This window comes from Ranitomeya variabilis, chromosome 2 (assembly GCF_051348905.1).
Source record: "Ranitomeya variabilis isolate aRanVar5 chromosome 2, aRanVar5.hap1, whole genome shotgun sequence".
Taxonomy (NCBI): domain Eukaryota; kingdom Metazoa; phylum Chordata; class Amphibia; order Anura; family Dendrobatidae; genus Ranitomeya; species Ranitomeya variabilis.
Window position 1 is genome coordinate 452,363,856 of NC_135233.1, and position 288,358 is coordinate 452,652,213.

A 288,358-nucleotide genomic window follows, 5' to 3' on the forward strand; every position below is an offset into this window, starting at 1 on the left:
TGGCTGTTCCTCTCCTCACTGACATCATCTCACATCCATGGCTGTCCTCTCCTCCCTGACATCACCTCACATCCATGGCTGTCCTCTCCTCCCTGACATCACCTCACATCCATGGCTGTCCTCTCCTCCCTGACATCATCTCACATCCATGGCTGTTCCTCTCCTCACTGACATCACCTCACATCCATGGCTGTTCCTCTCCTCACTGACATCACCTCACATCCATGGCTGTCCTCTCCTCCCTGACATCACCTCACATCCATGGCTGTCCTCTCCTCCCTGACTTCACCTCACATCCATGGCTGTTCCTCTCCTCACTGACATCATCTCACATCCATGGCTGTCCTCTCCTCCCTGACATCACCTCACATCCATGGCTGTCCTCTCCTCCCTGACTTCACCTCACATCCATGGCTGTTCCTCTCCTCACTGACATCACCTCACATCCATGGCTGTTCCTCTCCTCACTGACATCACCTCACATCCATGGCTGTCCTCTCCTCCCTGACATCACCTCACATCCATGGCTGTCCTCTCCTCCCTGACTTCACCTCACATCCATGGCTGTTCCTCTCCTCACTGACATCATCTCACATCCATGGCTGTCCTCTCCTCCCTGACATCACCTCACATCCATGGCTGTTCCTCTCCTCACTGACATCACCTCACATCCATGGCTGTTCCTCTCCTCACTGACATCACCTCACATCCATGGCTGTCCTCTCCTCCCTGACATCACCTCACATCCATGGCTGTCCTCTCCTCCCTGACTTCACCTCACATCCATGGCTGTTCCTCTCCTCACTGACATCATCTCACATCCATGGCTGTCCTCTCCTCCCTGACATCACCTCACATCCATGGCTGTCCTCTCCTCCCTGACATCACCTCACATCCATGGCGTTCCTCTCCTCCCTGACATCATCTCACATCCATGGCTGTTCCTCTCCTCACTGACATCACCTCACATCCATGGCTGTTCCTCTCCTCACTGACATCACCTCACATCCATGGCTGTCCTCTCCTCCCTGACATCACCTCACATCCATGGCTGTCCTCTCCTCCCTGACTTCACCTCACATCCATGGCTGTTCCTCTCCTCACTGACATCATCTCACATCCATGGCTGTCCTCTCCTCCCTGACATCACCTCACATCCATGGCTGTCCTCTCCTCCCTGACATCACCTCACATCCATGGCTGTCCTCTCCTCCCTGACTTCACCTCACATCCATGGCTGTTCCTCTCCTCACTGACATCATCTCACATCCATGGCTGTCCTCTCCTCCCTGACATCACCTCACATCCATGGCTGTCCTCTCCTCCCTGACATCACCTCACATCCATGGCTGTCCTCTCCTCCCTGACATCACCTCACATCCATGGCTGTTCCTCTCCTCACTGACATCATCTCACATCCATGGCTGTCCTCTCCTCCCTGACATCACCTCACATCCATGGCTGTCCTCTCCTCCCTGACATAACCTCACATCCATGGCTGTTCCTCTCCTCACTGACATCATCTCACATCCATGGCTGTCCTCTCCTCCCTGACACCACCTCACATCCATGGCTGTCCTCTCCTCACTGACATCATCTCACATCCATGGCTGTCCTCTCCTCCCTGACATCACCTCACATCCATGGCTGTTCCTCTCCTCACTGACATCACCTCACATCCATGGCTGTCCTCTCCTCACTGACATCATCTCACATCCATGGCTGTCCTCTCCTCCCTGACATCACCTCACATCCATGGCTGTTCCTCTCCTCACTGACATCACCTCACATCCATGGCTGTCCTCTCCTCACTGACATCATCTCACATCCATGGCTGTCCTCTCCTCACTGACATCACCTCACATCCATGGCTGTCCTCTCCTCACTGACACCACCTCACATCCATGGCTGTCCTCTCCTCACTGACATCATCTCACATCCATGGCTGTCCTCTCCTCCCTGACATCACCTCACATCCATGGCTGTTCCTCTCCTCACTGACATCATCTCACATCCATGGCTGTCCTCTCCTCCCTGACACCACCTCACATCCATGGCTGTCCTCTCCTCACTGACATCACCTCACATCCATGGCTGTCCTCTCCTCCCTGACACCACCTCACATCCATGGCTGTCCTCTCCTCACTGACATCACCTCACATCCATGGCTGTCCTCTCCTCCCTGACATCACCTCACATCCATGGCTGTCCTCTCCTCCCTGACATCACCTCACATCCATGGCTGTTCCTCTCCTCACTGACATCATCTCACATCCATGGCTGTCCTCTCCTCACTGACATCATCTCACATCCATGACTGTCCTCTCCTCACTGACATCATCTCACATCCATGGCTGTCCTCTCCTCACTGACATCACCTCACATCCATGGCTGTCCTCTCCTCCCTGACACAACCTCACATCCATGGCTGTCCTCTCCTCCCTGACATCATCTCACATCCATGGCTGTCCTCTCCTCCCTGACACCACCTCACATCCATGGCTGTCCTCTCCTCACTGACATCACCTCACATCCATGGCTGTCCTCTCCACCCTGACATCACCTCACATCCATGGCTGTCCTCTCCTCCCTGACATCACCTCATGAAAAGGAGCATCATGCAGCAGCAGCGACATGTCCATTCCATGCGTGAATAGGATAGATTGTGACCACTAAGAACTAGGACTGAGACCATGCATCACCGCTGCAGATAGTGATTGGCTGCAGCGGTCATATGGCAATGAAATCTAGGAGAGAGATGGGTGAGTGCAGACCGGGCTGCGGGTCTCCTGACTTGAGTCCAAAGCCAGAGACGTTCGGTCCTCTCCATTCTCAGGCTGCAGAACACAGATGTGCCAAATCGCCTTAACCCTTTCCGTTTTTGCGTTACCTTTTTTTCTTCCCAGAGCCATAACTCTTTAAATTTTCTGTTCACGTAGACATACGAGGGCTTGTTTTTTTGCGGGACAAGTTGCACTTTTGAACGACACCATTCATTTTACCACATAATGTACTGGAAAATGGGAAAAAAATTCCAAGTGCAGTGAAATTGTGCAAAAAAATGCAATTCTGGCACTGTTTGTTGGTTATTGTTTTTACGGCGTACATTGGATGGTAACAATGACTTTGCAATATGATTCTGGTTATCAGTACGATCACGGTGATACCCTACATATCCAGGATTCTTTTTTATTTTAGTGCTGAAAAAAAAATCAGAATTTTGCAAAAAAAAAATTGTGTGTGTGGGGGGGGGGGGGGGTGGGTGCTGTAGTCGTCATTTTCCAAGACCAGTAATGTTTTCATTTTTTTGTGAATTGCAGTGTCTAAAAAAACTTAATTTTGGCGTTCTTGATTTTTACAGTGTTTACCGATTGGGTTAATTATTTTAATATTTTGATAAGCTGGACTTTTCTGAACACAGACATACCAAATATGTGTATTATTTAAAAAAATAATAATTATTATCCTTAACAGGATAAAAGGGAGGTGAGTTTAACTTTTATTTTTTCAGATTTTTTTAAAACTTTTTTTTACGTTTCTCTTTTCTTGTTTGTCCCCTTAGCTGCAATCATCTGATCACGGTGCATTAAGGGGTTAAATGCTTTTATGTTTAGTTTTTTCCCTTCTCCCATAATAAGACGTCACCCAGATAAACATTCCTAGCAGCATTAGATGTGCTGCCGAGGTTTTGCTTTGCATAAATGACCGATCTATGACTGTCTAATGTTTTTTGGGGGGTCTGTGAGATCTTGACGTCAACCGTTTCCTTTCTTAATGACATTTTGCACAGTTGAAAATTCCGAGCTGGAAGCGTTTAGATGACTTTTTATAGCTTTTTTTCCTGCTTTGTGTGTGAGCTACCACTGAGCTCGGGCTTCATTATGGGGGCCACCAAATACCTCGGTGCCCTCTCACCATATAGGTTGCACAATATGGATAGAAGTATGTGCCCCCTCCACATTATTCTACCATAGCTTTTCTGACCTCCAATTCCATCTCCATAGACAGTAAAATGGAGTCGGGCCCCTTTGCAGGTATCATGGCTCCCGATCGTCTGGGAAGGATTTGTACAAGATTTTGAAGCCATCTGTGGAAATGTTTGCCCCTTCATCCAGAAGAGTGTTTGATATTCTATGGGCCTGCGCACTTGTCCAATTTTTTTTTTTCCTTGGTCTGAGCAAAAAAAATCACAGCATGCTCGAGTGTTATCTGATATTCGGATCGCACTCGGCCATGGAAACCATAAGACTGCACTCGGATGACATCTGAGTGCAGTCCGATTTCCAAGCATTGACAGAATATGGAGAATTTTTCTTCTCTATCTTCACTGCCCCATGTCTAAAGTCACAGCTGTATCTGTGCATTCATGAGTTATAGAGAGCACCATAGTCAGCAGATAGAACCGCATCGCTGTGTGCACGGATCCTAAGCATAGTCATAGGCATCTGGGGACAGATCTACCCTAAAATAGTTGGCACTGATCTTCGGGCGTCTCTACCAGCTGCTCGTCACTGACATTTTATGCTCTACAAATACTCAGCTGCCGCCGGTCCTTTGCCTTTATATGTCATCCCAACAGTAATCCCTTTATTATACCTATATATGTGCACTGGCCCAGTAGAAGCAATGGTATAAGCTAAACTCGTCATTTCGGAACCGTCCATCTCATAAGATACATTTATAACATGCCAACAAGAAATACATTAGATACTAAATGCAACAGTTCATAGGCAGGTGTGAAAAAAATGCCGCAAAGTAAAGAATGCTCTAAAAATTAGAAGCAACAATAGTTTGTTTCTGAACAAAATGTAAAGAGAAAATAAACGAGAGAAATGTAAATGAAAGTTTACAGGAGGCTGAAGGTCGGTTCCTTTGTCATCTTGAACGTTTAGTGAAAACATAGATAAATATATTTAGGATTTCCTCACTTGTCTCCTACCATTTCCCTTTCCTCTTTTTTTCTGCAGCAATACTGTGACTATTCAGTAAGTGCAGACCACATCGGTCACTTTGCCTGGAGCCGTTACATTGCTTTGCCTCCGCACATGTCACTTTGTATCGGCATTTTCATCCTGCAGATGAAATATGTTCACTTCACATCAAGAATAATGCAACTTTTATGGGTGGCGTGCCGGGAAACATGACAGCAGGATTTACTTTATTTACCTTTATTACAGCAGTAGATTTGTCAGCAGGTTTTTGGTGTAGGGTCAGAGACCCTGATTCTATCGATGTGGCACTTACTGGGCTTCTTGGTGCAGTTTGGATAGAATCCCTGTTTTCTCTGCTGCAGATCTAGCAGTGCTGGGAATGCTGAGCTGTGATTGCTGAGCTGTGATAACCCCGCCCACAGCCCTGATTGGCAGCTTCCTGTGTACACTGAGAAAGCTGCCAATAAGTGTTGGGGGCGGGGTTACACAGATTAGACTGGCTTGCACATGCCACATAGTCCTCTAATGATAATCTCCTGCTGATAAAACACTGATTGTATCAAAACGACAGCAAGCTGCTGAACAAGTAGCACATCACTGGAATCTGGCTCTTCCCTTTAAAGGGAACTTGTCATCATATTTAATGTTGTTTGAAACACATGTAGGACATTGGATGAGTGATTTCAGGCAGGCGATACAGATAAAATCTAGTTTGAAAGGCCATCTGTGAACTTTGTGTCTCAAATGACAAAGAAAATCCTTGGTGACTTCTCCCTGCCTCGTTACCAATGATTGACAGGTCTCTCCCTATACACATACAGACCACAGCGTTTCAGAGTAAAACAGACCTGACCACAGTGTCTGAGTCATGCTGTCCATCGTTCAGGCAGTATAAATCTGATGGCAGCTTCACTTTAAGGGAGCAGACACCCATACAAATCAGACCAGGATCGGACCACAATGCACGGACTGGCCGGCGGCTCTCCAAAGCCCAGTGTGAAATCTGGTGTAACTATATGTTGTAATCAGGGTGTGCGTGTATGGAGCGGGCTCCGATGCTGTGTGTATTATACAGCCGACAACTGCCTCTGACAGCAGCAATCAGAAACTGCTCCGATCGCTGCTGTTTAACTATTAAAAAGCTGCCGTCAATCACTAACAGTAGCATTTAAATAGCTAAATTCCAGGAGCGTTCATGCACCACCTCCCATATGATCACAGGGTGCTGATGGGTTAGTATGGCAGCCAGTAATTGGCTGAAAGGTCCTGTAGCTGCAATTATGGTACTCACATCAAGTCCAGCCTGTGCAGTATATAGTATAAGCAATTAAATGATTTGCAGGAACTAAAAACTAAACTAAAAAAAAAATGTAAAAAATATATTAAAAAAAAAAAAATCTGATTTCTTTTCAGTTCAATAATAAAGAAATAAAATACATTTACAAATTTGGTTGTCTCATCTGTCAAAGTACCATCTGTAAATTTTTTTCAATTATTTTAAAATATCCACATGTGGTAGCCAGAGATTAATCTGTTACTTACATATTAACTTTGAAACGCAGACACACAAATACTTGCAAAAATTGGAGCCGCATAAGATCCCATCAACGTCCCCTGAAGATGCAAGTAAAGCCTAGAAACAGAGATGAGCGGACCCCTGGAGGTTTGGGTTCTTAGACCTGACTTGAACGTTAGACCAAAAGTTCGGTTGTGGGTACCAGAACTCTACCTGAACCCCTTTGAAAATTATGGGGACCTGAATTTTGGAGCTAGAAAATGCTCTCTTTCATCCCGAAAAATGGAGACGCTATGGGTCTCAGAAAAATGGCTTTTTTTCACATTAATCATTTAAGGAAGCATCATCATAAACAAGAAATGTATTGAAAAGCTCAAAGATACCATTGCACAGCAGATACGAGTGTGTATGACAGATGCCCCTATCGGTCGTCCATTAGTATGAATTGGACATATACATTGAGTTAGGATTAGGGGATAGGGTTCATTTATTAAAAAAAAAATTGCAGTTCTCCACTTGTAAAACAGACAGTCGAAGAAAAATGATTAACATTTTCTATAAGTCAACTTCATGTTGGCGTAATCTTTTAATCAAATTTTCATGTTTAAAATTTTAAAATGTTCAAACATATTTTTAGCCACTAATACAATTCTGAATTGGCTTTGAGGGGCCTATATGGAAACCCCCATAAATCACTATTTTTAAAAGCAGCACCACACACGATATTAAAGGGTGAAATTTAGTAAATTTAACACTGGAGTTAAAATGAGAAAAAATATATATATATTTTTGCAGCTATTCAATTCTTTATCATGTTTGTTTAGTGACCCAGCAGGTATGAACAGAGAAACAATTTTTAGAATCAGTTTTTAGAACTATCCCACACGTGGCCCCAGTGCGCTAGACTCAGCACAAGACTCGTTAATAAAGGGGCATCTTGTAGATTTTGGGGCTTGCTTTCTGTGTTTTTCCTGCACCCTCGGAGGCAGTGACAGACTGGGTTAGCAAAGGTTGGCATTGGCACTACTTCACAAGGGCGGCCCACCAGAAGATTCTCCTGTCCTCCTGTGGGCCAGTCCGAGCTTGGTTGTAGGTTTATGACAAGAAACAATTAAATAACCCCTTTTGGAATCTACGAAAAGGCAGTTATTTAAAAGTAAGCATTGTTTTTCCTATTGGCTGTTAGATCTTGACTATAAAAATTAAAAGTTACATTTTCTTCCAATAATATATAGTTTAAGCTGAACATTTTTCAACTGGACGTGGGGTACTAACAGAAAAGAAAAATAATCCAAAATTTGCTAAAGGATATATATATTTTTTTTTTTAACTGGGCTAAAATCATTTTTGCAAAACGATTTAATTAAAAAATTGTGGACAATTTGCCTGTGTCGCACTATTTATTGCCATCTGTCAGAATGATTTATCTGAGAATCCATCATTGAGCTCCAGTTTTTGAGCTCCTCTCTGCTGATTTATGACCCCAGACCACATCAACGTTGAGATGAATTTCAGCAGAAAGAAGCTCAGAAAAATAAGAGTTAGAATGAGCTTTTTGATGAACTCTTTGTTTTCCTGCTCATTACCGGCTACAGAAAAGCTAACAAAGAGCCGAAAAGCCAAACAATACAAAACTTGGAAAGACATCAAACTGCAAAAACTATTTTTAGACTAAAACACATGAATTTAACTAAAAAAGGATTGTCCAAAATGTGACCATAGAGTTGATTTGTAGTGTCATGGGGCTCATTGGCCATGTTGGTCGTTCATGACTTCTAGACCACAGTCCTGTGAAACACCTGTTACTTGGTCCGGTACGCGCTCATCAATGTGCATACAAGGTCATTCCAGGGAGGAGGTGGTGAGCTGTGACATCTATTGTGAATGGTGGGTCCTGCGTTATCTACTGTATATAGAGGTGTTATCAGTCATTGTACAGGAGGAGGAGGAGGTGAGCTGTGACAGCGCCTATTGTGAATGGTGGATCCTGTGTTATCTACTGTATATAGAGGTGTTATCAGTCGTTGTACAGGAGGAGGTGAGCTGTGATATCACCTATTGTGAATGGTGGATTCTGTGCTATGTAGTGTATATAGAGGTGTTATCAGTCATTGTACAGGAGGAGGAGGTGAGCTGTGATAACACTTCTATATACAGCAGATAACACAGGATCCACCATTCACAATAAGTGATGTCACAGCTCACCTCCTCCTCCTGTACAATGACTGATAACACCTCTATATACAGTAGATATCAGTCATTGTACAGGAGGAGGAGGTGAGCTGTGACATCACTTATTGTGAATGGTGGATCCTGTGTTATCTACTGTATATAGAGGTGTTATCAGTCATTGTACAGGAGGAGGAGGAGGTGAGCTGTGACATCGCCTATTGTGAATGGTGGATCCTGTGTTATCTACTGTATATAGAGGTGTTATCAGTCATTGTACAGGAGGAGGAAGCGAACTGTGACATCTATTGTGAATCCTGTGTGATCAGCTTTAGATAGTTGTGTTCAGTCATATCAGTCATTGTAATGCTGTCTGTGATGATAATGAGTCTGCTGAAAAGTAAGGATACTTTCACACTAGCGTTGTGTGACGTACGTCACAATGCGTCGTTTTGGAGAAAAAACGCATCCTGCAAAGTTGCCCGCAAGATGCGTTTTTTCTCCATAGACTTGCATTAGCGACGCATTGCCACACGTTGCATCCGTCGTGCGACGGATGCTTCGTGTTTTGGCGGACCGTCAACACAAAAAAAGTTCCATGTAACGTTTTTATGTGCGTCGTGTCCGCCATTTTCGACCGCGCATGCGCGTCCGAAACTCTGCCCCCTCCTCCTCGAACATTACAGTGGGGCAGCGGATGCGTTGAAAAACTGCATCCGCTGCCCCCGTTGTGCATTTATTTCACAACGTGCATCGGTACGTCGGGCCGACGCTAGTGTGAAAGTAGCCTAATCTGTCCAGAACAGGAAGTATGAATCTAGCATCAGGCATAGTTGCCAATGTGAAAATTGTTTTTGTTTTTTTTCAATTTTCCAAATCTCTTTATACATTAAGAAACTACATTCATCACAAAACATTTAAACATTAGGCAATTTTCTGATGACACATTCCCTTTAAGAGTTTTAGAAAACAAAGTGCGGCACTGTCACATTTGCATCTGCACAATCCGGCAGCCTATTTTAGCATGTTGGATGATGCTGACTCATTTGTGACATTTCCTGTTCACAAACAGAAATAGCTGGGAGAAAACATTGTCACCCGGCGTGGTGCGCCTCATACATAACCACTATACTACCTACGGGATCAGGGATGCCCACACTAATCCCTCTGGTTGCAGCTTTCTTTCTTATCATATGGTTAAAACTTATCTTTTAGGTTTAAGATAAAATGTGACGTAATGTTTTTAACCCCTTAAAGGGAAGCTATATTCAGAAAATTACCTATTACTTTTTTGTGTTTTTTTTTTTTTACATTTTTGGTAAAGATTTTTTTTTTAATTATCACAATCTGTATAAATTAAAAAAAAAAAACCAAACAAACAAAAAAACAGAACTTCTGCAATGTTCACACCGTCCACTATTTTTTTTTTTTAGACTCGTACCACATTTTGTTTTAGGAAATGCACAAGTACATTAGCCACAATGAACAGATTGCGACCCTATCATTTGTATTGAAGCATCTAATGAGCATGTGCAAATGTCATTATGAAGGTATGGGGAGCAGGGGAGCTGTGACATCGCTTATTGTGATTAGTGAATCCTGTATTATCAGCTGTGTAGAGAGGAATTACCTATCATTGAAATCCTGCCTCTGCGGATAATGAGCCTGCTGAAAGTTTTTCCTGAAGATAGGAAGTGTGAGTCTAAAAACGCAAATGGCCAGTGTAAAAATTGCAAGATTACTAGTGCTTTTTTGTATAGTAAAGATCGTGATATGAAAAAAACAAAACAAAAAAACGAGAAATACAGTAATAGTTGTCGTTTTGATTGACACCAATAAATGTTTAATACAATGTTATGGAAAACAATTCCAAATGTGGTGACATGATGGGAAAAAGGCAATTCTGACAGTTTTCGGAGTTTTATTTTTATGGTGTTCATTGTGCAGAGAGAAAAAAAAAACCAAGCACCTTGCAGCTTAAGCAGTTGCACAGCATTTAAGTGGTTAAAAAGCTGCGATCAGAATTTCCTCTGATTGCTGCTGTTTCAGGCATATGCTGGCTGTATAAAACACCTGGCACCTGCCCTGTGTGGCATGAGCCCAGATTCATAAACCCCCACATGCTTCAAGACGTAATCGTGTATGATGGGATTGGAAGGGGTTAATCACATACAGTAATATATTTCCTTATCATTCAGCAGTAATAATTTTCTAGGAATAATAGTGAAAATATCTATTTTTCCAGCTTTTATTTATTGGTAAAGACAACAAAGTTTTCAAGCACGGAAACTGGAGTTCCCTACAGCAAAATGTAGGATAGGCCCCCACTGCATTAATGTCAGCTATTGTGGTGTACTTATTTTCTTTCACTTTTCTAAAAGCGATGGTCATTAACACCCTGAGACTTGTATCTGCACAGGTCAGAAAAAGTGCTAGCCTAACAGCCTTATATTTTATTGTATTTACGCTTTAAAACGATGTAAAACACAGATAAATCCTCTTTAGTGAGCGCCAAACTCCCTGCTGCCTCTCTCCACATTGTAAATGATAAAATTCTAACTGCCTCTAGGCACCACTAGGGGGAGCACCGTGCGTGTGGCTTCATACAGCTACTATAAAACTCAACAGGAGCTGTATGCAGTAACCCCACATCCTGATCCCCTAGTTGCAGCTGGAGGAAAAGCCTCCTTCAGTGCAGGTCCTGCCTAAACAGTTGCATAATCTGCCTCCATGGAAGGTAAACTACTGCATAACAACAGTATGAATGTATAAAACGGATTTGCGTATGTACCATATGATATGTATTGTCTAAAAGGGGTTTTCAAGGGATTTTAAATTATGGGCTCTCTAGTATTACTCCATAACTTAATTAGAATATAGTCGTTACACTGACGGTGAAATATACTGACCACTCTTAATGCTACTACATATATTTATTCAAATGATATCATATCACCTATATGTTAACTAAAGAATACCTGTCATTTCATATTAGCATTCAGAATAAGCTATCCTCTGTGTGCACGCACAAGAGGAATAATTCTAATTGTATCCTCCATTTTTCACCAGTTTTGCTCTTGGCAGGCATGATCACCGTGCCCATAGCAGTCCTTTCCAATATGGAAACACATTTTACAGCACTTTATTTTCTAATTAAACCTACAATACAAGCCAGAAGAAAAAACGTATTTCAAATATATTTTTTGCCAAGAAGCCACAGGTGCTGAAAAGTACTGAGGGCATTATATTTAATGCACTTCATTACATACAATGGCACTGTTTACCCACTCTTAGATCACACAAAATATAATAGATTTTCTAGAATGTAGACATTTCTGTTATATACTTGTTATTGCGCCCTCTGGTGTTGCATTGATTCCCTCACAGAACATCCACATAATGCAGTAAGTTTAATAAAAGAGTTAAGCGAGTTGTCTTCATTTTAGGGCAATTTTGTACTTCTTACTGAAATGCATGTATTTTGACCTTAAAATATTTTTATTTTCGATTAGGTTTCATTACATTTTTTGCACTATTTGCCGTCTAAAACTTCTATATTGCACTGACTTTATCTGGCTGCAGATTGGGTTAACTTAGAATCTGTCAATGAGCTTGTTCTAATGGTCTGACAAGGAGTTTGTAACTCCTTTATCTGTATTTTCTCAACTCCACTAAGCTGATTTATGATCACAGACCACGTCAAAGTTGAATGTGTATGGCCGGCGTCACACTACGCGTATGAAAATACGGCCCATTTTTTACGGCCGTAATACGCAGTAATTGTCCCAAAACACTGTTCTGTATTCAATGCGAGGATGCGATTTTTAAGCACAAATTTATCCGTGTGTCATCCGTATGGCATCCGTACGGCGATTTTTTTTCTTGCAGGCTTGCAAAATGGACATATCATGGATCCATCGGCTCAAATATTCTTAAAAACATATATACAGTATATATATATATATATATACATATACACTCACCGGCCACTTTATTAGGTACACCATGCTAGTAACGGGTTGGACCCCCTTTTGCCTTCAGAACTGCCTCAATTCTTCGTGGCATAGATTCAACAAGGTGCTGGAAGCATTCCTCAGAGATTTTGGTCCATATTGACATGATGGCATCACACAGTTGCCGCAGATTTGTCGGCTGCACATCCCAAAGATGCTCCATACAAGGCAGGATGGATCCATGCTTTCATGTTGTTTACGCCAAATTCTGACCCTACCATCCGAATGTCGCAGCAGAAATCGAGACTCATCAGACCAAGCAACGTTTTTCCAATCTTCTACTGTCCAATTTTGATGAGCTTGTACAAATTGTAGCCTCAGTTTCCTGTTCTTAGCTGAAAGGAGTGGTACCCGGTGTGGTCTTCTGCTGCTGTAGCCCATCTGCCTCAAAGTTCGACGCACTGTGCGTTCAGAGATGCTCTTAGGCCTACCTTGGTTGTAACGGGTGGCGATTTGAGTCACTGTTGCCTTTCTATCAGCTCGAACCAGTCTGCCCATTCTCCTCTGACCTCTGGCATCAACAAGGCATTTCCGCCCACAGAACTGCCGCTCACTGGTTTTTTTTTCTTTTTCGGACCATTCTCTGTAAACCCTAGAGATGGTTGTGCGTGAAAATCCCAGTAGATCAGCAGTTTCTGAAATACTCAGACCAGCCCTTCTGGCACCAACAACCATGCCACGTTCAAAGGCACTCAAATCACCTTTCTTCCCCATACTGATGCTCGGTTTGAACTGCAGGAGATTGTCTTGACCATGTCTACATGCCTAAATGCACTGAGTTGCCGCCATGTGATTGGCTGATTAGAAATTAAGTGTTAACAAGAAGTTGGACAGGTGTACCTAATAAAGTGGCCAGTGAGTATATATATATATATATATATATATATATATATATATATATACACTAGATGGTGGCCCGATTCTAACGCATCGGGTATTCTAGAATATGCATGTCCACGTAGTATATTGCACAGTCCACGTAGTATATTGCACAGTCCACATAGTATATTGGTCAGACACGTAGTATATTGCCCAGCGATTTAGTATATTGCCCAGCCACGTAGTATATTGCCCAGCCACGTAGTATATTGCCCAGCCACGTAGTATATTGCCCAGCCACGTAGTATATTGCAGTCATGTAGTATATTGCACAGCCCACGTAGTATATTGCACAGCCCACGTAGTATATTGCACAGCCCCGTAGTATATTGCACAGCCACGTAGTATATTGCCCAGTGACGTAGTATATTGGCCAGCCATGTAGTATATTGGCCAGCGACGTAGTATATTGGCCAGCGACGTAGTATATTGCCCAGCCACGTAGTATATTGCCCAGCGACGTAGTCTATTGCCCAGCGACGTAGTCTATTGCCCAGCGACGTAGTCTATTGCCCAGCGACGTAGTCTATTGCCCAGTGACGTAGTCTATTGCCCAGCCATGTAGTCTATTGCCCAGCCATGTAGTATATTGCCCAGCCACGTAGTATATTGCCCAGTGACGTAGCATACAGCAGAGCCACGCAATATATTGCACAGCGATGTAGTATACAGCACAGAGCCACGCAGTATATTGCACAGCGATGTAGTATACAGCACAGAGCCACGTAGTATATTGCCCAGCAACGTAGTATATTGCCCAGCCATGTAGTATATTGCCCAGTGACGTAGCATACAGCAGAGCCACGCAGTATATTGCACAGCGATGTAGTATACAGCACAGAGTCACGTAGTATATTGCCCAGCCACGTATGTGATAGGTTAAAAAAAAAAAAAATACTCACCTTCCGATCCGAGGGCCCCTTGTAGCTCTAACATACTCACCATACTTGTAGTTCTGTCGCCTGTGAGGCGCGCAAGGCCTCTGATGACGTCGCGGTCACATGACCGTGACGTCACGGCAGGTCCTTCTGCCAGACCATCTGTGCTAACGGAACGTGGCGGTTGCATCTCGAGGAGCGGGAAAGGCGGCGTAGGTGAGTATATAATAATTTTTTATTTTTTTAAAATTATTTTTAACATTAGATGTTTTTACTATTGGCGCTGCATAGGCTGCATCAATAGTAAAAAACTTGGTCACACAGGGTTAATAGCAGCGGTCCGTTACCGCCGGCATTAACCCTGTGTGAGCGGTGAGCGGAGGGGTGTATGCGGGCGCCGGGCAGTGAGTGCGGGGAGTAAGGAGTGGCCATTTTCGTCTGGACTGTGCGCGTCGCTGACTGGTCGCGGCAGCCATGACAGGCAGCTGGCAAGACCAATCAGCGAACGAGTAACCGTTACAGACAGAAGGACAGACGGAAGTGACCCTTAGACAATTATATAGTAGATAAATATTATATATATATATATATATATATATATATATTGTTCAATACAGCGCTAGATAGCAGAAAAGCAGGTAATTCAATTGCCGGCTTTTCCTAGCTCCTTCACAAACCTGACATGAGACATGGTTTACATACAGTAAACCATTTCATATCCCTTCTTTTATTACATATTCCTCTTTACTAATGTAAGAAGTGTATGTGCTTTAAGTTTGGGGGCTCTAGCTATTAAATTAAAGGGTTAAATCCCGGAAAAAACTGGCGTGGGCTCCCGCTCAATTTTCTCCGCCAGAGTGGGAAAGCTAGTGACTGAGGGCAGATATTAATAGCCTAGAGAGGGACCATGGTTATAGAACCCCCCTGGCTACAAACATCTGCCCCAGCCACCCCAGAAAAGGCACATCTGTAAGATGCACCTATTCTGGCACTTAGCCTCTCTCTTCCCACTCTCCTGTAGCGGTGGGATATGGGGTAATAAGGGGTTAATGTCACCTTGCTATTGTAAGGTGACATTAAGCCAGGTTAATAATGGAGAAGCGTCAATTATGATACCTATCCATTATTAATCCAATAGTACGAAATGTTAATAAAACACACACATTATTAAAAATATTTTAATGAAATAAAGACACATGGTGTTGTAATATTTTATTATACTCTTAATCCACCTGAAGACCCACGCCAATTTTTGTCCAGGATTTAACCCTTTAATTTAATAGCTAGAGACCCCAAATTTTACACAGAGACACTTGTTACAATAGTAAAGAGGAACATGTAATAAAAGAAGGGATATGAGATGGTTTACTGTATGTAAACCATGTCTCATATTGTCGGGTTTGTGAAGGAGATCGCAAAAGCCGGCAATTGAATTACCGGCTTTTCTGCTATCTAGCGCTAAAAAAAAAAATATAAAAAAAAAAAAATTATATATATATATATATATATATATATATATATATATATATATATATATATATATATATATATATATGTGTATTTATATATACACCTAATCTAGGTGTACACATTTATTCTACCTATTCTATTCTGTCAGTGTGATTTTACTGTACACCACACTGAATTGCCGGCTTTTCTATAGAACACCGGTGCGTATTTCTCGCAAGTCACACACATGGTCCGTGTGTAATCCGTAATTTTCTCGCCCCCATAGACTTTCATTGGCGGATTTTTTGCGCAATACGCTGACAAACGCAGCATGCTGAGATTTTCTACGGCCGTAACATACTGTATATTACGGATGTGTAATATACAGCAGATAGGAGCTGCCCCATAGAGAATCATTGGGCCGTGTGCAATCCGTATTTTCCGGACGTATTTTCTGCGCTCATAAGTCTGTAAAACTCGCTAGTGTGACGCCGGCCTATGTCTCGTGGCTGTTCAACAGAGAATCCCTGCACGTCTTGCTGCTGTCAAACAGCCATGACACATGCAGCCGCGGGGAATTGAACAAATTTTTCATGCACGCCGAAGACACTCGGTTAGCACCAGAGCATGCTCAGATGACACCTTATCTCAGCACGCTCGCTCATCAATACTTCTCAGGCCTCTTGTCCAGGAGCCAAGGAACAACCGATCTGGCTGCTGGTGGACCAAGGTCTTGTGAATCTTTTTGATCCACTCTAGTGACTACCGATACAAGTAACCAGGGGTGTAACTATAAGAAGTGCAGGGTTTGTAATCACATCTGGGGCCCGGAGCCTAGAGGGCCCTAAAGGGTTTTGATACAAAGTCATCAAGACATGAATAAAATGTAAGCAATTTTCAATTTTTATTAATGCGGTTTTAAAACATGATTGCAGTAGCCATTTAGCAATCACAGCCTTTTTTTTTTTTTTTTTTAATACACAGTCCCTCACTGTCTAAGTACTGATGAACCCAACTGTAGGCTTCGATTAACGGCCATCAAAGCAAGAAATGGATGGTTAGAATCCACAAACACGAGCGCAGCGGCATGCTTCAGGCTCTCTGTTCCGACTTAAAGAAGAAAATCCCGGGTATGATCAGATAATCGATTAAAACTTTTTGATTTCAGTTTTGTGGCAGATTCCCTGTGCAGATGTCACACCAAATATCTGCATTCAAGTACAGAACAGAAATAATTTTTGACCAGTTTCCTGATGAGCATTGATGTGGATGTTTAAAGGGGATTTCTGGGCTACAGCTTAATTTCTGCAATCATTTTATGTGACTGCAGATTGTCGATTACGGATAGTGTGTATTGTGCCCGCTGTCAGGATTCACCTTCAGAGATGGGCGAATCAATTTGCGGCATCCAGGACCTATATGCCAGCATTTCCAGCTACTCCTCTGATTAGCTGACTTGGCCCGACGTCATGTGTGCTTCATGCCACAATAATGTCATCATGTCAGACCGGCTAATCAAAAGAGGAGGAGGAGATTCCGGCAGGTAAGAGGCGATTCACAAGGCTCCCGTCCAGCGGTATTAGAATACGTCAGATTAAATTCTCTCAACATGGCATACTGACGGTCACATTACCCCGTGCTCGATTTGGCAGGAGAGGGGAATCTTGACAGTGTGCACAATGTCACGCTTTGACAATCTTCAGTCACACAACTTAGCTGAAAAAAGGAAAGGGTAAAAAAAAGGAAAGGGTAAAAAAAAAAGAAAGTGTAAAAAAAAAAAGGAGAGGAAAGGGTAAAGAAAATGAAAGGGTAAAGAAAATGAAAGGGTAAAAAAAGGAAAGGAAAGGGTAAAAAAAGGAAAGGAAAGGGTAAAAAAAAGGAAAGGAAAGGGTAAAAAAAGGAAAGGAAAGGGTAAAAAAGGAAAGGAAAGGGTAAAAAAAAAAGGAAAGGAAAGGGTAAAAAAGAGGAAAGGAATGGGTAAAAAAAGGAAAGGAATGGGTAAAAAAAAGGAAAGGGTAAAAAAAAAAGAAAGTGTAAAAAAAAAAGGAGAGGAAAGGGTAAAGAAAATGAAAGGGTAAAGAAAATGAAAGGGTAAAAAAAGGAAAGGAAAGGGTAAAAAAAGGAAAGGAAAGGGTAAAAAAAAGGAAAGGAAAGGGTAAAAAAGAGGAAAGGAATGGGTAAAAAAAGGAAAGGAATGGGTAAAAAAAGGAAAGGGTAAAAAAAAGGATAGGAAAGAGTAAAAAAAAGGAAAGGGTAAAAAAAGGAAAGGGTAAAAAAAGGAAATGGTAAAAAAAGGAAAGGGTGAAAAAAGGAAAGGGTAAAAAAAGGAAAAGGGGGAAAAAAGGAAAGGAGGAAAGGAAGGGAAAAGGGAGAAGCAAAGAAAATACTTTTTTTTTTACTTTAAAAAGGTGAACCAAAAACATCTTTGGCTCCTTTTCTTGTATGAACTTGCAGACTTGCTGAAATACTTAGTGATATTTGATATCGTGATGACATCTGTAGATAAGTTATGATATAAAACCCTAACCATGACGTACAAAGCCATCCACAACCTGTGCCCTCCATACATCTGTGACCTAGTCTCCCGGTACTTTCCTCACGCAACCTCTGATCCTCACAAGATCTCCTTCTCTACTCCCCTCTTATCTCCTCTTCCCACAATCTCATACAAGATTTCTCCTGCGCATCACCCCTACTCTGGAACCCTCTACCACAACACATCAGACTCTCACCTACCATCGAAACCTTCAAAAAGAGCCTGAAGACCTACCTCTTCCGACAAGCCTACAACCTGCAGTAACCACAGATCCACCAAACCACTGCATGACCAGCTCTATCCTCACCTACTGTATTCTCACCCATCCCTTGTAGATTGTGAGCCCTCGCGGGCAGGGTCCTCTCTCCTACTGCACCAGTTATGACTTGTATTGTTTAAGATTTTTGTACTTGTTTGTATTATGTATACCCCTCCTCACTTGTAAAGCGCCATGGAATAAATGGCGCTATAATAATAATATTAATATGTTGTTTTTAGACACAGACAAAAGCAAAATGGATGTTGGCATCGATAAAAGTTCCAGTACGAAAAGTTTCTTAAAAAAAAAAAAAACCCCAGTTACCTGGCTAATTAGAATCTTTTCACACTGTATTATAAAAAATACTGGATTTCAACTCAACCTCAAATCAGTGAAAAAAGAAAAAAAAACCTCACCGCGCTCATCAATATCTAAACTGTCTTATACTAAGGTCCCATGCACACGTCTGATTTTGATTCCTAGTGTGTGGAAACATTTCAGCCTTTGGTTCATTATTTCTTGCAGTCGAGTCACAAAAACAAAAAAAAATGTGATTATTCGACTGTCAATTCTAATGACATTTTTTCACACAGACATATGTTGCAATGCATTTCCAGCAGAGATTTTTCCGATTTAGTTTGATACAGGCGATAAGGGCTTATTCACATATAGCATTTTTTAAGCTTTTTTTTTTTTCAGTCAGAATAAACACAAACGTTTTACAGCAGCCACAAAATGAATGAGATATCTAAAATCTCATGCACATGTCGTAGTCACACAAAATATTAATTTTATTTAAAGTTCTCTTCTCTTTCATTCATTCCAATAAATAGGAGCTGATCTGCAGTACTGGCAGTGGCCACTACACAGTGTGCGGCGCTGTTGTTACATACACGGCTTACATCCGGCTGCTGCCAGAATGACAGCTGATTAGTGGTGCTTCCAAGTGTCAGACCCCTACTGACCTCATTATGATGTCCCACCCTAGAGATAGGTCATCAATACCACTGTGGTGGAAAGCCCCTTTAATTTAAAGGGAATTACCAGTTAGGCATAAAACACCAAAAGCAGTGTTATTAGTGCACATCCATACCAGAAATGAAGAACTGGAAATACACTGCATTACCTCTGGTGCACACGCATTTCCTATGTATTTAGGTCATGCTTTATCTATGTAATTCTGTTACTGTCACATACAGTAAGGAGCAGGTTCTAATTTGGATCTATATTTTCATAGTAATGTAATCATCAATGAAGCTTACCAATGTAATGTGTGTATGCCTGTACTGCTCCCAGTACTCCCAGTAATGGTGCAGGACTTGTGTCCCTACATTAGGGGCAATAATACACCTTGTTTACCAGGCAAGTCTGCATGTCTCTAAGCTGACACACAGTGGCCGAAATGAGAACTGCAAGAACCAGGAAACAATGCAGTAAGCTCCTAGGCTCCCTCTAGTGGTGGAAGCAGGTAAGCACTACTTTCTATAAAATCTACAAATCACATAGGGAACCTGTAGCTAAAAGATAAAATTTATAAAAACAGAGCAAAAATGTTAGGCTGTAAAATAAAAATAAATGTTACATTCCAGAAGTAATTTGTTACAGCATTAGGATTAGATCAATAACTGTTTGGACTGGTCACATGAGGGTTATGGCATGACATTACTCCTGAAATGTAAGTAATGAACCTCAAGGGACCACCAGAGCGATAAGTGGTAGTGACCAGCAGCAGGGCAATTAGCGACTTTTCTGCCCTCTGGTTCTCAGCACTCGGCCCCCGCTCTGCAACGTTATGGGGTCTCCACTTTGTGGCCGAGTTGCTGCAGTTCCTTCCATTTTTCCCAATAATATCACTCACAGATGATGGGAGAACATTCAGGTGAGAAGAAATGTCATGAATGGACTTATTATGGATGTTATATACCAGGTCTGAGGGGCTGGATGTTATACAACAGGGGGGAGGCGAGGGCCCGAATGTTATACACCGAGGGTAATGGGCCGGATATTATACACTGGGGGGAGGTGAGGGCCCGCATGTTATACACCGAGGGTAATGGCCTGGATATTATACACCAGAAAGAGGCGAGGGCCTGGATATTATACACCGGGGGAAAGACTAAAGCCCGGATATTATACACCAGGGGGAAAGGCTAGGGCCCGGATGTTATACACCAGGGAAAAAGGAGAGGGCCCAGATATTATACACCAGGGGGAAAGGCTAGGGCCTGGATAATATACACCAGGGGAAAGGCGAGGGCCCTCATGTTATACACCGAGGGTAATGGGCCGGATATTATACACTGGGGGGAGACGAGGGCCCGCATGTTATCCACCGAGGGTAATGGCCTGGATATTATACACCAGAGAGAGGCGAGGGCCTGGATATTATACACCAGGGGGAATGGCGAGAGCCCGGATATTATACACCAGGGGGAAAGACGAGAGCCCGGATATTATATACCAGGGGAAAAGACTAGGGCCCGCATGTTATACACCGAGGGTAATGGCCTGGATATTATACACCAGAGAGAGGCAAGGGCCTGGATATTATACACCGGGGGAAAGGTGAGAGCCCGGACATTATACACCAGGGGGAAAGGCTAGGGCTTGGATATTATACACCAGGGGGAAAGGAGAGGGCCCGGATATTATACACCAGCGGGAAAGGAGAGGGCCCGGATATTATAAACCAGGGGGAGAGGTAAGGGCCTGGATATTATACACCACGGGGAGAGGTAAGGGCCCGGATATTATACACCAGGGGGAAAGGCGAGGGCCCAGATATTATACATCAGGTGGCAAGTAACAGGCCCGATGTTACACACTAGGGGTGAGAAATGGGCCCGGATGTTATATACAGGGTCCAAGCAGCTGGATTCTGTACAACAGAGAGCAATGGAACTGAATGAAAAACCTGAACTCATTTCCTACTTTTTTCAGTCTCACCCTTTAAAAGCACAATCTCTGTAACATGACTTTTTTAGTAATAATCACACACAGCTCTGCAGTGAGACCAGGAGAGGAGAGGACATTGCATATCACATTGGAAACTCTCCCTTCTATTTAAAATAGTCTCTGGAGGCAGGTTCTTTGGAACTATGGGCCGGGCATAGATCTCCCCAACATTTATATTTAAGAAAAAATGTGGATTTCTTGGGAACCATTCATCGGATCTCCGATATCGAGGTATCATTTTAGTCATCTTCCTATGAGCTGTGCACCCATTTAGACTGCTACTGACAGGTTCCCTTAAAAAAGCTTACTTATGCTGATGATAACAGATGATTTCACCAGGTTACCTGAGAAATCAGTCTCAGCATACTATAGATATAAAAAAAAAAGCCATAAGATAAGGGAGCCAGGACAGGTGAGAAACAGTTTATCAACATTCTAGCAATCCAAAACTAAAGAATTCTCTCAATGCAAAATATTTATTACTTAATGCTTCATTTTTAAAAGTGAAATCTTGTGCTGGTCTAAAAAAAACAAACAAACAATATGTAAAAGCTAAAGAACAAAGATTAGAACACACCTAAATCAACCCGCAAAAAAATAAAATGGGAAAACTTGCAATCACACGTCGCACTTCCTGGAATTCTGTCTGAACCTTTTCCCTTGTGTTGAGCAAAAGAGGAAAAACATTTTTCTATCGGACGCACACAGTTTGGGTTTTTCTGGCAGCCCAGCAATGAATAACATTGGCTTCCTCGTGCAGTAGATCAATCACAACGACAGAGCAGAGAGGTTTCAGCTTTTGTTCAGGATACTATCTATCTATTGTTGCTCCAGATTTCTTGGAAAATCACCAAACCAAAGAGAACAAAAAAGGTGACGATCTAGATATAAAAACCCAAATGAGCTGTGGGTGTTGTGGCTCCGTGGGTTTTCTCTCACACAGGAAAGATGATAAATAAAAGTAGTTGGAGGAGTAAAAAGATGGCTTCTGCGTGACGTCCATTTTTAAATGGACCATCAGTTATTACAGTTTTCACACAAGACTTTTCAGTAGTCTCATTACCAGCACAGACAGGATTACAAGGAAACGTAACACATACAGTACCAGTTATTGGAGTAAATAGGGGATGACTTTGGGAAATCTAAAGGTTTATTTCACACGTTTCTTTACTCCATGCAATTTTTGTGTGACTTTGCAGCCTTCCAGCTTAATCTACAATGTGCACCTTCCAATATAGTGAGCGGTGACTGCAACCGCTCCCTGCACTACCATGATAACCGGAAGCGAAAGGCTACACGGAGGATACAAGTTCATTTTCTCCCTGTAGCCGCTGTGTATCTTTTAATTTGCATGGAAAAAAAAAAAAAAAACAGCAAAAAACCCTTTGCAAAAAAGATGCATGTGAACATAGTCTTAGGCAGCATTTTAATGCCTTGCTGATTTACCCTTTATCTGCAGGTAAATTGTTTTTTCCCTCCCTGAACAGACAGGTTCTTTTTAAACAATAGGACGTTTTCTGATGACACATGCTCTTAAAAGAGAAATGAAGAAAGGTCACCAATATCTGCTGAAGGTCATTAAGGGATTAACCGTGGAAATTAGATTTCCTGTTTTTTCGGAGTACCTCTGCAGAGCCAATCATTATCAGCAGCAGGGCGAGCTAATGGAAAAAAAAAAAAATCACTATCTTACTGGAGGTAGAAATGTCTGTATGGCCGCTTCTCTGTCGTTTTAGTAGATGAAGACGACAATAGACACAAACAACTATTCAGAAAATATGATAAGAACGATCAGTGGAAAAACTGACCAGATGATCAAAAAATGTGCCGATTATGACAATGCGATGTTAAGTGACCCCCTAGGCTCCCCAATAAGAGTCCACATTCCTCGTCAGATGTCGGTGTTCACCCGATAATCACTTTTTCTGACTTTCATCTCCACTTTGCAATTGTTCTGCCCATGCACAACGGTAATTAGCTCCGCCTGCGCTGTCTTCCCGCTGAGCCCGCCTTAGACTTGTGTTTATACACAAGCCAATAAGAAAAGGTAGAGATGCAGGTGGGTGGAGAAAGCAGCAACCTAAACCAATGATGAGACAGGGGGCGTGTCTCAAAGCAGAAACCTAAACCAATAATGAGACAGGAGGCGTGTCTCAGAAAGCAGAAACCTAAACCAATGATGAGACAGGAGGCGTGTCTCAGACTACTGCAGACTCCCTGTAGGCAGTGAAACTAAGAGGTCACAGATCACAGCTCTGCCAACATAAGTATAGCTAAAAAGACACGAATCAATATTTGAGAAAAGGCTGCTGAGTTCTACATAGGCAATGAAATGTTCAGCATTGCACTGAGCTTTTACATCTTATTTGCTGCCTATGCACAGCACCTCATCCAATAGCAAAGTCTCTGACTGCTGTGCCCTCTGCATAGGCAGTGACCACAATGACAAAGGTTGAGCTTAGTATAATAAAGTACTGTATCATGAGCAGGGCACAGCACTGTATCCAACGTCAAAGTCTGCTATGCATATTAATTATGCGGGCGTATTGGAGGACTAACATTACAATGCATTAAAGTGGTTGGGGGATTACACTGTTGGAAGGAACCCGAAGTGCAAAATGTATCTCTCAGCCAGTGCACACATCATTTCCATGTAGGTGACAGAAACTCCTATCACAGTTACTGATGATGATAACACAGCTCTTCACACAAATATAATGAAGACCACAGCTTAGCCTCCCTGACTGCATACAGATAGTGCATTAGCTTATTTAGGAGAATATACAGAGAAACATAAATCATATAGTCCCATAATAAATAAATCATAGGCTGAGATGGTACTGGTTCCATCTACTTATTTGATGACGTACTGATGCATCATAGGACTGATAGAGCAAAGAGAAATAAAAATGCAGGGAGACATCTAGAAATGAATATGGAATATAAATATATATATATATATATATATATATATATATATATATATATATATATACACATACATATATATATATATATACATACACATATATATATATACATACACACACACACACATATATATATATATATATATATGTATATATATATATATATATATATATATATATATGTATATATATACATATACATACATACATATACACAGCGCCTACAAGTAGTATTCAACCCCCTGCAGATTTAGCAGGTTTAATAAGATGCAAATAAGTTAGAGCCTTCAAACTTCAAACAAGAGCAGGATTTATTAACAGATGCATAAATCTTACAAATCAAAAAGTTTTGTTGCTCAGTTAAATTTTTATAAATTTTAAACATAAAAAAGTGTGGGTCAATTATTATTCAACCCCTAGGTTTAATATTTTGTGGAATAACCTTTGTTTGCAATTACAGCTAATAATCGTCTTTTATAAGACCTGATCAGGCCGGCACAGGTCTCTGGAGTTATCTTGGCCCACTCCTCCATGCAGATCTTCTCCAAGTTATCTAGGTTCTTTGGGTGTCTCATGTGGACTTTAATCTTGAGCTCCTTCCACAAGTTTTCAATTGGGTTAAGGTCAGGAGACTGACTAGGCCACTGCAACACCTTGATTTTTTGCCTCTTTTCTTCGCTGTGTGCTTTGGGTCGTTGTCTTGTTGGAAGATGAAATGACGACCCATCTTAAGATCCTTGATGGAGGAGCGGAGGTTCTTGGCCAAAATCTCCAGGTAGGCCGTGCTATCCATCTTCCCATGGATGCGGACCAGATGGCCAGGCCCCTTGGCTGAGAAACAGCCCCACAGCATGATGCTGCCACCACCATGCTTGACTGTAGGGATGGTATTCTTGGGGTCGTATGCAGTGCCATCCAGTCTCCAAACGTCACGTGTGTGGTTGGCACCAAAGATCTCGATCTTGGTCTCATCAGACCAGAGAACCTTGAACCAGTCAGTCTCAGAGTCCTCCAAGTGATCATGAGCAAACTGTAGACGAGCCTTGACATGACGCTTTGAAAGTAAAAGGTACCTTACGGGCTCGTCTGGAATGGAGACCATTGCGGTGGAGTACGTTACTTATGGTATTGACTGAAACCAATGTCCCCACTGCCATGAGATCTTCTAGGAGCTCCTTCCTTGTTGTCCTTGGGTTAGCCTTGACTCTTCGGACAAGCCTGGCCTCGGCACGGGAGGAAACTTTCAAAGGCTGTCCAGGCCGTGGAAGGCTAACAGTAGTTCCATAAGCCTTCCACTTCCGGATGATGCTCCCAACAGTGGAGACAGGTAGGCCCAACTCCTTGGAAAGGGTTTTGTACCCCTTGCCAGCCTTGTGACCCTCCACGATTTTGTCTCTGATGGCCTTGGAATGCTCCTTTGTCTTTCCCATGTTGACCATGTTTGAGTGCTGTTCACAAGTTTGGGGAGGGTCTTAAATAGTCAGAAAAGGCTGGAAAAAGAGATAATTAATCCAAACATGTGAAGCTCATTGTTCTTTGTGCCTGAACTACTTCTTAATACTTTAGGGGAACCAAACAGAATTCTGGTGGGTTGAGGGGTTGAATAATAAATGACCCTCTGAAAAAACTTTTCCCAATTTAAAAAAACAAACAAACAAAGAAATAACATTCTTTTTTGCTGCAGTGCATTTCACACTTCCAGGCTGATCTACAGTCCAAATGTCACAATGCCAAGTTAATTCCAAATGTGTAAACCTGCTAAATCTGCAGGGGGTTGAATACTACTTGTAGGCACTGTGTGTATATATATATATATATATATATATATATATATATATATATATATATATATATATATATATATATATATATATATATATATACACACACACACATATATATATATATATATATATATATATATATATATATATACACACACACACACATATATATATATATATATATATATATATATATATATATATATATATATATACAATACATACATACATACATACATACATACACATATACACACACACGCAATATATACATATATTATGTACCGTATATACTCGAGTATAAGCCGAGATTTTCAGCCCAAATTTTTGGGCTGAAAGTGCCCCTCTCGGCTTATACTCGAGTCACGGTCTGTGGCAGGTTCGGCGGGTGAGGGGGAGAGAGCGCTGAGGCATACTTACCTAGTCCCGGCGATCCTGACGCTCCCCCTGCCCGTCACACTGTCTTCGGGTGCCGCAGCTCTTCCCCTGTACAGCGGTCACGTAGGACCGCTCATTAGAGAAATGAATATTAATTTCTCTAATCAGTGGTGCCGGTGACCGCTGATAGAGAAAGAGGCTGCGGCACCCGGAGACCAGCTGTCCGGGGGAAGGAGCGGGACGCCGGGAGCAGGTAAGTATCTCATATTTACCTGTCCACGTTCCACACGCCGGGCGCCGCTCTGTCTTCCCGGCGTCTCTCCGCTCTGACTGTGCAGGTCAGAGGGCGCGATGACGCATATAGTGTGCGCGCCGCCCTCTGCCTGATCAGTCAGTGCGGAGAGACGCCAGGACCGGACGCTGGGGAGCTGCAAGCAAGAGAGGTGAGTATGTGTTTTGTTTTTTTTATTGCAGCAGCAGCAGCAGCGTTATATATGGCACAGATTTATGTGGAGCATCTATGGGGCCAAACTGACCGGTGCAGAGCACTATATATATATATGGGGCAGCTTTATAATGAGCATCTATGGGGCCATACTGAACGGTGCAGAGCATATAGGGCACAGCTATATAAGGAGCATCTATGGGGCCAAACTGAATGGTGCAGAGCATTATATATGGCACAGCTTTATATGGAGCATCTATGGGGCCATAATGAACGGTGCAGAGCATTATATAGGGCACAGCTTTATATGGAGCATCTATGGGGCCATAATGAACGGTGCAGAGAATTATATATGGCACAGCTTTATAAGGAGCATCTATGGGGCCATAATGAATGGTGCAGAGCATTATATATGGCACAGCTTTATAAGGAGCATCTATGGGGCCAAACTGAACGGTGCAGAGCATATAGGGCACAGCTATATAAGGAGCATCTATGGGGCCAAACTGAACAGTGCAGAGCATATAGGGAACAGATTTATAATGAGCATCTATGTGGCCAAACTGAACGGTGCAGAGCATATATGGCACAGCTTTATATGGAGCATCTATGGGGCCATAATGAACGGTGCAGAGCATTGTATATGGGGCACAGCTTTATATGGAGCATCTATGGGGCCATAATGCACGGTGCAGAGCATTCTATATGGCACAGCTATATATGGATAATATATGGGGCAATAATCAATGGTATGGAGCATTATATATGGCACAGCTTTATATGGAGCATCTATGGGGCAATAATGAATGGTATGGAGCATCTATTTTTATTTTTGAAATTCACCGGTAGCTGCTGCATTTTCCACCCTAGGCTTATATCGAGTCAATAAGTTTTCCCAGTTTTTTGTGGCAAAATTAGGGGGGTCGGCTTATACTCGGGTCGGCTTATACTCGAGTATATACGGTATGTGTATTCGGACATCCCACTAATAATAAATGCAAGTTATTTTCCCATTGAAAATGGATTAAAATTTTAATTGCAACAAAACAAATTTGCATATGCGGAGCATTGTCCTACTTCGCATTTTACCCTTTCTCAGCTTTACAAGCTATCCGGTTCAGAGCCGTGCACAGGATTTTATCCCATATCTTGCAAACACGCACACAAAAATTCACGAACGTTTCCCTTTTATTAAAAGCCACATACGTGACTGTATAAAACAATGCCGCCACACTGTGCAAGCAAAAAGCTTTATTTAGGTACAGTCCAATACATGATCTATTGTTCTAGAAACATTTCCTGGAACCGCGTCATTAATAGAAAGCACAGCGGTGACTGTTGCATAAGCATTTGCAGCAACCGCATGTTTTTTTTGTTTTGTTTTTGCAGAACTGTTGGTGCAGTCATTTTTGCTTCCTACCCCGGCGTTTTCCCTTTAAATCTGTAGAGTAAAGACTTGCATAAAAATGGATGAAATAATAATAATGCATTTATCGTTCCCTTTGTATTTAACCCCATATGTGCTGCACAAACACATTAAGCATTTGAGTTACATTTCTTTAAGTCTCTTGGAAAATTTGCTACATTAATGTAAGGAGAAAATTTGCTTTGTAAAATTAATAACAGACTGTCACATACCGGGCAATGACAGCACAGGCTGGTCCACCGCCGCAGCCTCCTGGTATAGTGAGGTTTACTGGGGGGTCTCCGGTTGAGCTTTAGGGTGGATGGATGTCAGTGGTCAGGTTTTCCTTCCCTTCTGAGGCTCGTTTCAGGACTTGCTGTCTCATCCTGCTTTCTCTCTCCGGACCTGCCTCCCATTACCACCACCGCCCCAGTCAGTGTTTCCAGAGTCAGCTCTTCTCTTTCTGACTAGTGTGACGGATGTAGCAGAGTGGATTTTGCAGGATGTAGCAGCAGCTAGGCATAGGTATATGGTCAGGAAAGGTTTAGCATTTTAAAATTAAAATAAATGGCACAAAAAAAATATTTTGGAAATGGTGCAAAAATGAAGCATTTATCCAAGTCATTAAAGGGGTTTTCCATAACTTCAATATCGATGGTGATGTCAACAATACCAGAAAAGTGGGGGTTCAACCCCAGTAATACACCAATCAGCAGTTTGCAGCTCCCGCTGCAGCCGGTTGTAAAGAGCCGTTACATCACAGCGCCGTAAGCTGTGCAGTGGCCGCTATCGGTACTGCAACTCAGCTCCTATTGAAGGGCAACAGGGCCATGTGTAGATGGTCATTCCACAAATTGTCAAAGGGACTCAATATATGCAAATGTGCAACCAGATATGCGACTGCCACAAAATAAATGAATTTAAAAAAAAATAAATTCTAAACCTGTTGGATTTTAGGCCACAACTTTGCCTCAACAGGCTTTAGCCTTTTAAGTACCAAGAATTTTTTTGTGCTTTTGTCTTAACCCCCCCCCCCCACCTTCTTCCAACCCCATAACTTTTGTATTTTTTTAATCAATATAAACTTCTGAAGGTTTTTTTTGTGAGAACAGCTGTAGTTTTGCTATGCAATGCACTGAAAAAAAAAAACCGGGAAAAAAAATACCAAGTAAAATTAATAAAAAAAAAAAAAAAAGTTTCACCTTATTTTTTGTTGGGTTTCAATTTTACAGTAACAATGACCTGAAAACAATTTTTACGATACCAATTATTGATTTTTTTTTTTTACTTTTTAAGTTTTAGTGTTGTGTCACCATTTTTCCCGAGACCCGTAACATCGTTATTTTTCCATTGATGGAGTTGAGTAAGGGTTAGTTCAGTGCACAGTCAGTGGACTTCTTCTATCCCAATCTTGAACCTATGATTGTTTATGCCATTTACTACATGGTTTTACAGTATATAGTAAAAATCTTGGTCTACGGCTGACCTTCACATTAAGACCGAGGGGACAGTGATGGGGGCCTTCAGCAGGCCCCCGGCTTTAATAGTAACCCATAGATTGATCACGACATGAGGGCCAATCCATGCATTTCATTTAAATGCCGCTGTCCGAGATTGACACCAAAGAGAAACAGATGCCAAATGGTGTATATGCAGTTGGATTATTTCTGCCATATGTGAACATGGACTAATTGTACATTTTGGGACCTGCAGTAAAAGCAATTAGGCTGCGGTCCCATCATACATGTTAGCTTTATGTTATGCATCATAGAATTATATGGCTGTTTCAAAGTTATACCATTCACTGCAGACATCGGTGGTATCGTATTTGTACAGGTACTGGATGATAGGCAGCAAAGTATAATCACCTAATCACTCACCATGGCTGGCTTTACCTAAGCAGTTATTGAGTGCTTGTAAAGGATGTTCTGAAATACTTATCCCCTTGTAGTGTACAGCTTCTCCTTGCCAAGGTGCACTGCGTGCCAGATGATTGACAATTCAGGCTGGCAGAATGGCTAAACCGTAGTCCCTAACTGCCCACTCTCCCATGCTGCTTGCAGAGGTAACATTACCTCTGCAGCACTGGTGAAGTGCACAGTGACTTAACTTGGCTTCAGAACGGCGCTTTCAAGCTGTAAAAGCAAAATCGCAATAGACTAATTTTCTATTGAATCCATACTTTGCTATGCGCTCCCGAGTCCAGAAATACACATTTCTCAGTGGTCTTTCCAGCGATCAATAGAGTTCACGGAACCAAGACCTGTACCAACTGAAGGGACTACAAAAAAAAAACGGCAAGAGTTTAGTTAATCTTTAACGGGTTAACATTTCTACAGATATAAATTATTATTATTATTATTATTTATTTATATAGCACCATTAATTCCATGGTGCTGTACATGAGAAAGGGGTTACATACAGAGTTATAGATATAATTTACAGTAAACAGGTTTACAGTGACACACTGGTACAGAGGGGAGAGGACCCTGTCCTTGCGGACTTACATTCTATGGGATAGTGGGGAAGAGACAGAAGGTAGGGGTGAGGCGGCGGCGGCTCTGGCGGTGGTGAGGCGGCGGCTCGGTTATTGTAGGCTGTAGGCTTTCCTGAAGAGATGGGTTTTCAGGTTCCGTCTGAAGGATCCGAGGGTGGTGGATAATCGGACGTGTTGAGGCATGGAATTCCAGAGGATGGGGGATATTCGGGAGAAATCTTGGAGGCAGTTGTGTGAGGATCGAATAAGTGTGGAGGAGAGTAGGAGGTCTTGGGATGAACGAAGATTACGTGAGGGAAGATAGTGGGAGATTAGTTCAGAGATATAGGGAGGGGACAGGTTGTGGATGGCTTTGTAGATCAGTGTTAGTAGTTTGAACTGGATTCGTTGGGGGATTGGGAGCCAGTGGAGGGATTTGCAGAGGGGAGAAGCAGGGGAGTAGCGAGGAGAGAGGTGGATTAGGCGGGCAGCAGAGTTGAGGACAGACTGGAGTGGTGCAAGAGAATTAGCGGGGAGGCCACAGAGGAGGGTGTTGCAGTAATCGAGGCGGGAGATGATGAGAGCATGCACAAGAGTTTTGGTAGATTGTGGACTGAGGAAGGAACGGATTCTGGCAATATTTTTGAGCGACAGGAGGTGGCAAGAGCTTGGACGTGAGGTTTGAAGGACAGGGCAGAGTCAAGAGTTACTCCGAGGCAGCGGATTTCAGGAGCGGGAGAGAGCGTGATGCCGTTCACCATAATAGATAGATTGGGTAGGGGGGATACGTGAGGTGGGGGAAAGATGATGAATTCGGTTTTGTCTACATTGAGTTTTAGGAAGCGAGAGGTGAAGAAGGAGGATATGGTTGACAGACACTTCGGGATTCTGGACAGCAGGGAGGTGACATCTGGGCCAGAGAGGTAGATCTGAGTGTCGTCTGCATACAGGTGGTACTGGAAGCCATGGGACTTTATGAGTTGTCCTAGGCCAAGGGTATAGATGGAAAAAAGTAGGGGTCCTAGGACAGAGCCTTGAGGGACTCCAACAGAGAGAGGGCGGGATGAGGAGGTAGTGTGGGAGTGGGAAACGCTAAATGTGCGGTTGGATAGGTATGAGGCAATCCAGGACAGGGCGAGGTCTTTGATGCCAAGGAAAGAAAGAATCTGTAGCAGTAGGCAGTGATCGACTGTGTCGAAAGCAGAGGACAGGTCAAGAAGGAGGAGGATGGAGAACTGTCTGTTAGCTTTGGCTGTGACTAGGTCATTAGTAATTTTTGTCAGGGCAGTTTTGGTGGAGTGGTGGGGGCGGAAGCCAGATTGGAGGTTGTCAAGGAGAGAGTTAGATGAGAGGTGGGAGGAAAGTTGACCATGGACATGCTGCTCAAGGAGTTTTGAAGCAAACAGGAGCAGTGATATTGGGCGATAGCTGGGCATAGCAGTTGGGTCAAGGTTAGTTTTTTTGAGGATGGGTGTGATGGTGGCATGTTTGAAGGCAGAGGGGAAGGTACCAGAAGAGAGCGATAGGTTGAAGAGATGGGTTAGGGCTGGAATAAGCCCTAAATCAGACCAAAACCATGACAACAGTGAATTACAAAGTTGTATATTTAAATATTTTATTTAAACTGTTTTTACAAGATAAAACCAATAAAATTAAAAAGGGGAGGGATTAGGATGCATTTAAAATATTTTAAAGAATGAACTTAAATAAAAAAATAAAATAAAAAAAAATGTCACAGCTTTATCCTGAAGATATCACAGTGCTACAAAAAGGAACAAATTAGGAAAAGATTAGATTATAATTTCACACACCATTTGGAGGATCTTTTAAGGTCCATGTCGTAAAATATGTCATCAGCATACCTTTCCTCCCCCACCCCCCCCCCAAAAAAAAATTATTTTAAAGTGACTCTTTTTCCAACTTTGATAGGTTGGATGGATTCTTTGTATGTCTCGTCTCTCACATTTTTTTTTCACCATGTTAAGTATTTAAAATCTATATATTAAAAAAATCAGTTTAGTATCACAAGGAAACGGGAAAAAATTAGCCAACAGACCCACAAAACAATAACGAAACATTGTTAAACACATTAAATCAGTAAAATAGAGATTCAGTAGCGCGGCCTCCCCTCCTCCGTCAGCAGTAAGGACCGCATACAGCACAGTGTCACACGTAATAGATGATGATATATGGCTATGTTCACACACAGCAGGTTTTTTTTTTCTGCAGAAAAGAAGCTGCATTTCACAGTACCAGCAAAAGCTATGAGATTGAAAAAATATCTTGCATGCACCTTTTTTACCTTACCGAATTTCAGAACTGCAGCGTTTTTTAATTCTGCATCGTGTCAATTCTTTCAGTGTTTTTGCAGCATTGTTCAAACAAAAAGCAATAAGAAAGTGGAAAAAAGTTGCATACTGGTTTTGCTTCTTTTTTTTTAGTTAAAAACTATAAAATATGCAGAGTAGGCAAATCACACATGTAATCTGTACCCCCCTCCCCCCCAAAAAAAAAAACTGCTAAAAAAGTGGCAAAAAAGAGGCATAAAAGTGAAAGAAACAAATAAACAAACACAAAAAACGCTGCCTGTGAACATAGCCTTACAGTGGTTCAATCCAACAAGAATCTGGATTAATTCAGGTCACCATTGAAATGTAGCATATTTGTAACCCATTGTACCATAAATGAGATTGTTCCTTTCTGTTCGATAAAAACAAATCTTCAACATTGCTGCAAATGTAAAAAGAAAGCAAAATTAACCCAAACTACACAGAACAAGAACAAAACCAAAAAAACATGCTGAGCGCTTTCAAAACCATACAGGAAAAGAAACTCCGGGTACGTTTATGTGTATACATGCACTAATACATATATTTATGAAAGAAGTGAGGAGGTGAGCTGTGACATCTATTGTGAATGGTGGATCCTGTGTTACCTACTGTATATAGAGGTATTCTCAGTCATTGTACAGGAGGAGGAGGTGAGCTGTGTCATCACCTATTGTGAATGGTGGATCCTGTGTTATCAGTCATTGTACAGGAGGAGGAGGAGGTGCGCTGTGACATCACCTATTGTGAATGGTGGATCCAGTGTTATCTACTGTATATAGAGGTGTTATCAGTCATTGTACAGGAGGAGGTGAGCTGTGACATCACCTATTGTGAATGGTGGATCCTGTGTTATCTACTGTATATAGAGGTGTTATCAGTCATTGTACAGGAGGAGGAGGAGGTGCACTGTGACATCACCTATTGTGAATGGTGGATCCAGTGTTATCTACTGTATATAGAGGTGTTATCAGTCATTGTACAGGAGAGGGTGGAGGTGAGCTATGACATCACCTATTGAGCATGGTGGATACTGTGTTACCTACTGTCATATGATGTTGTAAAGGTCAATTCACTAAACAAAGTCAAGGAGGGCCAGGATGCTTCTCTTGATAAATATAACAGTACTAGTAGAGAGATGGGACATACATTCATCCAAGGAACTAGTTAGATTGCCACACTTGGAGCGGAGCAGGAATTTTTCCCCTAATGTTGGGCAATTAGCATTTGCCTCCTGGGGTTTAAGCCTTTCTCTGGATTAACATATTTGGGTATAGGTTGAACTAAATGGACTCTTGTGTACTGGAAAACCATTTTCATAGTTTACAGATTGAAAAGTCAAAAATTCACTTATAGAAGGAAAGTCCTCCTTTCTCTTTTGCTTCATTGGGGGACACAAGTAACCATGGGTGTATGCTGGTGCCACTCGGAGGCTGACACTAGGCAGAAAAAGTAATCTCCTCCCCAGCAGGGTACACGCACCAACCGGCATGAAGCCATCAGTTTCAGTTGAGTGTCAGTAGTAGGCAGATACTGGTGTGGACGCAGGCCCATTTCTACCCTAGGATTAGTTGTGTTTTATTAACCTTTTCTCTTTTTTTTTTTTCAGGTGCGGCTTGTTACTTGGGCTACAGTGTGTAATCACTCACTCTGTCTTTTTTAACCCAATGGGTGCAAAAAAAAAAAAACCCTCCAGGTCAGGAGACCTCGGCGACCGTAGTCAGAATACCCCCTTTATGACGGTCATTTACGGTCGCTTTTATTTGGAAATTACCTTATTTAAAATCGTACAGGATCATAGGGATCCACTCTGACTTTCTGCAGGGCAGATGAGAAGATATCCCGAATCTGGTTGTAATTCGGCTCTTCTATGTAGTTCATGTTCATCACTTTTTCCAAGAACGATTTCACCACGTCTACAAACAGGATACAAAAGATTTTCATTTACAAACAATTTTCCAATATGTGTTACATAATATTCTTGCTAGCGCATAAAAGAACACACAAAGAAGGTAACAAAACGGTTATTGTCAAAACTAGACCCGCACATGAGCAGCTTATGGATACATCGGATTACAAAAAAAGCAATTATTGGAGGACTAAAAGACCTGTGGAGTACTAAGGAGATTCATGTGTGCACCCGCTCCATTCATCGTCTATTGGACTGACTTGGATAACAGATGGTGATGAGCGAACGTGCTGGGATAAGGCGTATTCGGAGCATGCTCGGGTGCTAACCGAGTGACTTTGGTGTGCTCGAATACTATGTTCAAGTCCTTGCGGCTGCATGTCTCGTGGCTGTTCAACATGACATTGGACGTACCTATACGTCGTAGGTTGTGAAGTAGTTAAAGAAGCATTAGGCTTCGGTGGCAACAGCTCAACCATTTTTTTTTTTCAGAAAAGCAAAAAAAAAAATAAAAAAATAAATACAAATCATGGGCACATCGTTCTGTTAATTTAAAAAAGAAAATGACACTCAGCGATCGAATGGGAAAAATACTGGACTGAATTGTGCAACTCCCCGGACAGCTTACCAGCGAGCCCCGGACAGCTTACCAGCGAGCCCCGGACAGCTTACCAGCGAGCCCCGGACAGCTTACCAGCGAGCCCCGGACAGCTTACCAGCGAGCCCCGGACTGCTTACCAGCGAGCCCCGGACTGCTTACCAGCGAGCCCCGGACTGCTTACCAGCGAGCCCCGGACTGCTTACCAGCGAGCCCCGGACTGCTTACCAGCGAGCCCCGGACTGCTTACCAGCGAGCCCCGGACTGCTTACCAGCGAGCCCCGGACTGCTTACCAGCGAGCCCCGGACTGCTTACCAGCGAGCCCCGGACTGCTTACCAGCGAGCCCCGGACTGCTTACCAGCGAGCCCCGGACTGCTTACCAGCGAGCCCCGGACTGCTTACCAGCGAGCCCCGGACTGCTTACCAGCGAGCCCCGGACTGCTTACCAGCGAGCCCCGGACTGCTTACCAGCGAGCCCCGGACTGCTTACCAGCGAGCCCCGGACTGCTTACCAGCGAGCCCCGGACTGCTTACCAGCGAGCCCCGGACTGCTTACCAGCGAGCCCCGGACTGCTTACCAGCGAGCCCCGGACTGCTTACCAGCGAGCCCCGGACAGCTTACCAGCGAGCCCCGGACAGCTTACCAGCGAGCCCCGGACAGCTTACCAGCGAGCCCCGGACAGCTTACCAGCGAGCCCGGACAGCTTACCAGCGAGCCCGGACGACATTGAGCTGTGGACTTCAGAGCTGCGTTTCAACTAAATTGTTTGCAAACTGTCCGTACCTGGAGTTTTGCTTCTGTTGTAGCATTGCTTCAGGAGTCCGGGTACATCTGTACGAAACCTGGAAATAAAATCAATGCATATAAGTAACAATTTACCTTCTAACAAGCGCTGAAATTGAGCCTCTAACATTCCTTTGAAGACAAGATTGAGGTCAGGAGGACACAAACGCCGCTGCACCAGGGGGACGGGGATTGTTAATGAGTAAAACAACAAAGTGCTTGTAAAAAACAAGCAAGTTTGCAAATTAGCTCTTAATAAAAACCCTTTTTTTTAAAAAAAACAAAAAAAACCAAAGCGATTTTAATTCTATTGTGTACTGCTTCTTACCCATTGTATCCCCCACCTCTACAGAGTAACAGCGGTGGCCGGTTGCCCAGGCAAGGAGCGTAGCATTTGCAATCTCTATGAAATAGAGCGCTGCTATGAAGCTGGTCAAATCCTGTGTCCCTGCGCTCCTCCGAATGTGCAGAGGTGAAGCTGCTCTGCTTGCAGCACAGGACAGAGCCACGTTCAGGCCAGCGGAGCGACATTGCTATTGGTCCAAACTGTTAAATCATTCATGAATACACCGCCAAAGTTCGGAGATTGTGCGATCCTGAAGACTAACCTTTGTTTTTGCTCCATTATGGAGGCTGGATTTGTTTTGTCACTCCAGGGTAAGGAGCCTTGCAGCCATTTCAGCATGCAATACCCCAAGGATTCCAAGTCACTGCGGCGGGTTGGTCCTTGAAAGATTTAAAAAGGGGGTCATCCACTTTTTAAAGGCAGAGAATACATTCTAATCACTTGGGTAAACGGCAAGCAATCAGCCTAAGGGTACCGTTACACAAAACGATTTACCAACGATCACGACCAGCGATACGACCTGGCCGTGATTGTTGGTAAGTCGTTGTGTGGTCGCTGGGGAGCTGTCACACAGACAGCTCTCCAGCGACCAACGATGCCGAAGTCCCCGGGTAACCAGGGTAAACATCGGGTTACTAAGCGCAGGGCCGCGCTTAGTAACCCGATGTTTACCCTGGTTACCAGTGTAAACTTAAAATAAAAAAAACACATACTCACATTCCGGTGCCTGCGTCTGCTTCCCTGCACTCCTCCTGCATCCTGTGTAAGCGCCGGCCAAAGCAGAGCGGTGACGTCACCGCTGTGCTCTGCTTTCACTTTACGGCCGGCACTCACAGTCAGTGCAGGGAAGCAGACGGCCAGGGACCTGGCGGACACCGGAATGTAAGTATGTACTGTTTTTTTTTTTTGACATTTACGATGGTAACCAGGGTAAACATCGGGTTACTAAGCGCGGCCCTGCGCTTAGTAACCCGATGTTTACCCTGGTTACAAGCGAACGCATCGCTGGATCGGTGTCACACACACCGATCCAGCGATGACAGCGGGAGATCCAGCGACGAAATAAAGTTCCAAACGATCTGCTACGACGTACGATTCTCAGCGGGGTCCCTGATCGCCGCTGCGTGTCAGACACAGCGATATCGTATGGATATCGCTGGAACGTCACGGATCGTACCGTCGTAGCGATCAAAGTGCCAATGTGAGACGGTACCCTTAGGGAAGTAACGGACTAAACGGGACCATCAGATGATTTTACATAAAGCGTTCCCTGATTTGGCACAGTGTCCCCTTCATAGATATTCCATGCACAGCAATTCCTGACCACCAGCTCTGTAGAAAATGGCAGAATGGACTTACTAAGGCCATGTACACATTGTCACAGAATTGTTTATTTGTTTTCTAAATGCAAAGCTTAGCAACTTTCTTAAATGGTCTTCATTACAATATTTGTTTTACCATCCCTTCTCTTGGTGTTAGAGATAGCAGAAGGCAGGGGGTTGCACAAAGATCTGCAATGGAGAGGGGGAAAAGTGTCTAAAAAGATGGAGAGCAGAGAAAAAGAAACTGGTTACGAGGAGGGAAGCACATGGAGAGAAAATAGGTGCAGTATTGGAGATGCACCAATACATAAAGGCAAGAGAAGACTGCAGCATCCAGAGCCAAAATCCAGCCTGTATTACTGGGAGAGGACACTCCTACAAAAGGAAAATCTGAAGCTTGTATCAGGCTGCAAATGAATGATCATTGCAAACTGGAAGTTCGTGCAAGTTTATTATCTAAAAGGTAGCCTTTAAATGAATGGCGTTGGTTACAGAAAGATGCTGATGCTCCATCATTATGCAGATCGATCAATATACTATCAGTAAATAATTGTGCACTTTTCTTGAAATATTTACAAGCTTAAACCATAGGTCAGGCTGCTAATAAAAATGGAAGAAATACTGCAATCTAAAAACACCATTTTACTCAAAGTCAGAAATCAAAATAAATGGTGAAAGTGTGCTAAGAGATCAATAATAAACACATTTTCCTGTTACATAATGCCACATCGGCATACAAAGAAAAAGAATACGTACCGGTGCCATTGTGAACATCCAGACTGATGAACTCGGCCGCTCCGTCATGGAGCGTTCTGCTGCCATCCTTCTGTGCCACATGGTTTCCACCAGGACAGTAGCGAAATGCGTTATAATATCCTGCGAGGCAGACCTAGGATGACAGAAGTCATTTATTGCTCCAGTGTTTGTGTGCACAACATAGGAGATTCCTTTACAATCACTAATCCATAAACTATCTATACATGCACGTAAAGCCATTACAAACACTGCCGAAAAAAGTCACAGCCAAATTTACTTAGATTTTGGTTTTTGCCTTCTCTTCTTCCACTAGTCATAACTTCTTTTTATTTTTCTATCGACCTATACGTTTTTTTTTTTCCTGGAGGTTGAGGAGTGGGATTTGTAGTTTTGAAGGACACCATTCATTTCAGGAAAAAAAAATTCCAAGAGTGAAAAAAAATGCAATTCCACCTTCCGTCTTTCAGGCATTCATACAGTTACAATGGCTCAGATGCTGATTTTAGTGGATTTAAACCAAAACTCCAACATTACAAAACAACAGGCTTAGCCATTGGGGTGGATAACAGAGTTGCCCCATCATGATTACAGGTAATTGAACTTGTAACAGACTGGTCTGGTGTCCTGCCGGAGACCATGGCTGGCGGGAAGCAATGGCTGCTCCTGTTGCTCTTTTTCTTTTAGGAGAAGGGAGGAACATGTGATAATTCAGCATGCCTTTCCCTCCCCACTTGGGAAGAAATATAGGGATTTTTGTGTACTCACCGTAAAATCCTTTTCTCCAAGCCAATCATTGGGGGACACAGGACCATGGGTGTTATGCTGCTGCCACTAGGACGACACTAAGTAATACAGAAAGAATAGTTCCTCCCCTGCAGTATACACCCTCCTGCTGGCTCCAAGTGAACCAGTTCGGTAACAAAGCAGTAGGAGCTTAACATTTAATTAGAATGAACCATGTCAAAACCAAAGCAACACAGAAAACCAAAGCAGTTAGGCTAACAGGGTGGGTGCTGTGTCCCCCAATGATTGGCTCGGAGAAAAGGATTTTACGGTGAGTACACAAAAATCCCTGTTCCTCCTCGCCTGATTGGGGGACACAGGACCATGGGACGTCCTAAAGCAGTCCCTGGGTGGGGAACAATCAACTGTAATTGCTCCTTGTACCCACAGGATACAGATGCGGCACAGCCGCCTGCAAAATTCATCTGCCGACAGTCGCGTCTGTCGAGGCCTGAGAATAAATATGGCAAAGTTTTGTAAACGTGTGCAGACTGGACCAGGTCGCAGTTCTTCGAACTTGTGCTGCTGAAGCTTGGTGCCGGATGGCCCAAGATGCACCCACTGACCGAGTAGAATGAGCCTTAATCCCTACTGGGACAGAATGACCTCTGACTCGGTAGAACTCCTGAATAGCTAAACGAATCCATTTTGCTATTGTCGCCTTGGAAGCGGGAAACCCCTTCCTTGGCCCTTCCTGGAGCACAAACAGGGCATCCGACCTGGGAAGGACGCCGTCCGCGAGACCTCTCTCTTGAGAGCTCTCACTAAATCCAGTGTGTCGAGGGCCTTCTCGATGCGATGTACTGGTGCCGGACAGAGAGAAGGTAAGACAATCTCCTGATTGAGATGAAAGGATGAAACAACATTGGCAAAAAGGACGGGGATGTTCTCAAAGCCACCCTATCCTGATGAGAATTCAGGAACGGAACTTGACAAGACAGAACCGCTAGCTCTGAGACTCGTCTAATGGACGTGACTGCAACCAGGAAGGCAACCTTCCTTGAAGGAAAAGACAGGGAAACCTCCTGTGGAGGTTTGAAAAGAGCTTCTTACAAGACTCCGAAGACCAGATTAAGGTCCCATGGTTCCAATGGCATCTTATATGGCGGCACCCTGTGGGAGACTCACTGAATGAACGTCTTCACTTGTAATCTGTTAGCAATCCTGCATTGGAACAGAACGGACAGTGCCACCGTGAAGTGGCAGTGGGCTTCATACAGTCTGATCAGAATGTTAAACTGAAAACCTCATGTTCAGTAATATAAATTTTTGCCTAGCGGCTTTAGATCAACGTATGATTTTTGGAGGTGCGGTTCATGCTCTTTTTTTTCTTGTTGTACAAAGTGCTGAAATCTGCCCCTTGAGAGAACTAAGGGCGAGACCTAAGTCCTAACCCGTTTGTAAAAATTTGAAGATGGAAGGAATGGAAAACTCAAGAGGAGAACGTCCCCGGTCATTGCACCAGGAAAAGAAGGTTTTCCAAGTGCGATGATAAATGCGCATAGACGTAGGCTTTCTAGCGCTGATCATGGTAGAGATGACTTCCGGAGAGAAACCTGTCTGGGTTAGAACCCAGGACTCAATGGCATGCCGTCAAACACAGTGCCTCGGAGTTCTGATGGTAAATGGGGCCCTGTGAAAAGAGGTCTGAGCGATTCGGTAACCACCAGGGAACATCGACGACTAGTTAAACTAGTTCCGCGTACCACTCCCGGCACGGACAATCTGGCGCAATCAGGATTACCGGTACTCCCTCCGCTCTGATCTTCTTGATGACTCTCGGCAGTAAGGGGAGTGGGGGAAATATGTACGGAAGCCGAAAATGATGCCACGGGAGTACGAGTGCATCTGCCCCGATTGCTGCTGGATCGTGGGACCGAGCTATGAAGTCGGGAACCTTGGAATTTAGCCATGAGGCCATCAGATCCACGTCCGGGGAGCCCCAACAACAGCAGATCTGGTGGAAGATCTCCGTATGGAGAGACGACTCCCTGGAGTCGAGGCCTTGACGACTGAGGAAATCTGCCTCCCAATTGTCCACTCCTGGATATGAACCGCAGAAATCATTGAGCGGTTTTCCTCGGCCCAACGGAGAATGTAGCCTACCTCGTTCATGGCTGCCATGCTGCGGGTTCCCCCTTGTCGGTTGATGTATGCCACTGCAGTGGCATTGTCGGACTGAATCCTGATGGGAAGACCCGCCAGAAAGGGATGGAATTGGAGAAGAGCTAACCTGATTGCCCGAATTTCTAAGATGTTGATCGGAAGGCGTGATTCCTGAAGCGACTAGCGGCCCTGAGCAGTGTGATGTAAGAACACCACTCCTCAGCCTAGAAGACTGACATCTGTTGTCACAACTAGCTAATGTACTGGAAGAAAAAACTTCCCTTGATTCAGGGAGGACTTTAATGTCCACCACCTGAGAAACTGTCTGACTTGCTGGGGAAGGAAGAACCGACGGTCGAGGGAGAACGGGTTCCTGTCCCAAACAGCCAGGAGGGCATGCTGTAAGGGACGGAGGTGTAATTGGGCAAATGGAATTGCCTCCAAGGCTGCTACCATGCTGCCGAGGACTCTCATACTGAAGTGCAGAGAGTGAGTGAGGTTGAGAGAGCTTCCAAACTTCCCGCTGAAATGCTCAGATCTTTTCCGGGGGAAGAAGCACCAACCCCTGGGACGAGTCCAGTATCATTCCTAGAAAGAAAATTCGCTGAGCTGGTACTGAGGAAGATTTTTTGAAGTTAATCTTCCAACTCAGGCGAGAAAGAGAATCTATTGTGATGTTCACATCCTCCTTGCAGGCACGGAAAGAGGAGCTTTTGACGAGGATATCGTCTAGATGCGGTAGCACCACCACCTCTCGGGTGTGGAGTATGGCCAAGGCAGCTGCCATGACCTTTGTGAATACCCTGGGGGTGATGGCGAGGTCGAAGGGCAGAGCAATGAATTGGAAGTGTTGTTCCTGAACTGTGAAGCGAAGAAACTTTTAGTGAGAATGTAAAATAGGAATGTGGAGGTACGCGTCCTGGATGTCTATAGATGCCAGGAACTTGCCTTTTCCCATGGAGGCGAAGACAGAACTAAGCGATTCCATCTGAACCGTCACACCCTGACGAACGTGTTCAGCAGTTTTAGGTCCAGTATGGGCTGTGCTGTACCAGCCTTCTTTGGAACTATGAAGAGGTTTGAATAAAAACCTTGATACCGTTAGCTTTGAAGGACCGGAATAATAACTCCGTCTTTTCTCAGAGAGCTTATAGCTTGGAAGAACTCTGAAGCTTTTGCCCTGGGAGGACGAGATAGACTTCTTATCTTGTATCCGGAGGACACTAGGTCGCGGACCCACTCGTTGTGAGCGACCGAGAGCTACGCGGCACTGAAGGAAGGCAGGTGGTCGCCTACTTTGAGGATGTCCCCCAGATACCACAGGGAGTCACTGTGTGGAAGATCTGCCCGTTCTGGAGCCTCTGGATCCCGACTGCCTAGGCCTGCCTCTCCATCAAGGGGAAGGTTTATAAGAGGCCTGGGAACCTCTGTCTCCACGTTGTGCCTGGCCGGAACCGGGAGATGTGGAAGTAGAGGACCAGTTTGAGTTGTAACGAAAAAATCGTGACCGAGCCTGTGGTTGTGGAAGTTACTCTTCCCTCCAGTGGCGTCGGAAATCAATTGGTCGAGCTTTTTGCCAAAAAAGGCGACCGCTCTGATATGGTAGAGAAGTCAATGACTTTTTGGGAGCAGAATCCGCACACCAGTCCGAGCCATAAGGACCTCCGGATGGTGATGGCGTTTGCTGCTGCTTGAGAAGCGCAGTTAGCAGCATCCCGGGACGCGGTCACTACAAAATCTCCAACTCTGGCTATCTGAGTAGCGAGGTCAGTTATCCCAGGGGGAAGATTGGTATCCATTACTGCTGAAGACAAGACCTCAGCCCAGTGGGTCATAGCCTTAGCCACCCGCGTAGCGGCAAAAGATGGAAAGAGTGCGGCTGCTGAGGCTTCAAAGGCTGAACGTGCCATATTGTCGATCTAACGATCGGTTGGGTTTTTAATAGAGGCGCCCTCTGAGGAGGATAAAACAGATTTAGTAGCCAGGCGCGATCGGGGGAGACTGCGACCAATCTTTTCTTGGATCCTGGGCAAAGGAATATTTTGACGTCATGGGCTTCTGCTCTGTGAATTAATAGAGGCGCCCTCCGTTTCCTTACATTCGGGATAAGTGGCGAACACGCTGTGAGCTCGCTTGGTCCTCTTAAAGGACACGGCATGATCCGTTTTAGATAAAAGTTCCTCCTCAAGCTTCAAAGCCTTATTCACTGACTCAGAGTCGAGAGTCTCCTGATCGTGATGAAATTCCCGATCTAGGGACGTATCAGAATCGTCCTCTGAAACAGGTTCTTTACTAGCCCCAATGGAAGGAGAGCGAGAAATGGAGCTCTCAGAACCCGACTCCCGGTGATGGTCTGAGGATATGGCATGAGTCCTGTTCCTGGAAGAGCGAGAGCTCCTTGGCAAGGTACGACCCCTGGAGTACAAGGGGTTCTGATCATCGGAAGTGTCGTCTGAAATAGTGCCCTGGTTAGAGGAAGGGTCTCGGAACGATTCTAACACTTTTGCCAGGGATGCCATAGACCGAGTAAGGGAGGTAGCCCACTCAGGGGGACTAGGCTCACTGGGTTCCGTATCAGTAACCGGTGGTTCCTGAGCAGTCACCGGTTCACAAGCTGTGCATAATGCAGTATTGTGACCCCGTGGTAATGACACCTTACAAGAGGTACATGCCGCAAAGAACATAGTGTGGGTTTTCCCAGACTTTTTGTGAGGCTATGATTGAGGCATAGCATAGCCTTGAGGAGAGCGCTTACTAACAGGGGAAGGGATAAGCCATGTTTCTGCAGCTTGCCCTGGTCTTGGGTCTTGAATCCCCAGGGGAGGTCCGCAGTGTATGCACAGAAAACGCTAGTCCTGAAGGCTGTGATTCAAAAGGCATTAGTGGCGCTGCAACATCAGTCATGTAGGTGGACCAAGATGGCCGCCGAGATCAGGAAGTGAGAGCGCTTCTCAGGGAACGAAAAGCGCCAGAAAGAGTGGGTGGCGGCAACTGCCGGTGGGCGTGGCCACAACTCCGGTCTGTATGAAGGGGAAAAGCCGGAGGCTAAATTTTAAACCTGCGGTTGCGGCCTGCAGCGCCGCGACCGCTATTAGCGCCATTCTTAAGCCACACTCGTTCGTTGAACTGCCGCACCGCAGACCACCCATGGACCCGGGCTTTAAGGTGCAGACCTCCCATACCCCGGGGACCAGGACCCCCCAGCGCCTCGGCCCCCGCAGTGTACTCACGGTAGATGCGGTGGGAAGGTGCTCAATCCACCGTCGCCATAGTCAGGGAGGGGGTGGAGAGCTTCTGCCGCCTTGCGTCATCCGCTATATCAGTGGTGATGCAGAGGGGGGCTGCATGGACGCCATACATATTTATGTCCGGCTATGCACCTGGCTCCAGGAGAGGTAGATGGAGGGCTACTCCATGTTGTCTGCTATGGAGGGGGGAGATCGGAACGCGAAGGAACCGTCGCCCGTAAGGTGAGCTCAGGGCTGGCATCCAACGGTGCAGGAAAGGGTACGGGAGGAACGCTCCACGTACTTGCCTGTTGATTCGGGGGACATCGGAACCTAGAAAGGGTCCGTCGCCCCCATTCACTCCATTAAGGGAAAAAATAGAATAAAAAGTAAAAAACTAAAATAAAAACGGTGGGGTCTGAAAGCAGACCCAAGTGCCTCCTACAGACACTAAGCAAGAACTGGTTCACTTGGAGCCAGCAGGAGGGTGTATACTGAAGGGGAGGAGCTATTCTGTATTACTTAGTGTCCTATTAGTGGCAGCAGCATAACACCCATGGTCCTGTGTCCCCCAATGAGGCGTAGGAGAAAGGAAGGTTAAATCCACCACATTTCCCAGCTAGAGGGAAAGAAAAAAAAAAAAAAAAGAGCTAAAATAATAAAAACAAAAGCAAGGAGTTCTGCATCCTACATGTTACTTATTAGCTCAATGCATGCAAGAGGGGTAATACTCCTCAACACTTAAAAAATGTTTTCCAATATGACAGGTTCCCTTTATCTGCAGATATAGGGTTAATCAACAGGTAAATAGCATTAAAATGCTGCCTTACTCAAAGTGCGGCTACTGGGAGAACTTACTTCCTCCCAGAAGCCGCCGGCTTTCAGTCATGAGGCCTTACATTGTGCAATGACAGTCAGCCATCGCTCACAGAACTGCTTACTATACTGTAAATCATAGTACAGGGATGTGTTTATAGTGGACGCTCACAATATAGTGCTGTGAGAGGTCATTGTAGCTGCTTCATGCCCCACCTATGACTGAAAGCTGGCGGCTCCTGGAAAGAAACAAATACATTTTTCTCCCTGTAGCTGCACTTACCATATGGTAGCCGAGCAGCTTTGTGATGCCATTAACCTGCAGATTATCCCCAAATAGCATTTTCCAAGGTAGACAGATCCCCTTTAACCCTTTTCCCAGTCAAGTCGTATCCATACGTCCCTGTGATCTGGTACTTATCCATACATCCCAAGTCATTATGTCCCGATAATTGTGCGAGCACAAAGGCAGTGCTTGAGCGATTGGCGCTAAGTACCAGGAGCGGTCCCACACTAGTCCTGGTGCTTTAACCCCCTAAGTGCTATAATTAAACTCGATCGCAGCATTTCGGGAGCAGACAGAGGGAAGAAAGCCCCTCTGCCCTTAGATCAGAGATCCTGTGATATCATCGCAGGGTCCCGATCGTTGGCATGCTGACCCGATGTCATGACGTCATCCGGGTAACTAGAGCTAGAAGAACCTAGAATATAAGACATAATTACAGTTGTTTCACACTTTTTTGTTAAGTATATAATTCCACATGTGTTAATTCATAGTTTTGATGCCTTCAGTGTGAATGTACAATTTTTATAGCCATGAAAATACAGAAAAATCTTTAAATGAGGTGTGTCCAAACTTTTGCAGAACAGGCCTCGACCAATCAGCGACGGGCACAGCATGGCGACGATGATGTCATAAAGGTTGCCTCGACCAAACAGCGACGGGCAGTCTGCCGCGAATTCTGGAATCATCATTGTCCATATACTACGGGGACATGCATATTCTAGAATACCGGATGCGTTAGAATCGGGCCACAGTCTAGGCTATATATATATATATATATATACAGTGGGGCAAAAAAGTATTTAGTCAGTCAGCAATAGTGCAAGTTCCACCACTTAAAAAGATGAGAGGCGTCTGTAATTTACATCATAGGTAGACCTCAACTATGGGAGACAAACTGAGAAAAAAAAATCCAGAAAATCACATTGTCTGTTTTTTTATCATTTTATTTGCATATTATGGTGGAAAATAAGTATTTGGTCAGAAACAAAATTTCATCTCAATACTTTGTAAAATATCCTTTGTTGGCAATGACAGAGGTCAAACGTTTTCTGTAAGTCTTCACAAGGTTGCCACACACTGTTGTTGGTATGTTGGCCCATTCCTCCATGCAGATCTCCTCTAGAGCAGTGATGTTTTTGGCTTTTCGCTTGGCAACACGGACTTTCAACTCCCTCCAAAGGTTTTCTATAGGGTTGAGATCTGGAGACTGGCTAGGCCACTCCAGGACCTTCATATGATTCTTATGAAGCCACTCCTTCATTGCCCTGGCGGTGTGCTTTGGATCATTGTCATGTTGAAAGACCCAGCCACGTTTCATCTTCAATGCCCTTGCTGATGGAAGGAGGTTTGCACTCAAAATCTCACGATACATGGCCCCATTCATTCTTTCATGTACCCGGATCAGTCGTCCTGGCCCCTTTGCAGAGAAACAGCCCCAAAGCATGATGTTTCCACCACCATGCTTTACAGTAGGTATGGTGTTTGATGGATGCAACTCAGTATTCTTTTTCCTCCAAACACGACAAGTTGTGTTTCTACCAAACAGTTCCACAGTTTGGTTTCATCAGACCATAGGACATTCTCCCAAAACTCCTCTGGATCATCCAAATGCTCTCTAGCAAACTTCAGACGGGCCCGGACATGTACTGGCTTAAGCAGTGGGACACGTCTGGCACTGCAGGATCTGAGTCCATGGTGGCGTAGTGTGTTACTTATGGTAGGCCTTGTTACATTGGTCCCAGCTCTCTGCAGTTCATTCACTAGGTCCCCCCGCGTGGTTCTGGGATTTTTGCTCACCGTTCTTGTGATCATTCTGACCCCACGGGGTGGGATTTTGCGTGGAGCTCCAGATCGAGGGAGATTATCAGTGGTCTTGAATGTCTTCCATTTTCTAATTATTGCTCCCACTGTTGATTTCTTCACTCCAAGCTGGTTGGCTATTGCAGATTCAGTCTTCCCAGCCTGGTGCAGGGCTACAATTTTGTTTCTGGTGTCCTTTGACAGCTCTTTGGTCTTCACCATAGTGGAGTTTGGAGTCAGACTGTTTGAGGGTGTGCACAGGCGTCTTTTTATACTGATAACAAGTTTAAACAGGTGCCATTACTACAGGTAATGAGTGGAGGAAAGAGGAGACTCTTAAAGAAGAAGTTACAGGTCTGTGAGAGCCAGAAATCTTGATTGTTTGTTTCTGACCAAATACTTATTTTCCACCATAAAATGCAAATAAAATGATAAAAAAACAGACAATGTGATTTTCTGGATTTTTTTTTCTCAGTTTGTCTCCCATAGTTGAGGTCTACCTATGATGTAAATTACAGACGCCTCTCATCTTTTTAAGTGGTGGAACTTGCACTATTGCTGACTGACTAAATACTTTTTTGCCCCACTGTATATATATATATAAAATTGTCTAAGGGTAACTTCCGTCTGTCCTTCTGTCTTTCTGTCACCGTTATTCGTTCGCTGATTGGTCTCGGCAGCTGCCTGTCATGGCTGCCGCGACCAATCAGCGACGCGCACAGTCCAGAAAAAAAATGGCCGCTCCTTACTCCCCGCACTCACTGCCCGGCGCCCGCATACACCGCTCACACAGGGTTAATGCCGGCGGTAACGGACCGCGTTATGCCGCGGGTAACACACTCCGTTACCGCTGCTATTAAGCCTGTGTGTCCCCAACTTTGTACTATTGACGCTGCCTATGCGGCATCAATAGTACAAAATGTAATGTTAAAAATAATTTAAAAAAAAACCTGCTATACTCACCCTCCGCCACCTTTCTCGCTCCTCGCCACGCTCCCCGGACCGCTCCATTACAACCGTAAGCTTGCGGTGAGGTCCCGTCCCAGGGCTGGTGTGCGGCAAGGACCTGCCGTGACGTCACGGTCATGTGACCACGACGTCTTCATAGGTCCTGCTCCCACCAGCCCTGGCACTTGCAATGGAACTCGGCTTCAGGAAAATGGCCGCCGCGATCTCGATCTGCGCACGCGCGGCATATACACACACACACACACACACATACACATATATACACACATGGTGCGGCTGAAAACGTGACCTTGTCCAGCAAAGAAGGCAAAAAAGCCGTTCTACAGCTCCATCAGCGGAAGAATAATAAAAGTTATAGCTCTCAGAATAAAGCGATGCAGAAATTATTATTTTCTCCACGAAACAGCTGTTATTGTGTAAAAGATTTGAAACCTTTTAAAAACACAAACAACAAAAAAGAAAAAAATATATATATATGTGGTATCGCTGTAATCGTACTGACCTGAAAAATAAAGATGCCTTATCTATTTTTCCACACACGGAGTGACAAAGAAAAAAAAGAATCCTGAATTGCTGTTTTTTGTTCTTTCTGCCTTCCAAAAATCAGAATAGAAAGCGATAAAAAAAGGTCATGTGCCTTTAAATGGTACCAATAAAAAAAAAGTCAACTGGTTCTGTAAAAAACAAGCCATCACATGACTGTTGGCTGAAATATGGAAAAATATTAGCTCTCAAAATATGGAGATGCAGCAGCCAAACATAAAAACCTGATATCAATCTGGTATCGCTGTAATCGCACCGATCCAAAGAATAAAGTCACCTATAATCACTTATACTGCATTAGGAACGGTGTGAAAATAACAGGATTTTTGGTTGCTTACTGTAAAATCTGTTTCTCAGAGCCTTCATTGGGGGACACAGGAACCATGGGTGTATGCTGCTGCCACTAGGAGGCTGACACTATGCACAAAAAAAGTTAGCTCCTCCTCTGCAGTGTACACCCCACCGACTGGCATTCTGAAACTCCAGTTAGTTAGTGAGAAAGCAGTAGGAGAAAAACGATAAGGTTGAAATAACATAACCACAAATATAAAAACTGTAAGCATGAAAACAGTCATCTAACATAGAACAACAGGAACTGAATAATATGGCAGGGTGCAGTGTCCCTCAATGGAGGCTCCGAGAAACAGATTTACGGTAAGCAACCAAAAATCCTGTTTTCTCTATCGCCTCATTGGGGGACACAGGAACCATGGGACGTCCCAAAGCAGTCCCTGGGGAGGGAAAAACAGACTTCCATCAGGTCAGAGGACTCACCACTGCCGCCTGCAAGATCTTTCTGCCTAGGCTGGCGTCCGCCGAAGCGTAGGTATGGACCTTGTAAAATTTAGCGATTGTGTGGGTGGAAGACCAGGTTGCCGCTTTGCAAAGTTGTAGGACCGAAGCCCTGTGGTGCACCACCCAGGAGTCGCCGACAGCCCGGGTAGAGCGAGCCTTAACCTCAGGAGGGGGCACTCTGTTCTTGACCCGGTAAGCCTCCAAAATTGCCATTCTGATCCAGCGAGCAATAGTCGCCTTGGAAGCCAGCAGGCCTCTACGCATGCCATCAGGAATGACAAAAAGAGTATGTCTTCCGAAAAGAGGCAGCTCCAGCCAGGTAGATCCTTGCCACCCTGACGACGTCTAGCTTGTTCAAAGAACGCTCCAGAGGATGAGTCGGAGCTGGGCAAAAAGAAGGTAGCAGAGCATCGGCGCCCACCGTGAGGATCGTGGGACCTGGAGACAAACCAAGGGACCTTCCTGTTCAGTCAGGACGCCATGAGGTCCACATCCGGAGTCCCCCATCGAAGGAAAATCTGATAGAAGACCTCCTGAGGCAAGGACCATTCCCCTGCCACGAGGGCCCTCGTGGCTGAGAAAATCGGCGGCCCAATTGTCCACACCGGGGATATGCACCGCGGATATCACTGGAACCGTTGCCTTTGCCCAATGGAGGACCTTGGATACCTCGGCCAAGGAACTCCGGGTCCCCCCCGATAGTTGACATATGCCACTGCTGTGACATTGTCCGCCTGAATTCGGATTGGCAGACCCCTGAGGATCCTTTCCCAGTGAAGAAGGGACAGAAAGATGGCCCGTATCTCAAGGAGGTTGATCGGCAGAGAGGACTCCTGTGCCAACCAACGACCCTGAACATTCAGGTGACGAAACACCGCACCCCAGCCGAGAAGGCTGGTGACCGTCGTCACCACCTGCCAGTGAATTGGAAGGAAGTACCTACCCTGGGAGATGAGGGGTGACGTCGGCCACCAATTGAGGGACCGTTTGACCCGGGACAAAAGCCGAATCGGATGATCCAGAGAAAAGACACATTTGTCTCACTGTGAAAGAATTGCCTGCTGAAGAGGTCTTGAGTGAAATTGGGCAAAGCGAATCGCTTCAACCATTACAACCATCCTCCCCAGAAACTTCATGGCCGATCGGAAGGAAGCCGAAGACCCTGGAGCAAGCGAACTTCCCGACGGAGAATGGTTCTCTTCTCTTCAGGAAGGAAGAATTGTCTGACGGGTGTCGAAGAGCATGCCTAGAAATACGAGGCGCTGGGAAGGAACGAGGCAGGACTTCTTCCTGTTCACAAGTCACCCGAAACGGGATAGGGTGTCGAGGACGATGGTCAGACTTTCATGAGCCTGAAAAAAGGACGGAGCTTTGACGAGAATGTTGTTGAGATACGGAAAGAGCACCAGGCCTCTGATCCTCAAAATGGCTATCAACGCTGCTATGATCTTTGTGAAAACCCTGGGAGCGGTTGCGAGACCAAACGGCAGGGCGACAAACTGGAAATGATCCTGATGTACTGCGAAACGCAAGAATTTTTGATGTCCCGGGAATATAGGGACATGTCTATGGAACACAGAAATTCCTGTGCCTCCATGGAAGAGACTACTGAACGAAGGGATTCCATCCTGAAATGTCGGAGACAAACCCTTTTGTTCAGTAACTTGAGGTCCAAAATGGGACAAACCTTGCCGTCTTTTTTCGGCACCACAAACAGGTTCGAATAGAAACCTGTGAAACGTTCTCCCTCTGGAACTATTACCCCCGAATCGAGAAGGGAGGTGATGGACGTAAAGAAACCCTGGACCAGAGCGGGGTCCCTTGGAGGACGGGATTCGAAGAATCGATCCCGGGGCCGAGAAATGAATTCTATTTTGTATCCCGAGGATACAACTTACCTGACCCATGCGTCCTCCACTGAAGTGAGCCAAACGTCTCTGAAGAAAAGGAGACGGCCGCCCAGCTTGGGAGATGCGCTGGGGTCTCGTCGAGAGTCATGCCCAGGTAGACCTTCCAGGTCTAGGCCTGGTGGATCTACCTTGGGAGTAACGGGAACACCAGGAAGGGGTGGGCCTAAAGGACACCTTCTTCCTATCAACGTGCCTGTGGCCTCTGTTGTTGGGAAAAGGTATCCAACGCCACGAAACGACGAAAGGGGCGAAAGGACAGAAACTGTCGCTTTGTGAGAGGCTGGCGAGGTTTGGACTGGGGAAGCAGGTAACTTGTGCCCCCAGTGACATCCTTAATAATTTCGTCCAGCTTGGAACCGAAGAGACGCAATCCCTGAAAAGGCAAGTTAGTAAGGGACTTTTCTGAGGACAAGTCCGCCTGCCAGGCCTTGAGCTAAACGGTCCGACGGATGGCAATGACATAACTGGACGCCCGAGCTGCAGAAGAAGCGGCATCCAGGGGGGCGGAAACTAAATACTCTCCTGCGTGAGAAATCTGGTTGGCAAGATCCGCCAGCTGTTCTGGCGGAGCCCCAGCCAGAATGCCCTGATGGAGTTGTTTGGCCCATTTGGCTATAGACTTAGAGACCCAAGTGGAAGCAAAGGCCGGACAAAGAGTGGACGCAGCCGCTTCGAAGGCTGACTTAGCAAAGGATTCTATAATTCTATCATGAGAATCTTTCAGGGATGCTCCACCCGAGAGCGGGAGGACCGTGTTGGTGGATAGTCTGGAGACTGGCGGGTACATGGAGGGAGATGCTGTCCAGTTGGCGGTGAGCTCTGGAGAAAAAGGATATAGCATGCCAAGACGTTTCCCTCTTTGAAAGCGCCTGGTGAGAAGCTCATCGAATTCAGGATGAGGAGCGAAAACCTTGGAAGGTGGTTTAGACAGTCTAAACGAAACCGCCTGATCTGAGTGTTCAGTAGAGGAATCTTTGATGCCACAGGTCTGATTGATCGCTCCGATGAGGCTCTGAACCATATCCCTCATGCTAGCGATTTGGTTCGAATCCAGTTCCAACGCTTCGCCTGACTCGGGGGAGGAAGACCGGGAAGAAGCAGACCGCTGAGGCGGACCGAGGGGTGAGATGGAACGGGAAGAGGACTACGACCGGTGTTCTTGTCTGGATCTCTTGCGGCCTAAATTGGAAGGCTCGGACGGAGCTTCCTGCGACCCGCTGGCTACTACGGGAGTCTGCAGGGGCAACCGATCAAGTACGGACACCAGGGTCTGAGACACCCTTGTCAGATCCGCTACCGATTCTGACAGAGAGGAAGCCCACCCAGGGATAGAGGCGTCACTTTGAAGCGGAGCAGCAGGGAGTTCCTGGGCGGTGGGCACAGTGGGGTTGCTGCAGACCTGACAAGGAGGGGAGAGGACTGACCTGAGGGGAGAGGACTGACCTGAGGGGAGAGGACTGACCTGAGGGGAGAGGACTGACCTGAGGGAAGCCTGCCGTTACAAGACGAACAGACAAAGTGTTTGACTAAGGCAGAGGAAGTAGAGGAGGAAGCAGGGGGACGAGAACGACCTCCCTTAGAGTTAGACATGGTGAGCAGACCCACTAAGTGATGCAAGAAGGTTAGGGGACAGAGGCAGAGCAGGGCTACTCACAGTACTGTTCAGTCCTGGTTCAGCGTCTAGGAGCAGGGCTGCTTGCAGGAAGAGGGTCTTCAGAAGGCACTATCCGGCTCCAGGAATGATCAGCCACGAGGGGGACAAAGCGCGCTGAAAAGCCCGCTCTTGAAAACAGGAAGAGGAGGGGGGTGGCACCACAATGCTGTGACAAGGAGAAAGCAGGCTCCGGAAGGGGGCGGAGCTAACCGCCGACAGGAAGGAGCTAAGAGACGGGCGGGTGAAAAGCCTGCCCGAAGAGCAGGAAAAAGGGGGGCGGAGCCAACGCTGCAGCTAGGCCAGGGAAAAGGCGGGACCTAAATTTGCAGCTGGTGCCTGCCGGAGTAACCTGGAGCGCCGAAAACAGAGGGATCGGGTCCCCAACACCCCTGGATCAAAGGGGAAAGAAATAATCACTGAACGCTGCAGCTAGGTCCCGGGGAAGCCGGGACCCAGGCTACAGCTGACTGCCCAAGGATGGGAGAGCAGCGTGCAAGCTCTAAATCAGAACCTAAGGCACCAAAGGTAACTGAATTATGGGGGAAGACCCCTAAGGCCCTCTATAAAGGAATTCCCTCTCTTTTTTTTAAGGCTAAAATTCCCATCTTCTTTCTTCTTCTCTTCACCGCACCTGGAGGGGAAAAGTGGGAAAGTACCTACCCGTCCAGGAAAGATCAGACGTCCGAAGATCTTGTGATGTGGGACGTCCTCCTCTCGTTCAACCGACAGGCTCTGGTGGGCGAGTGGGTGGGAGACGAAGGCAGGACCGGGTCCGGATCACCTAAACACGCTTCTGTGTTACGGGCTGGGGTCCTGCCGAGCAGAAGTATGAGGATACGGGGTGGCAGTACACGCCGTACTCATAGTCTTTGTGGGAGTACAGTAGTGACCGTTCACACTGTATCCCTCTGGTACCTGAAAACAAACGACGCACATTGAGGTAGATATGGGCCTAATAAAAGACCAGTGTCCACCTCCTACTGACACTAAGCTAAACGGAGTTTCAGAATTCCAGTCAGTGGGGTGTACACTGCAGAGGAAAAGCTAACTCTTTTTGTGCATAGTGTCAGCCTCCTAGTGGCAGCAGGATACACCCATGGTTCCAGTGTCCCCCAATGAAGCGATAGAAATATTGGTGGCAAAGATGTAGCTATTTTTTCTTCACTACACAATGGTATAAAATTCTGTGACACACCCATGGCGTCAGTATGATCACTGCACCCCTAGATGAATTCGTTGTGAGGTATAGACAGCAAAATGAAGTCCCTTATGGGGGATTCTGCTTATCTGGCAACTCAGGGGCTCTCCCAGTGGGTCATGACACCTGCAAACCATAACAGTTAAATCTGGCATTCCTTGCCTTCTGAGCTTTGCACTGTGCCTGAAAAATATTTCCTGATTACATTACAATTGCAAAATTTTCCAAATTTTCACCAAATTTCGTTTTTGTCACAAATAAACGCAAAGTCATATCAAAGACATTTTATTACCATCATGAAGTGCAATATGTCACGAAAAAACAATCTCAGAATCAGTGGGATCTGTTGAAGCGTTCCAAAGTTATTACCTCAAAGTGACAGTGGTCAGAATTGTAAAAATTGGCCCGGTCATTAACGTGCGCACCACCTAAAGGGGTTAACTACTTACTGTTCGCCTACTAGTGACAGCAGCTATAACCCAAGGTCTCTGTGACCCCCAATGGCACAGACAAGGAATAACTTTTTGTTTTGCTACTCAGACTTTTGGTATTCCACATTTTAATCTACATGGCGGAACCACCAATATTTTGAATCTGAACATAAAAAAGTTTCTTACCTCCTCGTAATCCGAGCTTACATATATATTCTCAGCTGTGATATCACCGTGGACATACTCATTTTCATGAACAAATTCCAGTACGTCAATCTGAAAAAGTTAAACGGATTTACTTACTTTTCACGTATAATGCACAAGTATGGATTATTTACAAAGCATAATGTTGAGATAGAAAATATTGAGTGCATGTAGGATAGCTGCGGAGACACCATCACGTGTTTCTCAACACAAGCAGTGAATAGCCAGACCTTTCCCCGGGAAGGAACAACCACGGGAAGGGCAGCATCCAGTAAAGGAAAACATCCAATACAGGAAAACCACCTATGCCAAGCATGGTATCCATCCACAGACAGCTGTTTCGGGGTGTTTGCCCCTCATCAGTGTGGAGTAGGAATCTGGCTATTAGGAGCAGTGCCTAGTAAAAGGCTGTAAAGGCACAGATGATTGGCCTCGGGGAGACCAAAACATCCAACACCACGGAGACACCATCACATGTTTCTCAACGCAGTGATCCAGAACACTGCCCCCAGGCACTGCTCCTAATAGCCAGATTCCTACTCCACACTAATGAGGGGCAAACACCCCGAAACAGCTGTCTGTGGATGGATACCATGCTTGGCATAGGTGGTTTTCCTGTATTGGATGTTTTCCTTTATTGGATGCTGCCCTTCCCGTGGTTGTTCCTTCCCGGGGAAAGGTCTGGCTATTCACTGCTTGCGTTGAGAAACACGTGATGGTGTCTCCGCAGCTATCCTACATGCATTTGCATATTTCCCATAAGGGATGGGGGCAGTGTTCTGGATCACTGCGTTGAGAAACACGTGATGGTGTCTCCGCGGTGTTGGATGTTTTGGTCTCCCCGAGGCCAATCATCTGTGCCTTTACAGAAAATATTGAGTGACGTGTGTGGTATAAACTATTAGCTGTAGGAAGCACAAGTTTACTTTCCACTACAATAGTTTTTTTTTTCTTCTTCTTAGGACATTGAAATGAGCAGTCTTTACAGCTGATGGTCATGACTCCTGGACTGTCCTGGTTCGCCATCCTCTGTGGCAGCCAGACCGTGGAAGTCTTGACATTGCACCAGGATGCCAACTGTGCAGTACAGAAGACTGCCCCGGTCCAGCTGCCACATAGGTCCAGATTGAACGTTGGACCGGGGCGGCATCTTTTTCCTCAACTCTATCAATAGTTTTATTGTTGCACCCTCCGGCATAGACCCCTTCATATGCAAGCACTTAAAACATCTTTATTAAAATACATGATCATTTTTTTTTTTTGTTTTTAATTATCATTTTTTTCTTTTTTTGATATATGCGTGATCAGCATCAATAACCAGTTTTTAAATTTATATGCGTGGATTTTATATATGTAATTAATGTGGAAAATTAAGTAAAATCATGGTCACCTACCATCCTGTACATAATCTGATAGACAGCAATCTCAGGCAGTCGATCATTGTGTTCACTGAGGATAGTCTGAAGATTATCTCCGAGTTCATAAAACACCAAAAACCTGCAAAAAGCACAAAGAATAAAAAGAAAACAAAAAAAAATTTGTAAAAAGTTAGTGAGTGATTTTCTGTGTCAAATAAACCTATGTGATTAATATGTTTGTAAATAAATAGTATATAACACTTATCTTGTAAACATAAGGGTTTGGAACTTGTGGAACTAGTTTTAGCTTTGATTGACAAGTTCAGTGTACAATATAATCTGCTGAAGATGTTCTAAACATGGTGGAATGGAGAAAAAGAAAAATTCAATCCCACCCTGGTGTCAACAAGATTCTCCTGGTCAGTATAGTTATGGAGAAAATATACATACCGTATTTTTCGGACTATAAGACGCACCGGACTATAAGACGCACCCAGGTTTTAGAGGTGGAAAATAGGGAAAAAAAATATTTGAAGCAAAAAAGGTGGTAAAATATTTAACAACAAAATACTATTATATGTGTTGTTATTATATATAATAGTATGTTATTATGTTGGAAGCTGCGGGTAGAAGATGGAGCTGCGGACCAGTGTGGTGTCTGTAAACTAAAGTACTATATGAAGACGCTGGAGGATGAGTATAAGAATGGGGGCACAGGGCTTATATTTAAAGCACCACTCCAGCACTGCAAAATAACACTGGAGTGCTGCATTGAGATCCCATTGGGAGAACTATAACTCCCAGCATGTTCTGCAGATCCTATGGCAAGCTGGGAGTTATAGTTCACCACAGGAGTGGCAGAGTGCTTTATTGTGTGTTGTAGTGACTAACCTTTTAATTGTGGCAGCCAGCCAGCTGTGGTAAGGTAAAATGTTGGAGCCTCCCATCCCATGACACCACAGAGCGCTCCCTCTTGTTGCCACTCCACAGCACAGGAGTAAGCTTGCAGATTGTAGTGTGGTGTCTGCAGGACCTGTGATGACATCAGAAGAGGGAGGGCTCTGTGCTGCCATGTGATGCACCAGCCCGCCCTCTTCATGACATCACACAGGTCCTTGTGCTGGAGCACTCAGCACAGCCCCGGCAAGCAGGTATGCAGCGATCTTGTCCCCTCTGGCCCCTGCTGCTGCCTCCTCCACCAGACACAGATCTCCCCAGCTGCTGCAGGAATCCAGCGCTAGGGAAACTATGTGTGCCCCTGTGAAGGAGTATTCATTTGCTGCTCCCCGCTCACTGCTCAGCTGACAGGTGGGCGGGGAAGCAACTAATAATATTCACTGCACTTTAATGATAGGGACCATGTGGATTCCCCAGAGCGGATTCCTGAAGCCTGGCAGGGACATTTTTCTGCCTCCTGCCTCCCAGTGCAATCCCACTCGCTGCTGCCCCCTCCCCACCTTACATCCCTACCATAAGACGCACCCACACTTTCCTCCCAAATTTGGAGGAAAAAAAGTGCGTCTTATGGTCAGAAAAATATACACACATTATAATATATATATATATATATATATATATATATATATATATATATATATATATATATATATATATATATATATATATTTTGAGGCAGTGACCCCTGGTACAGCTAGGGGGCGCTGTATGTGCTCTGCAGAATGTGCATGGAAGCGTAGTGAGGCCATGAGGGCGTACTACAGACACAGGTGTGGCTGTAATTAGAATAGTGAAGCAGTGACTGATTAAAAAGCCCTGTAGTAGTGGGGGAGGTGTGTCAGTGTGTTCTTGGAAGTTGGCAGTTGTCTGCAGAGCTCTCTCTGTGTGGAGTAACACAGAGGCTAAAGGAACCGGAGAGACTGACACCCTGTATCTTGGGCTGTCTTATGTGTACCCGGCTGCACTCCAGAGGATAAAGAGTGCAGTGCGCTGAGTACAGAGACTTGTTACTGGTGTGCGGTCACCCAGGGAAACTGGACAGAGGGAAGTTCGGCCTGTGTATTGACTGCATCATATAGCCATGCATTATTAATGGACTGTATGAAGAAGCCGTATACTATATTGACTGTGTGAAGTAACACAATAAAAGAACGTTTTGTTTGAACTTGCTGGGGTCACTGCCGTTTCACTGTGTATGGTCCTACCACTGCATCACAAAATAAAAAAAAATAAAATAATATAAATATATATATATATATATATATATATATAAATAATTATTATTATTACGCCACTTATTCCATGGCGCTTTACATATGGGGAGGGGATATATATATATATCCCCTCCCCACATGTAAAGCGCCATGGAATAAGTGGCGTAATAATAATAATTATATATATATATATATTTTTTTTTCTTCGATGATTGAGATATATATTATCTGAAAAAATATATTGGTTTTTGATAATCAGTTTTGTTTATTTTTTTACTTCCCTTCACTAGAATTTCAACCTACACTTGCTCATGCTATATGCTGCAATATATAGTTAAAGGTGGTTTCCAGGCTTGGAGTTCAAGTCTGCAGTCACTGTCGGGCACATGTGCTGACTAGAAGAAAGCCACAGGCGTCTAGTCGTCACGTGACCGTACGTATGCAAATTGCATATTTGTGGTCACGCTCCCACCGCTCTCAGCCCCGGAGAGTGACCCCGTACTTGAATCCCAAGCCTGAACAAACCCCTTTAAACTGACATTGTTCTATGACGCTCAGCCGTGGTGACTCAACGGCATCCTGCGATTGCATTACAAGTTATATATTTTAGAAGCCTAACCAGTCTACATTTCTCCCTACGCTCAGAAGCTCAAATTTCCTAGTCCTGAATTCTGCGCCTACGTCTTTAAAGTGGGCACAGGGCCCAGATCAGTTTAATTGGGGAGCATCTGCTTCTCCATGGGAGTTGTCAGCTTGTCTCTTGCGCCCATCCAAAAAACAACAGGAGCAGAGTGTTTGGGATATAATACCCAACGTGGGCCATGCATCTTAGATAGCGGTCTGCTGATTACGTGTTTGGCCGACAGCTCTCTCTTCTGTCTCTGCCATACACACAAATGCCCAGCTCCACCGGGAGCACTTGTGTGCTCTATGGGGAAAGTGGAGGAAACAGTCATCAGATGCATCTTGCAGTGGCTATGCACAAAACAATCGGTCATTAAAATTGCAACTGTCTGGTCCTGCTCTCCTCCATCATCACCTGCCAGGTCCTCTCGTGGTTGTATATTTTTCGGTGAGTGCAGAGATTCTGAACAGATACAGACACTGCAATGATCAGGTACAGAGGGGCGGAAGCATTTTTGTTTAACAAGTTATTACAAACGTTTATTGGTAGATACACAAATTAAAAGGAGTTCAGTTTAAGAAGCATTTTTATTTTCTATTCTATTGTGCCTTGTTTTGTAGTTGTTACCTGTAACAGGCTTGATCCAAACTGTGCGTACCAAAACCAATACAAGTAGGAATCCCCAGTACCGGGCAATTATGAGACTTCTTCCATTTGTCAACTAGGGGAAAATATATAACAAAAACACATTAGGTATATAGTGAAAATTGTGGAATAAAAAATTTAAAAAAAAAATCAAAACAAAAATCTGAAATTCCATCATTTCTTTTTGAGCTGTTCACCATATGTCATTTTTTTTCCTAATGGTCAGAATGCCAAAAATTTTGCCAAATATATATATATATATATATTTACTATGCGTATCATACAGATTAACCGGTACAATAACCTATACTGATCTGACATTACTACTGTAATTATGTGCCATTTGTTCCCTGTTTTTAAAATAATAAATCAATTTAACTTGAAAAAGTGTTATGTGTAATGACTTTCATTAGACCTTGGCCGTTATGAATACCCACCGGCACCATGGAATTATGTTTCGGGGGAGTCAGTGGAGCAGACAGACTCTCAAATCCCTTGGATGCCGCAGGCATTACTGATAGAGTTGTAATTGTTCCAGCTGGCACCCACTGCTTATGTCTTGGGTAACAGAAGAATACCACCATTTCTGATGATTGTATGACTTGTATTCTGCATCTAATCACCAATATTACACTCTGCAGGCTCCATTTCTATTGTTCTGTTGTCTCTGAGCTAGTGGGTGATGACCAGCTGCTATGATGTCTCCCATACACAGCACACACAGAAGAGGACAATCACTCGCTCTTATCTCTCTGTAGCACACACTCAGAAACTGCAGCAGCATGGAAACCATCACACATCACCACTGAGCAGTACAACTGTGAATCCAGCTCTGGTGATACCAGGAGTGTTGAGATAAGAAGAGGCTGCTCACACTGCTGTCCACCCCGTGTATCTGATCTAATGCTTGAAATACCAGGAGTGCCAAGGTAAAAAGAGGCTACTTACATGCTGTCCACCCTGTATACATGATCTAATACTGGAGATATCAGGAGTGCTGAGGTAAGAAGAGGCTGCTCACACTGCTGCCCACCCTGTGTATCTGATCTAATACAGACGGACCATAGCAAGGGTGACGAGGAAAGAAGAAGCTGCTCACACTGCTGTCCACCTTGTCTATCTGATCTAATGATGGAGATACCAGGGTTGCTGAGGTAAGAAGAGACTGCTTGCACTGCTGTCCACCCTGTCTGTATATGTCTGTATATCTAAATGTTGAATAAGGAGATTTTTGTGTACTTACCGTAAAATCCATTTCTCCGAGCCAATCATTGGGGGACACAGGACCATGGGTGTTATGCTGCTGCCACTAGGAGGACACTAAGTAAACACAGAAAGAATAGCTCCTCCCCTGCAGTATACACCCTCCTGCTGGCTCTCAGTGAACCAGTTCGGTAACAAAGCAGTAGGAGCTTAATATTTAACAAGGATGAACTATGCCAAAACCAAGTTAACTCAAAAAACCAAAGCCAATAGGCTAACAGGGTGGGTGCTGTCCCCCCCAATGATTGGCTCGGAGAAAAGGATTTTACGTTGAGTACACAAAAATCTCCTTTTCTCCTATGCCTCATTGGGGGACACAGGACCATGGGACGTCCTAAAGCAGTCCCTGGGTGGGAAACAACTGCAATTGCTGCTTGTACCCACAAGTTACAGATGCAGCACAGCCGCCTGCAAAATTCGTCTGCCGACGGTCGCATCTGCCGAGGCCTGAGAGTGAATATGGTAATGTTTTGTAAAGGTATGCAGGCTGGACCAAGTCGCAGCCTTACAAACTTGTGCTGCCGAAGCTTGGTGCCGGATGGCCCAAAACGCACCCACTGACCGAGTGGAGTGAGCCTTAATCCCTGCTGGGACAGGAAGACCTGACTCGGTAGGACTCTTGAATAGCCGAACGGATCCATTTGGCTTTTGTCACCTTGGAAGCGGGAAACCCTTTCCTTGGTCCTTCCGGGAGCACGAATAGGGTATCTGACCTGCGGAAAGATGCTGTCCGCGAGATGTATCTCCTAAGAGCTCTCACTAAATCCAGTGTGTGAAGGGCCTTCTCGATGCGATGGACTGGTGCCGGACAGAGTAAGACAATCTCCTCATTGAGATGAAAAGAGGATACAACTTTCGGTAGAAAAGAGGGGGATGTCCTCAAAACCACCTTATCCTGATGAAAATTCAGGAACGGAACTTGAGAGGACAGAGCCGCCAGCTCGGAGACTCGTCTAATAGAGGTGACCTCAACTAGAAAAGCAACTTTCCATGAAAGAAGAGACAGGGAAACCTCCTGTAGAGGTTCGAAAGGAGCCTGTTGCAAAACACAGAGGACCAAATGAAGATCCCATGATTCCAACGGCATTCTATAGGGGGCGCCCGATGGGAGACTCCCTGAATAAACGTCTTGACCTGTAATCTGTTGGCAATCCTGCGTTGGAAGAGAACAGACAGGGCTGAGATCTGCCCCTTGAGAGAACTAAGGGCGAGACCCAAGTCCAAACCAGTTTGTAAGAACTCGAGAATGGAAGGGATGGAAAAATGTAGAGGAGAACGTCCTCGGTCGCTACACCATAAAAAGAAAGTCTTCCAAGTGCGATGATAGATACGCATAGACGTAGGCTTTCTAGCGCTGATCATGGTAGCTGTGACTTCTGGAGAGAAACCTGTCTGGGATAGGACCCAGGACTCAACGGCCATGCCGTCTAACACAGGGCCTCTGAGTTCTGGTGGTAAAAGGGGCCTTGAGATAGCAGATCTGCGCGATTCGGTAATCGCCAGGGAACGTCGGCAACTAGTTGAACTAGTTCTGCGTACCACTCCCGGCGCGGCCAATCTGGCGCAATCAGGATTACAGGTATCCTCTCCGCTCTGATTTTCTTGATGACTCTTGGCAGGAGAGGAAGCGGGGAAATATGTACGGAAGCCAAAAATGATGCCACGGGAGTACAAGAGCGTCTGCCCCGATGGCTGCTGGATCGTGGGACCGAGCCATGAAGTCGGGAACCTTGGAATTCAGCCGTGAGGCCATCAGATCCACGTCCGGGGTTCCCCAACGACAGCAGATCTGGTGGAAGATCTCCAGATGGAGAGACCACTCCCCGGAGTCGAGGCATTGCCGACTGAGGAAGTCTGCCTCCCAACTGTCCACTTCCGGTATGTGAACCGCAGATATCATTGAGCGGTTTTCTTCGGCCCATCGGAGAATGTGGCCTACCTCTGTCATGGCCGCCCTGCTGCGGGTTCCCCCCTGGTGGTTGATGTATGCCACTGCAGTGGCGTTGTCGGACTGAATCCTGATTGGGCGACCTGCTAGGAAGGGATGGAACTGGAGAAGTGCCAGCCTGATCGCCCGGATTTCCAAGATGTTGATTGGAAGGCGTGATTCCTGGGGGGACCAGCGGCCCTGAGCAGTGTGATGAAGGAACACCGCTCCCCAGCCTAGAAGACTGGCGTCTGTCGTCACAACCAGCCAGTGTACTGGAAGAAAAGACTTCCCTTGATTCAGGGAGGATTTCAATGTCCACCACCTGAGAGAATGTCTGACTCGCTGGGGAAGGAGGAACCGACAGTCTAGGGAGAACGGGTTCCTGTCCCAAACAGCCAGGAGGGCATGCTGTAGGGGACAGAGGTGTAGTTGGGCAAATGGAACCGCCTCCATAGCAGCTACCATCCTGCCGAGGACTCTCATACTGAAGCGCAGAGAGAGTGAGAGCGAGGCTGAGAGAGTTTCTGAGCTTCTCACTGTAAGACTGAGATCTTTTCAGGGGGAAGAAGAACCAAACCCCGGGATGAGTCGAGTATCATTCCTAGAAAGGAAATTCGCTGAGCCGGTACTGGGGAACATTTTTTGAAGTTAATCTCCCAACCCAGGCGAGAAAAAGTATCTATTGTGATGGCCACGGCTTCCTTGCAGGGGCGGAAAGAGGGGCCTTTGATGAGGATATCGTCTAAATACGGGAGCGCCACCACTCCTCGGGTGTGGAGTATGGCCACGGCAGCCGCCATGACCTTGGTGAATACCCTGGGTGCGGTGGCGAGGCCGAATGGCAGAGCAACGAATCAGAAGTGATCTTCCTGAACTGCGAAGCGAAGAAACCTTTGGTGAGAAGGTAAAATAGGAATGTGGAGGTATGCGTCCTGGATGTCTATAGACGCCAGGAACTCGCCTTTTTCCATGGAGGCGATGACAGAACGAAGCGATTCTATCCGGAACCGTCGCACCCTGACGAACTTGTTCAGCAGTTTTAGATCCAGTATGGGCCGCACTGTACCGTCCTTCTTTGGAACAATGAAGAGGTTTGAATAAAAACCTTGAAACCTCTCTCTTTGAGGGACTGGAATAATAACTCCGTCTTTTCTCAGAGAGCTTATAGCTTTGAAGAACTCTGACGCTTTTGCCCTGGGAGGAGAAGAAAGGAAAAAATGGTTTGGAGGACGAGACAAGAGATCTATCTTGTATCCGGAGGACACTAGATGGCGGACCCACTCGTTGTGAACGACCGAGAGCCACGCAGCACTGAAGGAAAGCAGACGGCCGCCTTCTTTGAGGGTGCCCCCTGGATACCGCAGGGAGTCATTTGTGTGGAAGGTCTGCCCGTCCTGGCGCCTCTGGATCCTGGCTGCTTTGGCCTGCCTTTCCATGAAGGGGAAGGCTTAAAAGAGGCCTGTGAACCTCTGTCTCCACGTTCTGCCTGGCCGGAACCGGGAGATGTGGAAGTAGAGGACCAGTTTGAGTTGTAACGAAAAAAATCAGGACCGAGCCTGTGGCTGCAAGTTCCGAAAGGGCAGAGAGGGTCTCTGTTGTGAAAGAAATTTACTCTTCCCTCCAGTGGCGTCGGAAATTAACTGGTCGAGCTTTCGCCAAAAAGGCGACCGCTCTAATATGGGAGAGAAGTCAATGACTTTTTGGAAGTAGAATCCGCACGCCAGTCCCTGAGCCATTAGGACCCCCGGATGGTGATGGCATTTGCTGCTGCTTGAGAAGCGCACTCAGCGGCATCCAGGGACGCGGTCACTACAAAATCTCCAGCTCTTGCTATCTGAGTAGCGAGGTCTGCTATCTCGGGGGGGAAGATTGGTATCCACTACTGCTGAAGACAAGACCTCAGCCCAGTGGGTCATAGCCTTAGCCACCCACGTAGCGGCAAAAGATGGAAAAGAGTGCGGCCGCTGAGGCTTCAAAAGCTGAACGCGCCATATTGTCGATCTGACGATCGGTTGGATTTTTAATAGATATGAAAATAAACTCCGTGTGCACTGCTATTATCAGGTGCAGAGACTAGGTACCCAAACCATATAGTAAACTAAAGAGAAGTCTCGCACTCAACTTAAGTATTTTTGATTTGCAGATTTTATTAGTACTGAGGTAGCACTGGAAACGTTTCAGCCTTTATCAGGCTTTCATCAGTCACTACGATATTTAGAGTGAAAAAAAAAATATAATGAATATAATACAGTGTACAAACAAACGTATAAATACAACAAAAGTATATACAGATGTACATAAGATACAATGAGAGCCACAAAATTGCAAAATTACGCAAACAGTCATGATATGGCAGTGAAATCATGCATAACAATCTCGCTCAATATGTAGATACAATGACAATTGTGGACGAAGCATATTGTGAAAGAAACACGTACCGTGTTGTGCCTTTCAGAGTATGTAGATAGTACTCATAAATAGGACGCCGATCAAGCGTGATGCCTAGTGTGGCGTGAGAAGAAAACAGTAGTTTACAAATCGTAAAAGGACATGAATAGAAGAGATGGGGTGGATATAATCGTACTTACAGTGGGTAGCTGTCTTGTATAGAGGTGGAGTGTTTAGTACAACGGTACAATACGAAGGAGCTATAAGAAATGATGGTAACAGAAGGAGGAGGAATGTTGAATATATGATATTCATTATGTCCTGCGTTGAAAATCTCAGATCCACCATTATATGTATATATACTTCAAGAGCTCATGTATGGGGCTCAGAGATAATCCCCTCTAACGGCCAGCTATGGCTATAGGAACCGGGGCTGAAAAGAAGTATAATAATATAGTTTAGCCACATACTTACAGGATAGGGGCTGTGGTCTTAGGCGTGTGCGGTATGTTACCTGGAGGGAAGCCCTTAGGCTGCGCAAGATAACCTCTCTGACGCGGTATCCACCGCTCGTCTATGAGGTGTATGTGCGCGGTGCTATTTAAGCCACCGTGCTAGCGTTGTAGTAAAACGCCGAAACCGGAAGTGACGAAAGCTGACCCGGCCAAGGCGGAAGTGCATGGCCGTGCGTGTCACCTACAGTTATGCGAGTTATACGACCTCATAGACGAACGGTGGATACCGCGTCAGAGAGGTTATCTTGTGCAGGAGAAGGGCTTCCCTCCAGGTAACATACCGCACACGCCTAAGACCACAGCCCCTATCCTGTAAGTATGTGGCTAAACTATATTATTATACTTCTTTTCAGTCCCGGTTCCTATAGCCATAGCTGGCCGTTAGAGGGGATTATCTCTGAGCCCCATACATGAGCTCTTGAGGTATATATACATATAATGGTGTATCTGAGATTTTCAACGCAGGACATAATGAATATCATATATTCAACATTCCTCCTCCTTCTGTTACCATCATTTCTTATAGCTCCTTCGTATTCCGTTGTACTAAACACTCCACCTCTATACAAGACAGCTACCCACTGTAAGTACGATTATATCCACCCCATCTCTTCTATTCATGTCCTTTTACGATTTGTAAACTACTGTTTTCTTCTCACGCCACACTAGGCATCACGCTTGATCGGCGTCCTATTTATGAGTACTATCTACATACTCTGAAAGGCACAACACGGTACGTGTTTCTTTCACAATATGCTTCGTCCACAATTGTCATTGTATCTACATATTGAGCGAGATTGTTATGCATGATTTCACTGCCATATCATGACTGTTTGCGTAATTTTGCAATTTTGTGGCTCTCATTGTATCTTATGTACATCTGTATATACGTTTTTTGTATTTATACGTTTGTTTGTACACTGTATTATATTCATTATATTTTTTTTTTTCACTCTAAATATCGTAGTGACTGATGAAAGCCTGATAAAGGCTGAAACGTTTCCAGTGCTACCTCAGTACTAATAAAATCTGCAAATCAAAAATACTTAAGTTGAGTGCGAGACTTCTCTTTAGTTTACTATAGGATTTTTAATAGAGGCGCCCTCAGAGGAGGATAAAACAGATTTCGTAGCCAGGCGCGATACCGGAGGATCTACTGGGGGAGATTGTGACCAATCTTTTCTTAGGGTACTGTCTCACAGTGGCACTTTTGTCGCTAAAACGGTACGATCCGTGACGTTCCAGCGATATCCATACGATATCGCTGTGTCTGACACGCAGCAGCGATCAGGGACCCTGCTGAGAATCGTACGTCGTAGCAGATCGTTTGGAACTTTCTTTCGTCGCTGGATCTCCCGCTGTCATCGTTGGATCGGTGTGTGTGACACCGATCCAACGATGCGTTCGTTTGTAACCAGGGTAAACATCGGGTTACTAAGCGCAGGGGTGCGCTTAGTAACCCGATGTTTACCCTGGTTACCATCGTAAAAGTAAAAAAAACCAAACCGTACATACTCACATTCCGGTGTCCGTCAGGTCCCTTGCAGTCTGCTTCCTGCACTGACTGACTGCCGGCCGGAAAGTAAGAGTAGAGCACAGCGGTGACGTCACCGCTGTGCTGTGCTTTCACTTTACGGCGGCACTCAGTCAGAGCGGGAAGCAGACTGCAAGGGACCTGACGGACACCGGAATGTGAGTATGTACGGTTTGTTTGTTTTTTACTTTTACGATGGTAACCAGGGTAAACATCGGGTTACTAAGCGCGGCCCTGCGCTTAGTAACCCGATGTTTACCCTGGTTACCCGGGGCCTTCGGCATCGTTGGTCGCTGGAGAGCTGTCTGTGTGACAGCTCCCCAGCGACCACACAATGACTTTCCAACGATCACGGCCAGGTCGTATCGCTGGTCGTGATCGTTGGAAAGTTGCAGAGTGTGACAGTACCCTAAGATCCTGGGCAAAGGGATATTTGGACTCCATGGGCTTCTGCCCTGTGAATCGTTTATCTGGACGGATCCTGTGAGATTCAACAATTTCCTTAAACTCGGGATGAGTGGCGAACACTCTGTGAGCTCGTTTGGTCCTCTTAAAGGACACGGCATGATCCGTTTTAGATAAGGGTTCCTCCTCAAGTCTCAAAGCCCTATTCACTGACTCAATTAGAGAATCGAGAGTCTCCTGATCGTGATGAAATTCCTGATCTAGGGACGTGTCAGAATTGTCCTCTGAAACAGGTTCTCTACTAGCCCCAATGGAAGGGGAGCGGAGCGAGAAATGGAGCTCTCAGAACCCGAAAAACCGGTGATGGTCTGGGGATATGGCATGAGTCCTTTTCCTGGAAGAGTGAGAACTCCTTGGCAAGGTACGACCCCTGGAGTACGAGGGGTTCTGACCATCGGAAGCGTCGTCCGTATTAGTGCCCTGGTTAGAGGAAGGGTCTCGGAACGAGTCTAACGCTTTTGCCAGGGATGCCATAGACCGGGAAAGGGAGGTAGCTCACTCAGGAGGACTAGGCTCACTGAGTTCAGTATCAGCAACAGGTGGTTCCTGAGCCGTCACCGGTTCACAAGCTGTGCATAATGCAGTATTGTGACCCCGGGGTAACGATACTTTACAAGAGGTACTGTGAAGGAGAAAATGGCTAATGAAATCAATTATTAAACCTTATATAAGTCAATTCAGATATGGTGTAGCAAGATGGCGATTGTGTCTTTGAAGCTGTCTTGGAGATCCTTGAAACTGTCCTGGAAGGAATCTTTGGAATGCAGGAGTGAAGTCACTGGAATACCCCACATTTGGAAATGAAGCTTGGACTGGACCAATTACAAAGTGACTAGCTGTTCAAAAGTTGTGCGACCCCCCTATTTCCTGCTCTTAGTATATTCTTTTGTTTTGAGAATAAAGTTCAGTTGGGCATCAACTTTGACTGAGAGAGGAGTGTGTATCGTCTCTGTGAATCTGATACATTCTTAGCCTCTAAGCTAGCACTCAGCTTATATTTGGTCAGGTACAAGCAATCATATAGATCTCACTTTAAGAAATCACCCTCACATTTTTGGCGCCTCAACGTGCGGCTCACTGAGGATGTACACTCCCCAGACACTGACACCCGGAATGGATCGAGGAAGAACGTCCAGAGTGGTTCGACTGGGAGACTGATCACCTCCATAAAAACACGGTAAGTCTGCTGATTCATTTATAAATCTGTAGTACTTGCCTGTGTTTCTTGAACCATTCTGTGTGTTCTGTACTCGTGTTTGCCGAGTGTCTGTGCCGCCCTGACATGGTGGGTGTGGGATATGTACACCTGGTGGCCCTAAAAGAACCCACGGCTAGTGGCTGTGAGGAACACAAACCGTGATTGACTGCTTGTAACCTGCTGCATGTCTTGTCTCATACCAGTACTGTGCTGGGCTATTGAGTCTTCTGCCTGTGTGTAGCAGGCAGGGGGAGAGGAGGTTGTCTATGATATGGTGAGCGCAAAGTTGCTCCTAGAGTCTCGGGTGCTGAGCATGGCGTGATAGAATCACGGGTGGTCGTACCACGTAGTGCAAAAAAACCGTAGAAACCTCTTTGAACCCTAGCATTGTGCACAAGGTCTGAGATAGAAATCCCAGTTACAGAGGACGGTCAGTTTTTGTGTTTGTCCGTCCGTCTGGTTGTGTGTCAGAGTGTTGTCCCTCTTCCGCGATTAGCCGTCCTATCAATGACCGCACGTGAGGAACGGCGAGATTTGGTGTTGGTGCTGGGGTGAGCGCAAATTCTGTGTGGTACCAGGTAACTCAGTCCAATTCCGAGGGGAGACACGGTGTTAATACAGCAGACACGTCTCATCCTCTGTGCGGTTCATAGATTTGGGCTGGGACTTCTGGTGACTGGATAACACTCAGTCTTTTTGTTTGTCTAAAGCCAGCAGAAAGTGGAGAAGTTTTTGCAGTTTTGTAAGAGAGGAGGGAATGTGATGATGGCAGATAAGACTGCTGTATGATAGTGTATGCCAGAGGGGGGAAGAAGTATATATAGAATAAGAGGTGATTAATGAAAATATGTGTATTCCCCGAGAAAGGCAGATTACAGTAGTTAGAATGGCAGGGAGTTATTAAAAAAAAGAAAGGAAGTTGGAAGATGAGGAATTGCTGCAAGTAAGTTTAGCATGGTGCAGAACAACAGAAAATCTGTCTGTCTAAGGAAAGTTGGGTGACTGACTTAATGAGGGTTTTCTGGAAGTGTATTGAAGTAAAAAAGAGGATCTTTAAATGATGCTGGCTTGTTAGATCAGGCTGAGATATTATGGAAAAAACCTGTACAATTAGAGGTGATGTGCAGGAAGAAAATAGGGATTTTTGTGTGTACTCACCGTAAAATCCTTTTCTCCGAGCCACTCATTGGGGGACACAGGACCATGGGTGTTATGCTGCTGTCACTAGGAGGCGGACACTAAGCTGAGACAAAAAAAGGTTAGCTCCTCCCCTGCAGTATACACCCTCATGCTGGCTTCCAGAGACCCAGTTCAGTGCAAAAAGCAGTAGGAGAATAATAACAATATATCATGTAACAGTAGAGTACAACATGTCAAAGAAAGTCAAAAACCGAAAAAGGTAAAGAGCCGAACAGGCTAACAGGGTGGGTGCTGTGTCCCCCAATGAGTGGCTCGGAGAAAAGGATTTTACGGTGAGTACACACAAAAAATCCCTATTTCTCCATCGCCACATTGGGGGACACAGGACCATGGGACGTCCCAAAGCAGTCCCTGGGAGGGAAACAATACAACCAAAAAACTCCGTGTACCATCTAACTTACGAATGCGCGACGGCCGCTTGCAGAACACGTCTGCCAAGGGCCGCGTCCGCAGAGGAATGAATGTGGACATTGTAGTGCTTTGTGAAAGTATGCAGGTTGGACCACGTTGCGGCCTTGCAAACCTGCTCCACCGTTGCCTGGTGCCGGATGGCCCAGGAAGCACCCATCGACCGAGTGGAGTGAGCTCTAATCCCCGCCGGGATAGATCTGCCCCTGACCCGATAGGATTCCTGGATAGCAGATCGAATCCATCTGGCTATCGTGGCTTTAGACGCAGCCAAACCTTTTCTGTGACCCTCCGGGAGAACGAAAAGGGAGTCCGATTTTCTGAAATGAGCCGTTCTGGAAATGTACCTCCTAAGGGCCCGTACCACGTCCAGGGTATGAAGGGCTTTTTCAACCCTGTGTTTTGGCTGCGGGCAAAAAGAGGGAAGAATGATGTCCTCGTTAAGGTGAAAAGAGGACACCACCTTAGGGAGAAAATCCGGAGATGGACGAAGGACTACCTTGTCCTGGTGGAAGGCAAGAAAAGGAGCCCGGCAGGATAAAGCGGCCAATTCTGAGACCCGTCTGATAGACGTTACGGCCACAAGGAAGGCAACCTTCCAGGAGAGGACCGTAAGCGGAATGTCCTGAAGAGGCTCAAAAGGAGGTTCCTGAAGAGCCCCCAGAACCAAGTTGAGATCCCGGGTCTCTAACGGCATCCTGTAGGGGGGTACCACATGGGAGACCCCCTGAATGAAAGTCTTGACTTGAAGGTTGGCAGCGATCCTACGTTGGAATAACACGGATAACGCTGGGATCTGACCTTTGAGGGAACTCAGCGCCAAGCCAGAGTCCAATCCGGACTGAAGGAAATCCAAAATGCAAGGAATAGAGAAAACGAGCGGAGGGCGAAAGGATTTCCAGGTGCGGTGGTAGATAGAAGCGGAAGACGACTTGCGAGCGCTTATCATGGTGGGAATGACCTGCTGAGAGAAACCAGCTCGAGTTAGAATCCAGGTTTCAACAGCCACGCCGTTAAACGTAGGGCCCCTGAGCTCTGGTGGCAGATCGGCCCTTGACGAAGCAGATCTGGGCGGTCTGGTAACCGCCAGGGGACGTCGGCTACGAGCTGAACAAGCTCGGCGTACGAAGCGCGACGTGGCCAATCCGGCGCGACCAGAATGACCGGAACCCCCTCAGTCTTGATCTTCCGGATCACCTTCGGCAGTAAGGGAAGTGGAGGAAACACGTACGGGAGTTGGAACTGACGCCACGGGGATATCAGCGCGTCCACTCCGATAGCCTGGGGATCCCGAGAACGTGCAATGAAATTGTGAACCTTGGCGTTCAATCTGGACGCCATCAGATCCACATCTGGGGTCCCCCTGCGAAGGCAGATCTGCCGAAAAACCTCTGGATGGAGTTCCCACTCCCCCGAGGCAAGGCCCTGACGGCTCAGAAAGATCGCCGCCCAGTTTTCGACGCCCGGAATGTGCACAGCGGGAATGGTGGAATGGTTGGCTTCGGCCCAACGAAGAATGTGTGAGACTTCCTGCATCGCCACCCTGCTGCGGGTACCCCCCTGGTAGTTTATGTATGCCACCGCTGTGACATTGTCCGATTGGATTCGGATTGGGTGACCCGCGAGCTGGGGGTGAAAGCGTCTCAGGGCGAGTCTGATCGCCCGAATCTCCAGGATGTTTATAGGGAGCCTCGACTCCCGAAGAGTCCAACGACCCTGGGCAGAGTGGTGAAGAAACACCGCACCCCAGCCAAGAAGACTGGCGTCGGTAGTTACCACTAACCAGCGGATCGGGAGAAAAGACTTCCCCTGGAGGAGAGATGGACCCAGGGTCCACCATAACAGGGATTGTCTGATCCGCGGAGACAAAGGGCATGGACGATCGAGGGATAAGGGACTCCTGTCCCAGTTGTCCAGCAGAGCCTGTTGCAAGGGGCGGAGATGGAGTTGAGCTTCCATTGCGGCTACCATTTTGCCCAGGATCTTCATGGCGAACCGAATGGGTCGCGGACGAGGTTGGCAGAGCGTCCAAGCTCCATGCTGAAGCTCTCGGGCCTTGGACCGAGGGAGCAAGACCAGTCCCCTTGAGGTGTCCAGGATCATTCCCAGAAAGGAGATCCGACAGGCAGGAACGGGGGAGGACTTGTCCCAGTTGATCAACTAGCCCAGGCGCGAAAGAGAATCCAAGGTGATGTGGACGCTTGCCTCGCAGGCCTGATAAGACGGACCTTTTATGAGGAGGTCGTCTAAGTAAGGCAACACGACCACTCCACGAGAGTGAAGAATGGCCATGACGGCCGCCATGACCTTTGTGAATACCCTGGGCGCCGTGGCAAGACCGAAGGGTAAGGCCGTGAATTGGAAATGGTCCTCTAGGATGGCAAAACGGAGGAACCTTTGATGTGATGGGAATATTGGGATAAGAAGATAGGCATCCTTGATGTCTAGTGATGCCAGGTATTCCCCTCTCTCCATCGAGGAGATGATCGACCGGAGCGATTCCATCCTGAAGTGCCGTACCTTTACGCACTTATTCAGGAGCTTCAGGTCCAAAATGGGGCGCACTGTCCAGTCCTTTTTTGGCACGACGAAGAGGTTTGAGTAAAAACCTCAACCTCTCGTGTTCCGGAACAATGACCCCGCACTGGCGGAGGGAATGAATGGCGCAAAGAAGGGCACGAGACTGAGCCCCCGAACTGGGGAGACGAGAGGGAAAAAACCGAGCTGGAGGGGAGGCAGAGAACTCTATTTTGTAGCCAGACGACACCAGATCCCTGACCCATTCATCGTGGATGACGGAGAGCCAGACTTGCTGATAAAGAAGTAGACGTCCGCCTACTTTGGTGGTATCGACTGGAACAGTTCCCGAGTCATTGCGAAGGGAATCTGGCAGGCCTGGACCCTCTGGTTCTGGGTTGCCTAGGCTTTCCTCGCCAGGACTGATTTGGCCTAAAAGAGGGACGAACGTCTGTCTGAGCGAGCGGATCGATCCGATCTGGAAGAGGCGGCAGGATTGGACCAGGCTGGACTGCTACGAAAGGGCCGAAAGCGAAAATATGGTTGGCGCTGGAAGGCAGTCTTGGGCCTCTGTTGTGGAAGGAACTTGCTCTTTCCCCCTGTAGCGTCGGAGATAAGCTGGTCTAGCTTTTCTCCAAAAAGACGCCCGCTCTGAAAAGGGAGAGAAATCAGAGACTTTTTAGAGGAGGAATCTGCGCGCCACTCTCTGAGCCAAATAGCTCTTCTGATGGTGATGGCGTTAGAAGCCGCCGATGCTGCACAGTTCGCTGCATCGAGAGATGCGTACATCACGTAATCACCGGCCATGGCAATCTGTTTGGGAAGGTCCACCATCTCGGAGGGAAGAACCTGTTCCTGAACGGATTTTGCTAGGGCATCTGCCCAGGAAACCATTGCCTTGGCCACCCAAGCCACGGCGAAGGAAGGAGAAAGAGAAGAACCTGAGGCTTCGTACACTGAGCGAGCTAGGGAATCTACCTGGTGCTCTGTGGGATTCCTAATTGAAGCGCCATCTGGAACGGATAAGAGAGTTTTGGAAGCTAGGCGCGAAACCGGAGGATCTACTAATGGGGATTCCGTCCAGTCTTTAACAAGATCTGCGGAAAAGGGATACTTCGATTCCAGGGCCTTTTTGCCCGTGAAACGCTTATCCGGACGCTCCCTGTGTCACCTGACTATATCCAGGAAATCTGGGTGAGAGGCGAACATCTTATGGGAACGCTTGGCTCTAGTAAAGGAGACTGAGTGGTCCGGAGCAGGATTAGGGTCATCGTCCACTTTAAAGGCATGATTGACTGCCTCAATGAGGGAGTCAACTGTAGATCTAAACTCCGGAGCATCCAGGTCTAAGGATACATCAGACTCATATTCAGAGTCGTGAACGCTACGAACCCCTAAAGAGGGTGAGCGAGAGGTGGAGCCGCCAGAAGCTGAGTGGCGTGGTGAGTGCTCAGGAGAGGTAGAGCGGATCCGTTTTCTGGATGACCGCGCCTCTTTCCGGAGAGAGCGGCCCCTGCTGGCCGACGATTCCCCTGTAACGGAGGGATCTCTTAACCCAAGAAAGGGATTGCCCCGCTCCCCAGGGGGGTTCTGAATGGATTTGATAGTATTGGCTAAAAAGTCCACGGACTGAGACAGTGAAGCGACCCACGCAGGGGGACTAGATACGCCGGGGTCGGTGGAGGGCTCCTGGGCACTTGGGGCATCGCAGGCTGAGCAGAGGGGGGAAATCTGAGGCTGAGGAAGTGGAGCCTGGCAGGTGGTACACGCAGAAAAAAAGGTAGTATGCACCTTAGAGGACTTTTTAGTCTTTGACTGGGACATGGTGTACCCTAATGTAAGGTAGGCCTCAGGGTCTATAATAAGGAAGCGAGGGCGGCGCTGCAGGGGAGAACCTGATGTGGTCTCCTTACCCAAGGTCCTGTGTCCCGCAGAGGGAGAGAGAGAGAGCGGTGGTGCTGGCGACAGCCGGCGTTCACAGCGCTGCACGTGGGAGAAGCTGCGGCTGGGAGAGCTGGAGCTGCGGCGTGCATGGGAAAATCCAAGATGGCCGCCGAGATTAGAAGAGAGGAAATCTCGTAGAGAGCGAGAAGCGCCAGGACCGGGGGGGCGCCGCCGCCGAATGACGCGAAAAAGGGGGCGGAGCCTATCGGGAGAACGGCCTGAGCTAGGCCAAAGCCGGGGACTAAATTTGCGGCTTTGGCCCGGCACGCAGCCGATGAGCGCCGGAGGCTATGGGGCCCGGAAACAACGTGCCGCTGCTAAGAAGGAGCCCTCCGGACCGCAGAGCAGGCGACCCCCCCCCCGAGGCACTTACCCCGATAGAGGGTGGAGCGCAGAGACTGCTGCACACAGAATCCTGGTGAGCTGTGCCTGGGGTGATTAGGACGGTGCAGGGATTGGGGAGCCTCCATCCACCATCCCCTTAAAGGGGGATGGAGAGGAACCGTCCGCCACCATCCATCAACCGCGTATTCAGTGGTGATGCAGTGGGGGCTGCACGGACGCCACAACGTAAGGTGCCTCTGAACAGCCGAGGGTGAGACCTGGTGGGCAGGGCAGATGTCCGGCAATAAGGCCTGGCTGCAGAAGAGGGTACTGGAGGGGACACTCCAGTGCTCGTCTGTAAAATAGGTGGGGAGATCGGTCCCTTGAAGGGGCCCGTCGCCCCTAGAATCAGCTCAGGCAGTGGCATCCCAAGTCGCAGGAGAGGATACGGAGAGGTGAAACTCCCGTGCTCGCCTGTTGTTGGTTCGGGGGAGATCGGAGCATGAAAGAATCCGTCGCCCCCTTCGTCCGGATTAAAAAGGTTTAAATCAAGTGTGCCTCCTACGGACACTAAGCTTGAACTGGGTCTCTGGAAGCCAGCATGAGGGTGTATACTGCAGGGGAGGAGCTAACCTTTTTTGTCTCAGCTTAGTGTCAGCCTCCTAGTGACAGCAGCATAACACCCATGGTCCTGTGTCCCCCAATGTGGCGATGGAGAAAACATGGTGATGAGTTTTAGTATGAGAAAGTATGAAACAAAAATGCTGCTCCCATTTTGTCTCCACCCCTTACATTGTCCCTAGAGGATGGACATGTTGTGTATGTAGGAACTAGAATTTAGTTTGGGTGGAGACCTGTCCTGTATGTGGTGCCCCCTGTTGGCACATAGGAACTATTAAACCTATTTCTAAGCTAGGATTATATCCTTTGTTATGCCCCCCCTTACCATTCATGTGCATAGTGTGCCTCTTGTCCAGTGCCCCAAATGCTATGCCCCCATAAGTCTTGTCCATGCCCTCAATGAATATTATGCCTGCACTGGATGGCACCAGCCCCCCCTTCAGGCCCTCCTGCCCTCTAGTTCTTTTCTTGATAAAATCCAAATGGATGCAGCAGTTACTAATATGTCTTTTGCTGCCATCTGAGACTCACTAGGACGATTACTCAGCCAGGGTGGGCAGCCCACCTCAACCCCCTGCTGCTCTTTTGCAGTGCTCATCTGGGTTATAGCCACCAGATCTTACTACCCAGACTAGGGGATCAGTTATGGTGGAGCCCCAGGAGAGTGTATGGCGTCCCTGGGATCCTAGTGAAATGCTGGCCATAATGAGTAGAATGAAAGACCCTGGAATATTTCACATGTCATTTGTTACAGAGGATAATTAAAAAAAATAAAAAAATATTAATGCTTTCTGCTGTTGCTGTTGAAATTTAGAGGAACAGATTAGCCTCCAGAAAGTCATCCTTCATGACATCCAACAGGATTCTACTGAATCAGGAGAAAATATGATACCCGGCTCTGGCAAAGTTAAAGGTTTAAAGTCTGTGATTATAGAGCCACTAATAATGTCCCACTCAGAGTATTAAAGTCATATTCCCAGCTCTGATAACGTAAAAACCTGGTCCAGAACCCGTTACGTAGACCAGGGAAGGGAGAAGAAATTTAATGTGTAACGTAGAAAAATATTTAGAATTGAGAGTCCTCAGTGATTGATATATATCTTTCCTGTATGTGTAAAGTATGCACACAGAGGCTGCGCAGGGGGATAGCCCCCTCCTTATCCCCTCTTCAGTCTCTTAGGGTACTGTCACACAGTGCCATTTTCATCGCTACGACGGCACGATCCGTGACGTCGCAGCGTCGTATGATTATCGCTCCAGCGTCGTAGACTGCGGTCACACTTTGCAATCACGGCGCTGGAGCGATGCCGAAGTCCCCGGGTAACCAGGGTAAACATCGGGTTACTAAGCGCAGGGCCACGCTTAGTAACCCGATGTTTACCCTGGTTACCAGCGTAAACGTAAAAAAAAAAAAAAAACAGTACATACTTACATTCCGGTGTCTGTCCCCCGGCGTTCTGCTTCTCTCTTTTTTTACGTTTACGCTGGTAACCAGGGTAAACATCGGGTTACTAAGCGCGGCCCTGCGCTTAGTTACCCGATGTTTACCCTGGTTACAAGCGAACACATCGCTGGATCGGTGTCACACACAACGATCCAGCGATGTCAGCGGGTGATCAAGGGACGAAAGAAAGTTCCAAATGATCTGCTACGACGTACGATTCTCAGCAGGGTCCCTGATCGCTGCTGCGTGTCAGACACTGCGATATCGTAACGATATCGCTAGAACGTCACGAATCGTACCGTCGTAGCGATGAAAATGGCACTGTGTGACAGTACCCTTAAGGTACCGTCACACTAAACGATATCGCTAGCGATCCGTGACGTTGCAGCGTCCTCGCTAGCGATATCGTTTAGTTTGACACGCAGCAGCGATCAGGATCCTGCTGTGATGTCGCTGGTCGCTGAATAAAGTCCAGAACTTTATTTGGTCGTCCGATCGCCGTGTATCGTTGTGTTTGACACCAAAAGCAACGATACCAGCGATGTTTTACACTGGTAACCAGGGTAAACATCGGGTTACTAAGCGCAGGGCCGCGCTTAGTAACCCGATGTTTACCCTGGTTACCAGCGTAAAAGTAAAAAAAACAAACAGTACATGCTCACCTGCGCGTCTCCCAGCGTCTGCTTCCTGCTCTGACTGAGATCCGGCCCTAAAGTGAAAGTGAAAGCACAGCGGTGACGTCACCGCTCTGCTGTTAGGGCCGGAGCTCAGTCAGTGTCAGGAAGCAGACGCTGGGAGACGCGCAGGTGAGCATGTACTGTTTGTTTTTTTTACTTTTAAGCTGGTAACCAGGGTAAACATCGGGTTACTAAGCGCGGCCCTGCGCTTAGCAACCCGATGTTTACCCTGGTTACCCGGGACCTCGGCATCGTTGGTCGCTGGAGAGCGGTCTGTGTGACAGCTCTCCAGCGATCAAACAGCGACGCTGCAGCGATCGACATCATTGTCGCTATCGCTGCAGCGTCGCTTAATGTGACGGTACCTTTAGGGTGAGTCAGGGTCATAAAGCTGTGCTGCTGGGATAGCCCCCTCCCTCTCTCCCCCTTCTCTCAGTGCTGCTGAGATCTCAGGTTTCACTGTGTCTTTATAACATGAGCATTCATGGCGCACTACTGATTTCAGCCATCCTGCTGCCTCTGGGGGGGGGGGGGGGGGGGGGGGAAGAGGAGGGAAGTGGGTGGTAGTGGAACCTGCCTGACCTGCTAGTTGAACTACAACAGGACCATGACTGTGTACAGATAATGTCCCACAGGGGGGTTTCAGTCATGGTGCCAATCTCCCACTAGATAACCCAGACCATGAGCTCTTTGTGGATGGATTGCAGTATTGTGTGGATGACCAGTTCTACGCCGAATATGCTGTTGGTCCATGAAACCATAAATGTGGAACTGTTGCCCCCACACGTCGGCCCAGGAAGAGTACTCTGACGTGACGCACGAACATGACTGCATAGATGAGTCAGGAGGCCGTGGGTTTTGCACATGTCCATGATAAACCTGATCCTAATGCAGATTTTGAGTTTTTTCTTGTAGATGGCTCCAGATACCACCAGGATGTGTGATTCTACACTGGATATGCAGTAGTATCCTCAACATGAGGTAATCTGAGCTGAACCACTCGCTCCTCACATGTCGGTGCAGGAGGCAGAGTTGAAGGCACTCACTGAGGCGTGTAGAGCTGCTGCAGGTAAAGTCGCTAATATTTACAGATTCGAATTGTGCATGGGGAATATGCCATGATTATGGCCCTATCTGGAGAAGCAGAGCGTTTCTTACATCAGCCAGTAAGCCCATTGACAATGCAGAGCTGGTGGAACAATTAATGGAGGCATTGATGTTACCAGTCCAGGTTGGCATAATCAAGGTGAAAGCACGCACAAACGGTGACTCCGTGGAGGTAGAGGGCAACAGAAGGGTGGACGAGACTGCTAAAGTAGCAGCAAGGCGGACTAGGGAGCAGTGGACGGTGGCGAGGAGTCAGCGTATTCCAGCCACACTGAGCCTAGGTGTCCTGAAATCCCTCCAGCTTCCCAGAGAAGGAACACTGGGGGAGAATGGGAGCTGAGCTGAACTCAAAAGGAGTATGGGAGAATAAGGATAAATTGTATATACCAAGGTCCCTGTTCCTAATTATGGCGCAAGCAATATATGGCCCCAGTCACACCTCAAAATGTCACATGTGTACCATGGTAAATGCCTTCTGGATCGCTCCTGGTTTCAGTTATGCAGCCACGAAACTCGTACAGTCATGCCTCATCTGTGCACAGCACAACCCAGGTAAAACAGTAAAAGTCCCTAAGAAAGCGACACCCAGGCCTCTCTACCCGTTTCAGAGACTACAGACTGACTACATACAGCTACCCAAGGTAGGAGTGTATGAAAAATGTCCGAGTATGTGTAGATCTCTTCTCTGGTTGGCCGGAAGCCCATACAGTAAAATGTGCTAATTAATGCAAAAATGACACTTAAAACTTAAAAATTCAGAAGGCCATGACAGACACGTGAAAGAATTAGAGAATTGGGTAGAGCGCTTGTCTCTTGACTCTCTTCAGTCAGACACACTCCAAATAGAAAGACAGGCTTATCTCTTTCTGAAGTCCTGCTTGGTAGTGCCCCAAAGACGTGTCTGTACTTCCCATAAGTACTACAGCCTATGTCCAGGCCTTACAGAAAAAGGCTTAATATGGTGCATAAACATGTGTTGTCATCCATTCCAGATTCTAATGAAAGTGCAGACGTGCATCAGCTGAATCCAGGTGATTGGTGGTCATATGCAGACATGTGAGAAGAAGCCTAGATCCGCAGTTTGAGTGGCCATACCAAGTTCTCCTGACAACGCCTACCTCAGTGAAACTCTAAGGGAGACCACCATGGATTCATGCCCAACATTAAAAAAAAAAAGTGGATTAACCACCCGAGTAATACATATCCTTGCCATCATCTACCTAATGTTATGTATAGGAAAAGGGCAATAGGTAGCTGTAACTAAAGAAAATAGGTATTAAGCTTACCGTTAATGAGGTTTCCAGGAGTCCATCCTGACAGCACCCTGGAGGACGTCCTCCTCCCCTTGCTGGGACAGGAAACACACGAGAGTTCAAAAGGTCCGGTCCCACCCCCAAACCTCAGTGTTGTAACAAGAACCGCATCAAGGAAATGCAGAAAAGATACTTTAATGGTCAATAGAACATATTACATCAAATACCAGGAACATATTACATCATATGCTAGGAACGTATTACAAATATGCTAAAGTTATATTACATAATGCATATAAATATTACCAGGGAGGGAACTACCCGTGCTGTCAGGATGGACTCCTGGAAACATCATTAACGGTGAGCTTAATACCTATTTTCCAGGACGTCCCTCCTGACAGCACCTTGGAGAGTACCAAAGCACCTCCTCAGGGTGGGATTACCGCTTGGAGAACTTTTCTCCCAAATGCAGTATGTTGACCAGACAAAACATCAAGTTTATAGTGTTTACAAAAGGTATTTGCACTAGCCCATGTTGCGGCATTACAAATCTGCTCTAGAGAGGCGCCTGCCCTCTCGGCCCAAGAAGTAGCTATCCCTCGAGAAGAGTGTGCATGGAGACCCTTTGGAGGTGGAATCCCCTCTGACTGGTAGGCCTCGGAGATCACAGACATGATCCAACGAGCGATGGAAGCCTTAGAGGCCCTTTTACCTTTATTCTTTCCACCAAACAAAATAAACAAATTTGGATCAATGCGCCATGAGTTGGTGGCTGACAGGTAGTGAAGGACCGCCTGTCTGACATCAAGAGAATGCAGAGCTCTCTCTTTAGCATTAGTAGGGTTACTGCAAAAGGATGGTAACACGATTTCCTGATTCCTATTCTTAAGAGTTCCTACTTTTGGAATAAACGAGGGGTCAAGTTTAAGGATTAAGCTTTCATCTCTAATCTGGAGGTACGGGTCCCTAGTGCACAGGGCTTGAATTTCCCCCACCTTCTTAGCTGTAGTAATTGCAACTAAGAATGCTGTTTTACGTGTTAGGACTGAAATGGGCATGTTATCAGCCGAAGAATAATTATCTTGACAGAGGAACTTGAGGACCAAATTAAGGTCCCAAGAAGGCGATAATTGTCTAATGGTGGGGCGCAACCTCTGGGTGGCTCTGATAAATTTAACTATCCACGGATGAGCTGCTAGGGGATAGTCAAAAAAAGAGCTAAGTGCCGAGATCTGCACTTTCAAGGTGCTTGGTTTAAGACCTTTGTCAAACCCGGCCTGTAGGAAATCTAGAATCCTAGGTAAGTCGGGAGTGCCTGCTGCAGTCTTAGACCAGCCACCCTCCAGGCAGAACCGTCTCCAGATCTTCAGATAAATTGCCGATGTGACAGGCTTCCTACTGGCCTTGATCGTGGCTATTACTTGGTTCGACAGACCTCTTGCCTTTAGGATCTTCCCTTCAGGATCCAGGCTGAGAGATGGAGCTTCTCTGGGTTCGGGTGATACACAGGACCCTGGTGGATTCTATCTGCCCTGAGAGGAAGCTCTACTGGGTTCTCGATTGCCAGGTCCACTAGAAGAGAGAACCAACTCCTTCTTGGCCAGTATGGAACCACCAGAATAACTCGAGCTCGATCCTCCTTGATCTTCCTGAAAACAGCCGGAATTAGTGCCAGAGGAGGAAATGCGTATGAGACAGGTTCCGTCCATTCCTGGCTCAGACCATCTATCCCTTCCGGAAGATCCTGAGGGTTCAGTGAGAAGAATCTTGAGACCTTCGAATTTCTCCTGTTTGCAGATAGGTCTATACTGGGAGTTCCCCAGCGAAGACAAATCCCGGAAGATACCTTGGTTGAGTTCCCACTCTGTTGCAAACACTTTTCTCCTGCTCAAGTAGTCTGCTATGATGTTCTGGGAGCCCTCTATGTGAATTGCTGAGATGGAGAGGACCGATCTTTCTGCCCACCGAAATATTCTCCCCGCCAGCTCATGAAGCGGATGGTGTCTTGGGCCTCCTTGATGCTTCAGAAAGGAAACCGCTGTCACATTGTCGGATAGTATCCTGACATGGCAATTCTCTAGAGTGTGATGGTTCCTTCTCAAAGCTTCCCAAACCGCATACAGCTCTTTGAAGTTGGAAGAGTTGTGAATGACATCTGGAGGCCATCTCCCTTGAAGGATCCTGCCTTTTAAATGGGCTCCCCAGGCGCTGGCGTCTGTAGTAATTACAACGTAGGGATCGGTAGACCATAGCACTCCGTTCCTTAGCTTCTCTGGGTCTGTCCACCAGAGGAGAGACCTTTGTACTGGATACGATAGCCTTAAAATACTGTCCAGAGAAGACTGACAACGGTCCTACTTGGAGAGAATTATTTTTTGCAGTGGTCTTGAATGGAACTGTGCCCATCTTATACACGGTATGCAAGCCGTCATTAGGCCTAGCACTCTCATGGCCGTCCTTATTGAAACTCTGCGTTCTAATAGGAGTCTGATCTGGATTTGTATTGCCTCCAGCTTGCATTCGGGTAGTAGAGATATTCTGTTTGCGGAGTCCAGACACACTCCCAGGAAGACCTTTTTGTGTTCCGGAATTAGGTCGGATTTCTGCCAATTTATGATCCATCCCAATTGCTCCATCACAGATATGGTTCGGTTCCTGTGATCCAACAGAATCTCTGGTGTTCTTGCTACCAGGAGAAAGTCGTCGAGATATGGGACTATTATGATCCCCTGGTTCCTCAGGAAAGCAACGATCTCAGACACCAGCTTTGTAAATATCGGAGGTGCTGAGGCAAGTCCGAAGGGAAGGCACTGAAACTGGTAGTGACAGGTCCCAGACGGCAGAACTACCGCAAACCTTAGAAGCCTCTGAGATAGAGGATAATAGGCACTCTTCAGGTCGAGAGTGCACATCACAGCGTCCTGATCTATGAGGAGGATTGCTGAACGAATGGACTCCATACGAAACCTCTTGTACCTGACCCAGGCATTCAGAGGTTTCAGATTTACTATTGTGCGGGAATCGCCAGATGGTTTCGTTATGAAAAATAGGGAAGAGTAGTGACCCTGGCCTACTTCTAGTGGCGGTACTGGAACTATGACTTTTGAGGAAAGCATCCCCATTAAGTCTGTCATCATGGGAGAGTCTCGCAAAGCCACCGTAGGTACGATGTATCTGTCTGGTGGAGGGGAGTAGAGCTCGATACTGTAGCCTTCTGACACAGTCCGAACGACCCACTGATTTTGAGTGATTCGGGCCCAATTGTTCGCAAAATGGCGAAGCCTTCCCCCTATAAGGGTGGCGTCATTGTGTCTTAGATTTAGAGGAGGGGCTGAAGAAGAAACTTTTGTTCTTGTTACCCTGGCTACGGGAACCCCTATTAAATGCTCTATTAGATCTGTCCCCTCTGAAGTCGGACTGTCTCCTGAAGGGAAACCCTCTCCGAAAGGACTGAGCCCTCTTAGGCTTGTCCTCCGGAAACCCTTTTTTCTTGTCAGAGGCCGACTCTAGGATAGTGTCTAGGGAAGGACCAAATACCCTTGCTCCTGAAAAGGGAATTGAACATAATTTGGTCTTGGAAGCATTATCCCCAGACCATGATCTTAGCCAGACCGCCCTTCTAGCCGCATTGGATAATGAACTATTTCTAGCTGAAAATCTGACTGATTCAGCCATCATATCGGACAGAAAGGCCGTGGCAGATCTCATTATAGGGAGAAAATTTAGGATTTCGGATCTCGGGGTCTTATTAGAGAGGTGCTCTTCTAATTGACCCATCCAAAGGTACATAGACCGGGCTACCGAGGTGGCTGCAATATTGGTCTTAATCAGAGCCACGGAGGATTCCCAGGTCCTCTTTAGCAGTATGTCGGCTTTCCGATCCATAGGATCGCGCAGATTAGATGAGTCCTCGAATGGTATAGCTGTCTTTTTGGCAACTTTTGCCACCGGAACATCAACTTTGGGTATATCGTCCCATAGTTTTACATCCTCCGGCTCGAATGGTAGATGAGCCTTGAAGTCCTTAGACAGTACCAGCCGACGTTCTGCCTCCTTCCACTCCTCAAGTACCATGGCTTTAATATGTTCACTAACTGGGAAGACTGTCTGCCGATGTGACATAAGTCCCCCGAACATCAGGTCCTGCCTGGATTGTGGCTTAGATGTTTCTTCTATCTGCATTGTGCACCGCACAGCTTGCACAAGATCATTTGTATCCTCCGCCTGGAAGAGGTATTTCCTTTGGTGGTCCTGGCTTCCTGAAGGAAGCTCTCCCTCATCTTCTGAGACGAAGTCTTCAGAGTCAGACTTGTCTTCAGAGGTAAACCCCGGTTCTTTTAAGTCTCGTTCCCGTCTGGCTCTTTTGCGGCTGGGAATGGGACTGGATTTCTCCACCATGCTAGACAGAGAAGCCTGGACTTCCTCCCGTATTAGGGACCTCATTCCATACAATAGTGAGGGCTGCTCTTCTCTCATAACCTTGGATGTGCAATCTGCACATAAAGTCTTTCCATGAGTGTCCGGGAGCTTTATGCTACATATAGGGCATCTACTGGATTTTCCTGAGGCCTTGCCGGACTTCTTAGATGGACCAGGGGGGACAGCGGGGGTTCCTTTATCCTTAAACGATATAAGATAGGGAAATGTAATGGGGTAAACCTGCTTGTGTGTGCAGATGGGGGAGTTTGTGCTATGCGCACTTACCCCCTCCTCAGCTGGCATGCTTCCTTCCATGCTCGAGGTAGCAGGTCCCCGCAGCTCAGCGCCGGAGAGAAGCGCTTCAGCTGCTGTGTGATCCACGCTGGAGCGCACGCACATCCCCCGTACATACAGCGTTACCGGAAGTGACGGTAACGGATGCCGCGAAACCGGAAGTGTCGCGGTCCCTGGGAACTTCCGCCGGAACACTCCGCACCCGGCACCACGCTGATCTGGCCGCCGCTGCAACCTCAGGAACCGCGTCCGCAGCCAAAAGCCTCCCACCGGGAGGAGCGGCTGCCACCAGGATCTTCGGCACTCCTGGTCTTTGGAGCAGAGGGACCCCCCACTGGAGGGTTTCTGCCCTGAGCCTCTTGACAGGGGGAAGGGTATTGGCAAGCCGCACGATCCCCCTGAGCTCCGGTAAGCTGCGCAGCTTCTCTCGTGCGTCCCTTGCAGGGACAGGAAAAACACTGAGGTTTGGGGGTGGGACCGGACCTTTTGAACTCTCGTGTGTTTCCTGTCCCAGCAAGGGGAGGAGGACGTCCTCCAGGGTGCTGTCAGGAGGGACGTCCTGGAAAAGGGAATTATTACTTTTTGGTACAGTTCCTCGAGTTCAGTGGTGGCTACATATGGGTTTGATGCCTGTGACATAATTCAGGGAAGTGGGTGAGGGGAGCCAGGAGTGTCACGACTCTCGCGAAAGACAACAATTTGTATTCTTTATTTGTGGTAATTGGGAAAGAAGAAATAAAAACTGTGGTTCTTGGACATCTGTAGGATGGGATACAAGTGATAAAGGGTGAGGATATAAACCGACCCCTGCCTTTAAACAAAAGAGTACTAAAGGGAAGTCCTTACTTAAACAGATGACGCTACTCAAGTCTGACTCTAGTGACCAATGTAGGACAAAATGTCATCATTTGATACTCAGTATTGAGGAACCATCACCTAATGATGTAGGAGAGTATACTTTGGGTGCATATTATAGTTAGGGGGGAAAGACCCCAACAAGCAATTTTCAACTTAAAGATACTGTATGTTGGAGTCTCAGGAATGGGCAAATGTGCAGGGTGAAAGTGACAAATCTGGAATACCATGGATTCCACTTCTTCAACATGTTTGTGTTTTTAGGGGCATGACTGCAATCCAGAACTCCACTTACGAGGATACATTTGCTATAGAGACTGGGTATACAGATGTTAACGCCTGGTTGAGTGGATGAGGTACACTGCACAACAACAAAATAGAACCAATTGTTATGTGTGTGCAGCAGCCAGGCCCCATTTGGGATCTGTTCCCCTATTAATCCCTGAATTGGAGGAGGAGTGTGTCCTTGCCCTCTTTACCAACATCTCCACTAATTATACACAATGTGGGAGATGGAGGGATAAATATCCTGTGTTGGATCAAACTCCGTCTCTTGGTCGAAGTATTACTATCTATCCTGGGAATTACACCTGTATGCAAATACAAGGAGGGGGCCGTTTCTTGGGGAATTTTAGTAAGGGTTTTTGCCATAATTACTCCTCAGCAACCCCCGAGAAGTTAACACAGCAGGTCTCCTCAGTAGCGGACATATTCTGGATATGTGGGGATATGAAGATAAGGTCTAAGTTAGAAGGTAATTGGACGGGACAGTGTACTTTGGCCAAGGCCATCATGTCTTTTCATCTTATCCCTGAAGGTTCGCCTTTGACTAATCAGAAACAGCCCCAACGTATGAAAAGGGTAATTGCCCCCAAAGAAAGCTTTGACCCTCATGTGTATATTGATGCTATAGGGGTACCAAGGGTGTTCCCTGATGAGTTTAAAGCAAGGGACCAGGTTTAAACAGGATTTGAGTCTATAATCACTATTGTAACTGTCAAAAAAGTAGATTGGATTAACTACATATATTATAACCAACAAAGATTCATAAATTATACTAAGGATGCATTAAAGGGGATAGCTGAATGGTTGGAAGCTACATCCACTATGGCTTTCCAAAACCAGATGGCTTTGGATATGTTACTAGCAGAGAAAGGAGGGGTATGTAAAATGATTGGAGAAACTTGTTGTACCTTTATCCCCGATAACACAGGTCTGAATGGAAAGGTCACCTTAGCCTTAAAAAGCTTGAATCCTTATCTGAGGAACTTAAAGGGAACCTGTCATCACATGGCGTTTGAAACTAAAAGAGTCACCTTGTGCAGCAGTAATGCTGCATTCTGACAAGGTGGCTCTTTTAGTTCTGGGTGCTGTAACTGCAGAAATAATCCGTTTTATAATTTGTCAAATACCTTTCTTCAGTCCTGGAGGCAGGCTTTTCCCCCCTGCTTTAGACGCCACACAGCTGTCACTCACATCTTCTTGGCGCTGGGCGCCACCTCCTCAGCGCTGTTTTGAAATGAGCCGGCGCCTGCGCTCTTTTCTCCTGCCTTGGGCAGGCGCAGTGAGCTCTGCTAGTCTGTCCTCATATGCAGTCTAGCTGACTGCGCCTGTGCGGCCGCCCTGCCTGTGAATACCAGCCCCGCAGTGTCTTCTGATTTATTCACATTGCCGGGCTGGGATTCACAGGCAGGGCGGCCGCAAAGGCGCAGTCAGCTAGACTGCATATGAGGACAGACGGGCAGCGCTCACTGCGCCTGCCGAAGGCAGGAGAAAAGAGCGCAGGCGCCAGCTCATTTCAAAACAGCGCCGAAGAGGCGGTGCCCGGCGCCAAGAAGACTTGAGTGACGGCTGTGTGGCGTCCGCAGCAGGGGGGGAAAGACCTGCCTCCAGGACTGAAGAAAGGTATTTTCTGACAAATTACAAAACGGATTATTTCTGCAGTTACAGCACCAATAACTAAAAGAGCCACCTTGTCAGAATGCAGCATTACTGCTGCACAAGGTGGCTCTTTTAGTTTCAAACACCCTTTGACAGGTTCCCTTTAAGAATAAATCAGGAATTGGTGATCTTTAGGATACTTGGTTTGAATGGATGATGGGATGGCAGAAATGGTTGGCACAGATTTTTACAATTGTTATGGTAATCCTTATTTTCATGTCTGTGGTTTCTTGTCGTATATTTCCTTGTGTTAAACAGATTGTCAACAGGAGCGTGGACAGCCTAACCACTACGCTGGTTTTCCAAGATGGTGGTGATGGCCATGATTCTACTATAAAACCCCTGAAGACCAATTCGATTTATTAAACAGGGATAAATATATATATCTGATTTCCACATGAATAAAGATTGCATCAAGGGGGGTAAAAGCTTAACATTGCCGTCTAATGGACAGCTCAGATGTCACGATCCATGTACTGTGTTTTCTTCTTGTCTTTTTGTGTTTGTCACTGTCCCCTGTGTGTATCTGCAGTGGTGAGGCTAGCGTCCCTTGCCGGCCATTGCAATAGTCAGGGTAGAGTTAGGTATCAGTGAGGGACGAGGTTCCTGGCAGCGGTGGGGGGAGGACCCATTTAGGGCGTTAGGGCAGTGCAAGGACAGGTTCAGGTTAAATTCAGGTGGTGACCAGTCCCCATTTCCCTATTGGTAAGGCCTTCCTTTCCCCATTTTCCCTCCCTTTCTGTGTGTTGTGCATTCATTGACCGATCACCGGTTGGATCATGTTACATTGTGACATCAGGTTAATAATTGATTTAGGGGGGACTGTGAAGGAGAAAATAGCTAATTAAATCAATTATTAAACCTTATATAAGTCAGTTCAGATATGGTGTAGCAAGATGGCGATTGTGTCTTTGAAGCTGTCTTGGAGAGTCTTGAAACTGTCCTGGAAGGAATCTTTGGAATGCAGGAGTGAAGGCACTGGAATACCCCACATTTGGAAATGAAGCTTGAACTGGACCAATTACAAAGTGACTAGCTGTTCAAAAGTTGTGCGACCCCCCTATTTCCTGCTCTTAGTATATTCTTTTGTTTTGAGAATAAAGTTCAGTTGGGCATCAACTTTGACTGAGAGAGGAGTGTGTATCGTCTCTGTGAATCTGATACATTCTTAGCCTCTAAGCTAGCACTCAGCTTATATTTGGTCAGGTACAAGCAATCATATAGATCTCACTTTAAGAGATCACCCTCACAGTACATGCAGTGAAAAATACAGTGTGGGTTTTCCCAGACTTTTTGTGAGGCTTTGGTTGAGACATAGTAAAGCCTGGAGGAAAGCGCTTACTAGCAGGGGAAGGGTTAAGCTATGCTTCTGCAGCTTACCCAGGTCCTGTGTCTTGAGTCCCCAGGGCAGGTCCGCAGTGTAGGCAGAGAAAAACGCTAGTCCTGAGGGCTGTGATAGGAAACGCTAGAGCAGTGCTGCAGCATCAGGGCTGTGGGTGTCCCAAGATGGCCGCCGAGACCAGGAAGTGGGAGCTCATCACAGGGAACGAGAAGCACCAGGAAAAATGGGCGGGGTTACCTGCCGGTGGGCGTGGCCAAAACTCTGGCCTGTATTGAGGGAAATTTTTATTTTTTTCTGCGGTTGCGGCCTGCAGCGCCGCGACCGCTATTAGCGCCAACATTAGCTGCACTCCTTCGTGGGGTTGCCGCACTACGGACCACCCACGGACACAGGCTTAAGGTGCGGACCTCCTATACCCCGGGGACCAGGACCCCCCGAGCGCCTCGGCCCCCGCAGTGTACTCACGGTAGATGCGGTGGGCTGGTGCTCAATCCACCGTCGCCATAGTCAGGGAGGGGGTGGAGAGCTTCTGTCGCCATGCGTCATCCGCTATATCATTGGTGATGCAGAGGGGGGCTGCACGGACGCCATATATATCATGTCCGGCTATGCACCTGGCTCCAGGGGAGGTAGATGGAGGGCTACTCCATGTGGTCACCAGCTATGGAGGGGGGGGAGATCGGAACGCGAAGGAACCGTCGCCCGTAAAGTGAGCTCAGGGCTGGCATTCAATGGTGCAGGAAAGGATACGAGGAGGGACGCTCCACGTACTTGCCTGTTGATGGTTCGGGGGAGATCGGAGCCTAGAAAGGATCCGTCGTCCCCATTCGCTCCATTAAAGGAAAAAATAGAACAAAAAATCAAAAAATTTAAATAAAAACGGTGGGGTCTGAAACAGACCCAAGTGCCTCCTACAGACACTAAGCAAGAGCTGGTTCACTGAGAGCCAGCAGGAGGGTGTATACTGACGGGGAGGAGCTATTCTTTCTGTATTACTTAGTGTCCTCCTAGTGGCAGCAGCATAACACCCATGGTCCTGTGTCCCCCAATGAGGCGTAGGAGAAAATCACCTCATTTTTCAGACTATAGAATTCACTTACAGGCTTATAAAAATGTATAGCTAGAAACATAAACCAACACATCTCTGGTTCATGCAAACCTAAGAACATACACTGTGTGCACAATAACTGGGCAAATGAGTATTTTGATCATATCACTTTTATGCAGAATTAACCCCTTAGTGACAGAGCCAATTTGGTACTTAATGACCGAGCCAATTTTTACAATTCTGACCACTGTCACTTTAAGAGGTTATAACTCTGGAACGCTTTATCGGATCCCGCTGATTCTGAGACTGTTTTTTCGTGACATATTGTACTTCAAGTTAGTGGTAACATTTCTTCGATATTACTTGCGATTATTTATGAAAAAAACGGAAATATGGCAAAAAATTTTTAAATTTTGCAATTTTCAAACTTTGTATTTTTATGCCCTTAAATCAGAGAGATATGTCACGAAAAATAGTTAATAAATAACATTTCCCACATGTCTACTTTACATCAGCACAATTTTGGAAACAAAATTTTTTTTTGTTAGGGAGTTATAAGGGTTAAAAGTTGACCAGCAATTTCTCATTTTTACAACACCATGTTTTTTTAGGGACCACATCACCTTTGAAGTCATTTTGAGGGGTCTATATGATAGAAAATAACCAAGTGTGACACCATTCTAAAAACTGCACCCCTCAAGGTGCTCAAAACCACATTCAAGAAGTTTATTAACCATTTACGTACTTCACAGGAACTGAAACTATGTGGAAGAAAAAAATGAACATTTAACTTTTTTTTGCAAACATTTTACTTCAGAACCATTTTTTTTAATTTTCACAAGTGTAAAAACAGAAATGTAACCACAAATTTTGTTGTGCAATTTCTCCTGAGTACGCCGATACCCCATATGTGGAGGTAAACCACTGTTTGGGCGCACCGCAGAGCTTGGAAGTGAAGGAGCACCGTTTGACTGTTTCAATGCAGAATTGGCTGGAATTGAGATCGGACGCCATGTCGCGTTTGGAGAGCCCCTAATGTGCCTAAACAGTGGAAACCCCCCACAAGTGATACCATTTTGGAAACTAGACCCCTTAAGGAACTTATCTAGATGTGTGGTGAGCACTTTGAACTCCCATGTGCTTCACAGAAGTTTATAATGTAGAGCCGTGAAAATAAAAAAATCGCATTTGTTTTCACAAAAATGATTTTTTCGCCCACAAATTCTTATTTTCACAAGAGTAACAGGAGAAATTAGACCACAATCGTTGTTGTGCAATTTCTCCTGAGTACGTCGACACCCCATATGTGGGGGTAAACCACTGTTTGGGCGCACCGCAGAGCTTGGAAGTGAAGGAGCACCGTTTGACTTTTTCAATGCAGAATTGGCTGGAATTGAGATCGGATGCCATGTCGCGTTTGGAGAGTCCCTGATGTGCCTAAACAGTGGAAACCGCCCACAAATGACACCATTTTGGAAACTAGACCCTTTAAGGAACTTATCTAGATGTATGGTGAGCACTTTAAACCCCCAGGTGCTTCACAGAAGTTTATAACGTAGAGCCGTGAAAATAAAAAAAATTGCATTTTTTCTATGATCTTTTTGCCTCCAAATTTTTATTTTACCAAGGGTAACAGGAGAAAATGGACCCCAGAAGTTGTTGTACAATTTGTCCTGAGTACGCCGACACCCCATATGTGGGGGTAAACCACTGTTTGGGCGCAGGGCTGAGCTTGGAAGCAAAGGAGCGCCATTTGACTTTTCAATGCAAAATTGACTGGAATTGAGATCGGACGCCATGTCGCGTTTGGAGAGCCCCTGATGTGCCTAAACAGTAGAAACCCCCCCAAAAGTGACCCCATTTTGGAAACTAGACCCCCCATGGAACTTATCTAGATGTGTAGTGAGAACTTTGAATGCCCAAGTGCTTCACAGAAGTTTATAATGCAGAGTCGTGAAAATAAAAAATATATTTTTTTCCCACAAAAAAGATTTTTTAGCCCCCAAATTTTTATTTTCACAAGGGTAACGAGAAATTGGACCCCAAAAGTTGTTGTCCAATTTGTCCTGAGTATGCTGGTACCCAATATGTGGGGGTAAACCACTATTTGGGTGCACGGCAGAGCTCGGAAGGGAAGGAGCGCCATTTTGGAATGCAGGCTTTGATAGAATGGTCTGCGGGCGTTATGTTGCGTTTGCAGAGCCACTGATGTACCTAAACAGTAGAAACCCCCCACAAGTGACCCCATTTTGGAAACTAGACCCCCCAAGGAACTTATCTAGATGTGTGGTGAGAACTTTGAATGCCTAAGTGCTTCACAGAAGTTTATAATGCAGAGTAGTGAAAATAGAAAATATTTTTTTTTTTCACAAAAAAGATTTTTTAGCCCCAAAGTTTTTATTTTCACAAGGGTAACAAGAGAAATTGGATGCCAATATTTGTTGTCCAATTTATCCCGAGTACGCTGATGCCCCATATGTGGGGGTAAACAACTGTTTGGGCGCACGGCAGAGCTCAGAAGGGAGGGAGCACCATTTGACTTTTTTAGCGCAAAATTGGCTGTTGTGTTTGGAGACCCCCTGATGTACCTAAACAGTGGAAACCCCCCAATTCTAACTCCAACCCTAACTCCAACACACCCCTAACCCTAATCTCAACCCGATCCATAATCCTAATCACAACCCTAATGATAATCACAACCCTAACCCCAAAACAGCCCTAATCTCAACCCTAACCATAACCCTAATCAAAACCCTAAATCCAACACACCCCTAACCCTAATCTCAACCCTAACCTCAAACCTAACCCTAATCCCAATACACCCCTAACCCTAATCCCAACCCTAATCCCAAACGTAACCCTAATCCCAACCCTAATCCCAAACGTAACCCTAATACCAACCCTAATCCAAACCCTAACCCTAATCCCAACTCTAACCCTAACTTTAGCCCCAACCCTAACCCTAACTTTAGCCCCAACCCTAACCATAACTTTAGCCCCAACCCTAACCCTAACTTTAGCCCCAACCCTAACCCTAACTTTAGCCCCAACCCTAACCCTAATTTTAGCCCCAACCCTAGCCCTAACCCTAACTTTAGCCCCAACCCTAAGGCTACTTTCACACTTGCGTCGTGTGGCATCCGTCGTTTTGGACAAAAAACGGATCCTGCAAATGTGCCCACAGGATGCCTTTTTTGCCCATAGACTTGTATTACCGACGGATGGCCACACGTCGCGTCCATCGTGCACTGGATCCGTTGTGTTTTGGCGGACCGTCGTCACAAAAAAAGTTCAATGTAACCTTTTTTTTGTACGTCGCGTCCGCCATTTCCGCGCATGCGTGGCCGTAACTCTGCCCCCTCCTCCCCAGGACATAGACTGGGCAGCAGATGCGTTGAAAAACTGCATCCGCTGCCCACGTTGTGCACAATTTTCACAACGTGCGTCGGTACGTTGGACCGACGCATTGCGACCGCCCCGTACCGACGCAAGTGTGAAAGAAGCCTAAGGCTACTTTCACAGTAGCGTCGTACTCGGCCCATCGCAGTGTGTCGGGCGGACGTACCGACGCTAGCGTTGTAAGCGCCGCACAACGGGTGCAGCGGATGCTGTTTTTTCAACGCATCCGCTGCCCCATTGTGAGGTGCGGGGAGGCGGGGGCGGAGTTCCGGCCGCGCATGCACGGTCGGAAATGGCGGACACGTCGCACAAAAAAGTTACATGTAGCTTTTTTTGTGCCGACGGTCTGCCAAAGCACGACGCACCCGTCGCACGACGGATGCGACGAGTGGCAATCCGTCGCAATGTGTCGCTAATGCAAGTCAATGGAGAAAAAACGCATCCTGCAAGCACTTTTGCAGGATGAGTTTTTTCTCCAACGACGCATTGCGACGGAAGCCAAAAAACGCTAGTGAGAAAGTAGCCTAACCCTAGCCCTAACCCTAAATTTAGCCCCAACCCTAACCCTAAATTTAGCCCCAACCCTAATTTTAGCCCCAACTCGTCTCTCCTGCCGGCCGGCAGATGGCAGGCGCACTGCGCATGCGCCCGCCATTTTCTTTCCCGAGGAAGAAGCCGGCCGGCAGGAGGAGACGCAGGAGGACCCAGGGACACCGGGTGAGTATGATAGGGTCCCCGAATCCCCCTATTTCTCTGTCCTCTGATGTGCGATCACATCAGAGGACAGAGAATTACAGATCGTTTTTTTTTTTTTGCGGTCGCCGGTAAACAGTTAATTACCGGCGATCGCAAAACAGGGGTCGGTAAAAACCGACCCCGATCATGTTCTTTGGGGTCTCGGCTACCCCCGGCAGCCGAGACCCCAAAGATCTTCCGGGTGCCGGGGGGCGGGCGCAATGCGTCCCCGGAAAAAAGATGGCGGCGCCCATCGGGAGCCATGAGGAGCACCGGGGGAGATAGGTGAGTATTGGGGGGCTATTGGGGGCGATCGGGGACCCTATTTCTCTGTCCTCCGATGTGCGATCACATCGGAGGACAGAGAAATTAAATGGCAAATCGCGTTTTTTGTTTTTTTTTGTTGCGACCGCCGGTAAACGATTAATTACCGGCGATCGCAGCTCGGGGGTCGGTAAAAACCCCCCGAATCATGTTCTCTGGGGTCTCGGCTACCCTCAGCAACCGAGACCCCAGAGAAAATCTGACTCTGGGGGGCGCTATTCACTTTTTCACTTGGTTTAAGTACCCTTAGCGGCCGCCGTTAAAAGGCGTATCGGCGGTCGTTAAGGGGTTAACAAGGAGGAGCCATAATCGAGAAGGGGGTGTCTGAGTAGTGAACCCTTTAAATATCTTTTTTGTCCATTTTTGTCTGATCGGATAGATTAGTGTGGGGCAGGAGAGAGAACTGTGCCATTGCATAGTTTTCACAGGTATTAGGAAAGCCACTATACGAGTGCTCCTCTTGATGACAGCAAATGCTGCCTCCTGAATATATATATATATACACACTCACCGGCCACTTTATTAGGTACACCTGTCCAACTTCTTGTTAACACTTAATTTCTAATCAGCCAATCACATGGCGGCAACTCAGTGCATTTAGGCATGTAGACATGGTCAAGACAATCTCCTGCAGTTCAAACCGAGCATCAGTATGGGGAAGAAAGGTGATTTGAGTGCCTTTGAACGTGGCATGGTTGTTGGTGCCAGAAGGGCTGGTCTGAGTATTTCAGAAACTGCTGATCTACTGGGATTTTCACGCACAACCATCTCTAGGGTTTACAGAGAATGGTCCGAAAAAGAAAAAAAATCCAGTGAGCGGCAGTTCTGTGGGCGGAAATGCCTTGTTGATGCCAGAGGTCAGAGGAGAATGGGCAGACTGGTTCGAGCTGATAGAAAGGCAACAGTGACTCAAATCGCCACCCGTTACAACCAAGGTAGGCCTAAGAGCATCTCTGAACGCACAGTGCGTCGAACTTTGAGGCAGACGGGCTACAGCAGCAGAAGACCACACCGGGTACCACTCCTTTCAGCTAAGAACAGGAAACTGAGGCTACAATTTGTACAAGCTCATCGAAATTGGACAGTAGAAGATTGGAAAAACGTTGCTTGGTCTGATGAGTCTCGATTTCTGCTGCGACATTCGGATGGTAGGGTCAGAATTTGGCGTAAACAACATGAAAGCATGGATCCATCCTGCCTTGTATGGAGCATCTTTGGGATGTGCAGCCGACAAATCTGCGGCAACTGTGTGATGCCATCATGTCAATATGGACCAAAATCTCTGAGGAATGCTTCCAGCACCTTGTTGAATCTATGCCACGAAGAATTGAGGCAGTTCTGAAGGCAAAAGGGGGTCCAACCCGTTACTAGCATGGTGTACCTAATAAAGTGGCCGGTGAGTGTATATATATACATATATATACACACACATACATACACACATACATACACACACACACATATACGCTCGCTAACTACAAAAACGCAGATTGTTCGTTTTGTAAGGGAAGAATGCCGATATCAGTGGGCTTTCCAGCTTTCACAGGTGCAGTTTACGTGGCTTTGTGTTTTGTATACGTGCACATACCTGTTACTTTTTTAGCTGCTCTTTGGAGAAAGTTCTGTTCATTGAAAATCTTTCCATCTTTGGCATCCTTGAAAGGTGAAAATAAAGAAAAGCAATTATCCTCCCCCCAAAAAAGTAAAGATTATCCTACGAACAAAAATATCTCGGCTGATGAAATGCTTTTTAAAGTTATGGGTCCCATGAAGTATCAGTGCGGCAAACCCCAAAACATCAGTCTGTAGCAGCAAACTACAGCAGAAAATACTATTTTTTCTCCCAGGATAAATCGAGTTTTAAATAAATTAAAATGGGTCTGCATTTTCTGGAGTGAACTCCGCTCCTGACCGTGCTCTTTTACACCCATACCTAAAGTGGGATGTAGCAGTCCAGTAGGTGGTCCTAGTCAGTGACCATCAGCTCTTTTTATAAGCAGACATGTATACATGAAAGTCTATCAATCACCAAACGAAACCGCCCACTGGACTCCTGAGTACAGAAAGACTCGGGATTTCTATTAACAAATTTTAAGTCATATCGGATTTCTTACATAAAACTTAATATTAATCTGCTCCTCTTCATCCGGGTCATTGTGATCGCACATTGATACAAATATTACGATCGTTTTGCTTTTAAACCTTATTCTTTGCCAGTTATTCAGCATTTTAACTATAATGACCTACCAGCTTTAAAACATAGCGCTCCTTGTCGTCTTTTTTAGAAGATCTATGTACTTATAAAGATAGAAAAAAAAATGTTATTTTATTACTTATTTATATATTAGACAATAAATCAATTATAAACACAAACATTTTTTATGTAACACTGCAGCTGCGACTTTTCGGATGATAAAATGCACGCTTTTCCCCTACAAATTTGGGAGGTAAATGCTGGTGAGTATTACAAATTGAAGGTAGGTTACTGGGAAAAGAAGGGAGGTGGGGGTGGCACCTGTGGAGCGGGGGTCTCTGCCTCCGGCAGCCATTTTCCCGAAGCCCATCAGAGGAAAACATTGGGAAACTGGACACCGCTGCTAACCAGTGCCGACACTTTATGAGGGCCCGCAGCATCTCCCACTCATACCACCGGCCTCCTGAAGCAGCGCCCTGCCTCATGTGACCCCACTATACCGCCCTCCTGGTAAGCCACGGTTAAAACGGACTATAAGCACCACCATTTTACTTTATTTTATTCCCCCATTTTCCAACCCAAATTTTGGAATGCGTCTTATAGTCTGCAAAATACAAAACATAATAGAGATTATATAATCTATATATTATACATATATACACACACACACACACACACACCCCGTGTAAATATGTTTGTTTGTTTTTAATCAGATAATTTTTTATTAACAGAATTCAAATTAACAGACACATTTTTTGTCAAAATAGATCATATCTGTATTCTAAAGAGGTTACCACGATTACAAAAATATTCTCTAAATCTACTCATTTTGTGTTACCGTGTAAAATGAAACCGGTGTACGAAGAATGTGTCACAAGAAACTGATCCATGTAGTAACCTGCAGCCTTAGATAATGTTCAGGTAAATACGGGTTTAAAAAAGTGCAGATGTCTAATAGGCAGTGCGGCTGCAGGGAGAAAATGAAGTTATATTCTCCCAGCATCCGCTTGTTTCAAGTCATGGAGGCGGCACCAGGTCTGTGAACAGTCATCTCTCATTACACAGTGAGCGCGGCTATAATTTCCCCCCTCCTTGACTAACATCCTGCTCTGCGCTCCCAACGGTAGAGCCAGAAGTAATTCCAGGAGAGGGGAGAGATTACAGCTGCGCTCACTGTGTCATGTGCTCACTTTGTGATAGGTGCTGACTGTTCGCTTTGATCGTGCTGCCCCAATCACTGGAAGGGAGTGGCTGCAATTGGAATATAACTTCATTGAAGGGGGAAGAAGTGAGCTGTGACATCACCTATTGTGAATGGTAGATACTGTGTTACCTACTGTATATAGAGGTGTTATCAGTCATTGTACAGGAGGAGGTGAGCTGTGACATCACCTATTGTGAATGGTGGATCCTGTGTTATCTACTGTATATAGAGGTGTTATCAGTCATTGTACAGGAGGAGGTGAGCTGTGACATCACCTATTGTGAATGGTGGATCCTGTGTTGTCTACTGTATATAGAGGTGTTATCAGTCATTGTACAGGAGGAGGAGGAGGAGGTGAGCTGTGACATCACCTATTGTGAATGGTGGATTCAGTGTTATCTACTGTATATAGGGATGTTAAATTTTACTATAATGTCTGTGATTATAATTAACTCCTGAAAAGTCCTCTATACAAAACAGCAAAACAGAAAGTGTGAGCTAGTAGAAGGCCTAGTAACCAGTGTGAAAATTATAACATTTCTGTTTATCTGTAAGTATCGTATATACTCGAGTATAAGCCGAGATTTTCAGCCCATTTTTTTTTTTTTTTTTTTTTTTAAGGCTGAAAGTGCCCCTTTTGGCTTATTAGGCTTCTTTCACACTTCTGTCTTTCTTTTTCCATCACAATGCGTCGTTTTGTGAAAAAAACGGATCCAGCAAATGTTTCTGCTGGATCGTTTTTTTTTCCTCATAGACTTGTATTAGCTACGGATGGCCTCATGTTTCATCCGTCTTGCACTGGATCCGTTGTAAAATTGTCCGTCAGGCAGAAACAACGCACACAGAAACTTTTTTGTGTACGTCGGAAAATCGCTCAGTGACGGATCCTGCGCTGCCCGTCGTTGGCTATAATGGAAGTCTATGGATGCAGGATCCGTCGCTGACTGTCAAAAGCAGGAATCCAGAGACGGATGCCGTCTTTTGAAACTGAGCATGCGCGGAAGAATTTCCCCGTCAGGAAAGTTCTCTCGCTCTCTTTTTACTATTGATGCTACCTATGCAGCATCAATAGTAAAAAGATATGTTAAAAATAATTTAAAAAATTAAAAATCGTGATATTCTTCCGGCGTCCCCCGCAGCCTTCCCGATGCTCGAGATGCTGCCGGCAGCTCCCATTTCCAGTGATGCCTTGCGAAATGACCAGATGACGTAGCGGTCTCGCGAGACCGCTACGTCATCACAGGTCATTGTCTCACAAGGCATTACTGGGAACGGGAGCAGCCGGCAGCATCGTGAGCATCGGGAAGGCTGCTGGGGCCGCAGAGGATGGTGGAAGGTAAGAATATCACAATTTTTTATTTTTTTAATTATTTTTAACATGGGTTGCGTTGTGTATGCGCTTTCGCAGCGGAAAAATGCGGCGAAGACGCATACACAACGTGTGCACGTAGCCTCGACGGATCCGTCAAAAAAACGAACACAGTGCATGTTTTTTTACAATCTGCACAGGATCCGTCTTTTCAACATTTTAACGGATTGTGACTGATCGTAAAAAACAGAAAGTGTGAAAGAGGCCTAATAGTTGAGTCATTGTCCCAGGGGGTTGGCGGGGGAGCAGCAGCTGTGCATCATACTCACCTGCTCCCGATGCGGTCTCTGCTTCTCAGTGTCTCTGACGCCCGCAGCTCTTCCTGTGTTCAGTGGTCACTGCTACCACTCATTAAAGTACTGAATATGGACGCAACTCTACTCCCATAGGGGTGGAGCGCATATTCATTACTTTAATGAGCGGTACCAGTGACCGCTGAATACAGGAACACGCTGCCGGTGTCAGAGACCATTGAATTGGAGAAGCAGGGACAGCACCGGGAGGATGAGTATGACGGGGGAGGGTGAGCCAAACGATATTCCCCATTCCACCGCTGCGCGTCGCTGTGTCTTCCGCGTTCTTTGGCTGTGACGTTCAGGGCAGAGGGCGCGACGATGTGTTTAGTGTGCGCGCCGCCCTCTGCCTGAACAGTCACTGCAGAGACCCGGAAGACACAGCGGCGCGCGGCAGTGGAACGCGGACAGGTGAATGTTGCAAGTGCCGGTGTCCCCACCCGCTCAGGACAAGAGGCGAGTATGTCTTTTTTTTTTTTTTTTTTTAATCGCAGCATATGGGACAAATGTTTCTATGGAGCATCTTATGGGGCCATAATCAACCTTTATGCAGTATTATATGGGGCACATTTTATATAGAGCATCTTATGGGGCCATAATCAACCTTTATGCAGCATTATATGGGGCAAATGTTTCTACGGAGCATGTTATGGGGCCATAATCAAACTTTGTGCAGCATTATATGGGGCATATTTTTGTATGAAGCATCTTATGGGGCCCATCATAAACTTTATGGAGCATTATATGGGGCATATTTTATTATGGAGTATCTTATGGGGTCCATCATGAACTGTATGGAGCATTACATGGGGCTCCTGATTCAATATGGATATTCAAAAATACAACCTACTGATGTCTCAATTTTACTTTTATTGGTATCTATTTTTATTTTTGAAATTTACCAGTAGCTGCTGCATTTCCCACTCTAGGCTTATACTCGAGTCAATACGTTTTCCCAGCTTTTTGTGGCAAAATTAGGGGTCTCGGCTTATACTCGAGTATATACGGTAATTGTAGCACAAAACCAAGTCTTGATACAGAACATATAATACATACAAACTATGAGAAAAATGACTAATTTTTTAAAGGATTTTCACACTGATGAATTTAATGTTTTCTCCCACAATTTTTCTGCGCAAGTAAAAGTTAAAAGGGATCTTATCCCACAGCAAAAAAACAACAAATAAAAACCCAAACCATAACAATATAATGGAAGTAAAGTGCTCTGATGAAGTTATCGGGAATGGGTTATTGCACTGACAAGAGTCACTGGTAGCTCCGGCCCTGTTCACATTACATCATGTATACCTGCAATAGAGGGATTTTTGGTTCTTACCGTAAAATCTCTTTCTTGGAGCCTTCATTGGGGGACACAGGTAACCATGGGTGTATGCTGCTGTCACTAGGAGGCTGACACTATGCAAATAAAGAAGTAACTCCTCCCCGGCAGTATACACCCTCCGACAGGCACCAGGCAACTCAGTTGGTGCAAAAGCAGTAGTAGGAACAGGTAATATAAAACTCAACCTATGTACCAACCCACAACAACGGCACGTTAGCCAACACGGTACAACTTCAAGGGAGGGTGCTGTGTCCCCCAATGAAGGCTCCAAGAAAGAGATTTTACGGTAAGAACCAAAAATCCCTCTTTCTTTCTCGCTTCATTGGGGGACACAGGTAACCATGGGACGTCCAAAAGCAGTCCCTAGGGCGGGTATTCTGCAGAAAAAGAGGAGTCAGGTTGGCCGGTGAGAAACCGCCGCCTGCAGTATCCTCCTACCCAGGCTCGCGTCCGCGGAAGCCTGAGTATGCACCCCGTAGAATTTGACAGAGGTGTGCATGGAAGACCACGTAGCGGCCTTGCAAACCTGCGAGGCCGAAGCTTGGTGACGAACTGCCCAGGAAGCTCCCACTGCCCGGGTAGAGTGAGCCTTCACCCCCGAAGGAGGCTGTTTGTCTTGGACGCGGTATGCCTCCAAAACCGCTGAACGGATCCAACGAGCAATCGTGGACTTGGAGGCAAAAAGACCCTTTCGACGCCCATCCGAGACGACGAACAGAGGATCGGCCTGACGAAAAGAGGCAGTTCTGGCGATGTAAATCCGGATAGCCCTGACCACATCCAGCTTGTGAAGGGATTTCTCCAATGGATGAACCGGGGAAGGGCAAAAGGACGGGAGGACAATGTCCTCGTTGATATGAAAAGATGAGACAACTTTCGGTAAGAAGGAAGGAACCGGACGAAGAACCACCTTGTCTTGATGCAGGACCAGAAAGGGAGAACGACAGGATAAAGCCGCCAGCTCTGAAACCCTTCTAATGGAGGTGATGGCGATCAAAAAGGCTACCTTCCAGGATAGAAGCGAGAAGGAAACATCCTGAAGCGGTTCAAAGGGCGGCCGCTGCAGGGCAGCTAAGACGAGGTTGAGATCCCAAGGCTCAACAGGAGACCGGTAAGGGGGAGCTATATGAGCGACCCCCTGGATGAAGGTCCTCACCTGAGGCAGGGAAGCCAGGTCTCTTTGAAAAAGAATTGATAGAGCGGAGATCTGACCCTTCAAGGTGCTAAGGGAAAGACCCGAATCTAGGCCCGTTTGAAGAAAGCTGAGAAGGGAAGGAAGGGAAAAGGTCATAGGAAACAGATTGTTATCCTGACACCACCGGAAAAAGGCCTTCCAACATCTGTGGTAGACACGCGATGAGGCCGGTTTCCTCGCTCTTATCATAGTCTGGATGACGCTATGAGAAAAACCCGCGTTCTTCAGGACCGCGGCCTCAACGGCCATACCGTTAAATTCAGCGACCGAGAATTCGGGTGGGAGAGAGGCCCCTGTGAAAGAAGGTCCGGAAGATCCGGAAGTCTCCACGGAACATCCGATAACATGTTTATCAGCTCTGCGTACCAGGCTCTGCGAGGCCAATCTGGAGCTACCAAGAGTACGGGGACCCCTTCCGACTTGATCTTCTTTACGACCCTTGGGATCAGAGGGAGAGGCGGGAACAGATAGGGCATCCGGAACTGGGCCCAAGAGATCACGAGAGCGTCGCATCCGACAGCCATCGGGTCCCGAGACCTGGCGACGTACTGGGGAACTTTGTGGTTTGCCCGGGAGGCCATCAGGTCGACGTCCGGAACGCCCCACCGCTGGCAAATCTGGCTGAAGATTGCTGGAAGAAGAGACCACTCGCCCGCCACGATGCCCTGGCGACTTAGAAAGTCGGCCTCCCAATTGTCCACTCCTGGGATGTGGACGGCTGACAGAGAGGGAACATGACCCTCCGCCCAGCGGAAAATTTTTGCTACTTCCGCCATGACTTGACTGCTGCGAGTCCCCCCTTGGTGATTTATGTATGCCACGGCCGTGGCGTTGTCCGACTGAATGCAGACCGGCTTTCCCGAAAGGAGAGACTCCCAGCGGATGAGGGCTAGGAAGATGGCTCTGATTTCCAAGAGGTTGATCGAGAGGCACGCCTCTTGAGCAGTCCAGCGGCCCTGGGCTGTGAGGTGGAGAAAGACCGCTCCCCAACCTTGGAGACTGGCGTCGGTGGTAATCACCTGCCAGTGGGGGGGTAAAAATGACCTCCCGCGCAGAATGGAGGTGGACAGCGTCCACCAAGAGAGAGACTGTCTCGCCCTGGGGGAGAGGCGAAACGGACGGTCCAGGGAAAGCGGGTTCCTGTCCCAGGCAGACAGAAGAGCCAGCTGGAGGGGACGAGAGTGGAACTGAGCATAGGGGACCGCTTCCATAGAAGCGACCATTCTCCCCAGAACTCTCATGGCTAGACGAAGGGACAGAGGACTCGGACCCTTTAGCGATCTGACACCCCGACGAAGAGAAAGAAACTTCTCCTTGGGAAGGAAGACCTGAGCCCGAAAGGTATCGAATTCCATGCCTAGGAACTCCAGCCGTTGGGTTGGAATCAAGGAAGATTTCTGGTAGTTGATCAACCAGCCTAGGCGAACTAAGGTGTCCAGAGTAAGATGGAGGCTCTGGCTGCAATCCCCCTGGGATGAGCCCTTGATCAATAGGTCGTCGAGGTATGGGATTACCAGAATCCCTTTTGAACGCAGGATGGCCATGACAGCTGCCATGACCTTCGTAAAGACCCTGGGAGCATATGCCAGCCCGAAGGGGAGGGCAGTGAACTGGTAATGATGCTCCCTGATCGCGAATCGGAGGAACCTCTGATGCTGCACGCAAATAGGAATGTGAAGGTACGCATCCCGAATGTCCACTGAGCACAGAAACTCTCCCGGCTCCATGGACGCGATCACCGAGCGCAGAGATTCCATTTTGAAGTGTTGAATCCGAAGGTGGCGGTTCAATCGTTTGAGATCCAGAATCGGACGGAGAGAGCCGTCCTTTTTTGGAACCACGAACAGGTTTGAATAAAACCCGGAAAACCGCTGACGAAAAGGCACCGGCACTACGACTCCCGAGGCGAGGAGCGAATCGACGGCTTGGAGAAGCCCTGGGAGATGAGAGGGCTTTTTGGGAGGACGAGAGAGCATGAAACGTCTTCCTGGGGGCGAAGAAAACTCTATTTTGTAGCCTGACGTGACGATCTCCCTGACCCAGGCGTCGTCGACTACTGAAAGCCAAACCTCTGAGAATAGAAGAAGGCGGCCTCCCACCCTGGAAGGAGTTCCAGGTGGGGGCGACCCGTCATTTATTAGAAAACCTGCGGCCCCGAGATCCCGATGGTTTTGCGGGGTGGCTCTTGGCTCTCCAGCGTGGCGGAGGCCTGAAAGAAGGTTTTCTTCGGTCCCCTTGTGAGGAGGAACGGTCCTGGACGGGGTTTCCTGAAGAGGCAAAAGACCGAAAGGGACGAAAGGACTGGGGACCCCTCCTGTTGAAGGGACGTTTCGGCTTGGACTGGGGTAAGGAGGTACTCTTACCGCCAGTAGCGTCCGAGATCATTTGATCTAGCTGCAAGCCGAAGAGTCTGGAGCCCTGGAAGGGCAGACCCGTGAGCGATTTCTTAGATGCGGGGTCAGCGTTCCACGCCTTTAACCAAAGAATCCGGCGAATGGCGACAATGTTGCCATTAGCCCTGGTAGAGCAGGCCGCTGCATCAAGGGAGGCATTCATCAGGTATTTTCCTGCCAGTGAAATCTGATCCGCTAATTCAGACAGTTCTTCAGCAGGAGCAGAGGCCGAAATGCCCCTGCGCAGGGTCTTGGCCCAGGCTGAAACAGCCTTGGCTACCCATGACGAGGCGAAACTAGGGCAAAGGGAGGCTCCGGAGGCCTCAAATGCTGATTTTGCTAGCGCCTCGATTTCTCTGTCCGAGGGGTCCTTAAGGGAAGCCGCGTCCGGAATAGACAGAACTGTCTGTGAGGATAGCCTGGACACAGGCGGGTCGACCTTAGGAGACTCGGACCACTTGGAGACCAGGTCGGAGTGAAAAGGGTATAACACATCAAGCAGTTTCCTGCCTGGGAAACGCTTGCCAGGGTTTTCCCAGTGAGTGGCGGTAGTGTTGTCAAACTCCTTGTGATTAGGGAAAACCCTAGAGGGACGTTTAATCCGTTTAAAAGCAACGGAGACGTCCTGAGAGCTTGCCTCATCCTCCTTAAGATCAAGCGTCTGAACGATAGCTGAAATAAGGCTATCAACCATGTCTTGTGTTCCGGAAGTCTGATCTGCATCCGAGTCAGATTCCGATTGAGAAGTTACGTCAGACCCGAGGTCCGCCTGTGAGGAAGGGGAACGGGCAGATAGGGGAATCCCGATGTGGTCCGGTGAACTGGAGAAGGATCTAGATAAAGTCCGTTTTCTGTCTCTTTTGTCCGGTCTGCCTCTGTGAGAGTCTAGGACAGGTGCGGGCGAATCGCCGTGAGAGGCGTTCGTGGCACTGGTGGCATTAGAGAGAAGCGGGATGCGTTCAAGTGCCTGGACCAGGGACTGAGAAACCTTAGTCAGGTCGGACACAGATTGAGACATAGCAACAGCCCACTCCGGGGGAGGGGGGGTGCACTCGTCCCGGGACCCTGAAGCTTCCAGGGGAGCTGACATGGTGGGAGGAACGCAGGACGGGCAGAAAGGAGATGGCTGACCTGAAACCCACTTTTTCTTACAGTGAGCGCAGGCGTAATGGATGGCCGTAGGGGCAAAGGCCGGGGTGGGGTCGGACATAGGTGGATATTACCTTGTCCCCAGAGAATACTGCCAGGTGGAGTAGGAGGTAGCGCTGAGCCTGGTGAAAGACAGCGGTAACCGCAGGTGCCTGTGTTCCCCCGAGAAATCCTGTGTCCCACGCGATGAGCAGACGCTGACAGGGAGCAGGAAGCAGGAGAAAAGAGCGCGGAGAAAGTGCGACGCTGTGGGCGTGCACAGGACCGAAGGGGGGAAAGAAAGGAACGCCCCCTGTAAAACTGAAAGCAATCCGGCCGCTATACCGTCGACCGCCACAAGAGGGCGCTCAAGCGGCAAGAAAGGGAAAAGCAGGGAGACGCTGCACATCCCGGCCGCACTAATTCCGGCCACCACCAGAGGGCGCTCAAGCGCTAAGAAAGGGAACATGAGGCAGAGAGAAATGGCGGGCGAACGAGCCTGCAAGTTTGAATAAGGAGGGGGAAAAGATGCCAGCCTTCCTGCTCTCATTCCTACGTGGTCTCAACGCCCGAATATGCAGCCCACTTCCCTGTCAGATGCTCCCCTATGGTAAGAGGAGATCGCTGCTGGGCAGGGTATTGGTGGGGATGGGGGGTTTGTTGATTGAAGATTCCCTACCTGCAGATGAGGAATCATCAGGATCCCTGGTAGATAGAGGGTCCTGGAAGTAGTCCTCCTTCCCGCGCCACGACTCTCCGGCGCAGAAGACGGCGTCGACCCCTGAACAGGGGGAGAGGGTCACTGGATGTGACCACCGTCTTCCTCTCAGCCCGCTCCGAGGAGAGGGATGAGGAGGGGAAACGGGCAGGACTGGCCACCGAAGAAAGGGTCACCCTGAACACCCGAATGGGTGACAGGGGACAGAGTCCTGCCCAGCGTGTCCGAGAGGGTGCGATGTGGGTGATACCACACTGCTCTCTCGGCCGCTCAAAGTGGGGAAAACAGGGTGAGAAAACTGCACCCTGTTACCCTGAAGAAAGAGTCTGAAAAAGAAAGGGAAAATGATTAAAAACACACAACAAATCCCTGTAAAAGAAATGCGGATCTGGTGTTAGATCCAGGTCCGCCTCCTACAGACACTAAGCAAAAACTGAGTTGCCTGGTGCCTGTCGGAGGGTGTATACTGCCGGGGAGGAGTTACTTCTTTATTTGCATAGTGTCAGCCTCCTAGTGACAGCAGCATACACCCATGGTTACCTGTGTCCCCCAATGAAGCGAGAAAGAAATATATACACCACTATATAAACACGTGGAAAAATGCTATAAACATTATACTAAAAAGCCACCTTCGTAATATAAGCCGGTCTTCTCCTGCGACAAGAGCTTGGCCAGCACCCACTTTGTGTTCTTATTATCGGTCACAACGTCATTTTCTGGCAGTGGCTGCACTGGTACGTTCTTCGCTTTCTTACTGCTGGGGCTTATTACTTCATCATGTATAAAAAAAGAGAAAAAAACAAAAGCAATACAAGTTCAAAATTACACATATAAAGAGAACCAAAAACTATTCTTAATTTAGGCAATTTTGGCTGAAATGCTTTGTGCTGGTTGTACACACGAGCTGGCGCTAATTGCACTTTTCCATTATCGCACTTTGAGTAAATTTCAGAAGCAAAGGGGGACAAAAATCGCTGTCAGACCCCTCTGGGGCCGACATTTTTACCTTATATTACCAGGTTTAAAACAGCAGATTCTCCATCGGGTGCATCAAGTACTTGGTGGTATTATAGGGGTGACATTTACTTTATGGGATAAATAGGATATTTTATTAGAACGGACCACTGCAGATGCAGCAATAATATTTCTAATTCTTCGATTGTTTTTTTAGTTTTAATAATAGGAAATGGAGAGCGACTTGGATTTTTATATAAAATTTATTTGAATATTTAAAAAAAAAAAAAAAGTTGACATGTCAAATTGCCTAATCAAAGAAAAAGGCACAGACGCTGACAATAAGAAGAAATTCTCAGCTCTCCCATGCGAAGGCAGGCTGCAAATTACCGTCGTACCTGCTGGACCGGATTCCTGCAAACTGATTTACACCATTCTTAGTTAAAAGGTCATCTTTGATACACAGTTCACTTCATGAGAACAAACCCCAAGCAACAAAGGTGGAATTGCGGAATGGTTTATGACCCTTAGAAGCTAAAAACATTAAAAATGGCTGTAAGTGCTCATGAAGACGACTGAATTTTCGATCTAAATGCGATCCAACAAAACATCGGACTATTGTTATTCTTTGTGGCCGTGCACATCTGATTATTTTCCTTGGACAGAGGCAGTTAGAGGAAAAAAAAAATTGCAACTTGCAAGATTTGCATCAGATATTCGCACTTGGGCCATGCAGGTCAGCAAGTCTGTGGAATGAAATCAGACAGCAGGCAGATGACCTCGATTTTCATGGACCGACAGAATGGAGAACTTATTTTTCCCCTCTGTCCTCATCCGATAAAAGTTGAGAAGAGTGTCTTTAGCATAAGACCACCAATTTTATTTTAGAATGAGAGAATATACGGTTGTGTGGCCCTAGTCTGATTGTAAGAGAATGATCAGTCCTAACATGTTGAACAGCCATGTTGGACCATCGCCAGATGACCCACCTTTGTCGTACTTGTCAGGACACCTGCGCGTATCTGCGTGCTTCAGAATCTGCACTGCTGTGCTTCTCTAAGGGTATGTGCACACGTTGCGGATTCTGCTGCGGATTTTTCCGCAGCGGATTTGGAAAATCCGCAGTGCAAAACCACTGCGGTTTTCACTGCGGATTTTATCGCGGTTTCTTCTGCGGATTCCACTGCGGTTTTACAACTGCAGTTTCCTATTGGTGCAGGTGTAAAACCGCTGCGGAATCCGCACAAAGAATTGACATGCTGCGGAAAATAATCCGCTGCGTTTCCGCGCAGCATGTGCACAGCGTTTTTTTTTCCCCATAGGTTTACATGGTACTGTAGACTTTGGGAAAACTGCTGCGGATCCGCAGCGTCAAATCCGCTGCGGATCCGCAGCAAAATCCGCAGCGTGTGCACATACCCTAATAAACCCTCAGTCCCTGCGTCATAGAAGGATTGTCTACAGTGTCTTCCCGGATCTTTAAGTTCTCAATAAGGACTTTCTTAGAACTAGCGCAGCCTAAGTCATGGCGCCACGTAGAAGTCAAAATGACACCAGGCAGAAAGAGAATTTCTTGTAAAGTGCCTCCAAGTCTGCACAAATTTTTACAAGACTACAAAAAAAACAAAGCACTATAAAAATGTGTGTGTAACCAAGAAGAAACCTATGTGTGTGTTTTCAAAAGGATGGGTGAAAAAAAAGAGTTTGGTGCACGGTAGCAGAGAGGCTATAAAAGACGGAGGGAGATGCCTGTAGGAGAGGCTGAAATGCAACCACATCTCTTTTGGTTGACTCAAGCCATACAGAGAGGTGCGAGTATCTAACATTTGCTTAAATTGCATTTGTTGATACCTGAGGGGAGGAAAAAGTGCCATTGTATTCCTCCGGTAAGGAGTGGTTAAGGAGACAGGCAGAAAAGCATGCAGCGGGTGAACATTGAAACCACTTGGCTAAACTGTATGCGATGGTTTACAGATGTAAGCAGGGAAATAGAAATGAAGAGGGCGTTAGGCAAAAATTGTAGCCGAACAGTCCTTTTGATCAGTCCATTGATAAACATGCAGTCTTGCAGGATGTCTACGTGATCATCCAGGGAGTGGCATTGCTCAGAGAGACAGTAGAACAGCTGAATGAAACTTTTAAACAAGCAGAGATAGTACAGAAAGACAGATATTAATACCTGGCTTCGCAAATAGTCATTGAATAGATGGGAGGTGGAGCAGAGGAGCAAGAGGTTGACAGGGATAAGATTGACGACTGGAGACTTAGCATAGAAGAATATATGGGAGAACATTTTGAAGAACAAAATGTGCTGACAAGACATCTTGAAAGCATGGAGGAGCAGTTTAGGAAAGGGTTTATGCAATTAGGGAATAGTGTGTATAGAAAGTAAGTATCCTTAGAGGGGACTTTCAAGTCAGGAGTCTTGCAGAATCTATTGATGATGATGACGTACAGACTTCTTTAACCAACGATCTCCTTATCTGGTTGTTAATGATCCTAGGCAGTATAACGGTCTTCAAAGCCGTTCCCAGATGAGGATGATGGATGTTTTGGACTTCCCACCGCAGGAAACAATGTCTGATGGGGTGCTCCATTTGTTCCCCTTGCTCTCCTTTCCTTGGGCAAGGATGGAAGAAGACCTTACGACAGAGAGAGAATAGATATCTTCAGGACGCAAGTTGCAGTCATCCCCTGGACTGCCGGAGACCACCACTTTGGTAGGTTTTGAGGGCTCCTGTATTCAAGCAGTAAAAAGTTATCCAGTGAACCTGAGATTTCAGAACACAGGGGGAATCGATGCAAAGGGGTCTTGGATGCATTTTTTGGGTAAATCCACAGTTAAGTTCCACTATTCTGGGTACTGATGTTTTGGGAGCAACGGGGATGGTTGTTGATTTGTGTAAAAGTTCTGTGGAGGGACAAAAGAGCAACCATTTATTCCGTAATTGTGCCTGCAGAAGAGGAGCTTGAGAGTCGCAAATTACACATAGGCAGTCTAGGTCCATGTACTGATGAATGTGTTGTAAATGTTGACAATGAGGTTTTAAAAAATGAATTGTGGAAAAAAAAAAGTTCCCCGAATTGTGGATTTCAAAGAAAACGGATTGTGAGTCAACGCAAAATGAATGGTGAAAAGCTGCCACCTTTCCAGCGTCAGTACAGAATTTGTGTGGACGCAGGGATGTGGTCAGTAAATTGGAAAAACAGTGTTGTAAAAGGTAATTCTCCATGTAACAGTCTCAATTCACCTGTGAAAAAAGAAGATGGCATATTTCAAATGGTTGTACACTTGTAAGTACACTCCCGCAGATGCTCACCTTCTTGCATCCGTCCCTGAAGTTATGTCATGTTGAGGAGTGATTGTAAAGTGTTTTCCTGTTTGGAAATTGCAAATGGCTTTTTCTCAGTACCCCTAATACCTGGATCTGCCAGGTAGAACCCTTTGGCTGAGGAGACAAAGTCCTACAATACGTTGATGACATGTTAATTCAAACTGTTGACGAATATGAACACAAAGAAATTCCTGAAAAGGTGTGTCAGATCCTGCATGAAGCAGGACTCAAAATGTGCCTGGATAAAGTACAATTGATGAAGTCAGAGGTCAAATTTTTGGGTGTGTCAAAAAAGGCAAAAAAAATAACTCCATGAGTGATAGTTCAAGCGGTCCCCATACCAACCAACATTATTGAGCTAAGAAAGTTTTTTTGGTCTTGTTCATTTTTTTCAGAGAATTTATTGAGGACTTTGCTCATCTGGTTAAACCAGTGTATGATTTGTCAAAAGAAGTGGGTAATAATCACGCCCCTGTCATTGTAAATGGAGACACCTTACAATCTTTGGAGGGTCAGATGCGCGCCCTTATGGTAGCCTCTGCGTTAATTAATCCTGACCCTTCCAATCGTTTTTTACATTCAAGTACACATTGGTGATACATCTGTCTCCTCTGTACTTTCACAAAGTGACCCAAACCTAGTCCTGAATTTTACAGCCAGTTGCATGCACTAGGTTAATATTCTAGGATGCTTTACTATTAACAGCCTTCACCTCAATCTCGAGCCATGGCGACTGGATGGTTGAAAATTCTGTATGAAAATTGATCCTGGGCAAACCACATAGGTCCACCAGGGTCTTCTCCACCATTATCTTGATTGTATCAAGCCATCTTCTATTCTTCCAACCATGATGTCCTTCTCCAGTGATTGCTCACTTTGTATACTGCTTAACCCCCTGGTGGAAAAAGATTCCACTCTGTCCATGAAACACTTACTGGGCGTGCACTAGACCGAATCATGTAAAACATATAGTGCGATTTTCTTGCTTAATTTTACCGACCAACTGAATAATACAATGAGAGTAAATACACTAAACAAACCCATATTATGATAAAAAAAAAAAAAAAAAATTTAGGACAGGTCTCTGGGAAGCCAATTGGAAAGGTCCCTTTGTTGTTCCTAAGTGATCGACACCACAGTTTTGAGAGTGTGCAGAGTTTTAAAAAAAAAAATAAAAAAAATAAAGAGATCAAAGTTGTTCAGATTAATCAGTGTACACTCTTCTTAATTATCTTGGAAGGATTAACACTCCACCTTTTTTTCTCCCCAGGTCAACCGAAGATTTTCATATTCGATTCCTGTGACCATGAACATACCGGATGATCGGTAGATGTTGTTTCACACTATACAGTGGGAATCTGATACTGTGAAGTGTGAGAGGGGGAGAAGATCTGGAAACTAAAGAATAAAAATAAAAAAAGAGATGACATGGATCGAAAGACTTAACTCTTATGAGACCAATATTAATGACTTATTATGTTTTTGTGTGTGTTTTTAGGGATTGTTTGCCCCTTCACAGTGCAGTAGAATATTTCTTTGCATATCCCCCAGTCTGGTCTTTTATTAATCGAATGGTTGCCTCTTCTACATGTGTTGTAGACAGAGGTTGTTCAAGAAAAACCCTAAACTATGGCGCTTTTGAGAAGTTGTAGTCTTGAGTCCTGATTTCATAATCATACCCCTTTCTTGAGGCATAAGACCCTTTTCCTCCAGGGTTCATAATCCTAAGAGACTTGGTCCTGCTACTACTAAATGAAGTTCAAGGTTAGTTATGAGGTAAGAGCGTTGTTTACGTAAAATGAAACTGTATTCATCGGTTTTGTATTCATTGTACCTGTCTGGAAACTGTATCAGACTGTGTTACTTGAGTGTCATAGGCTTTAATAAAAACTATGTGATTAAAAAAAAAAAAAAAAATGAAGTTCAAGCAGCCCCTAAAACACCAAATCCCGAGTGTATGAAATGATGGGGCCTCCTGCTAATCCTGTGTACTATAAGGCTACTTTCACACTAGCGTCAGGCTCGGCCCGTCGCACCGAGGTTCCCGACGCTAGCGTTGTCTTCGCCGCACAACGGGGGCAGTGGATGCATTTTTCCAGCGCATCCGCTGCCCCATTGTGAGGTGCGGGGAAGTGCGTGGGGGCGGAGTTCCGGCCGCACATGCGCGGTCGGAAAAAGCGGACCGTCGGGAGCAAAAAACGTTACATGTAACGTTTTTTGCTCCCGACGGTCCGCTACAGCACGGCGCAACCGTCGCACGACGGTTGCGACGTGTGTCATTGCGTCGCAAATGCGTCGCTAATGTTAGTCAATGCAGAAAAAACGCATCCTGCAAGCACTTTTGCAGGATGCGTTTTTTCGGCAAAACGACGCATTGCGACGTAATGCAGTTAAGGCTAGGTTCACATTGCGTTAATGGGTGATCGCTAACGGACAGCGTTGCACGGCGAAAATGTCGCAATTAACGCCGTGCAACGGGTCCGTTAGCGCACCCATTGACAGCAATGTTAATTTCGCCAGCAGCGCATCACTAGCGCGTGCCTTTTTCGGCTCGCGCTAGTGATGTGCCGTTCTTCTGTGACGCGCCTCGGACGCTGCTTGCAGCGTCCGCGGCGCGCCCGAGGTCCGTTCCCCGCTCTCGCAGATCGGGGATCTGTGAGAGCGGGGACGTTAACGTGACCCCCAAACGCGATCCATAAAAATACATTGCGTTAGCGCAATCCGCTAGCGCTAAACGGATTGCCCTAACGCAATGTGAACCTAGCCTTACACCAGTGTGAAAGTAGCCTAATTCACCTCTGCACATTACAGCACTCCAAGTTGTACTCTGCAAAGACTACAAGAAGGGGAGTTTTAAGAGAATGATCTGTCTCAATATGTTGATCAGTTGTGTTGGACCTTGCAGCCATCTTGGACAAACTCTACCCAACTAACTTTGCAGCTAATGAGATGCAGGTTTTAAAGCTCTCACGAGAATGGAGACAAAAAATAACATCAGAGTCATTATCAGGTATGGATGGAGTCTGTAAAGGCCAATTGGAAGAGCCGCAGGAGACCGTGATAGTTAATACGTTGTATTATAAGGTAGTGAATAGTACCGCATATATGTTAAATTGAGATAGAAAGCAGGACCATTGAGCTGTAAAAGGTTAAAAGAATTAAGCGAGTAAGCTAAAAGCAGTGATGAAAGTAATGACTTTAGCTAAAAGATACATCTCCATGTATCAATTCAATTCATTTGAATTGAATTGATACATGGAGATTTATAAGATTATAATGAGTTTTTTTTCACAATACTCAAATGTTGTCAGGTTGTATCATTGCATGCTTTGTTCTAAAAAGTATAATTTCTCCGTGAGGAGAAACGATACTTTTTGGATAACGGTCTGACGCCTCTCACACAGCCAAACCAGATCTCCGCTTTGCACTGACGAGGGGCAGTACCCCGAAACACAGTGTCTGCAAATTAGGATAATAGCCAAGCCAGAATCTCAAGTCATGTGACAAGGCTCGTTAAAGGGTCAACATTGACTTGTAGGATTGCTACCTTCCAGTAGGTGGCACTAGAGTTCTAGCTCTCTTCCTCTCTGAAGAGACAATTTGCAGAATTAGCTTGCTTTGTTCTAAAACGTATACGCCTTTTGCAGCAGTAAGTCGTTTTCTTTGTCTAACCACGTATAAAAAGACTCTTATACTGTTGTCCGGGGCCAGACCATCGCCAGATTGCCCACCGTTGTCGTTCTTGTCCGGACACCTGCGCGTGTCTGCATGCTTCAGCTCACCTGTCCTCTGTATCTGCATTGCCGCACTTCTCTAATAAACCTCAGTCCCTGCTTCAAAAGGAGGATTGTCTACAGTGTCTTCTTGGATCTTCCAGTTCTCCGTAAGGACTTTTTTTTTTTTTTTTTAAACTAATAGTAAGGGTTTAAGTAAAATAAAAAAATAAAAAACAAAAATGATATCGGAATGACTTACTCTTTGTTTTTGCTGGTGAAGCTTCATTTTTTTCGGCCTGTTCCTTTTCTGGGGTAAAGCTCACTTTTCTCTTCAGCGCGGTCCTCGGTGAACTTGTTGGATTTCTTTTGTTGCATTTCTGACTTCCAACTTTAAAATAAGCAATAGTTTTGTGCTAAAAATGTGTGAATCTTTAGATACTACAAGCATAATAATAAAGAAAAAAACAAAACAAAACATACACCCACTGCATAGGAAAGTGTAATTGTCACATGCCGGAAAAACTGAGGAACATCTATATTTTGTATTTATATGGTGGGAATGCTTTCAGAGAAATGCACCATACATACCGGGGCTCCAATTTTCTCTAGAGTTAACAGTTAGAAACCAACCGCATTTTAACCCCTTTCCATCTACTTCAGTTTTGGCCTTTATGCTGAACAGCTTTTTTTTTTTCCGTACTTTTTGTTCTGTTCCGGGAGTCATAACTTTTTTTTTTTATGTAGTCATATGAGGGCTTACTTTTTGGGGGAGGAGTTGTACTTGTCAGTATCAAATTTTGGAGATGGTCTACAGTGTGAACCTGAGACCTCACCAAAATAAGCTATTAAAGAAAAAACGTCCCCGTCCCCCCCCCCCCACACACACACTTTTCTTGGTGTGCTGCCTCTAAATGCTTTTTGTATTTGGATAGTTTGGTAGTTACCAGGGAGGCTTGGCACCCATACTTTTCCGATGGCTACCTGCAGGGTGGGCCATGTATATGGATACACCTAAATAAAATGGGAATGGTTGGTGATATCAACTTCCTGTTTGTGGCACATTAGTATATGGGAGGGGAAAAAGTTTTCAAAATGGGTGGTGTCCATGGCAGCCATTTTGGATCCAACTATTTTTTTTCCAATGGGAAAGAGGGTCATGTGACATCAAACTTATTGAGAATTTCAAAGAAAAACAATGGTGTGCTTGGTTTTAACGTATATTTATTCTTTCAGGAGTTAATTACAAGTTTCTCTTTGTTTACAGACATTGACATGTCGCAGAGGATAAGGCCTCTTTCACACTTTCGTCGGTACGGGGCCGTCACGAAGCGTCGGTGCGACGTACCGACGGAAGTGTTTGCTTTCACACTTCCGTCTGCGTTGCCGAGCAGGAAAGATCGTGAGAGCGATATTTCCTGCTGGGCATGCGCAGTCTGAAACACTGGATGAGACGTTCAGAAAAACGTTCCCTTGAACGTTTTTCTGTGACGACGGGCCGCCAAAACCCGACGCATCCAGTGCACAACGGACGCGACGTGTGGCCATACGTCGCAATCCGTCAGCAATACAAGTCTGTAGGAAAATGCAGGATCCTGCAAATTTTTTTGCAGGATCCTGCATTTTCAAAAAGGAGATTTTTGTGTACTCACCGTAAAATCTTTTTCTCTTAGCCTCTAATTGGGGGACACAGGACCATGGGTGTTATGCTGCTGTCCACTAGGAGGCGACACTATGCATAATCTGAAAAAGATTAACCGTGGCTCCTCCTCTGCAGTATACACCCCTGGACGGCGTCAGCCTTCTCCAGTTTTGTGCAAAAGCATTAGGAGGAACGTAACATGAATAACATAACCATGCCTATAAGAAGGCAACTATGTACGAGCTCAAGAAACAATATGAGAACTCAACAGTAACAACGGCCCAGAACGGGCAACAGGGTGGGAGCTGTGTCCACCAATTAGAGGCTAAGAGAAAACGATTTTACAGTGAGTACACAAAAATCTCCTTTACTCTGTCGCCTCATTGGGGGACACAGGACCATGGGACGTCCCAAAGCAGTCCCTGGGTGGGAAGCAATGGACGAATATTGTGCAGACAGGCCCCTACACTTGGGGCACCGCTGCCTGCAGAACACATCTACCCAGGCTCGCGTCCGATGAGGACTGGGTATGAACTCTAGTGTTTAGTAAACGTGTGTAGGCTAGTCCAAGTGGCCGCCTTACACACTTGTGCCAAAGCCTGGTGCCGAATGGCCCAGGAGGCCCCTACGGCCCGTGTAGAGTGTGCCGTAATACTGGCTGGAAGAGGAGAATTCTTAAGGCGGTAGGCCTTTTGTATGGTGGATTTGATCCACCTGGCAAGGGTAGCTTTTGGAAGCCGGCAGACCCTTTCGGCCGTCTTCTGGAAGAAGGAAAAGAGAATCAGACTTCCGGAAGGATGCAGTCCTAGACACATATATACGCAATGCCCTGACAAGGTCAAGCGTATGCAGAGCCTTCACCACTATCAACCGGGACCCAACAAAGGGAAGGCAGAGAAATTTCCTCATAGAGGTGGAAATTGGACACAACCTTCGGAAGGATGGGACCATACGGAGGACTACCTTGTCTTGGTAAAAAGCCAGAAAGGGCCGTCTGCAGGAGAGTGCTGTCAGTTCCGACACCCTGCGTAGCGAGGTGATTGCCACCAGGAAAACCACCTTCTGGGATAGAAGGTGGTGCGGGACCTCCTTAAGGGGTTCGAAGGGTGGATCCTGCAATGCTGTCAGGACCAGTTTGAGGTCCCATGTTTCTAGTGGTCGTCTGTAGGGGGGAACCAATCGGGAAACCCCCTGAAGGAATGTGCTTACTTGCAGCTTGGTAGCAATGCGCCTTTGAACAAGCACTGAGAGGGCTGACACCTGGCTCTTAAGAGAGCCCAGGGACAGCCTGGCCTCCAGACCACATTGGAGAAAACCAAGTAGTTTGGGGAGGGAATAAGGGAATGGGGTCTGGCCACGAGATTCGAACCAGGTAAAGAAAACTTTCCAGGTACGGTAATAGATCTTGGCAGAGGCTGGCTTCCGTGCCCTGATCATGGTCCTAATGACGTCCGGCGAGAGCCCTGCCCGGGTTAGAACCCAGGTTTCAAGGGCCACACCGTCAAATTGAGGGCCCCTGAGTTCTGGTGGTAGAACGGGCCTTGTGATAGAAGATCCGGGCTGTCAGGGAGGCGCCAGGGGTCATCTGCTGCAAGTTGTACGATGTCGGTGTACCATGTACGTCTGGGCCAGTCTGGTGCGATTAGGATGGTTGGAACTCCCTCTTGCTTGATCTTCCTCACCACTCTGGATATCAGGGGGAGAGGTGGAAAAATGTACAGAAGCTGGAACTGGGTCCAGTCCTGAACCAGTGTCTGCTCCGAGCGACCGCGGATCGTGTGTTCCGGCCATGAAGTTGGAGACCTTGGCATTGAAGTGGGATGCCATTAGGTCCACATCCGGGGTCCCCCAGCGATGGCAGATCTGGCGAAAAATTTTGGGAAGGAGAGACCATTCTCCCGAGTCTATTCCTTGTCGGCTGAGGAAGTCTGCTTCCCAGTTGTGCACACCCGGAATGTAGACCGCCAAAGAGAACATACCCTGTGTCCTCCGCCCAGTGGAGGATGTGTGACACTTCTCGCATCACCTGGGTACTGCGGGTCCCCCCTTGGTGATTCACATATGCCACGGCCGTGGCATTGTCCGACTGTATTCTGATGTGAGAGGCTGACAGTAAGTGATGGAAGGCCCTCAATGCCAGGAGGATGGCACGAATTTCCAGGATGTTGATGGGCATGGTCGCTTCCACTGGGGAACACTTGCCCTGTGCCCTGTGGTGTAGGTGCACTGCACCCCAACCCGTCAGGCTCGGCTCGTTGGTCAGAACCTTCCATTGACTTGTGAGAAAGGATTTCCCCTTTGCTAGCGAGGTTGGCTTGAGCCACCAGTGCAGGGACCTCCTGGTTGACGACGTTAGCTGGAACTCCCTGTCGAGAGAAAAGGGATTCCTGTCCCAGGACTCGAGAATGGCTAGTCGGAGAGGCCTGAGGTGAAACTGGGCAAATGGGACCGCTTCTATTGCTGCCCCCATCTTGCAGAGGACTCTCATGGCAAACCGAAGAGATCGAGGGGGTTTGCGGAGGAGGGTGCGAACTCCTAGGCGGAGAGCCAGTGTTGAATAGCATTCCCAGGAAGGTCAGAGACTGACTCGGGGTTGGTGATGACTTTTGTAGGTTGACTAACCAGCCCATGCGACTCAGTGTCGATTGAGACGCTGAGCTCGCAGTCCTTGAAGGTAGGAGCCTTGATGAGTAGATCATCCAGGTATGGAACGACTACTATGCCTCTGGAGTGCAGGACGTCCATGGTGGCTGCCATGACTTTGGTAAACACTCTGGGAGCCGTGGCGAGTCCGAACAAGAGAGCCACGAACTGGTAGTGGTCCTGGTCTCTTGCGAACCTGAGAAATCTCTGATGGGCGGGTGCAATAGGTATATGCAGGTATGTGTCTTGTATGTCTATGGAGGCGAGATATTCTCCCTTCTCCATGGACGCAATGATGGACCGAAGGGACTCCATGCGGAAGTGACGGACCCGTACATATTTGTTGAGCAGTTTTAGGTCCAGTATGGGCCGGACGCTGCCTCCTTTCTTGGGAACTACGAATAGATTGGAGTAGAACCCTCGGAAGCGCTCGGCCGTGGGGACCGGTACTATGACTGCAGCTTGAAAAAGCGAGGACACCGCTTAGTGGAAGGCACGAGCCTTGGCTGGTGGTTTTGGGGGGACAGAGAGGAATAATCGGTCCGGTGGGTTGGAGGTGAACTCTATCTTGAATCCGGAAGACACTAGTTCCCTGACCCACCTGTCTTCTGTAATAGGCAGCCAGACTTGATGAAAGAGCAAAAGTCAGCCGCCTACGGGTGTGGTGTCTTCCGGAGTCCGTGAGTCATGATGAGGAGAAAGTCTGAGATTTTCTTCCTCTGGGTTTAGACTGGCCTGCTTTAGACTGCCAGGTCTTGTCCGACCATTGCGTCGATTGTGAGTTGTCCTTGCGTGGGGAACGGTTACGATTTTGTGCTGGATGCGAGACGGACCAGCCCGAGGAGTTCCAAAAGGATCGGAATCGAGTTTGGTTACGCTTCTTGTAAGTGCGTTTAGGTTTCAGTTGGGGAAGAGAGGCACTCTTACCCCCGGTGGCGTTGGATATCATCGTGTCCAACTGTTCACCGAAAAGTCGCCCACTGAGGTAGGGGAGGTGCGTGAGAGACTTCTTTGAGGCTGCGTCCGCTTTCCATTCCTGCAGCCAGAGGATACGCCGAATTGTGATGGCGTTTGATGCTATCCCCGCTACACCCCTTGCTGAATCCAGAGCTGCATGAAGCATGTAATCTGCTACAACTGCTATTTGAACCGCTTGGTCCGACAGCTCAGGAGCGGATGCTTGGAAGCCAGTTTGTAAATTTTTGGCCCAGGCCAGAATGGCCTTGGCAGCCCAAACTGAGCCATGCGTTCTACCTGCCAGTCTGCTGCGTCCCTGAAGGTTGAGCTATCTGGCAGTGAAAGGAGGGTCTGTGTTGCTAGCCTAGAGACTGGGGGGGTCCACTTAGGGTGGATCTGTCCATTTCTTGGTGTCCTTCTGCGGGAAGGGGTACCTCGCCTCCAGATATCTGTGATTAGCAAATTTTTTCTCAGGCTGTGAAAGCTGCTTTTTAAGGATCGCCTTAAACTCTGGGTGGTTAGAGAAAACCTTAGGCGGCTTCAGAGGTCCTTCAAAGGAAATTTTGTGTTCTGGGGCCTCTGGTGGCGGATCAGAAAGGTCCAGCACCCGATGGATGGAAGAGATTATGTCCTCAACTAGCGCTGTATTGCTAGGGGGGATTGGGATCAGGGACCCCTCCGTTTCCTTGTCTGAGTTGGAGTCACAGATGCCTTCCGAATCCTGTGTATCACTGAGGCATCCTGTGCTGGGGTGGAGGCCTTCTCTGGTCGGGGATTGCGGAGATCTGCATTGTCTGCCACTGGAAGGGGACGGTCTAGATGACCTGGAACTACAGTGTCTCTCCCTAGAAGGGGATGACCGTGTGCTATGGGATGACGCAGATGGACTTGACCTATGGGTCCGCTTGCGTCCTGACCGAGACGTGGATGTGCCAGGGTCGTCTTGTTCCTGAGTCAAGCTCTCCCTTTGCTGGGTAACGGTCATAGCCGAAGCATGACTCTGCAGAGCCTGAAGCAATGTAGAGGTTAGGTTATCTATAGACTGCGTCATAGATTGCGACATCTGAGTGACCCATTCCGGCGTGGCATTAGACACTGAAGCATTGGCAGGGGCTTCTTGGGGCTCTGACACAGTACTCTGGATGCAGTCCTGGCAGTGCTGGTACGTGCTGCCACTGGGGAGAGCGGTCCTGCAGGCTGTGCAGAATGCATAATAGCAGTCCTGCCTGGTTCTCTTGGACCTTGAGCCTGGCATAGTGCACAGAGTGTAGAAGGGCTGGTTATGCAGAGGACCCTATAGGTGTGGCTATGCAGAGGAACCTATATGTGAGCCTTATAGGGAATATGGATTCACAGCCGAGTAAAAAACCCAGCTGTGATCTTACCCCACCAGTTTGCCCCTAAGTCCAGCGCCGAAGATCCACAGTCCTGTGCCCCCCGGAGACTGGCTAGCCTGGTCCTGCTGACCAGGAGATGCAGGGTTAATTCTTGTCCTGCAGCAGAAATGGCCACCGAGAAGAGGAGGAAGGGGGAGAAGGTGGCGGAGAGCTGAAAAAAAGGGCGGCAGAGCTGTGTAAAAAACGAGCCCTTTCTGTCTTGATCCGCCCCCTCTTTGACACTGTAGAGTGTCATATTTGTCATCTGGGGGGCGGAGAGGAGGCGGCGGCTTCAGGTAGGCCGAAGCTGTGGCCTAAATTAGATGCCTGATGCCCAGAAAGGCTCCAGGCCGGCGCGAAAGTCCGGGAGGGGGTCGGATCTGAACCGGACCCCCCGGATTTAAAGGCAGGATAGCGGTGGGGCTATAAGCGGAAGGGGGGCCCAGTGGGGGGGTCCCCCTGAGGCACTATAGAGCTGGTGCTGCCGCAGAGACAGGGGCGCAGGGAGCCCTGTGTCTATTGTGCTATGCCTGACTGCACTCCCCCCGGCCACCACAGGAGCCCGCAGCTGGGGTCCCTGGATGCAGGCACAGTGTGCTGGCCCATGTCTGCTGGGAGCTGTAGAGTGCTGCCTGTACAGGCCCTACCTGAGGCGTCTCAACCTAATGCCCCCAAATGGGGATTAGGGAGGGTGCTGCTGTCACCATCCCCCTGAGGCTTTATCCTGGCCTCGACCTCAACCCAGAAACCAAAAGGAATTGGGGAAGGAGGGGGTCTCGACTTCGAACCAGCACCCGAGGGACTGGGGAAGGAGCGACATGGGGAATAGCCATCTCAACTTCAACCGGGCACCTCGTAAAAGGGGACCGTGGAAGGAGCCATGCCGGGAGTCTCACAGGAGACCCACTTTTCTTCATCTGTAATCCAGTTGGAAAAAAAGGGAGTAAAAAATTTTTTTTTTAGGTGTGCCTCCTATGCGACACTAAGCAAAAACTGGAGAAGGCTGACGCCGTACAGGGGTGTATACTGCAGAGGAGGAGCCACGGTTAATCTTTTTCAGATTATGCATAGTGTCGCCTCCTAGTGGACAGCAGCATAACACCCATGGTCCTGTGTCCCCCAATGAGGTGACAGAGTAAAATCGACGTATTGCGACATAAGCAGAAACACGGAAGTGTGAAAGAGGCCTAACACGTCAGGAGCGGAGAGAAATTGTGTTGATGTCTGGTGAACGCAGTACCCGGGTTATTGCAGCAGATTTCAATGCAAGACACCCTACGCAAGAAAACTGTCACCATTCCCATGTTATTTAGGTGTAGCCATATAAATGGCCCATGGGAATGGTGACAGTTTTCTTGCGTAGGGTGTCTTGCATTGAAATCTGTTGCAATGACCCAGGTACTGCGTTCACCAGACATCAACACAATTTCTCTCTGCTCCTCACGTGTTGACCTCTGCAACATGTCAATGGCAGTAAACAAAGAGAAACTTGTAAATAACTCATGAAAGAGTAATGTTACGTTAAAACCAAGTACACCGTTGTTTTTCTTGTGAAATTCTCAATAAGTTTGATGTGCCACATGACCCTCTTCCCATTGGAAATAATAAAGTTGGATCCAAAATGGCAGACTTCAAAATGGCCGCCATGGTCACCGCCCATTTGAAAAGTTTTCCCCCTCCCATATACTAATGTGTCACAAACAGGAAGTTGATATCACCAACCATTCCCATTTTATTTAGGTGTATCCATATACATGGCCCACCCTGTATATCAAAATAAATATATTTTATTAAACTATGTGGAAAGGAATATAAACAAAACAGCAATTCTACTATCACATGCATTTTACATTTATGTCAAGTGTTAACTTGATACTGTGGGTCAATAAGGAAATAAACTTGCAACATTTTATATTGTATGACTACTGTATGATTAATACACTGAAAAAAATTGTTTTTATGTCAATAATCAACTCATATTACAAAAAGGAGTAACAAATAAAGGAAAGAAGGAAATCTTACCAGATTTAGGAGAAGTACTGGGCCATTCCCTGTCTTGTGCTACATTATCTGAACGATCACAGCTTGATTTCTTCTGGAAAGACGTACCTTCTGGAGAAAATTTTACTGGTGTCCAGTGGACTATAAAGCAAAAATGCAGACGGAAAGAAATAGATCTTATCGATGCCATACAAAATACGCCTTTAAAGTGTAAGTGACTGTTCCCAAACTTCTGGAATTCCAATTATCTACTATATAATCGTCTAAGGGTCACTTCCGTCTGTCTTTCTGTCTGTCATGGAATCCAAGTCGCTGATTGGTCTCGCCAGCTGCCTGTCATGGCTGCCGCGACCAGTCCAATTAGTCCCTCCCTACTCCCCTGCAGTCAGTGCCCGGCGCCCGCTCCATACTCCCTGCAGTCACCGCTCACACAGGGTTAATGCCAGCGGTAACGGACCGCGTTATGCCGCGGGTAACTCACTCCGTTACCGCCGCTATTAACTCTGTGTGACCAAGTTTTTACTATTGATGCGGCCTATGCAGCGTCAATAGTAAATACATCTAATGGTAAAAATAGTAAAAAAAATAAAAAATCATTATATACTCACCTTCTGCCGCCTTTCCCGCTCCATCGCGACGCTCCGCTCCATGCAAGCGGCAGGTTCCGTTGGCAAGGATGGTCTGCGCGAAGGACCTGCTATGACGTCACGGTCATGTGACCGCGACATCGTCACAGGTCCTGCGCGAGAAGGACCTGCCGTGACGTCACGGTCATGTGACCGCGACACGGTCATGTGACTGCGACGTCATCACAGGTCCTGCGCTTCTGCGCGAGAAGGAGGCGACAGGACTACAAGGGTCCCTGGAAGGTGAGTATATTTTTTTTTTTTTAACCTGTGACATAAGTGGCTGGGCAATATACTACGTGGCTCTGTGCTGTATACTACATCTCTGGGCAATATACTACGTGGCTCTGTGCTGTATACTACGTGGCTGGGCAATATACTACGTGGCTGGGCAATATACTACGTGGCTGGGCAATATACTACGTGGCTGGGCAATATACTACGTGGCTGGGCAATATACTACGTGGCTGGGCAATATACTACGTGGCTGGGCAATATACTACGTGGCTGGGCAATATACTACGTGGCTGGGCAATATACTACGTGGCTGGGCAATATACTACGTGGCTGGGCAATATACTACGTGGCTGGGCAATATACTACGTGGCTGGGCAATATACTACGTGGCTGGGCAATATACTACGTGGCTGGGCAATATACTACGTGGCTGGGCAATATACTACGTGGCTGGGCAATATACTACGTGGCTGGGCAATATACTACGTGGCTGGGCAATATACTACGTGGCTGGGCAATATACTACGTGGCTGGGCAATATACTACGTGGCTGGGCAATATACTACGTGGCTGGGCAATATACTACGTGGCTGGGCAATATACTACGTGGCTGGGCAATATACTACGTGGGCTGGGCAATATACTACGTGGGCTGGGCAATATACTACGTGGGCTGGGCAATATACTACGTGGGCTGGGCAATATACTACGTGGGCTGGGCAATATACTACGTGGGCTGGGCAATATACTACGTGGGCTGTGCAATATACTACGTGGGCTGTGCAATATACTACGTGGGCTGTGCAATATACTACGTGGGCTGTGCAATATACTACGTGGGCTGTGCAATATACTACGTGGGCTGTGCAATATACTACGTGGGCTGTGCAATATACTACGTGGGCTGTGCAATATACTACGTGGGCTGTGCAATATACTACGTGGGCTGTGCAATATACTACGTGGGCTGTGCAATATACTACGTGGGCTGTGCAATATACTACGTGGGCTGTGCAATATACTACGTGGGCTGTGCAATATACTACGTGGGCTGTGCAATATACTACGTGGGCTGTGCAATATACTACGTGGGCTGTGCAATATACTACGTGGGCTGTGCAATATACTACGTGGACATGCATATTCTAGAATACCCGATAAGTTAGAATCGAGCCACCATCTAGTTCTATATAATGGTGCATTATAGAACCAGACCCCTCCGCTAATGGCACCTCAATGCTCTGCAAGTAAATATGACTGCAAATGCAATTCTGTAAGATTTCTCAAAGCTTTGTGATCCCAGTGACCCGATTCTCATCAACCAAGGATTGATGTTGTATTCTATGGATGGGACGTCAATGAAAAAAAAAAAGGAAACCCCTTAATATCAAAAAATGATCTGTCAATAGTATAAGGGTAGTGAAAGATCAAGCAAGGAGTGGTGGTAGAATACATGGATACAAAGCAAGGAGTGGTGGTAGAATACATGGATACAAAGCAAGGAGTGGTGGTAGAATACATGGATACAAAGCAAGGAGTGGTGGTAGAATACATGGATACAAAGCAAGGAGTGGTGGTAGAATACATGGATACAAAGCAAGGAGTGGTGGTAGAATACATGGATACAAAGCAAGGAGTGGTGGTAGAATACATGGATACAAAGCAAGGAGTGGTGGTAGAATACATGGATACAAAGCAAGGAGTGGTGGTAGAATACATGGATACGGGGGCGTGGCCTAGCGTGCTATGTGAGCGGACGTGTGTCGGATCCCTGTCCCCGCACTACTCTCAGCAATACCCTTTGTAGGCGCCGCTGAACGCTGAAATCGGGCAGGGTTGTGTCGCAAGACCCGGTGAGCGGAGGAGACCACCCAGAGCTGTGTGGAGTGAGGATCGGCAATGCCACGCCGAAAACAGTTGGCGCCTGCGGCGGGCGTGAAAGTCCAAGATGGCGCCGTGGCGGAGGAGGAGGAGGCAAGTGCCAGTGCTGCATACCGCAGGAGGCTGGAGGTAATAGCCAGGCTGGAGCGGTTCGCCCGCACAGAGGAGGAGGGTGCCCTGTTGCTGGAGGCCGATGTTGAGGGACCTGGAGAGAAGGGGGACCCGCAGAGGCAGCGGAGAGGAGGGGGATGATGATATCAGTGAGGTGGAGGAGCAGAGGTCCCCGTCGAGGGAGCAGGAAGCGCATGGAGCTGAATATCTGACATCTGCTGCTAGACCAGTGCAGGCTAATGTTTCTGAGGATGCGGAGCAGACCAATTCAGAGGAACCAACGCTGCAGAATATCTTAATATCTTTTCTGTTGTTATATACTGCAAATCTGCTTTTGCCGCATTAAACCTAAGGGTGGATGACTTAAAAGTTGAAATGAAGTCCCTTAACTATGCCATGCGCAAGGTGGAGAAAAGAGTTGATGTGGTGGAGGAACGTGTGGGCAGTGTGGAGGACCAAACAAATGAACTGCTAAAAAAGGGAAAAGAAATATATCCAACGCATTGCAGAATTGGAATTTAAAACAGATGACTTGGAAAACCGTTCCTGAAGGAACAGTTTGAGAATAATTGGAGTGCCAGAAAAAGTGGAAGGGAGTAATCCCACTGAATATATTGAAGCAAGGCTTAAAAAGGTCGGTGGGTGGCGATGGCCTAACTAATCACTTCGCAGTGGAAAGGGCTCATAGAGTCCCCACTCGGCCTCTGCCGCCTGGCTCTGCTCCTCGTGCCATACTGGCAAAAATTTTGAACTACCGTGACCGCGAAACCCTACTAAGGAAGGCTAGGATCAGCGATGGCCTAAATATAAACGGAAATCGGATCTCCATCTACCCGGATTATTCGGCGTTAGTGCAAAAACTCAGAATGAAGTTTGGTGAAGTCAAGCGACGGCTCCGAGAACTGGACTTGAAATATTCGATGCTCTACCCTGCTAAGCTCAGGGTGGTGGCGCTGGACCGTGTGCACTTCTTTCAAAGTCCGGAGGAGGCTATGCAGTGGCTGGACATTAATGCTAAGAAAATTGGCACAGAACGGAACCGATGAGAATGATCTTGAGGATCCGTAATTTTGCTGTTTTTTCACTTATTGATATTTGAACGAGTTTCGTGGTTATCAGATAGAATGCACCCAAATGTTAAAGTATTGTGTTCGGCGGCGCAGTGAATAATCTATATCAAGTGCGGTGGGAGGGGGTGAGATGGATGGTAAAGGGCATAGTTCTAGGTTGTTAATAAGTGCTCTCAGTTCTCGTATAGAGAAAAAGTTCGGCTTATTTGAATTCTATTGAGTTTTAGATGGGGGGAGTTGGGGTGGTCCGGGGGGGGGGGGGGGGGAGGAGGGGGGTATTGGCAGAGACCTGGGGGAGACTGTACTCACTTACTATCTTTCTTTGAAGAAATGGGAGGTGATGTTAATATTTTAAGTTGGAATGTTAGGGGGCTAGCGGATGCTACTAAGCGGGCAGCAATATTTCAGTACTTATTGAAACAGAGGCCCTCGGTGATATGTTTACAAGAAACCCATCTAGTAGGGGAAAAAGTTGATATACTGCAGAAGCGATGGGTGCGAAAGGCGTATCACTCGACGTTCTCTAATTATGCAAGAGGAGTGGCAATTTTGATTCATATAAATACCCCATTTGAGGAGATTGAGGTTAAAATTAATAAGGATGGTCAATATATATTATTAGTGTGCAAAATTTTCAATCGTTTAGTCTGTATTGCTTCATTATATATACCCCCGCCATACTCTGGCAAGAAAATTCAGGAAATACTGGAACTTATGAGAGGATGGGATGGGGTTCCCCTTCTTGTGGTTGGAGATGTGAATAATATAATCAATGACCACTGGGACAAGAGTAATCACGCATTGTTGCGTAGAGATGGTAATGACACTCCTTTCGGTAACTATCTCAGAGAAATAGGGTGGATTGACTTATGGCGGGTACGCAATGTTAACACATTCTTATTCTTGTTATTCGACTACATACGGCTCTATGTCCCAAATCGATGTTGCCATTGGGAATGACGGGATGAATGAACTGCTACGTGGGGTGGAATATAGTCCCAGGATCTTATCAGACCATAGCCCAATGCAGGTGTCTCTGAAGCTGGCAGATCAGGCTGGATCGGGGAGGACGGGATGGAAAATTCACCCTTCCTGGTTACAGCTCTTGGACATGGAAAAGGTGGGGGCAGAGATTGAGGAGTTTTTTTTAAGATCAATGAAGGTAGTGCAGAAAGCCATGTAGTATGGGACACTATGAAGGAATATTTAAGAGGAATTTTGTTTCGGGACATCTCAAGACATAAGACGAAGTCTAGATTACAGGATAAGGCTGTCTTGGAGGAGTTGAAGGCAGCTGAGGTGGCATTGGGTGCCCAATGTACAAAGGAGTCTCAGAATCGTATGAGGGCGGCTCAGCAGGGGGTCAATCAATTATACTTGAGAAAGGCAGAGAGGATGAGGGCTTTTCAAAAAGAAACATTCTACTCAGAGGGGGAAAAGGTGGGGCATCTACTTCTGGTAGTGGCTTCCGCGCAGAGGGGCTCTTCACATGTCTACTCAATAAAAACGGAGGAGGGAACAGTGGTCACCCATGGGGAGCAAACATTGGAAGCTTTTAGAAAATGTTATGGTAAATTATATACCTCTAGTGTAGAGAAAGGGACAGAAGATACTACTAGGTACTTAGAAGGGATTGATTTGCCTAGGTTGAGCAGAGAGGAATGCGAGTGGCTGGATGAACCGATTGGGGAGGAAGAATTGGGGGCAGCCTTGGCGGGTGTGGCTGGGGGCAGGGCTCCGGGGGCGGATGGTATTCCAGCTGAGGTCTATAAGATTTTAAAGGACACTTTATTGTCTAAATTGGCTGAGGTGTACAATAGGTCGCTGGAAAGGGGGAAGTTGCCTTTGTCAATGAGAGAGGCTATTGTGGTGGTCATCCCTAAAGCTGACAAGGACTTACAGCTGCCAGAGTCTTATAGACCAATTTCACTTCTGACAGCGGATATCAAGATTTTGGCAAAAGCCTTGGCAAACAGGTTGACTTGGGTGATTGATTAACTAGTCCACCCGGATCAGTCAGGCTTTATGCCCAATAAATCAACGGCACTCAATCTGAGAAGGCTGTACCTAAATATGCAAATTCCTTCTGACAATGCCGGTAAGAGGGTTGTGGTATCCTTGGATGCCCATAAGGCCTTTGATTGTGTGGAGTGGAACTACCTGTGGTTGGTGTTGGAACGGTTGGGGTTTGGGCCTAAATTCATCTCATGGGTGCGGCTGTTGTACTCCTCTCCAATGGCAAGAATTAGAGTTAATAATGCTCTCTCGGAGAGCTTCTCTTTGTCCAGGGGCACTAGACAGGGCTGTCCTCTGTCCCCACTACTTTTTGCCCTGGCGGTGGAGCCCCTTGCCGCCAAAATAAAATAAGAGGGTCCCAGGGGGTGAGAGGTTTTATGTACGGGGATTCAGAAAATAAAGTAGCGTTGTAAGCTGATGACATTTTGCTCTTCTTGGAGGATTCGGAGGAGACCTTATACAAGGCGGAAGCTATAATTGAGGAATTTGGGGGATATTCGGGTTTAAGGATTAATTGGGGTAAATCTAATATGATGATGATAGATGGGGATAATGGAGATATTCCTTGCCACACTACTTCTACAAAGTTGAGTGTAGTTAATAAATTTAAATTTTTGGGGATTCAGATTGCTCTCCCTTTGACCTGCTTTGAAGAACTGAATTTGGGGCCGCTTTTGCGGAAAATACGTACTAAAATCCAGGCATGGAAAAAGTTACATCTGTCGGTAGTGGGCAGGGTGAATCTCATAAAGATGATTGTGATGCCTCAACTCCATTATGTGCTACACAATTCTCCTATCTGGATATCACAGAATAGATTTCGTAGGATTAGATCCTTGTTCGGCGAGTTGATCTGGGGAGGAAAGAGCCCTAGATTTAAACAAGAAACCCTACAAAGGCTCAAAACGGAGGGTGGATTGGCACTCCCAAATCCTTGGCTATACTTCCTGGCTTCACAGTGTCAGCATTTTAGGGGATGGGGAGAGGAGGCTGGTGGGACAAGGATACCCTGTTGTCTGAGGACGCTGATTGGGCTGAAGGTATTGTGTGAGGGTCTGGAGGGTGGACATTTCCGGGAGAAAGGTTCCACATTCTGTACTATTAGACTTATTCATAAGGTTTGGGATAAAGTTAAGGGTGTAAGGGCACTTACTAGATTTTCACCCATCTGGAATAATAGATTTTTACAAGAGTTCAGGCAGATGTCGGGATTTCATATTTGGAAGGAGGCAGGTATTTCTCGGATGGGGCAAATTTTGCACCAGGGTAAAATTAAGAATTTTGAGGTACTGCAAGAGGAATTTCAACTGCCAAGTTCTGAGATATATCAGTATAGCCGCATCTCTCATGCGTTTCGGGCATAGTGTAAGAGAGGGCCTGTGGAGATACAGGTAGATCTCATGCTGGACTTTATTTTTATGGGGGGCGGCACGAAGGGGGTGATCTCGGGAATATACGAATACCTTCTTTATTCATTCTTTCTTGGATGGGCACCCTATCAGAGTCAGAGTGAAATGGGAAAATGACCTGGGTGTGATCGACAATGACCGATGGGACTCAATATTGGAATACGTACCCAAAATTTCTATGAGTGAGCCTGGGAGGTTGTCACAACTATTTGTTATCCATAGGGCCTACAGAACCCCGGATATGTTATTCAAAGCTGGATTGAGACCCAATTCAGAGTGCACTAGGTGCTCGCAGTCAGAGGCGGGTATTCTTCATATGATGTGGCAATGTCCCAGGCTATCCTCCTTTTGGACTGTGGCGTTGAGTAGAGTAGGACTGATATACAACTGTACTATACCACGAGATCCCTTGGTGTGTATTCTAGGATATGTTGAGGAGATTGTAACTCATAATATGCACAAAATGGCTATTGCCAGATTGCTGTTTATCGCACGGAAGCTGATCGCCAAGTTTTGGATTAGGGAAGAGCCACCAAGGAGAAGAGATTTTCTGATGCAAGTGGACCATATTCTTGCTTTGGAGAAAAGTATTTATTTCAAGAAAAATAAGATGGACCTCTACCACAGGTTGTGGAATCCTTGGATTGAGTTAACTTAAGGGGCTTTATTTGCCCACTTGGGTCTTAGGCTCTCTTGGGAGGGTTATTGTTATGTCATCTTCCTTTTTGTATTATGTTGCAAATGGTGACGGTGCACGATAGGTCTCTAAAGGTTGGAAGGGAGGGGAGGTTGGAGTTTGGGTTGGGGTTAAAATGTTCTAAAAATTATACATGTTTACTGTAAACAGTAATGCAATATTCTTGTATTATCCTTATTGTTCAATAAAAAATATCTGATTAAAAAAAAGAATACATGGATACAAAGCAAGGAGTGGTGGTAGAATACATGGATACAAAGCAAGGAGTGGTGGTAGAGTACTTGCATACAAAGCAAGGAGTGGTGGTAGAGTACTTGCATACAAAGCAAGGAGTGGTGGTAGAGTACTTGCATACAAAGCAAGGAGTGGTGGTAGAGTACTTGCATACAAAGCAAGGAGTGGTGGTAGAGTACTTGCATACAAAGCAAGGAGTGGTGGTAGAGTACTTGCATACAAAGCAGGGAGTGGTGGTAGAATACATGCATACAAAGCAGGGAGTGGTGGTAGAATACATGCATACAAAGCAAGGAGTGGTGGTAGAGTACATGCATACAAAGCAAGGAGTGGTGGAAGAGTACATGGATACAAAGCAAAGAGTGGTGGTAGAATACATGTATACAAAGCAGGGAGTGGTGGTAGAATACATGCATACAAAGCAGGGAGTGGTGGTAGAGTACATGGATACAAAGCAAGGAGTGGTGGTAGAGTACTTGCATACAAAGCAAGGAGTGGTGGTAGAATACATGCATACAAAGCAGGGAGTGGTGGTAGAATACATGCATACAAAGCAAGGAGTGGTGGTAGAATACATGGATACAAAGCAAGGAGTGGTGGTAGAGTACTTGCATACAAAGCAAGGAGTGGTGGTAGAATACATGCATACAAAGCAGGGAGTGGTGGTAGAGTACATGGATACAAAGCAAGGAGTGGTGGTAGAGTACTTGCATACAAAGCAAGGAGTGGTGGTAGAATACATGCATACAAAGCAGGGAGTGGTGGTAGAATACATGCATACAAAGCAAGGAGTGGTGGTAGAATACATGGATACAAAGCAAGGAGTGGTGGTAGAGTACTTGCATACAAAGCAAGGAGTGGTGGAAGAGTACATGGATACAAAGCAAAGAGTGGTGGTAGAATACATGTATACAAAGCAAGGAGTGGTGGTAGAATACTTGCATACAAAGCAAGGAGTGGTGGTAGAATACATGCATACAAAGCAAGGAGTGGTGGTAGAATACATGCATACAAAGCAGGGAGTGGTGGTAGAATACATGCATACAAAGCAGGGAGTGGTGGTAGAATACATGCATACAAAGCAAGGAGTGGTGGTAGAATACATGCATACAAAGCAAGGAGTGGTGGTAGAGTACTTGCATACAAAGCAAGGAGTGGTGGTAGAGTACTTGCATACAAAGCAAGGAGTGGTGGTAGAGTACTTGCATACAAAGCAAGGAGTGGTGGTAGAATACATGCATACAAAGCAAGGAGTGGTGGTAGAATACATGCATACAAAGCAAGGAGTGGTGGTAGAGTACATGGATACAAAGCAAGGAGTGGTGGTAGAATACATGCATACAAAGCAAGGAGTGGTGGTAGAATACATGCATACAAAGCAAGGAGTGGTGGTAGAATACATGCATACAAAGCAAGGAGTGGTGGTAGAATACATGCATACAAAGCAAGGAGTGGTGGTAGAATACATGCATACAAAGCAAGGAGTGGTGGTCGAATACATGCATACAAAGCAAGGAGTGGTGGTAGAATACATGCATACAAAGCAGGGAGTGGTGGTAGAGTACATGCATACAAAGCAAGGAGTGGTGGTAGAATACATGGATACAAAGCAAGGAGTGGTGGTAGAGTACTTGCATACAAAGCAAGGAGTGGTGGTAGAGTACATGCATACAAAGCAAGGAGTGGTGGTAGAGTACTTGCATACAAAGCAAGGAGTGGTGGTAGAGTACTTGCATACAAAGCAAGGAGTGGTGGTAGAATACATGCATACAAAGCAAGGAGTGGTGGTAGAATACATGGATACAAAGCAAGGAGTGGTGGTGGAATACATGGATACAAAGCAAGGAGTGGTGGTAGAATACATGTATACAAAGCAAGGAGTGGTGGTAGAATACATGTATACAAAGCAAGGAGTGGTGGTAGAATACATGGATACAAAGCAAGGAGTGGTGGTAGAGTACATGGATACAAAGCAAGGAGTGGTGGTAGAATACATGCATACAAAGCAAGGAGTGGTGGTAGAGTACTTGCATACAAAGCAAGGAGTGGTGGTAGAATACATGCATACAAAGCAAGGAGTGGTGGTAGAATACATGCATACAAAGCAAGGAGTGGTGGTAGAATACATGGATACAAAGCAAGGAGTGGTGGTAGAATACATGGATACAAAGCAAGGAGTGGTGGTAGAGTACATGGATACAAAGCAAGGAGTGGTGGTAGAGTACATGGATACAAAGCAAGGAGTGGTGGTAGAGTACATGGATACAAAGCAAGGAGTGGCGGTAGAGTACATGGATACAAAGCAAGGAGTGGCGGTAGAGTACATGGATACAAAGCAAGGAGTGGCGGTAGAATACATGGATACAAAGCAAGGAGTGGTGGTAGAATACTTGCATACAAAGCAAGGAGTGGTGGTAGAATACATGGATACAAAGCAAGGAGTGGTGGTAGAGTACTTGCATACAAAGTAAGGAGTGGTGGAAGAATGGCAGTAGAAGAGAAAAAAAATCCAGCATCCACGGCATTTAGGGGGAGTATATTAAAACATTACTTTTATTGCGACTAACTAACATCTCTCAAAAAAAAAAACCTGGACACTTCTTTCTATCCAATATAGAATGGATAACTTCCAACATGTCATGGAAAGGGATCTCACATATTTATTCTCCACCAAGAGAGACCATGTTTCTAAAATCACTCTTAGACATATAACCAGGCTGCTATGAAATTACGGGACAACTTTAATATCAGACCATCTGACAAAGGCCGATCGATTGTCATTCTTGACAAGTTGTTATAATAAATATTATGGAATTATCTGATGTGCCAGCCTACCGCAAACTTCAATGCGATCTCACCAGTCGAATCAGCTACAGTGCCTTGCGAAAGTATTCGGCCCCCTGGAACTTTTCAACCTTTTCCCACATATCATGCTTCAAACATAAAGATACCAAATGTAAATTTTTGGTGAAGAATCAACAAGTGGAGCACAATTGTGAAGTTGAACGAAATTTATTGGTCATTTTAAATTTTTGTGGAAATTCAAAAACTGGAAAGTGGGGCGTGCAATATTATTCGGCCCCTTCATTTTCAGTGCAGCAAACTCACTCCAGAAGTTCATTGTGGATCTCTGAATGATCCAATGTTGTCCTAAATGCCTAATGATCATAAATATAACCCACCTGTGTGTAATCAAGTCTCCGTATAAATGCACCTGCTCTGTGATAGTCTCAGGGTTCTGTTTGAAGCACAGAGAGCATCATGAAGACCAAGGAACACAACAGGCAGGTCCGTGATACTGTTGTGGAGAAGTTTAAAGCCGGATTTGGATACAAAATGATTTCCAAAACTTTAAACATCCCAAGGAGCACTGTGCAAGCGATCATATTGAACTGGTAGGAGTATCATACCACTGCAAATCTACTAAGACCCGGCCGTCCCTCTAAACTTTCATCTCAAACAAGGAGAAGACTGATCAGAGATGCAGCCAAGAGGCCCATGATCCCTCTGGATGAACTGCAGAGATCTACAGCTGAGGTGGGACAGTCTGTCCATAGGACAACAATCAGTCGTACACTGCACAAATCTGGCCTTTATGGAAGAGTGGCAAGAAGAAAGCCATTTCTTAAAGATATCCATAAAAAGTATTGTTTAAAGTTTGCAAGAAGCCAACTGGGAGACACACCAAACATGTGGAAGAAGGTGATCTGGTCAGATGAAACCAAAAATCAAACTTTTTGACAACAATGCCATGCCAAACGATATGTTTGGCGTAAAGGCAACACAGGTCATCACCCTGAACACACCATCCCCAGTGTCAAACATGGTGGTGGTGGCAGCAGCATCATGGTTTGGGCCTGCTTTTCATCATCAGAGACACGGAAGATGGTTAAAATTGATGGGAAGATGGATGGAGCCAAATACAGGACCATTCTTGAAGAAAACCTGTTGGAGTCTGCAAAAGACCTGAGACTGGGATGGAGATTTGTCTTCCAACAAGACAATGATCCCAAACATAAAGCAAAATCTACAATGGAATGGTTCACAAATAAACGTATCCAGGTGTTAGAATGGCCAAGTCACAGTCCAGACCTCAATCCAAGCGAGAATCTGTGGAAAGAGCTGAAAACTGCTGTTCACAAACGATCTTCATGAAACCTCACTGAGCTCGAGCTGTTTGCCAAGGAAGAATGGGCAAGAATTTCAGTCTCTCGATGTACAAAACTGATAGAGACATACCCCAAGCGACCTGCAGCTGTAATCGCAGCGAAAGGTGGCGCAACAAAGTATTAAGTTAAAGGAGATGAATAATATTGCACGCCCCACTTTTCAGTCTTTGAATTTCCACAAAAATTTCAAGTAACCAATAAATTTCGTTCAACTTCACAATTGTGTTCCACTTGTTGTTGATTCTTCACCAAAAATTTACATTTGGTATCTTTATGTTTGAAGCAAGATATGTGGGAAAAGGTTGAAAAGTTCCAGGGGGCCGAATACTTTCGCAAGGCACTGTATGACATGTTACTTTTATTGGCGGATGGTTTTGAGTAGTTTTTCTATCAGTCAAAGAGAAAGGTGTCACTTGCAAAAAAAAAAAAATTAAATTATTCTGTGTGTCCCATCTTCCATGGCTTACCCAAGACTCATAAAATCAGAGAACTCTACCTCCCTACAACCTATTGTTGCTGGAATTCAATCACTCACAGAACACTTATCTGGCTGTCTAGACAACTAAGGTTACTTTCACATTAGCGTCGTTCGACGCAATGCGTCGTTATGTAGAAAAAACGCATCCTGCAAAGTTGCCCGCAGGATGCGTTTTTTCTCCATAGACTTTCATCAGCGAGGCATTGCGACGGAGTGCCACACGTCGCAACCGTCGTGCGATGGTTGCGTCGTGTTTTGGCGGACCGTCGGCACAAAAAAAGTTACATGTAACTTTTTTTGCGTGTCGTGTCTGCCATTTTCGACCACGCATACACGGCCGAAACTCCGCCCCCTCCTCCCCGGACATTACAATGGGGCAGCAGAAGCGTCGTAAGACTGCTTCCGCTGCCCACGTCGGGCATTACTTTCACAACGCGCGTCGGCACGTCGGGCCGACGCATAGCGACGGCCCCGTGCCGACGCAAGTGTGAAAGAAGCCTAACTCCAACCTTTGGGGTTATCAACAGTTAGCCACATCATGGACACTAAACATCTTATATCAATCATGGACAAACTGCAATGGTCTTCCACTTACAAGTGAGTCACCAGTAGGGATGAGAGGTGCCTTTACCTGGCGGGGGGATATGGTCGTCCTCTGAAACACGCTCGGACTCAGCAGTGTCTTCTCTCTGAAATTTTATTCCACAAAATGGGCAGTAGATGAACTCGTCTTCTGCTTTCTTCCCACATTGAGGGCAAAAATTTATAATCATTCTGCAAATGAAGAGAGAAAAGAAAAAAAAAAAAAAAATTATATATATTATTATATATATTGTCTAAGGGATACTTCCGTCTTTCTGTCGGCAACTTCCGTCACGAAAATCCCGCGTCGCTGATTGGTCTCGCCAGCTGCCTGTCATGGCTGCCGTGACCAATCAGCGATGGGCACAGTACGATTAGTCCATCCCTACTTCCGTCCAGTCAGTGCCGAGCGCCCACCTACTCCCCTCCAGTCACCGCTCACACAGGGTTAATGCCAGCGTTAACGGACCGCGTTATGCCGCGGGTAACGCACTCCGTTACCGCTGCTATTAACCCTGTGTGTCCCCAACTTTTTACTATTGATGCTGCCTATGCAGCGTCAATAGTAAAAAGATCTAATGTTAAAAATAGAAAAAAAAAAAACCTGCTATCCTCACCTTCCATCGTCTGACGATGCGCTCGCGCCTGCCGCCATCTTCTGTTCCCAGAGATGCATTGCGAAATTACCCAGAAGACTTAGCGGTCTCGCGAGACCGCTAAGTCATCTGGGTAATTTCGCAATGCAGCCTGGGAACGGAAGATGGCGGCAGCCGCGCGCACATCGCCAGAGCTTCGCTGGATCCCGGCGGGTGAGTATATAACTATTTTTTATTTTAATTATTATTATTTATTTATTTTTTTTAACAGGGATGTGGTGCCCACACTGCTAAATACTGCGTGGGCTGTGTTATATGCTGCGTGGGCTGTGCTATATACTACGTGCCCTGTGTTATATACTGCGTGGCCTGTGCTGTATACGTCGCCTGTGTTATATACTGCGTGGCTGCTATATACTGCGTGGGCTGTGTTATATAGTATATAGTACTTGGGTTGTGTTATATACTGTTTGGGCTGTGTTATATACTACATGGCCTGTGCTATATACTATGTGGCTGCTATATACATACATACATACAGTGGGGCAAAAAAGTATTTAGTCAGTCAGCAATAGTGCAAGTTCCACCACTTAAAAAGATGAGAGGCGTCTGTAATTTACATCATAGGTAGACCTCAACTATGGGAGACAAACTGAGAAAAAAAAAATCCAGAAAATCACATTGTCTGTTTTTTTATCATTTTATTTGCATATTATGGTGGAAAATAAGTATTTGGTCAAAAACAAACAATCAAGATTTCTGGCTCTCACAGACCTGTAACTTCTTCTTTAAGAGTCTCCTCTTTCCTCCACTCATTACCTGTAGTAATGGCACCTGTTTAAACTTGTTATCAGTATAAAAAGACACCTGTGCACACCCTCAAACAGTCTGACTCCAAACTCCAAGACCAAAGAGCTGTCAAAGGACACCAGAAACAAAATTGTAGCCCTGCACCAGGCTGGGAAGACTGAATCAGCAATAGCCAACCAGCTTGGAGTGAAGAAATCAACAGTGGGAGCAATAATTAGAAAATGGAAGACATTCAAGACCACTGATAATCTCCCTCGATCTGGGGCTCCACGCAAAATCCCACCCCGTGGGGTCAGAATGATCACAAGAACGGTGAGCAAAAATCCCAGAACCACGCGGGGGGACCTAGTGAATGAACTGCAGAGAGCTGGGACCAATGTAACAAGGCCTACCATAAGTAACACACTACGCCACCATGGACTCAGATCCTGCAGTGCCAGACGTGTCCCATTGCTTAAGCCAGTACATGTCCGGGCCCGTCTGAAGTTTGCTAGAGAGCATTTGGATGATCCAGAGGAGTTTTGGGAGAATGTCCTATGGTCTGATGAAACCAAACTGGAACTGTTTGGTAGAAACACAACTTGTCGTGTTTGAAGGAAAAAGAATACTGAGTTGCATCCATCAAACACCATACCTACTGTAAAGCATGGTGGTGGAAACATCATGCTTTGGGGCCGTTTCTCTGCAAAGGGGCCAGGACGACTGATCCGGGTACATGAAAGAATGAATGGGGCCATGTATCGTGAGATTTTGAGTGCAAACCTCCTTCCATCAGCAAGGGCATTAAAGATGAAACGTGGCTGGGTCTTTCAACATGACAATGATCCAAAGCACACCGCCAGGGCAACGAAGGAGTGGCTTCGTAACAAGCATTTCAAGGTCCTGGAGTGGCCTAGCCAGTCTCCAGATCTCAACCCTATAGAAAACCTTTGGAGGGAGTTGAAAGTCCGTGTTGCCAAGCGAAAAGTCAAAAACATCACTGCTCTAGAGGAGATCTGCATGGAGGAATGGGCCAACATACCAACAACAGTGTGTGGCAACCTTGTGAAGACTTACAGAAAACTTTTGACCTCTGTCATTGCCAACAAAGGATATATTACAAAGTATTGAGATGAAATTTTGTTTCTGACCAAATACTTATTTTCCACCATAATATGCAAATAAAATGATAAAAAAACAGACAATGTGATTTTCTGGATTTTTTTTTCTCAGTTTGTCTCCCATAGTTGAGGTCTACCTATGATGTAAATTACAGACGCCTCTCATCTTTTTAAGTGGTGGAACTTGCACTATTGCTGACTGACTAAATACTTTTTTGCCCCACTGTACATATTCTAGAATACCCGATGCGTTAGAATCGGGCCACCATCTAGTGAGAAATAACGACCAGTTGGATAAAAGTAAATACACAAGTTAGGACAGAGTTCAGTTCAACCTGCAGCACAGGTGGAACGTCCCAGTGAGAGACACACATATATAATATATATGACAGTCACAAACACACACACAGGACAGTCACAAACACACACACACACACACAGGACAGTCACACACACACACACACACAGGACAGTCACACACACACAGGACAGACACACACACACACAGGACAGTCACACACACAGGACAGTCACACACACAGGACAGTCACACACACGACAGACACACACACGACAGACACACACACACACGACAGACACACACACACGACAGACACACACACACGACAGACACACACACACGACAGACACACACACACGACAGACACACACACACGACAGACACACACACACACACGACAGACACACACACACACACGACAGACACACACACACACACACGACAGACACACACACACACACACGACAGACACACACACACACACACGACAGACACACACACACACACACGACAGACACACACACACACGACAGACACACACACACACGACAGACACACACACACACGACAGACACACACACACACGACAGACACACACACACACACACGACAGACACACACACACACACGACAGACACACACACACACACGACAGACACACACACACACACACACGACATATAGGAAAAAATTACCACACACTCTAAACTGGTAAGATGCAAATAGGTATATGCCAGGTTTATTCAAATGAACAAAAAGAGGTTGCCACAAAGAAAAATTGTTGAAAGAAACCCATTGTTTCGACCCTCCCGGGTCTTATTCATGGTGTTACTAGGAGAACAAAGAAACAAAATAAATAGCTGTTCGTCATATAGCAACAACTTCATCATTTTCAGACAAACACTGTACAATACGAAAACTAACAAAAATAATAATAATAATAATAATAATAATAATAATAATAATAATAAAACATCAAAAAAAGAAATACTAATAATAAAACACCAAAAAAGGAAATACAAGACATGCAGATAAAGAGGCATCCAGAGATGGTGAAGGACTGGCGGTCGGGAGCAACGATTCCAGATATTTTTCAATAAGGCAAGCTAAGTAAGTAATGTCAAGTGAAATACAGGTTGTTTACCTTTGGTAAATATACATAAGAGTGGCAATGGTAGAGGGTGGGCAAATGATCCCTTTTAGAGCATATTCTGTCACTGTGATAAGATATCAGTATTATATAATGCATAGGTAGAGAGACAGTTTAGGCATAAAAGGCTTATATGTACAACAGGATATAGAGTAGGGTCCCAGGTGATTTCAGACACATGCAGCCATGTTTGGATGATATATTGTGTAAGAATGGGTACTGATAAACATGGCGGTGGATACCCAATACTAATGAGTCACAGGACGTATGGTATTGGTCCCAGAAGACAGATCCCAAATAGTCCTAGATATATATGGCCGTTTATATAGGATGTAACAAAATGGGACAAAGTTTACGTAAAGTAGCAAATAAAATCCCCTTAATACCAATGTTCTATAGTATCAGTGGTTATGGTGGATACCTTGCTGTAGGGCCAGTAAAGGCCTGTGTGTCCCGGGTGGATGAGGCTTGAAATGGAATGGCCGTCACATGAAGGGCCTGTAAATACCCACATGTCAAGGACAGTAATGGAAGGCAGGGAAAGAGATAGTAAGTTCAGTGGCGAACAGCTCGAGTACCTGTAGTGTCCTGTTCCAGGATCAGCGGCGCTCCTGCGCCCTGCTAGTGGTGCTGTCCTGGATGGAGGGAGAAGGCGAGCTTAAATGCCGCCCTGAGGCACCGCCGCACCGGAAGTGAGTTCTTCAGGACCGGAAGTGACGTGGCGCCCTGTATTCGCGCATGCGCGGTAAGCGCTGCGTGTCAGAATGGGCATAGAGATGCCCAATAGTGGGAGTGTATAGGCACGAACTGAAAAAAACCAAAAGCGAATACCAACGGAATCCTAGACTACAAAAACAACCCAAAACACAAGGATTCCTAAAATATAACTTAATGTTTAACCCCTTCACCCCCAAGGGTGGTTTGCACGTTAATGACCGGGCCAATTTTTACAATTCTGACCACTGTCCCTTTATGAGGTTATAACTCTGGAACGCTTCAACGGATCTTGGCGATTCTGACATTGTTTTCTCGTGACATATTGTACTTCATGATAGTGATAAAATTTCTTCGATATAATTTGCGTTTATTTGTGAAAAAACCGAATATTTGGCGAAAATGTTAAAAATTTCGCAATTTTCCAACTTTGAATTTTTATGCCCTTAAATCACAGACATATGTCACGCAAAATACTTAAGTAACATTTCCCACATGTCTACTTTCCATCAGCACAATTTTGGAACCAAAATTTTTTTTTTGTGACAGAGTTATAAGGGTTAAAAGTTGACCAGCAATTTCTCATTTTTACAACACCATTTTTTTTTTTAGGGACCACATCTCATTTGAAGTCATTTTGAGGGGTCTATATGATAGAAAATACCCAAGTGTGACACCATTCTAAAAACTGCACCCCTCAAGGTACTCAAAACCACTTTCAAGAAGTTTATTAACCCTTCAGGTGTTTCACAGGAATTTTTGGAATGTTTAAATAAAAATGAACATTTAACTTTTTTTCACAAAAAATTTATTTCAGCTCCAATTTGTTTTATTTTACCAAGGGCAACAGGAGAAATTAGACCACAAAAGTTGTTGTGCAATTTGTCCTGAGTACGACGATACCCCATATGTGGGGGTAAACCACTGTTTGGGCGCATAGCAGAGCTCGGAAGGGAAGGAGCGCTATTTTACTTTTCAATGCAAAATTGACTGGAATTAAGATGGGATGCCATGTTGCGTTTGGAGAGCCCCTGATGTGCCTAAACATTAAAAGCCCCCACAAGTGACACCATTTTGGAAAGTAGACCCCCTAAGGAACTTATCTAGATGTGTTTTGAGAGCTTTGAACCCCCAAGTGTTTCACTACAGTTTATAACGCAGAGCCGTGAAAATAAAAATTCTTTTTTTGTTCACAAAAATTATTTTTTAGCCCCCAGTTTTGTATTTTCACAAGGGTATCAGGATAAATTGGACCCCAAAAGTTGTTGTCCAATTTGTCCTGAGTACGCTGATACCCCATATGTGGGGGGGAACCACTGTTTGGGCGCATGACAGAGCTCGGAAGGGAAGGAGCGCCATTTGGAATGCAGACTTAAATGGATTGGTCTGCAGTCGTCACGTTGCATTTGCAGAGCCCCTGATGTACCCAAACAGTACAAACCCCCCACAAGTGACCCCATATTGGAAACTAGACCCCCCCAAGGAACTTATCTAGATGTGTTGTGAGAACTTTGAACCCCCAAGTGTTTCACTACAGTTTACAACGCAGAGCCGTGAAAATAAAAAATCTTTTTTTCCCCACAAAACTTATTTTTGGCCCCCAGTTTTGTATTTTCCCAAGGGTAGCAGGAGAAATTGGACCCCAAAAGATGATGTCCAATTTGTCCTGAGTACGCTGATACCCCATATGTTGGGGTAAACCCCTGTTTGGGCACACGGGAGAGCTCTGAAGGGAAGGAGCACTGTTTTCCTTTTTCAACGCAGAATTGGCTGGAATTCAGATCGGATGCCATGTCCCGTTTGGAGAGCCCCTGATGTGCCGAAACAGTGGAAACCCCCCAATTATAACTGAAACCCTAATTCAAACACCCCTTACCCTAATCCCAACAGTAACCCTAACCACTCCTCTAACCCAGACACACCAACCCTATTCCCAACCATAAATGTAATCCAAACCCCAACCCTAACTGTTGCCCCAACCCTAGCCCCAACCCTAGCCCTATCACTAGCCCTAACACTAGCCCTAACCCTAGCCCCAACCCTAGCCCCAACCCTAGCCCCAACCCTAGCCCCAACCCTAGCCCCAACCCTAGCCCCAACCCTAGCCCCAACCCTAGCCCCAACCCTAGCCCCAACCCTAGCCCCAACCCTAGCCCCAACCCTAGCCCCAACCCTAGCCCCAACCCTAGCCCCAACCCTAGCCCCAACCCTAGCCCCAACCCTAGCCCCAACCCTAGCCCCAACCCTAGCCCCAACACTAGCCCTAACACTAGTCCTAACACTAGTCCTAACTCTAGCCCTAACCCTAACGGGAAAATGGAAATAAATACATTTTTTTATTTTTCCCTAACTAAGGGGGTGATGAAGGGGGGTTTGATTTACTTTTATAGCGGGTTTTTTAGCGGATTTTTATGATTGGCAGCCGTCACACACTGAAAGACGCTTTTCATTGCAAAAAATATTTTTTGCGTTACCACATTTTGAGAGCTGTAATTTTTCCATATTTGAGTCCACAGAGTCATGTGAGATCTTGTTTTTTGCGGGACGAGCTGACGTTTTTATTGGTAACATTTTCGGACACGTGACATTTTTTGATCGCTTTTTATTCCGATTTTTGTGAGGCAGAATGATCAAAAACCAGCTATTCATGAATTTCTTTTGGGGGAGGCGTTTATACCGTTCCGCGTTTGGTAAAATTGATAAAGCAGTTTTATTCGTCGGGTCAGTACGATTACAGCGATATCTCATTTATATCATTTTTTTAATGTTTTGGCGCTTTTATACGATAAAAACTATTTTATAGAAAAAATAATTATTTTGGTATCGCTTTATTCTCAGGACTATAACTTTTTTATTTTTTTGCTGATGATGCTGTATGGCGGCTCGTTTTTTGCGGGACAAGATGACGTTTTCAGCGGTACCATGGTTATTTATATCAGTCTTTTTGATCGCGTGTTATTCCACTTTTTGTTCGGCGGTATGATAATAAAGCGTTGTTTTTTGCCTCGTTTTTTTTTTTTTTTTTCCTTACGGTGTTTACTGAAGGGGTTAACTAGTGGGGCAGTTTTATAGGTTGGGTCGTTACGGACGCGGCGATACTAAACGTGTACTTTTATTGTTTTTTTAATTTTATTTAGCTAAAGAAATGTATTTATGGGAATAATATATATTTTTTTTTTTCTTTATTTAGGATATTTTTTTTATTTTTTTTTTTACACACGTGGGGAATTTTTTTTTTACTTTTTTACTTTGTCCCAGGGGGGGGGGACATTACAGGTCATTGATCTGACAGTGTGCACAGCACTCTGTCAGATCGACGATCTGCTGTGCAGGGCTGCAGGCTTACCAGCGCCTGCTCTGAGCAGGCACTCGGTAAGCCACCTCCCTCCCTGCAGGACCCGGATGCCGCGGCCATCTTGGATCCGGGACCTGCGGCGAGGAGGGAGGTAGGAGACCCTCGGAGCAACGCGATCACATCGCGTTGCTCCGGGGGTCTCAGGGAAGCCCGCAGGGAGCCCCCTCCCTGCGCGATGCTTCCCTATACCGCCGGCACACCACGATCATGTTTGATCGCGGTGTGCCGGGGGTTAATGTGCCGGGGGCGTTCCGTGACCGCTCCTGGCACACAGTGCCGGATGTCAGCTGCGATATGCAGCTGACACCCGGCCGCGATCGGCCGCGCTCCCCCCGTGAGCGTGGCCGATCGCGTATGACGTACTATCCCGTTGGTGGTCATACGGGCCCACCCCACCTCGACGGGATAGTACGTCTAATGTCAGAAAGGGGTTAAAGTTAAAACCACTCAGTTCTAAAATTGAGGACATAAAACAATGAAAAAATAACCAACAGGGGGACCAAAACTAACTGACCCCTATCGAGTACCCTCCTCCTGTCCACTACCTCTTTGCGGAGGTTGGCACCCTAAGTTTCTGCGGTTGGCGCCCCCGCTCCACGAAGACTGGCCCTAATAGCCCTACAAATTCCCTATATTCCCTAATAGGTAGTGTCACAGATACCAATGCACCCAAAAACCAAAAGTAATATAAAAAATTAGCAAAAAATTGTATAGGCACAGTCTGTAGTGGTTGCATTGATAGGTCTGTAATGCGGCGAAGTGTATAGGCCTGGTGGGTAGCTACATAATGGATACTGTGTAAAAGGTCTGTCGCTATAGCGTCATGGGCAAATAGACCTATAATATAAGTAGCTACATAATGGACATAGGGATCAAAAGTGAGTATGGGGATAGTTACTATAAGATGAGCGTACTGAATGAAATTGGACCCAAAACTAGGAAGGAATGTGAATAAAATGTAAAAAAAAATGAAAAAAAAATGAACAGGAAAAATAAAGGGGAAAAGACTAATAAAAAAAGAGAAAAAATAAAAAATAAAAATAAATAATAGATAATAAAACTGAAAAAACGAGGAAAAAATGAAAATAAAAATAAAGAAAAAAAAAAATAATGATTTGGTGAAACAACGAAAATGGTGGAAATAAGAAATAACTGAATGAAATGAAATAAAATAAAGAAAATAAAAAAAAGGGGGGGGGGGGATATAGTCCTGTATGGATGTTGCGGAAAAAAAATAGGAAAAAAGGTGAGGAACTCACCTAGTAGATCATAGACTCAACGTGTCTGGAAGGTAAAATGCAAAGATTAATACTGTTTTACAGTAGCCAATCTATTTCCCTGTTGAGACCCTTGGGGGTAAGAGTCTCGAGTTTGTGGATCCAAAATGTTTCTCTCAATTTTAGTTGCTTAATATGATTACCCCCTCTTCTGGGTCTAGGTACTTGTTCAATTACCTGGTATTTTAACTGTGCGACTGTATGTCTGAACTTGACAAAGTGTTTGGGGATGGGTAGCCATGTTTTGCTGAAGCGAATAGTGGATGTGTGACTAGCTATACGGTCTTTGATGTGTTGTGTTGTTTCCCCTACATATAGGAGGCCACATGGACATTTTAGGACGTAGATTACAAAATTAGAGTCGCAAGTGTAATAACCACGGATGGGATATGTTTTACCTGTTCTGGTAACGCTGACCATGAGTCAGAGTGTATTGATTACACGACGCCATGGGACATTTCCTTGTCTCAGCTGCGCCTCCTGCTCGAACATCATCAAGTCCGACAGCGTTACACACCCCGACTGCACCTGTCGCTGATTGGTCGCGGGCGGCTGGCGCGACCAATCAGCGACGCGGGATTTCTGTTACAGACAAACAGACCCTTAGACTATATATATATATATATATATATATATATATATATATACACACACATACACACACACTAGATGGTGGCTCGATTCTAACGCATTGGGTATTCTAGAATATGGTTGTATGTATGTACGTCGGCGCTGTGAGTGGGGGTTAAATTCCGCGCCAATATCGCTGATTGGTTGCGGCCGGCCGCATAGTAGATAGCACAGCCCACGCAGTATCTAACACAGCCCAAAATTAAAAATAGTTATATACTCACCCTCCGTCGGCACCCGGATCCAGGCAAGGCGTTGACCGATGCTCCTCGCGACGCTCCGGTCTCAAGAGTGCATTGCAGTCTCGTGAGATGATGATGATGACGTAGTGGTCTCGCGAGACCGCTACGTCATCATCTCGCGAGACCGCAATGCATGGACAGGTCACCGGAGCATCGCGAGGAGCGGGAAAGGCCTCAGCTGGATCCAGGGGTCGACGGAGGGTGAGTATATGTTTTTTTTATTATTATTTTAAAACATTAGATCTTTTTACTATTGATGCTGCATAGGCAGCATCAATAGTAAAAAAGTTGGTCACACAGGGTTAATAGCAGCATTAACGGCATAACACGCTCTGTTACAGCTGCCATTAACCCTGTGTGAGCGCTGACTGGAGGGGAGTAGGGAGCGGCCATCTCACCGCCGGACTGTGCCCATCGCTGATTGGTCGTGGCTGTTTTGCAGCGACCAATCAGCGATTTCCGTGACAGACAGACAAACAGAATAAAGATGCATAGATATACTAAACATCGGGCTTGGTATTATCTATCTATCTATCGATATATCTATCTAGCTAACTATAGATATATCTATCGATAGATATATTTATAGATAGATAATAGATATGATAGACAAATACGATAGATCTATCTATTATCTATCATCTATCTATCGATCTATCTGTTATCTATCATCTGTCTGTGTGTGTGTGTGTGTGTGAACATTATTCTTCAATGGAGTATGTAAATTAAGTGTTTATGTCTGAAAATGATGAAATTGTTGCTATATGACGAACAGCTATTTATTTTGATTCTTTGTTCTCCTAGTAACCCCATGAATAAGACCCGGGAGGGTCGAAACGTTGGGTTTCTTTCAACAATTTTTCTTTGTGGCAACCTCTTTTTGTTCATTTGAATAAACCTGGCATATACCTATTTGCATCATACCAGTTTAGAGTGTGCGGTAATTTTTTACTATATGATTTACGGGACCACATGGTCTGTTTTACCAGCACCTCCCTGTCCCTGACCTGAGAGCAAACCATTATCTCTACACACAGGACAGTCACACACACACACACACACAGGACAGTCACACACACACACACACACACAGGACAGTCACACACACACACAGGACAGTCACACACACACACACAGGACAGTCTCACACACACACAGGACAGTCACACACACACACACACAGGACAGTCACACACACACACACACAGGACAGTCTCACACACACACACACAGGACAGTCTCACACACACACACACACAGGACAGTCACACACACACACACACAGGACAGTCACACACACACACACAGGACAGTCACACACACACACAGGACAGTCACACACACACACAGGACAGTCACACACACACACACACACAGGACAGTCACACACACACACACACACAGGACAGTCACACACACACACACAGGACAGTCACACACACACAGGACAGTCACACACACACACAGGACAGTCACACACACACACACAGGACAGTCACACACACACACACACACACAGGACAGTCACACACACACACAGGACAGTCACACACACACACACGACAGTCACACACACACACACGACAGTCACACACACACACACGACAGTCACACACACACACACGACAGTCACACACACACACACGACAGTCACACACACACACAGGACAGTCACACACACACACACACAGGACAGTCACACACACACACACACAGGACAGTCACACACACACACACAGGACAGTCACACACACACACACAGGACAGTCACACACACACACACAGGACAGTCACACACACACAGGACAGTCACACACACACACACACAGGACAGTCACACACACACACACAGGACAGTCACACACACACACACACACACAGGACAGTCACACACACACACAGGACAGTCACACACACACACAGGACAGTCACACACACACACACACAGGACAGTCACACACACAGGACAGTCACACACACAGGACAGTCACACACACAGGACAGTCACACACACACACAGGACAGTCACACACAGAGGACAGTCACACACAGAGGACAGTCACACACACACAGGACAGTCACACACACACACACACAGGACAGTCACACACACACACACACAGGACAGTCACACACACACACACACAGGACAGTCACACACACACACACACAGGACAGTCACACACACACACAGGACAGTCGGACAGTCACACACACAGGACAGTCACACACACACACACACACACACACACACACACACACACACACACACACACACACACACACACACACACACACTCCCAGCACTCACCTGGTGACTCCAGCGACTGCCGCTGACTGAGCACTGACAATACACTTCAGGATGTTGTCGCTGACACGTGACCAGACGCCAGTGAAAGCGAAACTTGGCAGAAGCTGTGTGTAGTAGCACCCTCTGCTGGTGATCTGCCGGAAACACACAGGTTCGTGTCCGTGCCGCCCGCCCCTATGACAGCGGCCACGTGACGGTGTATCTGCAGACTCTAGTGTTGATAATTTGGAGACGCTATTAGCTCCACCCCCTCCGGCATAGCAACGCCCCAATTACCGGGGTAACGCCCACTTACGGACCGTTTCTGTGACAGCCTCTTCTGGGCACGTTGGTCATGTCGGGGAGCGCTGGCCCAGATGTGACTTCTTCCCACCTGATTTCTCTTCTTCACCAACATTTTTTCTACCAGATATTTAACCCATAATGAAGCCAAACTTAACATAATTATTTATCAGCTTCCACAGGAAAACGTCCATATAAAATGTAATCCGCCTCCCCACACAAAAAATAATTGCGCCATTGTGAAAAGTAGGCGGGGCTTAGCGTAGGGGGCGTGGTGTAACAGCTCAAGCCTGAAAGTGGGGACATCACGTGACCGCTGCAGCCGATGATCAGTGGCAGCGTCAGGCGGTAGCTGTAGTGGCCAACCGGGGGCCGTTCTTATCCAAAATAGTTCAAAATGAGATAAACAGGAAATTTACACGAGTCAACACGATATTATCATCCTTAGATGTTTATTTTTGTCATTTACAGCTTAACAAGAGACCTGGCGGCACCACGGCCTCCCGGAGGAATTTGTGCACACATTTATCCTACAATTTCCCCAAAAAATAAAGCGTTCCCCTGAGGTGGAGTTCTGAAGTCTGTTCTTCCTGGCGGCCATTGATCCTGTGGTCACCAGGGAATCACGTTCCCTTCCCAGCTCACCAGAAGGCCATTTTGCTTCTCGGAGAGTGAATAGAGGACTTCCATAATTCCGGTTGCACTTTCATGAGTTGTCAGAGGAGCCTAGAAAACAAATATAGAAAATCTCACTTATCTGGCAGGACCCCCTGTAGCCTGTTTCTCGTTGACTTTGTTGACCTCCTTCAAGCCCTATGACATAAATATACGTCATGGAGGAGGACACTCAGGAGCTGATCCTGCGCCTAATAAGGCAGGTGCCGACGGTCCTACAGCGGTAAAACCTGCTAATATCAGGGTATAATATACTGCCGAATGTTAGAGCAGGGGTTGGCGCCCACATGTTAGTACAAACTGAGTGATAAGTGTCCTCCCATGTGTATTAACCAATGGGTTACAGCTCCAGCCGCAGTGGATGGGATTCTAGGACGTCTCGTCCGTGCGCTGAGAAAGTCACGGCGTGAACTCACCGACACTGTGGATTTGACACGAACAATGTGTCATTTTAAGCTGCGTTTTTGTTCGCCGTTTTCATCCTTCACTATATAAAGGATCAAGTCTGTGGTAAAGGTGCAACATTGTGTAGTAGTAAATGCAGAAAGATCCGCGCAATATCCACACAAAAAAATTCTGCAGCAAATCCATTATGTGAATGTCCCCAGTAATAGTGAGGGGAGCCATAAATCACTTATGCACAGTGTTATTAGTGACATCGAAAGAGAGCTTTCCCCTCACATCCCCTCATACACTTTTTACGGAAATCTCTCTGCCACCTATAAGGCCATAACTTTTTATGAAGAGCCTCATTTTGTTAGTGGTGGGGAAGAAAATCCTTAGTCAGTCAGGGGTGATACAAGGAGGGCGGTCTCAGTCACTGGGGGGAGGATACAGGGAGGGCGGTCTCAGTCAGTCGGGAGTGATACAGGGAGGCCGGTCTCAGTCAGGAGTGATACAGGGAGGGCGGTCTCAGTCACTGGGGGGGGATACAGGGAGGGCGGTCTCAGTCACTGGGGAGGGATACAGGGAGGGCGGTCTCAGTCACTGGGGGGGGATACAGGGAGGGCGGTCTCAGTCATTAAGGAGGGATACAGGGAGGGCGGTCTCAGTCAGTCGGGAGTGATACAGGGAGGCCGGTCTCAGTCAGTTGGGAGTGATACAGGGAGGGCGGTCTCAGTCACTGGGGGGGATACAGGGAAGGCGGTCTCAGTCAGTCAGGAGGGATACAGGGAGGGCGGTCTCAGTCAGTCGGGAGTGATACAGGGAAGCCGGTCTCAGTCAGTCGGGAGTGATACAGGGAGGCCGGCCTCAGTCAGTTGGGAGTGATACAGGGAGGGCGGTCTCAGTCACTGGGGGGGGGGATATAGGGAAGGCGGTCTCAGTCAGTCGGTCTCAGTCAGTCGGGAGTGATACAGGGAGGCCGGTCTCAGTCACTCAGGGGAGATACAGGGAGGCCGGTCTCAGTCACTCAGGGGAGATACAGGGAGGCCGGTCTCAGTCAGTCGGGAGTGATACAGGGAGGCCGGTCTCAGTCAGTCGGGGAGGGGGGATACAGGGAGGGTGGTCTCAGTCACTCGGCGGGGATGCAGGGAGGCCGGTCTCAGTCAGTCGGGAGTGATACAGGGAGGCCGGTCTCAGTCAGTCGGGGAGGGGGGATACAGGGAGGGCGGTCTCAGTAACTTGGGGGGGATACAGGGAGGGCGGTCTCAGTCACTCGGCAGGGATGCAGGGAGGGCAGTCTCAGTCAGTCGGGAGTGATACAGGGAGGCCGATCTCAGTCAATCGGGAGTGATACAGGGAGGCCGGTGTCAGTCGGGCAGGGGGGATACAGGGAGGGCGGTCTCAGTAACTTGGGGGGGATACAGGGAGGGCGGTCTCAGTCAGGAGTGATACAGGGAGGCCGGTCTCAGTCACTCGGGGTGGGGATGCAGGGAGGGCAGTCTCAGTCAGTCAGGGGTGATACAGGGAGGGCGGTCTCAGTCGGGAGTGATACAGGGAGAGCAGTGTCAGTCAGGAGTGATACAGGGAGGGCGTTCTCAGTCAGTCAGGAGTGATACAGGGAGGGCGGTCTCAGTCACTCGGGGAGGGGGGATACAGGGAGGGCGGTCTCAGTAACTTGGGGGGGATACAGGGAGGGCGGTCTCAGTCAGGAGTGATACAGGGAGGGCGGTCTGACTGTGGGGATAGTGTTTTCAGGGTAACGTGCAGTGTTTCCCACCATACATAGCGTTTTGCATTATTGCTATATTATTATTATTATTATATATAGTATAAACAGAGAAGACAATGAATAGTGTAGCACCGAGCTTTCTAAGCAAGACTGTGACACAATGACTTTGTGCAGACTTGTAACTCACCCTCTCTGTTCCCATCTCTGTTTTAACCCAGCCTGGATGAACAGCTGTGCACAGAATACCATCTTTTTTGTAGGATTCGGCTTGCAAACGCGTAAGCATATTCAGTGCCGCCTGTAAAAAGAAGGGTTAAATTTGCTTGTATAGTATTATTTATTTAGGACATGCATGTACTGGTATATTATTCAATGCAAACCACCCTGACATATAATAGTAACAATAATAAATAAATGACGTATGCCAAAATGACGTTGTTCTAGCGTAGGTTGGCTCTATGGATACAGCCTCCATATGTGCCAGTGGACTTTTCATAATGACCACGGTCCTACAGAGTTTTTCCAGCTCATATAGTGATGAAATGCTGTACATCCAGGCCAGTGGCTTTCCACTCTCTTTCTGCATCGGTGGTCAGCCGGCTGGCGCTACACCCTTGTTGCAAGCGACGCGGCAGTCCTGTTTAATTCCTGAAACTTTTGGTGTTGCTCAGTCAGGGAGCTTTGTTTTTAATTCCTGGATACTTTCTATGAGCCCCATGCAGTGTTGTCTTCTATTTAAACCCCTGAACCTCTGACTCTCACTGCCACTTATAGGCTTATCTTTTCTGATTCAGTCCTGTTGTCTGACCATGGCCCGCTTCCCATCCATACTTAGGTCTTCTGATTTTGCACCTTGACTGCCATCCTGGTTCTGATTCATATCTTCACGTCTCTCCTCTCTGCTTCGCTTCACCGGCCAGCAGCCCTTTTGTGGAAGCAATTCAGTGGACCCCGTGGTAAGACCAGATACCTTTACAGAGGCTAAAGGCCGAAGGAAGGGTTCAACTGGCATCAAGTCTTTCTGAGGAGGCTTTTTTGAGCCTTAAGACCTCTGATAGATATTACAAGTTCACAAAGGATATGCCATCACTTTATAACCAGTGGGAATCCAACCTCCATTTATCCTAAGAATTAAAAGGTAGAGTGTCTTGCTCCTTATCTTGCACAGTGGCCTCCGGTAACAGAACAATCTCTAGTTAAGAGAAGACAGATGTAGTTTTGTGCCAAGTCAATTAGCCGGTATCCCTTCTGTGCTAAGAAGAAACCACAGTGACACACATTCATTCTCAAGATTGACAGGGGTTCCCGAAATCAAAACTAAGTGACAAGGGCAGCTGCAACCAGGTACAGCATATCTCCGATGTGGTTGGAACACACGGCTCTTTTTCCCATATGCCTCCTGAGGAACCATATCATGGGGGGGAAACGCGTAGAGGCGAGATCTGAACACAGATAAGTGTATCAGTTTTTTATTATTTTTTGTTTTTTCACCATGTGTGCACTCTGAGACAGGACTGATATCTGTAGATACAGGGTTTGTGAAGTGTGAAATATTATTGTGAATTCTTGTATCTATCTGTATTTGGAAAATGGAGGTCCTTATATATATCGTGGCGAATCTACTCTGCATTTTCCTGGTTTAATCGCTACACATACATACTTCCACTGTAGCCCACTAGAGTAGCCCCATAGGCACTTCCCTGCAGTATCCCCACTTTTTTGTAGGGATTTGCCTAGGGCTTTAAGGGACAGCCGCCGAGGAGCGGGGGAGCCATTTTGCGCTCAAGAGGGTGCCAACCTCCGCTGTCAGGCAGGGCAGTCTGGGTAGGGACGTGGAAGGGCGCAATAGCCAGCGGAGAAGGCTTAGAGCACACAATCAGGGGTGCCATGTATTATCTGATCAAGTCTTTTTATTGAGGTACTCTGCAAGTCTTTGTTATTGAGGCACTCTGGTGAATTATCATTGGGCATTGGTTTGTTCTTACAAGTTGGGCCCTAGGTGTGGGCAATTGGGTTATGTCCATAGTATCCACTTATTATATTAGGGACCCGTAGGGCATATAGGGTTAGCCGTCGAGGAGCGGGGGCGCCACATTGCGTCCAAGAGGGTGCCAACCTCCGCAGACAGGCAGGGGGTACCCTAGGGACGCGTAGAGGTTAGATTTTAGTTGAGACTCCCACCTTTTGCCCATGAACATTCAGGCCAGTTGTTAAACCCATTCCTATGCAGAAGGGTTTTTTTAAGGGGTGTGCTGGTTTTGTTATTCCTAGTTTTGATCAAATAAAGATACTGTGAAAAATTAGTTTTTGGTTTAGTTTTTGTTAAATACTAATTTTGGATTATCATATATTATTTTTTCTTAAGTGACAAGGGCCCACAAAGAGTTGGGTCATTTGTTGCTAGACTTTTGTTTCTTATTCGGGAACTCAGGATTTGTGTCCGTTACCTGTGGATTTGTTACTGTACCTTGCTAATTCGGTATGAGATGACTTGATTCTCTGGTTGAAAGGTCAATGGAGTTCTTTCAACAGATCCCAGCATAGATGACACATTAACGAGAGCAGCTTTCATGCAGCCTAAAGGTTTCTCTGCATTCTGTTCTGCAGATTTTTTCAACAATGGGTAAAAAACCTAGAAAAGAACATATACAAGTAAGCAGACAAAGTCCTCCTAAACATAACACAAATGAACCCCAGTATTATGGGACATAGCCAAAATCATTATTTATGTCATTGGTGGGTGGGAGGAAATACATATCTGAAGACCAGATTACTGTTGCTGGCCCCTCTGAAAATCATAATCATTTTGGTTTTTTAATCAGATATTCTGAAAATTGTCTTCAGAAATGTTTCTCCTCTAATGAAAATCCTTAGAGACTAAAGCCGACCACATACATCAGATGGCTGACGACTAACAGCCACCTCGGCCTTCTCTTCTCAACATGTCTCTTAACAATCAGTCGGCTGGTGCCCCCATACACATTAGCATGTAGACCGAATCTGTCGGGTTCAGGCCGTCCTTATGCTAGGATGCATGGAGGGCTTAAGGCCCGATTCAACAAGATCTGTGTTTCGTAGACCACTCTTAATGACGGGCAAGCAGGAGTAAGATGTCCCTAAATCATTAAGAGGCGTACACCACTTCATGAATTAGACGCATCTCATCGACATAAAAATTGGTGTGCCTCACCAGAGTCGAGCCCACAACTTTTGATGAATTTATTGAGTTGCGCTAAAGTTTTGAGGCTTCTTAAAGTGTTTTGCACCAGAAATCTGGCGAAAACACTTTTATGAGTTGAGGTCAAAGTTTTCCTTAGGGGTTAATAACTTTCTGCTTGATGGGGGTCCGAATACTGGGACACCCACTGATCCAGAGCATGGAGCTTCTGGATGGGGCACTTGAGGGCCTCCTTCTCGGGATCGGTGGAGATCCCAATGGCCGAACCACTGCTGATCATATAGTTATTATCTATCCAGTGATACTTATCAATTTTGTGAATTTCTCTTGATTTGGTCAAATATATAAAAAAAATCTTTACGATTTTTAACTTTTTAGATATATCTTTATTACGGTAAAATTATTTTTTGATGGAATATGATTCTATGTAAGACTGACTTCTCTGACCGAGAATATATAAGATAGGATTAGTCAAAGAACAGTGGAGTTCAAAAGAAATTGAAGGATGGAAAGTCTACTCACCCCAGGTTTGGAGGCCAAGTGTAATACAGGTTTATTACTTGGATGTATTTGTTGATATTTTTTTTACATATTGTGCATCTTTTGATATCTTTTAGATTTTTTATTTTTTTTATACTCTTTGGTGTATTTTTCATTATTATTTCAATAAACTGGATTATTTTATTCCAACAGTGTGTGTGAATCTATTCGGTCTCTTTCATCTGAATACAGAAACAGCCAGATTCAGATATATTGAAATGAGTCACAGACATTTTGGAAATAAATCTGCAATAAACTTGCTGCAACAAAGAGAAAATGAGCTTCCATTATTACCTGGCTTACTCGCAGGAGTCTTACCTGACATACTTGCAGGGGTCTTACCTGACTTACTTGCAGGGGTCTTACCTGGCTTACTCGCAGGGGTCTTACCTGGCTTACTCGCAGGGGTCTTACCTGGCTTACTCGCAGGGGTCTTACCTGGCTTACTCGCAGGGGTCTTACCTGGCTTACTCGCAGGGGTCTTACCTGGTGTACTAGCAGGGGTCTTACTTGGCTTACTCGCAGGGGGCTTACCTGGCTTACTGGCAGGGGTCTTACCTGGTGTACTAGCAGGGGTCTTACCTGGCTTACTCGCAGGGGGCTTACCTGGCTTACTCGCAGGGGTCTTACCTGGCTTACACACAGGGGTCTTACCTGGCTTACTCGCAGGGGTCTTACCTGGCTTACTCGCAGGGGTCTTACCTGGTGTACTAGCAGGGGTCTTACTTGGCTTACTCGCAGGGTGCTTACCTGGCTTACTCGCAGGGGTCTTACCTGGTGTACTAGCAGGGGTCTTACTTGGCTTACTCGCAGGGGGCTTACCTGGCTTACTCGCAGGGGTCTTACCTGGCTTACTCGCAGGGGTCTTACCTGGTGTACTAGCAGGGGTCTTACTTGGCTTACTCGCAGGGGGCTTACCTGGCTTACTGGCAGGGGTCTTACCTGGTGTACTAGCAGGGGTCTTACCTGGCTTACTCGCAGGGGGCTTACCTGGCTTACTCGCAGGGGTCTTACCTGGCTTACACACAGGGGTCTTACCTGGCTTACTCGCAGGGGTCTTACCTGGCTTACTCGCAGGGGTCTTACCTGGTGTACTAGCAGGGGTCTTACTTGGCTTACTCGCAGGGGGCTTACCTGGCTTACTCGCAGGGGTCTTACCTGGTGTACTAGCAGGGGTCTTACTTGGCTCACTCGCAGGGGGCTTACCTGGCTTACTCGCAGGGGTCTTACCTGGCTTACTCGCAGGGGTCTTACCTGGTGTACTAGCAGGGGTCTTACTTGGCTTACTCGCAGGGGGCTTACCTGGCTTACTGGCAGGGGTCTTACCTGGTGTACTAGCAGGGGTCTTACCTGGCTTACTCGCAGGGGGCTTACCTGGCTTACTCGCAGGGGTCTTACCTGGCTTACACACAGGGGTCTTACCTGGCTTACTCGCAGGGGTCTTACCTGGCTTACTTGCAGGGGTCTTACCTGGCTTACTCGCAGGGGTCTTACTTTGGCTTACTCGCAGGGGTCTTACCTGGCTTACTCGCAGGGGTCTTACCTGGCTTACTCGCAGGGGTCTTACCTGGTGTACTAGCAGGGGTCTTACTTGGCTTACTCGCAGGGGGCTTACCTGGCTTACTCGCAGGGGTCTTACCTGGTGTACTAGCAGGGGTCTTACTTGGCTTACTCGCAGGGCGCTTACGTGGCTTACTCGCAGGGGTCTTACCTGGCTTACTCGCGGGGGTCTTACCTGGTGTACTAGCAGGGGTCTTACTTGGCTTACTCGCAGGGGGCTTACCTGGCTTACTGGCAGGGGTCTTACCTGGTGTACTAGCAGGGGTCTTACCTGGCTTACTCGCAGGGGTCTTACCTGGCTTACTCGCAGGGGGCTTACCTGGCTTACTCGCAGGGGTCTTACCTGGCTTACACACAGGGGTCTTACCTGGCTTACTCGCAGGGGTCTTACCTGGCTTACTTGCAGGGGTCTTACCTGGCTTACTCGCAGGGGTCTTACTTTGGCTTACTCGCAGGGGTCTTACCTGGCTTACTCGCAGGGGTCTTACCTGGCTTACTCGCAGGGGTCTTACCTGGCTTATTTGCAGGGGTCCAACCACATTTGTTTTGAACGTGTCAATCATTTCATCAGCATCAACCTTTTCCAGCTTTTCTTTAGACATCACAGCACCATTGTTTATTAGCAGATTTAACCCAGAGCCATTCAGGTATTTTTCAACCTCTGCTGCAGCTTTTTTCACGCTCTCCATATTTGTGGCATCTGTGAATTCCAAAAAAGACATGTTAAAGATGATCAGGAATTGATAGAAATACAAATAATAATAATCTTTATTTATAATAATCTTTATTTATAGTCGGAGCCCATTTTGGTGGAGTCGGAGTCATGGAAATTGAAGAGTCGGAGGCGGAAGTTTGGCTTACCGACTCCACAGCCCTGGCAGGGCTATGGAGTCAGAGTCATGGAGTCGGAGCCCATTTTGATGGATTTGGTGTAATAGAAATTGAAGAGTTGGAGTAGGAGGTTTGGCTTACTGACTCCACAGCCCTGCTGATAAGGGTAGATGCCAGACTACAAAAGTCTAACCTTTAATCCTACCAAGTTGATCTAACTCCCAAACTCCAGTCCTCACGACCTCAGCAGATAATTATTTCAGAATTTCCTTAGGTGATGGAATTGTTATGAAGGTATCAGAAGATGTCATAGGTTCTCACCTGTGCAATACTAAGGAAATCCTGAAAACATGATCTGTTGGGGGTCGTGAAGACTGGAGTATGGGAAAGAAACACTGATCTAGATGAAGGCAAAAACTATTAAGCAGTTATGAAGAGGTCCATCCTGACCACAAGTATATCAAACAGGATAAATCGCCGGATGAGTATCCAATCCACACAAATCTGGAACCCGATACTTATTATTTAAATTAGGGCTGTTAGGTCCTGGACCAAGACACAACCCAAGAACGCCCTCAATCCTGCCCAATGTACAGTAGTTAACAATGTTCTCTCCAAGAAGATCACAAAATTCCTCCTATCCACAGATGTAGAGAAGGCTGGTTGGACACTTTTTCTGTTTTGCGACACATCGGTCTTTGACCTGTTTGATCGGTCTTTGACCTTTTATCCCTTTACCAAATACATAATGAGACCCAACCTACTGCTCTTTACCCCATTGATCTTTGTCTTCACCCCATAGCCTTTTCTCTGGAAGGTACTAGACAGCCTGGACATTAGGAGATTTTATTAAGTTGACTCAGACATACATATTGCCTTAATTTTGGCCAACATTTTCACACCTCTTCAATTTTATAATTTATTCTGAAAAGTCTGAGACCTTAAAGGGAACCTGTCACCCCATTTTCCTGCAGTGGATCTTCGCTTTGGACATGCGCACACCACTACGCCACCAACGTAATGATGAGCAGGTTTCTGGGGGAGAAACAGCGCTGTCACCACGCCCATATGACCAGACCAGCGTGAGTGACAGCAGAAAACGGCGACTTTACAAAGGTATTTCGGCAGCTTAGGTAGGTTATAAAGGCACACAAAGACACTAATGTAACGCCCAGCTCTGCCCCTATTTAACGATATTTTTAGCTCATCTTCAAAAAACGGGGTGACAGGTTCCCTTTAAATGGATATTCCCATATCCAAGATCCTATCCCAATATGTAGTAGGTGTAATAATAATAATATTAGCAAATACCCCCAATTAGAAATGTAGTATACTTTTTCTGATTTGCTATGTCTCTTTCCTCATGTGCAGGTATTGCAGGAACTTAGGCATCCATGGTTACAACCACTAGCAACTAGCTAACTAACTGTCACTATCAGTGGACGTAACCAAGGATACCTAAGGTCCTGCAATGCCTTCCTGGTGTCATTAGATATAACAATATCTACTGCTGCCCACATTTGGGGAGCCACATGTAGGGGGCCGGAGAGGAAAATGTATCACCATTATGGGGATACTGTGAAGTGCAACATTTTGTACACACAGAGATGATGATCAATATGCATAGTATGTGATTAAACTTAAAATCTATTGCTACACCTGATCTAAATAAAGGGGCGATCTTCTAATAGAAGTGGTCTTTTGGAGCGGTTTTAATTAAGTACATTTTAAAAGGTGCGTATTATTCTGCATATCATTTTTGAGTCTCACTTACCCAGAGAAAGTAGCACAATATTACTATGCTTGGAAGCCAAATTCCTTAGTTCCTGAAAAAAAATGTGAAATATTATTGGTGGTGCAAAGAAAACTAACATGGAGCACACTGGTCAGGCCCCGTGATCCCTGTACTACCGCTTTCCAACATCGGGCGTAATAATACGTACACCAATGTCGAACACCCTCCCTTTGATGTGGGCTCCGGCACATGTCAGCTGTTTTGAACAGCTGACATGTGTCGCTACCAGCCGTGGGTGGAATCACGATCCTCTCGCTGCTGTTAACCCGTTAAACTTTGACAGTGGCATTTAACACGTGCTTCTGGCAAGCGCGCCCTAAATCTGCCCATCAGTGACCCCCTCCGTGATCAGGGGTCACCGATGGGTTGGCATGACAACCAGAGGTCTCCTGCAGACCCCTATGGTTGTCACTGCCAGATTGCTATGAGTGCCGTCTGGTGGTCAGCGCTCATAGCAAGTGAGTAATTCTGCTACATACAGGCAATCGGATCATCGCCTGCATGTAGCAGAGCCGATCGGGTTATGGCAGCTTCTAGTCTCCCATGGAGACTATTGAAGCATGCCAAAGGTAAAAAAAAATAAAGTTTTTAAAAATATTAAAAAAAATATAAAAGTTGAAGTCACCCCCCTTTCGCCCCATTCAAAATAAAATAATTAAAAAAAAACAAACATACACATATTTGGTATCGCCGCGTTCAGAATCGCCCGATCTATCAATAAAAAAAGGATTATCCTGATCGTTAAATGATGTAGCGAGAAAAAAAGTCAAAAAGTCAGAATTACAGGTTTTTTTGGTCGCCGCGACATTGCATTAAAATGCAATAACGGGCGATCAAAAGAATGTATCTGCACCAAAAGGTTATCATTAAAATCATAAGCTCAGCGCTCAAAAAATAAGCCCTCACCCGACCCCAGATCACGAAAAATGGAGACGCTACAGGTATCGGAAAGTGGCGCCATTTTTACTTTTTTTAACAAAGTTTAGAAATTTTTTTCACCACTTAGATAAAAAAGAACTTAGACATGTTTGGTGTCTATGAACTCGTAATGACCTGGAGACTTATGATGACAGGTCAGTTTTAGCATTTAATGAACCTAGCAAAAAAGCCAAACATAAAGCAAGTGTGGGATTGCACTTTTTTTTGCAATTTCACCACACTTGGAATTTTTTTCCCGTTTTCCAGGACACGATATGTTAAAACCAATGATGTCATTCAAAAGTACAACTCGTCCCGCAAAACACAAGCCCTCACATGGCCATATTATAAAATAAAAAAAGTTATGGCTCTGGGAAGAAGGGGATCGAAAAACAAAAACCAAAAATACCTCCGGTCATCAAGGGGTTAATTTCCCCCAAAAAAATGGGGGGGGGGGGGAGGAAAGTAGAAAGCAGAATAAACTTATATATATATATATATATATATATATATATATATATATATATATATATATATATACACACACACAAACACACACACACACATAAACACATGTATACAGACAGTACATGTATTCTATTATTTTATTCTACTTCTTTTTATACATATATATCTATATATATATATATACTAGCTGAAGAGCCCGGCGTTGCCTGGGCATAGTAAATATCTGTGGTTAGTTATAGCACCTCACTTCTCTTATTTTCCCATCACGCCTCTCATTTTCCCCCTCACATCTTTCATTTTCTCCCTCACATCACTCATTTTCCCCCTCACTCCTCTCATTCTCCGTAACACTTGTCATTTCGACCTCACATGTGTCATTTTCTGATCACGCCGCTATTTTCCCTCACTCCTCTCATTTTGCACTCACACCTTTTCATTTTCACCTCACACCTCTCATTTTCCCCTCAGTATATACATGTTTGTCATCTCCCTTATATATAGTATACACCTGTATGTCATCTCCCCTGCAAATAGTATATACCTGCTGTATGTCATCTCCTCCTGTATATTGTATATACCTATGTGTCATCTCCTTCTGTATATAGTATATACCTGTATGTCATCTCTTCTGTATATAGTATATACCTGTATGTCATCTCCTCCTATATATAGTATATACCTGTATGTCATCTCCTGTATATAGTATATACCTGTATGTCATCTACCCTGTATATAGTATATACCTGCTGTATGTCATCTCCTCCTCTATATACCTGTGTCATCTCCTCTTTTATATAGTATATACCTGTATGTCATCTCCTCCTGTATATAGTATATACGTGTGTCATCTCCTCCTGTATATAGTATATACCTGTATATCCTCTCCTCCTGTATATAGTATATACCTGTAAGTCATCTCCTCCTGTATATAGTATATACGTGTGTCATCTGCTCCTGTATATACAGTAGTATATACCTGTATGTCCTCTCCTCCTGTATATAGTATATACCTGTAAGTCATCTCCTCCTGTATATAGTATATACGTGTGTCATCTCACCTGTATATAGTATATACCTGTGTGTCATCTCCCCTGTATATAGTATGTACCTGTATGTCATCTCGTCCTGTATGTAGTATGTATGTGTGTCATCTCCTCCGGTATGACTTTTGTGTTTCGACTTTTATGTGGCGAGGTTGGTGTATGTGTGGTGAAATGTGTGCTGAGGGTGATATATGTGTTCAAGCACGTGGTAGTGTGTGGAGCATTTTGTGTGTGTGTTCATATCCCCGTGTGTGGGGAGTATCCCATGTTGGGGCCCCACCTTAGCAACTGTACGGTATATACTCTTTGGCGCCATCGCTCTCACTCTTTAAGTCCCCCTTCTTCACATCTGGCAGCTGTCAATTTGCCTCGAACACTTTTCCTTTCACTTTTTCCCCATTATGTAGATAGGGGCAAAATTGTTTGGTGAATTGGAAAGCGCGGGGTTAAAATTTCGCCTCACAACATAGCCTATAACGCTCTCGGGGCCCAGACGTGTGACTGTGCAAAAATTTGTGGATGTAGCTGTGACGGTGCAGATGCCAATCCCAGAAATACACACACACACATTCAGCTTTATATATTAGATATCTATCTATCTATCTAGATAGATAGATAAATAGATAGATATATGTTTGTGTGGATATACATATAATATATATCAGTTTGTGCGTATATACATATAATATCTATATATATATATATATATATATATATATATATATATATCAGTTTGTATATACATATATTTATATCTCAGTTTGTGTGTATATTCATATATATCTCAGTTTGTACATATATATATATATATATAGATATATATACAGATATTATATCAGTTTGTGTGTATATACATATAATATCTCTCTCTCTCTCTCTCTCTCTCTCTATCTATCTCAGTTTGTGTGTATATACATATATCTATATATACATCAAAAAAGCAGGCAGCACTCCATATTCTTTGTGATAATATGCAGGATTTATTTAGACCCACATGTCTGTGCGAAGTTTTGGCTCTAAATGAGCCTTTCTCAAGCCTATATCTATATATATATATACATCTCAGTTTGTGTGTATATACATATAATATCTACTATATATATATATATATCAGTTTGTGTGTATATACATATAATATTTACAGTATATATATCAGTTTGTGTGTATATACATATAATATATATATCAGTTTGTGTGTATATACATATAATATATATATCAGTTTGTGTGTATATACATATAATATATATATATCAGTTTGTGTGTATATACATATAATATATATATCAGTTTGTGTGTATATACATATAATATATATATCAGTTTGTGTGTATATACATATAATATATATATCAGTTTGTGTGTATATACATATAATATATATATCAGTTTGTGTGTATATACATATAATATATATATCAGTTTGTGTGTATATACATATAATATATATATCAGTTTGTGTGTATATACATATAATATATATATCAGTTTGTGTGTATATACATATAATATATATATCAGTTTGTGTGTATATACATATAATATATATGTGCACCCGTATAGAATAAAAGGTAAGTAGGATGAATGCAATCTGTATACTGCTGTATTAGTAGAGTATATACATGTTGTATAACACATGACATATTCTAGAGAAGCCATTATATGCCCTACAGATCAGATCTGCTGCTGATCGCCTCCAGGACACAGGTCGTCCCCTGGCGCACCCCCTCCGCCCGCAGCTGTAAGTTTCGGTTAATGTTCCACCAGAGTAATCCGAGAATCATCAGCCGATCCCGGCCGGCCGTGTGCAGGAAACTCGGGGTCCTCACCTCACTCCGGGGACCTTCTGGGTTCCTGCAGGTTGCAAAAATCTTCTCAGGAGGCTGCGATCTGCACAGGAACTTATTGATCAGCTCAAAGCCGATCCCACGGTTAGAGCCGGTGACAAGCACGCTGCCAATCATCCTGCCGCTGCTGGTGACAGTGACACTGAGCGGAAGAAGTGCCAGCCCTGTGCCCGGAGACTCCGCCCTCCACTTCTCACCGGCCAATCAGCTGCAGCCTGTCATGGGCGGAGCCGCCTGATGTGAACAGCAGCAGGTTCTGATATTTTATTATTATTATTGTTTTTATATTATTTTATTAATATTATTATCTGTGAATATTATATAATTATATTAATAAAATTAATATTGATTTTCAATATTATGTTATTATTATTTATTATTTATTGTTATTGATATTTTTATATTATTTTATTATATTATTGTTGTTATTATATTGTTGCATTTCTATTATTATTATTTGAATCTTATTTTAGTATTATTATATTGTTGTTGTTTTTATAATAATATTATAATAATATTTTTTTTCTTCTATAAGCTAAAGGTGGAATCAGTTTTCTGTGGAATAAAAGTCACAAAAAACCTGGGATTTTTTATTTTTTTATTTGTCAGAAGGGACATGGTCATACATGGTCTAACAGATTCACTATCCTATACAAATGTATTCCTGCTCTTAACTGGAGTGGTTTTTATATTTTCCATTATAGAGCCCGTAACCCCCAAAAGTGGCGCCAAATGTCCCGCCCCTGTCCAATACTACCTCTCCATTTCTGCTGAGTAGGCTGAAGAGGGGACATCACATCAACAGTGCGGCAGACTGTCACTGAGCTCAGCTGCTCAGCCATAGAGATCATGAGCTTCAGAACTCAGTCAGGGCCGGCGTCACCATACGGCGCACACCTCCATCTTGTCCATTCTATCAGCTAGTGAAATTCAAACTGCACTCAGATGTCATCAGAGTGTAGTCCAATTAAGAGGCACTCACCTTACACCTTATTACACCACACTGTTCATCAGGACTGGTGTACAGAACACTAGTCCTGGAAAATCAAGGGCAAAGATTTCATATTATGAACAACAGAAGCCCTGAAAGATGTGCCAAGGGGTGTGAATTTGGAACATCTTCCACCTGCGGACTTTTCTTTAAGACTCCGCTCTTCATGAATCAGGCCTTAAATGTGTCTTTATGGTTCCATTATCCTAAGGAAGACGAAAAGAGGAGTGTCCTCTTCAGGAGTCTTCAGGAGACTGAAGGAGAGAGAAGTTGAGCTGAGTTGTGCTAGTCCTGTTCTAATAACATATCTAAGTGGAAATGTGGAAGGAAAAGATTTCAGAGGCGCTTCCCTCTCGTGGATAGATCCCGAATAGACGTCAGGTCTAAAACTCTAAAACATGCCTTCGGTTGCTGTTCGGAGTAGTGATGAAACCACGTAAAAATTTTATTTATTCTAAAAGTCCGCAGACATAAGTTGGTTTCCGCAGATTGGTTACAGAAGGTAAAACAATAGCGTGAAAAAAACCTATAAAATCAGTGGAACTACACAAGGTGTTTCAGCTCCGAAAGAACCTTCCTCAGGTGTATGGAGCCATGTGACTTCTGGAGAGTTTTGTATACATCACCATCACTTATGGGGCGGTGTGATCCTTGGGAGTTCTAATCCTCTCTGATTTCTTGAAATTCAATCACCTATGTTTGGACTGAGCCAAAGATTCTGGTTGAGGAAGTAAAAGAAACACGTCCCCTTGCCCTATTATTCCATATTTTATTTTTTGGTTCCTCTTGTTTCTGGTTTCTTTTAATAATCCACGTCTTACCTATATTCCCCAAGGTAACGGAAAGGGTAACATGAGTGAATTGATTGGTTGAAGCAAAATATCCATAGGATGGGGAAAAATGCTGGTCCTAACACCAAGTGTGTGAGGCTGTGCCTGCCACAGGCGGCCTCCGCTCAGAGGAAAATCAAATCTACTTCGCCTGGAGCGCCGGAGGTATGTTGGCGCTGGGGACCTAGTGGTCTGGTCACCCTGAGAGAGGTCAAATAAGCTTATGCTTGGAGTTTGGAAGGCATTGGCATATCTCTCTGAGTCTACTCAAGCCAAGTGACCCCCTTGTTGCATTTATCATTGCTGTCTTTAGTGTTAGTGGGATTGACTAGCGCTCATCCTGTCCTTCCCAATGCAGGGCTTATTGCCAGGGTCACACATGGATTATGTATTTTGCTCAGCGATAGGTGCGGAACCCATATAGGGACGGTAGGACAGACAGGATGATGTTAGATCAGTTCAGAGGTCTCCGCTTCCCCTTTCCCTAGTGTTGGTTCCCCTTCCCTTATCCCTTTGTGTTGCACTTAGTCTGTCCCACACTGTGCGTGACACCAAGTCTGTTTATCCAATATGACTCCTTGACATAAGGAGCAGTTTTTCTATTTCTCGTTGTTATCGGTATTTGTTAAAAAGGTGTCACTGTGAAAACATTGAGATCTTTGTGTTCAACAAGTGAGATGTTTTGACAAACTTTGTTTGAGGAAGACTTTTTTTTCATTTTTCGATTTAGAGATTACAAAGAACAAACGGTCTGTTTCTAGTAAAACCCACTTCAAGCCAGTAGACACAAACGAGTATTTGGACCTTTATAGTGCACATTACCCAAAGTGGAAATACAACATCTCTTCCAGTCAATTTTGGTGTAGACGAAATTGTATGGCTATATGCACACGTTGCGGATTTGCCCGCGGATCCGCAGCGTTTTTGACGCTGCGGATCTGCAGCAGTTTTCCATGTGCTGTTCAGTAGCATGTTAACCTATGGAAAACCAATTCTGCTGCGCATGGAATGCCCCGCTTGGGCCTTAGGGTACTCGGTACCGGGTCCGGTCTTAAAGGGGATGTCACGGTGGCTGCGACCCGGTCCATGGCCCTGGGCATCCAAGTAAAGGGAAATGTCTTTAAAGGGATTTTGTAATGTCTATGTTCGTGACGCCACCTGTGGTGTTCGGTCAGTTGGGACCGACGCTGCTTAAAGGGGTCCTCTGGGGTGATGGTATGCAGCAAGATGGTGACGCTTCCCATAGGTGAAGCGGGGTCCCCAGGGCTTCCCAAGTGTAAGGCAAGATGGTGTAAGACGATGAATGCACAAAGAACGAGGACACAAGTTTGCAAAGTCTTTTACTTGGTTTACTGATGGTAGCAGTCCTCAGTCCAGGGTATCAGGTGTAGGGTAGCTGTAGTCCGGCTGGCTTGGAGGCAAAAGGAGATCCCTCTCCTAGGTAAGGTCAGTAAGCCTTTCCTACTTGCGCCAGATGGCGAGGTCCCTGCGGCTTAAAGCATGCTGACAGGGTCCCCTGTCTCCTGTCCTAAGACAGATGTCTGTACGATAGGCAGTTTGAGCCTGCTTATATGATCTCTTAGATGACCCGGCTCTTAAGGTCATTGCTTCACCTCAGACTTATTACAGGCAATTGACATATAGTACTATGCCCTCTGGTTCTGTCGCGCGTCCTGGAGAACAACACGACCTCGGGTACCCGGTTCTGCGCTCTGGCTCCCAGGGTGTCCTTCCGCTGTTCCCCTGCTGAGCCTCTTCCTCCTCTGTGCTTCTTCCCTCTTCTCCTCCACAATTCAACTCTCCTTCTGCTTCTCTTTCCAGTGGTAGCAGCTCCCTCGTCGCTGCTCGGCCCCCATGTCTGCTCCAGACGTCCTACTCCTCTCCTCCTCTCCACTACTGTTCCCTTGGTCTCCCTGGACCAACTAACTAGCTCCTCCTCCAGACCAGGATACATAAAGTCTAAGGAAGCTCCCCTAAATTCGGGTCCTGAGCTCCCCCTCCTGGCCTAGATTCAGATGTGTTGAATGTGAGTGCCCTACCTGATAGATAGGATCCCCTTTGCCTCCAAGCATGACATCACCCTCCCCGAAAGGAAGGCAACATCGCTGCAGCAACCAGTTACCTGGGGCGTTGCATGCACGTGCAGCGCCCCAGAGTCCTGGTCGTTGCAGTGCTGATGCTCCGCCACTAAGGGGAGTGTTGATACGTCTGATGGCACTGAAGGAGTTCACCTGACCAGGTATCACAGACACCAATACACTTCACAGTCTGGCCTCCAGGGGGAGCTAAGGGTGCTATGTATTAGGCCACTCCTCACAATCTGGTAAAACTGGGGGTTAGATAGGAAGTTAGACAGAAAACTGACTGGGTTGGAACCAGGCAACATCCTGTGGCAGAGGGTGTTGCAGGGGAAGATTCAGGGGGGTCCCTGTCAGGGGTGGGATCCTGACAGAGGCCTAGCGAACAGAAAGAACGTTACGGGACCGCCCCTGCACTTCATTGCGGCGGTACCCCAAGAAAGGACAAGAAGCGAGGTTTATTGCGAAGAGTGAGAAACGAGATCAACGCAACAAGGAGAAAACACCAGTAGGAGTCGTGCTGTAAGACCGAGGCAACATCCTACTGAGGCGCGTAGCCGGTGGCCGGAAACGCCGAGCAAGTATTGAGCTACAGGCCTTACTTCAAACCTACGGCAGGACAGTCAGTTATAGGCGGGCTGTCTCACCCAAATCACCTAAGCAGACATAGGGGGCAACAGTTGGAGAGGGGCGACTCTAGGGTCCCGGAAGAACTCCAGGCCTACCCGTCATACGGGTGCGTCCTAGCCATATCATCTGGGGGACGGAGAAGAACATCAGAATCAGTTGTGAGGGAACTTCAGAAACAGACACAACAGTTGTGAGGACTATCCCGTGGTGCTAAGCAGGGAAGGACTACAACACACAAGCGCTAGAAGGTAGGCACAGATTTCCACCTGCAAAGGGAACTCTGGAAGTGCTATCCGACCGGCCGGTCTCAGACAGCCCTGTTAACCGTACTCCGGATTGAGGATCCTGAAGCCTTCAGTAAAGAGGTAAAGAGACTGCAACCTGGTGTCCTCGTTATTCACCGCGACCTGCACCACACCACATCATTCTCAACTTTCACTGGACGCCCCTCAGCAGGGCCACGGACCGGGTCTAGCCACCGTGACAATCCCAGAACCGAGGCAGAGAGGCCCGGTACCGGGTACCCCTCGGCCCTGCGGCAGTGGGGGCGCTCCAACTTGGCGTCACGAACAGGATCTACTTAAGCCTGAAGAATCAGGTCATGTGTGCCTTGGAACTGTGATTTATTGTGCTTGGACTGTGACTTATTGCAAAGACTGTGCATTGCCACTTGCCACCAAAAGTTCCCGCCAAAAACCGCCGCCATTGCAGCGCCACAGGGAGCGCAGAGGAAGAAGAAGGGTGTGCCATGGGAGGAGACTACCAAAGCGGCGCCAAAAGTAGCGACCGCCCCCTCCGACTTTTGCTGCAAGATGACGACCTGCCCAGAAACAGAGAGGAATCGCCCCCTGGTTTGCAACGGCAAGAGCCGAGACCAGAGTGGCCTCCGCCTCGAAGAAATGGCAGAGTCAGGTGCATGCACGGCTGCCGATCTCGAGACAGCGAAGGTGACCAGCGAGTGCCTGAGCGACGACGCAGTGATCACGGATTATCTCCACCGACCGGAGACGGGCCTGAACCCACCGCAGTTGAAGGACCCAAACTCCTTGGAGCCGCCGGTGGAGGAGCCGAGCCCACCTATCCCGACCACGGAGCCATGGAGAGCGGAGCCATGTCGGGAGGCCGCCTTGGAGGAGCCGCGGTCCGGGCTGCAGCCAATTCCAGTGTCCTTGTCAACGGAACAGATCAACACCGGTGGAATCACATCAGACGCAGGTATGGGAAGCGTCCCTGTTCCCCCGACCAATCCTGCTCTCCTGACCGATCCCGCTCTCGCGACCGCTCCTCACCCCGACAATGACCGGTTCCTCTCAACGGAGCTGGTGGTGCTCACCCCCGACACGATGGGGAAGCTGGTGCCTCCGATACCGACCAAGATGGGGGAACCCCTAGATGTGAGCTCAGAGGGGTGATCTTCCAGTGGGACACCCCCCGGATTGGGCTAGATGGAGCCCGGAAGGAGGGCCTCACCCTTGCTGTGCTCACTTGGGAACAATATAAACAATGCTTGATCCTACATTGGAAAAACCGAAAAGAGACAGAACAAATTGACCCACCAAAAGTGCAACACCCAAAACCTGCGCACGGCAGGAAAGACGTGGTAAAGCGGGGAACTGTGCTGGCCTTTCACCCAAAGCGGGGTTGGGGCTCCCTACAGGAACCGGGACTACCGACTGACGTCTTCGTTACCAGTTACAATGTGAAAACTCCCTTCCGCAACCGATATGGTGATCCATTATTGCAAAGGGGGACCAGGTGACCTACACCCGCCACCGGAGTGCACAAGGATGGTGCGCTCGGAACGTCCAACGATGTGGGCCTGTGGAGGTGTCACCTGTGGCCCCGACCATGACCGATCCGGACTTGACAGATCTTGCTACTATCGCCACAGTACGCCTTGTTGCGGCTACCGAGCTAGCAACCAGGGTTAGCCTTCGAATCCAGACACCGGGTGATCTAACTGCACTTGAGAGACCAACCACCGACATTGACACCGCATCAGCCGGAGACCAGGGACCGAAGCCTCCGCGGTCAGGAGACATCCACTATCGGCTGATGTCCTGCAACTTACTATGAAGCCCTAAGGCTCGACATGCTGTATATAGTTAACTGTTCGACTTTCTATGTGTCTTTCTGCTGCTACAACCCGACTAGGGTTAACTCTTAAAGGGATCCCTTAGTTTACCCGGGATCCATATTTTTCCCTTTTTGTTTTGTTTCCCGTTTATCACTGTTGAAAAGAACTGCTGGATCATGAACACTGCATGATTACAAACTTATTGTAAATAGTTTGCACCTACTTAAAGGTGCTCCCTACTGGTTTTACAAGGAAAAGGACTCTTTGCAAAGAAACTGTTCCTGGAAACAGTACAGGAATCCCTGACTTGAGAAGTTGCACTACCTCCAAGCGAATTGGTCCCCTCTTAAAGGGAACGTTCACCAATAGCACTTAATGCATAATGTTGCCTTAAAAGAAGTAATGATAGTATTTATATGAAAAAGTTATATGTAGTTAGTTAGTTGCTTGTAGGAAATGTTTAACAATGTGTTAAAGAATGAGGACAGGAAGTGAACCCGTACGGGGTTAATCGGTGAGTCCTCCTAGGAGCCATACACAGATGGCTCAGTGATCTTGTGCTGAGAGAAGGTTGATAAGTCCTATACTGTGTATAGAAAGAGAAAGGCAGTACGCCCAGATGAGAATGGGGCAGTCCTGCAGAAGAGCGAGAGGCAGTAGGCCTGGGGCAGATAGACAGGCGGTCCTGCGAATGTAAAGTTGGAAAAATGAAGAAAAGTTGATTAGCCTTGTAGTGTTTTATAGTAAGCCTTTAGTGGATTCAGCTTATACGTCCTTAGAGGCAAAGTTAAATTATTGTTCAGAAATTGTACTAAGTAGAATACCCGGCTGGGTAATAGAAGTTATTTATGGTATGTTATTTAAAGTATTTAACCATGTTTGTAACGTTCAAGTGTTCTCACCTCCCATAAAGGGAAGCTCTGTTCAAATTTACATGTTTTTGCATTTCTGAAAATTGTATGTCTTTTTGCTGACATGTATTGTTGTTTTCTTCCCAGTCCAGGAGTACTGGATTTAACCGGGGGGAGCGCAGCGCCCCAGAGTCCTGGTTGTTGCAGTGCTGATGCTCCGCCACTAAGGGGAGTGTTGGTACGTCTGATGGCACTGAAGGAGTTCACCTGACCAGGTATCACAGACACCAATACACTTCACAGTCTGGCCTGCAGGGGGAGCTAAGGGTGCTATGTATTAGGCCACTCCTCACAATCTGGTAAAACTGGGGGTTAGATAGGAAGTTAGACAGAAAGCTGACTGGGTTGGAACCAGGCAACATCCTGTGGCAGAGGGTGTTGCAGGGGAAGATTCAGGGGGGTCCCTGTCAGGGGTGGGATCCTGACAGAGGCCTAGCGAACAGAAAGAACGTTATGGGACCGCCCCTGCACTTCATTGCGGCGGTACCCCAAGAAAGGACAAGAAGCGAGGTTTATTGCGAAGAGTGAGAAACGAGATCAACGCAACAAGGAGAAAACACCAGTAGGAGTCGTGCTGTAAGACCGAGGCAACATCCTACTGAGGCGCGTAGCCGGTGGCCGGAAACGCCGAGGAAGTATTGAGCTCCAGGCCTTACTTCAAACCTACGGCAGGTCAGTTATAGGTGGGCTGTCTCACCCAAATCACCTAAGCAGACATAGGGGGCAACAGTTGGAGAGGGGCGACTCTAGGGTCCCGGAAGAACTCCAGGCCTACCCGTCATACGGGTGTGTCCTAGCCATATCATCTGGGGGACGGAGAAGAACATCAGAATCAGTTGTGAGGGAACTTCAGAAACAGACACAACAGTTGTGAGGACTATCCCGTGGTGCTAAGCAGGGAAGGACTACAACACACAAGCGCTAGAAGGTAGGCACAGATTTCCACCTGCAAAGGGAACTCTGGAAGTGCCATCGGACCGGCCGGTCTCAGACAACCCTGTTAACCGTGCTCCGGATTGAGGATCCTGAAGCCTTCAGTAAAGAGGTAAAGAGACTGCAACCTGGTGTCCTCGTTATTCACCGCGACCTGCACCACACCACATCATTCTCAACTTTCACTGGATGCCCCTCAGCAGGGCCACGGACCGGGTCTAGCCACCGTGACAATCCCAGAACCGAGGCAGAGAGGCCCGGTACCGGGTACCCCTCGGCCCTGCGGCAGTGGGGGCACTCCAACTATGCTGCGGAAAAAAACGCACGGAAACGCAAAGTTGTTTTTTCCGCAGCATGTCAATTCTTTGTGCGGATCTGCAGCGTTTCTGCACCCATTGACTTCCATTGTGTCAGGCCAATCCGCAGCAAAACCGCAGGTTTAAAAAAGATCTGCGATTTTGCTGCGGAATTGGGTGCGAGAAACGCTGCAGATCGGGAGGGGGAAGAGTGTGTGGGCGGAGACTGTGTGTGTGCGGAGACTGTGTGTGTGCAGTGAAGATGTGCACGTCTGTGTGCTGGTGTTTGTGTGTGTCTGTGGTGGTCTGCGGGTGTCTGCGGGGCTGTGTGTGTCTGTGTGCAGGGATCGCAGGGCTGTGTGTGTCTGTGCATGGGTGTGTGCGGGTCTGTATGTAGGCAGGCATCGTCCGATGGGACTACTAGTCCCATCCGGCTATGTCTGCTACAGTGACAAGTAGCCGGATGATGGGACAGTATAGTCCCTTCATCCGGCTACTGTGTTCAAGTGTAGAAAAAAAAAACATGCACACATACAACATACAGTACATACAACATACAACATACAGTACATACAACATAAAGTACATACTCACCATCCACTTGATCCCCGAAGGCATTGCTCACCTGTAAAAAATATAAAAAATAATAAACAAACAATATACTCCCTGATCCGCAGAAATCCAATTAATACGAGTGTCCCACGACGATCTCCCGTGGAGAGCTGCCACATCAGCTGATGCGACCGCTCTCCAGGGGCTCTGGTAATACAATGAATGAAGTTATCCTTTCGCACTGTATCCCTCCGCCGCTGTGCGAAATAGTTCCTACTCTCACTTGTGGCACTGCTGTGTGGGAAAATTCCCACGCAGCTATGCCATAAAGTGAGAGCCTGAACTACAGTAACCTCTTCAGTGATGCACTGCAGGAGCCATTGTCTCCTGTCAGTGTGTCACTGGAGGCCATATAGAGCGGTGACATCACCTGATGTCACTGTTCTATAGGGGAGATCGTCGTGGGACACTCGTTATTAATTGGACTGCTTTGGACAAGGAGTATACAGTTGGTTTATGATTTTTTATTTTTTGCAGGCGATTGAGTATGGTAACTATGGTGAAATTAAGAATATTAAAATACTTTATTCTGGCCGTGTCTTTTTTTTTTAACTCTTTCACTTCTATAGGATTAGTAATGGATAGGCGTCTTATTGACGCCTCTCCATTATTAACCGGGCTTAATGTCAGCTTACAATACAAAGGTGACATTAACCTCTTATTACCCCATATCCCACCGCTACAGGGGAGTGGGAAGAGAGATGCGCCATTTCTGGGGCGGCTGCGGGCTGGTATTTGTAGCCAGGGGGGGAAGGGCAAATATCCATGGCCCGTCTCTAGGCTATGAATATCAGCCCGCAGCTGTCTGCGTAGCCTTTCTGGCTATAAAATATAGGGGGACTCACGTCATTTTTTTGGGGAGGTCCCCCTATTTTAATAGCCAATAAAGGCTACGCAGACAGCTGCGGGCTGATATTCATAGCCTGGGAAAGGGCCATGGGTATTACTGCATTCCCAGGCTACAAATATAATGCCCCCAGCCGTCGGTTTTCCCCTTCAGGCGCAGAAAATTGCGCGGGAGCCCACATCATTTTTTTTCCCCTTTTTTTTAAAAAAAAAAAAAAACATTGTTCATTAATAAACATCGGCCTTGCTATTATATATCTATGGATATATCAATAGAGATAGATATGGATCTATAGATAGATCTATCAATCCATATATCTATCTACATCTATCCATCGATCGATCGATCGATCTATCTGTCTAAGGCCGGCCTCACACTAGCGAGTTTTACGGACGTATGAGCGCATAAACTACGTCCGTAAAATACGCATAACACACGGCCCAATGATTCCCTATGTCCCAGCTCCTATCAGCCGTATTTTACTGATCCGTATTATACGGTCTTGTATGGCCGTACAAAATCGCAGCATGCTGCGTTTGTCAACGTATTGCACAAAAAAAATCGCCAATGAAAGTCTATGGGGGCGAGAAAAATATGGATTACACACGGACCAGCAGTGTGACCTGCGAGAAATACGCACCGGTGTTAGAGAGAAAAGCCGGTAATTCAATTGCCGGCTTTTCATTTCTCCTTCCCAAACCCGACAGGATATGAGACATGGTTTACATACAGTAAACCATCTCATATCCCTTTTTTTTTTGCATATTCCACACTACTAATGTTAGTAATGTGTATGTGCAAAATTTGGGCACAGTAGCTGCTAAAATAAAGGGTTAAATTGCGGAGAAAATTGGCGTGGGTAAAGCCAGTGACTGAGGGCAGATATTAATAGCCAGGAGAGGGTCCATGGTTATTGGCCCCCCCTGGCTACAAACATCTGCCCCCAGCCACCCCAGAAAAGGCATATCTGGAAGATGCGCCTATTCTGGCACTTGGCCACTCTCTTCCCACTCCCGTGTAGCGGTGGGATATGGGTTAATGAAGGGTTAATGTCACCTTGCTATTGTAAGGTGACATTAAGCCAGATTAATAATGGAGAGGCGTCAATTATGACACCTATCCATTATTAATCCAATAGTACTAAATGGTTAATAAAACACACACATTATTACAAAGTATTTTAATGAAATAAAGACACAGGGTGTTGTAATATTTTATTAGACTCTTAATCCACCTGAAGACCCTCGTTCTGTAACAAAGTTAAAAAAACAAACAACAATATTCCATACCATCCGTCGTTATGTCCAATGATGTAAATCCATCTGAATGGGTTAAATCATTTTACAGCCAGGAGCTGTGCTAATGCACTCGCTCGTGCCTGTAAACCCCGGGTACTGAAAGGAAAGCTGGGTGATCTGTAGTTACCTTGAGTTGCAGTGATGCGCCCTCTGCTGGATGTCCTCATGAACTGGAGCCTTGGAAAAGTTCCCACGCTCGAGTTCATATGAGGACATTCAGCAGAGGGCGCCTCACCGCAACTCAAGGTAACTACAGGTCACCCAGCTTTCCTTTCAGTACCCGGGGGTTTACAGGCACGAGCGAGTGCATTAGCACAGCTCCTGGCTGTAATATGATTTAACCCCTTCAGATGGATTTACATCGTGGGACATAACGACGGATGGTATGGAATATTGTTGTTTGTTTCACGTTCTTTTTGAATTTTTTGAGCTCTATCGAGCATCAAAGATGGATAATTACGATAATTGGCTGTACCTCTCGTAAGTTAAAAGTACGAATCACTGAGCATTTGCGGGATATAGAGAAGTCGGGTGATTTTGGTCGTTCTATGTCAGCAGCATCCAGACATTTTAATACTCAGCACGCTGGCAACACTGATTGTTTCCGTGCCTATGGTATTGAACGTGTTAACAAACCTTTGCGAGGAGGTGATTTCAGACGCTGTCTTTTGATGCGGGAGGCGTTCTGGATTTATCACCTGAACACTCGCTTTCCTGCGGGTCTTAATAAGCGCAACGAACTGATGTATCATTATTAGGATTTTTGTGTCATGAGTATTTGAAAATTGTGTTTTTTTTAAATATGCTCATATTTATATAAATGTATATGTGTAATATTCTTTCATTTTTTGTTTTTATGTGTGTATTTTTATACCATTAGGACCTTTCCCTGTCATGTGATTTTGGGTCTGTTGTTCATTGGTTGGTGGTAGCTATATGAAGTCAAGTGTTCATTTATGTGTAGCTTTGACAAAGATCTGTAAAGATCGAAACGCGTAGCTCGTTTCCTATCGTGCCATGGAGAGTCATTCAGCCCATGTTTTTACTATGGATTAATAAAGATTTGGAATTTTACATTTTGGAGCTGGAACGAATCCTTTCTTCTTTTTTCTGTTCAACACTACGCGCATCAACGTGGAAGTTCCGTGCACCTGCTGAGGCTGCCTGGTGAGCTGGCTTTTTGTTTCGTATTTTGTGTTCACAGTTTTGATTGCCGTTGCTCCAAAGAAATACTCCCATTTGAATATTTTTGCACATTTTGTGTGTATATTTGAAAATTAAGCACGTATATTAGGAGAGAAATCAAAGACTTTCTTGTGATAATTTTATAATGGCTACAGTTTTATGCCAAGACAGATATCAGAAGGCAGCACACGTGTTTTCTCATGACACACTTGATTCTAATATTATGCCAGACCTGCAGGATGGTGTAAATAATTTGGAAAAATTACTTTCACAAGAGACTAAAGTGTGGTGGGATCAAACCACGTTAAATAATTATTTGGCAAAGGATATGGTTCCACGTGGCTTGCGTATTAAGAAATTACCTACCACTACTTACTCATCTGACTTCATGGAGGAGTGGAATAATGTTCTGAGCAACTGCTCTTTGAACTTAATGAAGCTCATTGTTAAATATGAAGACGTTAGACTGAAGGAAATACAAAAACAAATGGAAGATGTGAATTCATCCTTAATATAATTTAAGTCTTCGTCACATTTTGAGTCTCTCATTAATAAAATGCATGAGAATGTCTCAACATTGGAGGAAGATATTATGGAAAGAAAGAAAAGAAAGTTCACCAGAGATTTAAATGACTATGCCACTAATAAAGTGTATGAATGGGGGCAGTGGGAGAATCTAAATAGAACTCCCAAGTCTATTTTGAAACGTAATCAGACTCACCGCAGGCATACAGCAGTAAAAACGCACGTGAATTTCACTTCATCTGATCCAGATTCTTCTGATAACAATCCTAGTGTATCGGATGTCTCTTTAAACGATACAGTTAATACGGGAAGAAAGAAGTTTTTTCGCCATTCAAAAAACGCCAGAGACGCGGTGGCAGGAAACACCAGGGAAAATCAAGGAATCGTCACTCGCAACAAGAAGCGTCTTTTCAAATAAATACTAATGATAATGTCTTGAACTTATCATCTCAGTCTTTATCCCATGATCAACTTTCGGTGCTATCTTTGGGATTAACCCCTTAGTGACAGAGCCAATTTGGTACTTAATGACCGAGCCAATTTTTACAATTCTGACCAGTGTCACTTTAAGAGGTTATAACTCTGGAACGCTTTATTGGATCCCGCTGATTCTGAGATTGCTTTTTCGTGACATGTTGTAATTCAAGTTAGTGGTAACATTTCTTCGATATTACTTGCGATTATTTATGAAAAAAATGGAAATATGGCGAAAATTTTTAAAATTTTGCAATTTTCAAACTTTGTATTTTTATGCCCTTAAATCAGAGAGATATGTCACAAAAAATAGTTAATAAATAACATTTCTCACATGTCTACTTTACATCAGCACAATTTTGGAAACAATTTTTTTTTTTGTTAGGGAGTTATAAGGGTTAAAAGTTGACCAGCAATTTCTCATTTTTACAACACCATGTTTTTTTAGGGACCACATCACCTTTGAAGTGATTTTGAGGGGTCTATATGATAGAAAATAACCAAGTGTGACACCATTCTAAAAACTGCACCCCTCAAGCTGCTCAAAACCACATTCAAGAAGTTTATTAACCCTTTACGTACTTCACAGGAACTAAAACAATGTAGAAGAAAAAAATGAACATTTAACTTTTTTTTGCAAACATTTTACTTCAGAACCATTTTTTTTAATTTTCACAAGTGTAAAAACAGAAATTTAACCACAAATTTTGTTGTGCAATTTTTCCTGAGTACGCCGATACCCCATATGTGGAGGTAAACTACTGTTTGGGCGCACCGCAGAGCTTGGAAGTGAAGGAGCACCGTTTGACTGTTTCAATGCAGAATTGGCTGGAATTGAGATCGGACGCCATGTCGCGTTTGGAGAGCCCCTAATGTGCCTAAACAGTGGAAACCCCCCACAAGTGACACCATTTTGGAAACTAGACGCTCCAAGGAACTTATCTAGATGTGTGGTGAGCACTTTGAACCCCCAAGTGCTTCACAGAAGTTTATAACGTAGAGCCGTGAAAATAAAAAATCGCATTTGTTTTCACAAAAATGATTTTTTCGCCCACAAATTCTTATTTTCACAAGGGTAACAGGAGAAATTAGACCACAAAAGTTGTTGTGCAATTTCTCCTGAGTACGTCGATACCCCATATGTGGAGGTAAACCACTGTTTGGGCGCACCGCAGAGCTTGGAAGTGAAGGAGCACCGTTTGACTTTTTCAATGCAGAATTGGCTGGAATTGAGATCGGATGCCATGTCGCGTTTGGAGAGCCCCTGATGTGCCTAAACAGTGGAAACCCCCCACAAGTGATACCATTTTGGAAACTAGACCCCTTAAGGAACTTATCTAGATGTGTGGTGAGCACTTTGAACCCCCAAGTGCTTCACAGAAGTTTATAACGTAGAGCCGTGAAAATAAAAAATCTCATTTTTTCTACAAAAATGATCTTTTTGCCCCCAAATTTTTATTTTCACAAGGGTAACAGGAGAAATTAGACCACAAAAGTTGTTGTGCAATTTCTCCTGAGTACGTCGATACCCCATATATGGGGGTAAACCACTGTTTGGGCGCACCGCAGAGCTTGGAAGAGAAGGAGTGTCGTTTTACTTTTTCAATGTAGAATTGGCTGGAATTGAGATCGGACGCCATGTCACGTTTGGAGAGCCGCTGATGTGCCTAAACAGTGGAGACCCCCCACATATGACACCATTTTGGAAACTAGACCCCTTAAGGAACTTATCTAGATGTGTGGTGAGCACTTTAAACCCCCAGGTGCTTCACAGAAGTTTATAACGTAGAGCCGTGAAAATAAAAAAATCGCATTTTTTCTACAAAAATGATCTTTTTGCCTCCAAATTTTTATTTTACCAAGGGTAACAGGAGAAAATGGACCCCAGAAGTTGTTGTACAATTTGTCTTGAGTACGCCGACACCCCATATGTGGGGGTAAACCACTGTTTGGGCGCATGGCTGAGCTCGGAAGCAAAGGAGCGCCATTTGACTTTTCAATGCAAAATTGACTGGAATTGAGATCGGACGCCATGTCGCGTTTGGAGAGCCCCTGATGTGCCTAAACAGTAGAAACCCCCCAAAAGTGACCCCATTTTGGAAACTAGACCCCCCATGGAACTTATCTAGATGTGTAGTGAGAACTTTGAATGCCCAAGTGCATCACAGAAGTTTATAATGCAGAGTCGTGAAAATAAAAAATATATATTTTTTAACAATAAAGATTTTTTAGCCCCCAAGTTTTTATTTTCACAAGGGTAACAAGAGAAATTGGACCCCAAAAGTTGTTGTCCAATTTGTCCTGAGTATGCTGGTACCCCATATGTGGGGGTAAACCACTGTTTGGGCGCACGGCAGAGCTCGGAAGGGAAGGAGCGCCATTTTGGAATGCAGACTTTGATAGAATTGTCTGCGGGCGTTATGTTGCGTTTGCAGACCCCTAATGTACCTAAACAGTAGAAACCCCCAACAAGTGACCCCATTTTGGAAAATAGACCCCCCAAGGAACTTATCTAGGTATGTGGTGAGAACTTTGAAAGCCCAAGTGCTTCACAGAAGTTTATAATGCAGAGTAGTGAAAATAAAAAATATTTTTTTTCCCACAAAAAAGATTTTTTTAGCCTCCAAATTTTTATTTTCACAAAGGTAACAAGAGAAATTGGACCCCAAAAGTTGTTGTCCAATTTGTCCTGAGTATGCTGGTACCCCATATGTGGGGGTAAACCACTGTTTGGGCGCACGGCAGAGCTCGGAAGGGAAGGAGCGCCATTTTGAAATGCAGGCTTTGATAGAATGGTCTGCGGGCGTTATGTTGCGTTTTTCAGAGCCACTGATGTACCTAAACAGTAGAAACCCCCCACAAGTGACCCCATTTTGAAAACTAGACCCCCCACGGAACTTATCTAGATATGTGGTGAGAACTTTGAATGCCCAAGTGCTTCACAGAAGTTTATAATGCAGAGTAGTGAAAATAGAAAATATATTTTTTTTCCACAAAAAAGATTTTTTAGCCCCCAAGTTTTTATTTTCACAAGGGTAACAAGTGAAATTGGATGCCAATATTTGTTCTCCAATTTGTCCTGAGTATTCTGGTACCCCATATGTGGGGGTAAACCACTGTTTTGGCACACGGCAGAGCTCGGAAGAGAAGGAGCGCCATTTTGGAATTCAGACTTTGATAGAATTGTCTGTGGGTGTTATGTTGCGTTTGCAGAGCCCCTGATGTACCTAAACAGTAGAAACCCCCACAAGTGACCAAATTTTGGAAACTAGACCCCCTAAGGAACTTATCTAGATATGTGGTGAGAACTTTGAAAGCTCAAGTGCTTCACAGAAGTTTATAATGCAGAGTAGTGAAAATAAAAAAATATTTTTTTTCCCACAAAAAAGATTTTTAGCCCCCAAGTTTTTATTTTCACAAGGGTAACAGGAGAAATTGGACCCCAAAAGTTGTTGTCCAATTTATCCTGAGTACGCTGATGCCCCATATGTGGGGGTAAACCACTGTTTGGGCGCACGGCAGAGCTCAGAAGGGAGGGAGCACCATTTGACTTTTTTAGCGCAAAATTGGCTGTCGTGTTTGGAGACCCCCTGATGTACCTAAACAGTGGAAACCCCCAAATTATAACTCCAACCCTAACTTCAACACACCCCTAACCCTAATCTCAACCCGATCCATAATCCTAATCACAACCCTAACGATAATCACAACCCTAACCCCAAAACAGCCCTAATCTCAACCCTAACCATAACCCTAATCAAAACCCTAAATCCAACACACCCTTAACCCTAATCCCAACCCTAACCCTAATCCAAACCCTAATCCCAAACGTAACCCTAATCCCAACCCTAATCCCAAACGTAACACTAATCCCAACCCTAATCCAAACCCTAACCCTAATCCCAACTCTAACCCTAACTTTAGCCCCAACCCTAACTTTAGCCCCAACCCTAACCATAACTTTAGCCCCCATCGACACAAAAAAAGTTCAATGTAACCTTTTTTTTGTACGTCGCGTCCGCCATTTCCGCGCATGCGTGGCCGTAACTCTGCCCCCTCCTCCCCAGGACATAGACTGGGCAGCGGATGCGTTGAAAAACTGCATCCGCTGCCCACGTTGTGCACAATTTTCACAACGTGCGTCGGTACATCGGGCCGACGCATTGCGACCGCCCCGTACCGACGCAAGCGTGAAAGAAGCCTAAGGCTACTTTCACACTAGCGTCATACTCGGCCCATCGCAGTGTGTCGGGCCGACGTACCGACGCTAGTGTTGTAAGCGCCGCACAACGGGTGCAGCGGATGCTGTTTTTTCAACGCATCCGCTGCCCCATTGTGAGGTGCGGGGAGGCGGGGGCGGAGTTCCGGCCACGCATGCGCGGTCGGAAATGGGGGACACGTCGCACAAAAAAGTTACATGTAGCTTTTTTTGTGCCGACGGTCCGCCAAAGCACGACACATCAGTCGCACGACGGATGCGACATGTGGCAATCCGTCGCAATGCGTCGCTAATGCAAGCCAATGGAGAAAAAACGCATCCTGCAAGCACTTTTGCAGGATGCGTTTTTTCTCCAACGACGCCTTGCGACGGAAGCCAAAAAACGCTAGTGTGAAAGTAGCCTAACCCTAACCCTAACCCTAGCCCTAACCCTAACCCTAAATTTAGCCCCAACCCTAACCCTAACTCTAACCCTAACCCTAACCCTAACTCTAACCCTAACTCTAACCCTAACCCTAACCCTAGCCCTAACTCTAACTCTAACCCTAACTCTAACCCTAACCCTAACCCTAACCCTAATTTTAGCCCCAACTCGTCTCTCCTGCCGGCCGGCAGATGGCAGCAGATGGCGGGCGCACTGCGCATGCGCCCGCCATGATGAAAAAGCCGTCTGGCAGGAGAAGACAGAAGAGGACCCAGGGACACCGGGTGAGTATGTTAGGGTCCCCGAATCCCCCTATTTCTCTGTCCTCTGATGTGCGATCACATCAGAGGACAGAGAATTACAGATCGCTTTTTTTTTTTGTTTTTTTTTTGCGGTCGCCGGTAAACTGTTAATTTCCGGCGATCGCAAAACAGGGGTCGGTGCAAACCGACCCCGATCATGTTCTTTGGGGTCTCGGCTACCCCCGGCAGCCGAGACCCCAAAGATCTTCCGGGTGCCGGGCGGCGGGCGTACTGCGCGTGCGCCCGCCATTTTTTCCCGGAAAAAAGATGGCGGCGCCCATCGGGAGCCACGAGGATCACCGGGGGAGGTAGGTGAGTATTGGGGGGCTATCGGGGGCCATCGGGGACCCTATTTCTCTGTCCTCCGATGTGCGATCACATCGGAGGACAGAGAAATTAAAAGGCAAATCACGTTTTGTTTTTTTTTGTTGTGACCGCCGGTAAACGGTTAATTACCGGCGATCGCAACTCGGGGGTCGGTAAAAAAACCCCGAATCATGTTCTCTGGGGTCTCGGCTACCCTCGGCAACCGAGACCCCAGAGAAAATCCGACTCTGGGGGGTGCTATTCACTTTTTCCACAGCGCCGTTAATTAACGGCGCTGTGGTTTAAGTACCCTTAGCGGCCGCCGTTAAAAGGCGTATCGGCGGTCGTTAAGGGGTTAAACTTTGTTCCGAGTCAGAAGTTTGATTTATTTACCACCCTTTTGGATATAAATAAATTTATCCGTAATTTAACTATTAAAAAACATTTTTTGAATAATTCAGAAGAGGAGGATAATCAGCATCAAGAACATGGAATTCCTTCTCCTATAAATGAATTTCAGGGCATGGACTTTCAAGATCAAGTTTCACTTGTCACGCTACAGTCTCAAAGTAATGAAAATGTGACTGATAGAACAACAATTGATCAATCCCAGAAATTCGTTACTAAAAACCCGTTTTTCTATCCTATTCAGTCTAGATCAGACTGCATGGATAGATTTCAAGAGGTAGTGGAACGAGAATTAAAGAATCTGGATAGTGATATAAAATCTGGCAGTGTTGGGTCGAACAACAATTTCTCCCGTAAACAGTGGAATGCCTTACAACAACTACAAAATAATAAGGACATAACAATAAAAATGTCCGATAAGGGAGGAATTGTTGTGGTACTAAACACTGCGGATTATTATTCTAAAATTATGGAACTGTTATCGGATGTGACAACGTATACAGAACTTAAGGCTAATCCTTCTAATGACTTTAAAAGTAAAGCAGATAAATTAATAGAAGAAGGGTATAATCTTGGTATTTTGACAAAAAAAACAATTTGATTACTTGATAGTACAGGATCCAGTCTGTCCTATTTTTCATGGATTACCTAAAGTGCACAAAAAGGAAGTTATTCCTCCGTTGAGACCGATAGTCTCCGGGATAGGTTCAGCCAATGAACACCTCGGTGAATGGGTCGATTCGTTATTGCAGCCTCTTGTAGGCAGAATTCCAGGCTACATTAAAGATTCCAAAGAAATTCTGGGAGTGTTTGCGGATAAAAAATGGTCTGCGGAGTTTGCATGGCTGAGTTGTGATGTAGTCTCGTTGTACACGAGTATTCCTCATACCTTGGCCATGCAGGCTCTTCAATTTCATCTTGAAAATTTCAGCAATTATTCTGTAGATTTGGTACAGTATATTTTACAGGTCACTTTTTTCCTCATGACACAATTTTTTCATGTTTGATTCTTACAGCGGTCAGGTGTAGCCATGGGTGCGAAATTCTCACCTTCTTTGGCTAACCTGGTCATGGCTTTTTGGGAACATAATTATATTTTTTCAGTTTCTAATTCTTTTCGTTCCCATGTTAAGTGGTATGGCAGATACATCGACGATTTACTCATCATTTGGGCTGCCGATGTATCTGCCATACCTGATTTCATTAGTTATCTCAATTCGAACGAATACAATTTACGGTTTACGTATAGATGTGAGCAAAAACAAATTGATTTTTTAGATTTAAATTTAACGGGTATTGATGGCCAGATAATAGAGACGAGGACTCACCATAAATCTCTTAGTGGTAACACTATATTACACGCTGAGAGTAGCCACCCGGTACATACCATTCAATCTGTTCCCGTTGGAGAATTTATTAGAATCAAACGCAATTGTAGCAATGAAAATATCTTGAAGAATGAAATCAATGTAGCTTCAGGTAAATTGAGACGTCGTAATTATCCATCTTGGATGCTCGATAGAGCTCAAAAAATTGTTGCTTCAAAAGAACGTAATAATTTGATTGTACCTAAAAACTTGACTTCTTCAGTTCCCACGTCTGTCGATAGAAATAGCAAGCCATATGTGTGCTTTCAGTTTAGCTCACAGTTTAATAGAATAAAGAATATAGTTAATAAATTTCTACCTATTCTCTATGAAGATGCTAGTTTGGCTACAATTCTGAGCACAGGAATTAATGTGATATCTAGAAAAGCTTTGACTATCGGCAATAGGGTTTCACCGAGTAATGTTTCGTACTTATACAAACAGGAGTAGAACCTGGCTAAATTATACGGGTTTTTATAAATGTGGTGGTAACAGATATAAAACTTGTGCTCATGCACTAGTTACCAAGACATACAATGATTCTACTGCTTCTCAGTGTTTCAACATAAAGCAATATATTAACTGCAATACTGCCTTTGTAGTTTATAAGATAGACTGTACTATATGTAATTTGTCTTACATTGGCTGTACCTCTCGTAAGTTAAAAGTACGAATCACTGAGCATTTGCGGGATATAGAGAAGTCGGGTGATTTTGGTCGTTCTATGTCAGCAGCATCCAGATATTTTAATACTCAGCACGCTGGCAACACTGATTGTTTCCGTGCCTATGGTATTGAACGTGTTAACAAACCTTTGCGAGGAGGTGATTTCAGATGCTGTCTTTTGATGCGGGAGGCATTCTGGATTTATCACCTGAACACTCGCTTTCCTGCGGGCCTTAATAAGCGCAACGAACTGATGTATCATTGTTAGGATTTTTGTGTCATGAGTATTTGAAAATTGTGTTTTTTTTAAATATGCTCATATTTATATAAATGTATATGTGTAATATTCTTTCATTTTTTGTTTTTATGTGTGTATTTTTATACCATTAGGACCTTTCCCTGTCATGTGATTTTGGGTCTGTTGTTCATTGGTTGGTGGTAGCTATATGAAGTCAAGTGTTCATTTATGTGTAGCTTTGACAAAGATCTGTAAAGATCGAAACGCGTAGCTCGCTTCCTATCGTGCCATGGAGAGTCATTCAGCCCATGTTTTTACTATGGATTAATAAAGATTTGGAATTTTACATTTTGGAGCTGGAACGAATCCTTTCTTCTTTTTTCTGTTCAACACTACGCGCATCAACGTGGAAGTTCCGTGCACCTGCTGAGGCTGCCTGGTGAGCTGGCTTTTTGTTTCATATTTTATCTTCCAGATGTGCCTTTTCTGGGGTGGCTGGGGGCAGATGTTTGTAGCCAGGGGGGGCCAATAACCATGGACCCTCTCTAGGCTATTAATATGTGCCCTCCGTCACTGGCTTTACCACTCTGGTGGAGAAAATTGCGCGGGAGCCCACGCCAATTTTTTCCGCGATTTAACCCTTTATTTTACAAGCTACAGCGCCCAAATTTTGCACATTCACACTACTAACATTAGTAGTGTGGAATATGCAAAAAAAAAAGGGATATGAGATGGTTTACTGTATGTAAACTATGTCTCATATCCTGTCGGGTTTGTGAAGGAGAAATGAAAAGCCGGCGATTGAATTACCGGCTTTTCACATATATCGCGCTGAATTAAATAGAAATACAGAATATATATATATATGTGTCTCAATGACATATATATATATATATATATATATATATATATATATATATATATATATATATATACTGTATATATGTTTTATCGAACATTTGAGCACATAAATCTATTAGATGTCGGTTTTGCAAGCCTGCGAGAAAATATCACAGTACGGATGCCATACGGATTACATACGGAGGATGCCATGCGCAAAATACGCTGACACACCCTGCCTACGGATGACATACGGATCACTATTTTGGGGACTTTTCTGCATATTACGGCCGTAAAAAACGGACCGTATTTACATACGCTGAGTGTGAGGCCGGCCTAATGGAGTGTGGGTTGGACAAATGTAAAAGAGGAGGTTGGACAAGAAATGACAAAACAAATCTTTTTTTTGTTCAATAAGAGATATTTACTTAGCTTTCAAAAATGCATACAAATCCGCATAAAAAAAAACGCATTAAAAAAACGAATCAAAACCGTGCAAAAACTAAATCAAAAATGTACCTGCGTTTTCTGCCCAGAGGTGTGGATTCAGTGCGTAAAAATCTGCAGGCAAATCCGCAAGGTGTGCACATAGCCTGTCTACGTCGGACTATATGGATCAAATCCAAAATTCTAGTTTCTAGATTTAAAGACAAAATATATCACAAATGGCACTTTCACAGAATAACTGTCTAAAAAAAAAGTCAGTTACTAGAATTAATGCAATAGATGAGACAAACAAATGGAAAGTTTCATTACTACATACAATAGGGGCAATGAAACAATTCAGGGGATTTTAAACAAATACTGGTATCTTTAAAAAAAACAACAACAAAAAAGACCCAGTATTGAAGGAATTCATCCCCCACAAACCTACAATTGTTTTCCGAAGGGGCAAAAACAATTAAAAATAATCTAGCACCTAGTTTTGTGCAAAATACGGGGAGACGATCACAACCATAGAAAAGAAAAAACAAGGAGACGGAAAAAAAATAGGTGTTTCAAAGGTGGAAAGAAGCCTTGCTCATGTTGTAGGATCATGAACTGTGGGTGAAAACATCGGAATTTAAAGAATTCCAAAACAATGTTCACACACACCCACCCAAGATCCATGCGCAGCTGTTAACCAGTTAAATGCTGCTGTCAGTCACTGACAGCGGCATTTAACATGTGCAGACAGGAGTGCGCAATTGATCCCAGGTGATCAATGAATAGGTCACATGATCGTGGGGGGCCGAAGGGTTGTCATGACATCTGGGGGTCTCCTGAAGTCCCCCGTGCCTGTCATCACCATCCTCCTGTGAATGCTGACCCATGGCTGTACCGCTGCTATGTGCAGCACAGGCGATCAGGTGATCGCAGCTTCAAGTCTCCTAAGGGGACTATTAAATACAGTAAATATTAAAAGAAAAAAGTAAAAAACAAAAAATATAAAAAATAAAAACATAAAAGTTCAAGTCACCCCTCTTTTGCCCCATTAAAAATAAAACAATAAAAAAAATACACATATTTGGTGTCGCCGAGTTCAGAAAAGTCCGATCTATCAAAATATAACATAAATTAATCCGATCGGTAAACGACATAAGGAGAAACAACATAATTTTTTTTGGTCGCTGAAACATTGAAATAAAAGGAGATCAAAACATCATATGTACCTCAAAGTGGTATCAGTAGAAACGTCAGCCTAGGGTCCAAAAAAATAAGCCCTCACCCAGCCACAGATTCTGAAAAATTAGAACGTTTACGTGTCTTGGAAAATGGAGACAAAAGTGAAATATTTTTTCACCACTTAAATAAGAAAAAACAAAACATGTTTCTGGAATCTACATACTTGTGCTGACCAGGGGAATCATATTGCCAGATCAGTTTTACCATATAGTGAACATTGTGCATAAAAAAAAAACAATTGTAGAATTGCACTTTTTTTGCAATTTTATCGCACTTGATTTTTCTTTTCCTATTTTCCAGGACAATATGTGGCAGAATAAATGGTGTCATCAGGTCTTATACAATGAATCCAAATGGCATTAATATCTCTTCAGAGGGGGTTTAGGATCTACAGCCGAAGGACCTCATTAAGTATTAAAAATTAACTTTTATTCAATTACTTAGAAAGACGAACTATGTTAAGGAGCTTAGCTCGGACCAAACAACAAATATTCACAATACACAATAATGAATAGTGTCATTCAAAAGTACAAGTCGTCCATCAAAATGCAAGGTTTTATGACTGGAAAAATAAAAAGTTATGGCTCTTGTAAGAAAGGGAGGAGAAAACATAAAAAAATCGGAGTGAAGGAGTTTATCACTACAACCAGAGAGCTGTGAGCAGTGGCGTAACTACAAAGTTATGGGCCCCGGTGCGAACTTCCAAATGGGGCCCCCCCCTACCCCCGCCCCGCCCCGCCCCCCCCTACCCCCCCACCTTCCCCTGGGGCCCCCCCCTACCCCCCCCCCCCCCCTTCCCCTGCCCCCCCTACCACCCCACCTTCCCCTAGATACGCCTCGGACTGTTGCAGGAATCTCCTGCACTGCAACATGGTGTTGGGTGCCAGCACAGCCCGCACAGTGGTATATCCAGCACAGCCCGCACAGTGGTATATCCAGCACAGGCCGCACAGTGGTATATCCAGCACAGCCCGCACAGTGGTATATCCAGCACAGCCCGCACAGTGGTATATCCAGCACAGCCCGCACAGGGATATATACAGCACAGCCCGCACAGGGATATACACAGCACAGCCTGCACAGGGGTATATACAGCACAGCCCGCACAGGGGTATATCCAGCAGAGCCCGCACAGGGGTATATACAGCACAGCCCGCACAGTGGTATATACAGCACAGCCCGCACAGGGATATATACAGCACAGCCCGCACAGGGGTATATACAGCACAGCCCGCACAGGGGTATATACAGCACAGCCCGCACAGGGGTATATACAGCACAGCCCGCACAGGGGTATATACAGCACAGCCCGCACAGGGGTATATAGAGCACAGCCCACACAGGGGTATATAGAGCACAGCCCGCACAGGGGTATATACAGCACAGCCCGCACAGGGGTATATAGAGCACAGCCCGCACAGGGATATATACAGCACAGCCCGCACAGGGATATATACAGCACAGCCCGCACAGGGATATATACAGCACAGCCAGCACAGGGGTATATACAGCACAGTCCACATCACATCACATCTCATCTCCCCCCCCCCCCGATAATGGCCCCACAGTCCGGTTAAAAAGAAAAAAAAAACTCTCCTCACCTTTCCTTTTGCCCGCGCTGCTCCTGGCGGCTGAAGTCTGCCCAGGACACTGCAGGTGCGCGATGATATGACGTCATCGCGCACCCGCAGTGTACTGTCAGAGGCAGAGCAGGGAATGATGGGAGAGGGAGCGTCAGGTGACGCTCTCTCTTTCATCATTGCATTGAACTATACCGGTGTCATAGACGCCGGTATAGTTAAATGCGGCGGCGGCGGCACTGGGGGGGGTTCCAGGGGAGGAACAGTGCAGCGGCCCACTACTGGCATCGGCTCTTCTGGCATTTGCCAGAAGTGCCCGATGGCCAGCCCGGCCCTGCTCAGACCTGCCGGCCCGGGGCCCCTGACCTGCGGGGCCCGGTCGCAATGGCAACCGCTGCGACTGCGGTAGTTACGCCCCTGGCTGTGAGTGTGCGCAGCATAGAAAGAGTAGAGACGAACAATAAACACCTTGCTTGCAGAGACTAAGGTGTGAACCGCACCAATATTTTCAGAGAGGAGTTAATTATCAGGTACCTTGTTGCAGCAAAGTTGAGAATGCTATAGCACTGGGACTTGCATGACTGAGCTAGGATTAAGTTACAGATTGCTGGGGAGACGGTTAGAAATCTGGCTAAACCTGATTAAAGTGGATAAGGAGTCAAATTCTTGTAACACGTGGTAGTAAGATGCTATACTTTACTGTATACTCAGGCAGCACTAAAACACAGTAAGGGTATGTGTCCACGTTCAGGATTGCATCAGGATTTGGTCAGGATTTTCCATCAGTATTTGTAAGCCAAAACCAGGAGTGGGTGATAAATGCAGAAGTGGAGCATATGTTTCTATTATACTTTTCCTCTAATTGTTCCACTCCTGGTTTTGGCTTACAAATACTGATGGAAAATCCTGACCAAATCCTGATGCAATCCTGAACGTGGACACATACCCTAAGGGTGAGTTTCCACGGTCAGTAAACGCTGCGTGTCTGACGCTGCGCAGAGCTGCAGCGTCAAACACGCAGCGTCCAGATGTTCCAGCATAGTGGAGGGGATTTTATGAAATCCCGTCTCCACTATGCGTGGAAACCCGCATCCCTCTTCCCTGCGACTCCGGACATGCTGCGCGTCTTTTCAGATCGCAGCATGTCCGTACACCTTGCGGGGACGCAGCGTCCCCGCAAGGCATATCACAGGGCGCTATGGGAGAGAGCGATGATCCCGGATGTGTACAGTTAACACATCCGGCATCATCGCGTCCCAGAAAGGGGACGGGGCTTAGCACCGAGCGGCTTCGCCGCTGCGGCGATACCGCCGGCCATCCTGAACGTGGACACGCAGCCTAAGGACATGCTGCGTTCTTAAAAGACGCGCCGCATGTGAGTTTTCTCGGGTGTGCCGCATGCGTCTTTTACTGCATAGTGGAGACAGGATTTCATTAAATCCCCTCCACTATGCTGTAACATCTGGACGCTGCGTTTTTTATGCATGCTGCTCAACGCTGCGTCAAAAACTCAGCATTTCCTGAACGTGGACACATACCCTAACCCAGCATGGTCTAGCACAGATATACGGCCATAGAAGAGGGGAGCAGGGACAGGGGAGTAACATTCGGATTGTCTATACTAATAAAATATATGAGCCTCATCGATTTGGAAGTGTCAAGTCCATTTTTCCATAAAGGTACCGACACACTCAGCGACGCTGCGGCAATATAGACAACGAGCCGAACTAAACTAGATGGCTGCAGCGTCGCTGTTTAGGTCGCTGTAGAGACATCAAACACAGCAACTCCAGAACGATGCAGGAGCGATCCACTGACGTAACGGCGACTCACTTCTCGTTCTCACAGGTCGTTAGCTCCATTACATCCATTGTTAGCGTCGTTGCTTTTGATGTCAAACATGACGATTCACGTTGACCGGATGACGAAATAAAGTTCTGGCCTTCTAGCTCCGACCAGCGATGGCACAGCAGGATCCAGATCGCTGCTGCGTGTCAAACACAACGAGATCGCTATCCAGGACGCTGCAACGTCACGAATTGTTGTCGTTCTCGTTGCAAAGTTGCTGAGTGTGACGGTACCTTAAGTCTACAGAGTCCATATGTCAGTGGCGTGCATAGTACGTGCACCATCTTCTGCTTATGTGTCCAGATTCAGTAGATCGACCCCCGATTCATAACTTCCTGCTGTTTTGACGGCCCATTAGGGTCGCCGCCTACCTGTCTTCCACAACGAGGACTCGCAGGGAGAAAACTTGACTTATCCTTAATCCTTCAGACTGCAGCCAAAGTGCTTGACACTACTACTGAGCGTTGTGTACAGAAGATCTTACACACTTCTTCATCTCTTTCCCCTTTCCTTATTATGGGAAGAGATATTTCCTTTCATTTTTCGCCATTTATTTTTTCGGTTGTTTTGAGCAAGGTTCCAATATGTTTATTAAACTGATCCAAGTCCCTGATGATCTGAGGGTATTAATTGCAGCAAGATTCCGAACCTGTGACATTCGTCTCGCTCCCATAGCATCTCATATTGCTTCTTGGAAATACATCCAGTCATAAGTGGAAATGCAAGACGTGGCAGTACGTCACTTTTTTCAGTATTTTTTCTTCATATTTGCAGCGTTTTTTTCACCCATAAGAAACAATGGGTAAGTGCGAAAACGCAGCAAAAATTCAGGAATTCATTCTTGCTGCGTTTTTGATGCAAAAACCCTAAGGCAATTAAACCAGGATTTTTTTTTTTGGGGGGGCAGTAAACTTTATCAACATGCGCAAGAGGCAACAAACGCAGCAGAAACTTGCTTCGTTTGTAGCAGCTTCGAGCAGGTTTTGACTGCAGAAAAGGAAAAATCTCAGCAAAAATGCAACGTGTGAACATAGCCTAAGTCGTATGTGGAAACATGGAGCTTAAATCCTCACTGGCTGACCGTACCGTCATGTTCTTTGCTGAGAGATATCTCTGTATTTTCAGGAAGCAATGCTTCAGCGTATGGCCTCGTGGATGTATATATTAGACTATGTTAACATGTCCAGTAATGATCCGTTAGAATGGGTCCAGCAGCAATCCGTTGGCAAAAAAGTTCTGCAGACACAACTTTTTAGTTGTTTCAGCTGGATCCGTTTTTTTTAACATGGAAGTCTATGGAAAACTGACCAGTTTTTCTCCCCTTTGAAACGGATCTGTTTTTTTATCTACTGGACGTGTAAAAATAAATATTTCTCATATACTACTGGACATGTGAACTTTCAGGAAATCATTTATTTGAAACTGATCCAGTAAGCAAAAAAATGATCTTTTTCAAATGGGACAAAGATCCGTTCTTCATAGACTTCAATGTTAAAAAACGGGATCCAGTTCAAATCAGTTTTTTAAAAACACAACTTTTTTTGCTAACGGATTGCTGCTGGATCCGTTCTAACAGATGTTTACTGATCATATGCATGGCCCCATAGAATAACATGGAGACGAGCGTGATTCGATGTTTTGACAGATCGAAACTACGGCTGTATGTACGAGCCCTTAAGAGGCGTATCAGATAAAACAGTGATTTGTCATAACTACAGCAAGCAGCCTAGTAAGTGATACATCGCTGGAATCACAATCGTTCCCTAGATTATGCTGCTCTGAGATTGGAAACCATAAACCTGGCGACAGAGTCCTCGTAAATTTATACTTGTGTTCTACTCTGGTTTGGCCAGCAGATGTCGCCAGTGTTCTCCTGTTGGAACTCAACCGCCGGCTCTATGAATGTGAATGTGAATGACGACTCTGCACATTATTCACCTTTCGTTTTTTATTTATTTTTTATTTATTTAGGGTTTTTTTTTTTTTAGGCTGATATTTCTCCAGTTGGAAACTTATACAGTATCTAGTGAGGCCCTTTCATTTACTATCAGTCCTCTATGTTTGTTCTTCTAATGTTGTTTTTTTGCGTAAAGGTCTATGCTATTGGTGGTTCCATTAAAGGGGTATTTTCAGGCACAGATAGTTTTAAAATAACATTACTATTAACTAGATGGCAGCCCGATTCTAAAGAATCGGGAGTCTAGAATCCATATATACTTTATTTATTCAAATGTAAGAATAATACAATTAATAAATAATAGTAAGAAAGAACAAAAAATGGCTGCACTCACCAGCTCTTGACAATTCTTGACAGTACGGCACATTTCTGATTGGTCGCTCGCGGCAGGCGGCAACCAATCAGAAAAGTGCCGCGCACCACGAAGGCATATATCTTTGTCCACCCTGAGCGGGTGTAGGACGCTGGTGACGTCACTTATCTCCGGACATTATCTCCGGACAAAGCCACGGAAGTTGGCACAAATTGCCGGAAGTAGTATTCTAGGCAATTATATATTAGATTTTAATGTTATCAGTGTTTACCTTTGAACGTTTATATTGTATTGTCCTGTCACCAGCCATGTGTACGATTATCGGCCGAAAGCCTCTCTGGAACCAATAATCACCCCATGTAAAGGTATCTTTATAAGTTAAAGATTCAGAATACTATGACTTTTATCATATCCTGAACAGTCAAGTTTTTTATGAACCGTTAAGGTTTTCTGGTTGAAGTAAAAAAAACTCTGAGTGTTTACAGTTTGAAACCATAAAATGTTGAAAAATTATGTCATTCTTGAGTATATCACTCAATGGTGCTCATAAACGTGTCAAATTTGATCTATAATATACTTTAATATACGTTACTTTAATCTTTAATATACTTAAGAACAGGGCCCCAGACATCACACAGGGGGTCTGAAACACCGCACAGTGGTCCAAAATATCGCTGTGCTCTGCCTGGGGCCCCATATGCTGCCTGGGGCCCCTGTGCTCTGCCTGGGGCCCCATATGCTGCCTGGGGCCCCTGTGCTCTGCCTGGGGCCCCTGTGCTCTGCCTGGGGCCCCATGTTCTGCCTGGGGCCCCTGTGCTCTGCCTGGGGCCACTGTGCTCTGCCTGCGGCCCCATATGCTGCCTGGGGCCCCTGTGCTCTGCCTGGGGCCCCATATGCTGCCTGGGGCCCCTGTGCTCTGCCTGGGGCCCCATAGGCTGCCTGGGGCCCCTGTGCTCTACCTGGGACCACTGTGCTCTGCCTGGGGCCCCATATGCTGCCTGGGGCCCCTGTGCTCTGCCTGGGGCCCCTGTGCTCTGCCTGGGGCCCCATGTTATGCCTGGGGCCACTGTGCTCTGCCTGGGGCCCCATAGGCTGCCTGGGGCCCCTGTGCTCTGCCTGGGACCACTGTGCTCTGCCTGGGGCCCCATATGCTGCCTGGGGCCACTGTGCTCTGCCTGGGGCCCCATATGCTGCCTGGGGCCCCTGTGCTCTGCCTGGGGCCCCTGTGCTCTGCCTGGGGCCCCATGTTCTGCCTGGGGCCCCTGTGCTCTGCCTGGGACCACTGTGCTCTGCCTGGGGCCCCATATGCTGCCTGGGGCCACTGTGCTCTGCCTGGGGCCCCTGTGCTCTGCCTGGGGCCCCATGTTCTGCCTGGGGCCCCTGTGCTCTGCCTGGGGCCACTGTGCTCTGCCTGGGGCCCCATGTTCTGCCTGGGGCCACTGTGCTCTGCCTGGGGCCCCATAGGCTGCCTGGGGCCCCTGTGCTCTGCCTGGGACCACTGTGCTCTGCCTGGGGCCCCATATGCTGCCTGGGGCCACTGTGCTCTGCCTGGGGCCCCATATGCTGCCTGGGGCCCCTGTGCTCTGCCTGGGGCCCCTGTGCTCTGCCTGGGGCCCCATGTTCTGCCTGGGGCCCCTGTGCTCTGCCTGGGGCCACTGTGCTCTGCCTGGGGCCCCATGTTCTGCCTGGGGCCACTGTGCTCTGCCTGGGGCCCCATAAGCTGCCTGGGGCCCCTGTGCTCTGCCTGGGACCACTGTGCTCTGCCTGGGGCCCCATATGCTGCCTGGGGCCCCTGTGCTCTGCCTGGGGCCACTGTGCTCTGCCTGGGGCCCCATATGCTGCCTGGGGCCAGTGTGCTCTGCCTGGGGCCCCATATGCTGCCTGGGGCCCCTATGCTTTGCCTGGGGCCCCATATGCTGCCTGGGGCCCCTGTGCTCTGCCTGGGGCCTCTGTGCTTTGCCTGGGGCCCCATGTTCTGCCTGGGGCCCCTGTGCTCTGCCTGGGGCCACTGTGCTCTGCCTGGGGCCCCATATGCTGCCTGGGGCCCCTGTGCTCTGCTTGGGGCCCCTGTGCTCTGCCTGGGGCCCCATGTTCTGCCTGGGGCCCCTGTGCTCTGCCTGGGGCCACTGTGCTCTGCCTGGGGCCCCATATGCTGCCTGGGGCCCCTGTGCTCTGCCTGGGGCCTCTGTGCTTTGCCTGGGGCCCCATGTTCTGCCTGGGGCCCCTGTGCTCTGCCTGGGGCCACTGTGCTCTGCCTGGGGCCCCATATGCTGCCTGGGGCCCCTGTGCTCTGCTTGGGGCCCCTGTGCTCTGCCTGGGGCCCCATGTTCTGCCTGGGGCCCCTGTGCTCTGCCTGGGGCCACTGTGCTCTGCCTGGGGCCCCATATGCTGCCTGGGGCCCCTGTGCTCTGCCTGGGGCCCCATATGCTGCCTGGGGCCCCTGTGCTCTGCCTGGGGCCACTGTGCTCTGCCTGGGGCCCCATAGGCTGCCTGGGGCCCCTGTGCTCTGCCTGGGACCACTGTGCTCTGCCTGGGGCCCCATATGCTGCCTGGGGCCCCTGTGCTCTGCCTGGGGCCACTGTGCTCTGCCTGGGGCCCCATATGCTGCCTGGGGCCCCTGTGCTCTGCCTGGGTGTAGGCCACTGGTGATGTCACTTATCTCCGGACATTAGCTCCGGACATTAGCTCCGGACATTATCTCCGGACATTAGCTCCGGACATTATCTCCGGACATTAGCTCCGGACAAAGCCACGGAAGTTGGCACAAATTGCAGGAAGTAGTATTCTAGGCAATTATATATTAGATGGGCATTTCCTGAAGGAAATACATGGTGCTTGAACAGCGCTACCAGCTTTACAGCAGCACTTTTCACACACGGGACTGGGGGGCGCGCTTACTTTTGCACCCGGGGCCGGGGGCGCGCTTACTTTTGCACCCGGGGGCGCACTTACTTTTGCACCCGGAGGCGCACTTTTGCACCCGGGGGCGCACTTACTTTTGCACCCGGGGGCGCACTTACTTTTGCACCCGGGGGCGCACTTACTTTTGCACCCGGGGGCGCACTTACTTTTGCACCCGGGGGCGCACTTACTTTTGCACCCGGGGGCGCACTTACTTTTGCACCCGGGGGCGCACTTACTTTTGGGGCCGCACTTACTTTTGGTGGGCGGGGACCCTCGGCCTCCGATTTGGTGGGCGGGGACCCTCGACCTCCGATTTGGTGGGCGGGGACCCTCGGCCTCCGCTTTGGTGGGCGGGGCCCCTCGGCCTCCGATTTGGTGGGCGGGGTCCCTCTGCCTCCGATTTGGTGGGCGGGGACCCTCGGCCTCCGCTTTGGTTGGCGGGGCCCCACGGCCTCCGATTTGGTGGGCGGGGTCCCTCTGCCTCTGCTTTGGTGGGCGGGGCCGCTCGGCCTTCGATTTGGTGGGCGGGGCTCCTCGGCCTCCGATTTGGTTGGTGGGGCCCCTCGGCCTCCGATTTGGTGGGCGGGGCCCCTTATCCTCCGATTTGGTGGGCGGGGACCCTCGGCCTCCGATTTGGTGGGCGGGGCCCCTCGTCCTCCGATTTGGTGGGCGGGGCCCCTCGGCCTCCGATTTGGTTGGCGGGGCCCCTCGGCCTCCGATTTGGTGGGCAGGGACCCTCGGCCTCCGATTTGGTGGGCGGGGCCCCTCGGCCTCCGATTTGGTTGGTGGGGCCCCTCGGCCTCCGATTTGGTGGGCGGGGACCCTCGGCCTCCGATTTGGTGGGTGGGGACCCTCGGCCTCCTATTTGGTGGGCGGGGACCCTCGGCCTCCGATTTGGTGGGCGGGGACCCTCGGCCTCCGATTTGGTGGGCGGGGACCCTCGGCCTCCGATTTGGTGGGTGGGGACCCTCGGCCTCCGATTTGGTAGGCGGGGCCCCTCGGCCTCCGATGTGGTGGGCGGGGCCCGTTGGCCTCCGCTTTGGTGGGCGGGGCCGGGCCCCTCGGCCTAACGCTTTGGTGGGCGGGGCCGCTCGGCCTTCGATTTGGTGGGCGGGGCTCCTCGGCCTCCGATTTGGTTGGTGGGGCCCCTCGGCCTCCGATTTGGTGGGCGGGGCCCCTTATCCTCCGATTTGGTGGGCGGGGACCCTCGGCCTCCGCTTTGGTGGGCGGGGCCCCTCGGCCTCCGATTTGGTGGGCGGGGTCCCTCTGCCTCCGATTTGGTGGGCGGGGACCCTCGGCCTCCGCTTTGGTTGGCGGGGCCCCACGGCCTCCGATTTGGTGGGCGGGGTCCCTCTGCCTCCGCTTTGGTGGGTGGGGCCGCTCGGCCTTCGATTTGGTGGGCGGGGCTCCTCGGCCTCCGATTTGGTTGGTGGGGCCCCTCGGCCTCCGATTTGGTGGGCGGGGCCCCTTATCCTCCGCTTTGGTGGGTGGGGCCGCTCGGCCTTCGATTTGGTGGGCGGGGCTCCTCGGCCTCCGATTTGGTTGGTGGGGCCCCTCGGCCTCCGATTTGGTGGGCGGGGACCCTCGGCCTCCTATTTGGTGGGCGGGGACCCTCGGCCTCCGATTTGGTGGGCGGGGACCCTCGGCCTCCTATTTGGTGGGCGGGGACCCTCGGCCTCCGATTTGGTGGGCGGGGACCCTCGGCCTCCGATTTGGTGGGTGGGGACCCTCGGCCTCCGATTTGGTAGGCGGGGCCCCTCGGCCTCCGATGTGGTTAGCGGGGCCCGTCGGCCTCCGCTTTGGTGGGCGGGGCCGGGCCCCTCGGCCTAACGCTTTGGTGGGCGGGGCCGCTCGGCCTTCGATTTGGTGGGCGGGGCTCCTCGGCCTCCGATTTGGTTGGTGGGGCCCCTCGGCCTCCGATTTGGTGGGCGGGGACCCTTATCCTCCGATTTGGTGGGCGGGGACCCTCGGCCTCCGCTTTGGTGGGCGGGGCCCCTCGGCCTCCGATTTGGTGGGCGGGGTCCCTCTGCCTCCGATTTGGTGGGCGGGGACCCTCGGCCTCCACTTTGGTTGGCGGGGCCCCACGGCCTCCGATTTGGTGGGCGGGGTCCCTCTGCCTCCGCTTTGGTGGGTGGGGCCGCTCGGCCTTCGATTTGGTGGGCGGGGCTCCTCGGCCTCCGATTTGGTTGGTGGGGCCCCTCGGCCTCCGATTTGGTGGGCGGGGCCCCTTATCCTCCGATTTGGTGGGCAGGGCCCCTTGCCCTTCGATTTGGTTGGCGGGGCCCCTCGGCCTCCGATTTGGTGGGCAGGGACCCTTGGCCTCCGATTTGGTGGGCGGGGCCCCTCGGCCTCCAATTTGGTTGGTGGGGTTCCTCGGCCTCCAATTTGGTGGGCGGGGACCCTCGGCCTCCAATTTGGTGGGCGGGGACCCTTGGCCTCCAATTTGGTGGGCGGGGACCCTCGGCCTCCGATTTGGTGGGCGGGGACCCTCGGCCTCCGATTTGGTGGGTGGGGACCCTCGGCCTCCGATTTGGTGGGCGGGGCCCCTCGGCCTCCGATGTGGTGGGCGGGGCTCCTCGGCTTCCGCTTTGGTGGGCGGGGCCGGGCCCCTCGGCCTCCGCTTTGGTGGGCGGGGCCGCTCGGCCTTCGATTTGGTGGGCGGGGGGTCCTCGCCTCCGATTTGGTTGGCGGGGCCCCTCGGCCTCCAATTTGGTTGGCGGGGCCCCTCGGCCTCCGATTTGGTGGGCGGGGACTCTCGGCCTCCGATTTGGTGGGCGGGGACCCTCGGCCTCCGATTTGGTGGGCGGGGACCCTCGGCCTCCGATTTGGTGGGCGGGGACCCTCGGCCTCCGATTTGGTGGTCGGGGACCCTCGGCCTCCGCTTTGGTGGGCGGGGCCCCTCGGCCTCCGATTTGGTGGGCGGGGTCCCTCTGCCTCCGATTTGGTGTGCGGGGACCCTCGGCCTCCGCTTTGGTGGGTGGGGCCCCTCGGCCTTTGATTTGGTGGGCGGGGCCCCTCGGCCTCCGATTTGGTTGGTGTGGACCCTCGGCCTCCGATTTGGTGGGCGGGGACCCTCGGCCTCCGATTTGGTGGGCGGGGACCCTCGGCCTCCGATTTGGTGGGCGGGGACCCTCGGCCTCCGATTTGGTGGGTGGGGACCCTTGGCCTCCGATTTGGTGAGCGGGGCCCATCGGCCTCCGATGTGGTGGGCGGGGCCCCTCGGCCTCCGATTTGGTGGGCGGGGACCCCCGGCCTCCGATTTGGTGGGCGGGGCCCCTCGGCCTTCGATTTGTTGGGCGGGGCTCCTCGGCCTTCGATTTGATTTGCGGGGCCCCTCGGCCTCCGATTTGGTTGGCGGGGCCCCTTATCCTCCGATTTGGTGGGCGGGGACCCTCGGCCTCCAATTTGGTGTGCGGGGACCCTCGGCCTCCGATTTGGTGTGCGGGGACCCTCGGCCTCCGATTTGGTGGGCGGGGCCCCTCGGCCTCCGATTTGGTGGGCGGGGCCCCTCGGCCTCCGATGTGGTGGTCGGGGCCCCTCGGCCTCCTCTTTGGTGGGCGAGGCCGGGCCCCTCGGCCTCCGCTTTGGTGGGCGGGGCCGCTCGGCCTTCGATTTCTTGGGCGGGGCTCCTCGGCCTCCGATTTGGTTGGCGGGGCCCCTCGGCCTCCGATTTGGTTGGCGGGGCCCCTTATCCTCCGATTTGGTGGGCGGGGACTCTCGGCCTCCGATTTGGTGGGCGGGGACCCTCGGCCTCCGATTTGGTGGGCGGGGCCCCTCGGCCTCCGATTTGGTTGGCGGGGCCCCTCGGCCTCCGATTTGGTGGGCAGGGACCCTCGGCCTCCGATTTGGTGGGTGGGGCCCCTCGGCCTCCGATTTGGTTGGTGGGGCCCCTCGGCCTCCGATTTGGTGGGCGGGGACCCTCGGCCTCCGATTTGGTGGGCGGGGACCCTCGGCCTCCAATTTGGTGGGCGGGGACCCTCGGCCTCCGATTTGGTGGGCGGGGACCCTCGGCCTCCGATTTGGTGGGCGGGGCCCCTCGGCCTCCGATTTGGTGGGTGGGGACCCTCGGCCTCCGATGTGGTGGGCGGGGCCCCTCGGCCACCGCTTTGGTGGGCGGGGCCAGGCCCCTCGGCCTCCGCTTTGGTGGGCGGGGCCGCTCGGCCTTCGATTTGGTGGGCGGGGCTCCTCGGCCTCCGATTTGGTTGGCGAAGCCCCTCGGCCTCCGATTTGGTTGGCGGGGCCCCTGGGCCTCCGATTTGGTGGGCGGGGACCCTCGGCCTCCGATTTGGTGGGCGGGGCCCCTCGGCCTCCGATGTGGTGGTCGGGGCCCCTCGGCCTCCGCTTTGGTGGGCGGGGCCGGGCCCCTCGGCCTCCGCTTTGGTGGGCGGGGCCGCTCGGCCTTCGATTTGGTGGGCGGGGCTCCTCGGCCTCCGATTTGGTTGGCGGGGCCCCTCGGCCTCCGATTTGGTGTGTGCTCTGCCTGGGGCCACTGTGCTCTGCCTGGGGCCCCATATGCTGCCTGGGGCCCCTGTGCTCTGCCTGGGGCCCCATATGCTGCCTGGGGCCCCTGTGCTCTGCCTGGGGCCCCTGTGCTCTGCCTGGGGCCCCATGTTCTGCCTGGGGCCCCTGTGCTCTGCCTGGGGCCACTGTGCTCTGCCTGGGTGTAGGACACTGGTGACGTCACTTATCTCCGGACATTAGCTACGGACATTAGCTACGGACATTAGCTACGGACATTAGCTCCGGACATTAGCTCCGGACAAAGCCACGGAAGTTGGCACAAATTGCAGGAAGTAGTATTCTAGGCAATTATATATTAGATGATTAATTAAAAAAAAATTAATAATTATGTCTTTTTTATTTTTAAAGGTTCAAAAATACATTACAACTTTAATTATAACCACAGTAAAGAATATCCACATAGTCAATACAACATGAATAAACTTGAGATAGGAAAGGAATAAGGGACAAAGGATATGAAGGGGACGGAATTGGACATGGGAAGGAGATGAAGAATTTTTATTATTTTTCAGATTTTTTTTTTAATGATGACTGTAAGGCCGGCGTCACACTAGCAAGTTTTACGGACGTATGAGCGCAGAAAATACGCATTGCACACGGCCCAATGATTCTCTATGGGGCAGCTCCTATCTGCCGTATATTACGCATCCGTAATATACAGTATGTTACGGCCGTAGAAAATCGCAGCATGCTGCGTTTGTCAGCGTATTGCGCAAAAAATCCGCCAATGAAAGTCTATGGGGCGAGAAAAATACAGATTACACACGGACCAGCAGTGTGACTTGCGAGAAATATGCAGCAGTGTTCTATAGAAAAGCCGGCAATTCAGTGCGGTGTACAGTAAAATCACACTGACAGGTTAGAATAGGTTGAATAAATGTGTACACATAGAATAGGTATATATATATATATATATATATATATATATATATATATATATATATATATATATATATATATATATATATATCAGTGAGCCCAGAGCTGAAAAGTTGGGAACTTAATGCAACACCTAGTGGTCGAATATGGATATTACAGTTTAAATATTTATTTAAAATATGCAGGTCTAAGGGGTAATGTTTCTCCTTGAGGAGAGTGAGATACCAGCACTGGCATGCCAATGTAAGGAGGCTTATTGGTCGTGCAATGCTCCTCTGGGAAATTTAATATGCAAATTGCCTCTTCATAGAGGAAGAACTCTATAGCGCCACCTGTTGGAATCAGCGATCCTGCCCTTTAACGGGCCTTGAAATGTGACTTTGAGATTCTGATTTGGCTTTTATCCTATTTTCAAACGCTGTGTTTGGGGGTATTGCAACTCGTCAGTGTAAAGTATGAGATTTGATTTGGCACACTTTACACTGACAAGGGGCAATACTGACAAGGGGCAACACTGTGTTTGAAAATTGAGATTCTGATTCAGTTTTTAACCTTAGGTCATATTTCCAGGCCCGTTAAAGGGTCAATAATGACTTGTAGGATTATTACTTCCAACAGGTGGCGCTATAGAGTTCTAGTCCTCTTCCTCTCTGAAGGGGCAATTTGCATATTAAAAAATGCAGGAAACCTTTGAAGGGGTTGTCCGGGTTTGGGATGAAAGTCTGCAGTTAGTCTGTTACAAGTGGGAAAAAAAATGTTCATGCGAACTAATAAGTTGATTTACGCTAAAAAACATGGCTAAGGGCTGTCCCACACGTCCAGATAATTCCGGGAACCGGAATAAATCGGTACCGGAGTTATCCGTGTCCGTGTGCCTGGGAACTCACGGAGGCCATACGTGCGGCACACGTGTGCCGCCCGTATGGCGAGTGGGTACCACACGGAGCGTGTGGTACCCACGCGTGTGGTCCCCTGCATCTGGTGCTGAAGCCGCGATTCATATGTTCCCTGCAGCAGCGTTTGCTGCAGAGAAAATATGAAGAATAGTGTTTAAAATAAAGATCCTTGTGTCCGCCGCCCCCCCACCCCCTGTGCGCCCCCCCCCCCGCTGGTCAGAAAATACTTACCCACTCCCTCGCTGCTTCCTGGTCTGGCTGCGGCTTCTCCTGCATGCGGTCACGTGGGGCCGATCATTTACAGTCATGAATATGTGGCTCCACCTCCCATAGGGGCGGAGCCGACTATTCATGATTGTAAATGATCGGCCCCACGTGACCGCATACAGTAGGAGGCGCGGCCAGACCAGGAAGGAGCGTGGGAGCGGGTAAGTATTTTCTGAACAGCGGGGGGGGGGGGGGGCGCACAGGGGGTGGGGGGGCGGCGGACACCTGAATCTTTATTTTTAACACTATTCTTCATATTTTCTCTACAGCGAACGCTGCTGCAGGGAAGATATGAATACCGGCTTCAGCACCATGTGGGGGGGACAGCGCTTACTGTAGCGCTGTCTCCTGCACGCACACGGACCCCAGACGGAGAATGTCCGTGTGAGGTCCGTGTTTTACGCGGACCCATTGACTCTATTGGGTCCGTGTAAAACGTGCGCTCCCACGAACACTGACATGTCTCCGTGTTTGGCACACGGAGACACGGTCCGCAAAAAATCAATGACATCTGAACAGATGCATTGATTTTTATGGGTCTACGTGTGTCAGTGTCTCCGGTACGTGAGGAAACTGTCACCTCACGTACCGGAGCCACTGACGTGTGAAACCGGCCTAAAACATACAAAAAAAGTACATATGAAAAAAGCCTAAAAAAGATGACTTCTATGCTTTAACGCGCAGCAGTAGGACGCAGGTAAGTGGAGATTTTAATTGTAGCATATTACATGTATGTGGGGGAACATAGTAATGCGGATGTGCCCAGACCCTGCAAGAAACCTGCAACACGGACGGCTACACTGCTGAATAACTGTAAAGTACTGATTATTGTGCCATCTGGTGGCAGAAAGCAGATATTACATTTTATATATTGGTTATGTAAGAAGCAGCGTCGCGTTGTGTTTGTGTTTTTTTTCATACGTTGTCAGGTTACCTGATTTAAGGCTGTCGTGCTAAAGCTTGATACATTTCTACCTTGTAAAATGATAAAACTAAGTGCCAGTCGTTCTCTTGTCTTGTCTTGGCTTGTTATAAATATAATGTAGCCATGTTATATGTTTAACCCCTTCACGCCAAAGCCTGTTTTCTCCTTCCTGACCAAGCCAATTCTGACCACTGTCATTTTATGAGGTCATAACTCTGGAATGCTTCAAGGGATCCCACTGATTATGAGATTGTTTTCTCATGACATATAGTACTTCATGATAGCGGTAAAATTTCTTTGATATGAGTTGCATTTATTTATTTTAAAAAATGAAAATGTTACAATTTCCAAACTTAGTTTTTATGCCCTTAAATCAGAGAATAATATCACACAACATAGTTAATAAATAACATTTCCCACATGTCTACTTTACATCAGCACAATTTTGGACATATAATTTTTTTGTTAGGGAGTTATAAGGGTTAAAAGTTGACCAGTGATCTCTGATTTTTACAAAATTTGCAAAACCATTTTAAAAACTGCACCCCCAAGGTGCTCAAAACCACAAAAGGTTTATTAACCCTTCAGGTGCTTCACAGTAATTTTTGGAAAAAATAAAAATTTACTTTTCTTTCACAAAAAAATTCCCTTTAGACCCAATTTCTTTTTTAATTTCGGAAGGGTAACAGGAGAAAATGGACCATACAATTTGTTGTGCAATTTCTCCTGAGCATACTGATACCCCATATGTGGGGGAAAACCACTGTTTGGGTGCACGACAGAGCTTGGAAGCAAGGAAGCACAATTTAACTTTTTGAATGTAAAATTTGATGGAATAACTAGCAGTTGCCATGCCGTGTTTGAAGAGCCCCTGATGTGCCTAAACAGTGGAAACCCCCACAAGTGACTCCATTTTGGAAACTAGACCCCTTAGGGAACTTATCTAGATGTGTGGTGAGCACCTTGAACCCACAAGTGCTTCACAGAAGTTATAATGTAGAGCCGTTAAAATAAAAAAAATCAAATTTTTCCAAGATAAATCTTTTTTAGCTCTACATTTTGCAATTTCATAAGGGTAACATCAAATTTGTTGTGCAATTTCTCCTGAGTGCGCAGATACCCGTTATGTGGGGTGGGGTGGGGGGGAACCACTGTTTGGGCGCACAGCAGAGCTTGGAAGGGAAGGAGCGCCCTTTGACTTTTTTAATGTAAAATATGGTGGAATAATTAGCAGATGCCATGTTGCATTTGGAGAGCCCCTGATGTGCCAAAACAGTGGAAACCCCCACAAGTGACACCATTTTGGAAATTTTAACCCTTTGGGAATTTATCTAGATGTGTAGTGAGCACCTTGAACCCCCAGGTGATTTACAAAACTTTATAACGTTAAGCCATGAAAATAAAAAAAAATCATATTTTTCAAGCAAAAATCTTTTTATAGCTCCAAATTTTGTATTTTCACAAGGATAAGAGGAGAAAATTTGTTGTGCAATTTCTCCTGAGTTCACCGATACCCCATATGTGGTCAAAAACTACTTTTGAGGCACAGTGTAAAGCTCAGAAGGAAAGTAGCGCTATATTATAGTGCAGATTTTGCTGCACTTGTTTGAGGGTGCCATGTCACATTGGCAGAGCCCCTGAGGTGTCAACACAGCACAATTCCCCATAAGTGACCCCATTTTACAAACTAAACCTCTCAATTAATTAATCTAGGGGTGAGGTGATCATATTGACAACAGATGTGTCACAGACTTTTATACCACTGGGCAGTGAAGAAAAAGTAATTTATATTTTTACCACCAAGATTGTGTGTTAGCCCCAAGTTTTACATTTTCACCCTGGGAAATGAGTATAATGGCATAAAAATTTGTCCCACAATTTCTGCTTGATGTAGAAATAAGCCATATGTGGATGTACAGTAGTGCGCTTAGCAATACGGAGAGACTCGGAAGGGACGGAGCGCTATTTACCTCCTGGAGCGCAGATTTTCCTAGAATAGTTTGCAGATTCCATATAAAGAACCCCAAGTGCTAGAAAAGCAGAATCCCCCCTCAAGTGACCCCATTTTGCAAACTGCCTCCATGTGTATTTTCCAGAAACAAGCAACAATTAATGTTGCCGAATGAAAATTGCAAACTGCCGTTGTAGTGACCAGTACGTTGTAGTGACCAGTACGTTGTAGTGACCAATGTACTGTAGTGACCAGTACATTATGCCTCGTGCTTCTGGAAACATGGACACATAAGTTAGGCGCTTACATCGCTTCAGAAATGCCAAACGTGGATGCAAAATGTGATTTATGTACACTGTGGGGCTCAGAAGGGAGAGGGGGGCATTTGGATTTGGGAGCTGAGAATTTGCTGAATTTCTTTTGACGGGTGAGGAGCCATTTCGCTTTTCCAGAGCCTTTGTGCTAACAGTGACGTGGAAACCCCCTATATTTCCATTCAAAGATGTCGGACCTGAGTGAGGGCTTGCTTTTTTGTGGATTGAGTTGAAGCTTTTATTGGGAAAATTTTACATAACATTTATGATCACATTTATCATGCGCTCTACGCTGAGCACATACACCGGGGTTTCCATCTAAATCTCCGAGTGACATGACAGATGAAACCCCTGATGGATCCATTCACTATAATGAGGCAGCAGAGTTACAGTGGACTCCATCTGGCCTCTGTCCAGTGGTGTGCTTCTTTTCAGAAGTGCACAAAACTGTGGCCAACGGCACTTTTATGCAATCCTAAAAATACAGACACTGCCGGATCACAGGTCCTATGGCATCCACTGTGCCTCCATCTGCCTCATTATAGGGAATCTTCTCCTGCCAGAGGTTCTGTCTGAATCACGTATTTCAGAAATTTACACAGGAACCCAGATGAAAGTGCTCAGCTCAGAGCGCAGGATAAATGTGTGCCGAGCCTTACTGAGATCTTTGGGATGCAGAATGAAAAAATCAAAAGCATGTAAAGAATTGGTTTGATTATTTTTTTGCGCCATTCCACATGCGGTATAAGTGATTAGGCGACTTTATTCTTCAGGTTAGTGCGATTATAGCGATACCAGATTTATAACAGGGTTTTATGTTTGGCTGCTGCCACACACTGAAAGATGCCTTTTATTGCGAAAACTAGTTTTGGCAATACAATATTTATAGAGCTATAACTTTTCCATATTTCAGCCGACAGTCATGTGAGGTCTTGTTTTTTGCAGAACGAGCTGACGTTTTTATTGGTACCATTTTGATTCTTGAGAGACAGAATGAACAATTCAGGAATTGCTTTTTTTTATACCGTTCCACATGTGGTAAAATTGGTAAGGCAGCTTTATTCTTTGGGTCAGTACGATTACAGCAATACCCAATTTATATAGTTTTTTAATGCTTTGGTGCTTTTACACAATGAAAACTATTTTCTAGAAAAAATGATTTTTGCATCGCTTTATTCTGAGAGCTGTTACTTTTTTATTTTTCTGCTGGTGGAGCTGTATGGCAGCTTGTTTTTTGCTGGACAAGATGATGTTTTTAGCGGAACCATTTTTATTTACATTCATTTAACTGCAGGGCCGGACTGGCCATAGGGCACTTCTGGCAAATGCCAGAAGGGCCGGTGCCAGTGGTGGGCCGCTCAATCCGCCGCCCCCGCCGTCGCATTCAACTATACCGGCGTATAGACGCCGGTACAGTTGAATGCAATGATGGAGGAGAGAGCGTCTACAGACGCTCCTCTCCCATCATTCACCGCTCTGCCTCTGACACTGCGGGTGCGCGATGATGTCATATCATCGCGCACCTGCTGTGTCCCGGGCAGACTGCAGCTGCTGAGACAGGAGCAGGAACCAGGAAGCAACGCTGGGCACGAGGAGAGGTGAGGAGAGTTTTTTTTTTTTCTGGACTGTGGGGCCATTCTCGGAGGAGGTGAGGGGAGGAAGAGAAGAGATGTGGGCTGTATATAGTTCTCTGTGGGCTGTGCTCTGTGCTGTATACTACTGTGGGCTGTATATAGTTCTCTGTGGGCTGTGCTCTGTGCTGTATACTGCTGTGGGCTGTATATAGTTCTCTGTGGGCTGTGCTCTGTGCTGTATACTGCTGTGGGCTGTATATAGTACTCTGTGGGCTGTGCTCTGTGCTGTATACTACTGTGGGCTGTATATAGTACTCTGGGCTGTGCTCTGTGCTGTATACTACTGTGGGCTGTATATAGTTCTCTGTGGGCTGTGCTCTGTGCTGTATACTGCTGTGGGCTGTATATAGTTCTCTGTGGGCTGTGCTCTGTGCTGTATACTGCTGTGGGCTGTATATAGTTCTCTGTGGGCTGTGCTCTGTGCTGTATACTACTGTGGGCTGTATATAGTTCTCTGTGGGCTGTGCTCTGTGCTGTATACTACTGTGGGCTGTATATAGTACTCTGTGGGCTGTGCTCTGTGCTGTATACTGCTGTGGGCTGTATATAGCTCTCTGTGGGCTGTGCTCTGTGCTGTATACTACTGTGTGCTCTGTGCTATATATAGTTCTCTGTGGGCTGTGCTCTGTGCTGTATACTGCTGTGGGCTGTATATAGTTCTCTGTGGGCTGTGCTCTGCTGTATACTACTGTGGGCTGTATATAGTTCTCTGTGGGCTGTGCTCTGTGCTGTATACTACTGTGTGCTCTGTGCTGTATATAGTTCTCTGTGGGCTGTGCTCTGTGCTGTATACTACTGTGTGCTCTGTGCTATATATAGTTCTCTGTGGGCTGTGCTCTGTGCTGTATACTGCTGTGGGCTGTATATAGTTCTCTGTGGGCTGTGCTCTGTGCTGTATACTACTGTGGGCTGTATATAGTTCTCTGTGGGCTGTGCTCTGTGCTGTATACTACTGTGTGCTCTGTGCTGTATATAGTTCTCTGTGGGCTGTGCTCTGTGCTGTATACTACTGTGGGCTGTATATAGTTCTCTGTGGGCTGTGCTCTGTGCTGTATACTGCTGTGGGCTGTATATAGTTCTCTGTGGGCTGTGCTCTGTGCTGTATACTGCTGTGGGCTGTATATAGTTCTCTGTGGGCTGTGCTCTGTGCTGTATACTGCTGTGGGCTGTATATAGTTCTCTGTGGGCTGTGCTCTGTGCTGTATACTGCTGTGGGCTGTATATAGTTCTCTGTGGGCTGTGCTCTGTGCTGTATACTGCTGTGGGCTGTATATAGCTCTCTGTGGGCTGTGCTCTGTGCTGTATACTACTGTGGGCTGTATATAGTTCTCTGTGGGCTGTGCTCTGTGCTGTATACTGCTGTGGGCTGTATATAGCTCTCTGTGAGCTGTGCTCTGTGCTGTATACTACTGTGTGCTCTGTGCTATATATAGTTCTCTGTGGGCTGTGCTCTGTGCTGTATACTGCTGTGGGCTGTATATAGCTCTCTGTGGGCTGTGCTCTGTGCTGTATACTACTGTGTGCTCTGTGCTATATATAGTTCTCTGTGGGCTGTGCTCTGTGCTGTATACTGCTGTGGGCTGTATATAGTTCTCTGTGGGCTGTGCTCTGTGCTGTATACTGCTGTGGGCTGTATATAGCTCTCTGTGGGCTGTGCTCTGTGCTGTATACTACTGTGTGCTCTGTGCTATATATAGTTCTCTGTGGGCTGTGCTCTGTGCTGTATACTGCTGTGGGCTGTATATAGTTCTCTGTGGGCTGTGCTCTGTGCTGTATACTGCTGTGGGCTGTATATAGTTCTCTGTGGGCTGTGCTCTGTGCTGTATACTGCTGTGGGCTGTATATAGTTCTCTGTGGGCTGTGCTCTGTGCTGTATACTACTGTGGGCTGTATATAGCTCTCTGTGGGCTGTGCTCTGTGCTGTATACTACTGTGGGCTGTATATAGTTATCTGTGGGCTGTGCTCTGTGCTGTATACTGCTGTGGGCTGTATATAGTTCTCTGTGGGCTGTGCTCTGTGCTGTATACTGCTGTGGGCTGTATATAGTTCTCTGTGGGCTGTGCTCTGTGCTGTATACTGCTGTGGGCTGTATATAGCTCTCTGTGGGCTGTGCTCTGTGCTGTATACTACTGTGTGCTCTGTGCTATATATAGTTCTCTGTGGGCTGTGCTCTGTGCTGTATACTGCTGTGGGCTGTATATAGTTCTCTGTGGGCTGTGCTCTGTGCTGTATACTGCTGTGGGCTGTATATAGTTCTCTGTGGGCTGTGCTCTGTGCTGTATACTGCTGTGGGCTGTATATAGTTCTCTGTGGGCTGTGCTCTGTGCTGTATACTACTGTGGGCTGTATATAGCTCTCTGTGGGCTGTGCTCTGTGCTGTATACTACTGTGGGCTGTATATAGTTATCTGTGGGCTGTGCTCTGTGCTGTATGCTACTGTGGGCTGTATATAGTTCTCTGTGGGCTGTGCTCTGTGCTGTATATAGTTCTCTGTGGGCTGTGCTCTGTGCTGTATACTACTGTGGTCTGTATATAGTTATCTGTGGGCTGTGCTCTGTGCTGTATGCTTCTGTGGGCTGTATATAGTTCTCTGTGGGCTGTGCTCTGTGCTGTATATAGTTCTCTGTGGGCTGTGCTCTATACTACTGTGGGCTGTATATAGTTCTCTGTGGGCTGTGCTCTGTGCTGTATACTACTGTGTGCTGTATATAGTTCTCTGTGGGCTGTGCTGTATATAGTACTCTGTGGGCTGTGCTGTATATAGTACTCTGTGGGCTGTGCTGTATATAGTACTCTGTGGGCTGTGCTGTATATAGTACTCTGTGGGCTGTGCTGTGTATAGTACTCTGTGGGCTGTGCTGTATATAGTACTCTGTGGGCTGTGCTGTATATAGTACTCTCTGGGCTGTGCTGTATATAGTACTCTCTGGGCTGTGCTGTATATAGTACTCTCTGGGCTGTGCTTTATATAGTACTCTGGGCTGTGCTGTATATAGTACTCTGGGCTGTGCTTTATATAGTTCTCTGTGGGCTGTGCTGTATATAGTTCTCTGTGGGCTGTGCTGTATATAGTTCTCTGTGGGCTGTGCTGTATATATTACTTTGTGGGCTGTGCTGTATATATTACTTTGTGGGCTGTGCTGTATATATTACTCTGTGGGCTGTGCTGTATACTACTGTGTGGACTGTGCTGTATACTTCTACGTGGGCTGTGCTGTATACTACTATGTGGTCTGTGCTGTATACTACTGTGTGGTCTGTGCTGAATACTGCTGTGTGGGCTGTGTTATCTACTACGCGAGCTGTGCTATAGTATGCAGGCTGTGCTGTATACTATGCGGTTTGTGCTATATAATATGCGGGCTTTGCTATATACTATGGGGAGTATATTATATTCTATGGGGGAGGCCATGTTATGTACTATGTGGCTGTGTTATATACTATTGTGGGGGTATATTATATTCTATGGGGGAGGCTGCGTTATATACTATGGGGGGCTGCATTATATTCTATGGGGGGCTACATTATATATTATGGGGAGGTGGGCTGTATTATATTCTATGGGGTTACATACTCTGGGGTGGCTGCATTATACTCTGTGGGGTGGCTGCATTATACTCTGGGGTGGCTGCATTATACTCTGGGGTGGCTGCATTATACTCTGGGGTGGCTGCATTATACTATATGTGGGCTGCATTATACTGTATCGAGGACTATGGGGAATACGTTATACTATATGAAGAACTATGGGGTGCATTATACTATGGGAAGTGAATTGTACTACATGGATGACTGTGGCGGTGCATTATACTATATGGAGCACTATGAGGATTGTATTATGCTATATGGAGGACTATGAGGATTGTATTATGCTATATGGAGGACTATGAGGAGTGTATTATACTATGTGGAGGACTGAGCAGTGTATTTTAATATATGGAGGACTATAGGGAGTGTATTATACTATATGGAGGACTATGGAGCACATTATAATATATGGAGGACTATGGGGTGTATTTTACTAAACAAGTAAAATGCTGCATATTCGGATTGTTTTTGCTGGAACAAAAAGCCTTGTTGTCAGCAGCACATTGCCAGTGTAAACTGTAGATGTGCTGCTGAAAACATGATACTGTATGGTGATCTATTAGTGATCGTTCTGTCTCATCATTATTCCTCAGCTGGTGGAAAGAGGCCGGGAAACAAGCGTTGAACAACTTCAGTATTGTCGATCAAACTCGTTTAGCGGCCTGAACTCAGCGCACGTAAATACAACAGAAAGGCTTCTGTGTGATGTGCAATATGTTAGCATTTGGGGACCCATTTTAAACTTTGCCTAGGGCCCCACTTTGCCTAAAACCGGCCCTGCCTACAAGTGTACAAAGATATTATACAGTCACCATGTGACAAGTGGGCCTGTGTAACTTCAAATGCCAGGGCTGAATTTTAGTCCCAGTCCGGCCCTGTTTAACTGTATAGTTTTTCCATCTTTTCTTTGGTCACTGGCCACCTCTGCAGTCTGATCAGAGGGGGTCAGTTTCCAAGACAAAGACTGTGCACTTGCAAGCTGTTTGCCTTTAATCTTGCAAGTGTTGCTCGATCACCGGATCCTGGAATCTGCTGTGTCACCGTGCTCCTGCAATGCTGCAGAGGTAAAGCTGCCGCTGTTAGCCTTAGTGTTTGTAGAATACAAAACTATCTTGAAGTTGTGAACTTTTTTGAACTTGTAACAGCGGGAGAAATGCGGGTGTGCCGCGCTTCTGGTAAGGAATTCACAGCGTTCAGATGTATAGAAATAGATTGTAGTTTATTCCCAACGCATTTCTAGGGGAAACGGTCCAATTCCTCAGGGGAACCTCATTACATCACCATCTCAGTTTTAAGAACATTTTGAAAACTTTTTTCTCTTGTCACATGTCTCCCTTCCACCCTGTTAGCAGCTCCTGGACCTTGTCATATCGCTTCGCACTTCGTATCTGTGTTGACTCAGATAACGGCAGGGTGACTGTTTCACACATGTTTGTTTTATTAGTATATTCAGCCAGTCCCTTGTGCAAAATTACCAGCTTGTTACCACCTTTTTTTTCAATAGATTGTAAAATATTATGGAGAGGTCCAGTTTTCTTTTTGTCTCCTTGTTTTATTATTTGTCTTGATTACTCAGCGTTCTATTTATTTTTTACTTTCCCAATTGTAAAGTTCAGAGGAATATGCTGAAATTATATAAAGACTATTAGGCTTGTGCACACATTGCAGATTTGGTGCCTTTTTTGTCGTGTTTTTTTCAGCACGGGTTTGTGTCAAAACCTGAAGCAAAACTTGATACCAGTAAACCTGAAGTGTCATGCACACGTTGAGTATTTTTGACTTGCAGATTTGGTGCAGAAAATAATCTGCAGCATATCAATTCCCTGTGTGTTTCGCCCTACGTTTTTCACCATTGACTTAATTCAGATCAATCAAAATTGTGGCAAATACGCACCAAAAACCCGCATTTTTCCAGCTGCGTTTTTCCTGCCAAGAGATGAAGAAATGGTGCAGAATTTTTACTCAATGCGTGCACTTAGCCCTAATTTTAAGAAGCTAGGGTCACATGACTGGATTTTCTCTCATCCGAGAAAATCGGTCCGATTATGTGAATACTTGGTTCAAGGAAAAAATTGGACAAGTTTGCAGCGCCCCAGAGTCCTGGTCGTTGCAGTACTGTGGCTCCGCCACTATGGGGAGCTATGGTGCATCTGATGGCACTGAAGGAGTTCATCTGATCAGGTATCACAGACACCAATACATTTCACAGCCGGGCCTCCGGGGGGAGCTAAGGGTTCTATTCACTAGGCCACTCCCCACCATAGTGGGTAAACTGGGGGTCAGGCAGGAAGTTAGATCAGAAAGCTGACTGGGTTGGAACCAGGCAACACCTTGTGGCAGAGGGTGTTGTGGGGGAAGATACAGTAGGGTCTCTGTCAGGGGTGGGATCCTGACAGGCTTGGCAACTTGAACGAACGTAACGGGACCGTGCCTGCTCAGGATAGCGGCGGTGCCCAAGGAAGGATTAGAAGCGAGATAGATTGTGCTGAGTGAGAAACGAGATCAAGCAAAAGGAGAAATACCAGTAGGAGTCGTGCTGTAAGACCGAAGCAACATCCTACTGAGGCGCACTACCGGTGGCCGGAACGCCGAGGGAGTATCATAACATTCAGCTTCAAGCAATACTCCAAACAGCGGCAGGACAGTCAGTTTAAGGCGGGCTGTCTAACTTTAATCACCTATGCAGTCTTGGGGGGCAACTTGTGGAGAGGGGCGACTCTAGGGTCCCGGAAGAGCTCCGAGCCTACCCGTCAATCGGGTGCCGTCCCAACCAGAACACCAGGGAGGGATGGAGGATTAGCAGAACATCATCTAATCGAGTTGTGAGGGAACTTAAGAAACAGACACAACAGTTGTGGGGGACTTTCTGTAAGCACAGCAGGGAAGGACCACAACACCTAGCGCTAGCAGGAAGGCACAGATTTCCACCTGCTAAGAGAACTCTGGAGGTGCCATTGGGCCGGCCGGACTTGCGCAGCCTGGTTATCCGGATTCCGGACTGAGGACCCAGAAATCTTCAGTAAAGAGGTAAAGAGACTGCAACCTGGTGTCATCGTTATTTACTGCACCGCACCACCACAGCCTCACCACCACTACCATCATCATCCGTCATATCTATCACTGTACGCCCCTCGGCAGGGTCACGGACCGGGCCTAGCCACCGTGACAACCCCGGAGCAGAGACTCAGAGGCCCGGTACCGGGTACCCCTCGGCCCTGCGGCAGTGGGGGCGCTCCAACTTGGCGTCACGAACAGGATCTACTTAAGCCTGAAGAATCAGGTCATGTGTGCCTTGGGACTGTGATTTGTTGTGCTTGGACTGTACTTTATTGCAAAGACTGTGTGCTGCGCCATTTACCGCCAAAATCCGCCGCCATTACAGCGCTGAGGAGAGCGCAGGAGAAGAAGAGGGGCGTGGAGTGGGCGTAGGCAAGCTGAAGAGCGCGAAGAACAATGGCCGCCCAGTCTAAATATTTCTGCACCGTGAGGACGTGTCCGTCAGCAGCAGAGATCCGCCTCCTGATCCTCAATGGAGGGCAGAGACCGAGAAAACGACACCGCTCACGAAGGAGAGAGCGGGAAAAAGACCAGGAAGTGACCCACGTGGAGGACGCTATGGCCAGCAGCTCCGAACCCGACAGTGGGGTTGAAGTGGAAGTCTCCCCCAACTACCCGGATGAGCACAGCAGCCCGTTCTCCGTGGACAGCACTGAACTTCTGCGGGTCGAGATGGAGAACCTGATCGACCAACTCCTCCAACTGAATGTGAAGGCCCAGGCTCCGCAGCAGGCAGCGCCGGAAGAAGGCCCTCAGGCGCCGGATCCTGCACCGTTACTGGAGCAGCCGCTGAGATCCTCGCTGACCCCGCCGGAGGAACCCGCCGCGGAGGAGGAACCTGCATCGGCTGGTGAGTCCGCCGACCCCGTTCCGCTGGCCGAGGGTTTGCTGGTGGGTCCCGTAGCAGCACCACCTCTCCCGGGAACCCATAGACTCCAGCGCCTGCTACCATGGGAAGAAGCCACGGGCATGGAACACCGTATGCGAGCCCCAATCACCCCTACTCCCCTGCTGTGTGAGGTCCACGCGGAGCGCACAGTGTGCCGCTGAGTGAACCCCGGATCCAATCTTATGGGGTTCCCCGGGGTGGAGACCCAGGAGGGAGAGATGGTGCAGGCCCTAAGCTGGGGAGAATATCAGGCCCAGCTAGAGCAGCAGTGGAAGGAACAAGAAAAAAAGTACCAGGCCGGGCTGGAGGCCTACCATCGGAAAGACTTGGCGGTCAAGGACCGGGCCCGCAAGGACCCCACTGCTCACCAGGCCCTGCGCAGGCAGGGCATCATCACCACCTTTAAGCTCCGTGGGGGCTGGGGCTTTATCAAAGAACCGGGTCTGTATGCGGAGGTGTTTGTGAACCGGAGGGATGTTGAGCCGCACCTCAGGGAGGGCCACCCAGGCCGAGATCTCTATCCGGGGGATGAAGTCTCATACACCAGGCACTTTGGGGAAAAAGGGTGGTTTGCCCTGAATGTCCACAAGGAGCCAACCCCTGCGATGCCTCCAATTAGGGTGCCAGTAAAGCTGACCCCTGTAGCAAAGGTGTCCCCCTGCGGTCAGCCCGTGGTCGTGGCCAGGACCACCGAAGACACCCCCATGTGCACTATGGTCAAGACCACGACATGCAGCATTGTCACCTCCACCACCCTCGTGGCCAAGGAGGCACCTCTCTCGGAGGGTGGTGCCCGTGCTGCTGCGGAGCTGAAGACTGTGGGTACACAGACCCCCAGATGGGACGACAGACCCCCTTATGCAGTACCAGGCGGCTCGCAATACCCAAAGGGGTTGCCTCCGCCGGTGCTGCCTCCTGGGTGGTTTGAGTAAATGTCTCCGTATTCTGAATATGTAAATAGTTACTGTTCTCTTATGTTGCTGCTAAAATCCGTCCAGGGTTAACTCTTAAGGGGATCCTTTTTGTTGACCCGGGATCCCTATTGTTTTGTTTGATTTTTCTAAAGTTTTTGCACAAAGTTTCCAGAACTGCCGCAATCATGAACAGTGCATGATACAAACTTTTTGTACATAGTTTGCAACTTATTAAAGGCGCTCCCTACTGGTTTTACTTAAAGAAGGACTCTTTGTGAAGATACCACACTGGAACCTTTGCTGAGTATGGACTGGTAGCTTGAGAAGATATGCTACCTCGTAGAGACTTGGTCCCCTCTTAAAGGGGATGTTCACTTGTTGCACTTAAAAGAATGGCATTGCTTTAAGACTGAGAGATAGCAATGATGTTTTGATAAAGAGAACGTGATGATAATGTTTATGTGAGAAAGTTATACGTACCCAACTAGTTAATTGTAAAGAAATGCTGATGATGTTCCCAGAAAGAAAGTGAAAGCTAGAAGAAGGATGCAGTGGGCCCGTAGGGGTAGACGTGGTGTCCAGCATGCATGTTAGTGAGAAAGATAATGAGAAGGTTTAATGTTCAATAGAAACTGTTTTTGATAATGTTGATAGATAATGGGGATAGAAGATGAACCCTGAGTCCTCAGAGGAGTCATGTAAAAATGGCTCGGTGCTCTTAAACTGAAAGTAATGTTATGCTCTATACTGTGTATAGTAGTTGAAAAGGCAGTAGGCCAGGGCTGAACGGGGCGTTCCTGCATAGAAAGGAGAGGCAGTAGGTCTGGTGCCGTTAGGACAGGCGGTCCTGCAGATTTAAAGAAGGAGAATGAAAAAGTTAAATTGCCTTATAATGTGATTATAAGAAGGTCTTTAGTGGATTCAGAGTGTATGTCCTTAAAGGCAATGTTAAATTATTGTTCAACAATTTTGCACTTAGTAGAATACCCGGTTGGGTAAGAAAAGTTAATTATAGCATGTTGCTATGATATCTAACCATGTTTGTAACATTCAAGTGTCCTCACCTCCCATAAAGGGAAGCTCTGTTTAAGTATACTTATTGTTATTGCACTCAACAAAACTGTATGTCTTTTTGCTAACTTGTATTGTTGTTTTCTTCTCAGTCCCGGAGTACTGTGTTTAACCAGGGGGGAGTGCAGCGCCCCAGAGTCCTGGTCGTTGCAGTACTGTGGCTCCGCCACTATGGGGAGCTATGGTGCGTCTGATGGCACTGAAGGAGTTCTGTTATGGTTCTCAATGGCAAGAGAACATAGCCCAGCAAACATAAGTACTAGCTCTTGGAAGGATGGAAACTAAACTGACCATGAACTAAACCTGCCGCACAACTAACAGTAGCCGGGTAGCGTTGCCTACGTTTTTTATCCCTAGACGCCCAGCGCCGGCCGGAGGACTAACTAATCCTGGCAGAGGAAAATATAGTCCTGGCTCACCTCTAGAGAAGTTTCCCCGATAGGCAGACAGAGGCCCCCACATATATTGGCGGTGATTTTAGATGAAATGACAAACGTAGTATGAAAATAGGTTTAGCAAAATTGAGGTCTGCTTACTAGATAGCAGGAAGACAGAAAGGGCACTTTCATGGTCAGCTGAAAACCCTATCAAAATACCATCCTGAAATTACTTTAAGACTCTAGTATTAACTCATAACATCAGAGTGGCAATTTCAGATCACAAGAGCTTTCCAGACACAGAAACGAAACTACAGCAGTGAACTGGAACAAAATGCAAAAACAAACGAGGACTAAAGTCCAACTTAGCTGGGAGTTGTCTAGCAGCAGGAACATGCACAGAAAGGCTTCTGATTACAATGTTGACCGGCATGGAAGTGACAGAGGAGCAAGGTTAAATAGCGACTCCCACATCCTGATGGAAACAAGTGAACAGAGGGGATGATGCACACCAGTTCAATTCCACCAGTGGCCACCGGGGGAGCCCAAAATCCAATTTCACAACAGAGTTCATCTGATCAGGTATCACAGACACCAATACATTTCACAGCCGGGCCTCCGGGGGAGCTAAGGGTTCTATTCACTAGGCCACTCCCCACCATAGTGGGTAAACTGGGGGTCAGGCAGGAAGTTAGATCAGAAAGCTGACTGGGTTGGAACCAGGCAACACCTTGTGGCAGAGGGTGTTGTGGGGGAAGATACAGTAGGGTCTCTGCCAGGGGTGGGATCCTGACAGAGGCTTGGCAACTTGAACGAACGTAACGGGACCGTGCCTGCTCAGGATAGCGGCGGTGCCCAAGGAAGGATTAGAAGCGAGATAGATTGTGCTGAGTGAGAAACGAGATCAAGCAAAAGGAGAAATACCAGTAGGAGTCGTGCTGTAAGACCGAAGCAACATCCTACTGAGGCGCACTACCGGTGGCCGGAACGCCGAGGGAGTATCATAACATTCAGCTTCAAGCAATACTCCAAACAGCGGCAGGACAGTCAGTTTAAGGCGGGCTGTCTAACTTTAATCACCTATGCAGTCTTGGGGGGCAACTTGTGGAGAGGGGCGACTCTAGGGTCCCGGAAGAGCTCCGAGCCTACCTGTCAAACGGGTGCCGTCCCAACCAGAACACCAGGGAGGGACGGAGGATTAGCAGAACATCATCTAATCGAGTTGTGAGGGAACTTAAGAAACAGACACAACAGTTGTGGGGGACTTTCTGTAAGCACAGCAGGGAAGGACCACAACACCTAGCGCTAGCAGGAAGGCACAGATTTCCACCTGCTAAGAGAACTCTGGAGGTGCCATTGGGCCGGCCGGACTTGCGCAGCCTGGTTATCCGGATTCCGGACTGAGGACCCAGAAATCTTCAGTAAAGAGGTAAAGAGACTGCAACCTGGTGTCCTCGTTATTTACTGCACCGCACCACCACAGCCTCACCACCACTACCATCATCATCCGTCATATCTATCACTGTACGCCCCTCGGCAGGGTCACGGACCGGGCCTAGCCACCGTGACAACCCCGGAGCAGAGACTCAGAGGCCCGGTACCGGGTACCCCTCGGCCCTGCGGCAGTGGGGGCGCTCCAAGTTCACAGCCCCAAAGAATGACATGTACAATCGGGACACATTTGAGATGGACGGTGACGAACTGGAAGTTGTGAAGGACTTCAACCTACTTGAATCAATGGTCACTCAGGATGCAGCAACGACATGGGAAGTCAATAGGAGAATAGTTATGGGCAAATCAGCCATGAACCACTGGACAAGGTCTTCAAATTGAGGAACATTTCACTGGCAACGAAGAAAACACGGCTCCTACGTAGTCTGGTCTTTTCTCTAGCAATGTATGGATGCGAAATCTGAACGATAAAGAAGCAAGACAGAAGAAGAATCAACGCCTTTGAAAACGTGATGCTGGAGAAGGACGTTATCAACACCATGGATGGCAAGAAGAAAAAACAAATCAATCTTGGAACAAATCAAGCCAGACCTGTCACTCGAAGCAAGGATCACCAAGCTACGACTTGCCTATTTTGGACACATCATACGAAGAGAGCAATCACTGGAGAAGGATATCATGGTTGGAAGAATAGAAGGAGCAAGGCGAAGAGGAAGACCAGCGACCCAATGGCTTGATACAATCAAGATGATGGTGGAGATGACCCTGGTGGACCTATCTAGGCTTGCACAAGATCGATCTTCCTACAAATCATTCGTCCATCAAGTCGCCATTGCTCGAGAACGTTACAAGAAAAAATAAACTACTTTTTCACTATAAGCAGCCACTTAGTCTGCATTAGCTTTTATACATGACGCCTCATTTGACTCACACTTAATAAAACGTCTGATTTGGATGGTTAATGTCTTTTTATTATGTGTCCTGGCTGAACCTTCCTGTATGTACACATTGCCGTGGGCTTGTTATCAGGCGTGGTTTTTTTCCGTTACCAATCCCTGGTGTGAACACGATTACGAATAATCACTAACATTTTGTGTACACAGAGATAATTTGTATGTTTCAGCTGTTACTAAGTACAGTGTAATGCAGTTGGAACAAAATGGCAAATGAGACATAACAAGCAACACTGGAGAATAGATTTAATAGTAGAAGTTACTAGAATTAAGCAAAAGAAAAAAAGTGGGGGCACTGTCTTGTGGAATAATCTCGGGGACCAGCTCTGATAAAGAAGGGGAATCGTGGTTTAACCTTGGGAGGTTGTGGAGGAGTAAGGTGCACTCTAAGAAAAGCATGGCTGGGATGATGACACCTCCCAGTAGCTGTAGGCTGACGCTCAGGACCATGGCTCTCCAGTGTCCGCTGCTGTGGGAGAGCCACTTTTTGATAGCTGAATGTTGGGCGCTGCCTAACCATAGGATCTCTTGACTCTTCCCAACATTTGGCTATCATTTGGCTTCTTCTCCGCTAAATTTCTGAAACTTAACATGGACAAAACAGAATTCATCATCTTTCCCCCATCTCACGTGACCCCCCCAACGAACCTATCCATTACAGTAAATGGCTGCCCACTCTCCCCAGTCCCACAAGCTCGCTGCCTCGGGGTTATCCTTGACGCTGATCTCTCCTTCAAACCACATATCCAAGCCCTTTCCACTTCCTGCCGACTTCAACTCAAAAATATTGCACGAATCCGTTCATTCCTCAACCAAGAATCTGCAAAAACCCTAGTCCATGCCCTCATCATCTCTCGTCTTGACTACTGCAACCTCCTGCTCTGTGGCCTCCCCTCAAACACTCTCGCACCCCTCCAATCTATTCTAAACTCTGCTGCCCGACTAATCCACCTGTCCCCCCGCTATTCTCCGGCCTCTCCCCTCTGTCAATCCCTTCACTGGCTCCCCATTGCCCAGAGACTCCAGTACAAAACCCTAACCATGACGTACAAAGCCATCCACAACCTGTCTCCTCCTTACATCTGTGACCTCATCTCCCGGTACTTTCCTACACGCAACCTCCGATCCTCACAAGATCTCCTTCTCTACTCCCCTCTTATCTCCTCTTCCTACAATCGTATACAAGATTTCTCTCGCGTATCACCCCTACTCTGGAACCCTCTACCACAACACATCAGACTCTCGCCCACCATCGAAACCTTCAAAAAGAATCTGAAGACCCACCTCTTCCGACAAGCCTACAACCTGCAGTAACCACCGATCAACCAACCGCTGCACGATCAGCTCTATCCTCACCTACTGTATTCTCACCCATCCCTTGTAGATTGTGAGCCCTCGCGGGCAGGGTCCTCACTCCTCCTGTACCAGTTATGACTTGTATTGTTCAAGATTATTGTACTTGTTTTTATTATGTATACCCCTCACTTGTAAAGCGCCATGGAATAAATGGCGCTATAACAATAAATAATAATAATAATAATAATAATCAACAAGTATCTCTCTATTCTTAGAACTTAGCAAAAAGATTTTTGCTTCCAGTCCGGTCCTCCTAAGCAACAAAAATAGGGAAGAACTCACTTCTACAGCTGGCATCCCCACATAATGGCTGCCTCTGGCTTTTACTAGGCCCAACAACATGATGTTGCATGAGACCTCATCACTAACTGTCAATTGATGGCTTACTGACATTTATAGCCCCCTTTTTTCTCTACTGATATTTTTTTGGGTTTGAAATCTTCCACCAATTTCAAAGCTTTTTGTAGGTGAGGTCTCCAGAGAGATGGAAAGAAGCTGATGGAAAAAGAGTGGTTTGCTGCCAAGAGAAGAGAGTGTGGTCTTAAAGTCCTGGGCATGAGATATGTGTCACTGAGGTGGCTAGACTCAGTGATGTAGATAGTAGAGATAAACGTTCCAGCAAGAATCGGTCACTGAGAAGTTTATAATAGGACCGGATTTTGGGTCTAGATTTTCGGAGTGATCAAAAGAGCTTGTGGGAATGATCACTCACATAACTCCAGTCTGGACTTTGTTGCTCCTACAAAAAGCAGCTGACTTGGCTCAAGCGTCTGAGGTAGTGGACCTGGAGTGTGACCTCTAATTGTGAACAGATTATGCCTGAAGCTGTTGCAGTGACTAATTTACCCTGAAAGTTTATGAGATATAATAAACCAAAGACTATTTTGCACCGGAACCAAGAGTTTGTGTGTACCCCTATTCCCTTCTTGGAAGCTTGAATCTCTAAAAGAGTTTCTGGATTGTCTGCAGGTGGCACCTGGAAGATCTGCAATTAGCTTGTGAGATAGTTATGAGTCACCCAGCCAGGGCAGTGGGGTACTCGGTACCGGGTCCGGTCTCAAGGGGGGATGTCACGGTGGCTGCAACCCGGTCCTTGGCCCTGGGGCTCAATGTTAAAGGGTAACGGTCTTTAAAGGGGAAAATGTTTATGAGTCTGTCGTGATGCCATCTGTGGTGTTCGGTCAGTAGTGGGACCAACGCTGCATTGAAGGGGTCTCCTGGGGGATGTTGTGGCAGCACGGGTGTTACACTTCCCACAGGTGAAGCGAGGTCCCCAGGGGTCCTATGGTGTGTGGCCAAGATGATGGTATGTGCCGATGAATAAATTGTGGAGACAAGTTGTAAGTCTTTACCTGGTTTATTGTAGTTGTCAGGCCACAGTCCAGGGTACCAGGCATGGATGATGGTGGTCCGGCAGGCTCAGAGGCAATGGAGGGTTCCCTTGTTCCAGTAGTAGTCCGTGAGCCTTTCCAACTAGCGCCGTTAAAGGTGAGGTCCCTGCTGCCTGAAGATTCCTGTAGAGTCCTCTATTCCCCCTGTCCTAAGACAGGTACCTGCATGACGGGCAGCTTGAGCCTTTTTACAGGGACTCTATTATGCCCCGGGCTCCTCAGGAGCTGCTGCGTCTCAGGTGTGGTGTGGGCAATGTCTGTATGATCTTATGCCCTCCGGTTCTACCAAGTGTCATACAGTTCCACTAAAGCCTCAGGCTCCCGGTACCCGGCTTCTGCGCTATGGCTCTGAGAGTGTCCTATTGCTGTTCACCTCTGAGCTATGTTCCTCTCCTTTGCTCCTTCCCATCCGGCTACTCCACATCCAACCCTTCCAGGTTATCTGTCCCTTCAGAGGCCGCAGCTCCCTCGTGGCTGCCAGGCCTCTCACAACTGCTCCAGTCATCCTTCAACTTCAGTCTCTCTCTCCAACTAGCCTGCTTGGTCTCTCAGGACCAACTGACTAGCTCCTCCTCCAGGTCAGGATACATATAGCTTAGGCAAGCTCCCCTGAATCCGGGTCTTGAGCTCCCCCTCCTGGCCTGGATTCAGAATGTGTTGCATGTGTGTGCTTTACCTGGTGAAGAGAACTCAACTGCCTCTGAGCATGACATTACCTTCCCCAAAGAAAAGGCAACATCACTGCAGCAACCGGTTACCTGGGGTGCTGCAGTTAGCCCTTGTCTTGTCCATTAGTGGTGTGCCCGTGAACTGGATGCAGCATGTTTATCTGGAAGAAGTTTGGAAGACTGAAGAGCTGAGTTGTAGGTTGAATTTACCAAGAAGGAACCTATGGAGATGTTGCAAAGTAGATCATTTGATGTGCATTCTTGGGACCATCAACACATTGCAGTCAAGATTAGAAAGTCTAAAGGTACCTTCACACTGAGCGACTTTACAACGAGAACGACGACGATCCGTGACGTTGCAGCGTCCTGGATAGCGATCTCGTTGTGTTTGACACGCAGCAGCGATCTGGATCCTGCTGTGATATCGCTGGTCGGAGCTAGAAGTCCAGAACTTTATTTGGACGTCAGATCGGTGTGTATCGTTGTGTTTGACAGCAAAAGCAACGATGCCTGCAATGTTTTACAATGGTAACCAGGGTAAACATCGGGTTACTAAGCGCAGGGCCGCGCTTAGTAACCCGATATTTACCCTGGTTACCATTGTAAAAGTAAAAAAAAAACAGTACATACTCACCTTCTGATTTCTGTCACGTCCCCCGGCGTCCACAGGGTTAAACTGCTTTCGGCAGGAGCGCTGCTAAATGCACGCGCTGCTGCCGAGAGCTTCCCTGCACTGACTGTCAGTGCTGGCCGTAAAGCAGAGCACAGCGGTGACGTCACTGCTGTTACTGCCGGGTGCCGGCGCTGACACATTCAGTGCAGGGAAGCCGCCGGCGGGGGACGTGACAGACATCAGAAGGTGAGTATGTAGTGTTTTTTTTTTACTTTTACAATGGTAACCAGGGTAAATATCGGGTTACTAAGCGCGGCCCTGCACTTAGTAACCCGATGTTTACCCTGGTTACCCGGGTGCTTGTTATGGACTGGTGATTTAGGAGCGACATGCGACTAGCTCTGAGCAGGTGGTAACTATACAGACTGCAGTTCCTGATCTTAACACAACACTAGCAGTAGCCGTGGGATGTTCCTGTCACTCCCTGGACACCTCGTCACAGCCGGAGAACTAGCTACCCCTAAAGGTAGAAACAGGAAAGCTATCTTTCCTCAGAGAAAATCCCCAAAGGATAGACAGCCCCCCACAAATAATGACTGTGAGAGGAGAAGGAAATGACATGCGTAGTATGAAACAAGATTTAGCAAAGGAGGCCACTTCTAGCTAGATAGATAGTACAAGAAAGAACACTGTGCGGTCAGTAATAAAAACTAGAAAAAGTCCACCGCAGAGAAATGCAAAAATCTCCAAATCTGCAAAATCTGCTGCCCAGAGCTTCCAGCTTAGCTGAATAGATCCATACTGATAAGCTGGACAAATGAGCAAAACATAGAATGTGCTGAACAATAATGTCCACAACAAGTGGACTGCAAAATGACAAGCAAGGACTTATCTTTGCAGAACTGGTCAGAGTGTCAGGGAAATCCAAAAGAGCAGTGACTCCAAGCAGGAACAATTGACAATTGGCATTGATTGAGGGATAAGGCCAGACTAAAATAGCCGAGCCAGAAAGACGATCAGTGGAAGCAGCTGCTGATGCCAAATCCAAGAAGCAGCTATACCACTCAAAACCACAGGAGGGAGCCCAAGAGCAGAATTCACAAAAGTGCTACTTACAACCACCGGAGGGAGCCCAAGAGCGGAATTCACAACAGTACCCCCCCCTTGAGGAGGGGTCACCGAACCCTCACCAGAGCCCCCAGGCCGATCAGGACGAGCCAAGTGAAAAGCACGAACCAAATCGGCGGCATGGACATCGGAGGCAACCACCCAAGAATTATCCTCCTGGCCATAACCCTTCCACTTGACAAGATACTGAAGCCTCCGCCTCGAAAAACGAGAATCCAAAATTTTTTCAACCACATATTCCAACTCCCCCTCAACCAACACCGGGGCAGGAGGATCAACAGAGGGAACCACGGGTACCACATATCTCCACAACAAAGATCTATGGAAAACATTGTGGATGGCAAAAGAGGCTGGAAGGGCCAAACGAAAAGACACTGGATTGATAATCTCAGAAATCTTATAAGGACCAATAAACCGAGGCTTGAACTTAGGGGAAGAAACCTTCATAGGAACATGACGAGAAGATAACCAGACTAAATCCCCCACACGAAGCCGAGGACCAACACACCGACGGCGGTTGGCAAAACGCTGAGCCTTTTCCTGAGACAACGTCAAATTGTCTACCACATGAGTCCAAATCTGCTGTAACCTGTCCATCACGGAATCAACACCAGGACAATCAGAAGGCTCAACCTGCCCTGAAGAAAAACGAGGATGGAAACCAAAATTACAAAAAAAAAGGCGAAACCAAAGTAGCCGAACTGGCCCGATTATTAAGGGCAAATCGGCCAACGGCAAGAAAGCCACCCAATCATCCTGATCAGCAGACACAAAGCATCTCAAATAGGTTTTCAAGGTTTGATTAGTTCGCTCAGTTTGGCCATTTGTTTGAGGATGGAACGCCGAAGAAAAAGACAAATTAATGCCCATCCTAGCACAAAAGGACCGCCAAAACCTGGAAACAAACTGGGAACCTCTGTCAGACACAATATTCTCCGGAATGCCATGCAAACGAACCACATGCTGAAAAAACAATGGAACCAAATCAGAGGAGGAAGGCAATTTAGGCAAAGGTACCAAATGGACCATTTTAGAGAACCGGTCACAAACCACCCAGATAACAGACATCCTCTGAGACACAGGAAGATCCGAAATAAAATCCATGGAAATATGCGTCCAGGGCCTCTCAGGGACAGGCAAAGGCAAAAGCAACCCACTAGCGCGGGAACAGCAAGACTTAGCCCGGGCACAGGTCCCACAGGACTGCACAAAAGAACGCACATCTCGCGACAAGGAAGGCCACCAAAAGGACCTAGCAACCAAATCTCTGGTACCAAAAATCCCAGGATGACCGGCCAACACAGAACAATGGACCTCAGAAATTACCTTACTTGTCCATCTATCAGGAACAAACAGCTTCCCCACAGGACAGCGGTCAGGTTTATCAGCCTGAAATTCCTGAAGCACCCGCCGTAAATCAGGGGAGATGGCAGAAAGAATCACCCCTTCCCTAAGAATGCCAACCGGCTCAAGAACTCCAGAAGAATCAGGCAAAAAACTCCTAGAGAGGGCATCCGCTTTAACATTCTTAGATCCCGGAAGATATGAGACCACAAAATCGAAACGGGAGAAAAACAGGGACCATCGAGCCTGTCTAGGGTTCAGCCGCTTGGCCGACTCGAGGTAAATCAGATTCTTATGATCGGTCAAGACCACAACGCGGTGCTTGGCTCCCTCAAGCCAATGTCGCCACTCCTCAAATGCCCCCTTCATAGCCAACAACTCCCGATTGCCGACATCATAATTGCGTTCCGCAGGCGAAAACTTTCGGGAAAAGAAAGCACATGGTTTCATCAAGGAACCATCAGAATTCCTCTGTGACAAAACGGCCCCTGCCCCAATCTCAGAAGCGTCAACCTCAACCTGAAAAGGAAGAGACACATCAGGCTGACGCAAGACAGGGGCAGAAGTAAATCGGCGCTTAAGCTCCTGAAAGGCCTCCAGAGCCTCAGAGGACCAATTTGTCACATCAGCGCCTTTCTTCGTCAAATCGGTCAGGGGCTTAACCACACTAGAGAAGTTGGCAATGAAACGGCGATAAAAATTAGCAAAGCCCAAAAATTTCTGAAGGCTCTTCACAGATGTGGGCTGAATCCAGTCATGAATGGCTTGGACCTTAACAGGATCCATTTCTATAGACGAAGGAGAAAAAATAAACCCCAAAAAAGAGACCTTCTGAACTCCAAATAGGCACTTAGACCCCTTCACAAATAGAGCATTATCATGAAGAATCTGGAATACCATCCTGACCTGCTTCACATGAGACTCCCAATCATTGGAAAAAATCAAAATATCATCCAAATACACAATCAAGAATTTATCAAGATAATTGCGGAAAATATCATGCATGAAGGACTGAAATACAGAAGGAGCATTAGAAAGCCCGAAAGGCATCACCAGGTATTCAAAATGGCCTTTGGGCGTATTAAATGCAGTTTTCCATTCGTCACCCTGTTTAATACGAACAAGATTATATGCCCCTCGAAGGTCAATCTTGGTAAACCAACTAGCCCCCTTAATCCGAGCAAACAAATCAGAGAGCAAAGGTAAAGGGTATTGGAATTTGACCGTGATCTTATTAAGAAGGCGATAATCAATACAGGGTCTCAAGGAGCCATCCTTCTTGGCAACAAAAAAGAATCCCGCTCCCAATGGTGACGAAGACGGCCGAATATGCCCCTTCTCTAAAGACTCCTTAACATAGCTCCGCATGGCGGCATGCTCTGGCACAGACAGATTGAAGAGTCGGCCCTTAGGGAACTTACAGCCAGGAACCAAGTTAATAGCACAATCACAGTCCCTATGAGGAGGAAGGGAACTGGACTTGGGCTCATCGAATACATCCTGGAAATCTGACAAAAATTCAGGAACATCAGAAGAGGGGGAAGAGGAAATTGACATTAAAGGAATGTCACTATGTACCCCTTGACAACCCCAACTAGTCACAGACATCGATTTCCAATCCAACACTGGATTGTGTACTTGTAACCATGGAAAACCCAGTACAACAACATCATGTAAATTATGCAACACCAGAAAACGACAATCTTCCTGATGTGCTGGAGCCATGCACATAGTCAGCTGAGTCCAATACTGAGGTTTATTCTTGGCCAACGGTGTAGCATCAATACCCCTCAAAGGAATAGGGCTCTGCAAAGGCTGCAAAGAAAAACCACAGCGCCTGGCGAAGTCTAAGTCCATTAAGTTCAGGGCAGCGCCTGAATCCACAAATGCCATGACAGAGAAAGATGACAATGAGCAAATCAGGGTCACAGAAAAGAGAAACTTCGGCTGTACAGTACTAATGGTAACAGATCTAGCGACCCTCTTAATACGCTTAGGGCAATCAGAAATAGTATGAGCAGAATCACCACAGTAAAAACACAGCCCATTCTGACGTCTGTATCCCCTCTGTTCCGCTCTAGTCAGAATCCTATCACATTGCATAGGCTCAGGACTCTGTTCAGAGGACGCTGCCATATGGTGCACCACTTTGCGCTCGGGCAGGCGCCGATCAATCTGAATGGCTAGGGACATAGATTCGCTCAAACCAACAGGCGTGGGGAACTCCACCATAACATCTTTAAGGGCTTCAGAAAGACCCTTTCTGAAAATTGCTGCCAGAGCGTCCTCATTCCATTTAGTGAGCACAGACCATTTTCTAAATTTCTGGCAGTACAATTCTACCGCTTCCTGACCCTGACACAGGGCCAACAAGGTTTTTTTCCGCATGATCCACAGAGTTAGGTTCGTCATACAATAATCCGAGTGATTGAAAAAATGCATCTACATTAAGCAATGCCGGATCCCCTGACTCAAGGGAGAATGCCCAGTCCTGAGGGTCACCACGCAGCAGAGAAATAACTATTTTAACTTGCTGAGTGGGGTCACCAGAGGAACGGGGTTTCAGAGCAAAAAACAATTTGCAGTTATTTTTAAAGTTCAAAAACTTAGATCTATCCCCGTAAAACAAATCTGGAGTAGGAATTCTAGGCTCTAAGGCTGGAGTCTGAACAACATAATCTTGGATACTCTGAACTCTTGCAGCAAGCTGATCCACACGAGAAAACAAACCCTGAACATCCATGTCCGCGCCCAAATCCTGAACCACCCAGAGATCAAGAGGAAGGAAAAAGACAAAACAGACTAAAGAAAAAAAAAATGGCTCAGAACTCTTTTTCTTTTCCTTCTTTTGAGATGCATTCAACTCATTTTTGGACAGTTGTACTGTTATGGACTGGTGATTTAGGAGCGACATGCGACTAGCTCTGAGCAGGTGGTAACTATACAGACCGCAGTTCCTGATCTTAACACAACACTAGCAGTAGCCGTGGGATGTTCCTGTCACTCCCTGGACACCTCGTCACAGCCGGAGAACTAGCTACCCCTAAAGGTAGAAACAGGAAAGCTATCTTGCCTCAGAGAAAATCCCCAAAGGATAGACAGCCCCCCACAAATAATGACTGTGAAAGGAGAAGGAAATGACATACGTAGTATGAAACAAGATTTAGCAAAGGAGGCCACTTCTAGCTAGATAGATAGTACAGGAAAGAACACTGTGCGGTCAGTAATAAAAACTAGAAAAAGTCCACCGCAGAGAAATGCAAAAATCTCCACACCTGACTAAAGGTGTGGAGGGCAAAATCTGCTGCCCAGAGCTTCCAGCTTAGCTGAATAGATCCATACTGATAAGCTGGACAAATGAGCAAAACATAGAATGTGCTGAACAATAATGTCCACAACAAGTGGACTGCAAAAGGACAAGCAAGGACTTATCTTTGCAGAACTGGTCAGAGTGTCAGGGAAATCCAAAAGAGCAGTGACTCCAAGCAGGAACAATTGACAACTGGCATTGATAGAGGGATAAGGCCAGACTAAAATAGCCGAGCCAGAAAGACGATCAGTGGAAGCAGCTGCTGATGCTAAATCCAAGAAGCAGCTATACCACTCAAAACCACAGGAGGGAGCCCAAGAGCAGAATTCACAAAAGTGCTACTTACAACCACCGGAGGGAGCCCAAGAGCGGAATTCACAACAGGTGCTGCAGGGGGACTTCGGCATCGTTGAAGACAGTTTCAACGATGCCGAAGTCGTTCCCCTGATCGTTGGTCGCTGGAGAGAGCTGTCTGTGTGACAGCTCCCCAGCGACCTAAACAGCGACGCTTGTTGTGAAATTGGATTTTGGGCTCCCCCGGTGGCCACTGGTGGAATTGAACTGGTGTGCATCATCCTCTCTGTTCACCTGTTTCCATCAGGATGTGGGAGTCGCTATTTAGCCTTGCTCCTCTGTCACTTCCATGCCGGTCAACATTGTAATCAGAAGCCTTTCTGTGCATGTTCCTGCTGCTAGACAACTCCCAGCTAAGTTGGACTTAGTCCTTGTTTGTTTTTGCATTTTGTTCCAGTTCACAGCTGTAGTTTCGTTTCTGTGTCTGGAAAGCTCTTGTGATCTGAAATTGCCACTCTGATGTTATGAGTTAATACTAGAGTCTTAAAGTAATTTCAGGATGGTATTTTGATAGGGTTTTCAGCTGACCATGAAAGTGCCCTTTCTGTCTTCCTGCTATCTAGTAAGCGGACCTCAATTTTGCTAAACCTATTTTCATACTACGTTTGTCATTTCATCTAAAATCACCGCCAATATTTGTGGGGGCCTCTGTCTGCCTTTCGGGGAAATTTCTCTAGAGGTGAGCCAGGACTATATTTTCCTCTGCCAGGATTAGTTAGTCCTCCGGCCGGCGCTGGGCGTCTAGGGATAAAACGCAGGCTACGCTACCCGGCTACTGTTAGTTGTGCGGCAGGTTTAGTTCATGGTCAGTTTAGTTTCCATCCTTCCAAGAGCTAGTTCGTATGTTTGCTGGGCTATGTTCTCTTGCCATTGAGAACCATAACAGTTTGACCGGCCCAAAAGGGTTAAATTAATTGACAGAGAAAGGAGAGAAAAGAGAAGTCTGCTGAAGATTTTTTTTTTTTTTTCCTTCAGTTCTGAGTGTGCTTGTAATTGAATCTCTTGCAAGTCTGCCTATATTGCAGCCTTTCTCTCTCTCTCTCCTTCTAATTCTGGAATGGCTCTGTGTTCACCTGTTTAAAATGGATATTCAGAGTTTAGCTGCAGGTTTGAATAATCTCACCACGAAAGTTCAAAACTTACAAGATTTTGTTGTTCATGTTCCTATATCTGAACCTAGAATTCCTTTGCCTGAATTTTTCTCGGGGAATAGATCTTGCTTTCAAAATTTCAAAAATAATTGCAAGTTGTTTTTGTCCCTGAAATCTCGCTCTGCTGGAGATCCTGCTCAGCAGGTCAGGATTGTGATTTCCTTGCTCCGGGGCGACCCTCAGGATTGGGCTTTTGCATTGGCTCCAGGGGATCCTGCGTTGCTCAATGTGGATGCGTTTTTTCTGGCCTTGGGGTTGCTTTATGAGGAACCTCAGTTAGAACTTCAGGCGGAAAAGGCCTTGATGTCCCTATCTCAGGGGCAAGACGAAGCTGAAATATACTGCCAGAAATTCCGTAAATGGGCTGTGCTTACTCAGTGGAATGAGTGCGCCCTGGCGGCGAATTTCAGAGAGGGTCTCTCTGATGCCATTAACCCCTTCACCCCCAAGGGTGGTTTGCACGTTAATGACCGGGCCAATTTTTACAATTCTGACCACTGTCCCTTTATGAGGCTATAACTCTGGAACGCTTTGACGGATCTTGGCGATTCTGACATTGTTTTCTCGTGACATATTGTACTTCATGTTAGTGGTAAAATTTATTCGATATAACTTGCGTTTATTTGTGAAAAAAATGGAAATTTGGCGAAAATTTTGAAAATTTTGCAATTTTCCAACTTTGAATTTTTATGCCCTTAAATCACAGACATATGTCACGCAAAATACTTAATAAGTAACATTTCCCACATGTCTACTTTACATCAGTACAATTTTGGAACCAAAATTTTTTTTTGTGACGGAGTTATAAGGGTTAAAAGTTGACCAGCAATTTCTCATTTTTACAACACCATTTTTTTTTAGGGACCACATCTCATTTGAAGTCATTTTGAGGGGTCTATATGATAGAAAATACCCAAGTGTGACACCATTCTAAAAACTGCACCCCTCAAGGTGCTCAAAACCACATTCAAGAAGTTTATTAACCCTTCAGGTGTTTCACAGGAATTTTTGGAATGTTTAAATAAAAATGAACATTTAACTTTTTTTCACACAAAATTTATTTCAGCTCCAATTTGTTTTATTTTACCAAGGGTAACAGGAGAAAATGGACCCCCAAAGTTGTTGTACAATTTGTCCTGAGTACGCTGATACCCCATATGTGGGGGTAAACCACTGTTTGGGCGTATGGCAGAGCTCGGAAGGAAAGGAGCGCCATTTGACTTTTCAATGCAAAATTGACTGGAATTGAGATGGGACGCCATGTTGCGTTTGGAGAGCCCCTGATGTGCCTAAACACTGAAACCCCCTACAAGTGACACCATTTTGGAAAGTAGACCCCCTAAGGAACTTATCTTGATGTGTGGTGAGCACTTTGACCCACCAAGTGCTTCACAGAAGTTTATAATGCAGAGCCGTAAAAATAAAAAATCATATTGTTTCACAAAAATGATCTTTTCGCCCCCAATTTTTTATTTTCCCAAGGGTAAGAGAAGAAATTGGACCCCAAAAAATGTTGGCCAATTTGTCCTGAGTACGATGATACCCCATATGTGGGTGTAAACCATTGTTTGGGCGCATGGCAGAGCTTGGAAGGGAAGGAGCGCCATTTGACTTTTCAATGCAAAATTGACTGGAATTGAGATGGGACGCCATGTTGCGTTTGGAGAGCCCCTGATGTGCCTAAACACTGAAACCCCCTACAAGTGACACCATTTTGGAAAGTAGACCCCCTAAGGAACTTATCTTGATGTGTGGTGAGCACTTTGACCCACCAAGTGCTTCACAGAAGTTTATAATGCAGAGCCGTAAAAATAAAAAAATCATATTTTTTCACAAAAATGATCTTTTCGCCCCCAATTTTTTATTTTCCCAAGGGTAAGAGAAGAAATTGGACCCCAAAAAATGTTGTGCAATTTGTCCTGAGTACGATGATACCCCATATGTGGGTGTAAACCATTGTTTGGGCGCATGGCAGAGCTTGGAAGGGAAGGAGCGCCATTTGACTTTTCAATGCAAAATTGACTGGAATTGAGATGGGACGCCATGTTGCGTTTGGAGAGCCCCTGATGTGCCTAAACATTGAAACTCCCTACAAGTGACACCATTTTGGAAAGTAGACCCCCTAAGGAACTTATCTAGATGTGTGGTGAGCACTTTGACCCACCAAGTGCTTCACAGAAGTTTATAATGCAGAGCCGTAAAAATAAAAAATCATATTTTTTCACAAAAATGATCTTTTCGCCCCCAATTTTTTATTTTCCCAAGGGTAAGAGAAGAAATTGGACCCCAAAAAATGTTGGCCAATTTGTCCTGAGTACGATGATACCCCATATGTGGGTGTAAACCATTGTTTGGGCGCATGGCAGAGCTTGGAAGGGAAGGAGCGCCATTTGACTTTTCAATGCAAAATTGACTGGAATTGAGATGGGACGCCATGTTGCGTTTGGAGAGCCCCTGATGTGCCTAAACATTGAAACTCCCTACAAGTGACACCATTTTGGAAAGTAGACCCCCTAAGGAACTTATCTAGATGTGTGGTGAGCACTTTGACCCACCAAGTGCTTCACAGAAGTTTATAATGCAGAGCCGAAAAAATAAAAAATCATATTTTTTCACAAAAATGATCTTTTCGCCCCCAATTTTTTATTTTCCCAAGGGTAAGAGAAGAAATTGGACCCCAAAAAATGTTGGCCAATTTGTCCTGAGTACGATGATACCCCATATGTGGGTGTAAACCATTGTTTGGGCGCATGGCAGAGCTTGGAAGGGAAGGAGCGCCATTTGACTTTTCAATGCAAAATTGACTGGAATTGAGATGGGACGCCATGTTGCGTTTGGAGAGCCCCTGATGTGCCTAAACATTGAAACTCCCTACAAGTGACACCATTTTGGAAAGTAGACCCCCTAAGGAACTTATCTTGATGTGTGGTGAGCACTTTGACCCACCAAGTGCTTCACAGAAGTTTATAATGCAGAGCCGTAAAAATAAAAAATCATATTTTTTCACAAAAATGATCTTTTCGCCCCCAATTTTTTATTTTCCCAAGGGTAAGAGAAGAAATTGGACCCCAAAAAATGTTGGCCAATTTGTCCTGAGTACGCTGATACCCCATATGTGGGTGTAAACCATTGTTTGGGCGCATGGCAGAGCTTGGAAGGGAAGGAGCGCCATTTGACTTTTCAATGCAAAATTGACTGGAATTGAGATGGGACGCCATGTTGCGTTTGGAGAGCCCCTGATGTGCCTAAACATTGAAACTCCCTACAAGTGACACCATTTTGGAAAGTAGACCCCCTAAGGATCTTATCTAGATGTGTTTTGAGAGCTTTGAACCCCCAAGTGTTTCACTACAGATTATAACGCAGAGCCGTGAAAATAATTTTTATTTTTTTTCTCAAAAATGATTTTTTAGCACCCAGCTTTGTATTTTTACAAGGGTAACAGAATAAATTGGACCCCAAAATTTGTTTTCCAATTTGTCCTGAGTACGCTGATACCCCATATGTGGGGGGGAACCACTGTTTGGGCGCATGACAGAGCTCGGAAGGGAAGGAGCGCCATTTGGAATGCAGACTTAAATGGATTGGTCAGCAGCCGTCACGTTGCATTTGCAGAGCCCCTGATGTACCCAAACAGTACAAACCCCCCACAAGTGACCCCATATTGGAAACTAGACCTCCCAAGGAACTTATCTAGATGTGTTTTGAGAACTTTGAACCCCCAAGTGTTTCACTAAAGTTTATAGCGCAAAGCCGTGAAAATAAAAATTCTTTTTTTTTTTCACAAAAATGATTTTTTAGCCCCCAGTTTTGTATTTTTACAAGGGTAACAGGATAAATTAGACCCCAAAAGTTGTTGTCCAATTTGTCCTGAGTACGCTGATACCCCATATGTGGGGGGGAACCACTGTTTGGGTGCATGACAGAGCTCGGAAGGGAAGGAGCGCCATTTGGAATGCAGCCTTAAATGGATTGGTCTGCAGGCGTCACGTTGCATTTGCAGAGCCCCTGATGTACCCAAACAGTACAAACCCCCCACAAGTGACCCCATATTGGAAACTAGACCTCCCAAGGAACTTATCTAGATGTGTTGTGAGAACTTTGAACCCCCAAGTGTTTCACTACAGTTTATAACGCAGAGCCGTGAAAATAAAACATCTTTTTTTTTCCCACAAAAATGATTTTTAGCCCCCCAAATTTTTATTTTCCTAAGGATAACAAGAGAACTTGGACCCCAGAAGTTGTTGTTCAATTTGTCCCGAGTACGCTGATAACACATATGTTGGGGTAAACCCCTTTTTGGGCGCACGGGAGAGCTCGGAAGGGAAGGAGCACTGTTTTACTTTTTCAACGCAGAATTGGCTGGAATTGAGATTGGACGCCATGTCGCGCTTGGAGAGCCCCTGATGTGCCTGGACAGTGGAAACTCCCCAATTCTACCTGAAACCCTAACCCAAACACACCCCTAACCCTAATCCCAACGGTAACCCTAACCACACCCCTAGCCCTGACACACCCATAATTCTAATCCCAACCCTAATCCAAACGTAAATGTAATCCAAACCCTAACCCTAACTTTACCTCCAACCCTAGCCCTAACCCTAACCCTACCCCTCACCCTAACCCTAAACGTGACTGAAATACGTGTCACTAAAATACGTGTCACTAAAATACGTGGCACTGAAATACGTGGCACTGAAATACGTGGCACTGAAATACGTGGCACTGAAATACGTGATACGTGGCACTTAAATACGTGGCACTGAAACACGTGGCACTGAAATACGTGATACGTGGCACTGAAATACGTGGCACTGAAATACGTGGCACTGAAATACGTGGCACTGAAATACGTGGCACTGAAATACGTGGCACTGAAATACGTGGCACTGAAATATGTGGCACTGAAATATGTGATACGTGGCACTTAAATACGTGGCACTGAAACACGTGGCACTGAAACACGTGGCACTGAAACACGTGGCACTGAAATACGTGGCACTGAAATACGTGGCCCTGAAATACGTGGCACTGAAATACGTGGCACTAAAATATGTGGCACTGAAATACGTGGCACTGAAATACGTGGCACTGAAACACGTGGCACTGAAATACGTGATACGTGGCACTGAAATACGTGGCACTGAAATACGTGGCACTTAAATACGTGGCACTGAAATATGTGATACGTGGCACTGAAATACGTGGCACTGAAATACGTGGCACTGAAATACGTGGCACTGAAATACGTGGCACTTAAATACGTGGCACTTAAATACGTGGCACTTAAATACGTGGCACTGAAATATGTGATACGTGGCACTTAAATACGTGGCACTGAAATACGTGGCACTGAAATACGTGGCACTGAAATACGTGGCACTGAAATACGTGGCACTTAAATACGTGGCACTTAAATATGTGGCACTTAAATACGTGGCACTGAAATATGTGATACGTGGCACTTAAATACGTGGCACTGAAATACGTGGCACTGAAATACGTGGCACTGAAATACGTGGCACTGAAATACGTGGTACTAAAATATGTGGCACTGAAATACGTGATACGTGGCACTGAAATACGTGGCACTGAAACACGTGGCACTGAAATACGTGATACGTGGCACTGAAATACGTGGCACTGAAATACGTGGCACTGAAATACGTGGCACTGAAATACGTGGCACTGAAATACGTGGCACTATGACTGTCAGAAAATGTTCATTAAACGGTTAGGGATGAGTTTAGGGGTAGAGTTAGGGTTAGGGTTTGGATCCCTTTATCACCTTGATGGTGGTGGGTGGCTTTTCAGTGTGTTTTCTGTTTTTTTTCGATAAAAATGCATGCGTTTTTAACGCAAACAAACGCATGTGCTTAAAAACGCAAGAAAATACTGCAGGTTGTATTTCTGAAAATGAACGCATGCAGAAAAAAACCGCATGCGTTTGAAAACGCGACCAAACGCGTACAAAAAAACCGCATGCGTTTTCAATGTCAAATATAGGGAAAAAACGCATGCTTTTTTTGTGCAAAAAACGCTGCAGACAAAAACGCAAGTGTGAAACCAGCGACGCTTTTTATAGCAAAAAAGTTTTTGCGTCTCCACATTTTGAGACCTATAATTTTTCCACATTTTGCTCCACAGAGTCATGTGAGGTCTTGTTTTTTGCGGGACGAGTTGACGTTTTTATTGGTAACATTTTCGGACACGTGACCATTTTTGATCGCTTTTTATTCCGATTTTTGTGAGGCAGAATGACCAAAAACCTGCTATTCATGAATTTCTTTTGGGAGAGGCGTTTATACCGTTCCGCATTTGGTAAAATTGATAAAGCAGTTTTATTCGTCGGGTCAGTACGATTACAGCGATATCTCATTTATATCATTTTTTTATGTTTTGGCGCTTTTATACGATAAAAACTAAAATATAGAAAAAATAATTATTTTGGTATCGCTTTATTCTCAGGACTATAACTTTTTTATTTTTTTGCTGATGATGCTGTATGGCGGCTTGTTTTTTGCGGGACAAGATGACGTTTTCAGCGGTACCATGGATATTTATATCAGTCTTTTTGATCGTGTGTTATTCCACTTTTTGTTCGGCGGTATGGTAATAAAGCGTTGTTTTTTGCCTCGTTTTTTTTTTTTTTTTTCTTACGGTGTTTACTGAAGGGGTTAACTAGTGGGGCAGTTTTATAGGTTGGGTCGTTACGGACGCGGCGATACTAAATATGTGTACTTTTATTGTTTTGTTTTTTTTATTTAGATAAAGAAATGTATTTATGGGAATAATATATTTTTTTTATTATTATTTATTTAGGAATTTTTTTTTTATTTTTTTTACACATGTGGAAAATTTTTTTTTTTACTTTTTTACTTTGTCCCAGGGGGGGACATCACAGATCATTGATCTGGCAGTGTGCACAGCACTCTGCCAGATCGACGATCTGCTGTGCAGGGCTGCAGGCTTAGCAAGTGTCTGCTCTGAGCAGACACTCGGTAAGCCACCTCCCTCCCTGCAGGACCCGGATGCCGCGGCCATCTTGGATCCGGGACCTGCGGCGAGGAGGGAGGTAGGAGACCCTCAGAGCAACGCGATCACATCGCGTTGCTCCGGGGGTCTCAGGGAAGCCCGCAGGGAGCCCCCTCCCTGCGCGATGCTTCCCTATACCGCCGGTACACTGCGATCATGTTTGATCGCGGTGTGCCGGGGGTTAATGTGCCGGGGGCGGTCCGTGACCGCTCCTGGCACATAGTGCCGGATGTCAGCTGCGATATGCAGCTGACACCCGGCCGCGATCGGCCGCGCTCCCCCCGTGAGCGCCGCTGATCGATGATGACGTACTATCCCGTCGGCGGTCATACGGGCCCACCCCACCTCGACGGGATAGTACGTCAAATGTCGGGAAGGGGTTAAGGATGTTATGGTGGGGTTCCCTGTGCCTGCGGGTCTGAATGAGTCCATGACAATGGCTATCCAGATCGATAGGCGTCTGCGGGAGCGCAAACCTGTGCACCATTTGGCGGTGTCTACTGAGAAGACGCCAGAGAATATGCAATGTGATAGAATTCTGTCCAGAAGTGAACGGCAGAATTTTAGACGAAAAAATGGGTTGTGCTTCTATTGCGGTGATTCAACTCATGTTATATCAGCATGCTCTAAGCGTACTAAGAAGCTTGATAAGTCTGTTTCAATTGGCACTTTACAGTCTAAGTTTATTCTATCTGTGACCCTGATTTGTTCTTTATCATCTATTACCGCGGATGCCTATGTCGACTCTGGCGCCGCTTTGAGTCTTATGGATTGGTCCTTTGCCAAACGCTGTGGGTATGATTTGGAGCCTCTTGAAACTCCTATACCCCTGAAGGGGATTGACTCCACCCCATTGGCTAGCAATAAACCACAATACTGGACACAAGTAACTATGCGGATTAATCCGGATCACCAGGAGATTATTCGCTTTCTTGTGCTGTATAACCTACATGATGTGTTGGTGCTTGGATTGCCATGGCTGCAATCTCATAACCCAGTCCTTGACTGGAAAGCTATGTCTGTGTTAAGCTGGGGATGTAAGGGGACGCATGGGGACGTACCTGTGGTTTCCATTTCATCATCTATTCCCTCTGAGATTCCTGAATTCTTGACTGAATATCGTGACGTTTTTGAAGAACCTAAGCTTGGTTCATTACCTCCGCACCGGGAGTGCGATTGTGCCATAGATTTGATTCCGGGCAGTAAATACCCTAAGGGTCGTTTATTTAATCTGTCTGTGCCTGAACATGCTGCTATGCGAGAATATATAAAGGAGTCCTTGGAAAAGGGACATATTCGTCCTTCGTCATCTCCCTTAGGAGCCGGTTTTTTCTTTGTGGCTAAGAAAGATGGCTCTTTGAGGCCGTGCATTGATTATCGGCTTTTGAATAAAATCACGGTTAAATATCAATATCCGTTGCCACTGCTGACTGATTTGTTTGCTCGCATAAAGGGGGCCAAGTGGTTCTCTAAGATAGATCTTCGTGGGGCGTATAATTTGGTGCGAATTAAGCAGGGGGATGAGTGGAAAACCGCATTTAATACGCCCGAGGGCCACTTTGAGTATTTGGTGATGCCTTTTGGTCTTTCAAATGGCCCTTCAGTCTTTCAGTCCTTTATGCATGACATTTTCCGTGATTATTTGGATAAATTTATGATTGTGTATCTGGATGATATTTTGATTTTTTCGGATGACTGGGACTCTCATGTCCAGCAGGTCAGGAGGGTTTTTCAGGTTTTGCGGTCTAATTCCTTGTGTGTGAAGGGTTCTAAGTGCGTTTTTGGGGTTCAGAAGATTTCCTTTTTGGGATATATTTTTTCTCCCTCTTCCATCGAGATGGATCCTGTCAAGGTTCAGGCTATTTGTGATTGGACGCAGCCCTCTTCTCTTAAGAGTCTTCAGAAATTTTTGGGCTTTGCTAACTTTTATCGTCGATTTATTGCTGGTTTTTCTGATGTTGTTAAACCATTGACTGATTTGACTAAGAAGGGTGCTGATGTTGCTGATTGGTCCCCTGCTGCTGTGGAGGCCTTTCGGGAGCTTAAGCGCCGCTTTTCTTCCGCCCCTGTGTTGCGTCAGCCTGATGTTGCTCTTCCTTTTCAGGTTGAGGTCGACGCTTCTGAAATCGGAGCTGGGGCGGTTTTGTCGCAGAGAAGTTCCGATTGCTCCGTGATGGGACCTTGTGCTTTTTTCTCGCGTAAATTTTCGCCCGCCGAGCGGAATTATGATGTTGGGAATCGGGAGCTTTTGGCCATGAAGTGGGCTTTTGAGGAGTGGCGTCATTGGCTTGAGGGGGCTAGACATCAGGTGGTGGTATTGACTGACCACAAAAATCTAATTTATCTTGAGTCCGCCAGACGCCTGAATCCTAGACAGGCGCGCTGGTCGTTGTTTTTCTCTCGGTTTGATTTTGTGGTGTCCTACCTGCCGGGTTCTAAGAATGTTAAGGCGGATGCCCTTTCTAGGAGTTTTGAGCCTGACTCCCCTGGTAATTCTGAACCTACAGGTATCCTTAAGGATGGAGTGATATTGTCTGCTGTTTCTCCAGACCTGCGGCGGGCCTTGCAGGAGTTTCAGGCGGATAGACCTGATCGTTGCCCACCTGGTAGACTGTTTGTTCCTGATGATTGGACCAGTAAAGTCATTTCTGAGGTTCATTCTTCTGCGTTGGCAGGTCATCCTGGAATCTTTGGTACCAGGGATTTGGTGGCAAGGTCCTTCTGGTGGCCTTCCCTGTCTCGAGATGTGCGAGGCTTCGTGCAGTCTTGTGACGTTTGTGCTCGGGCCAAGCCTTGTTGTTCTCGGGCTAGTGGATTGTTGTTGCCCTTGCCTATCCCGAAGAGGCCCTGGACGCACATCTCGATGGATTTTATTTTGGATCTTCCTGTTTCTCAGAAGATGTCTGTCATCTGGGTGGTGTGTGATCGTTTCTCTAAGATGGTCCATTTGGTTCCCCTGCCTAAGTTGCCTTCTTCTTCCGAGTTGGTTCCTCTGTTTTTTCAAAATGTGGTCCGTTTGCATGGTATTCCGGAGAATATCGTTTCTGACAGAGGTACCCAATTCGTGTCTAGATTTTGGCGAGCATTCTGTGCTAGGATGGGCATAGATTTGTCTTTCTCGTCTGCTTTCCATCCTCAGACTAATGGCCAGACCGAGCGGACGAATCAGACCTTGGAGACATATTTGAGGTGTTTTGTGTCTGCAGATCAGGATGATTGGGTTGCTTTTTTGCCTTTAGCGGAGTTTGCCCTCAATAATCGGGCCAGTTCTGCCACCTTGGTGTCTCCCTTTTTCTGTAATTCGGGGTTTCATCCTCGATTTTCTTCTGGTCAGGTGGAATCTTCGGATTGTCCTGGAGTGGATGCTGTGGTGGAGAGGTTGCATCAGATTTGGGGGCAGGTAGTGGACAATTTGAAGTTGTCCCAGGAGAAGACTCAGCTTTTTGCCAACCGCCGGCGTCGGGTTGGTCCTCGGCTTTGTGTTGGGGACTTGGTGTGGTTGTCTTCTCGTTTTGTCCCTATGAGGGTTTCTTCTCCCAAGTTTAAGCCTCGGTTCATCGGCCCGTACAGGATATTGGAGATTCTTAACCCTGTGTCCTTCCGTTTGGACCTCCCTGCATCTTTTTCTGTTCATAATGTTTTTCATCGGTCATTATTGCGCAGGTATGAGGTACCGGTTGTGCCTTCCGTTGAGCCTCCTGCTCCGGTGTTGGTTGAGGGCGAGTTGGAGTACGTTGTGGAAAAAATCTTGGACTCCCGTGTTTCCAGACGGAAACTCCAGTATCTGGTCAAATGGAAGGGATACGGTCAGGAGGATAATTCTTGGGTGACTGCCTCTGATGTTCATGCCTCCGATTTGGTCCGTGCCTTTCATAGGGCTCATCCTGATCGCCCTGGTGGTTCTGGTGAGGGTTCGGTGCCCCCTCCTTGAGGGGGGGGTACTGTTGTGAAATTGGATTTTGGGCTCCCCCGGTGGCCACTGGTGGAATTGAACTGGTGTGCATCATCCTCTCTGTTCACCTGTTTCCATCAGGATGTGGGAGTCGCTATTTAGCCTTGCTCCTCTGTCACTTCCATGCCGGTCAACATTGTAATCAGAAGCCTTTCTGTGCATGTTCCTGCTGCTAGACAACTCCCAGCTAAGTTGGACTTAGTCCTTGTTTGTTTTTGCATTTTGTTCCAGTTCACAGCTGTAGTTTCGTTTCTGTGTCTGGAAAGCTCTTGTGATCTGAAATTGCCACTCTGATGTTATGAGTTAATACTAGAGTCTTAAAGTAATTTCAGGATGGTATTTTGATAGGGTTTTCAGCTGACCATGAAAGTGCCCTTTCTGTCTTCCTGCTATCTAGTAAGCGGACCTCAATTTTGCTAAACCTATTTTCATACTACGTTTGTCATTTCATCTAAAATCACCGCCAATATTTGTGGGGGCCTCTGTCTGCCTTTCGGGGAAATTTCTCTAGAGGTGAGCCAGGACTATATTTTCCTCTGCCAGGATTAGTTAGTCCTCCGGCCGGCGCTGGGCGTCTAGGGATAAAACGCAGGCTACGCTACCCGGCTACTGTTAGTTGTGCGGCAGGTTTAGTTCATGGTCAGTTTAGTTTCCATCCTTCCAAGAGCTAGTTCGTATGTTTGCTGGGCTATGTTCTCTTGCCATTGAGAACCATAACAGACGCTGCAGCGATCGGATCGTTGTCTATATCGCTGCAGAGTCGCTGAGTGTGACGGTACCTTAACTGTAGGACAGGACAGATAGTAGAGCTTTGAGATCTTAATGTTCTTTTAGCCTTGAGGGGGGTCTGCAAGGTCATTTGGAGAGACATGAGCCTATGGAGGAGCAAACGTGGTTTGGATTGTGGGAGACATCCAGAGGTGGACTTATCAATGGTGCAACCTGTGCAGCCGCACCGTGGTCCAAGAGGTAAGGGGACCACAACCACCTCCAAAGCAAAAAAGCTAATTGCCTTGAGTTGTTGGCGGCAATGTTGTTGTCACTATTCCTGGTGGGTCTTGTTGCATTGTAAAATCACATGTCCTTGGCCGCTGCGGCTCATCAATATTGCATTTTTGACATAGTTTTTTTGTGATTTGTTTTTACAAAGTACATTATGTGGTAAGTGACCTCACAATATGATTCTTCTCATCAGTACGATTACGGTGATACCAAACATGGTCCATTTAATAAATATATATATATATATATTAGTGGTGAAAAAAATCAGAAACTTAAAAAAAATTTTGGGGGGTTGTGTCGCCATTTTCCGAGATCCATAACGTTTTCATTTTTTGGTCAATGGAGCTAAGTGATATCTTACTTTTTTTGCGGGGCGAGACATCATTTTTACTGGCACTATTTTGGGATACTTGCAATGTTTTTACAGTTTGTTATAGCATTTTTTGTTGCATTACAGCAATAAAAAAACCCCGAAAACTTGTCTTTCTTGAAATTTTACTGTTTACATTGTTTGCTGATCAGGTTGAATATTTTTATATTTTGCTAGATTGGATTTTTCTGAACGTGGCGATACTACATATGAGTAGTTCTTTAATTTTTGTTATTATCTTTATTTTTAATGGGGGGAAAGTGGGGTGATTTGAACTTTTATAGTTTTTTTATTTTTTATATTTTTTAAAAACTTTTTTTTAACTTTTTACTGTACTTCTTAGTCCCTTTAGGGGACTTAAAGCTGAAATGATCTGATCACTTGTGCATATAGTAAAAATCACAGCTTCTTTTTAAGGGTGGTTATAAAAACATGCAACTTTGCAATTTATTTTTTATTAAGATCCCTCTCCGTTCTCAAGAACAGGGGGATTTTTGATTTTAGGCCGCTTTGTTGCAAGGGAGAAGTTCAAAGGGAGCCGGCAATCGGGCCAGCTTCAGAGTGGCCCAAGCAGACTGTAAAGCTGATCGTGCTGCTCGCTCCTTGGACTGCAGAGGTGGCTGGTAACCTACGCAACAAGATGTCCTCTATAAAATTATAATTCCCTTTATTCTTGAGAACAGAAAGGATTATTAATAAGAAGTAAATTGCAAAATTGCTTATTTTTTTTAGCATTTCTGAGACAACCCAACATTATATACTTATTATACTTATGCTGTTATTATTTTTTATTTTGCTGTAGTTTTCTTTTCCGTTTTTTCCAACACTGTAATGTGATGTAGTGAAACCAAGCCCATGGCTTTTTCCATTGCCAGAAGAGCCGTCTGTCTAGCCATGGTAGACACCAATCTCTTGTTTGGGTTAGAGTTGGATAAGTTCATGGAGGACTTGGGTGAGTCGAGTACATTACCTCCTGTCCAATAAGCAAGGGGCATTGAAATGGAACAACCCCGACTGGGCCCGTGCAGGAGGGAATCTCGCTGGCACCAACGTGTACTTCAGCTGGATGTGCATCCAAGGATGGGGGACATGTATTTCAAGATGGAGGACATATATAACAGAAAGTGGCCTATGTTGGGAGGACATGTATACAAGGATTGGGGACATACATACCAAGAAGGGGGCATATATACCAGGAAGTGGCCCAGGATGGGGGGCATATATACCAGGGTGGGGACATATATACCAAGAAGGGTGACATACATACCAGGATGGGGGACATATATATCAGGAAAAGGCCTAAGATTGAGGACATATAAACCAGGGTGGGAAAAATATATACCGGGAAGTGGCTCAGGATGGGGGACATATATAACAGAAAGGGGCCTATGATAAAGGGACATGTATACCAGGATTGGGGGCATACATACCAAGAAGGGGGACATAAATACCAGAAAGTGGCCATCGGACTTTAGTTACACCACTGCCAATAAGTTCATAGGGCCAAGAATTTTCTCACCTGTTCTGCTAATGATTGGATTGAAGGACAATAAATTAGAATTATAAGCCAAACTTTTCTACTCAATGGCAACAGCATCTGAGGGATTTTATCATCGCTCGTAAAGTAAACACTGTGATAACGACAAGGTTGAATTTGTTGGAACTAATGACCTTATGTATTAATGCCCTTGTAGCATTTGAAAGGCCTGTTTTGGGCTTTTATCCATTGGTCACATGATCACATCACAGTGTTTTATTTGTATGTGTTTATTTGTGACTACTATAATATAAATATCAGTTTTCTAAGTTGTCGAGTGAGTTGGTATGGATGGACATTTGGTGACGTAGGAACCCACCAATTTTTAAAGTTTTTTGTTGTTGCTAGATTTAGCTTAGTAAATGGTGGCTTTGGTCTCCTGGACAAAATGCAAGGCCCTGGCCATTCTGTTTTTAGGATTAGCACTTAGCTAAAAGTTAATAAATAAAGGGGTTGACCACTATTTTAACATTGACATATTTTTAGGATAGGTCATCAATGTCTGATCGGTGGGGGTGCGACACCTGGCACTCCCACAGATCAGCTGTTCTCAGTGCCAACGGCGGCAGAAATTGCGCAGTTACGGAGCTGCTCAGTCTACTGAAAGTGGCCGCGGCCCAGTACTGCACATCTGCCTACTATTATTTGAATAAAGATAAGTAATTAATGACAAAGGAGTGTACAACCTATTTAAATTATCAAAAGTTTCATTAAAGTTATAGAGGTTGTCCAGCCTTAGGTTTCAAGTCTGCAGTCACTCTACGTAACTGCAGACTTGAGAATCCTCACAGGCCGTACTCTCCACGTTTTGAGGATTCTCTGGTGCCAGCGCCGGCCACGTGACCGCAAGTATGAAATTTGCATACATACGGTCACATGCTTACTAGTCGTGCTCGGCTGTATATGTCTAGTTGGAATGTGGCCGGAAGTATGCAAATCGTATACTTGTGGTCACATAGCAGCCAACTCCTGGCACCAGAGAATCCTCACAGCGCAGACTACAGATTTGTAACCCAAGGCCGGACAACCCCTTTTATGCCTGGCTACAGATTATTCTAAAGAAATAAAGCTAGCTGTAAACTCCTTCCCTGGGCCCACTGTCAAGTCTTGCTGCGGCTCCTGATGTCTGGCTTTGCTTGCGACACTGACATCAGTGAGTCAGTGTGCCAGTGCCCATGGATGATTTTCTGTCCCATCTGGGGGGCCCGTGTGGAAAAAAAAATGACAGCATGCATTATTAGGCTAAGTTCTCATAATAATTATTTGGTGAGTTTTTGACACTGCATATTTTCATTGCCCCCAAAAATGCAGCATCTTACAGTTCTGGCAAATTAGATGGGATTAAATCCATAACATGTTAATTAATCTTGCATTAAAAATATTTTTTAACTGCAGATTTTTCACAAAGGCTTGAATGCGTTGAAAAAAAATCCATAGATGAATGAAAACCCACAGGTAATGCTCACATGACTTTATCTATAAAGTTTTATCAAAGCAAAGTAACAGCAAGTTTCCAAAACAAAGCAGTTTATTTCGAGCATGACATGTGAAAATAGATAAAAAACGCAGATTGAAAAACACGATAAAATCGCATGTAAAAAAAATGCATGCAAAGGGGCCAAGATCAGGATGCCGAGCTAGGAGGACACAATTTAGGGAAGCTCCTTCCAGGCATTTAGAAGTACACGGCTCTACCGCTCTCTCCCGATGGGTCCCCGGAGAGTTAAGATCCCTGCACATTTGGGACCAGTGGTGGCTGCTCCAGTGACAGCCATGGATGCAGACCTGTTCAAGGAGCCAATGGGCTTCAGTGATTCGGTGCCATCTTGAAGCTCAGCACAAGGAGACAGGAGGCCTTGAGGTAGGGAAATGTTAACCCCTTCTTGCCGATAGGGAGAGCCTGGAAAGGGTGACCTAGGCCAGCACATACACTACCGTTCAAAAGTTTAGAGTCACCCAGACAATTGTGTTTTCCATGAAAACTCATACTTTTATTAATCACATGAGTTGCCAAATGAATTGAAAATCTAGTCCAGACATTGACAAGGTTCGAAAAAAAGATTTTTGTTTGAAATAATAATTTTCTCGTTCAAACTTTGCTTTTGTCAAAGAATGCTCCCTTTGCAGCAATTCCAGCATTGCAGACCTTTGGCGATCTAGCAGTTAATTTGCTGAGGTAATCTGGAGAAAATTCACCCCATGCTTCCAGATGCCCCTCCACAAGTTGGTTTGGCTTGATGGGCACTTTTTGCGTACCATACGGTCCAGCTGCTCCCACAACAGCTTAAGGGGGTTGAGATATGATGAATGCGCTGGCCACTCCATTACAGGTAAAATACCAGCTACCTGCTTATTCTTTAAATAGTTCTTGCATAATTTGGAGGTGTGCTTTGGGTCATTGCCCTGTTGTAGGATGAAATTGGCTCCAATCAAGCGCTGTCCACAGGGTATGGCATGGCGTTGCAAAATGGAGTGATAACCTTCCTTATTCAAAATCCCTTTTACCTTGTACAAATCTCCCACTTTACCAGCACCAAAGCAACCCCAGACCATCACATTACCTCCACCATGCTTGACACATGGCATCAGACACTCTTCCAGCATCTTTTCAGTTGTTCTGCGTCTCACAAATGTTCTTCTGTGTGATCCAAACACCTCAAACTTGGATTCATCTGTCCATAACACTTTTTTCCAATCTTCCTCTGTCCAATGTCTGTGTTATTTTGCCCATATTAATCTTTTCCTTTTATTAGCCAGTCTCAGATATGGCTTTTTCTTTGCCACTCTGCCCTGGAGGCCAGCATCCCGGAGTCGCCTCTTCACTGTAGATGTTGACACTGGCGTTTTGCATGTACTATTTAATGAAGCTGCCAGTTGAGGACCTGTGAGGCATCGATTTCTCAAACCACAGACTCTAATGTACTTGTCTTGTTGCTCAGTTGTGCAGCGGGGCCTCCCACTTCTCTTTCTACTCTGGTTAGAGCCTGTTTCTGCTCTCCTCTGAAGGGAGTAGTGCACGCCATTGTGGGAAATCTTCAGTTTCTTGGTAATTTCTCACATGGAATAGCCTTCATTTCTAAGAACAAGTATAGACTGTCAAGTTTCACATGACAGTTCTTTTTTTTCTGGCCATGTTAAGAGTTTAATGGAACCAACAAATGTAATGCTCCAGATTCTCAACTAGCTCAAAAGAATGTCAGGTTTATAGGTTCTCTAATCAGCCAAACTGTTCTCAGCTGTGCTAGTGCAGCGCCCCAGAGTCCTGGTCGTTGCAGTATTGTCGCTCTTCCACCAGGGGGAGTGATGGTACGTCTGATGGCACTAAAGAAGTTCACCTGACCAGGTATCACAGTCACACACTACACTTCACACTCCGGCCACCAGGGGGAGCAAAAGGGTTCTATTTATTAGGCCACTCCTCACACTCGGGTAAAACTGGGGGTTGGATAGGAAGTTAGTCAGAAAGCTGTCTGGGTGAGACCCAGGAAGGACCTGTCAGGCAGACAGGGGGAGAAGGAGGAACATTTGAGCTGCAGACAGAGGTCCCTGTCAGGGGTGGGATCCCTGAACGAGATAGAACGTTATGGAGCTGTGTCTGCACCTGATTGCGGCAGCATCCTAAGAAAGGATAAGAAGTGGAGTATTGTTATGATCCCAGTGGCTTAGGATCACAAATCTAACCAGCTAAGTCAGAGATAATAGGACAAGCTCTGGGGATGTGGTAACTGGACTGACCGCAAACCTGATTCTAACCAAACACACTAAAGGTAGCCGTGGAATGTTTCCTGAAATCCTAGACGTCTCTTCACGGCCTGAGAAACTGACTACCCCTAAAGAGAAAGTAAGACCTCACTTGCCTCAGAGAAATACCCCAAAGATATAGAAGCCCCCCACAAATAATAACGGTGAGTTAAGAGGAAAAGACAAACGCAGAGATGAAACAGGTTAAGCAAATGAGGCCCGCTAACGCTAGATAGCAGAAAATAGCAAGGGATCTGTGCGGTCAGTAAAAAACCCTATGCAAAAATATCCACGCAGAGAATGCGAGAACCCCCACACCAACTAACAATGTGGGGGGAGCAACTCAGCACCCCAGAGCACCAGCAAGCAGGGAAATCACATATTAGCAAGCTGGACCAAAACACATCATATACTAGGACACATCTTGAACACAGATGAGCAAAAATAAGCAAACAAAACTTAGCTTCTCTTGGAGAGACTGATAACGGATGTAGACAGGAGCAATCAGAATAGCACTGAATACAACGACAGCAGGCAACCACTGAGAGTCCAGCTGAACTAAATAGGAACCAGCTAACAGATAACGAGACAGCTGATCCAACCTCAGACCTGCAGAATGACACAAAGAGCCACCAGAGGGAGCCCAAAGACAACACTCACACAGTACCACTTGTGACCACAAGAGGGAGCCCAAAAACAGAGTTCACAACAGTACCCCCCCTTGAGGAGGGGTCACCGAACCCTCATCAAAACCCCCAGGGCGATCAGGATGAGCCACATGGAAGGCATGAACCAAATCGGCCGCATGAACATCAGAGGCGACAACCCAGGAATTATCCTCCTGACCATAGCCCATCCACTTAACCAAATACTGAAGCCTCCGTCTCGAAATACGAGAATCCAAGATCTTCTCCACCACGTACTCCAATTCGCCCTCAACCAGCACCGGGGCAGGGGGCTCAACAGAAGGAACCACAGGCGCCACATACCTCCGCAACAAAGACCTATGGAACACGTTATGAATGGCAAACGACGCTGGGAGGTCCAAACGAAATGACACCGGGTTAAGGATTTCCAAAATCTTATAAGGACCAATGAAGCGAGGCTTGAATTTAGGAGAGGAAACCTTCATAGGAACATACCGAGAAGACAGCCATACCAAATCCCCAACACGAAGTCGGGGACCCACACCGCGACGGCGGTTGGCAAAGCGCTGAGCCTTCTCCTGTGACAACTTCAAATTGTCCACCACATGGTTCCAAATTTGCTGCAACCTATCCACCACAGAATCCACCCCAGGACAGTCAGAAGGCTCAACCTGACCCGAGGAAAAACGAGGATGAAAACCAGAATTGCAGAAAAAAGGCGAAACCAAAGTAGCAGAACTAGCCCGATTATTAAGGGCAAACTCGGCCAATGGCAAAAAAGTCACCCAATCATCCTGATCAGCAGAAACAAAACATCTTAAATAAGTTTCCAAGGTCTGATTAGTTCGCTCGGTTTGGCCATTCGTCTGAGGATGGAAGGCCGACGAAAAAGACAAATCAATGCCCATCTTAGCACAAAATATCCGCCAAAATCTGGACACAAACTGGGATCCTCTGTCAGACACAATATTTTCAGGGATGCCGTGCAAGCGAACCACATTCTGAAAAAATAGAGGAACCAAATCGGAGGAGGAAGGCAACTTAGGCAAGGGCACCAAATGGACCATTTTGGAAAAACGAACACACACCACCCAGATGACAGACATTCTCTGAGAGACTGGAAGATCTGAAATAAAATCCATGGAAATGTGCGTCCAAGGCCTCTTCGGGACAGGCAAAGGCAAAAGCAAACCGCTGGCACGAGAACAGCAAGGCTTAGCCCGAGCACAAATCCCACAGGACTGCACAAAGGAACGCACATCCCGCGACAAGGAAGGCCACCAGAAGGACCTAGCCACCAAATCCCTGGTAACAAAAATCCCAGGATGGCCTGCCAACACCGAAGAATGAACCTCGGAAATAACTCTGCTGGTCCATCTATCTGGGACAAACAGTCTCTCTGGTGGGCAACGGTCAGGTCTATCCGCCTGAAATTTCTGCAGCACTCGTCGCAAATCTGGGGAAATGGCAGACAATATCACTCCCTCTCTGAGGATACCAGCCGGCTCTGAAACTCCCGGAGAGTCAGGCACAAAACTCCTAGAAAAAGCATCAGCCTTCACGTTCTTCGAACCAGGCAGGTACGAGACCACGAAATCGAAACGGGAGAAAAACAACGACCAACGAGCCTGTCTAGGATTCAGCCGCTTGGCAGACTCGAGATAAATCAGATTTTTGTGATCAGTCAAGACCACCACACGATGCTTAGCTCCCTCGAGCCAATGTCGCCACTCCTCAAATGCCCACTTCATAGCCAACAACTCCCGATTACCAACATCATAATTCCGCTCGGCATGTGAAAACTTTCTTGAAAAGAAAGCACAAGGCTTCATCACAGAGCAATCAGAGCTTCTCTGCGACAAAACAGCCCCTGCTCCAATCTCAGAAGCATCAACCTCGACCTGAAAAGGAAGAGAGACATCAGGCTGACACAAAACTGGAGCCGAAGAAAACCGGCGCTTCAGCTCCCAAAAGGCTTCCACGGCCGCAGGAGACCAATTAGTCACATCAGAACCCTTTTTGGTCAAATCTGTCAAGGGTTTAACCACGCCAGAAAAATTAGCAATGAAGCGACGGTAAAAATTAGCAAAACCCAAGAACTTCTGAAGACTCTTAACAGATGTAGGCATGAATAGCCTGGACCTTGACTGGGTCCATCTCAATAGTAGAAGGAGAAAAAATAAAACCCAAAAAGGAAACCTTCTGTACTCCGAAGAGACATTTTGAGCCCTTCACAAATAAGGCATTAGCACGCAGGACCTGAAATACCATCCTGACCTGCTTCACATGGGACTCCCTATCCTCAGAAAAGACCAAAATGTCATCCAGATACACAATCATAAATTTATCCAGATATTCTCGGAAGATGTCATGCATGAAGGACTGGAACACAGAAGGAGCATTTGAGAGTCCAAAAGGCATCACCAAGTACTCAAAATGGCCTTCGGGCGTATTAAATGCTGTTTTCCATTCATCCCCCTGCTTAATACGCACAAGGTTATATGCACCACGAAGATCTATCTTGGTGAACCAACTGGACCCCTTAATCCGAGCAAACAGATCAGATAATAATGGCAAAGGATACTGAAATTTGACCGTGATTTTATTTAGAAGACGATAATCTATACAAGGTCTCAGAGAACCATCCTTCTTGGCCACAAAAAAGAATCCTGCACCAAGAGGGGAGGAGGACGGGCGAATATGTCCCTTCTCTAAAGACTCCTTTATATAACTCCGCATTGCGGCATGTTCTGGTACAGACAAATTAAAAAGTCGTCCCTTAGGGAACTTACTACCAGGAATCAAATTTATAGCACAATCACAATCCCTGTGAGGAGGCAGGGCACCGGATCTGGGCTCATCAAATACATCCTGGTAGTCCGACAAAAACTCAGGGACCTCAGAAGGAGTGGAAGAAGCAATTGACACCAAAGGAGCATCGCCATGAATCCCCTGGCAACCCCAACTTGAAACAGACATAGCTTTCCAATCCAGAACTGGATTATGGGCCTGCAGCCATGGCAGACCCAAAACGACCACAACATGCAGATTATGCAGCACAAGAAAGCGAATCACCTCCTGATGTACAGGAGTCATGCACATGGTCACTTGAGTCCAATACTGAGGCTTATTCTCAGCCAATGGTGTAGCATCAATACCCCTCAGTGGAATAGGGAATTCCAAAGGCTCCAGGACAAAACCACAGCGCCTGGCAAACGACAAATCCATCAGGTTCAGGGCAGCACCTGAATCCACAAAAGCCATAACCGAGTAGGATGACAAAGAACAAATTAAAGTAACAGACAAAATGAATTTAGGCTGTATAGTACCAACGGTGACAGATTTAGCAAATTTTTTTACGCGCTTAGAGCATGCTGAGATAACATGAGTTGAATCACCACAGTAAAAGCACAACCCATTTTGACGTCTATGATTTTGCCGCTCAATTCTGGTCAGAATTCGGTCACATTGCATAGACTCAGGTCTCTGTTCAGAAAACACCGCCAGATGGTGCGCAGACTTGCGCACCCGCAAACGCCGATCAATCTGAATGGCCAAAGCCATTGAGTCATTCAGACTTGCAGGCGTGGGGAACCCCACCATAACATTCTTAATGGCTTCAGAAAGACCTTCTCTGAAATTTGCAGCCAGGGCACACTCATTCCATTGAGTAAGCACCGACCATTTCCGAAATTTTTGACAATACACCTCAGCTTCATCCTGGCCCTGAGAGAGAGAGCCAGCAAGGCCCTTTCTGCCTGGTTCTCAAGATTAGGTTCCTCATAAAGCAATCCAAGCGCCAGAAAAAACGAATCCACATTCAGCAATACAGGATCTCCCGGCGCCAGGGAGAGGGCCCAATCTTGAGGGTCGCCACGTAACAGGGAGATAACAATTCTAACTTGCTGAGCGGAATCACCAGAGGAACGAGGTCTCCAAGAAAGAAATAATTTACAATTATTCTTAAAATTCAGAAACCTAGATCTATCTCCAGAAAACAACTCAGGAATAGGTACTTTTGGCTCAGACATAGGACTGTGAACAACAAAATCCTGCATGCTTTGCACCCTTGCAGCAAGATGATCCACACTAGAAGTCAGACTCTGAATATCCATGTCTGCAGCTGAACTCAAAGCCACCCAGAGATTAAGGGGATGAGAGAAGTTGGACAGACTGCAGCAAAGGGAGAGGAAAAAAAAAAAATTGTAGTCAGGACTTCTCTTATCCCACTTCTGCGATGCATTAAACACATTTCAGGCCTGCTGTACTGTTATGATCCCAGTGGCTTAGGATCACAAATCTAACCAGCTAAGTCAGAGATAATAGGACAAGCTCTGGGGATGTGGTAACTGGACTGACCGCAAACCTGATTCTAACCAAACACACTAAAGGTAGCCGTGGAACGTTTCCTGAAATCCTAGACGTCTCTTCACGGCCTGAGAAACTGACTACCCCTAAAGAGAAAGTAAGACCTCACTTGCCTCAGAGAAATACCGCAAAGATATAGAAGCCCCCCACAAATAATAACGGTGAGTTAAGAGGAAAAGACAAACGCAGAGATGAAACAGGTTAAGCAAATGAGGCCCGCTAACGCTAGATAGCAGAAAATAGCAAGGGATCTGTGCGGTCAGTAAAAAACCCTATGCAAAAATATCCACGCAGAGAATGCGAGAACCCCCACACCAACTAACGATGTGGGGGGAGCAACTCAGCACCCCAGAGCACCAGCAAGCAGGGAAATCACATATTAGCAAGCTGGACCAAAACACATCATATACTAGGACACATCTTGAACACAGATGAGCAAAAATAAGCAAACAAAACTTAGCTTCTCTTGGAGAGACTGATAACGGATGTAGACAGGAGCAATCAGAATAGCACTGAATACAACGACAGCAGGCAACCACTGAGAGTCCAGCTGAACTAAATAGGAACCAGCTAACAGATAACGAGACAGCTTATCCAACCTCAGACCTGCAGAATGACACAAAGAGCCACCAGAGGGAGCCCAAAGACAACACTCACACAGTACCACTTGTGACAAGAGGAAGCCCAAAAACAGAGTTCACAACAGAGTATATTGTGGAGAAGTGAGAAACGCGATCACAGCGCAAGGAGATAATACCGGGAGGAGTTCTTCCTTAAGATCGGCAACATCCTTCTGAGGCACGTAGCCGGTGGCCGGAACACCGAGGGAGTAATAGGCTCTACGCATTACTTCAAACTACGGCAGGACAGTTAATTCCAAGTTGGCTGTCCAACCTTTAACCTAATGAAGACAACGGAGGCAAATTGTGGGAGAGGGGCGTCTCTAGGGTCCCTATAAAATAGCTCCAGGCCTACCCCGTCATACGGGTCGTCCTATCCATATCATCTGGGGGACGTAGAGAGAGAATATCAGAAACATACACAACAGTTGTGAGGACTATCCCGTGGTGGTCAGCAGGGAAGTACTACAACACACAGGCGCAAGTAGGAAGGCTACTGATTTCCACCTGCAAAGGGATCTCTGGATGTGCCTTCGGGCCGGCCGGTCTCAGCCAGCCCTGTTAGCAGTGCTCTGGACTGCGGACGCTGAAGTCTACAGTAAAAGGTAAAGAGACTGCAACCTTGTGTCCATCATCATCTACCCTACTGGGAAGCCCTGGGGACATACTTCACCTGTGGGAAGGTACTCCATCTAGCTGCCATAACATCACCCCAGCGGACCCCTAAGCAGCGTCGGTCACCCTGACCGAACACCACAGGTGGCGTCACGAACACTTGACAAACTACACCTTTTAATTGGGCGCCCCTTAGCAGGGCCACGGACCGGGTCGGGCCACCGTGACATCCCCAGAACCGAGACAGAGGGACCCGGTACCGAGTACCCGACTGCCCTGCGCCTGGGGGCGATCCACTAACATACTTGCACAAGGGTATTCTAACCATCCATTAGCCTCCTTACACAGCAAACAAAGTACAAAGAACACTGGAGAGATGGTTGTTGGAAATGGGCCTCTATACACCTATGAAGATAATGTATTACAAACCAGACGTTTGCAGAAAGAATAGTCATTTACCACATTAACAATGTATAGAGTGTATTTCTGAATCATTTAATGTTAGCTTCATTGGAAAAAAAAATGTGCTTTTCTTTAAAAAATAAGGAAATTTCTAAGTGACCCTAAACATTTGAATGGTAGTGTACATGAAGATTTCTTGCAGACACTATCTGGGCCAGGAACATAAGGCCCATTTCTTCAGGATAGTGCACAAGATGACCACATAGACACTGCTGTTGGCAGACATCAGGACTCCCTTCCCCCCACTTTGCAGCAACAAACCCCTGGGCTTCAACTTTCACACCCACCCAGACCAGGGAGAACTTCTTCAAAAAGAGTTCAGGAAAATTGGGACACAAAAGAGTCATTGGTTTTAAAAGGGACACATCAATATTACAGAGAGACGGAGTGAATCTCTGGATTACTCCTCTGATAGTGAATGGCTAGCTCATTATCCTCCCACATCATGTTCAGCATGGAGGAAACTCATCATACACTTCAATTCTAAGGAGGACTTTAAAATCTTAATAAATTAGGTCAAAGATGCTTGAAAAATGAGAATAGCATGTGTAAGGCAGGATCTGCAGTACATTGCGGGTCCTATGGATACTCTGGAGGGGGAACATGACACCACTAGATCCCATGTGTCAGACCTCCCTCAATTAATGCTCTCACAACAGAAGGCTGTAAAAGATCTGCATGCCCAACTAGAGTACTGACTACTGAGCATTCCAGATTCAAGTGGTCAGGAAAACCCTAAACTAATGCTACAAACCCTCTTCAATTCAATCCTGGAGGACCCTCCTTCAACGCCAGTCAAGTTTTGCAGAGTGCACCAAGCCCTGCAGCCTAAAGGCTCTAGTGACATTTTTTACTGCTTGCATGAATGACAAGGGCCAGGTTGCAGAGGAATATAACCTATTTGGGCACTTAAATCCAGTTGTTCCCTGATTTATCCTGTACAACCCTCCAAAAAAGAGATACCTTAAATCCATACTAAAAATCCTGATGGATAAGAGAATTCCCTACAGATGGGGTTTTCCTTTTGTCCTAACTGCCCGCCGAGATGGAATATCTTCGACACTGGTTCCTTGGAGGACCTACCAGCATTCTGTGATGCTTTGGGATTGCTTCTCCCTAAGATCTCGGATTGGGTGTCTCCATTACCCTCAGAGGCATCCCTTCCTGTCTGGAATCAAAAAAGGAAGAAGGGGTCTGAGGGGTCTGGAAGACAGGGGAGACCAGCAGAACTTCACTTCCCCTAGAACTTGCTGAACTTACACTATCTAGTGTTGGACTTCACTAATAGCTTCTTCTGAGTGCCTTGGAATTGTTGTTCCCCTTAGTTTCTTTACTTTAGTACTATCTGGTACTACTTGATATGTTATTACTGTGTTTTGAGCCATTCTCAAATTACGCGGTTACGCCAATCAAAGACAGTCCTGGGCTCCTGCCTCTGAAGAGATAGGTTTACTTTATACCATCTATCTTCTTAGTGGGTTCATTTTGTTCCACAGGAGTAATCCCCTACAAGCAGTTCTCCTGGGAAATGTTATTTTGCATACATAATACCATTTACCATACATTTTTTGTTGTCTGTGTCTACCCTTCATCCTTGTGTTTCCATCTGTCCCCCTTGCTCCAAGTCATTTTCTTCATCTGAAGAAGGCGGATTCCTGGGAGTGCCCAGTATAAAGCTGTCCACGTAGAAAATCCGTGCGTGAGACAGGACTGGAACTGGATCAAACGAGTGAGTAACAAACTGTCAAGTGCAGCTTTCACCCATCAGACAATCACCATGACTCGTATGATATCACTTAATGTAAGGCTATGTTCACACAATCCTTTTTTTGATCCTTTTTTTTTCAGGTCCTTTTTCCATGCAGGGTACAGTCCAATGTTACTCTATGGAAAACAAAAACCGCTGTGCCCACTATCCTTTTTTTCTCAGGCAAATCCGCGAGGATTTGCCTGCAGAAAAAAAGAAGTACCATGTCACTTCTTTCTGCGGATTCAGCTCCTGTTTTCAACAGGCACCAATAGGAAAGTGCTGTTGAAAACCCGCAGAGGAATCTGCAGAAGAAACTGCAGGAAAATCAGCAGTGCAGTTTTGCACTGCGGGTTTTCCAAATCAGGACCTGAAAAAAAAGGATCAAAAAAAGGATCAAAAAAAGGATCAAAACAAGGATCGTGTGAACATGGCCTAAGAGATCTAAATTCCCCTAGGAAAAGAAGATTTGATTTACAGGAATTAAAGGCACAAGTTCGCAGCCAATCACTTTCCTATTGCTTTCTCGGCCATTAATAATAACTAAAGAGGAGGATTAGCAATTTTAACCCCTTAACGACTACAATACACCTTTTAATGGTGGCAATTAAGGGTACTTATTCCTCACTGCCGCTTTTTAATGGTGCTGAGAAATAAGGGAATAGCGCCCCCCAGCGTTGGAAAATCTCCAGGTGTAGCTGAGACTTTCGAGAACATGATCAAGGCCGGTTTTTTTTACGGTCCCCAGTCACGTGATCGCCGTTATTCACCAAATAACAACGATCACATAAAAAAGTATGATTAAAATTAATTTCTCTCTCCTCTAATAAGATCTAACATATTAGAGAAGAGTCCCCCCCGGTACCTCCACCATTCCCCGGTGTCTCCTACTCCATTTCCCAGCCCTCCGCGTCAACTTCCGGGACAAAATGGCGGGCGCATGTGCAGTGCGCCAGCCGTGATCTGCAGGCTGGTATCCGGCAACAATAAGGAATTTTTCCTATTGGTTCCTTTTTCTGGGTAAATATAATTTTTATTAAAGAGAAGAGAATTTTACAAGAAAAACAGTAGTTGAAAACTACGACAATGATCAAAGTACTTTTCCTTATAATATACAATTCGAGAAGAGTAACACAAAAAACACTCGTTCACAAACCTTGCATAAATCTTACATAAAAGAGAGAAATAAAAGAAAGAGAAAAAAAAAAAAATTAGAGGGAGTAAACCCTCTAGAATGACCACGGTAACTTAAACATATAAGCAATAACTCCTTGCCCCCGCAACAGGCGAGGACTTTCATTACCGTGAATAAAAGAAAGCATACCTAAAATCAGTTCGCCCATGTCCCCTAGAGCGAGACATGCACGCAGATGGTATCATTATATAAGTAACTGGTAAATCATGGTACAGACCTATCACTCCGAACTGGTGGAAGGTGAACAGCTCACCCAGGGGGGAGATAGAAAGAGGAGGAAATAGAGGGGGGAGCCCAAGTAGGTGGGGCTCAAGAAAAGAAATATAGAATTAGAACATGAAAAGAAAAGAAGAGTAGCTTAGTAATCGACTGTAGAATAGACAGGTGTATTCAGGTAAACAGGTCAGGGAAACAAGCAGAATCTTTAAATAGAATCCATTCAGTCCAGATACTTAAAAAGGAGACCCTTGTCTGTGAAAGGTCTACATTAATTTCCTCCATCCTAAAGATGGTTTCAAATTCTGAAAACCACTCCACAATATTGGGGGGAACCGGGTCTCGCCATTGGCGGGGGATTACTGTCCTAGCAGCCGCTAGGCAGAATTTAAGGATGTCCTTTTTTTGGGATCTCACCGAACCGGGAATCATGGATAGCAATGCCATCTCCGGAGTACCGGTGATGTGCTTGCCTGTGATCAAACCATAATTTCGGAACACTTGGTCCCAGAATGTTCTAATCAAGGGGCAGCCCCACCAGATATGCAAAAGGGAGCCAATGCCATTTCCACACCTCCAGCAGCAGCTTGAAATTGAGGGAGAAAATTTGTGTAACCTGTCAGGTGTGAGGTACCACCTATATTGCAGTTTATACCCCTTCTCCGAGGCCTCACTGGAACTCAGGAGTTTATGGTTCATCAGGAAGCAACGCTCCCATTCCTCATCCGACAAAGTCCGCACCAAATCCCTCTCCCAAGCAGACTGGAAATAGAGCCTTGCGTCAGAGACAGGTATTGAAAAAATTGAGTAGAGGGAAGAGATTCCCCTCCTCGGGGCGTCTCCACCGGCAAACAACAGTTCCAAGGGAGAGAGTTCACAGTTCGAACCCCTTGGCAAATTCAAAGAGGCCAGGAAGGACCGGACCTGCAAATACTCCCACCAAAGAAGTTTAGTGGAGGGAGATTGGGTTTGGAGGGAACAGAGGGTGAGAATCTCGCCACGCTGTAAGATATCACCAACCCGTATGTCATCCTCGTATTTCCATCCCATGAAGGCTTTCCTGTGAATGCCCGGAGGAAATGCCGGGTTGCAAAAAATAGGTGTAAGAAGGCTGGCCCCAGGAGGAGCGGACCCCTTCACACCACTGCAGTGCCATGCCCTCATAGCCTCTGAGGTTAAGAAGGAATATCTCCCCCGTTGAAGAGCATATTGCTTTGGGATCCACTGTAGATAATGAAGAGGCAAATCGGACCATTCTTGTTCCAACGCTACCCATTTTTTAAATTTAATTTTATATTTCCAGTCCAAGAGGTGAACTAATATGGCCGCCCTGCAATAGTTTCAGAGATTGGGTAGACCCACCCCACCAAACTGGCGTGGCCTAGATAAAACCTTGTAACTCACCCTCGGTGTTTTCCCCTTCCAGATAAAATGGGAAATCAAGGACTGTATGTTAATAAAAAATGATTTATGTGGCCAAATGGGAATCGCCTAAAAGATATAAAGAAATCTCGACAGGATATCCATCTTAACCACCTGAATCCCACCAAGCCACGACAGCCTCAATGGGCCGTAAGACTCCAGAAGAGATCCCACCCTGTTCAAAATGACCTGATGATTCAAAGAAAATAATTGAAGAGGATCCGAGGTGAGGTTCACCCCGAGATATGAAATCTGATCCTGTTGCCATCTAAAGGGGAAGGTCTGCTTCAAGGAAGCCACCACGGAAGAAGATAGAGAAATGTTTAGGACCTCAGTTTTGGAGTAATTAATCTTGAAGTTGCTTAAATCCCCGAAGGATTCAAACTCCTTCATAAGCACTGGAAAAGAGATGACTGGGTCAGAGACGAAGAGGAGGATGTCGTCGGCAAATAGGGCCGTTTTATGGTTAGAGTTTCCAACCTGAATCCCTGAGATACTGTCATTAATTCGGATAGCCTTAGCCAAATGCTCAATAACTAAAACGTATAATAGGGGCGACAACGGGCAGCCTTGTCTAGTACCGTTCTGGATATAAAAACGATCGGACAAGGATCCATTGACTCTAACACGAGCTGAGGGTTTTGAATATAATGACATAATTTTCCCCAGGAAATTGGATTGTAAGCCAATATGGGTCAGGGTCTCCCGTAGAAAGTCCCAATGGACTCTATCAAAGGCCTTTTCTGCGTCAATCGACAGAAGACAAAGAGGGGACTTTTGCATCTTGGTCCTCTCAATAAGGAGAAGAGACCTGATAATGCTGTCCCGCGCCTCCCGGCCCTTGACAAAGCCCACCTGATCAAGGTCGATAATAGATGGGAGAAGTCCCGACAATCTGTCAGCCAATACCTTAGCAAATAATTTTACATCGACGTTGATCAGGGAGATTGGCCTATAACTCCCGGCCAGCAGGGGATCCTTATTAGGCTTTGGCAGAACAGAAATATGAGCCTCTAGGGACTGGGGGGGTGAAACTATTCTCCTCAGAAATCGCATTAAAGGTGAGGACTAGGGTTGAGCGAAACGGCTCAACCATTTTCAGAAGTCGCCGACTTTTGGCAAAGTCGGGTTTCATGAAACCCGACCCGACCCCTGTGTGGGGTCGGCCATGAGGTCGGCGATCTTCTGAATCTGGTATCGGAATTCCGATACCGAGTTCCGATATGTTTGCGATATCGGAACTCGGTATCGGAATCCACATTTAAGTGTAAAATAAAGAATTAAAATAAAAAATATTGATATACTCACCTCTCCGACGAGCCCTGGTAGTAATCGGCATCTTCCGTTCCTAAGACTGAGCGCGTTCAGGGCCTTAGAAGACATCACGGCTTTGTGATTGGTCGCGGCGGCCCACGTGACCACTCAGCGACCAATCACAAGCCGTGACGTAATTCTCTCAGGTCCTAAATTCCTCATTCTAGGAATTTAGGCCATGAGAATTACGTCACGGCTTGTGATTGGTCGCTGAGCGGTCACGTGGGCCGCCGCGACCAATCAAAAAGCCGTGACGTCATCTAAGGCCCTGAACGCGCTCATTCTTAAGAAGAAAGGCTGCCGGAAAGAAGCCGAGGGTGAGTATATTCCTATTAGGTATATACTCACCCTCGTACGTGCCCTGCTTCTTTCCGGCAGCCTTCCTTCTTAAGAATGAGCGTGTTCAGGGCCTTAGATGACGTCACTGCTTTGTGATTGGTCGCGGCGGCCCACGTGACCGCTCAGCGACCAATCACAAGCCGTGACGTAATTCTCATGGCCTAAATTCCTAGAATGAGGAATTTAGGACCTGAGAGAATTACGTCACGGCTTGTGATTGGTCGCTGAGCGGTCATGTGGGCCGCCGCGACCAATCACAAAGCCGTGACGTCATCTAAGGCCCTGAACGCGCTCATTCTTAGGAACGGAAGATGCCGATTACTACCAGGGCTCGTCAGAGGGTGAGTATATCAATATTTTTTATTTTAATTCTTTATTTTACACTTAAATATGGATCCCAGGGCCTGAAGGAGAGTTTCCTCTCCTTCAGACCCTGGGAACCATAGTATCCCATTGCACTGCATTGGGTTTCGCTTTTCGGCCGACCCCGACCCCGACTTTTTTATAGGATCGGCCAATTTCACTCGACCCGACTTTTGAGAAAGTCGGGTTTCGTGAAACCCGACCCGATCCTATAAAAATAAAAGTTGCTCAACCCTAGTGAGGACCATTTGGGGAAGCAAGTCAGATAGAAGGGATTTATAGAAAAAGGGAGTGAACCCATCCAGCCCAGGACATTTAGAGGTGGACGTAGATTTAACAGCTTCTGCCAGCTCCTCAGGGGTTACGTCCTTTTCCAGGACTGCCAAATCCGCCTCAAGGAGGGACGGGACCTTGATCCTATCCATATAAGATTTAATTTTATTTTTCAACTTGGTGGGATCCAAATCAGCGAGCCTGCCCCTAATGTTGTATAGGGATGTATAGAACTTTTGAAAGACCTCTAGGATCTCCTCATTACTGTGGACCAGTTGGCCCTTATCATTTTTGAGTGATGAGATAAGGGTGGGACCCGATCTGGGATGAAGCAGTCGTGCTAGATGGCGCCCACAAACATTAGCTCTTTTGTAGAAAAACCCTTTAGTTCTTTCCTTGTCACCCATAAACCGTCTATCCAGCAGGCCTTTAAGTTCAAGCCTTTTTGTAGTGAGCTCGACCAAAGTCACAGAGGACCTCGAATTCTTATGCCTGCTTTCCAGGGTCTGAATTTGTGACAGCAAAGCGTCTATTTCCTCAGTCTGAAGTTTTTTGATTCTAGCCCCATGTTTGATTAAGGTGCCTCTAATGACGCACTTCAGTGCTTCCCATTTAATTGCCTGATGTGTGGGATCTGACGCATGAGTATGGGCAAACGCTGCAATGTCAGATTTCAAATCACTCAAACAGGTGGTGTCTCATAAAAGGTTGCCATTCAATTTCCATGAGAATTTTTTTATAGCCAGCCCGGGTATCTCCAAGGATAGAAAAATAGGGCAATGATCCGACTGAACCATATTACCAATCTTAGCATCAGGCCTCCAAGATAAAACCCCCCTGCTGACCAGAAAAAGGTCAATTCTGCTGTAGGAGTTATGTGGAGTAGAATAGAAAGTATAATCCTTACCTCTAGGATTGAGGATTCTCCAAACATCTATCAGATGAAGTTTAAGTAAGAATTTTTGTAGGGCTCTCACCTTTCTCGATGGGACCGCCCCCCGACCAGAGGAGGTATCTATCTAGTTTGGGATCAAAGACAAAGTTAAAATCACCACCTATCACAACCTGGCCCTCCGCAAATGAAGACAATTTTAACAATAGAGACTTACAGACCTTAGGCTGTTCCCGGTTCGGGAGATACCAGTTAACTAGGGTCAGGATCCGTTCAGCAACTTTAACTTTCATAAAAATATAGCGTCCCCCTTCATCTATGACCTTGTCTATCAATATGATATTTAAATTCTTACAAAAGGCTATTGAGACACCTTTTGTCCTCGATTCGGGGTTGGAACTATGGGACCATCTATCATAAAGTTTACCCCCGACAACTGGTATCCGGTCAGCTCTAAAATGAGCTTCTTGAAGAAAAAGTATCTGAACCCCTAGCTTGTGCATATCTGAAAGTACGTGGCTTCGTTTTTGGGGAGTATTGAATCCCCGTACATTTAGGGAACCAAATTTTAAGGAACCCATTTTTCAATAGAACGTCGAGTACCCAACCGTTAGGCCCCAAAAAAGGGGTTATCCTGCCACCTGAGAGATGAGAACAGAAAACAAGACGCAGCAAATTAGAAGAAAAAGAAGAGAAAAAGAGTAGGCAAATATAGAAGAAAAAAGGAATGTAGCAGAAAATTGTACCCCCGGGGGAGCTGAAAATCACGGTTTGGACCAACCGTATAACCCCTTAACGGGTCGTGTCCTTTCCACTGAAGAAAGGAAGAAAGTCAAAACAATATATAACAAAACAAATCGTATACCGACGGATTCGATAAACAATATAGCTGTATAACACACCATGTTCCCCGGCGAACATCCCTGAGACAAAATACACAAAATTACCCAGTACAACCGAACCACCAGAGGAGGAGGGAAAGGGAGAAGAAAAAGGGGGGGAGGGGTAATCAAAGGAGAGGAGAGGGAGGGGGAAGAATAAGAAGGGGGAAGGAAGAGAATGGAATAGTGGAGAGGGAAGGAAAAATGACCAAGGGAAAAGAGCAAAGCATATATCATCAACACGGCCATTACTGCCTAAAGCTAGACCAAAGACCTAAGGGTCTACAACCGACTGAACCAAAAATACTGGACGCTTGCAAATCAGCCGTCTTCAGATACATCATTACAGTTCTGTCCTCTACCACGAGAACTAGTGCGGCCTCTTCCACGGTTGCGACGCGCCCTCTTTCGGCGCTGTGGCATAGGGCCCATATCCTGACCAACGGAATAAGGCCAGTCAGGGAATTGTAAGCCCGGATCCTCGAGGTTCAAGAGGGAGAGAAATGAACGATGCTCCCTGGGGTGAGATAAGGACACCATCTGGGTTCCCCGCCGAACCTGAAGGCGGAACGGATATCCCCAAGAATAGGGGATCTGGCTCTGGCGAAGGAGGTTAAGTAGAGGTCGCAGAGCTCTCCTCTTTTGGAGGGTTCTCCGTGACAGATCCGAGAGGAACTGTAATTGGTAATCTTGGAATCGGATCTCCTGGGTCTTTCTGGAACAGTTGAGGATTTCTTCCTTAACTTGGTACCTATGAAAACGACAAATCACGTCTCTAGGCAGACCTCCATCCTCAGGGGGAGGACCCAGCGACCTATGAGCTCTGTCAAATTCAATACCCAACTCTGGGGCAGTGTTCCTAATGGAGTTTAACAAAGTTTGAAGAGTCGCAGTTAGGTCACTGGTTTGGACTGATTCCGGTAGACCCCTCACTCTCAGATTTTGCCTTCTCTCCCGATTCTCCAAGTCCTCCATATGATCTAGAAAGCTCTCAAAGGTGGACATTTGGGCTGACAGTTTATCCTCAAGGGCTAGGATCTTGTTGGAGAGATTTTCCACAGTAGTGTCAGTAAGGATCAGTGCAGCTCCAAGGCCCCTTCCCAGAGCTTCTTAAAAAGCGAGATATACTCGCAGAGAACTCCACAGGGGGTCCAGAAGGGGTGTTGGGGCGTGCAGGTTTCCATTTAGCAGGCATAGACTCTGGTAAAGTCAGTTTCTGGGCTGTTGCAGGGCTTTATTCGGCCGGGGAAGCAGGAGCTCAGGGATTAGCAACCTTCCTCCATCATGGCCAGGACACGCCCCCCCCCTATTGGTTCCTTTTGATCACTATGATAGACTCTATCACAGTGTTCAAAAGAAAAAAAATAGTAAATCAAATTCCCTTTTGCAAGCTCCTTAGTTAGATAAAAATTATAAAATAGAAGAAAAATTATTTTTTTCCATTCTTTGCAGTTAGAGTTGTGTTAGGGCTGGTTTTAGGGCTAGGATTGGGATTAGGATTAGGGTTGGAGTTAGAATTGTTTTTTTCAAAAGTAAAAAAAAAAAGTGGTGACGATATGACAGCCAGTGTTGAATGCAAGTGCTCACTACTTGAGTTTGTAACAGGTGCTTGGGTATGCACAGACTTTTTTGGGGGTCTAAGGCCATGTGCACACTTTCAGTATTTTTCGCGTTTTTTCGCTATAAAAACGTGATAAAAACGCAAAAAAAACGCTTACATATGCCTCCTATTATTTACAGTGTATTCCGCATTTCTTGTGCAAATGTTGCATTTTCTTCCGCGAAAAAATCGCATCGCGGAAAAAAAAACAACATGTTCATTAAATTTGCGGAATTGCAGGGATTCCGCACACCTAGGAATGCATTGATCTACTTACTTTCCGCATGTGGCTGTGCCCACCATGCGGAAAGTAAGCAGATCATGTGCGGTTGGTACCCAGGGTGGAGGAGAGGAGACTCTCCTCCACGGACTGGGCACCATATAATTGGTAAAAAAAAAGAATAAAAATAAAAAATAGTGATATACTCACCTTCGATGGCCCCGGAGTCTTCCCGCCTCTCAGCGGTGCATGCTGCCACTTCCGTTCCTATAGATGGTGTGTGTGAAGGACCTGCGATGACGTTGCGGTCTTGTGATTGGTCGCGTGACCGCTCATGTGACCGCTCACGTGACCGCAACGTCATCGAAGGTCCTGCACACACACACCATCTATAGGAACGGACGCCGCTGAGGAGATCGGCTGTCTGCAGGTGAGTATAACCATTTTTTTTATTTTTTTATTATTTTTAAACATTCTATCTTTTACTATTGATTTAGTGTGATCTGTAAGTAAATTGATCTCCACTCTGGTACTGATTTAAAACAACCAATTTTATTAAAGCACAATTTTAAAAAGGTAAAATACAATTACTACATGTCAACAATGGTATAAATCCATAAGAGGGACCATCAGCCTGAGGATGATGCTTACAGTAGATATAGGCTATATATAGTAATGATAGTTACACATTATAGGAAGTGCAGGTAAAGCTGACTCCCCTAATAGGGATGACTTGCATACACAATAATAGTCCTAAAACCAGACTTCCCAAATGGTTTACAGCCAATATAATGTGAGATATAAAGGGTATATTACCTTGCCTGATAAGCCTAGAGCAAGATCCTCGGCGTCCCTCTGCCCCGACGCGCGTTTCGCTTTCGCTTCTTCTGGAGGCGTGTGCAAGTCATCCCTATTAGGGGAGTCAGCTTTACCTGCACTTCCTATAATGTGTAACTATCATTACTATATATAGCCTATATCTACTGTAAGCATCATCCTCAGGCTGATGGTCCCTCTTATGGATTTATACCATTGTTGACATGTAGTAATTGTATTTTACCTTTTTAAAATTGTGCTTTAATAAAATTGGTTGTTTTAAATCAGTACCAGAGTGGAGATCAATTTACTTACAGATCACACTAAATGTGTAGGTTCTAGTTTGGTGGTACACACACCCCCCATGAGGAGGGAATTGTGATTAAATAATATTGAGCAATTTTATGTGAATACTTTTACTATTGATGTTGCATAGGCAGCATCTACAGTAAAAAGTTGGTCACACTTGTCAAACACTATGTTTGACAAGTGTGACCAACCTGTCAGTCAGTTTTTCAAGCGATACTACAGATCGCTTGGAAAACTTTAGCATTCTGCAAGCTAATTTCGCTTGCAAAATGCTAAAAAAAACGCGAAAAAAAACGGGGAAAAAACGCAAAAAAAAAATGCGGATTTGTTGCAGAAAATTTCCGGTTTTCTTCAGGAAATTTCTGCAAGAAATCCTGACATGTGCACATACCCTAAGGCCATGTGCACACGTTCAGGATTTTTCGCGTTTTTTCGCTATACAAACGTGATAAAAACGCGAAAAAAACGCATACATATGCCTCCTATTATTTACAGGGTATTCCGCATTTTTTGTGCAAATGTTGCATTTTTTTCCGTGAAAAAATCGCATCGCGGAAAAAAAAGCAACATGTTCATTAAAAATGCGGAATTGCGGGGATTCCGCACACCTAGGAGTGCATTGATCTGCTTACTTCCCGTACGGGGCTGTGCACACCATGCGGGAAGTAAGCAGATCATGTGCGGTTGGTACCCAGGGTGGAGGAGAGGAGACTCTCCTCCACGGACTGGGCACCATATAATTGGTAAAAAAAAAAGAATTAAAATAAAAAATAGTGATATACTCACCCTCTGATGGCCCCCGAAGTGTTCCCGCCTCTCCGGCGCATGCTCTCTCTTCCGTTCCTATAGATGGTGTGGTTCAGGACCTTTGATGACGTCGCTGTCTTGTGATTGGTTGCGTGACCGCTCATGTGACTCACGCGACCAATCACAAGCAGCGACGTCATCGAAGGTCCTGAACCACACCGGCATCTATAGGAACGGACGCCGCTGAGGAGATTGGCTGCAGAGGGTGAGTATAACCATTTTTTTATTTTTTTATTATTTTTAAACATTCTATCTTTTACTATAGATGCTGCATAAGCAGCATCTATAGTAAAAAGTTGGTCACACGTCAAACAGTATGTTTGACAAGTGTGACCAACTTGTCAGTCAGTTTTCCAAGCGATGCTACAGATCGCTGGAAAACTTTAGCATTCTGCAAGCTAATTACGCTTGCAGAATGCTAAAAAAACCGCGGAAAAAACGGAAAAAAAACGCAAAAAAAAAATGCGGATTTCTTGCAGAAAATTTCCGGTTTTCTTCAGGAAATTTCTGCAAGAAATCCGGACGTGTGCACATACCCTGACAGTCACAAAACATGCAGGGCACGGACTTGTGCATATATACAGTATATATAATCTCAAACTACTTGTCCTCCCCCCAGAGGCAGTAAACTCCCTTTACAATCCAATTACTCAGGAAGAGATAAAAGAGATCTGACCTTGGGTATGTCCCTGGAGCCTGGATGGCTTGACATACCTGTACTACAAAACAATTCCCGAGGAGCTAACTCTTTATATGACTATACTGTTTAACTCATTTATGGAAGGCCCTGCCTTTCTAAACAATTTATTGCATTCTTATCTATTTCTCATTCCTAAACCAGGCAGGAACCATCTAGACCAATAGTTCTTCTAAACTCGGATTTGAAAATATTTCTATAGCTATTGGTAACAGACTCAGTTATTGGCTACCTCAACTTATTAATAAAGATCAGGTGGGTTTTGTGCCTTTTCATCAGGTCGGGGATAACACTACAGCAGAAGGGTGATAGACACGCCCAATAGAAGCAAAAAATGGGTTTGGTACTGTGTTAGCCAGTTGAAAAAAGAATGCTATCAGTTGTAAAAACAAGATAATATTGTAGTTATGATACCTTGTAATGGCTAGCCAAAAAAAACGTTACAAAGCAAGCTTTCGAGACTTTTTAGGCCTTTTCCTCAGACATGGAATAACAAGGTTTTTGAGGAAACACACACACACACATATATATATATAGATATATGTATATATATATATATATATATATATATATATATATATATATATATATATATATATATATCTATACAAGAAAATGCATGGTATAATAAATGGACCTTTGAATAAACAAACAAATGGAGCTCAGAGACTGAATCCTTAATTGGATTTGATTAGTGGTGTGAAAGTGTTTAAAGCTGGAGTCACACTAAAACGACTTACCAATGATCACGACCAGCGATACGACCTGGCCGTGATCGCTGGTAAGTTGTTGTGTGGTCGCTGGGGAGCTGTCACACAGACAGCTCTCTCCAGCGACCAACGATCAGGGGAACGACTTCAACGATGCCGAAGTCCCCCTGCAGCACCCGGGTAACCAGGGTAAACATCGGGTTACTAAGTGCAGGGCCGCGCTTAGTAACCCGATATTTACCCTGGTTACCATTGTAAAAGTAAAAAAAAAAAACACTACATACTCACATTCTGATGTCTGTCACGTCCCCCGCCGGCGTCCACAGGGCAGCTAATGCACGCGCTGCTGCCGAGAGCTTCCCTGCACTGAATGTGTAAGCGCCGGCAGTAACAGCGGTGACGTCACCACTGTGCTCTGCTTTATGGCCGGCGCTGACACAGTCAGTGCAGGGAAGCTCTCAGCAGCAGCGCGTGCATTAGCTGCGCTCCTGCTGAAAGCAGTTTTAACCCTGTAGACGCCGGGGGACATGACAGACATCAGAATGTGAGTATGTACTGTTTTTTTTTAACTTTTACAATGGTAACCAGGGTAAATATCGGGTTACTAAGCGCAGCCCTGCGCTTAGTAACCCGATATTTACCCTGGTTACAAGTGAACACATCGCTGGATCGGCGTCACACACGCCGATCCAGCTATGACAGCGGGTGATCAGCGACTAAAAAAAGGTCCTGATCATTCCCATCGACCAACGATCTCCCAGCATGGGGCCTGATCGTTGGTCGCTGTCACACATAACGAGATCATTAGCGGGATCGTTGCTACGTCACCAAAAGCGTGACGTTGCAACGATATTGTTGACGATATCGTTATGTGTGACTCAGCCTTTAGTCCTAATATTCAAGTAAGATCAGAGGCCTGGTGCCCTCACTGTCTCTGGATCAGATTCTGTAGTAACTCATAAATCCTACTGACAGGTTTAGTCTTATGTTGAGAGAATCAAACACTGTAGTAAGTTTGTTTTCCCAAACCTTTCGATGTTTTTGTGATTTTAAATTGCCTTTTAACATGAGAACTTTCATATTATGTTGTGTCCTGGACCACAGAAGTGTTTGGCCACCAGTAAATGTTTTTTTAAACCTGTAATCATGTGGCGATGAGACCTTATCCTTGCTCTCAGCTTATGTCCTGTTTCTCTCACATAAAGGCCCCCAATAGGACACATAGTGCACAGAATTAAGTACCCCACATTGGAAGAGAAACATGTGACTGTCCCAGGAATCTTTTGGTCCTGCTGTGTGTTGGGAATTGGTATCCTGTCTTTGGTCTCTATATATTAGTGCAGGTTTTGTAGCTCTTCAAATTGCACGGATAAGTTGCTCTCGGTGTATCCGAGGGCATCATATTTCCTAAATTTGGAGGTTGCCTATAGCACAGCTAGGGAGGGTCTTTGAATATTGTCTTTAACCAGTCATCCTTGTGTAGGGTGTGGTGAGGAATTTTAGCAGTTTTTCTCAGTACCTCAAGCTGTGGGTTGTAATTCACCACCAGAGGTACACGATTATTTTCCTCTTTTTCTCCATATTGAAGTAATTGACTTCTAGGAATCTTTGTTGCTCTAATGATTTGACCATCAATGGAGATGGGGTGGTAGCCTTGATTAAAAAATGCCTTTTTAAGATGAGTTAAGTGTCATTCCTGTCCGTTGGGCTGGAACAGATATGATTATATCTAAGGGCATGGCTGTAAACGATGGACTTTTTAATGTATTTCAATTGCAAGCTGTCCCACCTGAAGTATGCAGTATGGTCAATTAGTTTCTGATACACCGATGTGTGGATTGAACCATTTTTAATTTTGATGGTGGTATCGAGAAAGTTGAATTCTGTTTGTGAGTGGTCTAATGTTAAGTTTATGGTGGTATGAAATGTATTAAATTTGTCATGGAATTTTAGAAGTTCTTGTTCAGACTCATTCCAGATTATTAGGATGTCATCGATATAACGGATCCCTAGAAGTCAGTTCCTTTAATACGGAGAAAAGAGGAGAGTGACATGCCTGCATATTTAATTTCCTAGATGAGCATTGCATGACATATGCGGTAAGCCTCCTTACACTGACGTGCCAGGCATGTTATTTATCCACAAGATGAAACGTTACCCCTTAGATTCTAAATAAAGTTACCACCTTGGGTTTTTCTGTTTTAGTTTTTTGCTCCCTTTCTTCCAAGAGCCATAACCTTTTTATTTTGCATTAATATGGCCATGTGAGTGGAACATCCGCCAGGGCTGTGGGGTACTCGGCACCGGGTCCGGTACTTAAAGGGATGTGTCACAGTGGCGGTGACCCAGTCCATGGCCCTGGGTGATCATGTAAAAGGGAATTTCTTTAAAGGGGTTTGTGGAATAAAGTTTGTGTTCGTGATGCCACCTGTGGTATTCGGTCAGAGGGGACCAACGCTGCTTAAAGGGGTCCTCTGGGGTGATGTTATGGCAGCTAAGATGGTGTAACTTCCTACAGGTGAAATTGGGTCCCCAGGGCTCCCGGTGTAGTAGAGGAAGATGATGGGTGGTGCAATAAGAAACGGAGGACACAGGATTGCAGTGTCTTTACCTGGTTTACTGATGAATTCAAGCAGCCGCAGTCCATAACACCAGATCACAGGTACAGGTATGGTCCGGCCAGTTTGGAAGCGATTCTGGAATCCCCTTTACCAGGTGGAGTTAGAAGCCTTCCTTCTAACGCTGTGGTGTAGTCCTTCACTGCCTGTGGCTTCTGTCAAGTCCTCACTGTTCTCTCTGACCTCCTTGAAGGTAGGACACTAACCCTTATGACAGGTGGCTCGAGCCTTTTTACAGGATCTCTATCACGACCTGGGCTCTATGCGCCACTGTGTCTCCAGGTGTTAGGGTGGACATGTGTAGTCCAGTTGTCCTGCCAGTTTCTGCTGTGAGTCTTGGAGTCCCTTACAACCTCGGTCTTCCAGCTACCGGTGTCTGCGCTCTGCAGGGAGGTAGCTCAGTCACAGCTATTCTCCCTATTTCTCACTCTCCTGTGCTTCACTTCTCCTACACGCTCTCTACAATCCATTCGTCTTTCTCTTTCTCTTTTCCAGGAGCTGCAACATCTCATGTGGCTGCACAGATCCACACCTTCCTCACAGGAGCTGCAGAAGCTCTCGTCTGTACGGCCCCTTTCCTCTGTCTTTCTGACAGATTGACTAACTTTCCCTCCAGACCAGAATATATATATATAGGGAAGCCACCCACAAGCTGGATCAGAGCTCCCCCTTCTGGCCTGGAGTGTGAACATGTTGCATGCTTGTTTGTACCTGATGAAGATGATCCTTCCTCGCTTAAAAGCATGACATCACCCTCCCCGTGAGGAAAGCAATGCCACTGTGACAACCAGGAACCTGGGGTGTCACATGAGGGCTTATCTTTTGTGGGACAAGTTATACTTTAGAATGACTCCATTTATTTTACCATAGTGCAAAATGGGAAACAAATTCCAAGTGTGGCGAAATTGAAAAAAAAAAGTGCAATCCCACAATAGTTTTTTTTTTACCATGTTCGCTAAATGCTAAAACTGACCTGCCATTATGAGTCTCCAGGTTATTCCAAGTTCGCAGATACCAAACATGTATAGGTTCTTTTTTTTATTTAAGTGGTTTAAAAAAATCCAATATTTGTAGAAGAAAAAAAAAGTGCCATTTTCGAAGACCTGTAGAGTCTCCATTTTTCGTCATCTGGGGCTGGGTGAGGGCTGACTTTTTTATTGCTACCATTTTGGGGTAGATACGATGCTTAGATCGCCCGTTATTGCATTTTATTGCAATGTTGCAGCAACCAAAAAAACATAATTCTATTTTGTTAATTCTATTTCTCGTTAAGCCGTTTACTGATAGGATTAACTATTTTTATATATTGATAAATCAGGCGTTTCTGAAAGCGGCGATACCAAATATGTGTGTTTTTAAAATTTTATCTTGAATGGCGCAAAAGGGGTGATTTCAACTGTTATATAATTTTTTATAATTTTTTTTTTACTTTTTACGTGCCTTAATAGTCTCCATAGGAGATTTGAAGCTGTAATCATTTGTGCTACACATAGCAGAGCTGCAACCCTGTTATGTGTAGCAAAAGTGCACATCGGCAATGCCATGGGGCTGCGCTCATAGCAGATCAGCAATGACAACCACAGGGGTCTCCTGAAGACCCTGGGTTGTCATGCCAACCCATCAGCACCCCGCAATATGTTACAGAGGCACCGATGGGTGGGCCTAATGACGTGCTTCCAGCACTGGCATGTTAAATGCCACTGTCAGAGTTTTACAATGGCATTTAATATGCTAACAGCCACAGATGGATTGTGATACCACCTGTGGCTGTTAGGGGCAGATGACAGCTGATCGGATCAGATATCATGTGCCTGAAAAAAGGGGGAGGAGTCCTATGATATACCTATACGTCAAAGGTCGCAAAGGGGATAATATATGTTATTTTTCAATATGAAAACTGGGGTCCCATGGAACCCACACGAATAATAGTGTAAGTATTGCGGAGCAACTAACTGAACTTTAAATATGCAAAAAACCCTTTATTTTTAAGGATCCTTTTCACTTGACTTAGGCTGGTTTCACACTTGCGTTTTGATCTGCAGCCAATCATCAAAATCAACTAGAAAACCCACTATTAATAGAATTAGCTAGGGTTAGGGTTAGGGTTAGGATCCCTAGGGTTAGGGGTAGCTTTTTATTAGAAGAATGTCCTGGTCACCAGGTCACTGATAAACCACCCCCCATCATCAAGGTGATAAACCCTAACCCTAACCCTAGGGATCCAAACCCTAACCCTACCCCTAACCCTAACCCTACCCCTAACCATAACCGTTGGGATCCTAACCCTACCCCTAACCCTAACCATAACCCTTGTGATCCTAACCCAAACCCTAACCCTACCCCTACCCCTAACCCTAACCCTAGGGATCCTAACCCTAACCCTAAGGGTTAGGATCCTAACCCTAACCCTAAGGGTTAGGGTTAGGATCCCTAGGGTTAGGGTTAGGCTTAGGGTTAGGATCCCTAGGGTTACTAGGGATCCTAACCTAAAGGTACCTTCACACTGAACAACTTAACAACGATATCGCTAGCGATCCGTGACGTTGCAGCGTCCTGGATAGCGATATCGTTGTGTTTGACACACAGCAGCGATCAGGATCCTGCTGTGACATCATTGGTCAGAGCTAGAAGGCCAGCACCTTATTTCGTCTCTGGATCTCCCGCAGACATCGCTGAGTCGGCGTGTGTGACGCGGATTCAGCGATGTCTTCACTGGTAATCAGGGTAAACATCGGGTTACTAAGCGCAGGGCCGCGCTTAGTAACCCAATGTTTACCCTGGTTACCAGTGTGAATGTAAAAAAAACCCAAACACTACATACTCACCTTCTGATGTCTGTCGCGTCCCCCGGCGTTCTGCTTCCCTGCACTGTGTCAGCGCCGGCTGGCCGTAAATCAAAGCACAGCGGTGACTTCACCGCTCTGCTTTAGGGCCGGCGCTTACAGTGCAGGGAAGCAGAACGCCGGGGGACGCGGCAGACACCGGAATGTAAGTATGTAGTGTTTGCTTTTTTTTACATTTACACTGGTAACCAGGGTAAACATCGGGTTACTAAGTGCGGCCCTGCGCTTAGTAACCCGATGTTTACCCTGGTTACCCGGGGACTTCGGGATCGTTGGTCGCTGGATAGCTGTCTGTGTGACAGCTCTCCAGCGACCACACAGCGACGCTGCAGCGATCGGCATCGTTGTCTAGATCGCTGCAGCGTCGCTAAATGTGACGGTACCTTTAGGGTTAGGGTTAGGGTTAGGGTTAGGATCCCTAGTAACCCAAGGGTTAGGGTTAGGTTTTTTTTGTGTTTTCTTGTGTTTTTCTATAGAAACGCATGTGCTTAAAAACGCATGCGTTTACATAGACAGCAATACATTTTTTTGCCGCGAATAAACGCATGCGTTTTTTTGCGGCAAAAAAAACGCCGCTAGAAATTACTACAGGTTGCATTTCTGCAACTAAACGCACGCATAAAAAAACTCATGCATTGCCGAAAACGCGTCAAAACGCATGCTAAAAAACGCATGTGTTTTTAATGTTAAGTATAGAAAAAAAACGCATGCGTTTTTTAGCGCTAAAACGCAGCGGCAAAAAACGCAAGTGTGAAACCAGCCTTAGGATAAAAAAAAAAGACGTTTTGCTACTATGGAATTGGAACTCTAATTTTTTTTTCTATCTTTCTTGGAAACTTTCATTACATGAAATCCAGAAGTTCTGCAGTCCTAAACCACATGTAGAAAACCTGAATGGTTAAATACTTTTCTAAAACAACTGTGAACACTGATTTTACACTAGTGAGGCTGGTTCTGCAACCACTCCTAGCCGGACAAGTAAATGCACAAAGTTGCTGAGTCACTGCTCCAAGTCCTTATAAGTAGTCAAATCACATCCTTTCAGTCATTGACTTCTCACTCGGAAGAAGAAGGAAACATGGCCCCTGCAAGAATTCTCATTACTGGATGCAACCGAGGAATTGGATATGAACTTGTCCGTCAACTCATAGAGCAACGAAACCCACCTAAACAAATCATTGCAACCTGTCGTGACCCCAGCTCTCGTCAGAATAAGGTAAATTGCACTTACATTCGAAAACAATCCTGTTCAAAGAACCTTATGAATGTTGTTCTTACAGCAAGCAGATTTCCTTTAAAGAAATGACTCACTGGAGGGGAGTCTTAGATTAGCGAGGGTCCCCTGACCATGCATGACTTTCTGTATTACATGGATGATGTTACATTTTCCCTGTAAATTCAGTATGTCCTGTGTTTCCTGTGTTTCTAATTGGAAAACTGGAACAGATTAGCCAAAGTTAATTTATCATCACAAGGGAGAACAAACACGTTTATGTCCTTTTCCTTCAAACCAATTAACCTATTTTTCCACTTCTGCCTATTTTGAAATATTAATAAAAAAAAGTACTACAGCAAAATTATTAAAGGGAATCTGTCAGTAGGATCAACCCTCCTAAGCCGTCTATATGGTCATGCAGGTCATAGGAAGCTGAATAAAATGATACCTTGATGTCTGCGATCCGATGTTTTATTCCAGAGAAATCCACGGTTTTCTTGATATGTAAATGAGCTGTTAAGATCTAGGGGCCGGACATAGATCTCCCTGATGATCTGCTTCCAGAACATGTTTTTAATAAAAGGAGGTATTACTAGTGTGAGACTTTCGACTAACATGGAACAGTAGAACTGAACTGTGTCTTCTTACAGATACATTTGCTGCAGCTCTCACAGCTCTGCTGTATTGCAACCCTGTCTGCTGGTGAGAGGGAAGCTGCAGCATTAAGAGGAAATTTACATAAATTCCCTTAACATCAATTCTTTATTCTATATATTTGAAAAAATACCTTAAAAAAAACACACACTATACCAAGATGATCTAAACAAAAAAAAAAAGTTTTGAATTTAGATTCCTTCAACCAGTGGATAAATGCACAATTTAGGGAAGGAATCAATTGAAATGATGGTCCGCTTGTCTATACTAGGGATAATATTTTTAATTGAAACCCAACTTATAGGGAAAGTATCACTAGATATGACACCTACCTAAGGTGTGGAGGTTGGCTCCCTAAGGCAACGACAATGGTGCCCCTGCTCCTCACTGGTGAACACCCTAACCTATCTAGAAAATAGGAACCCTAGTTTACCAATATAGGAAAAAATATAGATCTATGTCCTGTCGTGATGTAAATATGGGGTTAATCTGTATTATCAAATAATTATTGGTGCATCTATGTTGCACCACTGATTGAAGGAATCTAAATTAGAGAGGTTTTTTTTTTTTCCGTTTAGATCATCTTCGTATTGAATGTGGTTTTTTAAGGTATTCCTTAAGCTATACAGAATTGAGAATTGATTTTAGGGGAATTTATGCATATTAGCCTTGACGTCCTTCTATTATATTTCAGGTGATATACATTTGAAGCACTAAGGAACCTACAGATGTGTCAGATATAATCACACACAGCTCTGCAGTGAGATCAGGAGAGCAGAGAGCAGCCATCATACATCACACTGGTAACAGTGGTAACCATTACACATCACACTGGTAACAGTGGTAACTATTACACATCACACTGGCAACAGTGGTAACTATTACATGTCACACTGGTAACCTCCCTCTTCTATTTAAAATAAGCTCTGGAGGTAGATTCTTGGGGAAGATCTATGTCCCGCCCATAGCCTGGAAAAGCTCATTTACATGTAAACAAAATTGATTTCCTTGGAGTAAGACACCAGATCGCAGATATCACGGTATCATTTTATTCAGCTTTCTATGACATGCTTAGCCATGTAGAAGGCTTAGCGGGGTGAATTCTACTGACTGATTCTCTTTAAGTCAGAATTCTGGGATAGAATATTGGTAAAAATGAGTAAATTGATTAAAGGGGTTGCCTACTATTTGGACAACTCCTTCTCAATCAGAGCGTTTGTCCCCACTATCGAATTTGAATTTCAAGAACATTTGCTAATCTCTAAAACTTAAGGTTATGCTACATTGCAAATGCCATAAGGTATTAACCCCTTAATCTGGCACATTAATCCCCGGCACACTGCGATCAAACATGATCGCAGTGTTCCGGCAGTACAGGAAAGCATCACGCAGGGAGGGGGCTCCCTGCGTGCTTCCCTGAGACGATCGGTACAAGGCGATGTGCTCACCTTGTACCGAGCATCTCCTCCCTGCAGGCCCCGGATCCAAAATGGCCGCGGGGCTACTTCCGGGTCCTGCAGGGAGGTGGCTTACCAAGTGCCTGCTCAGAGCAGGCGCTGGTAAGCCAGGAGCAGGGCACGTCAGATCGCTGATCTGACACAGTACTCTGCAAAGTGTCAGATCAGCGATCTGTCACTATACAGTGATGTCCCCCCTGGGACAAAGTAAAAAAGTGAAAAAAAAGTTTTTTAAATGTGTAAAAAAATAAATAAAAAATAATCCCTAAATAAAGAAAAAAGAAAAAAAATATTGTTCCCATAAATACATTTCTTTATCTAAATAAAAAAAACAATAAAAGTACACATATTTAGTATCGCCGCGTCCGTAATGCCCCGACCTATAAAACTGTCCCACTAGTTAACCCCTTCAGTGAACACCGTAAAAAAAAAACGAGGCAAAAAAACGCTTTATTATCATACCGCCGAACAAAAAGTGGAATAACACTCAATCAAAAAGACAGATATAAATAACCATGGTACCGCTGAAAACGTCATCTTGTCCCGCAAAAAACAAGCTGCCATACAGCATCATCAGCAAAAAAATAAGAAAGTTATAGTCCTCAGAATAAAGAGATGCAAAAACAATTATTTTTCTATAAAATAGTTTTTATCGTATAAAAGCGCCAAAACATTAAAAAATGATATAAATGAGGTATCGCTGTAATCGTACTGACCCAAAGAATGAAACTGCTTTATCCATTTTACTAAACGTAGAACGGTATAAACGCCCCCCCCCCAAAAAAAGAAATTCATGAATAGCTGGTTTTTGGTCATTCTGCCTCACAAAAATCGGAATAAAATGCGATAAAAAAGCCACATGCCCAAAAATGGTACCAATAAAAACATCAACTCGTCCCGCAAAAAACAAGACCGCACATGACTCTGTGGACCAAAATATGGAAAAATTATAGGTCTCAAAATGTGGTAACACAAAAAATATTTTTTGCAATAAAAAGCATCTTTTAGTGTGTGACAGCTGCCAATCATAAAAATCCGCTAAAAAACCCACTATAAAATAAATCAAACTCCCCTTGATCACCCCCTTAGTTAGGGAAACATAAAAAAATTTAAAAAATTTATTTATTTCCATTTTCCCATTAGGGCTAGGGTTAGGGCTAGGGTTAGGGCTAGGGCTAGGGTTAGGGTTAGGGCTAGGGTTAGGGCTAGGGTTAGGGCTAGGGTTAAGGCTAGGGTTAGGGCTAGGTTTAGGGCTAGGTTTAGGGCTAGGGTTAGGGTTAGGGCTAGGGTTAGGGCTGGGGTTAAGGCTAGGGTTAGGGTTGGGGTTGGGGCTAGGGTTAGGGTTAGAGTTAGGGTTTGGGTTAGGGTTAGGGCTAGGGCTAGGGTTGGGGTTAGGGTTGGGGCTAGGGTTAGGGCTACAGTTAGGGCTAGAGCTACAGTTAGGGTTGGGGCTAAAGTTAGGGTTAGGGCTGGGGCTAAAGTTAGGGTTAGGGCTGGGGCTAAAGTTAAGGTTAGGGCTACAGTTACGGTTGGGGCTAAAGTTAGAGTTAGGGTTGGGGCTAAAGTTAGAGTTAGGGTTGGGGCTAAAGTTAGGGTTGGGGCTAAAGTTAGGGTTTGGATTACATTTACAGTTGGGATTAGGATTATGGTTGGGATTAGGGTTAGGGGTGTGTTTGGGATAGGGTTTCAGTTAGAATTAGGGTTTTCCACTGTTTAGGCACATCAGGGCTCTTGAAATGCGACATAACATCCGATCTCAATTCCAGCCAATTCTGTGTTGAAAAAGTAAAACAGTGCTCCTTCCCTTCCGAGCTCTCCCGTGCGCCAAAACAGGGGTTTACCCCAACATATGGGGTATCAGCACACTCAGGACAAATTGGACAACAACAATTGGAGTCCAATTTGTCTTGTTACCCTTGGGAAAATAAAAATTTGGGGGGCTAAAACATTTTTGTGGGAAAAAAAATAATTTTTATTTTCACGACTCTGCATTATAAACTGTAGTGAAACACTTGGGGGTTCAAAGTTCTCACAACACATGCAGATAAGTTCCTTGGGGGGTCTAGTTTCCAAAATGGTGTCACTTGGGGGGGTTTCTACTGTTTAGTTGCATCAGGGCTCTGCAAATGCAACGTGACGCCTGCAGACTAGTCCATCTAAGTCTGCATTCCAAATGGCCCTCCTTCCCTTCCGAGCTCTGCCATGCGCCCAAACGGTGGTTACCCCCACATATGGGGTATCAGCGTACTCAGGACAAATTGGATAACAACTTTTGGGGTTGAATTATCCCTTTTACCCTTGGGAAAATACAAAACTGGGGGCTAAAAAATAATTTTTGTGAAAAATTTTTTATTTTCACGGCTCTGCGTTATAAACTGTAGTGAAACACTTGGGGGTTTAAAGCTGTCAAAACACATCTAGATAAGTTCCTTAGGGGGTCTACTTTCCAAAATGGTGTCACTTGTGGGGGTTTCAATGTTTAGGCACATCAGGGGCTCTCCAAACGTGACATGGTGTCCCATCTCAATTCCAGTCAATTTTGCATTGAAAAGTCAAATGGCGTTCCTTCCCTTCCGAGCTCTGCCATGCACCCAAACAGTGGTTTACCCCCACATTTGGGGTATCAGCGTACTCAGGACTAATGGCACAACAACTTTTGGGGTCAAATTTCTTCTCTTACCCTTGGGAAGATAAAAAATTGGGGGCAAAAATATCATATTTGTGAAAAAATATTTTTTATTTTGATGGCTCTGCATTATAAACTTCTGTGAAGCACTTGGTGAGTCAAAGTGCTCACCACACATCTAGATAAGTTCCTTAGGGGGTCTACTTTCCAAAATGGTGTCACTTGTGGGGGATTTCAATGTTTAGGCATATCAGGAGCTCTCCAAATGCAACATGGCGTCCCATCTCAATTCCAGTCAATTTTGCATTGAAAAGTCAAATGGCGCTCCTTCCCTTCCGAGCTCTGCTATGCGCCCAAACAGTGGTTTACCCCCACATATGGGGTATCAGAGTACTCAGAACAAATGGCACAACAACTTTTGTGGTCCAATTTCTTCTCTTACCCTTGGGAAAATAAAAAATTGGGGGCAAAAATATCATATATGTGAAAAAATATGATTTTTTATTTTGATAGCTCTGCATTATAAACTTCTGTGAAGCACTTGGTGGGTTAAAGTGCTCACCACACATCTTGATAAGTTCCTTAGGGGGTCTACTTTCCAAAATGGTGTCACTTGTGGGGGGTTTCTATGTTTAGGCACATCAGGGGCTCTCCAAACACAACATGGCGTCCCATCTCAATTCCAGTCAATTTTGCATTGAAAAGTCAAACGGCGCTCCTTCCCTTCTGTGCTCTGCCATGCACCCAAACAGTGGTTTACCCCCACATATGGGGTATCAGCGTACTCAGAACAAATTGTACAACAAACTTTGGGGTCCATTTTCTCCTGTTACCCTTGGTAAAATAAAACAAATTGGAGCTGAAGTAAATTTTTTTGTGAAAAAAAGTTAAATGTTATTTTTTTTTTAAACATTCCAAAAATTCCTGTAAAACACCTGAAGGGTTAATAAACTTCTTGAATGTGGTTTTAAGCACCTTGAGGGGTGCAGTTTTTAGAATGGTGTCACACTTGGTTATTTTCTATCATATAGACCCCTCAAAATGACTTCAAATGTGATGTGGTCCCTAAAAAATATTGGTGTTGTAAAAATGAGAAATTGCTGGTCAACTTTTAACCCTTATATCTCCCTAACAAAAAAAAATTTGGTTCCAAAATTGTGCTGATGTAAAGTAGACATGTGGGAAATGAAACTTATTAATTATTTTGTGTGACATATCTCTGTGATTTAAGGGTAAAAAAATTCAAAGTTGGAAAATTGCAAAATTTTCACCAAATTTCCATTTTTTTCACATATAAACGCAAGTTATATCGAAGAAATTTTACCACTATCATGAAGTACAATATGTCACGAGAAAACTGTCAGAATCACCAAGATCCGTTAAAGCGTTCCAGAGTTATAACCTCATAAATGGACAGTGGTCAGAATTGTAAAAATTGGCCCTGTCATTAACGTGAAAACCACCCTTGCGGCTTAAGGGGTTAAAAAAGTCTCACATTCACTTTTTATTCTTTGTCACTCTAGTGACTCAGGTCTATGGCCCCCTACCGGGTGCTGTTTACATAAGATAAGCCATAAAACCACATACGAGTTTCCATCACCCACTGGCTTCTTGTGAGGTTGGCAAGACACATAGCCATAGTGGCAACTCTACTTGTTCTGTCATGTCTAACATGCTTCCATTAATCCATTATACCCCTTTACAGATTTCTAAAATCTAATAGTTTCTTCACTTACTATCATATATAGATACTCCAAAAACAAGAGTTGCTTTAACCAGATGCATGGAAAAGCATCTTTGGCTCTTTAGGTGTGACCATGTTGGTGGTAACTAGGAGAGGCAGTGGCAGAAAACTAGGAGAGGCTGCAGTATGTTACAGCAGGAGATGCTGGGGATCTTAGAATCTATACCAACAGTTTAAAGCAGTGAGATCCCTAAAAAATAGACAGATTACTAAGTATCTTGCACAGTAAATATACAATGACTACACAGATATATTATAGACTATTATAATGCCTGTAAACATGCACCTCAAAAAGATATAGGGTACTGTAAAAAGTTCATAAATAGTGGAGGAAGTGGAAAAAGTAATTTAAATATTTGCTAAAGGGAAGAGTGGGGAAAATGTTGGACTTTTTTCATTTATTAGCTTCCTGTATAGAAATCTATAATTTAGGAAGATACAAGATTACATTGGCATCATTGATATCGGATTTTTTTTCCCACTAACTTATAACCAAATGTCTTTATTTCCACAGAAGCTGATTGAACTTGCTGAGAAGTATCCAAAAGTGGTTGTGATAAAGTTAGGTATGTGATCAAGACAGTACCCAGTACCAGTGCGTTTTCTGTGAGAGAATCTACATGCTATGGCCACGTTCACGCATTCAGTATTTGGTCAGTATTTTACATCAGTATTTGTAAACCAAAACCAGGAGTGGGTGATAAATACAGAAGTGGTGCATATGTTTCTATTATACTTTTCCTCTAATTGTTCCACTCCTGGTTTTGGCTTATAAATACTGATGTAAAACTCTGACCAAATGCTGAATGTGTGAAAGTGGCCTTAAAGTGCTATTTTGGTTTCTGCGTATACAGTGTATTTATTGTAGAATTAAAAATCTCATAACTTTCCATTATATGTTGTGTATCAATTAATTTAATTGTTTTCAATATCTCTGCTTGCTGTAATTTAGAGCGAGCGTTCATTGTTTTTTTCACCCCAGAAATAAAAAATGTTCTGGTCAATTTCAAGTCCACACTCACTGCTGCAAAGCAAACATACTTCTCATCTCTCATATCCTCCGCCTCACAACTCTAAATAGCACTTTCAATTCTCTCCTGTCTCCCAGCACCTCCGCCCTCTCCTTTCAACTCAGCTGAAGACTTTGCCTCATTCTTTAAGCAGAAGATTGACATCAGAGAAAGCTTTTGCTACAGTCCTTCCTCATAACTACTCAGCGCGCTTCCTCCAGCTTGTCCCCCATTACAGAAGATAAACATTCCTTTCTACTCTCCAGATCACATTTCACCATCTGTCCACTTGACTCAAACCCATCGTACCTCATCCCTAACCTCATCAGTCTTATTACCAACCTTTAACCCATCTCGTCAACCTATCACTAACAACTGATGTCTTCCCTTCATGCTTAAAACATGCCTCAATCATACCCACCCTCAATAAACCCTCGCTTGACCCATCCTCTGTGTCTAGCTATCACCCCATATCACTTCTCCCCTATGCCTCAAAACTACTGGAACAGCATGTTCATCTTAAACTGTCCTCCCACCTCTCCTCCTACTCCCTCTTAGACCAGTTACAATCTAGCTTCCGAATGCATCATTCTACGGAAACTGCCCTATGTAAATTCAGCAATGAGCTACAAAACGCGAAAGCCAAACAACACTTCTCTGTTCTCTGCCTTTGACACAGTGGACCATTCCTTCTTACTGCAGATTCTCTCATCTCTAGGCATCACAGACTTGGCCCTATCCTGGATCTCTTCATCTCTAACAGACCAGACATTCAGCATCTCCCACTCCCACACCACCTCCTCATATCGCCCCCTATCTGTAGGTGTTCCCCAAGGTTAAGTTCTAGGACACCTGCTCTTCTCCATCTACACCTTTGGCCTGGGACACCTCATAAAGCCCCATGGCTTTCAGTGTCATCTCTATGCTGATGATACACGGCTCTACATCTCTGGACCTGATATCACCTCCTTACTAAACAGAATCCCACAATAATTGTCCGCTATTCTATTTCATCCTTCTTCTCTGCTCGATTTTTAAAACTTAACATGGACAAAACAGAATTCATTATCTTTCCACCATCTCACTCAATCCCCCCAATAGACCAATGCATCAAATTCAATGGCTGCCCACTCTCCCCAGTCCCGCAAACTCACAGCTTCGGTGTAACCCTTAACTCTTTCACTTTCAAACCAGAAATCCAAGTGTGTTCCACTTCCTGCCGAAAATGTTTTCCTGATCCGCACATTTCTTTGCTAAGAATCTGCAAAAACACTAGCGCATGCCTTCATCATCTCCCACCTCAACTACTGCAACCTTGTGCTCTATGGCCTCCCTTCTAACACTCTCACACCCCTCCAATCTATTCTAAACTCTGCTGCCTGACTAATCCACCTATCCTCCCGCTATTCCCCAGCCTCTCCTCTTTGCCAATCCCTTCCCTGGCTCCTTAGTGCAACCTTGGATCCTCACAAGATCTCCTTCTCTCCTCCCCTCTTATCTCATCTTCGTACAATTGCATACAAGATTTCTCCAAATCATTTCTCTTACTCTGGAACTTTCTACCCCAACATATCAGACTCTCACCTATCGTGGAAATCTTCAAACGGAACCTGAAGACCTACTTCTTACAACAAGCCCACAACCTGCTGTAACCCTTGTTCCACTATATCGCTGCTCTACCCTCAACTATTTTATCCTCACCTACTGTATTCTCACCCATCCCTTGTAGACTGTGATCCATTGTGGGCAGGGTCCTCTCTCCTCTTGTACAAGTCAGTGACTTGTATTGTTCATGATTATTGTTCTTGTTTTTATTTTGTATACCCTTTTCACATGGAATAAATACTGTAGCATTATAACAAAAGAATAATAATATGATGCTGATCAAATAGGTGCTTGACCCTGTACTTGTAATGGCATGCTTTCTAAAAGGGATTTTTCTTTAGATGCCGCTGATTTATATACCAGCTGTAAAAATGTATATGCAGTTAACACCCCATAATGGTTGTTGCTTGTGTTTAAAGGTGTTGTCCAGGTTTGGCACGAAAGTCTATAGTAGTCTATGTGACTGCAGACTTGTGAATCTTCACATCGCGTTGTGAGCATTCTCCAGTGCCAGCAGCGAGAGCAGGTGGTCATGTGACCGCAAATATGAAAAATGTATACTCCAGGCCACATTCAGACTAGACATGCATGTCTAGTCGGAATGTGGCTGGTTGTATGCATCACTTCTATCACTGGAGAATCCCGACAGCGCACGCTGAGACTATTCACAAGTCATAGAGTGGCACAGAGTGACTACAGTCTTTTGTGCCAACTTGGACAACCCCTTTAACATTTTATCATTTATAACAGCAATGGAAACAGGAGATTTTTGAAGCTCAACATAGAAAGTGGCGTTTCATCTCCTCTTTGGCTTAGGACAGAGATTTTGCCAAGGGGTTATGCTTTTTTGTACACTCCTGCTGTCTTGAGTTTTTTATTTTATTAATGCCTGCTTATACAGCGCCAACATATTATGCGCTTTATAGACATATACAACTGTGTGATAATGTTAAGACCAGATTTCAGCCTCTGGAAGTAAACAATGAAAGTTAATATTAAATGACAGTAAAATAAATCAGAACATTTTCTGAATGTACAAAATAGCCAACACTTTATTTGCAGAAGCTCAAAAACAAGGAAAGTCCTTTCAAAATTATGCAAATCCTTCCCTTTAAAAAAAGATATTAAAAATAGAAGTGTAAATTGCTTCTTCTCAGTATTATAATTAATTATTTATATATTTTTGTAGAAACGACTGATGCCAATAGCATTAACGAGGCTGTAAAGGAGGTGGAGAAGCATCTGAATGGAGCTGGGCTCAATTTATTGATTAATAATGCGGGGATCATGC

At 46.1% G+C, this 288,358-nt stretch overlaps 3 protein-coding genes across 5 annotated transcripts in view; 1 reads left to right on the forward strand and 2 right to left on the reverse strand.

Moving 5' to 3' along the window:
• Positions 1-32,601: 32,601 nt before the first annotated feature.
• VRK3 (VRK serine/threonine kinase 3) lies at positions 32,602-150,754 on the reverse strand. Of its 3 annotated transcripts, none has more exons than XM_077287288.1 (16): positions 150,466-150,754; positions 150,167-150,377; positions 137,730-137,872; positions 124,192-124,281; positions 115,814-115,942; positions 108,179-108,319; positions 97,961-98,010; positions 97,302-97,368; positions 60,551-60,644; positions 57,164-57,266; positions 55,752-55,841; positions 39,048-39,180; positions 37,232-37,349; positions 36,624-36,682; positions 35,105-35,246; positions 32,602-33,733 (listed from the first exon to the last, which is right to left on the reverse strand). In XM_077287288.1, the coding sequence occupies exons 1-15, from the start codon at positions 150,500-150,502 to the stop codon at positions 35,110-35,112; spliced, it is 1,602 nt and encodes a 533-aa protein (XP_077143403.1). In that variant the 5' UTR covers positions 150,503-150,754; the 3' UTR covers positions 32,602-33,733; positions 35,105-35,109. The 3 variants fall into 3 exon arrangements, with proteins under 3 accessions (XP_077143403.1, XP_077143402.1, XP_077143404.1); XM_077287287.1 differs by having other exon boundaries at positions 124,192-124,311; XM_077287289.1 differs by lacking the exons at positions 150,167-150,377; positions 150,466-150,754 and adding an exon at positions 146,966-146,985 and having other exon boundaries at positions 124,192-124,311.
• Positions 150,755-150,883: 129 nt separating this feature from the next.
• LOC143806587 (C-signal-like) lies at positions 150,884-165,563 on the reverse strand. Its single transcript, XM_077287290.1, has 6 exons — positions 165,399-165,563; positions 161,120-161,171; positions 159,027-159,214; positions 155,704-155,868; positions 153,424-153,534; positions 150,884-151,174 (listed from the first exon to the last, which is right to left on the reverse strand). The coding sequence occupies exons 1-6, from the start codon at positions 165,531-165,533 to the stop codon at positions 151,061-151,063; spliced, it is 765 nt and encodes a 254-aa protein (XP_077143405.1). The 5' UTR covers positions 165,534-165,563; the 3' UTR covers positions 150,884-151,060.
• Positions 165,564-277,783: 112,220 nt separating this feature from the next.
• Positions 277,784-288,358, forward strand: part of LOC143806588 (C-signal-like) — a 19,002-nt gene continuing 8,427 nt past the window's right edge. The window contains exons 1-3 of the mRNA XM_077287291.1: positions 277,784-277,971; positions 284,967-285,018; positions 288,257-288,358. The exon at positions 288,257-288,358 is cut by the window's right edge and continues 86 nt beyond it. Of these exons, the coding sequence (XP_077143406.1) occupies positions 277,834-277,971; positions 284,967-285,018; positions 288,257-288,358 (292 nt within the window). The 5' untranslated portion in view covers positions 277,784-277,833. The remainder of the gene's footprint in view (positions 277,972-284,966; positions 285,019-288,256) is intronic.

Coding starts and splice junctions, on each gene's coding strand:
- VRK3 (XM_077287287.1), bottom strand. CDS start 150,502: ATGACCAACGTGCCCAGAAGAGGCTGTCACAGAAACG. Junction 97,369..97,960: donor AGCGCTATGTTTTAAAGCTG/GTAGGTCATTAT, acceptor TCACCTTTCAAG/GATGCCAAAGATGGAAAGAT. Junction 37,350..39,047: donor GGATGTTCACAATGGCACCG/GTACGTATTCTT, acceptor AAATCTTTCAAG/GACCAACCCGCCGCAGTGAC.
- LOC143806587 (XM_077287290.1), bottom strand. CDS start 165,533: ATGATTGGCAGCGTGCTTGTCACCGGCTCTAACCGTGGGATCGGCTTT. Junction 161,172..165,398: donor CAGAAGGTCCCCGGAGTGAG/GTGAGGACCCCG, acceptor ATTTTTTTTCAG/GAACTAAGGAATTTGGCTTC. Junction 153,535..155,703: donor TCTCATACCGAATTAGCAAG/GTACAGTAACAA, acceptor TTCTTTTTACAG/GCGGCACTGAATATGCTTAC.